Raw genomic sequence first — 244,656 nt, 5'->3', positions numbered from 1 at the left:
CAATATTCCGTTTCTGGCCAAAAAAGTTGTCGCTGAGTCTGCTGTTCCTCAGTTTTTCTTACATTTGAAAGTATTCTGCTCCTGCTCCTGTTCCCGCTCCTGTTCCTGCCCACCACCCGCCAGTCCTGCTCCTCGGTTTCAGTTTCTCGGTTTCATATCAAAGTCGTGCGCTGTCAAATAATGAAGTTGCCAGATCAACAAAAACCAACAGAAAAAGCCCAGGAATAAGAAGAAATCGGGAGAGGCTGCAGGAGAGAGATGGACTCTGGATTCTACCTGTTGCCCTGGCTGCGAATCGTGCAGACGGTATCAGTGATCAACATGTTGCACCACCGCACCACCATGGCCACGGCCTCGGATTTGGATCCCCAAGTCCAACGCTTTGCTTCCCTTTGTGCCCAGCAACAATTGCAATTGCTACCGATTTTTATTATTTGCAACAGACCTGGAATCCGCGACTGCAACTCCGATGCCGATTTGGAGTCAAAGTTGCTGACAAATGTTTGAGTTGCCTCGCAGCTACTGTAGCTGCATCTGCAGAGTCTTTTTTGCCTGCAGAGTGGTGCAAAATTAGAACTAATTTCGTTCATAGGATGGCCAATTAAGAGCGGGCTTAATTTAATAGGCGCTGAGAATGCCTAAGGAATATCCATAGCAGACTATAAGAATTATTTTATTAACAAATCTTTTCCCTGCTGTAATCTATTGTAGGATTTGTTTTCCACATACATAGGAGTACGTTTTCCGTTCAGTTGCTTCGACTTTTCTTTCTTTGGTTCTTTTTTGGTTGTTCTGAAACTAAAGCTGCCGCTTGGGTTCTTTGGTATTTGCTCTCCCCTAATTACAAGGGGACGCGGATATTCCGCTTTTGATTGCTGGCGACAGCCGAAAACGCGTTCCCAGCTAATTTAGACACCTCACATGCCGCAGATGCTCCGGCCAGCGGACTTTCTTGGCCTCCCCTGAACTACCCCTAAGCTCCTGCGGCCTCATTAACCAGACGGCGGCGGCAGCAATCAATTGCCTGTAACATGTCGCAGCCAAAAAAGGGGCAAGAAGGGGTTAAAGGAGCGAACAATTATGGCGACAGTGAGCGGAATTCGCAGCGCTTGTAAGCGGCTGCCCCAAAGGCGGTGCTTGCTGGTGTTGCTGCCGTACCGCCGACGTGGCCGACTTGGCCGATGCTACCGATGCTGCTGATGTTGCCGATGTTGCTGATGTTGCTGATGTTGCAAGTGACCGGAGCGTAGCAACTGCTTTTGTGGCCGCTGACCTTCGTGTTGGAAAGGAAATGAGGCGACGAGAGCGCTAGAAACCAAACAGAGTGAAAAAACAAACCAAACAAGGCAAAACAAAACAAAGTAAAAGGCAATTATGTTCAATGTTCTCTGTTGCCGGGCACTTATTTAAATTGCAGCGCCGCCGCATTGTTGCCGCGGCCAATGACAACGGCCACATTGCAACCGCAGCAACTAGCAGCATCTTCAGGCAGCAACAACAAATTTGCCCACATGCCACACACGTCAATGTTGCCGTCTATCTCATTCCCACTCTCAAGAACAATCAGCCATGCCCATACTATTCTGCTGTTCACCTATTATAGGGACTTTCTGGCAGCAAATAAAAATGATGGAATGGTTGCGGTATCTAGCTAAGCCAACCTATTTAATAGGGAATGGAATCGGAATAAAATAACAAGGAATACTAACTTCTCATTTCCTTCTAACTAAAATTAAATTTTCTCTGATTTTCTTTCATTTCCAAGCAATTTCCCAGCACGTGCAAGCAAAGAGAAGTCCCGCCGGCATGACGCAATCGGGAGTGACAAAGGCTCCACCGAGAATTCTCACGTTTTCTCCAAGGACTAACAGTAGTCGCTTCCGCCCTGCTGCTCGGCATTGAATGCGATCCATCCAACATCTCCGATAATAATTATTATTAACACCAAAAACAGGAGCGACAAAAAGTACTCGCAGCAATCAATCAAAAAAGCGCGCTCCAGATCCGCTCTTCTTAGATTTATATCAGTCCGGAGCTCTTTGAGGCACACACATCTCCGCTGCAGATGTGTCAGATCTGGAAACTCTGGAGGGGATTTGCTGACAGGGAATCGTATGTACTGAGAAAAACAAATATAATCTGGCAAGATACAAAATGGGAAGGCTATTTGGGGTTTAGGGTTTACTCACAATTATAAGCTTGCTTTAAAAACAGCCATTTATTTGATTAAATTACTATGATGCTTTGCTATATTAGCTATAAGTATAATTAGTTCTCGGTGTAGAGATGTCAGGGAAGCCTGGAGAAGCCCGAGCGCACATCACAAAAGCTCAGCCTCAGGTTGGAGGCCTCGACTACTGCCACTGCCGATTATGAGATGATTGCTTAAGATGACAACGAGCAGGCTGTGAAGCTGGAGAACTGGAGAGCTGGGAGCCGAAGGAGTGGGATACCTACATAGTGAAGGCAGGAATGCCCCAATGCGAGTGGCAGCAATAAAAATGACGTTCCAGATTATTGCACACACGGCCAAGAGGCCAAGAGGGGCAGCGACATGGAGGCAGAGCAGCACGAACGTGTTCCCGCAGCCGATGATGCTTACGCGCTTTTCAAGTTCCACACATAGTTGCTGTCATTATTAAAGACATTTTCAACTACATTCTAGTAGGTACTTAATTTCCCTCGAAACAAGAGGCCTCCCTGACAGGCGGGAAAAAATGGAATGAAAAAATACGAGAATGCCACCTCACACGAGCTGATTGGATTGCCGGGAGCTTTGTGTCAACTGAAGATAAGCCCTCGCACAAAGGAACCAGAACCACGACCACTCGCTGGAGATCCTTTTACCCTCGGACAATGCTAAGTAGGAGTAAATGCATCCATCAGACACTCGGGTGGCGAAAAAGCGAAGGGGCCTGCGAAAAAAAATTGATGAGTTAATTAACGCGCATCGCCAACATTCCGTTCGACTAATAACCAACTTGTAGACGACAGCCTGGCAATGGAGGAGATGGCCTCAGATGGGAACGGGAATGGCAATGGAGTGTGGGTATATGGCTATACCCATAGTATGGGTATGGGGATGGGTATGGGTATGAGTATGGGCATGGGGCAACCATATTTATGAGCATGGCTTCGTTCAGTTGTCGATCTGGCACTTCAATGTCAGTTGTTCATCATCATCGCATCGCATCGCGCGGATCCAATGATCATCGCATCGGCACTGGAGGAGGGACAGCAGAACAGAATCTCCGGGAGTATCATGACTGCAATGCGTTCTTTAATTGAGTTTTGCGTTGCATTTGCGCAACTGCAACTTCGGACTCTTTATGGCCAAGCAAGAAGCAAGTAGCAACAGCCACCACCAGTGGCATCCACATCCACATCAACATCCACAGCAGCAGCAACGTGGCATATTATCACACAACCATTAAATATGATGAAGACTGCCAAGGCGACTGAGCCATCCTAGAGATGGAAGTATCATGTGATCGTGATCGTTTATATTAAAAATAAATGTCGACCACCGTGAATGCAATTATATAGTAAAATATATACGTAGAAAGCCAGTAAATATAACTGAGTTTATGAGTTCAGTTTAGTTTTAATCCATTTCGCAAAGGCCCATCACTGACGAACTCTTTCGGTGACTGCTGTCGTCGAGTTTACGCATTTATGACGCATTTTCTCATCGCGGATTCGCCGGCGCGGAATCTAGGCAAAAGGCAAACAACCGCTGCCAGTTGTTCCCCCACCGGAGGAAAAACGGAGAATTGAGAATAGAGCATCTTCGGGGCTCCGAAGCTCCCTGGGGCCATTACGCATACTTTGAGCTGCGGAGTTGATTTTCTCATTTGGAGGAGGTTGCACTCTAGATGTGTTTCCTCAGCCGGAGCTGCCGATGTCGATGCCGCTGATCATTATCAATGATCTGGCATTGCATCGCATTCCCATTGCAGTTGCTGATGTTGCAGATGTGGCTGATGTTGCTGCTGTGACTGACACAATGCCAGCTCAGTGCTCGCTGCTCCGAAATGCATCATCCTCCGATCCTACAGATTCCCCTTCCCATATCCGCGATCCTTCGCAGCGGGATCATTGACTATTGACCGCGCTGATTGATTACTTTGTCGCTGGCACGTTGGCAATTTATTGGGGAGATGCCAAGGAGGCGAAGGAGCCACATAGCTGCCTCGCTTTGGATGATTAAAAATGCTTTTGTGTAAATTATTAGCTGCAAATTCACTCGCAGTCATTTGTTGTTGCCGTGTGTTGTCGCTCATAATTCTCGCCTTGAGGTTTTCCCCTCGATTGCTTTTTGGTGTGAAAATGATGTATGTGGCTCTGCGGTTGGTTTCGGTTTCAGCCAACCACTCACTCGGTCTAGCCTTTGACTTTGGCCATAATACTGCCTGGTATTATGCCGCGGATTGCCAATGCCGCGCCTCTAAATTGGCGGCGGTCGCTTTGACTTTCCAGTCTCCTCACAATCTCATGGATCCTCCGCAGGTCCTCTCTATTTCCGCACCCGAGGGGAGTCACCTCCTCGATCTTTAGGATAGCATGTCTAAATTTCCTTAATATTTCCATTTGCTTGTTTGATAGAATTTATGTGCGCATTCTGAATTGGCAGAAACGAACCACAACGCGAGATCATTGCAGGCATTCCAAGCAGCTGCTACACTGAGCAAAATAAAACTTTAAATATGCTCTCTCCAGTTTTCAACATCTTACAGATTGGTAAAGACTTGTTTGGTTAAACACATAGCATGTACCTTTTTTAATAACCAGTTAAGCCTCCATTTAATTATGTATTTTTACAAGTGACTGGTTGCTGCAGGGGCGACCACAGCGACCATGACAATGACAGCGTCTGGGGCAGAGCATTGCCAATATTTATTGACATTTAACCGAGGAACCGAGAGAGGAGGCCACAAAAACAAGCGACTTCCCTCAGGACGCGGCAGCAACATGTTGTCGCTTTGACTGCAATGTTTGTTGCTGCATTGTTGTTGCATTGTTGCTGCTGCTGCTGTTTGTTGCTGCTGGCTGGCTGTTTCAACTGTCAGTTATCATTCACTCAGCAGTAACATTCGAATCTTTCCCCAAGAAATGCGATTCCCTCCATGCAAATGCTCCCGCAGTGGCGACCACTGAGTTATGGTTGCAAGTAGCAACCAACGGCAGGATGTGTCTCTCAGAAGGCAACCAACAACCCCAACCACAGCTCCACCCACCGGCCCCCCTAAAAACAGGCAATCCACCCAATTAACAGTGGACATCGACACCTCCCTGGAGCCTTTCTCTTTCCCACACCTGCAACTTGCCACTTGCAGCACCACAAATTTGAAATGAAATATTTTCGATTCTGCTGTCAACATGAGTTTTGTTGACAACACATTAGCAACTGTTGCCGTTGGTATTGCTGTTGCGCTCTTGCCGTTGTCTTGCACTCACAAAAAAAACCTTGTGGTACATGAAAATTCCATGAATAAGTTCATTTTATTAAAATGTTTGAATGATCAAATGCAGTTCTTTTAAGAACCTTCATTTGATTCCTTCGTTTTAAAGTTACCTCATCAAATCTAGGTAGATTTTTTTCTGTGTGCTCTGTTGCAGCAGCAGCAACATGTTGCCGCCGTTTGTGGCGACATCGCATCGGGACGTTGCGCATGCGCCGCACGATTTGCAATTTGCAGCTAATTGAACGCGTGCGCAGGCGCAGTTTGTTGTCGGCTCTCACGCTTCTCAACCCTCTTCTCGAGTATCCCCGCAATCCCAGTCGCAATCCACTGCAGCCCCCATCCTCCAGCGCCACTCCTTTTCCCACAGCCAGTTAGAAAAGTGCCAGGCGACAAATGGAGAACGACTTAAAAAAGTCTTGAAACCACATGCGTGGTAACCTGAAACTGCTGCCCAGAGCCAGTCTCAGCCCGAGTGTAAATCTGCATCGGATTAGGAATCGAAATCAGGGTTCCGATATTAAATGAATTTCGACAGCGGCCTGCTCTTGAATGCCGTGCAGTTGGGTATCGTTTGGGGCGATGAGAACCCAACCAGTGGGTGGTGCCACAAGCCTAAGCTTATTTTCCCAGTGATTATTCAGTATTCCTTCCCCTTCATCTGGCATCTAGTTCATCCTATGCTTACCCTATCCACCATTTTCGTTGGCTTCTTCCGCAGCTCCCTTTTCAATATATTCATGCTCATATGTGGTTAGTTTACTTTTTGTCAAATGCCGCCTGCGGTGTTTCCATGTTGCTTCTGTTTCTGTTGCTGTGGCACAGCTTTGGTTTTTCGGGTCGTGCTAGTTTTGTTCTTTTTCTGACCGTATGTTCCTGCTCCCTTCTCCTCCCTCCGGCACCCCATTAACCCCGCATTTAACCCCCTGTTGCCCCCCGTAGCCCCTCCTAACTGCCCAATTGCAGCGCACTTGTTTGTGTCCAAGAGCCTGGCAGCTTTGTTTTGTGTTTGGCCCCTTTACTTATCTCCCCAGCACCCGAAAAACAAAAAATAGGGGAAAAAATATGCAATATGTTTATGCATTTCTTGTGGTCGCTGTGGCGGTAGGGAACCAACAATGGCTGCTGACTTTGCCGCTGGAATGCGGCTCCATTAAATTGTGAGCCTAATACACGATTTGTTGCTGCCGTGGCTGCAACAGTTGCTGCTGCTGCTGCTGTTGCTGCTGCCGTTTTGTTTGTTGTCGCTGTTGATTAGCAATTTAATTGATTTGTAGGCAACAATTTGTCTGGCACTTCAAATGCTCCCCGACTGTCGCCGGTTGGCCTCCAAAACAGCCGGTTGCCAGCTCATAAAATATTCATATGCCGCGATGTCTCGTAAAATCTGAGAAGTTGGGGGTGTGCGATTGCAATATCATGCAAATCTACAGGCAACATGGCGTCGTATAAAAAAGAGGGAGAGAACGAGAAAACACCAAAGACAGAGATGCCACTAAAACAGCAACAGGTGGCCACAGCCCTTTTGCCAGTTTGTTTTCGCATGAGCTCCTCATGTTGCTGCCGTCGTTTCTCCTCCTCCTTTCGGTTATTAGCCATATTCAACAGGTACACCCATTTAATTAGAGGCTTCTCCTTCACACTCTCTCGCTTTTTCTCTGGGCTTGACCCTCAAGGTAGCCATTTTGTGCGGCGACTTTTGTGGCTTCTGTGGTTGCTTTACGGGGTTCCCCACTTCTATGACTTCTTGGTTGTTTCCAGCTAAAGGCTAGGATTAATCAAAAATTCCCAAGATGTCATAAGTCATCAAAACTTAACATGTTTAAAAGGTCGGTAAAAGATACCTGATTTCATTTTAACATTTCAAAGTAGCTTCTAAAAGTAGGCTTAAACTAGTTCCTGTCGATATTAACAATTAAACACAAAAAATTAGCCCAAGCTTCTGATGCTAATTTATGCCTCTAGTGGGATGGCTTACTTTATAAAGAAACGATTTTATTGTTCTTCAGTGGGTGGAGCCTAACTTTCTATTGAAATCTCAATTTCAATTTTACCAAACTTTTATCGCTCCCGTTTGGTGAATGTCCAACTGTGATTCCCCAGATCCCATCCCAGTTTTTAGTTTTAGCTTAAGTTAAAGTTGCAGTTTCCGTTCGCGATGCAGGCAAAGCATTATTAGCTACACTGAGAGATAGTAGAATCATTTAACAACAAATGGCTTTTTGAAGAGCGAAGATCAACGGACTTGGAGAAACTCAGAATTTGAAACGATAGGTATAACCATAACTTCCTTTGGTGGAAATGAGAATTAAATGTAAACTTACAGACACTTAAGTTTTGATATTTCTTACAGTGCACTTGCAGTTACTGTTGGCTTACTGCTATTGCTGCCGATTGCAGGTGGCCGCCATTTGGGCCATGATTTATGCAGTGGCCGGGCATTAGAAAGGTCGTTCGCAGTTGTCGTCGCCAGTCGTGATTTTAGTGGAGAATGAGGAGGAGGTTGGAAGAGAGATCCGGGGGAGGAGATGTTTGGTCAGGAGAGAGAGGATGGGGGACATAAACAAGCCAAGAAAATCCATTGCCACTTAAAGTCGGACGTCTTAATTAGGTTTTCTGCTGAAAAGTGCCGAAAAATGTTGGCTAATGCCCAACTTGCCACGCCCACACGAGCCACAGACATTGGCTCTGACCCACAAATGGTCCTCCATCCTACCGAAAACCCCTCTCCCTTTTTAGTCATGCCCCAATTTGAAGCTTTCTTCTGGTTCTCCCTGCGCGATTATAAATGACATCGCATTAGTCTTGGCCGGGTTAATGTGCGTCTCCTTTGGCCAAAAAACTCGCGACTTCGCACAACTTCATTAGTGGAGAGTCATGTGAGAAAAGCAGAATATCAGAGACAAGCAGGAGTTCCGGGAATCAGAGTACAGTTGCTTTCTCATCCTACGCAAGTTTTGATTCTAGCCCTTAGGCCTTCAGTTGGGTTGGCCAAGTATGAACACCACCATTATTATTCAGTGAGGATCGTGTATAAACATTTTTAGTTATCAAAATATTTTTATATATTCATTATATTTAAGACAAGGTGATACATATAAGAAAATATGCGTCAGAAAAGGTAAATTTAGTGTTTAGCAAAAATAAATACAAAATATACAAACTTTAGCTTAGATTATAACATTTCACTTAAGATACATTTTTGTCATCATGTTAACATTTAAATTTGTATGCAGTTTCATGTAAATTATTTAATTCTGAACTTTTATGCTCAAACTTCATACGACATATAGATATAGTATATGATTCGGAGGAATATCAACTTTTTGAGAGATGTAGAAGTTTAACTGTAGGTTTTCATCGGCCTAAACATACTTTATCCTAAACATGCTAATCCTAATCTAAAGAGTCGGTGGTTTGGGTAGCTCGTCGATCCCTGAGTTCCTGCTGATGCTTAATGGTCACCTCCAGGAATTTCAGATACCCTTCGTCAATGGGTTCGAGCTCCTCTTCCTCGGAGGAACTTTCGTAGACGTAATCAAGGCAGTGCGTTGTTCCTGCTTCCTTGGGAATATCCTCCAAGTCCTGATCCAGATTTGGATTAACTTCAGGGCAGAGGCTCCTGACATGATTGTGGTGCCATTCAAAAAGGCTTTGGTATACTATGATAACAGGGGTTATAAATTGGTAATCATTGCAAAACAACTTCTTTATAGCTAATCTTGTTACTTTGAGACACACTGGTCCACTGATCTCGAGATGTCTGTGGCTTTGGTTTTCCCTCACTTTTATGCCTTCGTCTGCGCTGCTTGCTCCTGTTCCTGTTTCTTTTCCTTGCCATTTCCCCGGATTTCCTATCCTCCATTGGCTTCTATAAGGAAAAAACAAACATTCGTCGTCTTTTGTTTACTTCTTAGCAAGAGCAATAACAACACTGCAGTGTTGTCAACTTTTCCAAAGTGTTGCCAGACACTGAAATCGAGCGACCGTCTCACTAAAGTTTTTAGGATGGTCCATATATAACGTTTTAATAATGGTATAATATAATTTTGAATTGGAAATTTTGTAGATATTTGTATCTTTTAACTTATAGCTTTTTAAAATCTTAAAAAAAAAAGACCTATATTTATGTTATGCGAAAAATCGTCTATCGGACTTTAACAGCTGTTAATTCTAGTGCTGCATACAGAGCTGCAACCAAAGCGTAATCCAGATGGCGCCAGTTTACTGTTACCAGAAGCCAAGTATAGGGGCATATGGGAACAACAGATGGCGCCACTACGTCGCAACTAATTTATTATTTCTGACTCAGGATATTATTAGATATTATTTAAAATCTTAATTTTAAATATTTTATATATGTGGCACTATGCCACAAAACTTTAAATTATTAGAATTCAATTTGATTAATTTTTATTAAATATACTTATCACAACAAAATATATTAATTTCTTAAATGATAAATCAATTATTTTTCCATGCCCTTGAGACCAACTCCTTAAGGCCTTTTCGGTCAACCGACTGACTTCAAAACTCCGGTTCAAACCTTCCCGGCAAAGGGCAAGCGCAAAGTTAAAGCCGGAGCAGAAGCCAAGCCGGATCGGGTCAAAATCCAGATCCAAGCCAATCCCAGCCAGAAATAGAGCCAAGCCAGGGGTAAAGTAAAGCCAGAGGAAAAGGCAGAGGAGTTTTGTTTTTCTAGCAAATTCAAATCCCGTGCTTATAAATCTTGGTCGATCGGTCAGTCGCTCAAAGAAGCGAAGAAACGAAGAAGAGTTCGGGAACCAAAACTAAAACTGGGATTAGGGCGGATCAATTTGGCTGTAGTGCGAATGCAAATTGGCCAGCGGTACGATTTAAATGAGGCGGCCAAACAAAGGACACATTGATATGGAGTGCATCCTGCTGAGCCGGAACAAAAAGTCCGGGTATGGATGCACTTCCACTTTACCTGCCTCGTCCGGTTCATAAAGGAAAATTAGGTTTACACCTTCCCGGCCAATATGTTCATAAAACAATTTAGAGATTTACAAGGGGATCAACTTGAATGTGGTGCACAGTACATTCCATCCAACATATCCTGGGCCGCTCGTTCTTTTTCCGGCTCTTAAGTGGGTGTGGGTGTGTTTGTATTGCGGTTTTAGTGTAGCGAAAAAGGCGCGTGGTTATGGTTATGGATACGGCTACAGTTATGGATATCATGGCCATCATCCCGCCCATCATCCCTCACTTTTTCCGAGCACTTCACACATGTTTACTTTGGCAACTAGCGGGGGAAGCGAAAGCTCTTCATTTCCGATGAAGTAATACGCGTTCTGATAATATGAAAAACATCCTGCGGCCAGGATTTGCACGCACTTATTCCCTTTTAATGGACTTGGCTAGCGATTTTTTCGCCCGCATTTATTTTGCATATTTTTTGCGAGCATCGAAGCCAAAAACAACGAATTTAATTCGAGTGGATCCTATGTGTGCTGAAGTTTGTAAACTAGTTCTGTAAATGTTGACTGATTTCGAATTTACATTGAAATAATTTTAGATTTTGGTGAATTAAACTTATATGTAGATATAAACTTAATTATGTCATTTGTATAAAATCTACAATACAGCAATGAAATAATATGAATAACGAAAATTAAGTTATTCTTAACTCTAAAGGTATGTTGTTTATGGAACCATAACTTTTGTTTAATTTTTAAGAGTGCCTCATAAAAATTATTTTTCTAAATCGTCCATTGGGAACCAGTTTCCTTTTGGCCACTCGAAAATCCCAAGGAGAATCCTCGCCGCGGGGAGCTGGGCGATTGCTACTTACTTGAGCTACATTAGGGACAATTTGCATTTGCATGGCTCGCAAATAGATATGTGGCCGCAGGACAACAAGACAATCAGGACTATCGGAACAATCGGAAGATGGGAGGATGCCGCCACAGGTATCTGAATCTCGGCCACTACTGTGCAGCGTGGGATTATAATTCTTGAGCACGGGATCAAAATAAAGCCTGCGGCCACCGAAAAGGGTAGCAAAAGCAGTGCTGATGGGAAAACAATGAAGTGCGGAGGGTAGCGAAAGGATTTAGGGTCGGGGCAGGACAAGTTAGTAACTCTCATTACTTTAAATGGATTTCAATTAAGTTGCAAATTGATCTCAAACACAATTGAGTCCCGTCGAGGCGTTTTGAGTGTTTCGGGCGTTGTGCTTTCTCGCAGCCTGAAAATGAATGCGACCTGGACTAGTGCTAAGCCCAACAAAAGAGCTGCCTGCTCCGGATCCTGTTCCTTGCTCTCTGCTTTTTTCTTTCGCCGTTCTTGTCGCAGGCTGAATATAAAGAAAATGGATAGGAGTTGATGCTCTTTTTAAATCAATTGAAGTTGAATTGAAGGTAACAAAATAATCATCTTGATTATTATTTAAAGATACATTTAGTTGATTTACGCGAGCATTATTTTTTTGTAGTTTACATTTAAAGTTTTTGGTCCTTTTTAAACCTTAAAAAAGTTTATCCTTTTTGAAGAGTTTTTTTTCAGTGTACTCCCTGTGACAGAATCAGAAACTGAATCGCTGGCTGCCTTCTTTCATCTGCTTTTGGACTGTAAGCGATATGCGGACTGCAGGCAGAAGGACAGCTGCCGAAGCACTTGGCACCCATTGCTTCTCCCCCACATTCCCAAACTCATAAATGACTGGCAGTTTTCCCAGCCAAAGGAGCCAGGGCTCTGCTGCTGACAGGATAACGAGATTTTTCAAGTGGCCCTCCACTTCACACCCTTTTTATTCAGATGCAGCAACTGGTCCGGCTGCTGCTGCTGCTGCTGAAATCAATCTAAATCTCAACCTCAATCTGAATCTCAATCTAGTCCTGGTCCGAAGGACTTAGCAGATTTCTCTCGCAATTAGTCGAAAAGGAAATGGAAAAGGCGCAAAAAACGATTTTCCAAGGACTTAAGCACGAACAGTGGGATAACAGGTTCGGGGGATGTACTGAAATCCGAGGATCGAAGCAATCAAATGCGCATCACCAATCGCCGCTCAAAAACAAAGGGAAAAAACATAGTATGGCGGAGAAAGCATTTCTTTCTTCTAAAGGGAGTGTGATGGAAAAAGGACAAAAAGCGAAACAAAAAATGAGCAGGAAAATGGAAAATGGAGTGGGGAAACCTCCTGTCTCTCTCTTTCTGTTTGCCATACAACGGGGCTTATCCCGGCTGATCTTTGTTGCGATTTGCAACGGTCAATTGAAAAGCGACCGGGAAAACGATCAGCGAAATCGTTAGGAGACCAGATACAGGACCTCAAAAACAGGACTAGGACCAGGACCTTGATGGCGGTTTTGTTTTGCTTAGTTTTTTATGCCCGAGACAACATGGCAAATACCCAAAGAACACGGGGATAACAAGGAAATAGGGAATGCGACGAGAAAAGACGACAGGCCGGAGCAACTCAGAGGAAAACAAACACGCCACACACGCTGCAAAACAGAGCCTCCAGAGGAGCTGCATCTACACTGACAAAAAAAACTTCATAACAAAATATAATAATTGAGCATAAGGCACCACATTGATATCAATCAATTTATAGCTATAAAACATTCTAAGATGGAAAATCTTAAAATTGTTTATATAATGAATAAGTATTTGATCGTTTTTGTTTCTTTTCTTTCTGTGCTATCCAATCCTGCGGCCTATATATCCCTTTTCCCACCTTTGCAATCCTAACATTTGTCTGATTCTATTTCTCTTTCGCGATTTGTTTGTTTGCCAATTTGTTTGGCTTTGTCTGAGGTGACGCATACATCGGGTTGGAGCAGAAGCATCTGAAACATCGGCATGAGTTCTGGCCACAGTCGAATCTGAGGCCATATTTTGATTTGCGAGATTTGCCTAGAAAGAGTTAAGCCAACAAAAAAGCCCAAAGAAGAATGAGAACGGTGAAAGGTGGGTCTGCAAAGAAAACTTGGCTAATTAATTGAGTTGAAGTAATTTTCGGTTAAGAGCAAAGTTCTTGCCAATGGGATTGCCTTTAACCGGGATCCCTTTTTCACCTCCTTCGTTCAGGATGTTTTCCCTGCCATTTCCACTTGACAAATATTTGACTGGCCTTTCATTTTTTTCCGCCCACTCGCCCCTAAAATATCCTCAGGACACATAATTTAAATTTTTAATTGCGCATCAAATGAACAATTATGACAGCCTAAAACAGTTAGAAAGGGAGAGTTGTTTTTGAGTTGGCTTTTCGAAAGACGCATGGATAAACCAGTTGTATTTAAAGATATATTTATAATATACATATATACATATGTTTATGTCTTTGTATCTTATATTACTATAAATATTTCAACCGAAAAGAAAATAGGTTTACAAATATTTAAGTACTATTTACTTAATCATTATATTCCCTAGACAATATTTAAATGCCAAATAATTAAGCCATCAGACTTTCTGCACAAAGCGATTGCCTGAGGCTTAAGGCTTCTAACCAGAACTTGTTGGGAGGATATCTGTCAATTGATTTCTCACTTGGTTTTATTATATTGCCCTATTCTATGGAGCCCTGAATTGAAGCATTATCCAAAAATATCTTCCCAAAGCAAATCAAACAACCCGGCAATCCCTCCGTAGCCCAATATCAAACAGCCCTGACCAAAGTGTGGCCTTGTTTACGCAAATACGAGCCCAAAACAAGGATCTTTGTGCATGTGGAAAAAAGCAGCTGCTCCTGATGGCCGACCTCTGTCTCTTTCCGACCTATTGCCATCTCCTTCTCGCTTAATTCGGCGATCCATTTGTCGACCATTTTGCTTTTTCCTCACGCCCCAGGTCGCTCCTTCCATCGCATCTCATTCATCCGCACGGGCTCTCGGTTTTATTGCACCTTTTGTCCCATCTAGCGCTCTCTTTCTGATCCGATCTTCCCGTCTCTTTCTCCTCCCCGCCATGCGTAATCGATGCAATTTGCACGCTTACGCATATCGCAAGATTAAACTTATCCCTGATCCCTGAGCTGACTGATCCCTTGATGCGACTGCCATGGCCGCAAATTGCGTCTATTTCCTACACTGAGAGGCTAAATATATGGATGAGAACTGAGAACACTGATAAGAAAGTAGGTAGTATATACGAAATCGAATGATCGGATCTGAACGTCATCCGTACACTTGGAATATCTGATGTTATATTACCAATAAAATATTTCTCTGTGTGTACCTCTGGGATCCGCTGAAAACCCTTCGACCGGATCAACTGCGCGACGCATAAAACGATATTTGGATTAAACATTTAATTGACTGCTGAGCAAAACCGGTGTGACCATATAGAGACATATCCAGGGGTTGCTGCTGCTGGCGGGGATTAGAGCGCGATAGCGACGTCGAAGCTTCATTACCATATCAATGTCGGCAGCAGGCGACTCAGCCTCAATTGCAAATCCTCAGCACGGGATTTGGCTGCTGAATCCGAAGAATCTGATTCCGATTCTGGTGCGGATTCTGCTGCTGATTTCGATTTGGCTTCTCGAGGAAATTCGCTTAAATTTTTAACAAGACAAATACGCAAAGCACACGCCCCCTCCCCCCATTTTCCATCTCTGCCGGTTTTACCGCTTCTGGGAAACAATCACCGAGAAAGGGAGAGAAAGAGAGAGCAGAGAAAACTTTTCTAATTTTGCACAACTGGAAAATGTGGCCGTGGGCGTTGAAAGAGAAATGGCAACAGAAAATCGAAATAAAAATCATCATCATCATCGGGAGGGAGCCAAGAAAAAGTTGAAGATGATGATGGTTTTTTCCACATTGTTTTTCCCGCTTTTTCCCTGGCGCTCAAATGGAAAAGTAGAAAAACCTTTTATTCCACAATGTTTGCTTAGTCCTTTGCCAATTGAACTTTTTCGCACAGCCAATCGAAGGGGTAGTGGTACTCAGCCAAATACAATACTTAGACAAGTTAATTTAATTTTTTATTTAAAATTCAATCTGCGAACTAAAACAGAAAGTGCACAGCAAGTGGGGAAAGAAATCAGGTCAGAGGTCAGGGTAGGTAGAAAAGGCAACAAAAAGTTCCATGAGAGAAAACAAGTAAAACAAATTCAGTGAGGAAAATAATAGAAAAAAGTGCGACACATCTTTTGAGCTTAGCGAGAAGCGCACTCCCAGAGCTTCCTCCTCTTTTTTCCTTTCGCAACTCAATTTTTCCTTTGTATTTACTCCATCGTCATCATCGGTTTTCCCGTCGGGAGTTTTTGGCCATGTAAGAACTTCAGTGTAAAAGCAAATAGCGAAGCCCAGGCCCAGAAAACCACAGAGATTCGGGGGGAAATGAGAACCAGAAATATCCTGGTCCTGCGGTCCTTGGCCTGCTTAATTATTCAATAATTTCTAAAAGCATTTGGCCACATTCGACGTCATCAGCCGTCATCCTTTCATCCTTTTACGGCATGTGACAGGGAACCGCTCCTCTTCTTCCGCTCCCCCGTAATCAGTTGAACACATATACCCCCAACACACACTGAAACATCTGCATTTATGTAAGCTTCCCTCCCTGGTCTCCTCTTAGTGCTTCTTAGTACACAGAGCCAATCGGGTGCAATTGAATAACCTGGTTTCCTATTTAGTTTGCCGCTGTTATTATGAATTTAATTAGGCAGTTTTATTCTATTTAAAGTAAGTGTATGCCAATTTATGCAGACAATTTTTTAGAAACTCCGAATTTTCGATGGATCTCCATATCCAGGCAGTATAGTATTCAAACACTTGGAAAGTATTTCGCCAAGTGCTCCCCATCTTTCACCCCCACATAGGTGACATTGTAAGGACTTTTCGGTTCATTTGCTTTTCCTGGCTGGATTTCCATTTGTGATTGTGGGTGTGGTTTGCAGAGTTGCATTTATCATTAGTCGTAGCTTAGCTTTTGTTTTCCTGCATTCGAGAGGGGGAGCATATCAGGGGAACCCTGGCGGCCATTGGGGATTTTGCACTTGGGCATGTTTGATGTGGAAACTTTAGATTAAAATATTTTCATATGCACACACACGAGGTAAAACAATAGCGGCAGGGTCACCAAAGTGCAGTAGATTATTGAATGAGCGCTCCCAGGTCTCCCTCCAGTGTAAGCTTCATCTCTATGTATAGTACCGTGCTCCTTTCTATATAAAACGTTCACCTCAACCCTTCTGAAGAACGGAGATGATAAAGATAAAGCTGGAAAAGGCAGAAAGAGCAGAAAGAGCAAGAAGCAGCGCTTCTCCGTGGGCGGATTGAGCGCATAATGATGTTTATGTGTTGCCAGAAACATAAAAGCATTAATTTAGTCATTATCTTCTTAAGATACGGCGCCGGCAGAGGCAGTGGAGTATCAGAATCCCCTGGACGCGAGAAGAGAGCGTCAGGCTTTTTGCCACCCATAATTTCCATCAACATTTTTATGCTACCCCCTGCTACACACTCTGAGTGAAAGCGAGAGAGCTTCTCTTGCCGTCTCCTGCTCACCCGCTTCCCTTCTCTTTCGCTCCCACGACAGCTATCTCTTTCTGTGGGGGCCGCGGGGTCTGTCAGTGATGACTTTATCTGTATAAATAACTGTCAGTGGCCAAAGAAAGTAAGTAGAGAGCGGAAAAATACGAAATACAAAAAATATCTGAAAGCATTGGTGTGAATTGGGCGGAAAGGGAGGCGCTGCTGAATGGGACATTATCTCCGTAGCGCCATCTTTATCCTGGACCTCCTGCCACCTTCAACCTGGAACACTGCAAGATGGGGGCCCGACACCATCAACCACCACCAGCAAGAGCGAGAGAAGGAGATGCAGAGTGAAAGCAAGAAAGGGAGGTAGGATAGAGAGAGAGACGTACGAGGCCAGAGAGCATTGCCAAGCAATATGGTAGCGTTGAGGGCGTGGCTTCACCCCGATTTCATTGGCCAAAGTCGAAAAATGTCCGCTTAGCGAGAGAGCAGATGTGAGTTTGTATCTGGCATCTGAGAGCGTGTATCTATATCTGTCGAGGAACTGGCCTAACGACTACTCAATCGACAACTTGTCGGGCGGAACGCTCTCACAACACTTTCGCAGCTCGAGCGGACAAGAAGGGTTCCCGGTGGCTGCAAACCTGTGGAAAAATATTAAATTATCATCACGACGCGATTGCAGTGCGTGTTTCTAGTGCGGTTTAGTGGACTTGGCATCGATTAAATCACACCAGCGTCTTATTCAATCCAGTGAAAGAAAAACGTAGACTTTATATTGTGGATTACAAAAAATTTAAAAGCGTTCTGTGCTTCAAAAGTGCCGCTTCTCAAAACAGCAGTGGGAAAGAGACATTTTCCTACTCGAAAGTTTCATAGACTTCTTCAAAATTCTCTCCTCACTGTGGACCCCTGGAGGAGGCGGTGGAGGCACCACCACCACCACTCCCAGCACCACGCCCGACATACCGCCCTCGAAGGCCAAGTTCAAGATCACTGTCGTGAGTACGCCCAGCCCCTCCCCGCCGCCTACGCCCCCTCCGGCTGGATCTATGCTGGCACAAATGGTCGAGACAAATTCCCCGCCGGCGGGTTACACCCTCAAAAGGTCGCCCAGCGATCTCGGCGAGCAGCAGCAGCCTCCAAGGCAGATGTCACGATCTCCGGGCAACACAGCCGCCTATCACCTGACCACCGCCATGCTCCTGAACTCCCAGCAATGCGGCTACTTGGGCCAGCGGTTGCAGTCGGTCCTCCAGCAGCAGCACGCCCAGCACCAGCAGTCCCAAAGTCAAACTCCCTCCTCCGATGATGGCAGCCAGTCGGGTGTCACCATCCTGGAAGAGGAAAGAAGAGGAGGAGCCGCAGCCGCGTCTCTCTTCACCATTGACAGCATTTTGGGCTCTCGTCAACAAGGAGGAGGATCCGCGCCAAGCCAAGGCAACCACATCAGCAGCAATAGCAACCAAAATGGACTGACCTCGAATGGCATCAGTTTGGGTCTGAAGAGAAGTGGCGCCGAGTCTCCTGCATCGCCAAATTCCAACTCTAGTTCCAGTGCAGCCGCCAGTCCCATCCGACCGCAGAGGGTTCCTGCCATGCTGCAGCATCCTGGTCTGCATCTGGGTCACTTGGCGGCTGCAGCGGCGAGTGGTTTTGCCGCCTCTCCCTCGGACTTTCTGGGTAAGCCTAAAAAAAATCCCCCTGTTCCTAGCATTACTCCCCTTAGCTGAAATGGATATGACTTAAGTAAAAACCGATTCAAAGGCTGTTTCTTAAGAACTCTTTCAAGTTGATATAGATTTTTAAACATTATACATAAATACCTTATTTAATGTTTCTAAACTCCGAAAGCACCTGAAGGCAACTTACTCATGCAGTCAGAAATCATCCATTCACCCACTCAACCACTCCAATCCTGACATCCTCATCCTCACCCACTCAACCGAACTGACATTCGCAAGCGTATCCTGAATGGCATTATTCATAATTAGGCAATGATCCGTAAAAGATGATTCCGCATTTCCATTCCATTTTCCTTCGATTTTGCGGTGAGAGGATTTGCATTGGGCTATAAGTCATAGCTTTGTTCGGAAAGCCAGGGTAATTCGGAATGCTGGGGTGGCTTTAAGATGGGCTCGGGTCTTGTGTTGATTCGAGCGTGGATCTCAGGCGCAGATTTATGCAGAATAACGCCCAGGATGGCTCATTCATTCAAAGGCTCCCCCGCAGGACATGAATATTAAAAACCTGGGCGCAACTTTTTTCCCCGGCTTGCTGCAACCGGAAACGGAAGCCTCACATACGCCTACAGCTGGGGTCAATGGAATAGATCCGTTTTTGTGATATGTTATCTACATAAATATGATTGAAATATTCTTCGTAAAGATGTGCACAGCTTCTAGTACTTAATTTGCTTGAAAGGGAAATAGTTATACATTTTTGAACTGATACTTGTTTTGCGTCAGCTGTAAGCAAAATGGCGGCAGTTTTATTTTGCGCGTTTCGTTATGCGCATTTTTAAGGATTTACCCAAGAACATTCCACTCACACCCTTTTCCGTGTTCCTCTTTCCTGCAGTTATATGATGATGATATGGCTGTTATTACAACCGGGGAATAATGAATTTTCCTTTTGTTTTTCCTGCAGTGGCGTACCCCAACTTCTATCCAAACTACATGCACGCCGCTGCGGTGGCGCATGTGGCTGCTGCTCAGATGCAGGCGCATGTGAGTGGAGCAGCCGCTGGATTGTCGGGTCACGGACACCATCCGCACCACCCCCATGGGCACCCGCACCACCCACATCTGGGCGCCCACCACCACGGACCGCACCACCTCAGCCATCTGGGTCATGGACCTCCGCCGAAGAGGAAACGTCGCCATCGCACCATCTTCACGGAGGAGCAGTTGGAGCAACTGGAGGCCACCTTCGACAAAACCCACTACCCAGATGTGGTGCTCAGGGAGCAACTTGCCCTCAAGGTGGATCTCAAAGAGGAAAGAGTTGAGGTGAGTTTAAAGCTTCAAATTTTTAACTTATTTTACTATAGTGTTTATAAAGGTGTCTAAAAGTGTAAAATACCAAGTTTAATGCATAGTTGTATAGATCTTCAAAAGTTATTTCTGCAACCAGCTTTATCACCCCAAAAACATTTAATGCACGGTTTTAGCTTTTGATCACTGTGTTCTTCCTAACAACCTCCCACACTCCCTGTCAGGCAGTCTTTTCTTCTATTTGGCTCTAATTTCACGCTCGTTTTAATTCGCCGCGTGAAACCAATTGAGTGCTACACCCCCGCTCTTCTCCCATTAACCAGAATCAGATTCCGAATCTGAATCTCTGGCATCTGCATCGCAATCTCTATTCTCTCCACCGATTCTCCCTCTGAGAACTTCTCCTTGTTTATTTAGTTGTCAGCGGCGTACATTTTGAGGGGCTTCTTCGCCGGCGAAAGCAAAACAATGCCAATCCCAATGATTCACTTAATTTGGGTAATGGGACTCGGGATACAACCGCATGTTTAAACGGATGGTGATGGTTATTTGCTTGGTGGTTGCCCCTGAATCGTATCATTGGTAATGTAAATATGCAGGGATTCCGCCTTCTGCGCCCTTGTAAATCCCACCCCGGGGGATGAACCATCCCTTTGACATCGGCAATTGTGATTCAAAGTCCATTAGTGTCGAGGAAACCCAACAACAAACAAACAAATTGAGAGGTCACCAAGGAAGAAAGTGACGACAAAAGTTGACAATTTAATTTGTTCACATTTTTGGTGCATTGGTGGGTGGCTATTTCGCGTCTTTGATGAGGATTACCCTCGCTTTCCGGAGTTCGTTTCCCTGGCAATATGTTTGTCAACCGGTCAAATGTTTAATCTATAACCCATCCAACCCCATCTCACCCTCACCTTTCGCTGCGCAGGAAGGCGGACAAGTGCGACATTTGTTGACACTCGAAGGGTTTTGGCTTATGTTTAGCCTTGAGCTTAAGACAACTTACACATTAACATTACTAACCATTTAGGATAATGAGCAGCGTGGCGTTACTTAACCCGCAGGCGAATTGACGCCCGCTTTTTGATTAGGCGACAAATTTGACCCGCGGCGAGCATTGGAATCCTAAGCGGATTAGAATGCAGGTTGTTAGTTTCGAGGCGGGAGTTGGGAGTTGTCAGGCGGGAGTTCTACAATAGAAAAGCAAATGAAAAGCCGAGGTGGGGAAAGATTTCCCAACTCTTTAACTAATTGGAATTCGGCGGAGTCGAATCTGCTGGCTCACGGGGGCGACTAATTAACATACAACACACAAAAAGAGACTTCAAACTTGTCTCTGACAAGCAAAGTGGACGAGGAAAGAGACGGCAGCAATCCCAATCCCCAAGTAAATCTTGTGCTCAGTCATCGCTCGTCATTGACTTAAGCAGCATAATCAACTTGAGCTCTGGCTTCCAACTCGGAACCCCGGCTTTTGTGACTGCTACTGTTTAGCATATTTGCATGCCAAGAGCTGCCACTCGAGGCCTCCGAGCCCCCCGATTGCGGGACAGTCTCTAAGACCCCAGCCGCTCCATAAGTGGCAATAATTATTGAAAATCTTGCCTAAGACAAACAGCAGCAATAACAAAAGAGAAAACCACTGAAAAAAAGTGAACAAATTCGAAGCCTACACATGCGTTGCTCTGCTGAAAAAAGTCGCTTTGATCGGTGATCAATTGGCTAAGCAAAGGGGGCTCAATCATACACCAAAAGCCATAGATGGCAACTAAGTTTACTTTATAAGTTAGGTTTGAATTTAGTTAGGTTTAAAGTTCTACCTGTAATGCTGGTTCTCATAGATTTTATTCTCCAAAGCTCCCAACCAACGTCTCCTGATTATTCAGTTCCCATCCAGAGCTCGTTCGTTTAAATGATCTGCTTATTTTGACTTCATAATTTACAATTATTATTTTTATTTAGCCACTTGAGGCGAGGGTCTGGTGCCTTCTTCTCGGACCGGATTGGATCGGATTGGTTTGCATGGGATTGTATGGGATTGGACCGCAAGACAGTAGCTCTACCTGTAGAGCAAACAAACCCGTTCTTTGTCCGCCTGCCTCTCTTTTTTCGCCTTGGCTTCTGTGGTGCGTGCAAGTCAAATACGCCTAATCCCGCAGCTCAAGTGATCGAGGTGATTTCGTTCTCCGATCAGCCAGATAGACAGATAGAGAGGGATGTAGCCAGAGGCTGGGGATGCAGAGGAGGAATGCCTGGAGGGCATTTCAAATATTTGTCTTCGGTCGTCGCCAAGAAATTAGTAATCATCAGCTTGGCATAATTTGTGCTCCTCTCTCCTTTCGATCGCTCAACTCTACAAATATTGATGTTACCCCTTCCCAGACCCAGACTTATAGAGAGTGGAGAACAGAGAAGAATGTGCCCACTCATCACTCCCATCACTCCATTGTGAACTGATCTCTGTTGTGGCTGCAGTTTTCTCTCACTGTCGTTTTGTTTTGGCCAGGAATTGAAAAGGGCTTGTCACCCTACTGCCTTTCTTTCGAGGATCATCCGGCATCTCAAGCGTTGCCGCTTTGAAGTTGCACAATTGAGAGGCCTCGGCTTGAAAAGGGATCGGGTTTTTCTATTCCGTGGCCACCTGCGTTGGCTATTAACTAAAGTATGGCTTCTGTATGATAACTATTATTATTATTGTTGTCTCTCCTTAGACACAATAAACACAGCCCTTCCTCTTCGCCAATGCTTGTTTAGCTTCGAAATTGAATTAAAAACGGCAATGAGCTGGAATCAGCAGATTTCCGTTAATTTAACCCGAGGTCACAAACCACCCACCACTCACCACCCACCACCAACTGGGTGAGCCACTCAACAACCATACCGCCCACAAATCTCACACCCCACACTCGCCGTAAATGCTGTTGTTATAATTTTTCATAATTTTCCATTATTCAAACACTTGAGTTTTGGGATGCGAATTTTCAGTTATCCCCCGAGAATTCTCGGGCAGCAAAGTGCGTTTATATCCTCGAGCCATGGAAAATGGAAAGATTGGAGGGGCGGACTTTTTCCGAGGGGAGCAGACGCTTTTCCCATGTTTGCTTTACAGTTTTGGCTGTCGAAGCGTGTAACCGTAGACAAATATTATCGCTGGGGGAGGAAATTGCCCCCGAAGCTGCATAAATTTACACAAAAAACGCAGTGGGTGGTGAAAGGTGCCGCGACAGGTGCACTTCTCACTAAGCTCTTAAAAGGTCGTCCGTGGCGGCGATTAGCAGTAAAAAAAAGAATTTCACAATACAGGTTACATTTAAATGCCGTTTTGAGGGTGAAAATACATTAATTTTGATGAGGCCAAATGACAGACTTTATATTAACACCGTTTGAGTGTCTTATTCAGAATAATTTAAAAAGTGCTCGCTTTTCTTTTAATCCCCATCATAAAAACGCTAATTACAGTTTCACTCACCCATTTTCTTTTTGCGGTTCGCCTTTCGTTTTCTTCTTTGCATTTTCTCTTAGCAATATTACGGTTAACCTCAGATGTAGTATTATAAAGGCATTTTTACCTTTTATTAAAAATCACTAAAAAAAAAAAAATCACTCACACAAATCACTTATTCATTAAAAAAAATGAGAAAAAAAAATCACTCACACAAAATCACTTATTCACTTTAAAAAAATGAGAAAAAAAATAACTTAAAAAATCACTCATTCACTTAAAAAAAATGAGAAAAAAAATCCCTTAAAAATCACTTACACAAAATCACTTATTCACTTAAAAAAAAATGAGAAAAAAACACAATAAGGTGCAAAAACAAAAATGGCCGTCAAATGCAAATATGTATGTATGTTTGTATGTACGACGTGCCACGCAAATTGGCAAGTCGCCCTTACATACATACATACATGCAAGCGGGTTGCTTTTCACCCTTTAAACCATTTTTCTTATAGGATTTAATGCATTTAGTAGCAGATTTGTTGACCTTACACCTTAGAAAACACTTTTATCATAAATTTACTTAAACTTGCCGTGTTTCAAACGACAGAAGCACTTTTCACTTAAGAACAACTTTCACACGGACTCTTTCCAATTGCCGGCGAGGAAAGGTTTTTGATTCGATCTCTTATTCCATTTCTGGCGCATACAAGTTAAGTGCGCAACACGAACCAGAACTCCCGAAGTTCTTTTAAATAATTTTATACTAGTTCTTCACTTTTAAACCACTAAAATGCACTTGTAAATCTGCACTCCTTGCAACTTTGTCTCTTCCTCTTCTTTTACTTCTTCATCTTCTTTTAACCCAGCCCGCTGCCCTTGGCGACGTTTCCAACACTATTTTCAGTACTTTCATTTGGCACTAACGCGATCTGCTTTAACCCAATTGGAGTTTTTTTTACATAGTTTTAACACTTTTTTGTTTGATATTCGGCTGCTTTAGTTTAGCTCTTTAATACGAGCACATGCAGTTCCTTAACCCCACAATACACTGAACGAAATAGGAAGTGGGAACGTGCGTAACGAGCAATTTTCATGGGTGCGCGATTTTAATCCAACAACACGACGAAAACAGCGTCAACAATTCCCCAAAAAAGGTTCTATGGTAATTGGGCTGCAGGTAGCGCCACCCATTTTGGTGACGAAGTTTCCAGCCGACTTGTGCTGCCAATTTTCACTAATTAGAGTGACTGGCGAAAGGCAGCCGCCATTTTGAGCTTTCCACCGCCCCTTTCCACACTCCCCCCTTTCCGACCACACTCCCCATCTTAACCCCTGACTGCCGATTTTTATTAGCCTTTCCTGGAGCCAGCCAAAAATGTGATGCTGTTCTTATTTTTTGGCAGCCTGGCGTTTTCAATGTTTTTTGGCTTTTGCCGGGACACATTTTCCGGGCCTGGAAAAACACGGGAAAATTAGGGGGAGGGGGGAAAGTTCGAACCAGCAGGTGCAGCGATTATCGAAGCGCAAAGTTATCATAGCAGTGCAACTATGGACTGCATTTTCGGAAACATTCCATGGTAATCCAGCCACGCAGTCAGCAGACTGGCCGAAAACCCAAAAATAACACACACATCATGGCGGTCAGTCTGCCCACTGCCCCGCCCCGCTCCGCCCCTTGAATTTCTGAATTTCCCAGGGGGAAAAGCGACGGGGCGGGTGGGGGGAGAGGGGTCTGGAGCGTAAAGCGCTTTTGTAGTTAATTAAAAATCAACTGCCGTGGGCATGTTTGTTCAATGGATTTCATGCACGTTTCGAATGTGTGCCGCTCGTCGGCCTTTTTGCCCCTCGACTTTCCTGCGGTATCAGCGATTTATGCGCTTTTGGATGAAAAATCTGTGGCAATATTTGCAGTGGCCAGTGGTTCCGCAGATCTATCGACTCCAAGGCGCGAGCCAATGCATGTCAAGTTGTGCACTTTCCGTTCCCAAAAAAATGCATTGCTCATACACTGAAAGAATAGGTGCGACACACTGTAGACACCGAAAACTGCAATATCCTATCTCTATACTCTGCGTAGGTGCAATCATTCCCGCAGCTGTTTTCGCCATTTTGTCGGCTTGTTCTTGGGCCATAGAACAACATGGAAAATCGGGCACCACATGGACCCCGCCCTCCCCCTGGATCATCACTTTTTGCGCCTTTGTTTATTTAATTTCTCCAAATTTTCACTGCGATTTTTGCGAGCGTGCCAGCCGGCGAGACGCGGCAAAAAACGCGCCCGCGGTTATGGCCAAATTGTTGTGCGTTAGTCAGATTTTAAACGCTAGGGGAGGGGAGTGGGAGGCGGGGGAGGGCAGTTGGATTGGGCTTGAACGGAACGGAACTCTGTTGGCCGTACAAATTACGGGATTAGCAGAGCGAGCGCGTTTTTTCCGGCGCACACACACGGCGGCCAAACTCCGGATTTGGTAGTTCCGCCGGATTAGGGTTCAATGCGGTTCGCTGGCCAACATTTAATTAAAATATGAAAATTTAATGAGCGGAAACGACGAAAAAACGCAATCAGGCGGTAAAAATCGCCACAGATTTTTTACGCTCGCGGCTAAATGGTGATTTTTTTGTTTTAGAATTTGTGGATTAAAACTGTTGCATAGGTAATTATCGTGTTAGTTTGTGTGTTGACATAATTAAGCTGAGTAATTCACATATTCATTGCCGCGATTTTGAAAAACGCAACGCGTTGTTCTGTGTGTTGTTCTGTTGTTTTAATAACTTAAGCTCATAAAATTATGAAAATTATGAAAATAAATATGCAAAATATTAGGCCAGCGTGGGACTTGTCTAAAATCTAATTAGCCCGAAAACGAAAAATAAATGGAAATTTAAACTGACATTCGGCGAGAACTTCAATCGCGTTGCCAACTGCGAAAGTTCAAAGGTTTCCAAGGCGAAACAAAAATTAAAATCCCGAGCAAACAGCTGCAAAAATGAACTGAAATAAATGAGCTCAGATATGAATTTCCTGGAGGCGGAAATCCCCTCGCCTTATAAGTTTAGCGCATTTTCCTGTCATTTCCCCGTTTTCCACTGCCACTTCCGTTTCCGCTTTCGCCTCCTGTGTTATTTCAACAAATTCAGTCGATTTGCTGCATAAACATTTTCGAAAACCCAGAGAAAACTCAACTTTCTCCCCAAATGATAACAGTGTGCAAAATCAACTTCTCCACCGCTGCCTAATTGTTCTAATTAAACTTTTTCCTGCCAGCCAGTTCGCTGCGAGTTCTCGCCCAGAGTTTCCCCAGTATTTATTCAGCAAATAATCAAAAAACAGACGGACAAATAAACACATAGGGGTTGCAAATTCACCATTGCACTCGGATTGGGCAAATAGAGAATCGCTGGGAGAACGTAGAGAAAGAGAGGAAAGACTCCGCCCTCCGAGGAGGAGAATGGGAAAGGGAATGGGAATGGGTTTTTGGGGTAGCTTTGGGGGCTAATGACAAGGCAGATGGGTTCACTGTCCACGAGGGTGATTACATAAGGGATTCCCGCTCCTCCTTCTCGTCGGAATGAAAGCTTCCCTTTCCCAGGCGGAGATATCCCCCTGATGATGTTTAACCCCTGAGTCACTTCACAGCCGCCTTTTGTTTTAATTAACTAAGTAGCAGGGGTCGAGGCCAGGCTGTTAAGGGGTTAAATAAGGGGTTAAGAGCGGGATGAGGCATCCAACGAGTTCACGGGGGGAATGGGCGTGGCCAAAGCCTAATTAAAGAAAAAATGCAGAGTGGATCCAGCAAGGTAAATGAAAATGGGCATTACCTGACTTATCCTCTCAGCTGTTTCGAGATATAGCCAACGTTCTTTGGTGATTCACATAATAGTTTAATAAAAGTGATTAATATATTTGCTATTAGGTAGTAACCCAACCCATAATAAGCATCGCCCGCCCCAAATCATAAAGTGTTTCTCTTTCTTTTTGAAAAACCACCCTCGGCGGATTTCCAATTAATTACAATTACAATAAGTCATCTCATTAAGCCCGGAAAAGGAGAAAAGCGAGTGGGTGGATTGCTGTTCCTGGTAACTGGCCAAAAGATAACCGCCAAATTGAGAAATAGAAGTCTTAGAAGTGCAAAAAAGAAGAGGCGGACAAGGCAAAAAATGCTTAAATTATTTATGAGCGGAAATCGCAGCCAGAGTAGCGAACTCCCCAGCAAAACGGATGAAAGTGTTTTTGAAGCCCCGCGCTCAAAGTAACCTAGGTAGCACCCTATCCTCCCACCCACTGAACCCTGAGTCCTAGCGCAGGGAAACAGGATTCGTTTTTATGAAAATTAGCGGGGCGAACGTAAAGTTGAATGAGTGTGATAAGGTGTAATAATCATAGCGAAGTACGAGTTGATTCACTTATATTAACGGACCGTTTCTCCTTTGTTTCAGGTGTGGTTCAAGAACCGGCGGGCCAAGTGGCGCAAGCAGAAGCGCGAGGAGCAGGAGCGGCTGCGGAAGCTACAGGAGGAGCAATGCGGCAGCACCACCAACGGCACCACCAACAGCAACAGCGGCACCACCAGCACCACCGGAAACGGAACAGTGCCCGTAAAGTGTCCCGGATCCGATCACTATTCCGCGCAACTAGTGCACATCAAGAGCGATCCCAATGGGTACAGCGATGCCGACGAGTCCTCCGATCTGGAAGTGGCCTAAAAGGGGCGTGGCACTGGGTGTATATATGGGTTAAGAAGTGATTTAAGTGTATGTTGTGTAAATTAAAGGGAAACTTATGCCTAAACTAGTTTAGAGAGCTGCACCCCCATTTATTTATTGAATTTGTATACGACTGACTACTTAAACTGCATTAAATAGTTCAAAGAGCTCTGCGACATTGGCGCCAGCTCATATGTTTTGTTTTGTAAATAGACAGAAACCCCCTTTCGAACTCTTTTTGTTACTAGGTTGTAAGTTGATAAAGCAGACCTAGAAAATATCTTAATTATATTTAGTAAAATTGTACAGTCACCTAAAGCTATGTGAGTGAGTAAGTGCGCGAATGTATTGTATCAAACTAGAGCGTGAATGCATTTTGTGGTATTTGTTTCGTGTCCTGTGTCCAAGTCCAAAGTTTATTGCATCTATATACAAATCTCCATATAGCGTATTGATAAATAAGCAAGCATACCATACTAGACGAACGTTAAGTGTCATTCCTCCAACGATTAATTCTAATGTTAAACCTAAACTAACTTATTGAGAACCGAAAATAAAACGCAAACTCGCCAAAAGTCAAACAAAGATGCCAGCAAGTCGTTTAACTCTGGTTGGGAAACTTTCGATGATAAGTGGGAAGACCCGGCGAGCAGCTTTCACACCTGCCACTCCAGTAATGGGAGATGGAGCTACTGATCCAATGCCACCTGCCTGCCAATGGGGCAGGAAAATGGGAGCTGGGCGGCAAACGGGGCGGCAGCGGTCAGCCTGTTAGCAGCTTCGATGGGCACTTTGATGGCTTCGCCTCCAATCAATTCGCACACAGACACGGACCACACAAAGGATCTGAAGTGGGATGGAGAGGAGTGGCGGAGCACGGGGCAGGGAAATCCATATGCATCCGCATCTTCTCTGCTCTTCGGCAGATGTATCTGCATGTCCTCTGCTGGCATTTGTTGGCCATTTTCATTCTGGCATTGCGAATCGGGGGTCGGTACCGGGACAGAACAAGATGGAAAAGCCACTCAAATCATCCCCTGCACAGAGCGAATATCCAGCATGAATCACTTCGAGGTGTGCTGGGGAAAACAAGATACAGATTCACTAGATACAGATACAGATACAGATACAGTAGTGCAGATACAGTTGAAACGAACCGTATTGAAATGAATTTTCAGGACACACCAATCAATTACGCAACTTTGTTTTGTTGCAGATTCCTCGATTTTCATAGACATTGCCAACTCAAAATTTTAAAAGTCGCATTTTTTGGTTACATATTTGAAAATTTCAGGAACTGCCTGGGAATTATTCTCGGTTTGACTTACTTCGCCTCCCCCAACTTTTCAGCCACCCCAAGTTTGACTGACAAGTTGTCTCGTTTGGGCCGTATTGTGTCCTTTACAGCTTGTTATTCCTCCCCCCTTTTTTTTTGTTTTTCTCTTTGCCAAAGTTCCATCTTGTTATTTTCCTTTGGCGAAGCCGGAGCTGCACGTACAGGTCCATTCAGGTGAGAGACTCCGACGACTCGAATCGATGGCCAAATTTAAATTCAAATTTATTCTATCTTGACCTGACTTGGCTCGTTCTCTCTTCCATTTGGACCTCTGTGCCTTGCTCGCCATTTTGCGCCCAGTCATTCCTGCCTTCTATTTGCATAGGCCTATGTGATATGATCTCGAGTTACCCGCAATTCCCAATCCCGAATCCCGAACTGGAATCCGGGATCCTGGCTCCTGGCTCCTGGTTTTGCGTCGGGTTTTGTTTGCTGCCCGTTAATAGTTCGTGTAAAAATCTACAAATATTTGCACTCTATTAATTTTTCTGATTCTTTTCCGAACCGTTCTCGTGTTTCCCTTGTTTTTCTAGTGCACGCTTCGCATAATTTTTTCCGTTCCCGTTCTGTATCAACACGAAATTTAATATACACGCAGACCCATTTTCCCCATCCTGTCCTCCAATTTCATGTACAGCAAATGTTTTTCCGTGATTTGAAATAAATGTGTACTTTTTCATATAAGCATGTGTTTAATGTTTTAATTGTTTACATATTTATTCATATTATGATGTAATTACTAAATGTATATGGGTAAATTTGCATGGTATATGTATCTATATTCACATTTCTACGTGTATTTTTGAGAGACGCGCTCCAGGAGGATGGATATTAATATATATAGCATTTTTTACATAATTTTTTTCGAGAGCTTTTCCGTTTCGCGCTATGTGCATGTGCATGTACATGCAGCACATGAAATATTTACCCATTAAATTTGCCTTTAATTAAATGTGCCCTCTCTGACTTTTTTCTTATTTATAGGATCCAAGGGAGGGGCCGACATTTCGTTTGTTAAAATAAAAATATTGTTAATTGCAATTTATTCACATGAACACCTCTCTGCAATCCAAATGGGAAATGAAAAACGGCGGGGAGCGGACAAAGTCATTTCAGTCACATTCGATTTTAATATTTCATTATTTAATGTTGCCCTGGGAGCCGAGGGAGAAGCGGGGGGCTGGAAATCGAGTGCATATGCATAATGAATAACTCATTTGGAGCCGACTGAGAGATTGCGATTCATGAGTGTCGGGTCCAGCTCCAACGACTAATTGGGAACGGATTGGTGTGGTCTGGTCGAGGAATTACCATGGGACATTGGAGCACTGCTTCAGGGAGGGATTAAGGCCGTCCAGGTTGTGATGCAGGATGATGCAGGACTGGGATTGGCCAGTAATATTCATTTAAGTAATATGCATCAAAAAATTATTCGTTCTACATCCTTTTGTCGCCGAGTCAGCAAATTCTTTATAACTGTATGTTATTATGTTTTATTCCAATCACTAAAACTAAAATCGAAAAATTCGAGATTTTCAAACGAATTTATTTGCGAGAAAACCCATGGGGAAATGCCATGAACTCTGATTAGGTTATTTTGGATCCAGGACATCGAAAGCATTTCGATATGATTTTTCAACCCCTCAACCAGGCGAGTTCCAGTGATTGACCCATGTCATTGCTGCTGGCAAGAATCCTGCCGTAGATTAGCAGGTGAAGCAGGTGAGTTTAATCCATAAAATGTGCGATTATTGCGTTTATGCGGCCCGGGGCGCATTCGATATAAAATATAAACAAACGTTAGAGAAATTACAGCACAAAAGCCGAGCAAGGAGCAGCTCTCAGCTCAGCTCTCTCGCAGGATGTCCTTATATGTACAGCACACATGGCTGGTATCCCTTGGATCCCTCCCCTCTTCCACCTCTACCTCAACCCTCCTTTTCACTTCCTTTCCTTTGGTCCTCCAAGGACCGACGCTTATTTGACTATCGATTAAAGTTTGTGGTCCTTATGCACACAGCCCCGAGATGCGAGTGCTCGAAATAATACCGGAGAAAAGATTTTCGATTAATTTTAAATGTGCCACTGGTAGCAATAAGATGGCAGACCAGACAGATTGAAAGCCCAGGCAGCCGAGAACCGAAATGTGGAGAGTTGTGAAAATATTCAAATATAGTTACAAGTATCAGATATTTTAGAGACGCCCCCCCACTTCTTGAATCATTTTTGAAAAAGCCAACCGAATTTCAGTGCGCACTGTTGCGCGGCCTCATAACGGAAGATTATCCAATAGCAACCGGTCGCATGCTCATCTTCATCCTCATCACCATCCCCATCCTCATCGGCATCCGCAGCCGCATCCAAGGACCATCCGTCATGTCAACCCTCGACCGGGGATAATGAACTTTTTTGGCCAGCCGAGCGTGCCGTTGGGTTTGTGAGTCTGCGGCCTGTCCGCCCGCTGCCACATCCACATCCACATCCACCTCATCCTCAGCCTCAATTAGCTTATTGTCCCTGTCATTGTCAGCAGCAAAATGGCATCCGAGGATAGGGTGGGCACTGGCTGTCTCTGGGTGGCCCTTGGCCTCGCAAAATCCACAAGGAGCTTGCCAAGGTGTTAAGCCAGCTGAGCCGGCTGCCCCCAGCACCGAATCCTTACCTCTGTCGGGCCTTTTGCCGCTCCACGCCCCTGAAGGCTCTGCCTTAAGTCCAGCCGGCTTCTCTGGCCAAACCGGAAGAGTCTTACTGGAGTAAGATGCCCTCATGTGATCAGGTTCTTTCGTTTTAATTAGAATCGCACACCTAGTGAAGCCTGTTATTTCTTTACTAGGTAAACTTGGGAACTAGCTAGGAACATTACCTAACTAACACATTCATTAGGAAAACGGTGTCGAAATCGTTACTTGTGCTCTTTTTTCTCCATCGCGAGGACCCTGTCCGCAGTGAGCTTTTCTCTTAATGGTGAGCAGGAGTCGTTTGGTAGGAGTGCTTAGGATCAGGACCCGCAGAAGTCCTCGTTGGTAGCATTAAATGGAAATTACAGCCAGCCAGTGGACTGGTCAGAGGCCAGGGAAGAGCGGGGAGCGGTCTTTGGTAATTGTTGAAAAGCAAAGCAAATGTTATTGCCGAACAAACAGAACTGAAAGCCGAAATCCATTCAAATCGCACAACTAGCTTGCCTCTAATCCGAGCCACAAATAAGGCGTGTGCAGAGGGTAGGGGGCGTGGCAGGAGCGTAGGGGGGTTCCTTTGTTGGGCACACACATGCGGAATCCATAAAAGCTAGAGCTGAGCCTGGCCAGAAAAGGTACCCGTACTCGTAGTCAAGGACCCGTTCCGTTTCGATTCGAATGTTTCGAATTTCACAAATGTACACTACGAAAAAGATTATATTTCAATTCTGTTACTCTATTTAAATCAGAAATTTGTATTCAAATGCTATAAATTTTTAATCATTAATTTACAGTAAACCACTTTTCTGTTAGTCAAGACACATTTCCAGTACGTAAGTAATACAACTTCTGAAAAACTAATATTTAGTACTAACATTTTCGTAAACCGAGCTCCCAAATATTTGTAGTCAAGTGTGGCGACCTTGTTTGGTCTTGAACTTAGGCATTAACATTGACTAGAAAACAAAAATATAACTAGCGCAGGTTTCGCACTTCCCCTCCCCCGATCCACACTTTTCTTGCAGTAGGTTAGGAAGTGGAGCTTGGATTTCCTTTATATAGAAATACGTTACACTGCAGAGAATTCGCCTAAGTTGGATTCACAAAACGTCGCTAGTGATGACACTACCCCCCACTGGGCCGCCCTCATGCTGGTGATGATGCAGTTGCTCTACAAGATCAGCGATTCCTTCGACTCCTATGCTCAACGAGGGCAGCGACTTGTCCAGCACCAAAAGAGAAGGAGGCGTCTTCGGCTCGCCCTCCTCCATGCCGAAGGAGGGCATGCCGATCCCCTCCAGACACAGTTCATTGGAGGATCCGACCAGCTGGGAGTGCGTCCCGTAGACCTGCATCTGGGACTGCTCCATGCTGAGAATGCAGTCCGCCTTGAAGCTGTCGATCGTGAATTGGTCCACGTCCACGCTGAGAAACTTCATCTCGTCGTAGGCGGAGGAGCCATCGGTCATGTCCAAGCTCAACGACGCAGCGAACTCAAGACCCGGATGAAGCTGGGGATTCTGCTGCTGCTGCTGCTGCTGCTGCTGCTGCTGCTGGTGGTGATGACTCGAACTCTCGGCGTGAATCGGATCGGATGGAAGCTGTTGAGGCGGGTGCTGCTGGAGCTGATTATCGGAGTCCATCTGCGGTTGTGTATGCGCTTGCGTTTGAGGAGGATATGTGGACCACTCCATGGAGAGGCCGCTGCCACCCCTTTCCAGTCCCAGGTGGTCAATGTTGAGGTTGAGAAATATATTCGGCGATAGCCTGGAGGGCGACATGACCCCCGTGCCGTAGGAGGCCTTGAGTTCATTATCAAGGGAGTTCGAGGATTGCGGTGGAGTATCCGGCAATAGGGTTCCACCTCCACCTGAAATCAATTTAGGTTATAGGTAGGTGATAGGCACAAAGAAATTATTCCTTACCCAGTGCACTATCCAGTTGGCCCAGCACAGCGCTATCGTCGTAGGCCACATCGAGATCCAGCGTTCCCTCCTTATAATCTCCGCCAAGGCCACCGATCTTCTCCTGCTTGCGCCACTTGGCCCGCCGGTTCTGGAACCATACCTGCACCCTTGCCTCCGTCAAGTCGATCCTCACGGCCAGCTCCTCCCGGAAAAACACGTCCGGATAGTGCGTTCGCTGAAACGCCCTTTCCAGCTCCTGCAGTTGCAGTGTGTTAAATGTGGTTCTACAGCGATAGGGATTCTAGTATTAATGGTTATGTAGCCTCTCTGAATGTTTATAAAACTAGTCCAGTTTTTGGTTATATTCCGCGTTATATATATATGGTTATATACCTGTATCTCCGCTGCTTGCGCTTCATTGTGCCTTTGTCCATGCGAATCCTGAGCTTCCTGTGGGTGGGCGCAGATTTACGGTGTGGGTGGCGAAGTAGTGCCTACTGAGGTGTGGATCTCGCTCAATCTCAATATCTCCCTCGGCGAGGATGGGGCTCTTCAAGCGCGTCGTGACATAGTCGCCGTGTGTTTTTCTATTTTTTAACGATTTTCGTCGACACTTTGAGGGCTTCGCGTCGCTGCTTCTTCTCGCTTTTCCGCCTCGACAAATTCCACGGCGGAAAAACTGTACAACAACAACGACGAAAACACGGATGAAGTCTTTGGAGCAAGAAGGCAGCTGCAGGCTCAGCGTAAGTCCACCACCAGGGTAATCTGCATCTCCTCCGATTTCGATTCTGATTCCCAATCCCGACTTCCCTTGCTCGGATTTAGCTTCAGCTCTGGATGGCTAGGCGATGTCCGATTGTCCAGCTGTGCATGTCAAACCTTGAGCCACGGGCAATGCTCTTGCCTCGACGACGCGAATTCGACTGAGGAGGATTTTGGATTTCCACGGGGAACAGTGACAGTGCGTGCAGTCCGTCGACAGAAGCCGTAAAAGTCGCCCATAGTCCACTGGAGCTCGCACACTCGCGGGCTCCCTACACGTAAGGGTCTATACCATGTCTGAAAGGTCTGACCCGGTCTAGCCTCTTGGGCAGTCGTTGTAGCCGGGCTCGTTATGCCAGTGGCGCTGCTCCTGACCCAAGCTGGCCCAAGTGGGAGACATAGTGAGCTCATAATTTATGGCAACAAGAGTGCCATTCGTAGTGCCTTCAGGAGATGTGCATAGTTGCATATTGTTTAAGAAGTTACTTAACTTACTATTAGTTTTACTATCCTTCCAATATAAGCAGTTTATGAACACAAGACCTTAAATCGGAAATCTATAAACGAAGTGGTTTCCTCTATTGAGGGGAAATCCGGAAAATAAAATACCATCGGAAGTCCATTTTCACCCAGCCCCTCCACTCAAAAGTATGCTATGGAAAAAGTTTTCGGAGCCGTTTCGGAAAGCAAAAATCCAGAAACCCACCCTGGTCAACGTCATCGATGGAAGGAGATCACATTGCCCTTTGCCTCTGTATACATGTCTGGGTCAGTGGGCTTCTTTTGGCTACTCCCACCGCCCAAAGTCCTCCACCTCTGCCGGCACTTGAGGCCTTAAAGCCATTTCCCCATTGAAAGCAGCAGAGAAGTATAAATAGCCAAGGGACTCAACCCCATCAGCCGGGCCACTTGAGCTTGGCGTGGTTGCCATTGTTGTGGTGTCAACTGTTCAATCCATTGTTCCATTCTGTCCAGGTGACGAACCGTAATGGATGCTGCTGCTCCCATCTTCGTCACAAAAGGTAATCCGAGAGGCGGCTTTTGTCCCAAATGGATATAAAAGTGTGGATACTCCTTGGCCAGAGCCGCAGAAGGAGTATAGCGCTGGTCAGGCACAGATCGAGCAGGATGCCGTGGGTAAGTTCTCTCTGGATGAGAGCCGAAAAACCACAATGGAGGGAGCACAAGGATATACTCAGAACTTAATTCATATCAATTCCATTCCAAGTTGCCCATTTCCATTACGGCGCTGGCGCTGCTAAGCCTGACAAATAAAGGAAGCGCCAGTCAGTACGGCAGCGATGGAGGTTTTGACGAGGTAGTGGGTCTAAGGAGTCTGGAGCAACACGCGGAGGAGCAGCAACCCGATCGCAGTACATCAAAAATGCTCAGTGCCCTGTTCGGATTCAATCCTAGCACTCCGCATCCAACGGAGATTGCGATGGTCATGCCCCATCAGCTGCCGCCCATGTACTACAACGATTTCTATGAGGATCTGTTGACCACCAAACGTAACGATGTCCATTCCGCTGGCTGCGACTGCAAAGTTACGGTTTGTTGGCATACCTTTTAGCAGCACCAGAAGTTTATAATTATATTATTATCCTCCAGAACGAGCTCGTGGATCTGGGTGGTCTGCACTTCCCTCGTTTTCTGATGAACGCCGTTTGCGAATCGGGAGCTGGACGGGATCTGGCCAAGTGCTCGCATGGATCCAATTGCCGGCCACTGGAATATAAGGTAAAGGTCCTGGCACAGGCCTCTCAGCCAGATCACCCCTATTCGTGGATGAACAAGGATCAACCTTGGCAGTTCAAAACCGTCACCGTAACTGCCGGCTGCTTTTGCACAAAGTGATTGGATGGATGTGAGCAACTATCATATGTGAATGTGAATTACTTGTATATTAAAGCGCCAAAAAGACGTCAAAGTTGCTTTATTGTGGGGGAGATTCGATATGAAACAGATTATTTTTTGTAAGGCATTCATTCGATTCTTATACTAGACATTACTTAATGTAAATGTTTGAGCTTCCTCTTGTTTTAGGAAATTTCCTGCCCGGAATGAAACATGAAAAGTCTAACAAATTTGAAAATCGATAAGCAATTATGAAACGTTAAAAAGTGTAATAGTTAGAAACGTACAAAAAATATCCATTCCGCGTCAATTTAAAAATATTATGTACCTTGTTGAAAGTATGTAAAGTATTAGAGAGAGAATTCCGCTTCGCAAGTCATCAGGATAGTAATTGGAATTACTTCCCAACTGAGTCAAGGCACTTGGACGGTGTACTTTTAATTCGAGTGTGGAATCTACTTAGCTTATGGACGGCTTCGTTTAAATAATACAAAAAGCGATATGTGCTTTGTATAGCATAGGCTCTTGAAGCTAAGAGCGTGACATAAGCCAAGTTCCAAGACCTAATAGTGCGGTGAACAGGGTGAAACAAACTCCATAGCCTTGTCTTGAAGAGGCGCCACTCTGTAACAATTCGGATTAGTTGGTAGTCCCAATATGATGTATTTGTTACCCACAATAACAAAGTAGTTGCACCGATCTCCCTTGCAGCACTCATTGCACGCCCAATCCTCGTACCAGATGTGGGTACAGTACAGCTGCATATACCGCTTCCTCTTGGACTGGCACTGCTCCTTGGTCATGCATCTCTTGGAGACGTAGTACTGCTTCAGGGCACCCTCCGAGAAGTACGGCTGGGATCCCCAGCGGATCTCCGTGCCACAGACATTTTCAAAGGGCTCGCAGGTTTTGATGGTGTTCAGGCACTTTTCCGTGTTGCCCGTCTGGTTGGAGCACACATAGCACTCCAGACCGGCCACGAAGGTTACTAAAAATAAGTTATTTATTGGCGTGGTTCTAAATATTTTATAGGTGTGGCCCAAAGTCGGGCTTCAAAACAAAAAACTCACCTTGCGAACACAAGTACACTGCGGCGACCAACACCAGAGCTATCTCCCACGATTTCATCGTATATCTTGAGTAATTAACGCAATCGATAGATAGCGGATAAGCTCAAGGTAAATAAACGTTTTAAATTAACAAACAAAACCACTCCCCAAAAAAACATTAGCAACAAATGAGAAGAGCGTCCGTTTTACAACACCAACTCCAAGCCGCTTTGCAACACTGAACAATGCCAAGTGCTGCCACCTGTGGCGCTCAGTTGTATCAGCTTTTAAATGAAAATATAATTGGGAGAACTGTTGTTCCCAATATTTATAAACCAAAAGGAAGTAATAATGCTATTTTGAAAGGCAGCCAGCTCTAGTGTAGAAAAAAGCTTTGCATCTTGCTAACACGTTCCCGCCAAAATGGACAGATCTAGCGGTTAGCAGGCCATTTAGTCATCACTGATTCAGAGTGTTAAGTGCGCGCTTCATTTTCTGCGTGAGATTTGCAAAGGCATTCCGATCGCCACCTTCAGTGGTGCTGCTCCTGGACCAGACTACTGGATTACTACGACGCCGTCATGGCCAAGAGTGATCAGGAGTTGCCCGAAGGATTCCGCCAGCTAAGGACACAGGTTGCAGGTCACACATTCGAGGAAAGCAACTCGGAGGCAGTGGGTCTTCTGCAGGACTCGAAGGCCGGGTGCGTACTGAAGCCCCTCGGGAAGCCGGAGTGCGGCGAACGGGAACTGCGCTTCTATGAGTCACTCGCTAACGCAGGTGCTTCAGGTGATAATGACCTCCTTGCATTGCTCCGCGGTCACGTCCCCCGCTTTTACGGCCCCCTAAAACTGGTTGTGAATCGGCGTGAACGCACCTTCCTGCGCCTGGAAGACCTTACGCGATCGTACGCGAAGCCGTGCGTCATGGACGTCAAAATGGGTAAACGAACCTGGGATCCAGAGTCCTCGGTCAACAAACGAAAGCTGGAGGAGGCCAAGTACGTCATGTGCAAGCAAAAGCTGGGCCTTTGCTTGCCGGGATTCCAAGTGTATCTTCCCAAGGAGGAGCACACTCAGGAGACCACAATCCTGCGCCACGGGAAGGACTACGGAAAGAGCTTGAATGTGGAGGGATTCAAGCAAACTATGGCGCTGTTTTTCAATGCCAGCACAAGTGATTCCAAGAGCAGGAGAGCAGGATCGGAGCTGCTTTTAAAAGAAGTACTCCGCCAGCTGCAGGAGATCCTATCGTGGTTTCAACGGCAGCGCCTGCTGCATTTCTATGCCAGTTCTCTGCTCATCTGCTACGATTATTCAAGACTGGGCGACCCCTCGAAAAGCCAGTCCTTGATAAACGGCTATCACCAAAATGAAGATGATCCTGCCACTTGGGTGCGGGTCAGAATGATCGACTTTGCTCATGTCTATCCAGCAGAACAAGGTCTGCCGGACGAGAACTACATGTTCGGTCTGCAAAGCCTGATAGATGTCGTCCAATCAATACTCCACCGATGATGATCAAAGCGGACCAATATCACTAAAAGATGTAGGAGAAGTTCCAATCTCATTGCAATGAGACACTTTTGTATTATCGTCTAAGCCAAAAGATTAGTCCACAGTAGATGCCCACCTGTTTAAGGATTGCGGAGCTACTCTAAACGTAGAATAAAACCAGATTTTTTAAAAATTGTATATGTACTTCAATTCGAACTTATGAATGAGACTATGAAAGATGGTATTAATATGATGACTCATTACAAGAATATTATTTCCCATGAAATGACTCCACAAATATGAGAATTGGATGAATTCGCAATGAATCGTCTCTGTATTATCTGTAGAAGTTCTTCAGACGGACATTACAAATATTTACACTAAATATAAATCTATCTTATCTGTTTGAAGATAATAAGTCGCATGCGAATGTGATTCGAGATTATTCGTGTAATAATTCAAGATCCAATGATTTTCTGTACTTTGCGGCAGGAAAAGCTTTTTATAAAAATTAAAGAAAAAGATCAACTGACAGATTTGAATAGTTTGGATTTATATATTGGTATCTTAGAGAATCCTACTACTAGCAGATAAGCTATTACAATTTATAGCGTGTAATCCAGTTCGTACCGCTCGTACTGGTTCTTGGGATCATTAGTAATCCGCGGATAGCCGGCAATCAGAGCATCCTGACCTCCAATGTACAGCGAATTGTAGATCTTCCAGTAAACGTCTCTCACTTTGCGGGCGGGATGGAAAAGTCCCTGTAGCGTATATTGCAGGATTTTAATGGGTCCCAGAGATACCCTTAACCCGTCCACGGAATCCATGAAGGCTTGCACAAGATGGGGGGAAGTCTCAAAAATATTGGGCCACACGTAGTTGAGAAGGTGCGTCAAAGCATCCTCGCAGCCGAAACCATACACTCCCAGTGACATGTGCTTTATGGCAGAGCAGGCGGTTTGTCTGTGGACAAGATCTCGGTCCATGAGGGCATCTTCCAGAAGAGGACAGACTGCGTATATGTAATCCTTGCCCATTTCTCCGATGTATTCAAAGAGGAAGGAGAGGGACTTCAGAACACCATTCTGAACGTTTAGCTCGGGCACTCGGTACTCGTTCATCAACGCAGGGAGCACGGTAAAAGGCCGACAAGACTCGGCCACGATAGCAATGGCCACTGTGGTGCACACGCGGTTCTGTCGCTCCTGAACCTTGAGATTATTCAGAAGTGTAGCGAGCACGTCGTGGGGACCAATGGCCTTGGCAATGTAGCCAAAGGTGTTTACTGTGGCTCTCCTAATAGCCTTCTTGTGGGCCTTCAGCAACTCCAGCAGCTCGAAACAAATTCGCATCCACTCGCGAGCAGACACATACTCAGGTCCTCGATCTGCAATTCGTCCCACCAGGTCAATACAGTTCTCTTGCACTTTCTCGTGACGATTCTTCAGGATGGGCGTAAGTCGGGGCAGCAAGTCCTTGATAGGCGGTGTCATCTTTGTCATGCCAATCACGTTTACGATGGCTTTCAGGGCTCCCAGGATGCTACCCAGTACTTCGGGATACTCCTCACCCAAGTATTCGTAAAGCACAACGCCCAAGTGACCCATTAGCTTCTCCTCCTGGCACGTTTTCATCACTACCGCTATCCTCGATATCAGATCCGCCGCTTGCTGACGAACTTTCGCGGATTTGTTGTTTAACCGCCAGAGAATCGTTCCACAAATCTGGGGCAAATAGGGTTTGACTCGCTTGCCCAGCTGATTCACGATGGTGCCAAAACCATTCAGCATCACCACATCCTCGGTGGTCTGCTCCTGGAAGGCGTACAGAATACCATCGATGAGCTGCTCCTCCAAGCGCGAATCAATGTCTGCTGCTCCTAGGTTGCCCATGATCTTCTCCACTGTTTCCATCACCATTTTCCTGTACTGTTCGTTCTCGTCCTTTAGGTCATCCACCACACGATTAATGATCTCAGAGGCGCCCACCTTGTTGGCAATCTCCACGGTTGTGTCCACCAGCTGGCGGTAGTTGCGCCTGTCCAGCGCCATGCGATGATTCCAAAAGAACTTGAAAAAGTGCGGAAGAATCTCCTCTTTGATGTACTGCGGCTCCACACCATCGGTGGCACAACATTGCTTCACCACCTTTAATACAATCTTTTTCATTTCCTCATCTGGAGACTGGAACTCACGGATAAGAATCAACATCACTTCTCGAGTGTAGTAATTAGCGTACTCGGCGTCCATCAGGGGAATCAAATAGCCAATAGCTTTGAGGAAGGCGGCCAGACCTTTTCCGCGATGGGTGCGAATACCCTTCCAAAGTGGCTTCAGCACGGAATCAAAGGACTCAATGCCGTACGGAGTGGCGGCCTCTGCCAAAGCAGCAATAGCCAAGGCTGTAATTGTGCGTACCTTCTGCTGCTCGTCCACTAAACCGTGCTCGATAATCTCCACCAGAGCTTTAAGATGCGGCAAAATAGCACATCCCATTAGGATAGCAATCTGCTGGACGATTTTGATGCCTGTGTGGCGCGCTTGCCAGGATTTCTTCGACTTGCACACGGCTTTTAAAAAGGGCAGTAAGGAGGGAATTCCCAAAGCTGAGGCGACAACGGCAAAGGCACGCGCTGTGGTGTTTCGGACATACTCATCGATGTTGTCAATATCGGGTCTCATAGTGGAGATCATGGTGGCCAAACCAGCGGCCTTGGCCAGATTGGAAATGATTTCTCTGCCTTCTATGCGGGCATAGTGATCTTCATCAATCAGCAGCGGTTCTATGACCACCAAAATCTTGTGCACATAGGGTCGCACCAAATCGTCCAGTTTGTACAAAACACGGTCAATTACCTTCACTAGTAAATGACGCTCTTGATCCTCCAATGTGGGCGACATAAGCAAAGGAAGAATCTGGTTAAACAAAGGTCCTGCTCCGAACTCCCTTGCTTTGTCCGTAATCTGCCTCAAGGCCGACTTCCTCATTGGCGGCGAACCGTTCTTGATTGTCAGCAGTAGCTTCATAATCTTGCGCTCCTTAAGTTCCTCAGGCGACAAAGAATCTTCGTTTACGTCTACAAGGAGTTTGTCAAAATATTGCGCATCCTCGGGTTTCATGAAGGGTAGATTTTGACCCTTTGGTTGGTTATCCATGAATTTGGCATTCTTATCTTCCACCTGAATAAAGAAACCGGCTGGAGTGCCAGCAATCGGCGTAGGTGTGGCCATTAGCTTCCTGCCCGGAGTGCGCAGTGGAACATATCCAGCTGGTGGAGGTAGAATTTTGTAACCAGGCGGAAAGATTTGGTCCAGTTCTTCGTCTGTGTAAGGCCTGTTTCTCTCGTCGATCTCCTTCTCCCAGCGATAGGCTTGCAATTGCTCGGGCGTCATGGCAGCCAGGGCTCCCGCAGAGGGCGTGGCCATGGCCATTGCCTTGACTCCGATAGGAGTACTGCCTCCGGGCGTCAGCATAGGTGTAGCATGTCCCGGAGTCGCATGTGGCGTCATACTGGGGGTCATGTTTGGAGTCATGGCACTAGCATTTGTGGGCGTTATAGCAGGCGTGGCGTTCGAGGGTGTTTCATCCCAGCGAGAGCGACGTTTGGAGGCACCAGGGGTGGACTCGATTGATATGCTTTCCACGCCGGCTCCGCTGCCTGTGCGATCTGGCTTTGGAGTCTCGGCCCATCCGCTGTGTCCGGGAGTCTCACGCTCCGTTTTTGGGGTTTCGTCCCAGCGATTCCGGCGGGCCGACTTCTCGTGTCCAGGCGTCTCGTGTCCTGGGGTCATAGCGTGGGCCGGTGTGGCGTCCCAGATGCGGGTGCCCAGTCCCGGAGTTGCTCCTGGCGTCTCGCTGCCCTTGTGACCCGGAGTCTCATCCCAACGGTGGTCTCCAGGAGTTTTCTGCGGGATCGTTCATTAAACATAAAACTTCTCCTAATTGAAAATGAAAATACTTACATCTTCCCAAGTGGGGGTAGCTGCGCTGCTTGGTGTAGCCACCTTGGCCGGAATAAAGCTGTCGCTGACCGTCTGGTCCCATCTGCCTCGCTTTCTGCCGCCGTCCTTTGGGGCAGCCAAGTCCCCATTAGAAGCTGACGATGATGTAGCGGTCTTCACCAGAGTGCCCTCCTTGGTTTTCTCCAGGATTCTTCGGCGGAGCTCAGATTCCTCGCCCTTCAGCATCTGCTCCCGCATGATGTCCGTGTAGGTGCGGGAGCCCACATCAGGGGTTTTTCCGCCCTCGGCAAAGGGATCCGCTCGCTCTGGGGAGATGATAATGCGACGTCTCTTCTGCCTGTACTCGTCCTCCCTATCGGCAATCGTAGGACGCCTGCGGTCTGCCATGGGATCCACATCCTCCTTTCCCTGGGTTACATCCTTCAGCACAGAAGCTGGCGCCGTGTAAGTGGTTCGTTTCTGGGACACAGGGAAGCCGTCGTCCTCATCCTCATCCACCTCCTCCGCATCGTTGGCTGCAATGGAGGTGTTGTACCCCTCGTAGCGCCCCTTCCCCTTGGCGGCATCGTCGTCGTACAAGTCGGTGTCGAAGAATCCTCCACTGTCCAACAATCCCACGCCGGCTGCCGCGGCTGTGGTCTTGGCCAGCTCCGTCTTCTTCTCCTGGATCACGCTGATCTGTGCCTCGATATCTGTGGAAGAAAAGTGGTTGAAGATAATTGATTTTCATAGGAGACCACCAGCCAGAAAAACCGGGCGATCCACATTGTAGTGTGCTGTTGTTTCTGGGGCGCATATAAAGTGCTCGGGTATTGCCAACGCCGGTGGTTTTCAATCGTACGTGTTTATTCCACTTACCTTCATGTGTTCGCGGTATATTTTCCATTTTTATAAAAACTTTACCAAGAGAAGACAGCGTACATGTAAAACCAGTGTTACCAGATCATTGAACCTGGTACCAGTGTGGTCGAGTATATAATATCATTTACATCATATCGACCAGTGTGTTATCGAGTTTGGGGAAACATTCGATTCCTTAAAATGGTCCTTTTTATTTCGCCTGTTGATGAAATACTAGTCAACACAAAATTTTATATAAAACATTAAAATATTAATCAACGCAAAATTTGATATGAAACATTAATATTTTAAACAGAGTTTGTAAGGAAATACTCAATTAGAAGACTCTAATATATCAAACGAAACTCATGTCGGCATGCTAAGCAAAATAATCGATAGCTGCCAGACCAGCTGTGCAGCTAAATGATTGCTCATCACTAACGAATAAGTCGCGGCACGTGTTTACTTTTGTTTTGACCGCGAGAATGTTGGCCAAAAAACAGAAAATGCAGGATGCGGACGCGGAGCAGCAGGCTACGCCCCAGACGATACAGGCACGCCTTATTTCGGACACGGGCGAGGAAGCGGGTCCGCCAATCGACCTGCCGGCGGGAATAACCACCCAACAACTGGGTCTGATTTGCAACGCTCTGCTGAAAAACGAGGAAGCCACTCCATATCTCTTCTTCGTGGGTGAGGATGAGATCAAGAAGAGCCTGGAGGACACATTGGACCTGGCGTCAGTGGACACGGAAAACGTGATCGATATTGTGTATCAGCCACAAGCGGTTTTTAAAGTGCGCCCGGTGACGAGATGCACAAGTTCCATGCCGGGACACGCCGAGGCGGTGGTTTCGCTGAATTTTAGCCCGGATGGCGCTCATCTCGCCAGTGGAAGTGGCGACACCACAGTGCGATTATGGGATCTTAACACAGAGACACCACATTTCACCTGCACAGGTCATAAACAGTGGGTTCTGTGCGTATCGTGGGCTCCAGATGGCAAACGGTTGGCCAGCGGCTGCAAAGCAGGCTCTATAATTATTTGGGATCCGGAAACGGGCCAGCAGAAGGGGCGGCCCTTGAGTGGACACAAGAAACACATCAACTGCCTCGCCTGGGAGCCGTATCATCGGGATCCGGAGTGCAGGAAACTTGCTTCTGCTAGTGGTGACGGCGACTGCCGGATTTGGGACGTGAAGCTAGGCCAGTGCCTGATGAACATTGCTGGACACACAAATGCCGTGACAGCAGTGAGATGGGGAGGAGCGGGCCTTATTTACACCTCCTCCAAAGATCGCACAGTAAAAATGTGGCGAGCTGCTGACGGAATCTTGTGCCGGACATTCTCTGGCCACGCTCACTGGGTAAACAACATTGCGCTGAGCACCGACTACGTTCTCCGCACTGGACCATTCCATCCGGTGAAGGATCGCTCCAAGAGCCACCTCAGCTTGAGCAGTAAGACTTTGTTTACTCCATATTGCTTTATACCATAAAAAAAAACCGTTTTACAGCTGAAGAACTGCAGGAATCTGCCTTGAAGCGCTACCAGGCCGTGTGCCCTGATGAGGTGGAATCCCTGGTTTCCTGTTCGGATGACAACACCCTCTATCTGTGGCGGAACAACCAGAACAAGTGCGTTGAGCGTATGACAGGCCACCAAAACGTGGTCAACGATGTGAAATATTCGCCGGATGTAAAGCTGATTGCGTCTGCTTCGTTCGACAAGTCAGTGCGTCTATGGCGGGCCAGCGATGGTCAGTACATGGCCACCTTCCGGGGTCATGTGCAGGCTGTTTACACGGTTGCCTGGTCTGCGGACTCCCGCTTGATTGTTTCCGGTAGCAAAGATTCAACACTGAAAGGTAAGCACCTAGTTTTCGTTTTCTGGCCCTAGCTAATACAAATCTTCTCACTTAGTATGGAGTGTACAGACCAAGAAATTAGCACAGGAGCTGCCTGGGCATGCGGATGAGGTGTTTGGAGTGGACTGGGCGCCCGATGGCTCCCGAGTTGCCTCTGGTGGCAAGGACAAAGTTATAAAGCTGTAAGTTTGAATAAGGCGATTAACTTTAACAATATACACTTTAATTGTATCTTTCAGATGGGCTTACTAACAAATCGTTATCTTGTACACGGTAAGAAAATACTTAGGAATAAAGTAAAACGTCCTGAGTAAATGCCTTCGTTCTTTTTGGTCATCAAAGTACCATCTATACGCTTTGCTGTTGGATGATCCTGGCAGTTTGCTTGTAGCGACTCTCAAAGGATTCTTGATTCGAGAAGTAAGTTGTGGGAACCGCTGATTCGGACTGCAGGGCCTTTTCAGCGGCTACAAAACCGCCGGCAATGCACTCGTCTAGGGTTCGCCCCCGCAGAAGGGCAGTGATGAAGCCCGCGCAGAAACTATCGCCCGCTCCGGAGACATTGACAATATTGTGAACCATAGGAGCGGGATAGAAGCGAGTACAGTGTGGCGGTGTGGTCTTGCTTACATCCAGGAGCAACCTAGCATCGTGTTCCGCATCCCCTCGATAGCTGAGTAGCACCCCGTGGTCACTCAGCGTAGCTAAGATGCAGTTGAAGTGGCAGTCGATTTTTTTGATTAAGGACTTTGCTTGATGCACAAGTTCCGCTTGCGGCTGCTTGGTATCTGGATTCCATGTGACAGTTTCGCCAGTAATGGCCTCCGTAATTGTTTTCAACTCCTGCAGATTCGGTTTGATCAGGCGTATATTCTTGGTCAACTCCGGCAGCAGTTTGAACGGTTTCCCGGCTATGAACATGTCCGTCGGCTCGAAGAAGACTGGAATCTTGTTGATTTGCGCCTGTTGCAAAATGCTGGCCATCGCCTGCTCCGATATGTTGCTGTCCATGACGATGAGAGGAGCTTCTCGAAAGAGTTGGTGGTGCGCTTGAAGGGTCTCGGCCGTAATGCTCTGGTGAATTTCCATGTTGCCCAGAATCAGCTTGCAGTCTCCAAATTTATCGAAGATTAGAGAGCACAATGAGGTGTTATGGTTGTCTGCCAAAATAAGGCCCCGCTGGAGCGCCTTTGGCATCATCTGAAGCAACGTTTGTCCCATCTGGTCATTTCCCACGGCTGAAATGAAGTTCACATCTCCGTACAGCTTGTATATGCCCTCGGCAATGTTCCGACCCACTCCTCCAGCCGCCTGTTTAGCTACCGCGGAGTACGTGGCCCCATCAAGCTTCATGTCCCGTTTCTGGTCGTCTACCTTAAAGGAAAGATCCAGGATGGATGCTCCCACAACCAGGGGCTTTTTATCGATTGCTTTTCGGACTGGGCTTTCCAGTTTTGCGGACACGTCGCAGAGCGATGCAGCAATTCGAGCAGCCACCTTGGCATTGTTTTTGATCAGAGCTATGTTAGACTTAAGACTCCTTCCTTCTGTAATTTTGGCTATGGCCGCCAGCAAGAATGGAGTTACTTCCTTGCCGGAAATTCCCTGGGCCTTGGCTTGGGCAGTTGCTTCCTTGATGGCCTTCTCGATTTTGAATTTATCTGCAGCAAACTCTTCGGGAATGGGAACTCCAATTACCAGGCCTGATTCCATTTTCAATTCCTGCCAAGATCGGAGCAGCTCTGCTGCCTCCTGGGCACTCTTAAGGTTATAAGGCACTGTGCAGCCACTGTCCCGTGTGTAGAAATCTGGGAAGACGCCACCAGGACTGTCGAAACTGGCCACACACACGCCCTGCGTCTCCAAGTACTCCAGCGTTCGCGGAATGTCCAGGATGGATTTGACACCGCTGCATACCACGGCCACCGGAGTGCGTCCCAGTTCGGTTAGATCGGCAGACACGTCCAGGGATTCGTGGCCATCGCGATGGACCCCGCCAATTCCACCAGTGGCAAACACGCGGATGCCTACACGATGGGCGATGATCATTGTGGCAGCCACGGTGGTTCCACCACTCTGTCTCCTAGACACCATAAAGGGCAGATCTCGACGGGAGCACTTTATTACCTGATCCCTGGGCTTTTCGGCAAGCGTAGTCAGCTCCTCACGAGTTAGGCCGACCTTGATGCGTCCGTCCAGAATGCCGATGGTGGCGGGAATGGCCCCATTTTGACGAACTTGCTCCTCCACCGCCAGCGCCGTAACGACATTCTCTGGCATTGGCATCCCGTGCGTAATGATCGTGGATTCTAGGGCCACCACCGGCTTCTGCAGCTGCAACGCTTGCCGGATCTCGGGGTGCAGCACTATGTGGTCATGCTGGCGGTGCAAACTGCGGCGCAGCAACCGCACGGCGGGAAACGGGAGCAGGAAACATCTCCGGAGCAACATCGAAATCAAATCAAAACAAATCAAACGCACGCCTGCTGATCCTACGGTGCTGCACAACGTGCCCTTTTTTTATAGCTAGTTTCTAGCTGAACCAAGAAGAGCTGCTTGGATTTACTTTCGATAACGACTCTGGCGTTCGATAGGTATTTATCGGTTTGAACTTGACCGCGGACATTTAAATTATCTCCCTACTGTAGGGACCTGAATTGATCCTCGCGGGGATCCAAAAACATTATTTAGCAACAGAGATCATCAAATATGATGGGTTATTTACCTATATACCTAAAATTACTCGGTTAAAACGCGCATCAGTCCCATAGTTAAAACCAAAATGTTTAGTTGTCAGAATATCTAATTCTTTTTTCTGGTTGCTTCATTTTTTTGAAGTTGTTAAGACCGAATAATAAAAGAGACTATTTTTATAAATACGGCATCAAGAACGTATATATTTTGTTCACATCCTGTTCAAATTATTCTGAAACCGTATATGATAAGTGAACACTACGTAAATAATTTTATTGATTGACAACAATGGATATACATAGCTTGCAATGCATTTCTGAATTTATTATTCTCTCTTATCAAACATCCCACATAGCAAGTGATTCTGCGACCGCAACAGCCAGGAGAAAAGTTCGCCTTCTATTTTAGGGACCCATCCATTCCCATCCCCATCCCATGTACCATCATCGACCCATCCCACTCCCATCCGCATCCCATCCCGAGAGGCGTCTGCGGTTCAACAGCCGCTTGGGCATCGCCTCATGCCGAGAATTCGCACAAACTAAACTGAAGCAAGGCAGACCAAAGGCATCGGCATAGGAAATGTGGAGCTATTTTTAAGCACTGGGGCGACATTTTTCTTGTTTTTTCCCCGACTCGCCTGCGAAAACACACAAAAATTTGCGAAAAAAAGAGCAGGCCGCACGATATTAATAAAAGCAGCGCTGCTGCTGCTGCTGCGATGGATTTGTTGGATTCGGGTGGTTCTGCTGGCGGTGGGCCCGTCCACTGCATTCGTGATTTCGGCCGTGGAGTTGCACATCGTGTCTCTGTAGCTGGCCAAAAGTGAGGTGACTTCTTGGCCATTTTATGTAATATATGTACATGCGGTAGCTAACGAACGAATCCTTCTCCCCGACCAGATTTCAACATGAATGTGGAGAAGCTGAAGCGTCTGCAGGCCCAGGTCCGGATCGGCGGCAAGGGCACGCCCCGGCGGAAGAAGAAGGTCATGCACCAGACGGCGGCCACCGACGATAAGAAGCTGCAGAGCTCCCTCAAGAAGCTGTCGGTCAGCACCATCCCGGGCATCGAGGAGGTCAACATAATCAAGGACGACCTGACCGTGATTCACTTCAACAACCCAAAGGCGCAGGCCTCTCTGTCGGCCAACACCTTTGCAGTCACGGGTCACGGCGAAACCCGGAAGGTGGTCGAAATGCTGCCGGACATCCTGCCCCAGCTGGGCCAGGAAACGGTCGTCCAGCTGCGGATGTATGCCAATGCCATGAACAACCAGAAGGGAGCGCCAGGCAGCGGGGAAGGACCTGTTCCAGCGGAGGAGGATGACGATGTTCCCCTGCTCGTGGGCGATTTTGATGAGGTGGCCAAGGTGGAGGCGACCAAGCAGCCAGTACAGGACCCTAAGGAAGCTGTGCAGAGTAAGCCAAAGGATAAGCCACAGCAGCAGCCCAAGAAGGACCAGAAGCAGACACCGAAGGTCCAAGAATCCACCAAACCCAGCGAGATTCCCAAAGAGAAACAGGAAAATAAGAAGGGACAGGCCAAGAATAACAAGAAGGGTGATCAACAGGGTAACAAGGACAAGCCAAATAAAGGCAAGGATCAGCCCAAGGGTCAGCCTGCCCCCCAGACCAACAAGGAAATGACACAAGCTGCAGAAGCTCCAAAGCAGAATCTTCCAAAGCCCGCAGTAGAGCCGAAAAAGGATCAAGTGCTTGCTGTTGACCAGAAGATCGAAGCCAACGCTGCGATTCAAAAGGCGGAGCAGCCCAAGTCCGCTGAGGCCAAACCCAGTGACCAGAAAGTAGAACCTAAATCGGCAGAGAAGCAGGTGGAAAAGGCGAAACCCATTGATCAGTCCAAAACCAAAGAGCCCAAGGTGGAACAGCCAAAACCAAATCAGAAACAAGTAGATGTGAACACCCAGCTACAAAAACATACTGCAGAAGGAAGTGCAGCTAAACCAGCAGTTGCAACACCAGAACCCCAGAAGACCGGTCCTGCCCAGACTTCGGGAAAGGCGCCCACTCCTCCTGCTGTCCAGACTCTCGCCCAGATTGTGGCTTCCGAGCCCGCAAAGCAGGGAAGTCCTGCAGAGAAACCAGCCAATGAAGCAGCTGCCGCTCCCAAAGCTGAGCAACAGAAAAAGGATTCGTCTTCTCCAGCCAAGGTGGAGGCAGCAATTACTACAACTGCATCATCACCAGTCACCACTGCTGAGCCACCCAAGAGTGCTCTCAAACAGGATTCACCTCCAAAGGCCGCTCCCAAGCAGGGTACTCCACCCAAGAATGCTCCAAAACAGGAATCACCACCACAGAGTGCTCCCAAACAGGAATCACCACCGCAGAGTGCTCCCAAACTGGAATCACCACCACAGAGTGCTCCCAAACAGGATTCAGCGCCTAAGAGTGCTCCCAAGCAAGACTCCCCACCAAAGGGTGTTCCCAAGCAGGATTCACCACCAAAGGGTGTTACCAAACAGGATTCTCCACCAAAGGGTGTTACCAAACAGGATTCACCGCCACAACAAAAGACTCCACCACCACCAGCTAAACAGGATGCACCACCAGCAGAAGTCGCTAAAGTTCCAGTTGCAGAAGTTATCAAAACGCCAGCACCTGAAGTCAGCAACGTTTCTCAGGCACCTCCACAACCTCAAGGTCCAGCTGCACTCCCTTCAGAAAAGCCAGTGGATGCGCCAAAGGCAATTGAAGATCCTAAGGCTGCAGCCAAGAAGGAATCACCACCACCCACTAAACCAGTGACGGCCCCAATTCCGTTGGCGCCTGCCACTCCTGTTGAGGCGCCATCTCCTTTGGCTCCCTCCACGCCGCCAACGACTCCCACATCCGTGCCACCATCTGCAGCGGCAGTGACCCCACCATCTCCCGCCACGGTGACTCCTCCATCGCCCGCTGCAGCTACTCCGCCTCAGAAACAGGCGGCGGCTCCCCAAGCGAGCGTCAAGAAGCAGGAGGCAGGACCGAAGCCAAAACAGCAACAACCAGCCAACAAGCCACAGCAGGCGCACAAGCAGCCACCAGGAGGAGCAGGGGGATCAGCTGGACCAGGAGGAAACAAGGCCGTGCCTAAACAGCCGAACCCCAATGCCAATGCCAAGCCAGCAGTTGCTCCAAAGCCAGCACAGGCTACTCCAAAACCCGGTGCTGCTCCTCCAAAGGCACCCGCAAATCAGGCAAATCCACAGCAACAGGGCAAAGCAGCAAACAAAGCCTCTCCTCCAAAGCAAACGGGACCAACTGGAGGGCAACAGAAGCCAGCGGCGAACGCCCCGAAAGCCACACCCTCCCCGAAATCGACCGCCTCTCCAAAAGCCACCTCCCCGAAGGCTGGAACTCCCCCCAATCCCGCTCCCGCTTCTGGGGGTAATAACTGATCCTTCTTTAATCTCTTTTTTAATCGGCTCCCTTGCATTTCAAACTCACGCGCATTTTCAGAACCCATTTTTGCCTTCGGTAGTGTCTTATGAACCCGGGTACTAACAGTTGTTTTATAATTTGTGGCCTTTACATTTTTGAATAAAATTATGATTTGAATAATACGATTGTTTAATTTAACATATAATAACATATGATAGCGAATTTTTGAACATGCGACAACATTGACAACTTTTTATACTTTGAATTTACCGCCACTAAGGCCCTGCTTATCGATATCTTTTTCAACAAGCCCAGCCCTGGTTTGATAGGTCGTAAAGCTCTGCAAATTGCGCGACCAAAATCCAAAACTACTCGATTTACGCCCATCCTGGGCCTAACTAGACTTAGCGTGGCTGCTCGAGGGCTTCTCCTCATCCTTGGGCGCCTTCTCCTTCTCTGGGTTCAGCTTCCAGATGGCGTAATTCAGAGCAGTCGCGAATCCCAGCCAGGCTACGTAGGGTACAAAGAGCAAACCAGCGGTCTTGTTCACACGGTAGAATAATACACCGCAGGCGGACGCGGCTGCCGTCAGCGCGACTATGTCAATAAGGCCCTGGCGGATGAAGTGGATTAGACATAACACCCAGGTTCGGTGATATCAGCAGTACTCACGCCCTTGATGTTGTGCTGCCCGAAGAAGATGGGAGTCCACGCCCAGTTCAAGGCCAACTGGGTGCCATACGCGATCAGGGGCAGTTTGGCCGCCTCGCCAGCGAATCCTCCGCCATCCCGCCACACCAGGTAGGAGCCGTAGCCCATTCCGGCGTACAGGGAGACCCACATCGGAGCAAACACGGCGTTGGGCGGCTTAAAGGACGGGAACTTCAGGTTGGCGTACCAGGTCTGGAGGTGCTGCCTGGTCAGACGCCCGTTGTAAATTCCGCCCAGATTGGGCAGGATTACGGCCCCGGCGATACGGAGAATGTTTCCAGCACACTGACGATCAGCCATTTTCGGAGTTCGCACTGCAAATGAGGCGCAGTAGTGGCGAACCTTCTGGTTTCATTGTTTTGTTTGCCGGTGATTTCATTCGATTGCACGAGTATTGCATGTTAACGGTGCGAGTACGCGACGTATAAGTGTGTGGGTAAGCTCCAGCGATGGCAATTCGGCTAGTTTCAAACTAGCTAAAGTATGTGGAAAGCAACTAGAAACTTGGTGTTTATTTATACAATCGTATGCTATTGTTTTTTACGTGCTATCTATCTGTATTATGCTGTTATGCTATCTGTATTTGGCGAAGTCGCAAAGTCATTACCAAAGTCGGTCATATGTGTAGGAGAGAAGCACAACCTTATCAATTGATTACTAAATGACGTAATGAATGAGTAATGTAATTTGATCGATCTATGAAGTAATTATTGTTTTTTTTTTACTTATTTTGAAATTATTTAACATCTTCTTTCTTAGGCGCCGGAATCACCCTGCAGACTTCAGATTTAACAAAACCCGTTATGTTTTGAATGTAAGACCTTTCTGTTTTTAGAGAACCGTATTTATGGGAAGTACCAGATTTAATTCTATAAAATTTTTTGGTTTATTTATACTCCTGGACAAGTCGTGCGATCAAGTGGTGCGATCAAGTGGTGCTTGATAAGTTAATAACTCATAAGGCAAGGAGTTATTTGTCGGTAAGTGAATTAATGGTGAAATTAAACTATTTTATATATTTGAACTTCTTTGTATTCTTAAAACACCGGGAAAAAGGGGGATTTTACATGATGCATTACTAATGAGCAACCATGACAACCGTTGCTACCAAAACACATTTTTATTCTGTTTTGGCTCCTGCCGAAAAAGTGCATCCACTAAAGGTGGAAAACCGGCGTGATGACTCTCTACTTTGACACGAAAATCGAGTTCTTGGACTCGGATGCAGTCAGCACCATCAGCAGCTGGCATCCCAGTGAGCCGCTCTTCGCAGTGGCCTCTTTTAGTCCCGAAAGAGGCGGTTCCGTGACCATTTTTGCGGATACCGTAAGTACTTTGTGTCGGAGACTCTATTCCGGCAGACCCTGCCAAGATTTGGAACGTATAAATTCCGGAAATTCGCTTGCAGGGTGAGCCTCAGCGGGATGTGACGTATCCGGTGCACGCCACTTCGCAGGCGACTGCACTATGCTGGCATCCGGAGAAGGCGCTTCTGGCCAGCGGTTGGGAGCACGGGGACATCCATGTGTGGTTCGCAGGACATAGGGAGTTTGCCAGCGTGAACGCACCTCACAAAGCGGCCATCGTCCTGCTGCAGTTCAGCGAGCAGGGCGGGCGGATGGTCACGGCGGATGCCATGGGCCTGGTCACAGGATGGCGCTGCGATGGGCAGTACCAGTTTCTGACCATGTTCTCCCACGATTTGCGAGAGGTGTTGCTGCTGATCTGCTTCCGCCTAACGGTGGAGAGCGAGGTGCGCGAGGAGATGGCCAATCTGGCCAAGGCTGCAGTGGCGGGCGATGAAAATGCACTGGACACCCTGACCAATTGGAGACCCCGTACAGCGGCCCGGAGCATGACGCACTCGGGTGTCAGGGACAACCACTGCTTCTACGCTTGCACCCAAGGAGGAGTGGTGTACTACATCAACCAAGGAGGCGCCTGTGTTGAGGTGATGAAGTGCGGCTCCCTACCTCCCATTGTCCAGATGTTGTGGCATCCAAAAAAGTAATGTGCTGCTAAGGTTAGAGAGGCAAATATTTACCTAAACCCCGACTTTATTCCATTCTAGGGACGCCGTCATTTGCCTGATGGAGGACTTGACTGTCACTCTGTTCTTGGTGGAATCCACGGGCATCCTCACTGAGCTGGATCGTGTGAAAATGAGCGGACGTGGAGGAGGTCGGCCGGGCGGCATCGCGTGGTCTGGAAACTCTCTGGCCATAATAACAGGTGGGTTATATTATCCGATTTTCCACTTCTGTGCTACATTGCAGTCTCATCTTCAGGCGATTTTTTCGTCCGCATTTGGGACATTGAGAGAAGCGACAACTACCTATTGAAAATGGATCTACCCAGTGGCAACCAGCCAGGCTCATCCATGACCACTTTAAGTAATGGCACCATGTCCTCGTCCAACCAATTTTTCAGCCATGACAGCAGCGAGAGCAGCAGTGTGCTTCGCAAGACACCAAAATACAGCCAGATGAACGGAGAAATTTTCACCTGCTTGGCATATAGCTCCACGGGACAGACCCTGTGTGCGGGAACTTCTCAGGGGAATGTGTACACCTGGAAGAGGAGCGGCAGCAGACTAGTCGGCGCTCCTGAAGATGCCTGGCAGCTGACGAACATATCTTCTGTGAGAGGAGCCATCCGCAGCTGCGAGTGGGGATACAATGAGCTTGCCAAGCCCTGCATGCTGGTCAACTGTCTCTCCAATGTTTTCATGCTAAAGGAGCAACCTCTACTCGCCGTTCATACTCGAGAACTCTGGGCAGTGCAGAGGTCAGCCAAATCAGTACAATTGACGCACTGCAGCGGTCGGGAGACCACTGTTCAGTCCGAATTTGCGGTGACTGCCATGGCTTTGAGTGAACTTAGTTTAGTGATGAGTAATGGAAGAAGCATATCGTCTTATAGCCTGCAGAAAGTGGAGAAGAGCCTGGATGAGTTTGATGAGATCCTGCAGACAGTGGAGGGCACCTCCCCCACCACGGAATCTACTGCCGCTCCGTTAAGTCTCAAACTGTTACAGACGTTTCCTGCCGAATGTTTATCCTTGAATCTGTTCAACCAGAACATATTTTGTCTGGCCAGCAGTGACATTTTTGTTTACTCCGTGGGAGGAGTGGTGCTGCACCGCATGCAAGCCAGCGATATTGAGGGAAAGATCATCGGCATGGATTTGAGCGGCTGCTATCTGTCGGTATTTACCATGAATGGATATGTGAAAGCTTACGATGTATCTAGGCACGATCCCAAGCTGCTCTTTCCCAGCAAATCCGGTCACGACATTTTCGACGACTTCGGGGAGTTCATTCTGGTCAAGTGCAACAGCTCGGGCAGCCACTTGGCCATGGTGATAGCCAGTAGCAATTTTACCCCTATATCCACTTTATTCTGCTGGGACTTTGAGCGCAGTAATCTTCTTGAGTACGGACTGCTGGAGCAGGAAACCAACTCCAAGAAGGAGTCTTCAACAAGTCTGCCGATTCGGATTTTCTGGGATACAGAGGAACCTCGTCTCTTGGCAACAGAAGTCAAGTCTATGATCCAGAAGACCCAGCCCCAAAAGAACTCCTTTCAACCCAGCCATTTCGTGCAGTCAAAAGTCATCCTTTTATTTTATTCCGAGAAAGGCTGTCTGAATGTCCTTGAAACACAAGCCATGAGCCCAGGCTCCCAGTTACTGAACCTTTGTGTACCCAACGTGATCCGGCTGAGGATAAATACGATGGAGGAGCAACCTCTTCAGGACTTCGTGGACCTACAGCAGTGCAATCCAGTTACGAGGAAGCAAGTCCTGAACTTCAGTCTCTATGTGGCAGAGGGAAATATGGACATGGCTTATCGCAGCATTCGCTCGATTCAATCAAAAGTGATCTGGACCAATCTGGCTAAGATGTGCGTGCACACCAATCGCTTGGACGTGGCCAAGGTGTGCATGGGCCACTTGGAGCAGGCCCGCTCCGTTCGTGCCCTACGGCAAGCCATTGAAGATGACGATCTGGAGACGGAGGCCAAGGTAGCTGTTTTGGCAATAGAACTCGGAATGATTGAAGAAGCCAAGGATCTTTATCGGCGGTGCAAGCGCTTCGATTTGCTTAACAAGCTGCTCCAGTCCATTGGGCACTTGGATGAGGCAGTAGAGCTGGCCGAGACCGAGGATCGGATTCACCTGAAGCACACCTACTATCAAAAGGCGCAGGAGTTGCGAGAGAGGGGTGACATCAAGGGAGCTCTGGAGTACTTTGAAAAGACCCAGAATCCGGCGCAAAACATCACCCAACTGCTTATGGAAAATCCAGGCGCCATGAAGCGCTACATCCAGACCACCAGCGATCCCAAGCTGCTTAAGTGGTGGGGCCAGTATATTGAGAGCTCCGGCGACATGGATGCTGCTCTGGCTGTCTACCACAAGGCGGAGGACTGGTTCTCGCAGGTAAATTAGTAAGGCTCTAGGATACCACGAAAAGCTAATATCCTGGTTTTTTCAAGGTTAAGATACTATGCTACCTAGGTAAGATCTCCAAGGCAGACGCGATTGCCAGGCAGTCGGGGGATCGGGCGGCCTGCTATCACTTGGCGAGGCATTACGAGAACGTGGGCAAGTTCCAGGAGGCCATCATGTTCTTCACGCGTGCCCAGACCTTCAGCAATGCGATCCGCATCTGCAAGGAGAACGACTTCCAGGAGGAACTTTGGACGGTGGCCAGCTCCTCAAGGCAGAGGGATAAGGCCATTGCGGCTGCTTACTTCGAAGAGTGCGGAAACTTCAAGCACGCCGTTGAACTTTACCATCGGGCTGGGATGCTGCACAAAGCCCTCGAGATGGCATTCGAGTCTCAGCAGCCAGAGATCCTGGAAATTATTGCCTCCGACCTGGCGCCCGATTCCGATGCCGAGTTGATCAACCGCTGTGCGGATTTCTTCTGCAGCATCGAGCAATTTCAGAAGGCTGTGCATCTGCTGGCCAAGACCAGGCATCTGGAGAGAGCCTTGGGCATATGTTCTGAGAAGGGCGTGCCCGTCACGGAAGAATTGTCCGAGATGCTGACTCCCGAGAAGGGGGAGTTCGAGGAGGCGACTCGAGTCCACATTCTGGTGCAGCTGGGCGAGCTCCTGCAGCAGCAGGGCGACTATCACAGTGCCACCAAGAAGTTCACCCAGGCTGGTGACAAAATTAGGGCCATGAAGAGTCTTTTGAAATCGGGCAATACGGACAAAATTATTTTCTTCGCCAATATGTCGCGACAACGTGAGGTATACATCATGGCTGCGAATTATCTCCAGGCATTGGACTGGCAATCGGATCCCCAAGTGCTTAAGCACATTGTAACTTTTTACACAAAGGGCCAGGCCTTCGATTCGCTGGCCAACTTCTACGCCATCTGCGCCCAGATCGAAATTGAGGAGTTCCAGGACTACGGCAAGGCTCTAACCGCCATGCAGGAAGCCGCCAAGTGCTTGGAGAAGCTCAGCCACGCCCAGCACGTCTACAACAACCTACAGCGCACGGTGGCGGACGTTAAGGCAATCCTAGAGATCCAGCAGGCGCTGCGAGAGGGCGATCACCAGCTGGTCATTGGATCCTGCCGCAGCATGCTGAGTATGTCGCTGCCCCAAAATCTACTCAACTTACATTAACCCCTTCTGTTTTCGCACTTAGTTAAACCCGAACTGCCGCCTATCCGCCACGCCCATATCTTGTCCATGCTGATCCGAGCCCTGGTCTACGTCAAGGATTACTCTGAGGCGGGAAGAGCTTTAAAGGAACTGACGGTGAGAGACAGCACATGGAGTGCCTCAGGTCTCCTGGATCGCGGCATTGTTCACAAAATTGCGCAGGAGTGCGACTTGGAGTTCGATCTCATCTGGAACGCGGGACGCCAGGTGACCGCCTCCACCAGCGGCACGGTTGTCACGGGAATGAGCAGCACTTCTGGCATGACGACTACTGATGATGACGAGGCCGATGACGAGGAGATCACCGAAGAGCTACATTAGATGACTTACAGATGATTTGTGGGCGATGCAGAACTAGTCACGGCTCCTTTCCGCCGAGCGGATAACACGTAAATAGGCTACTATTTAGTTCTGTAAATCACAGATAACGCAATTATACTACCTTAATTAAATACTATTATTTAACAAAATGTTACAACCAGGAGATATTTCAGGGAAGCCCATTGATCTGTTAGCTAATGCTAATGCGAATCAGATTAAATAACCAGAAATTATTATTAAAAGAAATTGTAGCATGACTATGAACAAAACAGTGGAAAGCACCTTTTCTCAAGTGAACTTTGAGCGGTTACGTATTCACATTTGTATAAAGCAGTATTGCTTATATTTACATACATATATATATTGTATTTAAACCCCTTTGGGCCATTTGGTTTCATGAATGAACCGCACGATATACGCAAGCCTAGTAAAAGCTTTCGGTTGGAAAACAAACGTATATATGTACATGCCATGGGTATGGGCTGAAGTGACCGACGTCACATCAAAGCAAATATAAACAGCGATATGGATTTGGATCGGCGATCTGCCGGCGCCAGTCGGAAAGAGAAAGAGAGCGGCCCATCCGTGAATCACTTGCCCAAAAGCGTCCGCGTCCTCAGCTATGTATGAAATCAGAGGCATTTCCAGGAAGCCAGCGAAACTCAAGCAAGCTAATCGAGCAACTGATATTGTAACCTGAATCGAAAACGTCACTTCAAGCAGTTTGGTATTTGATATTTGGGTCCTAAGTATAATTACCATATATGGAATGGTTTGTTTTTAAATTATGGCTCTTAACTAAAACTCGTCACGAAGTGAAGTGACTTTTCTTGTATACTAGGAGGCTTTTGGAGGAAGCATTCCATCCTTTGGCAATGAATTATAATTTCATTCAAGTAAACCATATATCTTATATCGTATATATATACACACATCATTCAGGGAGCCACCTGTTGCCAAATATCGGACCAGAGATAAACTGATATACAATGTGGCCAGTGGGCATGGCACGGTCCACAGACAACTAGCGACTCATGCGCGATTTCCCAGAAGAATGACGCGGCAAAAGCCAGAGAACAAGTCCAACTAGGAGGGGAATCGATGAATGAATTTTCGTTGGCCGCCAAACGACCTTACACCTCAGCCACCCCCTGTGGCCCACGCGCCGGCTGGGGAACTCCATCGGCTTCCCGGCGATCGGCAATCTCAATGCTCAATGGACTCAATGGAGTGACTCATGCGGACTACGCCAATTCCACGACGTCATGCTTAAGGTTGTTATTTGCTTTGCCAGCCAGCCAGCGATAAGAGAGCTCGCCGGAGAGCGAAAAGCTCGCCAGCCGAGTGGCAAACGGCGCCGGTAAACTGGTCCCGCGCAGCAAGTGCCCCTTTGGAGCCAGCCGGTTGGTCATGGGGCAGCCGAGTCTGCCGAGTCTGCGAGAGAGCGCCAAAAGCTCGGGCCGCGCGACTTCGTCATGGCTTTATCACAGTCCGCCGGTGCTGATCATTAGTTCGTCACTCGCCAAGTGGGTCGGATCAGCGTCGATCTGGAGTCGTAAACGGTGTACGGCGCTACTCTTAACCCGATCGGCGGATCTTTAATCGATCAGTGCAATAACGGTTATTAAAATTTTCCAATCGCAAACTTTCCGCGAAAGATTTCCGCGATTTGCGGCACGTGGAGAGCCTGCAGCGGACTCCACTTGTCCGGTCAGCAGGTGAAACACCCCGACTATCTCGGGTGAATCATCCAGCCAGACATCCTAAATCCGTTTCAACCGGTTGCAGGCGACCAATAAGTTCAATAATACAAAAGTGCGGTTCCCAGAATTTTATGATTAAACAGGGCCAACGTGAAGTGAACAATCTAATATCTAATAGTGCAAAGGGCGGCAAAACAATAAATTTATGAAAATATATATGCAGTAATAAAGTTATTAAAGCCTTAGTGACGGCACACACTACTCGATTTATGAAATACAAACCACAAGCCTGTGAATAAGATGAATTCAGATGCCAACCCAATAAGGCCAAAGATCAGTGAAATTAAAAAGCTACCAAAACTCTTCAGCTGATATTGACACTGCAGTTGCCTAGAGGGAGCAGGAACATCCCGGTTTAATGGCCATTCTGCAGAACAGCCGCCAGAGTCACAAGCAACTCCCAGTCCACAGCCAGACGATTCACAGTGTTTGGTGCCAACAGAGGCCGTTTAATGCCATGCATCAGGATGTTCGGCAAAAAAGCATCGGATCCGGAAACGAGGGCAGACTGGAAGCGAAGGAGAAGGAAGAGAGCGCTAAGAAGGAAGGTTCCTCCAGCAGGAGAAGGAGCAGAAGGCGGTGCAGCAGCAGTTCCACCAGCGACTCGAGCGATTCCTCGGAGTCCTCAACAGACTCGGAGTCCGGGTCCTCCTCCAGCAACAGTAGCACAAGAAGCCAATTACCCGCCCTCAACTTGCCAGTGCCCCTCCCGCTGGCGACACCCACTCCGCCCGCCGATCCATCGCCTCGAAGGAACTCCAACGACTCCAGCCGGAGCGTCTCTCCCGTGGAGGTGCCCGTGGATCCGCACGCCTGGACGTCCGAGGACATTGCCAGCTGGGTGAAGTGGGCGACGCGCAAGTTCAAACTGGACCCGGAGCCGGATATCGACAGGTTTCCCAAGAACGCCCAGGAGCTGTGCGATCTCTCTCGCGCCGACTTCTGGGTCTGTGCAGGATCCCGGCGCGGAGGCATGCTCCTGGCGCAGCACTTCGCCCTCAGCTTGTACCACGCCACCGGACGGGAGACGAGTCCAATGCTCAACGACAACGAGCCAAGTGAGTACCTCACACCTCAGACAGAGGTGTATTGTCCCTCATTGGTCGGCGATCAGGAACTGGCCAACCCCCCTCCAAAACCAAGTGAAACTACTTTGTCGGATGCCCATTTTTCTCACTGTCCAGAGCTAATCTCGGGCCACATAAATCTGAAGGGTCCAGAGATTGAACTGCTTGGTAATTGGGTTCACGTGCTATTCCCAGCGGAGCGATTGTCCGACGCTCGAATCCTTTGTGGTCAGGCATCAATTGAATCCTTTCCTTGTACCCGCCCTCCGTCGGCGGCCAAATGGCCACTGATTAAGATGCCTTCGTGCTGATACGGCCGTTACTTATGTGTTCCATTGATTGTTTCTCCCACACTCCACCCCCATCGTGTTGATAAGAAAGAAAAGTGGCCAGAGGTGCGGGAAATCCCCTTTTAATTACCTTTTGCTCGAGTTCGCTAACTTTCTCTCAGACTCCATTAACGTAAATCGCTGGGAAAATCTCTGCGCGACAGCAGCAAAGTATGCAACACTTTTCCAGTTATTAACTGGCGATGACTGGGATCGGGATGGCAAGGGGGCGGAGGGCGTGGCTGGGCCTTGTGGGTGGTCGCGTCAAGTGATGAACTTAATAATAAACGATGTAAATATGATAATTTCTCGCAGGATGTGGCATCTAATAATAAAATCAAAATAATCCCACGCCAGCGACAAAAGTCGCCGAGTCAAGTTTCAGCCGGGCGGGAAAAGTGGGCGTGAAGGTCGGTGGTTGGAGGCTTCGAGGGTTGGGTGGGTTGGAATGCTTGGCTGGCTGGCCTGGGTGGTTTGTCAGTGACAACAGCTCGACGGGTGGTCAGCTTCTGGGCACAGGAAAATATTCATTCGTCGCATCCTTCCTGTGGCAGGAAGAGCAGCTGGAGGCGGGGAAAGCCCCCTGATTTGGGTCTGGCATATGTTGGTGGGTGGGTGGTATGTGGACTACATATACAAGCCTTGATCCCGGGAGCAGGCGACGTCGATTTAATTGATTTGTTTTTTATGCCAACCAGGATTACGCGTCGTCGCCGTCACGCAGATTACATTTGTTGTGGGCTACAGTTGTTGTCCCCAGCTCCCAGCTCCCAACTCCCAGTTCCCAGCTCCCATGTCTGAGTCACCGCCCCTTTTACAGGGTACGAACTGGATCAAAGCTATTCCCTGTTTAGAATTCAACAGCCACAGACAGTGGTGGAATGAACATGTGTGTGTACCTTGATGTTCATAAATGAAAGCATTAGTCACGTTGTTTCTCAAGAACTCGGATATATTTCACCACGCAAACAAAATTGTTTGAAAATACTTTTCCATCTTTCGGATTCCCCTGACGCTTTATAAATATCCAGTGACTCGCACTGGGTATGCAATAGTCGAAAAGCTGCCAGTGAAGCAGTTGTTTATCGTGTGCCGTGCCGTTTGGTGGGTGGGTGGTAGGTGGTTGAGTGGCTGCACGTGGCCTCTGACTTTGCGACTTGCCTCGCAAATGCCGAAGCGGCATTTACCACCAGCTGCGCAGGTGAGCCGTAATCGTGCCCGGAGCTTCGCCAGCTTCGCGGATGCCCGTGCTCGACCAAGATGCAAGGCATCCGTCCGGCGCTAAGGAGCGAAATCCGGCAGCGCTTCTGGCTGAAGTTTCAGTCGCCGAATGGCTCTCGTCCTAAACGGTTGACGCGCTCCCGGGAAATACACAATTGGTGGTCATAAACCATTGCTCGGGTCAAAGGTCAATTTAAACAAATACAAAGAAAGTGGTTAGAAGAGGAACTTCTTCAACTTTCAACGAAAAGTGTTTATGCGGAAAATTTAGATGACAAACCCCAGTAAAAGTGGGATCTGTAAAATATCCATCTTAAAAGTGTTTTGAAGGAGAAATGCATATGCTAATGAAAGGTCTAGTGACATTTAATGAAACTTTGATCGCCGATATTTACTTAAAACTATAAATAATAAGGCAAATAGTTCTGTGAAATAAAGGCACTTGCAATTTCCGAAAAAGACTTTTTAAAGAAGACCCAACATGAGCGTCAGCGTGGACGTGGGCGTCATGTGGCGCCTCTCGGAGGACTTCAACCGACGCTTTGGCCTCCGGATGCAGCCTGCCCCGCCAGTTGGGCAGCACCCACATCCGCACCACGGCGCCGTGCACCACCACTACCACCACCACCATCAGCACCACCAGCATCCGCACACCTCGATGATCTTCAACGGTAAGAGCGCCAAAATTCATAGGAATTTCCGCTGGGCAAATGCCAGCCGCAAGTCGAAGAGACGAAGCACGAGGAGATTGCTCAATGGCAACCACTCGATCTCAGGCATTTCCGGCGAGCGGTGGCGGTGCCCCCAGAAACATGAATGAGCGAATGAATGGGCACGGTATGGTGGGTCCAACGGTCTGACATTGCCTAGAAGTAGGAACTGTGTCTTTTAGCAGCGGCGCTGCTTGATCGCGGATGAGTCATCCTGGTTATGGCACTTTCGTGCTTTTGCAGCGGCACTTTGGCCGGGGATTTCCCCTGTGGAGGTGCACAGACTACGGGATGTGGGAATGTCCCCATGGCCAGCAAAACAGGAAAGTGTATCTACTCTGAACGCTAGAGATGCAAGCACAATTTCAGTTTAAATGCATTCAGGTCATAAATGGTTGGTCGTGTTAGTAAAGTTAAAGCTACTTAATTTGGGAAAAGCAAACCTTTAACCGACAATGGAAACCACTAAATTTATTTATATATTTTAATTTACAAAACTTGACTGAAGAGTTAACTAAAGAGCGGTGTCTCACTTTTAATTTGATTGTATGTCTATTCACACTTAAATTTCATTTGATGCCCGTTTTTCTTCGTGTGCATCGTGAGATCCAGGATTTATGTCCATTGCGGTTGATTTTCTGTGAATCCGCGCGGCTTATGGCATTCGGCTCCACTTGGCACTCTTGCCACGTCGCGGCTCCCCGCCAGAGAATCTCGTTTGGCTGGGCTGGCTTTCTCGCTCGCTCTCCCCGCCCGCACATCTTGGCATCTCTTCGGCCAAGTACCAAGTATCTGTATCTGTAGATGTCTGTATCTGTATCTGTGTCTGTTTTCGCAGGGGTTTGCGAGTATTCGCCACTAATGCCCCATCCGCTGGTTCTCTCTTTCAGATCCGTACCAGCTGCTGAACGCTGCCTCGCACCGATTGGTTGCCCAGGGCTCAGGGGGCCAGATCCAGCTGTGGCAGTTTCTGCTGGAGCTGCTCGCTGATTCGTCCAACGCGAACGCCATCAGCTGGGAGGGCCAATCGGGCGAGTTCCGGCTCATCGACCCGGACGAGGTGGCCAGGCGGTGGGGCGAGCGCAAGGCCAAGCCGAACATGAACTACGACAAGCTGAGCCGGGCTCTCAGGTGAGTCTTCTCGTCTCCACTCCACTCCACCCACACTTAGCATAGGAAGAAAATTTACAAGTTTGTGCACTTCTACTTGCAGGTACTACTACGACAAGAACATTATGACCAAGGTGCACGGAAAGCGGTATGCCTACAAGTTCGACTTCCACGGCCTGATGGCCGCTTGCCAGGCTCAGGCGCAGGGCGGAGATCCGGCCTCCAGCATGCTGGGTTCCTACAACCACCACGCCGGCGGAGCGATGCAGTTGGGGCGCCACCCGCCGCCACTGCACCACCACCCACAGCACTCGCATCCGCACCACCAGCTGGGGCAGCCCCACTTCCTGCACCCGCACCACTCGTCTCCCGCCTCAAACAGCTCCAGCCTGGGCTTCCCATCGTCCTCGACGGCCTCCTCGCAAGCTTCGCCCGGCCAGGCGCCCGCCTCCTCCTCCGCCTCCACTTCGAATTTCTCTGCTCCATTCCAAGGTGGGACAGGCGGCGTGGACCCTGCCAGGTCGTCCTCATCTTCTGCGGGAAACTACGACCAGGGCCCGGTCACTCCCACCACAAATGCATTCAACTGAGCCCGCCGCAACCCCAATTTGTCGCCGGGGTTGTAAGTTCCGATGGGGCAGGAGGATGCGCAGGACCACCCACTGCGCAAGGGAGAGCGGAGAGCAACCCTGCAACCGTGACACCCTGGATCCCAGCCACGCAGCCACCCATCGGACCTTTGGCCGTTAAAAGGTCATTTTGTGTAATTCCAGCTACTTTGGGTTAATTGAGGAATTGTGATAGCCCGGAGCATCGCAGAGCAATACTCGGAAACGAGAGCCAATTTGTTACTTAGCCTGTTATCCTTCGCTTCTAGTTGTAAGCAGACATTCGGCAGAGGTCCTTTATTCCACACGAGGTCTCATCATTAAATAATTCTAAGTTCGCACACACAGTAAATACATGAAATCGCAAATGCAAAGCCAACTCACAGTGCACCCGTACCTTGGCCAAGTTCGCTAGGTGGCTCCGGAAAATGAAATACAGTTTCGAGATTGATGGGCAACGACCTTACTCAAGGCAGCGGTAGGTAGACAGCGTTAAGTCCCAGGCAGTCCTACACGGAACACCTGATGGCCAGGATGAAGAAGGCCAGACTGAAGGCCAGAAAGCAAATGCGGTCCACGGCGGTGGCCAGCAACGCCCAGTCGAACTGGTTGGCCTTGGCGCCCGGCACTTCGGCGGGGTTGATGCCCAGCGGACTGGACGCGTCCTGCTCGTCCGCGTCCTCGTACAGGTGCTCGTCCATCTCCTTGTTCTTCTCCGCCTGCGACTCGCCGGTGGTGCTGAAATGCGAGAGCAGCAGCCAGGTGCCCAGGTTGCCGTGCAGCAGCTTCCTCAGCGCCTCCGGCAGGCGCCTCTTGTGCTTGGCAGTGGCCAGGTACAGGACCAGGACCTCGACGATGGTGGAGACGCTCAAGTACAGCAGGCTGGTGCTGTAGAAAATCACTGCAATTGTAGGGATGCCCGGTAAGTGATGCTATGGAATACTATGGTAATGGGGAGCACTCACCCACAAGTGGAGTATTGTTGGACAGCACTGGCAGCAGTTGGGCGAAGTACATGAGGAAGGCGGCGATCACGATGATGAGCAGGCCATTAATCATGATCTTCTCGCCGCCCATGTGGGGAGGCAGCCAGAAGGCTGAGAGGGCCAGGATGACGATGCAGGAGGCGGGGGTGTAGATGACAGCAGTGTACATCGAGGATCGCCGCTGAGCCGTCAGAGTGTACTCCATGTAGCCGTAGTAGTCCTGGCTGACAAACTGCGCTTGGGAGTCCACGATCTCCCACTCCGGTGACTGCACCAGGTCGTCGTGGTCAAGGGACTGACCCACTGCCGTGCCGTTCTCCGGCAGGACGACCTTCAGGCCCCAGGAGCCGACCTTCAGCTTGCAGCTCTGCTTGTCGTGGGGCCAGTTCAGCATGTTGAGTTCGCAGTAGGCCGTGTACAGGGCAGGCGGCATCCGCCGGAAGTGGCCATCGTGGGAGAGGGTCACCTGGGTGTCCGCCATCAGGCCGCCCTCGTCGCCGTTGAAGAGTGTGATTTGTGGTGTCCAGACCTCGCTGGACCGCAAAGTGATTTCCGTGATGTTGTCATATTCCGACGGCTGCCACACACGCTCCTCATCTCTCCATCGCTAAAAAACAATATTCGCTTCGGGTTAGTGTAAAATATTCATATTTGAATTGGAACAACAGCTTATTTACTTTTATGTTTCAAAAAATAAAACAAGAGAGAACGCTATAGTCGAGTTCCCCGACTATCTGATACCCGTTACTCAGCTAGTGTAAGTGCGAAGGACAGTTTTTGGCGGTTTGTGGGCGTTAGAGTGGGCGTGGCCAAAAGTTTTTTGGCGAATATATAGAAATTTACAAGACTAATACAAAAATGAAAAAATATCAAAACATTTTTCAAAAATGTGGGCGTGGCAGCTTTGGGCGGTTTGTGGGCGTTAGAGTGGGCGTGGCAAAAAGTTTTTTTGCATATCGATAGAAATTTACAAGACTAATACAAAAATGAAAAAATATTAAAACATTTTTCAAAAGTGTGGGCGTCGCAGTTTTGGGCGGTTTGTGGGCGTTAGAGTGGGCGTGGCAGCATGATTCGACAAACTTGCGCTGCGTCTATGTCCCTGGAGTCTGTATGCCTAATCTCAACTTTCTAGCTTTTGTAGTTCCTGAGATCTCGACGTTCATACGGACAGACGGACAGACGGACAGACGGACAGACGGACAGACGGACGGACAGACGGACATGGCCAAATCGACTCGGCTATTGATCCTGATCAAGAATATATATACTTTATATGGTCGGAAACGCTTCCTTCTGCCTGTTACATACTTTTCAACGAATCTAGTATACCCTTTTACTCTTTGAGTAACGGGTATAACAACAATCCCATTTAGATAACGCGTTCCCAAAAGGCTTATCACAGTTGTGAACTTGAGGAGAGCTCGGAAACTTATCTGCAGATGCAGGAAAGGAGTGGACACTTACGAGATTCAACCAGCAGTGAGTGGTCAGCTTGCCGTTCAGCTCGTCGATGTCTATGTAGGTGACCACCATTCCCAGGGACACGTTCGTGGGGGCTCCTTGGAACCGGGGCTGCACATCGTTGTCGTAGCTTGTGAACAGCACGGCGTGGAGGCGATCCAAGGCCTTGACATTGGAGATCTTGGGGTCCGGGGCAGCTGGCGGGGATTCGAGATCGTACTTATCAGCGGCTTATGCAACTCCGGAGCCGTAAACACTTACAAGTGGCGCCTGGCACGGAAGTGCACACCATAAGAAGTATCCCCATTAGCATCTGTAGCAGTCGTGGAAGTCCAGGACCGGAAACTGGTGACTTTATCTTGGGAGTCGTCGTGGTCGTCATTGTTCGCTGCACAATGCTTTGCAATGCGTTGCTCTCGGAATCTGAAAGGGAACTGAGCTCAGCTCGCCGCTTGGCACATGGCCGAGGCTCCTCCGATATCTCGGGGCTTCTCTGCCGGCGTCGCAGATAAAGCAGCAGCCCACATATTTGGGTTTTGTGTGGGAGCTCTTCTCACATGTAGTGGGTTCGGGGAGAAGTTTGATTGAAATGCGAGACCTTCTTCCTCCTCTTGAGAATTTAATCACTTCTGATATAAATATGAGAATAAAATAGGGCAGTTGTCGAATTATTTATAGTTCACAAATGTGCGAAGTCCAACATGGAAGAGTAGAGAATAAACCATTAGATGCAGGTTTTCTTTAATTAAGGTGGGATTCACACATTTTAAATAAGATTTTACAATTTGAATCTCAACTGCCTTGGTATTTCTTATCATGGCGGCAGCACGGTCACACTGCACAAACGGTGGTATATTCTCGGTATATTTCGAGGCGTTCGATAAGCCACGACCATGACCACCGATACCGATGCCGATAACGATAACAGAGATTGTTGACGTGTGCTGCTGCGTGTCATTTCGCTTTTCACCCCCGCAAGCCGGCGATTTTCAGGAACGGATTGGACTGGACAACACACCATGGCGGAGGAAGTGATCGGAACCGTAAAGGAGGTGCTGAAGGGCATCATCGAGAATGTGAACGCACCGAAGAACGAGACGGCGCCGGGCGAGAAGAAGCCCTCGACTCCGGAGGGCATGGCGGTGGCGTACAGCAGCCTGGTGGTGATGGCCATGCTGCCAATCATCTTTGGCTCCATCCGCTCCGTTAAGCTGCACAAGCTGAAAAAGGTAGGTGCTGCAGACTGAATCCGGAATCTGGTTTAACTTGTTCCCCGCATTCCCCACTCCCTGCAGTCCACGGGCGAGAAGGCCGACACGATGACCAAGAAGGACGCCATGTACTTCCCGCTGATTGCCTCGGCAGCCCTCTTCGGACTCTACCTTTTCTTCAAGATCTTCCAAAAGGTGCACATCAACTACCTGCTCACCGGCTACTTTTTCGTGCTGGGAGTGATTGCGCTGGCGCACCTGCTCAGTCCGGTGATCAACTCGCTGATGCCCGCCGCCGTGCCCAAGGTGCCCTTTCACATCCTGTTCACCAAGGGCGAGGGCAAGCACAAGGAGGACATCGTCAACTACAAGTTCTCCACGCACGACATTGTCTGCCTGGTGATCTCCTCGGTGATCGGAGTGTGGTACTTGCTCAAGAAGCACTGGATTGCCAACAACCTGTTCGGTCTGGCCTTCGCCATCAACGGCGTGGAGATGCTGCACCTGAACAACTTCGTCACGGGCGTAATCTTGCTAAGCGGCCTGTTCTTCTACGACATCTTCTGGGTATTCGGCACCAACGTGATGGTCACCGTGGCCAAGAGCTTCGAGGCTCCCATCAAACTAGTGTTCCCCCAGGACCTGATCGAGAACGGCCTGAACGCCTCGAACTTCGCCATGCTGGGACTGGGCGATATCGTCATTCCGGGCATCTTCATTGCCTTGCTGCTGCGCTTCGACGACAGCAAGAAGCGCAAGACGCGCATCTACTTCTACTCCACGCTGATCGCCTACTTCCTGGGCCTGCTGGCCACCATCTTCGTGATGCATGTGTTCAAGCACGCGCAGCCGGCCCTGCTCTACCTGGTGCCAGCCTGCATGGGCACTCCCCTCCTGGTGGCCCTCATCCGCGGCGAGCTGAAGGTGCTATTTGCGTAAGTTTGGACTTTGGCGGGCGCTCGACTTGAAACTAATTCGTTCTCCCCCTCTAGCTATGAAGACCATCCCGAGGAGAAGCCCGAAAAGAAGGAGAAGAAGGAAAAGGACGAGAGCACCAGCTCATCCGGCAGCAAAAAGAAGGAGTCCAAGAAGGGCAAGTAGAGCCGGAAGGACCAGGAGGACCCTCTTCGAACAACATCTCCATTCGTTCCATCGTAAATGTCTTCTGCAGCTAGCCAAGCTTCCTTTTCGTTTTGATATGGCTTCACTATCAATCACAATCCGTAACTTATACGGTACACCGCTACAAAAGACGATTCGCTTACTGAGTTAGTTACGTTCCTTGGCCAGGCACAACAATCTTATTTAGTTCGATTAGGTTACAATTGTAGAAAATGTTCTGTCTACTTTTTTACCGCAATCAAGTTTAAATTTAAATGTAGATTTCAATATTTATGTGGCTCCCGCAAGGAGGCGTATATATTTAAGAAAGAACAGTTTAGATACAAATATATTCCAATTTTTGTAAACAGTGAGCACTCTCCTCTAAATCTCAAAAGATCTCCGACTTAAAAGGGAACCACTTAATTTTGATTTAATTTTGCATTTATTAAAACCTATGCAAAAATTGATGTAAACAGTAAAGCGAATAAACTCTAGTTTTCGTAACACCAACTTTTAAATAAAATCGTTTGTATTAAGAGGTTTCGGGAATATAATAAATAAATAAAATAATTGAGTTTACTAAAAGCAAAGAAAGCTAAACGAAAGTTTAAACTTAATACAAAAGTAGTGTAAAAAGTTAGTATTTTAATATCGCTTTTCTGTTACGGTCACATCAACTATCGATAACCATACAGTATGACCCTTTGTGCGGAACGACTGACACCTTTTGCGAGCACAAGCGTTCATTCCAGCAAAAAATTGCGGTACAAATTGCAAAAAGTGCTTATTCCGCTAGCGATTGGATAAAAGTCGGTTGCCAAGAGCCGCCCAACACGCATAGACAGGCAGAAAGGTAGGTGCACTCGCGATTAGCGCGGCAAAAGGCGACAAAGCCCCTTGGAGGCCACTTACCCACACACACACATTCGCAGACAGACGCGCGTGCAAAAAGGGCTAAGTGTTGCTGATTGCTAGCAGAAATCCAGGACTCGAGGACACGTTCAGCCGGAAGTAGAGACGCCAGCAAGCAGCGACCATGTCCGGCATTGCTATCACACGTCTGGGGGAGGAGCGCAAGGCCTGGAGGAAGGATCACCCGTTCGGGTTCGTCGCCCGACCCGCCAAGAACCCCGACGGCACCCTCAACCTGATGATCTGGGAGTGCGCCATTCCCGGCAAGAAGTCCACCCCCTGGGAGGGCGGTCTCTACAAGCTGCGCATGATCTTCAAGGACGACTACCCCACATCGCCGCCCAAGTGCAAGTTCGAGCCGCCACTGTTCCACCCGAACGTCTATCCCTCGGGCACCGTCTGCCTGTCGCTGCTGGACGAGGAGAAGGACTGGCGCCCCGCCATCACCATCAAGCAAATCCTGCTGGGCATCCAGGACCTGCTCAACGAGCCGAACATCAAGGACCCGGCCCAGGCGGAGGCCTACACCATCTACTGCCAGAATCGACTGGAGTACGAGAAGCGGGTGCGCGCCCAGGCCCGCGCCATGGCGGCCACCGAGTAGTCGGGCTCCTGCCAGTCACCTTCCCCACATAGACATTAACAAATACACACACATCTAGCCGGTAAGCGTTTGTTTGGAATGCTCTCCACATCTACTTATTTTTAAAAATCGACTAATTTTGGACAGCCCGAAGCGGCAGCGGCCCGAAGCATATACATAATTTTTTAATGTTCTGCACTTGCATAATTACCAGCTTGTACCATCTGCATAAATCCCAATAAGTCCTGTAATTCTATGATGAGCCCCAAAGTGGCTACGTGGCACCCAGAAGCCGACGCTCCCTTCCATCTTCGATTCTGGGTGCATGTCCGATTGTTCTACGGGCTATTTTGTATCGCAAGTACTACGTACAAACATATGTAATTTCAATAAAAATGTATTAGTTGTAAAAGCTTGAGCATTTCAAGTTTAAAGGTTCTCTCCGGATATCTGCAGTCGACTACTTGTTGGACGTCAATGGCCCGCTGCTCAGCTGCGTTTGGTGCTTGAATTATGGCGGCAGATAAAACTACATTTGCTTTTATTACCTAAATAATATTGGCTGAATTGAATTGAATAAACATTTTATTTAAAAATCGCTCTATTTGCATTTTTATTTTTGTCTTGGTATTTTTCGGGATTTTCTAACTGGCCACTTTAGCCAACATTTTCAGCTGATCTGGCAGGCCCGCCAACATTACTATGAATAATTTTCAAGCGATCTGGCAACACGATCAGCTGATTTCGCAATTTTAAAATTGTGTTTTGGTATTTCTCGGGATTTTCCTACTGGTCACACTAGACAACATTTTCAGCTGATCTGGCAGTGGCAGGCCCGTCCACATTACTATGAATCATTTTCGAGGGATCTGGCAGCACAATCAGCTGATTTCCTGGAGCTTCAGCTAACGGTTCATTTCCAACGAGGCCGCCAGAATTTTGCCTGGAACCCAGTAGACACCTTCTGAGATTTCTGTTCGCCTGGTACTTCAGATTGGCGAAAACGGACAAACTAGCTGCTAAACTTATTTTCCGGGGACTTAAAATTTGAATTTTTCGAATTGATATACCAGGGGAGCATAAGCGTGTAGAAGGTGTTTTCAATGCATACGCCATTAATTTGAAATTTATAAATGCTTGATTTGGTGGATATGCTCTATTCTGAGTACCAGGCGAACAGAAATCCCAGTAGGTTATTTTTCAAAATGGCGGCTAGTTGCTGATCAGCTGTTTTAACCTAACGGTTATATCAGCTGCGATGCCAGCACATTTTTCTATCGGTCTGGTAGTTATTTGACTTTTTCAATCAGTCTGGCAACCACGCATGCATATAAATTTCCGCGGATCTGGCAGCACTAAAAATGTTCGTTGAATTCAAATAGTTTAAAATCCATTTTATTTCATGTTGAATAAATTAATTACTTTTATTGTCGCACACACTTAATAAATAATGTACTACTCATTTAAATTACACAGTTAGAATAGATCGCTTCACGTGGAAAAGCAAGCAATTTACATAATAGTATTGGATCTACATAGGAATACTTCGCCTCCTTCTACTCCGCAGACCATTGCAAACTTTTAGTTTCTTGCCCTCAACTTAATTTCTGTCTAAGTGGTAAGCTTTGGCATGCATTATATGTCATGGTTCCCACTTAATGGGTATGCGCCTAAACTAATATATGTTCCTAAGTAATCTATATGTTATTCCTTTAGATGTACTGTATATGTATGGGAGTACGGTGTATATATCTACTTCTATCGATCGGTAAGTCGAAGGAGTCAGTCCCCAAGTGGCGTTGGAAGTGGAGGGCAGCGACGGGAGATTCTCCGGGAATACTGTCGTCGATTGTTGGTTGCGGTTTGGATAGTGTACATTTTAAAGGAGGCTAGGATTCGATTAGTGTCAATTGGGTTGTGCTGCTGCCTAGAAGCATGTATAGTACCACTCCAGCTGCTTGCGCTGCGCCTCCCACCGCAGCTGGCTTTCTCAAATGGCCGCCTCCTGCAGGTTCTCCTTGTTCTTCTGCTGGCCGTGTCCACCGACCAGGCCGCCAATGCCCAGGCCCACGGCAACGCCTCCGCCCAGGTGGTTCGGACTGGGGCTGTCGCTGGCCTCTGGGCGAATCGGCTTGTTTTTGCAGTAAAACTGCTTATGGGCCAGGTAGGTTTTCACGTAGTTGAATGATATGTCACAGGTCGAGCAGTACTTCTTCATCACCTCGGCGGCGGCAGCTGCTGCGGCAGCCATGCTGCTGCTGTTTCCCAGCGGAGAAGTCATCGGCGGAACCAGCCCGCCGGCCGCAGCATCCGCTCCGACCTCGATTGGCTCAGCCTTAATATGTGGCGTGGCGATCGGCGAGTTGTTGTTCTCGTGCACCAGATTCACAGTCGGGGGTGGATCCAGGGGCTCCGATTTAATGTGGAAGCTGTGGACGAAGCTGACTTAGCGAAACAGTAATGTGAGTGTAGATAATTTCCTTACCTGGTTGCCTCTCCGTTGGATCCATCGGAATTCGAGTGTTGGTTGGGAGTGGTGTTGGAAGTCACATCCTGGTCTCTGGTGTCGGGGGAAATGGAGGGTGAGTTGATGGCCACATGGGGATGCATCAGCTTCATGTGGCGCAGCTGTAAAGCAAAAACTCCAGTTAGTTCTCTGGTCTGGCGGACATATAAAGGTATAAAGGGTACGCACCACATTGCCCTTGTAGGTGGAAACATAGTTGCAGTAATCACAGTTGAACATCTGCGAGGGATGATCCATGGAATCGTGTACACTTGTGGCAGATGCCGCTGTTGAAGGAACCAGCTCCTGACTCAGCGCGGTCACATCCTCCTCAAAGATGCAGGTCATGTAGAGCTCCTCGTTGACGTCGCTAGTCTTCTTGTCGAAATGGGTTCGAATGTGGGTGCGCATGCCGCGAAGAGTGTTCCCCTTGTACTGGCAGATGCTGCAGCGGTAGGCCTTTACTGTTCCGTGCATCTCCATGTGTTTCTTGGCCAGTGCCGCGGTGGGACTCACCACCCCGCAAACGGGACACTTGTTCAGACTATTGGAGGCGGGTTGGGGATTGGCTGGTGGCGCTGCGAGGGGATTGGCGACGGGGGGTGGACAAGGCAGGCCAATTTCATGCAGTGTCTTGCACTTTCCGCACTTCTCCTTTGCCATGGCCAGCTGGCCGGGATCAGTGGGCGTCGCGGCGGGGGCAGCAGCTGCTCCTCCCTTGGGACAATAGTAGTTCTGATGGGCGCGCAGGTTGTCCAGGGAAGTGTACTTAATTCCGCAGGCAGCGCAGATCAACTGTTGATATGCCACCGGAGTGGTTTCCACAGTCGAAGCAGCTTCTGCTCCTCCGCTTCCTAGTCCTCCAGCTCCAACGACGGATGGTGAAACGGCCGACTTGACATCCACTTCACTAGCACCCTCTTGGCTCCTGGCCGAGCAATAATGCTGCTTGTGTGCCAGGTAGTTCTCATACTTGCAGAACACAATATTGCACTCCATGCACTTGGACACGCCCTTTTTCACATAGATCTGGGGCTGCTGGGCGCCACCTGCCGATCCTCCACTTCCAGGATTCCCGCTACTAGCTTGGGCAGGAAGAGGAGAGGGCGGAAAGGCTGCTGCTCCACTACTGCCCGCCACAGCAGCTGCGGCCGCTGCCGCCGCCAGTTTCAGAGCCAGTTCTGGGTTGGTTTTGGCCAACAGCGACTCGGAGAGTCCAAAGTCCGCGGGTAGCATGGAGCGCATGTCCAGCAGATGGGGAACAGCGACATTGAGACCAGGTGGTGACATGGAGGAGGCACTACCAGCCCCGGAACTGCGTGGACTGATGGCTCGTCTTTTGGGAGAGGGGCTCATCGAAGGACTGCTCGGCAGGGAGGGAGCGCAAACGATCTGCTCGGGAGTCACACTCCCTCCTCCTCTCGGAGTCTCCGCATTCTCCTTGCTAGTTCCTGCGCCGGCAAGGAGTACTTCCTCCACATCCAAAAGGGCATTGCGCAGCTGGCGCTGCCGCAGGCTCAGCGAGTTCAGGGTGATGGGCGATCGACGCAGCGAAAGATCTAGAGGCGCAGATTCTCTGGAGAAAGTAAAAAGGAGTATGTATGTGTTAATCACTGGGCATTCGGAGAACATCATCATCATGGGCATCACGAATAATGATAAGCACTAACCTAGTTTGCCCTGCTTCTTTTCGCTTGGGCTCCGGAGGACTGCTCTTGGCTTCTGTGGCCTCGGCAGCAGACGATGGAGCTGAGGGACGTTCGGGCTCCAAGGAGGCGCCAATTAGGGCAGTGGCCAGTGGCTTAATCGTTCCGTTGTCCACGGTAAAACAGGTGGTTTCTGGATTCACGATCCCCGAGTTTGGTGTGGGCCTGCACATAAAATGCAATAGTTTCGTAAAATACCTCCTATTGTTTTATATATTGTTTTGACATTGCACCAAAATGCAAATGGGTGAAACTCAGGGAAGTTTCCCTTGAGAACTTACAGTGGGCCTGGAATGAAGCTGGCTGCCCGGATCAGCGAGCAGGGCACAATAATGATCGGGTGGGTGGGCAGTGCTAGGAAAGGTGGATGCGAATGAGGTGTGGCCTGGAGGGAGGCAGCAGCAGCCGCCGCTGCAGCTGCGACGGCCACCATCGCGGGAGTCGGAGTCTTGTTCCTGGCCTGCGGACTCATCTTGCCGGGCGCAGCCACCTGGGCAGCTACTCCGATAGATCCCCCAGTGGAACCTGGTCCGGATCCTGCTCCCGGAGATGCGGCTGGTTTGGGCGTGAGCTGTCCCTCCGGCCGCCGCGAACTGCAGTAGTGCTGCTTGTGCGCTCGATAGGTCTTGATGTTGTTGAACCGGATATCACAGTGGCTGCAGTAGCGATCGGTTTGCTGTGGAGGGGATTGGTTTGTTATTAGCTTGCAATTCCGGGGGCTACTGGCACCTCAACACTTTACTCACTTGACTAGAGCTATCCTCCATCGGATTGGGCGTGACTCCCGGAGGAGCTATTCCGTTCTGGAGGAGGCTGGGCAAACTGGCCAGTGTGGGAGCTGCCGGCGAAGTCTGGTGCATGCGCATGTGGCGGTTTAGGGACACCTTCTTATCCGCGCTGTAGGAGCACTGGGTGCAGCCATACTGCTTTCCTGTCCTGGCCATTTTGGCTGGAGGCTCGGAGGAGCCTCCTGCTAATCCCGCTGCCTCGCCAGCTGCGGCTGCCGATCCTCCTGCCCCTGACTTATCACTGCCAGCCTCGTCCGCGTCCTTAATCCTATGAGAGCAATAGTAGGCTTGATGGGCCTCCAGAGTTGAGGGCGAACTGAATGCAATCCCACAGGGCAGGCACATAAATCTGGCTGGTTTAAGCAGAGGTTCCGCTACATCCGGCTGCGCCTGTGTCTCCGGCTTGACGAGCGGCGGCGGAGCCAGGAGTCGAGCGTCCGGCAGAGTCAGCTCCTTAGCATCCGGCTTGAGGGCAGGGTCTGAGGCCAGGAGCGCATTCAAACGCACTTTGGGATACTTGGGCGTGGGGCATGGCGAGGGCGAGGGTGAGGGTGAAGGTGAGGGGCACGGAGAGGCTTCCGCCTCCGAGGGCGGCGTGGCTGGCTGTTCCAGCTTGGGAATCAGCGGGGGAGAGCTGGGACTCCTGGGCGGAGTGCTTGGGCTGTTTGCAGGCAGTTCCTGCTGCTCCTCCTGCTGCAGATCATGATCCTGCTCCATCTCTGTCTCCCCCAAATCCTGATCCTGTTGGGGATTGGCATGTTCTGGCTGCTCAAAGTCAGCATCTTCATCGTCGTCTTCGTCGATGTTGTTATTGTTGTTCTGGGGGTCTCTGGAGTTGTCCAACTGATCCTCCAGGTGGTCCTCCATTTGCTGCTGCTTCTGCTCGCCCATTTCCTGAGCGCTCAGATCTTTGGAATCTGCAAGGAATGAGTTAGGAACAAAGAACGATATAAATACATAATTTCAACTCCATATTAAGTATTGTCTGGGCAGGATTAACCAAGCCTGAGAACTCGCTCTGGGGTCAGACAGTTACACGGCTGTTTAGTGCCTCAAATTGGCTTCGCGGAATCCGCAACTGCGGCATCCGATCTCCTGCATCCGCTGCCCATGAGGAATCTATGCGTCAGACAGCTGCTTTGGCAATTATTATCGAACAAATTGTCAGTGGTCAGAGCTGTGAAAACAATGCGACAAGAGTCGGCTGGACTGGCTGCTGCCCAGGAGGAGCAGGGGCAGTTTATCCACTCTGGCCATCTCTTACGTGGAAAACGCTGGTGGAAATGGAGGGAGATGGGTGGTGGAGGGGAAAAGAAAAGAAAAGCCCATGGTGGTCACTGATGATTAGGCCCCGCGGATCGCTGCAAAAGTTCGAAGTTGGCCAGAATCCCGAACTGACATCTGATTTGTTTCTGTTTTGGCCACGGCGAAATATTATAACGACCAACGGCGATGCTGGCCGAGATTATGGCGGCGGACAGTGGAAGTGGACGTGGACGTGGACATGGCACACACATGGCATGCAGATGGAGTCGCCGGATAAGCGTCGCAGTTTGCAGTTTGCATCTCGCTTCGCCAGAAATTCGACATCTCGACCGGAGCGAACATTTACCCTGCTCGTGCGGGCTGCAGCTCCCAAATTCCCCCCCTCTGGAGTCCTCCCTCGTCCATGGACTTCCTTTGAGGATGGGAGACTGGAGGAGATGCGCGTTGACCTGTCAATTGATGGCTATTGAAATGTCAGCACATCCAGAGCGACTGAGTCTCCGACAACGAGGGAAAACACGAGATACTTTTACACAGCAAATCGTTTGCAAGCTAGTTCTATAGTAATTTTCCGATTCAGACTTACCCCAAAGAAAATTGTGCGAGATGCAAATTGTGGTAAATTTGCTTGTTTCTATTTGTATTATCAGCCTAACAACTTCAGAATACACAACATCGGAAAGCAAGCTTAATTTCTCGCTGTGAAGACCAAGTTTGTTGCCTAAGTCTTTTGATGGCTGCTGTTTGTGCTGCCGCTGCCACTGCCACTGCCACTGCAACAAATGTTGCAACTGTTGCCAAACTATTGACGGCCCGCCCTAATTGCCGCCGTCGATTTTTCACGAATTCACACAATTCTGCACGTGAGCAATCGGTTAGAAGAATCGCCCGAATGCACCCTGCCCCTCCGAAAATAAAGGGCTCTGCTGGCATTCCGAGGCATTCTGCTTATTTGTAAGATATTTATTGCCTTCGATTGGGTGGCGATAAGCCGCACACGTAAAGTGTTTTGTCCGGGCGAAGAGGCCTCCGCGAAGCGAAGAGAAGGGCAGAGAGATGGCCCAGCGCCGATAGAGTGCGAACGGGCGACTAACAGCTAACAATGGCTTTTGGCTTTTGCCTCGGTTTCGGCTGTGCCTCTGACTTGGGTGCCCAGCTCTTGGCTCGGAGTCTCCGAGTCTCCGAGTCTCGGCTCTGCCCCCAGCGACAGCTGCCTCTGCCGCCGAGGATTAGGCCTGGCCGCGATCTCTTGGCTCAGCGGCTCACCAGTTGGTGGAGCAGATCTCCTCCAGCGATTGTTTCGCGAGTGCCATCCCAACACCCTCTCCTCTTTTCCATTGTTGTGCGGATTCGGTTCTGAGCTCCGAAACCTCTTGCAACCTCCAGATTAGGCGGTTTCAAATGGAGAAATACACACAGTTGCTTAGGATTCTCAGCTCAAACTATCTACTCTTCATTTGTATTGCTGTACATAGTATTTACGCAAAACTATATCAACAATACTATTTTAGTGTGGAAGACCTTTCATAGCTGTATCCCCAAGTGCGAGGAATTTCAAGGCTACGCATTCGCATTCGCATACGAAATCGATTTGGGATCTGGGAACAAGCCGTCTTCGCTGAAATTGCGATCGGGCGATCGTTTGTTTAGCCATTTCGTAACGTTACGCCGCCCCACACACCACCTTTTGTGTGGAAGGCAAGGGGATTCCCCGTTGATCCTCGTATCCCCCTACCCCCCCTGCGGCCAACGCCAACAATTGTTTATCAATTTGTTAAATCAGCTCGCCGCCGTCTTCAGCGTCAGGTCTCTCTTCTCCTCCTCCAGCTGGAGCTGCGATCGATCCTCGCCGATAAGCGACACAACAAAAACATACAGAGAGATGAGAGAAGGTGAGGGAAGATGGGGAAGGTGGTGCATGTGGGCCGGGGATACCTGGCACTTTATCAGCAGCCAGATGATTGTTGCTGGTTTCTCACTTGGCAACTTCACTCGGTGGGCGTTGTTGGCAGCCATAAACAATCGAACAATTTGGCCCAGGTCCCGATCTCTTCCAGGAGAGGAGGTGGAGCGGAGCCAAAAGAAGGAGCAGATCCCCAGGATCGACCCTTTGTTCATTTGTCGCTGGCTTTCAACCCGCGGACCGCCGTCGCTGCTAATCGTTTCGGGGTCAGTTAACCCGAAATGGAGGGAAAAAGCACTGCTAACCGAAAACGCTAACGAAACGGCAATCACTGGTAGATCTCCTCAAGATGGTGGCCAACCAGGGAACGAACCGAAGGTGCCTAGGATCGCGGCAGCAAGTCGCCAGTGCGTCTGGCTGGGTCAGCACTTGGAGGTCGCTGAATGCAAGTAGATTTAAGAGTGCTTCGGGCTTAAAACCTGAACTATTAACTTCACTTACTATATTTCTAACTCATTTGGTAGGCTTCAATGTTCTCCTGGAGCTTTGCTTTTGTTCTTCTGTGATTTTGAAACCATTTTCTGCCTTGTGCCTTCTCTAACTCATTAGTCACAAAACAAGCGAGAACTACTGTCTGCGAAACCTCCAATGGCCCAATGGAGCATAATTAAACAAATTTCTGCAGTTGCTATCGAAGATCGGGATTTTTGGGGGGAGCACAGAAATTGAAAAACGTGAGTGAGCAGCCCAAAAAGGCAAAAAGAAAAAAGAACGGGGGAAACGTCTGCAGCTGCCAATTGTGATAAGAGAAATCTTCATTTTCGCGCGAAAATTTTGCCACCTTGCCTTTTGGGTTTCCGGGGCTGAGGCTTCGATTCCAAGTGGACTGCAGACCGCGGACAGTGGAAGGTGGACGGTGGAGCTGGGACAACGGGAGTACGGGACTTGGCACGGGTAATCAACGCCATCAGCAGCTCGGGGATGCAGCGAGGGCTCTGGGCCAACTGCGCGCTTATCAATTGTTATTAATCAAGGAAAAGGAGGCCCCTTTGGAGGCCGGGAAACGAATGCAAAGAGCGCAAAGTTCGCAAATTTCATTTCACTTCACACTTGGCCAGTAGGAGGAAATGAGGCGGAGAAGTCTTAGCAGATCTCTTTCTGCGCCGTGTGTCCGTGTGTCCGTGTAAATAATCAACATTCTCATATCTTGGGGGCTCCCAAGCTATTCGTGATTTACTCGCCGAATCCACCGCTCTTTTTCGCCAGCCTCGATTCAACTTCGCTTCGATTCCCGGCTCTGTGGCCATAGTCAGCACCTCTTTGGGTTGTCTCTATGGGAACCCGGAGAGCAAAATTCCTTCGATTCGAGGATAAGCAATTTTGGTTCCTCTTCAACCTTTAGCTGCATTCTCCTCGTCGCATTATCGCCCAATTCAAACCAACGGGCTGCGGACAGAAGTTCCTTTTGCGAGCGAAACTAATTTAGTTCATTTGGTTCAACTCAAGTTGCTGATGTCAAGGGAAGGATCAGATTAGCAGCTTGCCGTTGTGGGAGTGGGAGAGTGCCTACACTTGTGGTCAGAATAATAGCCTTTCAAGATCCTAAGTTTCTATATTACTTAGCATAGCACTGAATGGTATCACAGTATCTTGTAGCTATCCTTTACCTAATACCAGAAAGTTTCCCTGAACTCAAGTCTGCAGTTCTATTACGTGCACCCCAACTGTTTGTGTAGTCCAACCTATGTGGTACTATATCTGCGATCTATAGAAACCGAAACACAAGCCACAGACAAAGCCAAAGACAGACTGCAGGCAATTCCTTGAAATCGCCCAAGTCAAAGTCTCTTTTTGATGTCTTAATTAAAAAACGTGCAAATGATACAAGGGATTGGGGCAGCCGAAGGGGCCAAGGGGGCCGAAGGGGGTCGAAGGGGGTCCCCAAAAGGGGCGATCGTCTGGGCCCGTGCACAGAGTTCAATGTTGAGCAATTGATGCAACTGTTGAGATGTGTTGCTGCTGTTGCCTGTGCTGCACTCTCTGTAGCTGTTGCTGTTGCATGGCGCGCTGATAACAAGGCAGGGGCAGGGGCACCGGGTGGGGGTGGGGGCATGGAAATTGTCGCAGTACTTGAAAATATCGTGTGAGCACGCTCAGCGCCGATTGTTTCTGGCTGCGGAGCTTGATCGCTTGATCAGCAGCAACACAGGCACAGCAGCCACTGCTGTTGCAACTGCAACTGCAACACCAACACCAGCTCACTGATCAATTGCGATCTTGGCCGAACACAATAATGCTGCCTGTTGCTCCCACAATCTCATGTGCCGCTGAAGCGGCAAGGAGTTGCTGCGGCAAGGAGGAGTTGCTGCCGTGCCAGCCACTGTTGCACAAATTTAAATTGACCCAAGTGCAAGTATGAATGTCGCTAATCTGCCATCGACTGTTACTGCAACATGTTGCGCCGGGCTCATAATTTGCGTTTATTAAACAACCTGGCATTTGCATGAATGTCGCTTTCTTCGATTGCCATCGCTCGATAGTGGAAATGGCAGCAGCAGCAGAAGCAGCAGCAACATCGCCTGAACTGCGACCAGCAGCAACATGGCAACGTAGCAACATTCGCAATTGTTGTAAACAAATCACGCTCTCCGCAGATCAATCAAGCACTGACAACTGCCCCAAGAAGTCACAATTCAATTGCGATGTTGCCCCGCCTGCGACTCCATTTCCTTTCGGGCCATTTTCCCTTATAGACACGACGACACAACCGCTTGTTTCTTTCGACTCTTTTGACTGTTTTGCTGTTTGCTGTTTGCTGTTTACTGTTACTGTTGTGCTGTTCGTGAGGGCGGCAGGGGCGGTGGGGCGTGGCAAGTCCAAAATCGTGTCTGGCATTGTGTTGACTTCATTGCTCCGTTTTTTTCCTCCTGTGCTGATGACTTTTGATGTGTTCATCAAGCAATCACGACAACAGCAACAGCAACAGCAACAAAACGAAACGGAGCAGTAGGGCTTGGCATTTCTACAGCATTTCAGCAGTAAATTAAAGAGGCGCGAAAATTGCCTGCAAGCTGTGTGAATGGGAATGAAATTCCCCAAAAGCGGGAAGAGGGAGCTCGGCCAGCTAAGTTCGCAAACTGAAACTGAACTGAACTGAAAAGGAGGCCCAATAAAGGACCCCACAGCAAGAGTTTGAGTTGATTGAGAGGGGCGGAGAAAGGGGGGCGACTTGCTAACAAGATGCGCGCAGTCAGCGACAACGGCAACAACAGGCAGTTAGCCAACTACAAAGCCAAAGGCCGCCAAGGAGGCCAAGAAGTCCAAGAAGTCCAACTTCAATTCCAAGTTGGGTGCCCGATTCAAGTTCCTGGCGGAGTTTCACTGCCAGCCTGTTTGGCAGCGCAGCAAAAGGGCCACGCAACCTGGAGAAAAGCAGTTTAGAGTACACACAGAGAAATTGGGTACAAATACTATTCATGATTTTTCAGTTGAAGTGGTTTCGCAGTGCACTATATAAGCGAAGCTTGCATAGCTACTTACATAGGTGGTAAAAGCTACACTTCAAGAACAGAAATAAATAAATAAATTTCATGATGGCAACTTGCAGAAGCGATTTTTGCAGTGCACCTCCTGGACTGACTAACAAAGCGGCGAGTCAGACACATCATTACCTACCAATTAGGCCCCAAAAAAGTGTGTGCGTCTGTGTGGCGCAGGCTTTGAGCTGGCGAACGGAGCCGAAAGGAGGCAGCATTGTGGCCAACACGAAGGCCCAGGGCACAGGGATTGAGGATTGAGGATGGGGATGAGACTGGGATGACGGGAGGACTGCTCTTTTGGAGGCACCACTCGTCGGGTGAGTTGGGTAGCGCTTGGAGTGTGGAGAGCGGAGAAGGTAGCCAAGTGAGTGGCAGGCAGCAAATAAGCCATAAATGCAGGGGGCACAGTGGGCGACTGGGAGATGATGAAAGCGAAGTGGTGCTAACAGCTTGTAATGAACTCCGAAATTGTTTAAAATTCAAGGAGGTCTAAGCAGGCATAAGCCTGGGAATTTGCCCCACCCGATATTCAGTAGCCAATATCGCGCACACAGCGCTGCCTTGACAAATCCTTTAGGTTTGGCTTCAATTTGATTCACGCGCTTCGACTGCTGATTGAATTTCGCACTGGATTTGTACAAATAAGCAGTCATCGGAAACAGCAGAAAAAAGTAAAGCCAACAGCAATGGCAATAGCAATCAGCATCATCAACATCAACATCAATGACGAGGGTCATTCGAGCGTTGGTTTAGCAGTCGGAAAACGGCTAAAAGCCAAACACAAACAGCCATGAGCGTGTGGGAAAATATCAGGGGTGGCTGGTGAAAGGGGTTAATGGAAATCCAAGTCCAACTCAGATGACGAGCAAAAGAAAGGAGTTCGCAGGATGAACAGGCGACGTGCTGACATGCAGCTAATTGATTGACAGATGTGTGTCCCTGCTCAATGCGATTTCTCAATAAAGCCCTAAATCGATTCAAGTGGTTAAAGCGATCTAAAAGTCCTTTGAAGTACGAAAGAAAAGATTAACTCGGCTGCAGAGTTAAGTGCAAGCTTAGAAGATTAAAAAGATGGCCCAAAATGCAAGGGCACATGCTTAACTATGCATTTCAAGGAAAGTTTAGTTAAGTTTTGTAGAAAAGACTATAATCCCCATAAGAATTGAGGTTGCTCCCAAGGCGGCGGTCAAGCCATTAGAGCTCGACCCCAAGCGAAATTCAAATTTTCCCTTTCCGCAGAATTCTTTATTTTGGGGCGGATGATAAAGAGCTTCGTAATGCCTGCTAGATGTATAAAAAAATTACTGCATAAATCACACACGCTCCCACTCACACACACACACAGACACACACACGCACATTTACGAGCCGCCCCGCACACGAACATACAAATTTCGGTTGTTGTATTAAAAATAATATCGTCGTCTGGTCGGCAAAGATAAGAAAATTTATCCAAAGGATTGCGCTTGGTGTTACGGCCACGGCAAGAAGAGAGACCAACCCCTTTCTCCTTTCTCCTTTCCTCCTTTCTCCGCTGCTTGCCGACTCCTTTGTCTGCGCAACCGCAAGGACAAGGCAGAAAGGACTTGCCTTCGACTTGATGCGAGGCGAGCATTTTATGACCAAAGCCCCCAAGTCGAACTCATCATCATCATCATCATCTGGGTCCAAGGGCCACCAAGGGTCAGGAGGGGATGGAGGCAGCAGGCAGCAGGACCACCAGCTGCGATCTGTGGCCTGCGATAAGGTGGAAATACATTTCATAAATGCCACGCCGCAAAAAGGATTACGAGGCTGCTATTTTAGCCATCCGACACAACGGAAAAAATCATGAAAAACGATTTGGAAATTATAGAAATAAATAAGAAGGTTTGCAGAGAAGTTATTCCCAGACTATTAAATTGATAATCCTAACTTCACAAGTTTAAAATAATTTTATTTGTTATGTTCCAAGAAGTTTTTCTCTCCGTGTGTTCTTTCTTTTCCCCTCAATATTTCATCGCAGAAAAGGAACCCCTTCTTGGCGGTAATTTATTGTTAAAATAGTATAAAATGTGTTTGCCTCTCTTAAAACCCAACACCACAATTTTATGGATCGAGAAAAGCCATCCAGAGCTTTAAATGCCCAATCATAAATCGGGCAAATAGAGAGCACCAAACCTGTGCTGCTCCCCCGTTTTATAGTGCACTTACGCCAGCCCACATGGCGTATGCTTGATATTTTCTAGCAAGGATAAAGAAAGCGGGCCCCTCACTTGAAGGGGCAAGGGCAGTGTGTTGATGGAACGCGGCTGATAAGGTCGAGCGCCGTGTAATGGTTTTTTTTCGATTACCGCTGCTGTCGATGTGGCTGCTTTTGTTGTTGCACTCGCTTGTGGCCCGCAGCAATTGCAATGCTTCCCGCATAAACATGAGCCCAAAAAAATGGAGATAGAGAAACCTTGCCCCCGCCCCACCGCGCGAAGCTTGAACCTTGTCAAATGATTAATTACATGCCGAAAAGCTATCTAACAATTTGACTCGCTGTCTGTGTGTGGCTCGTTTTGGTTCGGTTTGGCTGGATTGTCATTAAGCCAACAGCGCGGCCACAGAGGGAGACATAATAAAAAATTATGCCATAGATAAAATGCCATTAGAGAGGACTGGGGTGGAGTGGGCAGCGAGGGGGTCACCACTTAGCGCCATTAGAAGGCAGCCAACAGCCAACAGCCAACAAGCAACAACGAACAGCAGACATCGCACTACACACAGCTAACTGCTAACTGCTACGGAGGAGCAGCCAACCAAAAAGCCAGGCCAAAAGGGGGAGAGCCAGGGCTGCAAGTATGCAATTCTGCAAGATAAGCCGGAGCATTCATGAATTTCATAGATAAAAACCAAACACACAGGCGCTCACAGATACACAGATACAAGCACACACACACACACACACACACACACATAGAGCAGCAGGGAGATGCGCTTACAGTACATTGCACAGGAGCAACAACAACTGAAGAGCGCCAAAAGTGAGCAACGTCATCATCATCATCGCCAGATACACCACACACCATACTACATACTACATACTATATATATACACCAGATTCACCAGCAAGTGAGGAAGAAAGGCGGCGGAGTGGGGGGCGTTCGAACAGCAGCAAAGCCACCACAAACAAACAAACATCAAGGGGCGGACTCGGAAAAACCTGCAAGACACAAAAGCAGGGTCAGACAGAACGTGGAATACCCTGCAGCGGAGATTTTGGATAACAGTGGCCAAGGGCACAAGTGTCAACTAGATACATTTCAAACTCATTGAGCACTTTGATTATCCCATTTATTTGCATACCGAGCAACTTTTATGATCATTTTTAATAATTTTTCTCTTTTATTTTAGACCTCTTACCTCTTTAGACCGCGCACAAGTAAGACTAACTCGAGGATTCCGAAAATAACCGCAGCTCCTAATCCAATCTAGCCGACTGGAAAGTGCGGCCATCCCAATCATTGGCCAAAAAAGTGGCAAACACTGGGTGGAGGGCATGCCGAAGGAATACCACACACTTCGCCCCACCATGTTGTTGGCTCACTGGCTGACTGGCCAACTCGGCTCTTCGGCCGCTCGGCGTCGCCATGGAGTGTCAACAGCCAGATAAAGATTAGCCCAGACAAACGCCCACTTTTTAGGCAAACTGTTACGCCCACTGGCCACTCGAGCGCTCCCCGCTCTTCCCTCCTGGTTCCCAGTGGCATCTGGCCTTGGTGGACCCGTGTTCGTGTGCTGGAAATCTTTCACTGACGCAGCACAAAAAGCGCCACGTGGAAGGGCTGAGATTTTGAGGGGCAGCGAGGGGAGGATAGATGGAGGATGGAGGATGGGATGCCCTGCTCCAATTGCCGCCAGTTTCGGGGGATTATTAATGATGAATGCTCGAGATGGCAGCGAAATGGTGCGGAATGTCGAGCCAAAAGCGCAGGAGCGGAGTTGAGGTTTTAGATAACGTTTTTGGCTGTCCAATGTATTATGGGATAATCTGCAAATTCATTGTTCATTTGAGGTTGGAAGCAAATGGCGGATGTATTAGTTTTTTTAACCCTAATTCACTTATTACTGGGAAATAATGATCCCTTGTGAGACCCAAAAACGGAGTATTAATTAGCTAAGCCCAAACACACGGCAAATAATCGAGGTTAAAAGCAATTGCAAACTAGAGCTGTTCAGATAAATTCCCATAAAGTCACATGCACTTGGTGATAATCCTCGGGGCTTAAAATCCTCCTTTATCATCCGAAAACATTCAATTCGAAGAGCAGACCGCTCCTGGGCAGCTGAGAAGGGTTGAGGTGGGCGGGTCAGAGACATCGTCTCAATGACGTTGACATTGCTGATGATTATGAAGTGATATGAAATTGATGCCAATGATGTCGGAGTGAAGTCGAAATTCCGCCCAAGGGGTTACGAATAATAAGTGCGAGCGAGAGACAGACCCAACCCAACCCAACCCAAGTCGACCCGTTGTCATTTCCTGCAGTCCATCGAAGGGACTGAAACGAGGGTTGTGGCCACCCCCTTCTCACGAACGGGTTCACAGGGTGAACTGAGGTGTCAGAATCACAAAAACCGCAGGAGGCAAAGGGGAGGGGAGGGGGAAGCAGTGCCACTGCACTGATAAAAATTGTATTAAATTAGAGAGCTCTCGTCTTCATCGTTTTCTGGATTAAATTTTTATTGGCAGAGTATCAGCAGCAAGCAGTCGAGGCCAGGGATGGGTTGCTGGAAATTACTGGGTCTACACACATCGGGATTTATTATTTATTATTGGGCATTAACGGGTTATGTCTGTCAGAGGGAGACAGCCGTGGACGGAAAGGGATGGAGACACTCGCCTGTTTTCTGCAGTTGCAGAGATAAGAATTTATTTTTTGGCGTTGGCCCATTTCGTTTAAGCTGCAAACTTATCGCGGATTGAAGGGCGGACAAAAGGACAACGGACAGGCGACAGGATGTGCCCTACTTTGAGGATTGAGGAGGATTTTCCTATGCACACACTTATATCTAAAGTCGCCTTACCTCTGCTGTCGACGGTCATCTCTTCTGTGGTATCGGAACAATCACCTGAAAGCAGAGATTGACGTTAGTTGGCAGTGATAACGAGGTTTGCTTGTTCATGTCAAAATACTTTTAAGTGGGAGCTTAGCTACTTAAGTGGTAGTTTCAAGCGAATATCCAATACAATATCCATAAAAATTAAAATGTATATTTCACTACAAGTAGGTGATGGTGTATATAGCACATTTGAGGCGGGGTTTAAACTTTATACATAGTCCGGAGTACGGACTAATAGTTGCAGATATATATCGCAGATAGTTCCAGCCAAATGGCTTTACTTGAAAAGCGATAATAATTGCTGCGAGGGCCACATTGTTTGCCTTTGTCCACCCATTCTCTGTTTTGCCCAGTATCTCTGCATCTTTTTCTGTTGGCAAAGTTGAGTCGAGTTTACTACGCACAGTAGTTGGCTGGCTCGTTGCGAGGCCGGTGTCCAAGCCTTCACTCCACTCGATTAAACTACAGTACCCATAATACCCAGTGTACCCAGTACCCATTACCCAGTACCCAGTACGTAGTACGGAGTATGGAGTACCCCCTCCCCACACATCGCACTCCGCTTTGTGTTGTTTTTCTCATTTTTGATTATATTTCGCTGATTATTCACTTCAAGGAATTATAATAACAATAATAACAACAATCCGCAGAATTCCTTCGTTTTAATTCAGCTCCTCTGCTCTGCCTCTTCCTCTACTTCGCTCGCCGCAGATCGCAGATAGCGCAGCACACACAGATACTCGTACTCACAGATGCAGATACATATGAGCCGGGCCAAACTGAGGCCGTGGAATGAATGTGAAGCCACACAGCGCAGATAGGCGACTGATAAGCAACTGAAAGCTGGCTGCCATGGACGCGAAATGCGGACTTGGACTTGGACTCCAGTGTCGGACAAGCTGGACAAGTCGGACAGGCGGGAATGGAACCCCATCTCCTTATCCCCTCATTCCCTCATCCCCCCGCTGGCTTTCGGCTCCCTTCTTCCTTCTCGGACAGGGTCCAAAGGCTGGCTTCGATAGCAATTGGCGGGATTTTCAGTTTCTGCAGTCCTCCCACACGTGACGTGCAGGTTGATTCGATGGAATCAACGGAGTTGAGCGGGATCGACTGCTAAACTTGGCTTAAATGGAATTCTTATAAGAGCAGCACTCATAATTTGCACATATTTTAAGTTTTTTACTTCATCGTAATTGTTAGTTACGGATAAATTGACTAACTTGTCTATGATGATTTCATTTACAGTATTTGTCAATATTTGGGTTAAATCTCATATTTTATATAGAATAAAATATAGTAAAAATATGGAAATTCCAAAAAGAATGAGTAATTTGTTTACATCTAAATCAGATACGCAGTTGTATCACCCTGACAAAATTCATTAAATATTTAATTGTAGAAAATAGAAAGCCAGTTTGCATTTCCTGTTGAAGAACCATGTATATTTTGATCCATAGGAAACTCCGTCTGAATGTTTCTCACCTCTTGTATTGCTGCTGAGCATTGTTTTCCCTATATGAACTTGTGTTTAGTAATCCACTTGGCAAATAATCCAGGTTTGCTGGCGGCTCCTTCACTTTCTCACTTGCACATGTTTTGGCATTCGGTTTGGGCCGTACTTAAGCGGCAATTTGGTTGTCACTTCCCGTGGGAATTCTCTTTGACTCACTCACTGTAATACAATTATTCAAATTCTCGTTATGACGAACGTGCGGTATCGTATGGTAGCTGTTAATCCGTCGAACCGCTGACAATTTCAAATACCGCGTACCGCTCGTGGTTGCTGCTTGCTCCGCGTTTCACAGCCAACTGAGACTCGGACCGACCGGCTGAGTGCGGCGGTGAGTAATGAAATTTTCGTGCGCCGCTGTGAGATACAGATACAACCGATACAGATACCGAGTGAGCCAAACGAGCGGCGATGCGATGACGACGCAGCGCAGGGCAGCGCAGCACAGCACAGCTGATGTTTGTTGATGCCGGGACGCCGGGCCAAAAGTTGTTTATCTTTGGGATTGGGATTGGGATTGGAACTGGTACCGGGACTCGGTACTCGGTAATCGGTACTCGTACTGGAATTCGTATCAGCAGCCGAGAAACTCTCTCGCTCGTCGCTCGGTCCGCGGCCAACTGAAATAAGATATTGTGCCGGAGCGGGGACAAGACGAGACCTCTTAGCCGAGACTCTCGGCTGCGGTCGACTTCCTTCGCTCGCCTCGGAATAATTCGAAACAAAAACTGATAAAGCACTGATAAGAAGCGCAGCGCGGCGAGCTCTGCGCTTAGATAACATCGCAGAAACAGAACCAAAACCAACCAACCAGCCAGCCAACCAGCAGCGAACGGATACACAAACACAGAGGCACACAAGCGAACACCCAACACCGAGCGCAGCACGGCAGATACAGATACAAAGATACTTTCGGAGAGGGTGTGCTTGTGTGGGTCTGTGCGCGAGGGAGATGCTTTTCAGCGATATCGCGTCTACGGCTAATGGAATTCTGATTATTGCTTAGTGATAAGCGTTTTGTGTTTAATTGTATCTCTGTATCTGTATCTGAATGCACCGAGCGAAATGGGGTGCGTAAGTAAGTGGAATATAATTCCTTCGTAAGGAACGAACAAATTTATAAAAATACATAAAATTTTGATTTTTGCTACTAATTATTTTTGAAAAAGATCTGATCAACACTTCTACTTGACTTGAGTTGTGCCATCTTAAATTGAAGTGTTTTTCTTTTGCGGTACAGTGAGATCTCGCACAGGTCTCCCCATCGGTTATCATTCAGCTCCTCCGGCCGCATCCACATGGCCTGGACTTCTATCTGCATCTCCATCAACTCTCCATCATCATTCTGCAGCTTTTGGCTCATGGGGCTTTTGTTCGGTTTGGTTTTCCTTCGGAGCTTATCGCCCGGCGAAGATCTATTTTTATGTTGCTTTTGCTACTCTTTGCTTTTCTCTCGCTCCTTCCTGGCACTCCCCATCTACATCTCGAGCGACCTCCGCCTCTGATTCCTATCGGCGTTTGGTTTATTTCCATTTCCCTGGCAACTTTGCAGATGCAAAAAATGTTTTCTTCTTTCCCAGCGATAACAATCTCCTTCTCATCCGCTCTCTCGCTTTCTCACTCTCTCTCGTTTGGCTCTCTGTAATCAGCTGTTGCCAGCATGTTGCGCATGCGTTGTGGCCTAGCGTTATGGCCATGTACATACATATACATACATATATATAGTATATCGGGGTATATCCACGAAACACCAACCAACCCACCACCCTGCCCCTCCCCCTGCGCAGTTTGTTGTTGTCTGCTGGCTGCCTTTGCGACGATTATCTCGTTTGCCATTGTTGACTTTTAATTAGATTCATTAAACGTGCCGCTTGCCGCTAACTCTCTTGCAACCCCCTTCGCTTAGCCCCTGGGCTCAAGGCATTTGATACGTCTTTCAGATACCCTAGATGCCCTAGATACCCAAAAGATACTCTCCAGGGAGGCATATGGTCAGATCAATGACGCAAATTGTTTGTTTAATATTTGACTGTGTTTTAAAACTGACTTCCGTTGCATTCCGCTTTCACTAGACACACAGGGTATTCAGTTTTCGTTACTTCTGCATCATCAACTTTAGCCTTTCTTGCCTGCCTATATGTTAGATTAAATTTTCAGCAGTTTGTGGGTGTTTTCTGTTCTTTTTTTTGTGCTTTTAGCTTATGCAGCGATAAACACTTCATGCGTGAATATCTGCAAAAGGTTTTTGATAAATGCGACCGCTGCGGTTGTTTTGCGTTGCTGTTGCTGCTGGTTGATGTTGGCTGTTGTTGGGGTGATGAACTGCCAGCTCTTGCCCTCTCTTTCACCCGGTTTCGGCATCTCTTTTTGGCTCTGGCAGAAGCAATTGTTTTGCAATTATGTTGCTACAAGTCGGTACACACGCTCGCCTCTGTGTACGTCTGTATCTGTGTGTAACATTGTTGTTACGTGCTCATTTATTGACATAAATATGAACAAATGCGACAGATTAACGTCTGCTGATTGCACTACGTCGAAAAAGCTTTTTCAAGAAAATATGCTTAAAATACGAAGCAACAATAATTAGCGCTGTAGCCCAAGTAGAGTAAACTATCGTAAGGAAAACTAAATCAATAAATAATATTATTTCAAAAAATAATAGAGCAATTACTTTTCAAAAGGCACATACATTTAATTTCTTTTAATGTTTATATTTCCTGATTGAATGCCCATTTATGTTTCAGTGTGTTTTCTGCAATTCCAAATGACGCAGCACTTGAGGCACGCCCCCGCTTCCCCGCCCCTATTCCCCTGACCTCGATGCCCCCTTTCCTCCACACACACAAACACACACTCACCAGGAACAACAAAAAACAGTCCGCTGAGAGCGCAGATGCAAGCGAGTTGATAAGAGATCCTCACGCTGATAAAAGGCAAAAGCAGCACACACAGTTGTTGCTTATTTTTGGGGTTATTTCTACTTCTGCTCTGAAGCCTGGCTCTAGTGCCGTCCCTCTCTGGGCGTATATCTCCATCTCTCTTTCGCTGTCCGTCGCTTTATTTCATTTCGTTCGCTTTTCGGGTAGATGCATCGTTAAGATTAGCACAGGCAGCATTTGTTGTTGTTGTTGGGAAAAAACATTTATCATGAAATAAATCTACTTAAGTTTTGTTTTTTCGTCTGCGTTTTCCCTTCCCCATCTTCACCTCCCCTCTTTTTTGGGGGGAACTCTGCCCGTACAGAGAAATACGTATAATGGGTTCAATCATATTTATTGCCAATACTTGATCCAAATTAGACTATTATAGAAGTGTAGGGAAGTGAAATATTTTCCAAGTAAAGCAATACACAAAACTATAGTACGACTTTTAAAATATATTTCTCTCTGTGCATAAAATGCTGATGTTGTAACTCGAAACTCGCACATTACTATAAGCGGAAAAGAGGTTGGGGATCGGTGTTATATAATCAATGGAGTTGCTCAACTCATTTCCACCGAAAAACCCAAAATTGTTCAACCTTGAGTTGGCTCCGTCCGTCTCTTTCGCTCTCCTCGTCCACTGTCTCTCTCACACACAGCAGGTGCTGAGCTGCTGACAGTTTCGCTTCCCATTTCCTCCCCACTTTTAATTCACCCTTGGAGCCTGCATATTTATGAAGTCTGGCAGATAAGCGATGACTTCATTGTAGCGAAATTAAATCAATTAACATAAGCCAAGGTGCGAGCTAAACCACCGACCCCGAAGCCACCCACTCACCCACTCCCACACTCCTCCCCTTGTGCACTTACATATCTCAGTTCCCCAGCCCTCTCGCCTTCTCTGTCTCTGTCTCTTTCTCCTTCCCTTTCTCTTTCCCTTTTTGGGCTAATCTAGCAATCAATCAAAGTGATTTAAATTTCATACCGCGTATCCGCAGTGCCACCAGCGCACAATTCAAAATCATGGCCTGGGTGGAGCCCGAAGTACGAGGTACATTTCTGTTTTCTGTGAATCGCGATTAAGAACTCAACTGGGAGCCAGACTGAAGTTTGAGTTCTTATCTCTGGCAAACAGACAGAGAGTTATAGTAGAAGAATGGAACAGGATTTCAAATAGGATCCTTCAAAACTCGCGATGGTACATATGAAATTATTTAATATTATTGAAGCATCTTAACCCAATTTAATTGTGGTTACTACTAGCCATAATGCAGAATTATCAACAAAGTAGAATTAACCCATTGGATTCATTTCTCTACCTGCATGTGACTCATTTATCCGTCACAGATCATCAATCTTTTATTGCCGGGTTCCTTTGTTGCCTAGTAGTACCCGAACCCGATCTTCATCTAGAGAGTGACTTGCTTTATTGACCTCCTTTCGGGGCCCTTGGCTACTCCACGCGGAGTAGCGGAGTTCGAGTCCATGTTTCGAGTTCGCTAAGTGGTCATAAAATATGCTTAATGCATCAGGAAGCCGCCTCTATGCGGGTGCCACTGGCCACTGGCAGCCCCTCCCCTTCCTCCCTTCCTCCCTTCCTGGTTATATGGGCTTATAGACCACGAACACCCCACCCTGCCGTACGTACTTCCCTTTTGGTCCGTCGTAAAAGTGCTTATCTGGGAGTTTCGACTGCGACTTCGGCTTCTCAGTCATCCGTTGGTAAGTGCGAGATTAAAATATTGGATAAAGCGGCAGCAGAAATGCATGGCGGGCATGGCGATAAGGAGTGGAAATGGAAACGTTCCTCGGTCGTCGTTGTCGCCGCTCTTTCAAAAATATTTCTACGCTATCGACAGCGCCGCCCTGTTTTGAATACTGCCTCGACTTGAGGCTTGACTCGACTCGGCTCGGTTTCTTGGTTTCTCGGGTAAGTGAGTGATAAACACGAGTTATCGCATCAATTAGTTCGGCGTCAAGTTGACGTCGTTAAAACCAGCAAAACAAAGCCCCCAGGCAGCTCGACTCATTTTCGATTTTACCCAAATACTCTCCTTGCTGCCATTTGAATGGGAAGGCGAAAGTCATGCCGAAATGCCATAAAACCAGAGTCAGCGGCCAAGTCGCGGTCTCAGTCCCTTTTTGGCCTACGTATTGCCGGCCAACAGAGTTGGCTGAATTGGCTAAGAAAAGTTATTATGATAAAATCACTAGTTTAAGAACTACAATTGATAAATTCTCCAATATTTATAGTTATCTGATTTCGACTATTAATGAAATGGAAATATTATATTGTTTTTGGAAGACTTATGCAAGTCTTGATATATTTTAGCTAAATCCAGATGGGCTGCACTGGTGGCCAAGACGACGTTCGATTCCTTTTGAGAGTGTCAATGATCCTATAACCGATATTAAGACAACGTCGCCGCCGTCTTTTCTCTTTCTCCCGCCAGCGCCTGTAACATTCGCTTTGTCTCTGTCTCCGTCCGTCGCCGTACGCAAATTGTGCTGGAAAGTGGCTTGTAAAACATTAAACGTTTCTGGTCCAGTCGCCAGTCAGCAGTCAGCAAATGAGCAAGTGACGCCACCAAGGAGCTATGTGGGAGGGCCGAAGTCGGATTCCATTCAGATTCAGGTAGAGATGCAGATACAGCACACGCCAAAGGCCGGGCTAATTGCCAGGGTGCGTCTGTCTCTGTCGAACCAGCCCATTAGGCCTACTTCGGTCTCTCTCTCTCTCTCTCCCTCTCTCTTTCTGGCACACAGAGGCTGTCTCTCTTGCCTCCTTGGTCCTGTCAACGGCTTCCACAGTGCGTCAAAAGATCTCAAGTGGATAACGATGACGATGACGCTGAACTGCCGGCGACGACGTCGGTTATCGCAGCCGGAAGTGCCATCATAAAAGGAAGGTGCAATAAAAATATTTTACACGCCTGCCGTCTCTATCGCACCCACGGCCAGCACTGCCTTCTCTCTCTCTTTCTGCCACTTCAATGGGAATACCTCTTTTGGGTGCCTGCTTGATCAGCTTGATTGGCGAGGAAGTGGCTTCCAATTCGCAGACTGTGACGAATTGTTTGGTACACTTCCTCGTTAGGCAGAACTCAAGGTGAGACACATTTAAATGCAATGGTTTACGAACAATTACGATCAGGTAATAAGAACTGTGCTTTACAAGATCGGCTTTTAATTGAATTAGTGAAATGAACTTCTAAAGGGTCTCCTGTAGTTGACGTACACCCTATCCACACTTCATATGTCTGACTCAATCTGAGGCCACTTTCCCCTGATTCACTACCGATTCCGATTTCTACACACATGCATGTAATATGTTCAGATGTGGATGCTTCAGATGACAACGGCGACGACGACGACGACGACGAAGGCCTCATCGGAAATGTTGCTCAATGCAGCCTTATCAGCTGCCGTTGCTCGAGCTCCTTCTCCTTCCCTGCTTCCATTGTCGAGGACTCCTGCTCCTTTTCCTGTTCCTGTCCTCCATGTGCGTAACTATCAGAGAAGACATTGAGGGCACGGGAGGAATCGTTCTGAGACTACGACTCTGACTCATGCCAAGTGCCCGAAAAGTGTTTTTGGGTCGCACCATAAAATCATAACAGTTTATGACGGCGTCCTCTGCCCCGAAGGCTTCTCTACTTCCCTCAGAAGAGAACTCATCATCAACGCCCCGCTGTCCATGGAGTTCAGTTGGAGATTCGCATCAGCGAAAGTTGTGGTCAAATAAAAGAGCATTTGTCCTGCGTAGTAAATGGCCGTCCAGAAGAGGAGATCAAGGTTCAACTTTCAAGGATAATAACAATTTTCGTAAATTACAAATTACTTATGATGGAGCTGTCTTTTATTCGAGTGCAAGTGGGGCAAATGACCTTTGTCACTGTGAGCGCTACATAAAACTGTGTTTCAGGCAGTTAGCAACACGAATTCAATAATCTATTTAAAAACTTGAGGTGTTTTCAAAATGTTACTTATTTAATCTTGGTCCACCAGGAGGGTGGCTCATTTAGTTACCTAAATAAATTTAATTTGACAGTTCTATACATTTGTCCCCGGTTGTAAATAAGTCATGTTCGTGAAAGCAAAACTCGGACACGCACACACATAAATTGCTTATCCTTTATCCTGTTGCTCGTTGGTGTGTGTGCGGCTTTGCGAGTGGGTGTGGGTATGGGTGTGTGTGGGTGAACTGTGACTGGGCCAGGATGATAAATCCTCATCCGACTCTGCGGCCAGTGGACTGCAGCCGGCTAAATGACAAACTGCAAGGAGGCAGGTCCGAAAACAAAACACGAGTTCACGCAGGACAACGCGCTGATAAGGAAAATTGCGGGGCGAGTGGGGAGTGACTCAGACCGTTTGTCTCAGTGTAGCGAGCGAACCATTAAATTGACAAAATACCAACACTGCGGGGGAAAGTGTGGAGCTCAGCCACAAAAAGGACATTCCTCAGAGCTGAGAGAAAAAGCGAGAGCCAGATAGGAGGCAGCGCCATATTTTATATTTTACATTCTTATCGCAAAACTCTCACTCAGCCATTCCGTTTGGGCTGGAGGTTAAAAGAGGGGAATGGGGATGGTGGTGGTGAGGAAGGCCACCCAGAGAAAGGGAGAAAGATATGGAGGCAGCCAGAGAAACGGAGAGCGAGATAGAGAGAGGGAGAGAGAGAGAGAGAGAAAACAGTAGCTGGAGAACTGATAACACCCGCGCTAATGGGACCAAACAATGCCAAACGGAGCAACGCAGCAGAACGACACAGAAGCAATGCACACAACCAGAGACCCACCAACTCCCACTGCCCATTGCCACACCCACTTTGCCACAACAAGGACACACAACACGGCAGTAGCAACAGCAACAACAGCAACCACAGCGAGAGGAGCAGTCCCACCCAAAACTGGGCTGGGTCGTCTTATCTATGGCCATCAATCAGGCGAGCAGCGAGCGGCGATAAGCAAAAAGATTTTAAATGGAGTGCACACAGCCAACGGGGGAAAAGGAGAGGAGAGAGAGAGAGAGAGAGACAGAGAGAGCGAGAGATGGGGATGTACACTGAACGAAAGAACTTACTCTGCATTCCGGATGGATGACCTTGATTTCGGTTATCCTACACACGGGATTTATACATTTGCTCCTAATTACAATGAAAGAGAACGAGGAATGGTTGGTAATGGTATCGTTGCACAAATAAAATGCACATTTAATATTTACATTCTTCTTCAAGTGTGCCCCACTTTCCCCGCCCCTCCGGTGGCAGGAGCGCATCGCTGGGCGGGATTGGGTGGCAGGGTTTTGTCCCACGACTGCTGGCAGAGATAAGCGAAGCTCAAACTGAGTGCAGACAAAGGGAGCGGGCGGGCTGGGGGCGATAGTTCCTGGCCACGCCAGGTGATGCTACCCACTTTTGCAGCCCAAGCTCAACCCAAGCTGGTGATTCAGTGAATTTCATTTTCTGCTCGCGGCCCACGAATATTTTCACTTGCCGTTGGTGGCGTTGTCGTTATCAGTTCGCCCAGCTCTGCTCCAGAGGATGCAAGGGGGAGGGGGGAAGGCCGCGGCAGGACACTGAAGGCAGTTGCTTATCGCATACACACACACACACAGGAGCAAGTGGGTGGACTGGTGTTAACCATACGCCAGGAGCATCCGAGCAGCATAAAGCAATCGCGGCAGCAGGACAGAAACAATGACAACCAGTTGACAACCCTTCTGTCCAGCACCCAACCCCCCAACCCCCCACCTCCTTAGGGCCCCCCTTCCACACACACACACCATTGTAATCAAGGCCCTTTCAGTGTTGGAAAATGCGCAATTTTGCATTGAATGAATTGAAATTGTTAAATGAAATGATTCGCCTCTCATTGAAGTGCGACGCTTTTATGCATTCACCAATTGATTTCAGCCACGCCCACACTATCAGCGCACGCCCCACACCTACGCCCACGCCACGTCCACGCCCCTTCGCTCTAGCGCCTTTACTTAATTAACTGAAGTGAAAATGGCGCCTGCATGGAAACTGATAAACAAACATTTTTCGGCCTCGATGGCAGGACCAAAAGACCCAGGAAAATTCCCATTGTGGCCAGCAGAGGGATAGTGGTGCAGAAGGGGGTAGTGGTAGTAGGGGGTAGGGGTAGTTCCACTGCTTATCGCTGTGTTTGGAATGTGCCAAGCCATTCGAGGCTCGACATCCAGGCAGCAGCAACGGAGATAAGGCAGCCGAAACAGTAGAAAGCGGGGAACAGGAGCAGCAACACCCGGCTACTCCTAGCTCTAGCTTCCTGTGGCGATTGGGTTGGAGTTCGGACTGGGGGGCTGGGGTGGAGGGTCTTGTTCCGAGGTCCTGTTCGTTGCGTGTGCGATACCAAAAATACAAATTTACCCAGAAACTCAGGTGCGCGGGGTGGGGGAGGGGAAAACACTTTTGGGGTAAGCCAACTATACGAAAAGTCCATGTTATCTCAAATGGGTGGGCGGGCGTAACTCGAGTTCTCTAGTTCCAGAGTTCTAATGTAGGCAGGTGCTCACACTAGCCTGCTTTCAAAATTACACCTTTACTCGCACCCCCAGCACATCAAATTAAGGGAAAGGAATGTTCAATAGTGGCACACACATAGCATTGTTTTAATTTCTGCCTTTCTAAGCTTTCTAAACCTCACTTCCACCATGCATCCTTTGCGTTCTGTGCTCTTTTTGCGCACACACACACACTCGCCGCCGCGAAGTGCGTTTGTGTGTGTGCCCCGGTGTGTGGCGAAACAGGAGCGCAGGAACCCAGGCATCAGATACACGCTGGCAGATACATTTGTATCTGTATCTTGCAGATGCCGAAGCTCATTGTGTGCGTACTTTTTGGCGCCTCCGCCTCGCTTGTTGCTCTGTTGCTCTTGTTCTTGTTCTTGTTGTGGCTCTCGGCCACGCGCTGTTTGGCAAATACTTGGCTGACCCAGATTACGCAATCGGCCAGGCCCAAGGAGATATGACAGCATGACGGCGGGGTCAGGTGTGCCGAGATAAAGACTCCGTACACTCGCCTGCTGCTCCGATATGCGCTCTGCATACCCCCGACTATAGCCCGCCAAAGGAGAGCGAAAGAGAGGGTCTGAGGGGAAGTTTTTCGATAACTATGGCTCTGCAGAACAGCACGTGCAGCATTCGCGAATTCATAAACACCGACCGAGATTAAGCGGCGAGCTCAGCTGTTGCAGCTTATCAATCGGCTGCCTTATCGCCAGCTGCAGCTGCAGCACAGTATCGCAACAAGGTGCATTGCTCAAGAAAAGTGAACAAGAAGCTCAAAAGCAGCTGAAGGTAAATGGGATAACTAGATAGACAGCGCATGGACTTTGAAGTACATAGATAAACCACTTCTCGATTTGCACACAAGCATTTAACTTTCTCTGTAGCGAGAGAGTAACTCTAACTTCAATTATGCAACTAAGATATGTCTTTTAATATATGTCTTTCCAATTTCCTCCTTCGGCCCGCAAATTTGGCTCGCTGCGAGCCACATTTAATGATGATTGCCTGTGATTGATAACATTTATTGCGATTCACATTCCCATTGCTCTTTACACCCCTTGTTTTCTGCCCAATATACATATGTATATGCTACAGATATACTTACATAGACATATCTTCTCGTTAATTTTCGGGTTGCAGAATTTTGGTTTATTTTTGGGGGCTAGTCGCTGTGGTCGATGCCAACTGCTGATAGCTCTGATGGATTCTTTGATGATAGGCGTTGCTTCTTTTTCTATCGACAGCAGGCCAATCCCCACACCATAATTAATGCCCGAATATTTCATCAGTCGATGCGAGAAAGTTGGGCACATGACAAATTAGGGAAATCAATAAATGGTCTATGGTTGTCTATCGCGAGTTAGTGGACAAGAATTCTACAATTTTCTTCAAGTTTTCTTAAGTTTACTGCCAACCAAAGATCAGCTTACCGCACTTTGATTAACCCCTTTATTAACCCTTTGTCGGGTCGCTTAGATCCAGTTACGATCCAACTGAGATCCATCCCAGTCTCCTTATGGGCGCCGTAAAGCTGCATGGTTTCCAATTTAGAGGAGATAGGGGAATATACGAAATGCGATTTCATTTACGACTCTGAGCCATAACTTATGCACATATTTGTGACTTTATTTGGGTCCCTGCCCCTCCTATAACTCGATTGGGTTACGATTGGGGTGTTGGATTACGATTACGCATGGCGAGGTATTGAGTATCGCTTAATATTGATGAGGCTGCTGTGGGCCAGAGATGCGAAAGGTAATGGGTAATGGGAATCGAGTTGGCGCCCCATGACTAAATAACTAAATGTGCCATGCGAGCAAACAGAGTCATAAACTTCTGCTTTATGACCATGGCAAGCACACACTCTCGAACACAGGGGCACACCTATACCAACATAATCTGCTACAGCGGGCTACAGTTGCGGCCAAGTTTGTAGGGCTGAATCATATGGGCTTCGCCAAAGGATGCCTCGGAAAGCGCTTAAGATGTCTATACATCTCTTTCTGAAGAGCTATCTTCTATTTTAGGATTTAAAGTCAGACATTATTTTTAATTTTCGTTAAATCAATTGTACAATAAAGTATATTTTTTTTGAGCACAGACAGTAAGCTCCATCGTGCGAACACCGCGCTTCGGGCTATATGTCGACTATCGGTAGGTTAGGATCGTCCCTTTCCTGCCCTCCTATTCCCCTTCCCCTGCCTGAAACGCCGAAACGAGTTATCGCTTAGTTGGCATCTCTTTCACCAACCCACCACCCCCCTCGAATTCGGCCCCCAATCCACACTTTGTATGCTACCAGCAGGATATTTGCCAATAAAAGCAAAACGAAAACTTTTTATAGACACGCACACACACTAGCACAGTGTGCTCCCAACACACAACCTCACCATTTGGGGCAGAGCTTATCAATCAATCTTAATTAATCACAAGCAAAGATCGCATAAAACCGAAAGGAATGGAGCAGGAGATTGTGTGCATGCCACACAGGTGCCCGAATCGAAAAAAATACAAAATGCTCGTCATCGTCGGCTACAAATCGATGAGCAAGCAAAAGCCGCCGTTGTTGGTTTTTGGTTTTTAGTTTCGGTATAATAAAGAGATAATAGTTCTGGTTTAGAAATGGGTTCTAGTTCAGTAACGCCAGAAATCCCACTATAAAAGCATATAATTTACAGTACTTCTTAAAACAGTATTAAAAGCCTATGAAGTACCTATTGGGTGTTTGAATGGGAAAAGCAGAAGAACGTGAAAACAATGGATATCATTTAAGCACAAACATCTACTGAACATTCACCTACATGAACATCTAACTGAAGAAAAGTTGCTCGGTATTGATTTGCGTTCTCGTCCCCTTACACTGAGCCAAATAGGGTCAATGCAATACCTTATTTCAATTCGTTTTAGTTGTTAAAATGCTAGAAATAGAATAAAGAGAGCTTAAATGTTTCCAGCATTTTTTTAATATTAACGTATAGCTTATGTTAGGTATACATTTTTTGGCTATGGATCTCTTGAACCTTATGACTTTTTCCGAGTGTTCCTTATCTCATTCCGGAGTGAAACAAAAGGCAAAAGCAGCGAATCAAGGTATTCCTGCTCTGTGTTTTCCCCGCCCCCCGCAGCCCCTACTCCTACCTACTTTCTGCCACACCTGCCCCAGTTTTTCTGGGTGAGCCAAAAGCAAACGGACTTTTATCAACGGTCGCCGTCGCCGCCGCCGTCGCAGCGATAATGAAGACGCCACAGCGCCACATCGCCATCAGTTTTGGAATAAGGAACATCAGCGGATTCCGCTTCCCCTCGCTTAACCTGCCCCGCCCCTCGGACAGTTCCACAAACAAAAGCCGCCGCCGTCTTTGTGGTTTTGCCTTGAAGCGCCACTCGAGCGCCACTTAGATGAGATGTCTTGATGTCTTGGCGGGGATATCGCCCCATAGTCCCCTTAACCCCCTTAACCGGCAGTGCCCCTTTGGCTTATCGCTGCCAACGAAAAAGAAGAAAATTTTCATTAAAATGATTTATGGAAATGCAAAGCCCGTTCGATTTGGATCGGAATGTGCGTACAGTATATAGCAGGCGTCTGTGGGCAGGTGACAAATGGCTGCATTTAGTTAGGTTCTAACTTCTGCTCATAATTAATTACAATTTAGTTTATTAAGCACGAAAGTTGCGTGGGGCTTGATGTATCGGCGCTGATAAAGTTGACAAATTTTGCTTTTAAGCTTTAGCTAATGAGGGACCCACAAAGGGGGAGAGAGTAAGTATTCTCTGTCCAAAAATAAGCACAAAATGCCAACTCAGCTGTGACGACAAATCAAAAAGCAACCATAAGCAAAAGGATCAAGGCCCAAGCACTTGCTGAATCAGCGCAGTTAAGGCAAAAATGTCGGGTCTGCAGAGATTCTAGATGTCTGCCGAAATATTAAAACATAATAACCCGCCTATCGCAGCTGGAAAATCGCATTTAAAAGCGCGTAACTTGCCATAAACAAATAATGAGACATGACAAGGGCAGAAACAGCCGAGACATCGTAAAGCAAGTAGTTAAGTGTAAGGACGAGTAACGACATAAGTTAATTCCAATCATAGGCTTACATTTGTTTTTGGTAGAATACGAACTCCAGTTAACTAGTGCCCATATCATTACATTGGACTTCATGCGAACGAATCAAATGTCTTATACATACTTCTGAAGTCTTATCCCCAGACACCTCTCTTTCACTCCAAATGTGTCTGGCCCTTTTTCGCTTGTTTGTGTTTTTGTTGAGATTCGCGACCGGCATCGAACAGGCGCCCAGAGAACTCAGAAGGCGACACAGGGACTCCGGCAAAAGAACCCCAGCCGAATCGGAGCGATATTCCGAAAAAAGACAACAAAGAAAGCAAAGTCGACGGAAAAGGAGCTGCGAGGGGTGTATCTGTGTGTGTAAGTGTGTATCTGTGTGCACGCAAATAAAAAGGCCTCAAAAATAAACAACAACATAAACACAAGCGCAGGCAAAAGCCGGCAAAGAGAGAGAGAGAGAGAGTGGAAGAGAGAGTGCGAGAGAGGAGAGGTCCCAGAAAGAGGGAGAGGCAGAGATAACAGCAGGTGGAGGCAATCGCAGAGTATTAACAAACAAACAAACAAAACAAGGCAACAACTGTTGGTAAACAAGCAAACACACGCAAACAGAAGCAACAAGAAATATTAAGTTTTCACCTGGCAGAAGGAATAAACACCAATAAGCACCGTGCAGGTGCGAAAGAGAGTGAATTTTAAGGGGCGAAAGAGATGGGCATTGGCCCAAGTTGTGTTTTGTTTTTATTGTACTCCCCATCTCCCCAAAACCATTCAGATAAGAATGTTTTCAGTCCACGTCCAGCTGATAAATCATTAAGGATCTTTTTAGGGGGGGGAGGGGAATGTTGCGTTGGCCAGGATTGAGCCACCTCAGGACTTTTCGAAATTCCGCCAACTAAGCAACATTATTAAGCTTTCGCAGCCACCGTACTTTCTTAATCGTAGTCCTGTTACCCCCCCATCATAATTCATGACTCGAAAATGCAGCTAAATACAGTGAATACTCCTAAACGGCATCACAGTAGTGCTTCTTCTTCATCCATTCCGAAGAGCCAACAAAATTTTATGAAACGTAAAACGCCGATAAGAAAGCCGAGTCCGTGAATCACTGCAAGAAAATGTATTGCGGTTCGGTAGCAATATAACAAGTAGTGGTTCGATCATGATAATATAACAGATTCTGCAATTTGGATATTGTCAAGCCATTTATGATACATGATTAAACGTAATTCTCGGGATTCTTGCGATATTAAGCGTATCTCACTAGTGACTTAACTATTTCCATTTTAGGACACTGGAGGATAAGCTTTGCAAAAGTCCCAGGAGGCAGGCAAGGTTATTCCTTGCCGTGTATCGATTGCAACCTCCTCCGCACACAAACACTCACATGCAGGACGTGGCAAGGAGGCAAGAAGGAGAGGAGGCAAGTCAGGATGCAAGGCAGTCAGGAGCCAGAGTCGGCTATTATGCATTGTCATTACGAGTTGATTACGAAGTTTTAGGAGCAGGATGCACGCCCAGGGGGCGGACGGACCGGGAACTGCTTGTTGTTGCAGCAGGCAGCAGGCAGCCGGCAAAAATGATACATTTTAATGCGAATCTTGATAGTGCCACAGAGATTGCTCCGTATAAAAAGAGAGGAGGAAACAAAACTTACGGCATGAGGCGGCAGATGCACATGCTGTGGCAAATGCACACTGCTCAGAGTGCGATAAGCGTTCTCCTTCCTCGCCAGCTGCTCATTCGTGTGACAGCTGAAGAAGTTGTAAGCAAACTGAGATTCGGTGGCAGGCAAAGGGCGCGGGGCGGAGTGGGGCAAAGGAGCCTAGTGGGGCCAAAGAAACGTCTGCAATCACTTGAATATTGCATTAACAGGCACGTAAAGCACTCACACACCCGCACACCCACACAGCTGCACACACAGATTCAGACATGATTCGCGCTATAAAGACGTCGAAAAGTTTTCGGTTTGCCCACCCGAAAAGTTGCCAAACGTTGCGTATACGTAATGCAAAATTGCTCATACGCCACGCGGCCCTATCTGTGTGTGCGCAACGTGATTTCCTGCAGGAAAGGCTGCAAGTAGGATGCAAATGCTTGCAACTAACTGATAATTCGCACTCCCGAAGGAAAGGCGGCCACGCTAACGAACATCCTTCGTTGGGATTAAATTTTGATAATTTGCAAGCCTTTCCGAGCGCTGGTGGCAAATGTGTATTGCTCGACACATTTTCCAACCTTTATAGGTAATGTTTTGTTTATTTGGAACACATATTTTTAGGTCTTACTTAAGCTTACCCTGCGAATGAAATATGTAGATGCAAAACGTTTATTTACCAACCTGGAAATAAGAATAAATCAAATTTGAGTAGTGGTCAAATAAATATTCATAAAACAGAAAGCAAATCTAACATCGATTTATCTCGAATAATAACAAAATATGCTCATTAAAATCGCATTTGATTCTCCCTTGTCTATCATCATTCGGCTTCATATGTACAAAATATGTTTTTTTCGAAATAAGTAAAAAGCTAATCAGCTGATGAGATGCAGAGATTTGTGCACTTGTGCAGCGTTTCATGTTCAATAAAGTTGAGGTTGGCAAATCATTAAATGAGATCTAGAGCGAAGCTCGTTACGTCGACCAACTATGTGCAATTAGTTGGCCAGCTCACACACAAATGTAAATATAAAAATATAAACATCTCTATGGGCGAGAATAAAATCTAGTGCCCGCCCACTTGGCCGCTCTAATTAATCGATGATATCTGCGATTTACTGCCAATAAACATAACTAACTATCCCAATCACTATTTTTATAATTTACGAAAAAAAATTTAATTTTAAATTTTCGCATTTTTGGTAAGGGGTACCATCATCAAAATTTGCGAAAAATGGACAAAATTTTGAATTTCCTTTTATGAGCACAGGGGGATAGGGAATTTTGTTACGAATTCAACGAGATATCGCATTCTAGTTTTGGACAACTATTTTTACTGCTATCGAAAAAAGGCATTATTTTTTATCAAAAAAGAAAAAAGAAAAAAATTTTTATCAGAAAGAAAACAATTTGGTAAAAAATCTGATATTTTCAATCGTTGTTCTCACCATTACTTTGTCAAAAATGCCCGCACAACTAAAATAAAGACTGTTTTATGCTGCTAATAAACATAGAAAACTATGTCTATCCCTACTTTTTCGGATAACGAAAAAAAAAATTTGACAAATTTTTGCATTTTTGAAAAGGGGTACCATCATCAAAATTTGGGTAAAATGGCAAAAAATTAGCATTCCTATGTATGTACATGGATCGATAGGGAATTTTGTTACGAATTCAACGAGATATGGCATTCTAGGTTTGGACAACTATTTTTACTGCTATCGAAAAAATAGTGACTATTTTTTATCAAAAAACAAAAAAAATTTGTTGCCAAAAACGTGATATTTTCAATCGGAGTTTTCGCCATAACTTGGCCAAAAAAGGTGGCAGAGCTAAAATGAAGGCCGTTTTGTACTGCCAATAAACATAGCTAACTATCCGAAACACTTTTTAATTTTCGAAAACATATGTATAAAATAAACATCTCTATGGGCAAGAATAAAATCTAGTGCCCGCCCACTTGGCCGCTCTAATTAATCGATGATATCGGCATACATTTTATTTAAATTCAATTTACATCACCAAACAATGGCGAATTGTTGATCAAATTGCAATTTAGAAACGAGAATTTATAATTTGTACCCTGGCCCCGTGCAGAAATGCGCCTACCCATTAAGCCCACTGATGTGTAAACTGAAAAACTTTGATAATATTGCCAGCGTTTTCAATTTGCGCATAACACAAAACCAAATCCAATGCGGCCAACGTCACCAGCAGCCACGCCCACACATTCTAGTCTGGCTTCTGGCTGAAATGAACAACCAAAAAAAAAGAAAATAAATAATGGAAGAAGAGCAAAACAAAGCGAGGCGCAACAGTTTTGTCCACACGGGCTGTCAGGATGGGAAATCAGGAAAGAGTCCGAGTTGTCAACACGAAAGCGGCCAGAAGGAAAGGCCCAAACCAGCAGCCGCGGTCGAAACAAAAATAAAAGTGCGAAATGCAATATGCAATATGGTATATGGTATATGGAATAAATGGAAATTTTTGTAGCCTGCACACACAAATGGGGAAATGTCGTCGCGATTTCAATTTAAATGCAATCGATAAAGAGAATTGACTGCGGGCAGAGCGACGGCGAAACCAGTGAGGGATGTGGATCGATCAGAGCCATAAACCATTCAGAGTCTAGGAAAAGTAGCTTGCATCACAAATGCTTCACATATGCCACTTTAAATCAAGAGATTATATAGGTTCTTCATTAAAAAACCCCAATAAATCTGCCGTCTTCGATAATTCAAAGCCAACTTGGTATCCGCTGAAATCACGTGAAACATTCCGCAGGCCTTCGATGGCTGATGTTCGCCCAAACTGAGCGTTGATTTGCCGCGCCGATAATTGGCCAGAACCAGAGTTTCTTTGGCCGCGTGTGATTGGAACGAGAGCCACCAGAGCCAGAGCCCAAGCCAAAGCCAAAGGCGAAAGGTGGAAAGAAAATGCAAATTGCCAGAAAAGCGCTGCCAAACTGGTTTTCCCCCAGCGGAGAACTGGTATCCAAGGACCAGAAAGCGGAGATACACTGCCCGCGCTCCGTTCTCATACCCTGCACTCCCGGCTTGTCTGATCGACGCACTTTACACTATCTGCCCCCGGAGATCTGCCGCTGCTGTCTGCAACCATTTTGAATTCGCTCTCCGCTCACACTATCTGAACGAACGACGGGGGGGATCACTGCGGGGAAGGGGGCCTGAAACCATGCAGATGGGGGCCCTCGAGCTCCCCAGTTAACGCTGATTGGTGGCCCAAGTCGAGCGCACCGCCCCAATCTGGTTTTACAGCCTCGAAACTCAGCCTCGTTGGCTGAAAGCCGCCTCGCTAGTGAACTGTGAGTTTGAGCTGCGAGTTGGACCTGATGCCTCCACCTATCCACCAGTGATCTAGGAAGTGTAGGGCTTTTGATGTCACACAGAGAAAGACTTGCTCTCAGTACAAACTACGGTAAGATTAAAACGATTGTACAGTGCTTAGAAAGGAAACGAACTTTTAACTCGCTTTAAATTAGTTCGGCAAAGCAGTCCAAGAATTGCTTTCCGATGACTCGATTTCCTAGATTAGTTTTGAGCGCTTCGAAGCTCACTCATCCACTCCTATGACCCCCTGGGCGGGCAGACGCCCCTGCTTGCTTATCGTTTATTAAAAATCAATTAATGCGATCATCAAAAACTGGTCCACTTATAGCGGCGGCATCGAGTCCAAAAGAGCCGAACACAAAACAAAAGCAGCGAGATCCAGCTAGATTGTGGGGCCGATAAGGCACTTCGATGACTTCATATGCCACAAAAAGACGAAATCACACCTCAGATGAATATAAAAATCGCTGAGCACTTAAACAGACATCTGCATATTGCCCGGTGATCGGCGATCGGCGATCAGCGATTGTCTTTGGGACTGGGCCATAAATTATAAACCCTCGCTGGCCGAGATAGGATAGCAATTCTATCGACCGCTTTCCAATCGCAAATCGATGCCGAATGGGAATGGGAATCCAGAGAAGCGAAGCACGCGGCGTATACGCAATTTTTATCAGCGCACTCAATATAAACAACAATCGAAGCTGAAATGTGTGCGGGGATTTGGATTTCAATAAAATTAGAAATTTATGGAAATTGCCATTTGGCTGAGATAACGAAGCTAAAAAGGCTCTAGACAACAAAAGCCAAAAATTTAAAAGCTTAAAACTAAAATTTGTCGTTAATGCGACACTCGGACTGCCGATTTGTATCTCAGTTTATTTCTGGGGAGGGGAGCACGGCTAATGCAAAAAAGATATACGACTCTTAGATGGCGTGCGATTTGCATAAAATTCTGCGTATTTAACCCATTTTTTGCTTTCAGCTCGCTTTGTTTCATGTTATCGGGTATCTGGTATCATCAAGCAAAAAATAGCCACAAAAAGTGGGCGTGGATGCAATCAGATGAGTTTGGCCTGTCAGCATTTGCAGTCGGGAAAACAGTGTAAATATCAACAGCAAGAACAGACGAACAAACATGAAAAATTAACATAAGGGGCGGAGAAGGACAATAATAGGGGGATTTTAAGCGTTTTTATTCCAAAAAGAATATCATCAGTCAGTGTCAAAGCAGTTGTCGTTTTGTCAGCTTCCGTCCAGCCATTTTGCATTGCATTTTCCCATCCATTTTCCAACACTTTTTGCTGTAGTGCCCAGATTTTCCAGCGTTGATAGGAGGGAATCCTCAAATGCGGGATTTTGTTCATTACTTACTTTGTTCATTACTTACAGTAACTTAAATCACACTTACTTCTATCGATGAAAACTTATTATTTTAATATATAGAAAACATGGAGTTTTCTTAAGATAGTGTTTCATTGCAGTTCTAATGCAGAAAAATATCCATATGCACATAATATTTAAGAGGAACTCCGTATTCGAATGCGTATAGGCAGCACTCGGTAGCGTTTTTTATTTGACTTGCTGTTTTTCACAATATTTGAAAACGGATTCGCTACGCGATATCGCAGGCTGCTATCTGCATTCACTCTGCTCTGCGGTTTTTATGTCCGCCCACAAATTTATATGGCTGGTGATAAGTGCGATATAACCAGAGTACGTACATATGTGTGCAGCCTTCACTCACTTGGTACAAGTCACTTGGGTGGCACATCTACATCCCGAAGCAGGAAAAGCGATTAGGCGATATGCGTATCGCCAGCAAAAGACGCCTAGAAACGAACCCGATGAACGGGGTCTCTAACCACCAACCAAATTACTCAAGCCCGCATGGATTCCTCAGACCTTAAAAACGACGAAAACAAACCGAGTACCCTCATAAAAATTAAACAAAAAAAGAAGCGGAAACAAAATGGCGCTCGTCTGGCAGTTGCCCACTGATGATTGGTGCAGAACTCACGGCTTGTCGTCCTTATCAACGGGCAATATCAGTCAAAGTGATAAGATAAGGTTACAACAGCTGCGGCAGCGGAAGATATTTAATGAAAGGTAAGCTGCATTGCAATCGGCATCGGCTAATGACCAAAATGCACGCGACACTTTAATTAAAACACTAAAGCCACCGTTGCAGCGCATTACAAGTCCAATGAGCCAAATAATAATTGCAGTTCAAGAAAGAAACTGACTGGAAATCAAACTCCAGGCGAATGTCTTAACCCCTGAGAGCGTGCGGATTAACAAGCTTTTTTATTTTAATTTTACAAAATATTGAGATTATTTTACAAATATTAAATAATCATTTTTCTTTTACTGGCATGTCATAGTTTAATGTTTTTGAATAATATTTGATTATATTTTGATTGTTCCCCGGAACAGCTAAAGGATTAAGTGCAAGCTGGAAATCAACAGCAGCTAACCAACTGCAGTCCAATCAAAAATGGAGAGAGCTGGCTTAACAACCCGACCTCATCGCCATCCTCGCCATTGTTGTGAAAATTGCCAAAAATGGAAGTTGGCCACGAATATCTACGTTGTCGATTTAATATGGCAGAGGTGGCGGAGGGGGAGTGGAAGTGGGAGTGGGAGTGGGAGTCGAAGCCAGAGCCAAAATGATTTCAATGCAATTCGCACCTCATAAATCACGAAACGTGTCCCGAGAAGAAGGAAAGCCGGGAAAAGAAGAAGTTTGGCTGGCGAAGATTGCAGGAAATGCAGAAAACCTGGATGCCATGAAGGGAAGGGAACGGGAAGGGAAGGGGCTCCAAAAAGGGTAGACAGGTAATGCGGTTTTTGTAGGCGTCGTGCTTCTTGCTGCTGCTTTGATTCGATAGGAAACTCTGGGATGCAATTTGTTACTTTGGGCGGCTGAGCCACCGAGCAACATGTTTTAGAGCTCTGAGGCAGTGTCATTAGGCGAATTAATTCATTTCCCACTTGAAATGTTCAGAAACTTTGATTTGCTTAAAGAACTCATTTAACAATTTTAAGGACTTTAGAACTAGAGAACACAATAACATAAAATAATGGTTTTTGGGACTTGTAGTTGAGAGTACTGGTTTCCTGTAGCGAAGTGCTAGTCAGTCTTTCTAGCCATTGGCGTTTTTGTAACACTTTAGCTGAGGCTTCAACTCCGTTCTCAGATTGTATTCCCTACCCAATCTGACCCCTCGACTCCCGCCCTCCTGCTCAACGTGGAATGTGTGGCCATTAATTGAAAATGCCTCTCTGGTTGGGATAGCAAAGTGCCTGAGAGCCGGGCTAAAATGAAAGATGGTGTCGAATCGTGCACACACATACATATATACACACACACACACACATAAGCGAACGGAGACTATGATCCACACCAATCACGATGGCATGCAAACGCCTCCAGGGAGGGAGAACCCATGGAATCGAGAACCCAATGGAGAACTCGTGCTCCTCTGGCGGCTAACTTCGTTGATCATCTCCGCAGATGATGCGGATGGCCAGCCAGGGCTAAACGAGCCGTGAAAGTGTTATAATGGGCAGTGGGAACGGGATCCCAAGCAGAGCAACATCATCACACTGGGAAAATTGGATTGGAGTTGTTATTCAGCTTTCAGTGGAGTGCATTTCTTATGTAAGACCTTTGGGTGCACTCTTTTTAGCAAGCAATGTTGCTTCAGGTTAATATGGTATTTTATTTGATTTTTTTTAAGTGCCGTGCAGTCTGCACATCATTTTTATGTTTGCCCTGCTTGTTAGTTCTGGAGTAGGTTTATTTTTTCGCATCTGCGGGCTCTATTGATATCATAATCATAATCGTTAATTGACCACGCCCTTCTAAAAAATACATATGCACGGAGGAGAGATAAACTACACAGAAAAGGAAGGGTAGAATTTGTGCTTAAAATTCTTTGGGATAAACTGGGAAAATAAATCACAACCAATTTTAATGCAAATCTAACACCAATCTGACCCCTCACCCCGGAGAGAGCTTCGTGCAGCTTGGGCCAAAATGTATCTACAAATTGTGTGGATCAACTGCAACTGCAACTCCTGACCCCGGTGAACCAGCACGCTCGCTCTGCGGTTTTTGCAGCGTTAACGTGGCCAGCACCAAACTATTTGGATAAGTTCGAGGAAATGGAAAGGAAGAAAGATGCTGAGGAAAGGCTCCTCGATGAGCAGCGGTGCCAGACAAAATTAACACCTTTTTCCCAGCTGCTGACTGCTAACTGCTGACTGCCGAGCTGCACGAGCTGATTTTGCATTTGAGATGGACACCAAAAAGGAGGCGGAGTGGAAGAAAGGGAGGAGTGGAGCGGTCCAGAGCGATTCCTATTCGAAAGAGGAGCCTAATTGGCATGCTAAACAAGCTGCGTTCAACACGATCTACACAAACCTATCAGCAGCAGCGTCCAGCCCCGAAACGAACCCGAAATCCACACAGCACAGTGGTTTCTCATATGAAGAAATGCGAGGAATACATGAAATCTCTGGGGGTAACTGTATCTAAAGATAAATTTATACAGTTGCCACGACTTGCATAAATATAAGATTTTAGCCTAATATAGTAGGTCTTCGAACATGGATAGGAATATTCAAGAGTTTCTGAATTTTGAAACTAATGAGATCAGAACTTACTTATAACTAATAAGCAAAAAATTTGTAAAATGCACAACTTGGAACTTTCGCTCCACTGTGGGATGTCATTGCATTGGCTTGTTTGTTAAAATGGCATCGGGAATGGTCCAAGTGCGACATTAGTTTCACACGAACGCCCACACTTGGCCGAGATCAAGGATGTGGGGATGGAGATAGAGTTGGAGGCGGGGGGTGTCTTAGAGGGAGGCAATCAAAACTGGACGATGGCCATCGCTCCTCCATGCTCACACCAAGAAAAGACGGACACGGGCACAAAAACAAAGGGTAGAGCCACAATGGAAACTGACCAAAGAGTTTATCAACTTTTGAAGATTTAGTCAATCCTATTGTGGGGACCAACAATTGAATGACATACGACCTCATCCACGAAAACCACACGTACGCCGACGTAAGGTAGGTATAGTATATAAAATTGTTATATTAATATGTAAGAATAAATATTTTAGCGGAGAGATTTACAGATTTAAGAGTCCTTAGCAAAATGCAATCAATCTGACACTTTACATTTTTTAGCCCCATACACTCAACTGACCAACTGGCAGCTTTTATGACTCAGACCTTCCCAGTCACCGAGATATCGGAAAAAACAAAACGCACCCAAGGATGGGACACGATATCACCTATGGCCATGCGGGCCCATCAAGTCCGGCGTCTGGCGGCCACATTTGGGATAACAGTTCTCGAGATACGCGCCCTGCTCGAAAACCTTTTGCAGCCGCACATTATGGCCAGGGATCGGAAACGGAGTGTGCATATAGCAAGGTATGAAATGGTGTGGATGGGATGTGGATGGGATGCGGTTGGGATGGGATGGAATGGCCTGGAACGTGGAGTGCTGTTATCGCTGCACTCAGTCAGTCAGTCGGGGCTAATCTGCACGGAGTTATCGCCCGTGGAGCCAGCTCTCTTTCTCTCTCTCTCTCTTTCCGAGTTCCCTGCCACTCTTTCTCCTGCGCGGGATTCGGCGACGTCAAGTGAATCATGCTGGGTCTCGGTTCTCGGGTTTTGGGTTGGGATAAGCCCGGTGTCGCTGCACTTATAAAATAATTATAAGAAGGCATTGGTGGGTTCGTTTGGGGCCACACGGCACAACTTCACCCACCTGTCCCCCGGTTCTAGCCAGAGCCACAAAGGGAAGGCCAAGAAGGCCAGGAATGCGGGCCCGACTCTGTACTCGGTGGTTTTTGTGTGGTCGATTCCAGTTGGGGAGTAATCGGACAAAATGCCTTTTGATTTTGACGTGCCAAACAAAAGTCGCGGCCTTATCGCTGACCTCGATCTCTACGCAATGAGTTGAGGAAAGGGACCTACACAGTGAGAAAGCGCAGAGGAGAAGAGACTAGAGCTTAAAGTGAGTAAAGAATACCAAGGCAGTTAATATATATAATATTTATATACAATTAAACTAAATTAACAGAGCTCAACTTGATGTCGTTCAATATTCGTTTAATCTGCAAAGGAGTGGCGAATTTGGCAACCGAAATCCATAATCGAAAGCCAAAGAGCCAAGTCGCATAATGACAGGCAATAAAAACCGAATGTGAGCAACATTGGGAATGAGCTGAGCAAAAACCGAAACTGAAAGCAAAGTCAATTCAAAACCAAATCAAATTCCGGGCCAATGTTCCACGTAAATCATAAATTGGTCTATCTCGCGAAAAGATCTACAAACGGATGCTCCAAAGCGGAGCAAACATAATTAAGAAAACCGAAACTGAAACTGAAACCAAACTGAACTGAAATCAAAATCGAAACTCAAACTCAAACCAAGAGAGTGGGGCAGAGTTAGGGGGACAGGCGAGATGGATGGCCCAAGTGGCAGCTCCAATCGTATCTGACGGGAATTCGGATCCGGAGACAGAGCCAATGCTACGGCAGTAGCTGCTTGTCTAGATTCAGCTCAGATACTCCAGATAAGGACAAACTGGGAGGGGGTGGTGGTGGTGGTTTGGGGTTTGTGTGAACTAAAAATACCCTGCTGCAAGAATGTTTGAACCTCTTCTCTATTATTTAAGTAATATAAAGTATTTATTTAACAAAGCCCGTCGCTAATATGCCCATTAATTACGAGGTACCCAGTAGCAATTAGTGGAGACCGAAAAATTCAATGTCGGCGACCAAATGTCTTCATCATTTTCTTACCATTGCTTAATTTCTTTTCAAATCGAATTCATATTTCTCCCGTTAAGGTTGGGAAGGCGGGGTGATAAAAGGAGGCGGTGGGATGGCCTTATCAGTTGCTCAATAAATGACGCACAATGACAGCGGCAAGAGGCAGACTTTTAAGGATCCGGGATGAGGTGGCACAGCGGCAGGAGAATGATGCGCTAGATTTGCCGAGTAGAGGAGGGGGCTGGGGAACGATTTTGCTATCAACATTCTCATAAATCGATGGCCAGTGGACAATCCTCCGCAGAAGGAGGAAGGGGGACGGGCAGGAGGACCTTATCTAAATGCCATTTAAGAGAGGAAGAAGCAGGCAATGGGGTGTCCCGGGCTGAAAGACACCTTTCAAGCAACACAGACACAGACACAAGTCACAAAACTCAAGACACAAGGCACACCGGCGGATAAGCCACGCATTTTGTGGCCCCATAATTAAAATGTTTTAAATGCTAAAAGGACGGGCAGCCAGGAGGCGAGAACGAGAGGGCAGAACGAAAAGCAGACAGAACACGTTGTTAACATTCATTTAACCCCCGCCAGTTGGGGCACCCCCCGCCCCTCAGCCCCCCAGCAGCACACGGCGGCAATTACGCTAAACTGAACAAACAGCAAAGCTGTAAACAAACACGCATCCATCAGCGCCAAGCCCTCGGACCAGTTGCAAGTTGCAAGTTGCAGGCGGCAGGTTGTTGGCTGTTGGTTGCAACAGGTATTTCGGTGCCGCCACAAGCTGGAAACCCGTTTCCCAAGGCAGGACAGTGCCACGGAGATCCCGAGATCTCAGCTCCCAAGTGAGACCAGTGCGGCTCCTAATGGCGCCTGTTGCCATGTAAATTATGCTTCCTCAACACTTCTGCCCGGTTCCTTCGGGATGCGGCACCGTGCACAACTCTTCAAGCTCAAGGGGATGATAAAATAGTGGCTGGTATCGGCAAGGAAATCAAAAGCTGACTTATAGAACTCAAACTTTAACAAAAAGCTGATTGAGTTTTTTGCATTTAGTATTATGCATTACGTTTCCAAAGTAAGTGTCATAAAGATTGTTGTCAAAAATGTGGCTTACATTTTGGTTTATACCTCGCCTATTTCATTGAATTTCTCTTTTCTTTTCTCATCATGTGAATAGAGCGCCTTTGCGAAGTCTCCTTGAACTTAAACATTGGGCCTGATCGACAAAGGGTATATCGAAGTCAACGCTGCCGAGATCACTTCGCTTCCTGCCTCCTTGGCTCACTCATTTCCCGCTCACTAGCCTCAATTTTCGATTCCCAATTGGCTCCACATTGGCGACGCATTCGATAGCTCTTGGAGATATTTTCCTGTCCACGTGTGTCCCCCTATCGCATTATCATAATGGAAGACGAGACTGTGAGGCTGGCATTTAGATAAGACTGGCGGCGGCAAATGTCTCCAGTATCCCATTCCCCAGCTGCTGCCAGTCCTGGCTGCATCAGCATCTGCATCCCAAGTTGTGGGCCATTCAAGTGATTAGGCTTAAAGTGCTCTGCAAGTCGGAGCTCGAAATCCAGATCGCTGACTGAAGCTGTTATGGATTCTGCGCATTCTTGGGCCAAACCAGGCGCCAAAATCACTTGATTGAGCGAAAAGCCCGCATCAGCGATACTCAATCGAAACAAACCCAATTGAAACAACCCAAATGAGATTTTTCGGGCTGATGACTGGATTGGCTTGCTGGAGGCTCAAATGAGCTTTTCGGCAGAGTTCGCAGATAAGAATCGAATGAACAATATTCTGCCCTCACTGTGTAACATGAGTGATTCGTTTTTAATCTTCGAATTTTTGATTTCGAATTTCTGTTTGCAGTAACCACACAGAAACAAATTGCCTGTACGTTATTATTGTTGAAAAGTGTAAGAACTCGGATTGATTGGGCAGTAATATCGAATTGTCACGGCTTTTTTTAGTGCATCAAATTCCAGAGTTCTGCTGGGTTCGGAGTCATTGGTACTGGAAGTTGGGTTGGGCTCCAAAACACGCAAAAGATAAACGAACAAAATGGCCACCGACTGACATGAAGGAGCTCCAAATGCTCGGGGCTATCGCGGCGTGGGATCGGCGCAAAGCTAATGGCATAAATAGATTTCATATTGCCCCCCATTTGCGCCCCGCTCCCCCGCTCTTGCGCCCTCATTCTTAATTACACATAGACAAAGTGCGTTTGCCCCGTTTTGATCAGCAAACAAAATCTAGAAATATATTTTTATGGATTTTTAATCGATTGCCGCACGTTGCCTTGTTGGTTTGGCCGGCCTTTTGGGCCACCGATTCCATCGATGGCATCGTTGCCATTTAGTCTGCCTTCTGATGGCGCCTGGCAAACAGAAGATACCCAGGGGAGTGGGAATAGCCAAGAGAATTCGGGAGCAGGTGGGCCCTTCGAGAGAACAGCGAAATAATATTTAATATTACAACAACAATAAGTGGAATGACATCGAAGAATTATCAATATTAGTTGAAATTGTTATACAATTCAGTTCCTTATTTCTTCAGTGTGGAAGTGATGTGAAAGACAATGTTTCATTTATCGCTTAATTAGTTTGCCTTCTAGCTTCCCTTCTACTTCAGATCCCCCGATTCGAATTGAGACATCCGAATTTCGGTTTATGCGTAGGTGTTCCCTCCCTGCGATTCCGCTCCCAATTCCCCAATACCCTATACGCCATACCACGACCCATATACCCATCTTTGGAGTGCTTATCTCTAATGACAAATGTTTGCTTAAAAATCTTTTAATTGCACTTGTTTCGGGTTTCGTTGTGGCTTTTCTGCGTCCGTGTTGTTGCTCCTGATAAGCCAAATTAATCGCAGCACTTAAATTTTCATTTTGAAATTTTTTCGGGCTTGTGAACGTGTTTGTCTGGCTCTAATTTTGTGTGTGTATATGGCAAAAGATTTTCGATACGATTTCGTTTCGTTTCGATTTCGATGCTAAGTGAAGTAGATGTCACGCTCTATCTCTCTCCTCCACGGACGTGTAAACTTAATCAATTTATCACCTGGCGAGCGGAAGGGGGAGGTGGGGAAGTTGGGGACCTAGATAGGCTGAGCTGTACACTTTGTAATTAATAATTGATTGATGAGCTGAAATAAGCAGAACTTAAACTCCACTCGAGCGGCAGTCGCAGCCGTTCCAAGAAGAGAGTATGACTTCGGTTAACCCAGCAGGAAGTACATTTGTATGATAACAGAGAATGTTAAATATAAATTTAAAATTAAATTTAAATTTAAATTTAAAAACCCCTGATAATATCAATGAAGCATACTTGCACTCGCCAGAAGTTCCTGGAGTTGTGGTACTGGCTTCAAGATTTTTGGCAGCCAGCTTCGTCTAGCAATCTGCACTCAATCTCGCCGACTGGCTTAATAATTTTCAAGGTCTGCACTTTGACTGGCAACGGCCACCAGCAGATAATCGCCATGAAAGAGCGCTCATACTGTTCGGTAACGAATATAGCCGCATATATACGAATAAGGAATACATATTCCTGTACACATATGTGGCGATGATTTGCGGTCTAATGCCCCAGGGCAGGCGAGGCTCGGGCTTAATCAGAGATTGCAGATGAAAGCGACAAGAGCGAGGCAGCCAAGGAGCCAATGCACATGAGCTGGAGGAGATTCGCACGGGGAGATGGAGATGGAGTGCAGAGGATCGATGGATGGATGGATGGAATGGATGGATGGAGAGACGTGGCTGGGTCAGTTCTGTTGGTCAATTAAACGAATGCTGCGCTGATCGCTGGGAATAGATAATAGGACCTCGGCATGAACTTTATTTCGAGATAAGGCCGCAGCTCCCAAGATTGATAAAGAAAGGCCAAGCCGAAAAGCGAATTTGAGCGGAAAGACCAGAATGGAAACTAATTAAGTGGGTGGAGGAGTAGGTGGAGTAGGAGGAGCAAAAGGAGCGGAGCAGTACAAGGAGGAGTAGTCAGACGTTTGATGATGATGGTAATCTCCACACGACGTTTCCCTCCTGAAATTGAAAATCGAATCGACGGAAATCTCAAGTTGAAATCAAGGGGCCAACACTAGACGGAATTCGTCTTGTGGAGCGATAGCGATAACGATTATCGCTGACAACGCACAAGAACATCACATCATTAGGAGCACTCGAAATTGGAAACCCGCCAGATGAACGCCAAAAGATAAGGTGTCGAAATTTGAACTGAGATTTGTCGCCTTGATATCTCTGACTGTGTCTCTGTCCCTTTCTTCCCCGTTCGCCGTCTCGCTCTATGAGTGGTGGTTTTTTAGTTAAGGGGTATTGTGTTTTGTTTATAATTGCGGTTGGGTTTCAAATCCCATCATCCTGATTTTCGTAGAACATCATGGAAAACGTAGTTAAATGTTCTAATGGGCTTAGTTTTGCGATGTTTTAATCTTTGATCCTTCAATCCTGTACCCTTTCTCTATATATAAAATATACAATTATTTTAATGTATAAAATGAATTTGGAGATTAGGGCGACTTCCTTTATAGGTTTCTGCTTATGTAGATCGCTGGGTCTATCTGTCGATCGGGGGACACTAGGGCGATCAGTCGGCTGGTTAGTGGGGCGGTGATAAGGAATACTTGCTTTGGCTGTGGAACTGGCCATGCACGAGTATAGAAATCAGTTCTAATTTTCGGCTAGCGATAGCCATCGCCTATCGGCGAGATTGGGAAGTTTCGAGGAGGCGCTGACAGAGATTTATGGCATTCAAAAGAATCGCTATCAACGCCCTCGACGACAGCGAATTTTCATTCATTCCGCCGGAATCCGGAATGGCCCTCGATTGATTACAGGTTCATCGGATGCGATCCCAGTCACTTAGACTTGATCCGATTCCGAATCGAAAATGAAACTGATATCGGATGCAAACGACAGAACGACTGGCGAATGGAAATTAATTAACCCGCCAGATATCGCGCCATGGCCGAAGGGAAATCCGCAAGTCCGCAAGTCAATGGTGGAGATCGATCATTCCGATACTGGCCATATATTATAGAATTTTACGTGTGTCTACAAATGCACGTATACACGTATATTTGGTGGGCCCCGTATACTATATTGTCATAGCTGGGGATCTGTATCTGTATCTGCATCCGACAAACCACATCACATTGACATTTTTATCTTTAGTTGAAAATCTCTTCAAATTGTTATAAACGAAAAACACACGAGTACAATTGTTGTTGTTGGGCGAGTTCATTCTCTCATTTTTGAAGCAAAGCGCGACAATCTTGCCATCAGATCAGCTGATAAAAAACAACCGACCAGAGCCCGGAGCATTGTACAAATCATACAACCATGGCAGCAACAACATCGTAAAGTCCACAACAACAGCCAGAATCGACAGCTGTTTTAAGCGATTTTTAGCTTTATTTTGTTGTTTTGTCGTTTTGCCGTCTGGTTGTTTGTATTTTACGAAGGGAATGTTTGGAAAATGACTACAAACCATTATCGACGACCGGGCATCAGGTTTCAAACTTATTTCGATTGCATTCAGCGATTAAATCTTAACAAAGCCCCCGAGTGGATACACTGAGGGATAAAGTGGGGGAATTGGGTCGAATTGGGTCGAATTGTGTGAACTCCACTATCGCCCGTGATTAGTCAACTGTGAGAAATACCAAACTAGATTTCGAAAATCATTTTTTGACCGCTGCATGACGGTTGAAAATGAAACATCATAGTTTAACAAGAAAACTTATTAGTAAACACACAAAAAAATAAATATAATATCAAATACTATAACGTATACATTTTTGGGATATAAACTATTTGTACGATTAAAAAAAATATTATAATCATTAAAAATATTATACTTCCTTTGAACGTCAAGCCCAACTGACTCAATTAGATAGCCCGTTTCCGCTAAGGATGAGGCATTTTGTTTGCGGAAACGGAAATGAATGCATCATGCTAAACTTAAGTGAATAAAGAGTCAACAAGTAAATAATCCTGTTGGTTAAACACTTTAATTTTAATTGTTTTTAACATTGAGTATATTAGATAGGATATCCTAGGTTCTTCCTTTACAGGTTTATCAGTCCTTTTTACTTGTTTTACTCCATTCATTAATCACTTTTTGAGTTTGCCTTCTCGTGTGAGAAGGCCGAAAACAGAAAACGACGCAAAAAATGCAATAAATATATCGGCAATCTGAATTTCGCCGGGTGACTAATTCATTCGATCGTCAAGTTACTCCCCTGCCTAATCCCTCACCCCTATCAACACCCCTATATCACATCAGCAACCATATTCATTCGCCTCACTTGATATGCAAATGTGCTGGCCAAAAACAACGATAATAAAATGCAACAAATGCAAAGTGAAAAACAACATTTTGTAATTCGTAATGCTTGTTAATGCTTTTGTTTTTGTTTTTAGTTTTGTTGTTGGTTTTGTTTTTGTTTTTGTTTTTGTTGCTATTGGCTTATTGTTGGTGGTTTTTATCTGGTGATATTTCCTGGTCCGATTTCCAGCAACCAGCAAATCAACAAAACAGAGACAAAGAGAGTGTGTCAGAGGGAGAAGCTTATCGCAATTATTAAAATACAATGTCAAAATGGCCAAAGCTCGAGATTATCTCTTCCAATTGAAATGGACACAGCCGCCACAGGGGCGTGCTTTTGAAGAGGGGCAACTGGGCGTTGAGGGGGGCCCGAGGGGCCTTGGCTTGCAACCTGAGCGCGGCTCTTATCGCGGCTGCAACTGCAGCTCTGCGAATGCAAACTGCAATTGCCATATGCATTTAGCTAGCTTCTCTTATCGCTCGAACGCAGATCCGCTGCATAGATACCCACTAAAAGGGGTGTCTATGATACATTATGCTTGCTAGATACATTTCCTAACTGCCAAGCAAGCATTCTATACATTATCTCTCAGTGCACTAGACCAAGCCCGCTTCAAATCGACTGGGCTCTTGCCCAAATTGTCACCCGCATGGTGACAGCTATGCGAATGGAGCTGTTACTTCTGCCGAAGAACAACCGACAAGTAAAAAACAGCGGACAAGCGAACATCCAACAACCTGCAAGCCAACAGCTGGCCATTAGCATAAAATTAGTGATAAGCGTAATTAAAATTTATAAAAAACAGAAACGTATGGGACGACACAGTGGTGCTTATCTAAGTGCGACTGCACTTCCTCAGGTCTCGAAACTCCTAAAAGGCGTGAGATAGGAATCGAGAGCAGGTGAAGCTTGGTTGAATTTAAAATACTCTGCCCCACGAGAAATATGTCCATAAATCATTGGAAATGCTCCATTTATTTTTATCCAGTAAAGGGAGTAATGACCTGCTATTTTTCGACTGTTTCAACAGCACTATGCTGAAACGATTTAACCCATTTAAAGGGTATTTCGAAAACGAACCCGAGGGCGTCGTCATCACGATTCGTAGACTTCGAGATAGAGACTATGCACTCCGATACAACTGGCAGTTATTGAAGCTTATGTAAAGGCAACAATAACAACCTTTGGAGAACCTCCAACAAAAGCTACGCAAGTTAATGTTATTTGCCGTTGCTTTCGCTACTGTTGTTGCTGTTGTTGTTGTTGTGGCTGGCACTGCTGCTGCAATTGTGATAAAACTTTATCGAGTTGCGCTTCGAGTTTTTTCTCGCCTTCGAAAACCAACTCCCAACGCCCAACGCCCACTGAGCCATAGAAAACAACGGGACAGAAGTGAGGCAAGTGTGCAAGAGATAAATATGCAAAGCAGAAATGTTAGGGGCACTAGAGGGAGGGGTTGCTGGTGGGGGTGGATACCTACCCAGGGATAACCCACTGATAGTGCAGGTGCAACAACAACAGACATCAACAACAACGGACAACAGCTGCACTGATAAAAATACCCTAAATTATCGCGACGCAAATGGTAAAGTTTCTCGTTATCCGTTACTTAGTATCCCTTAAATAGCTTAGAGTCGTGGTCTTAATGGTTCTTGAAAACTATTAAAGTACAAGTGGAATTGAAATAGAACTTTATAAATAGTTTTCAGTTTTGTGTTTTCTAGTTATGGGTAACTAGTCCAGTGTAAATAGTTTCGAAATGTTTTTAAGCCAGTAATGAATTTTCTTATCCACTCATTGGTGACCTAAAAATAAGCATGACTTAAAGCCTAATCTAATTCTGGCTAAGTTGGGACATATAAATAGGTTTAACAAGTAGTTGAGTGTATATATCTATATAGAGTGTGTGAAAGGCATCGTGGGCGAGTCTCGAGATATAGATGGCGGCTTTCTGAGGAAGTCCCACTTGCATGACTCGGCCTGATATCACTCGCAGGGCATTTGTTGGGTTTGGATGAAATGGAAATGGCTTCTGAGGGGCTAGGTTCGGGGGGGTGTTGTTGTTGAAACGTGCTTCGAGCAGAAGCAGCAAAAGCAGCAAAAGCGATAAGGAGGCCAAAATGGCAAAATGGATAAGCAACCAACCGGGCGGACTGAGGTAAGGTGAGGAGTTCAGGTGGTCGGTCGGGTCGGGGTGTCCAGTGTCGCAGGTCCGGCACGTTTTATCGATTTCGATTCCGAAATGCATTCATTGGGTGTCAAATGGTTCGGGCCATAAATATATCAAATGGCAAACAGCGAAATGTAATTAGTTGACACTCTCCACTCTCCGAAGCACTCTCTCCCTTCTCTCCACCTCTCTTCTCGCTTCCCCTACATTGCTTATAAGGTGTGTCAGCTGCACGTACAACAGGTATCGACATCGATAACGCGACGACAAAGAAATTTCATTTAAATGAGCAACAAAGTACAAAGTTGGCTACTTTTTCAGCACCCTTTTATTTTCAAGATCGTGTAAGTAATTCATTCTTTGTAAAACTTCAGTAGCATACCACATGATATAGTCCTATAATTCCCCTATCTTCTATCTCTTCTATCTCTTTTTCCCTGGTGACAACGATCGGTTGGAGACGCTGTTCGTTATCACTGCTTAAATAAATCATTTTAATATCGGGTTTCTTGCAGTCGCAAGATCTCGGCTTATCGCTGTCACTCGTTTCGTTATAAACTTTTTTGGCTGATTTTTCTTGGCATAGTTAATCAATTTCGTGGATTTCTGTGTTTGCTGTGTGTTCGTCCGCATGTTTTGCTGTCCAAAAAACGAGAGCTGCTGAGCCAGCCAGCGAAATTGAATGGGTCAGCTTGCGGTCAGATGGGAAAAGCGATCGTGATTAGTGGAAAGCCAACAGATAGCTTTGTAATGACACAGTGTAATCTACGAAAGTACAACAGTTTGCTAGCTGAGGCACAGTAATGGTTTCAGATAACTGCAAAGGTGCTATAAAAACAGGGTCGACGTATAAGCCCCGATTCGATAAATCCAAATAAACCAAATGAACAACTTGGAACTCACCTTTATTCAACGGCTTCGGGTTGGACTGTTTGCGGCGTGACATTTCGAGTCCAGCTGCTGGACCGGAGGTATATCTTCAGCTACGTCGACATCAAGCATCAAGCATCAAGTCTGCGGAAGATCCAGATCCGTGCTCCTTTTCGCGGACATTTACCGGCGGATGCGATCGCACTCACACATAGGCGCCAGGCACCAGGCACTCACTCTCACACACACGGCGAGTATCAATTATGGGCAATCAATGCGATTACTTGTTATATTGGTATTATTTGTATTATTTGTATTATTGGCGGCGATTAACAAGCCTTAATGAATTTTTAACGATCGGCGCGACGAAAAACGCGCGCGATTTATGAACGAAATGGAGGTGGAATATTCCGATTGGAATGCAGCGGGCAGTAATCTCCAACTCGATCTCGAATCCCATCAATATCTGATCAGTGTTTTGCTCTTGATATTACAATTAATATGCAGTCGCGTGTTTTTTTGCCAAAAGCCTTTCGAAGGGGGCGTGGCATGCGAGGTCGTTCTTAGAGACGTCCGTTCGAAGCAAGCGCTCGCTCACGAATGAAATGCAAAGCGAAACCGAAACCGACACGAAAGCTCCAATTGGGCAAAGAGAGAGAACGAGCGAGAGAGAGAGAGAGAGCAATCTTATAAGAGCGCGCGCATTTCTTTCCATTTTGTTTTGTACTCGAATTTTCATCGCTCCGCATGCTTGCGCGTCTGCTTCGCAGTCTGATAAGAATCAAAACAAAAACGCCGAAACATTTACGCACGTTTTCACACTTTTCTCGCCTTCTTCATCCCTCCTTCTTTTTCACATAAACACACTTGCATCGGTATTTGCCATATTCTGGTTGGAGCATCAATGCTTTTTACAGTTCTCTACTTTTTTGTGACACCTACAACGGATATATTAATTGTTGCTTTCCACGCACTGAAGAACATTAGTTCACTTAGCTTTTATGTACGCAATCTCTAATATTTTCTTCTCGCTTTGATTTTTTTGCACTTTTGACTCCAGCTGCTGGCAAAAGGCGTTAGGACATAGTGTGAAAACACTCGTAGCGCAGTTATGAGAAAATTTAGTTTCCACTTTATGACACCAGCTGGCGCCTTGATATCGGGTGCATGGCATACTTTTAGGCTTTTCATATAGATGGCGCCTCCGCAAGGCGCCAATTCAAATAAATGTTAAATTGTGTTCTTGTCTTAACCACGATTCACTATAGTTCTGAATGTCAAAAATAAATATAAGCAATTACAACATCGTCCGCAGAATTCTATTTCCTGTGTGCACAACCACTTTCAGCATTTTATTTAGCTGCACTTCCGTTTCTTTTTTGCGTAATTTCTTCATTTTGCTTCTCTCTGGTCGCTCACCTTTTTGTCTTGTAATTTGCACCTATTGCATGATTTTAATGGAAATTCCTTCTGCTTTGCATTGGACACCCATAGATTTTAAAAATTCAGACAGCGGCGGAAATGAAAAGCTTCCTGCGGGACAAACTCAATGTTGAAGGGAAGGGGGTGAGGGCGGCGTTGTAAGGGCGGGGCATGCAAATTGCAAATGGGGATGCATGGCAATAAATATCATAAACCAGTTAGCGACCCGTAATCCGCGCTAACATATGGCCGAGTCGATTAGCCACGGGACCTCCACGGGGCTTCCACCTTCCCCGCCCCCTACCACGGGTCATTTGCGGTCTCCTTTCGCTCCGTTTCTTGCCCATTTTTTCATCGCCGCCCTTCGCTAATCGCTAATGAAGTATACGCACCGTTGACCTTCGGATCGTTCATTACACTTTGTCGTTGGCTTTTTAGGCTATCCCAGATCGCTTTTGGTCTGTTCTCAATGCAATTCGGCAGTCACCCAAAAAACCTATAAATAAATGGAAAAAACAAAAGTAAATGATCGAGGTTGGTAGTACTCAGTAGCTATACTAAGCTCAAGGATATGACGGTGGATTCCACAGCACGAATATTATATGAAACATAAGAAAACATATAATATATCTTATATGTATGTATGTATGAGTCTCTACACCAAATGAACACAGAAAGACGACCATCGGTTGCGAAACACTTTCTAAATATGGCGCTGTTCAAACTAATAGCCTTCATTTTGGTTGAAAACGAAGATCTTGTTAGAGCTGCCAACCAGCCATAACTAATATTCGGGGGAATCCCAGCTGCTTTAGCTTCAAGTCATGCCTATAACATAATGAACGTGCAGATCGATGCCAAATCAATCAAGTGCCCAATGGGTCGTAGTGTTTCACCGAATTTATTTCAGTGCAGCCAGTACAAAAACCCCAATTACAATCCGTAACCGAGTCATCCTCCGCTGTCATCATAGTGCAATACACTCGGCTGGAGGCCTGATGAGGATGTGCCGAGATTGGGAGCAGGGGCCTATACGAGGTACGAGGTGAGGTGAGCAACTTCCAGGTCAAGCAACTTCTGGCGGCAAGGCCATGCCCGTGACTGAAATGGAAATGGAAATGACAGCCGCGAAATAATAAAACAAAACAACAAGTTAGCCGAATAACAGCCGAAATTTTCGGCGGGGGAAGCTAATATCATTGACCCAAGGTGCAGTTACCTTGCCTGCTCGCTCCGAGTGCAATGATCCGATGATCCGATCCAATGATGATCCGTCGCCGGCATCCGATCGGAAGCGGCACGTTTCAACCCTGGGCGATACGACCTTACCCTGAACGAACTAATTCATTGGCGACATGGGGAATGGGGGTCAATACACTGAGCAAGCAAATAGTGAAAATACTTAATATTTTCAAAACAAAGCAGTGCTACTTCTGTTCTGAACTCTTAGACTATGGTTCACTGCAGTTCAATCGTCATTGGAGTAACCATTTGCAATCTAATCATTGGCCTTTGTAAAACCCAAAATGGGAAATGTATTTTAAAATCATTAATCACTTGAGTTTGATTTCGTCAAGAACATTGAAGGACCTTAGAGAAGCATGACTTTCATTCTTAACGATGTCAGCTGTAAATAAATTCTTTTTTATATAACTTTTTTCTAGTTTTGTTTCGCTTGAAAGAAAGACTACTTTTTTTCACGTGCAGGGCGTATTCCACTAACCTTGCCGTTCTCTTGCACTCTCTTTTCGCGCTCGACGCTCTTTGGCCAACTTCTCTTCTCACTTTTTTCTGATGCTGATCGGGTATCGGGTCCACTCCCAAGATCAGCTCGGCTGGCTCCTTGCATAAATTAAAACAGCTGATGAAATTTGGCAAGTCCGGCGCATAAGCGAGCTAAAAAGCCAAACAAACTGTTTCCCAAGCGGAGATAAAATTATGCACTTATTTTTGTTAAAAGGCTTCTTTGTGTTGGTCATCTGCCGTTATACAGACCGCCGTCGACGACGCCCACAAAATCCACTGCATTCGATCAAAGTCCATTTCGCTGACCCGCCCCCTTTCCTTGGAAATTCGGGGGTGCGATGGGTATTTATAGTAGCAATATGCAATGCAATAGGAATCCCACTCTCTCGCTCGCACTCGCACTCGGTGCTCTCCCGCCCGCTAAATAGTCGCTGCTAATTGGGGCCGTCGCCATTGCGGTAGGTTCGTCCCATGCTGCGTATACGTAATGTCGACTGTAAACCGCCTTTTCAAATGATTTCAAATGACCATGGATGGGTTTAAATATAGGTGGGATTGGGCATCTGGCAGCAAATGAAAGTGCCATTTAATTTGGGTATAAATATAAACTAAACTAATTAAGACAGACAATATCGATTGCACAGAAGCATATAATGTCTAGCAAACCCTTTTTAATAAAAGTATTCAAGTTAAATTGTTAGGTAAAATACTTAGCACACAGTTTTAAGTAAGTTGGAAACAAGACTGCATAGGAAAAATGTGATCAACGCGCAAATTGACCTAAATTGATTCAGGATTGGGCATTTCCAACCTTTGACCAGCTGCCCGTTTCCCATGGACGTGTGTTTTCCCCGATCCACTTTCCCGGATGACGACGTCGCCATCGCTGGGGCGCTTATCTCAAGTCGGACACGAATTGGCCGCTTCTATTTATAGCGATTCGAACCGAAGTCGCTTGACCGGGCAAAAGAGGAAGATGATGAAATATGTGTGATGTGTGATGTGCTCGGGCTCAAATCGCTCATGCCGCCGATTACTCTGCCGATTACTGTGGTATTTCGGTACTTCACCCACAAGTGGAACTCGTAAGTCGAACGTAAGTCGGATTTTGGCGAACTTTGCGCCTCCTTCACTTATTCAGGGTCACCTTCGGAGTCACCTTCACCTTCTGCACATCGATCATTCGCCTCACGCATGTTTTTTTTTTTCGCACCGATTGGCGTTCGGAACCACAATGCTACACTGGGTGAACCCTGAAGAGAGAGACAGCCTTAGAACGAGGGAGAGAGATAGCGAGAGAGAGTGAAAGAGTGACGCAGGTGAAGTCATTCCAAAGGTCAAACCCGCCCAACTCTGACTTAAGTAGTTGATCAGGGATTAACCGCTGAGCTTCATGTTTTCAATGCCCCTTTTCACCACACCAATCGAAAATGATAATTTTTGTTAATTTTCCCGCTTACTAATATGCCACTACTATGCCCTATTTCTTCGATATGCCCAAGTGTGACCATTGTTAACTTGTTTACTCGCTTTTGGCGTTATTGCGGCGAATCTGACATTGCACTCCGGCACATTTCTCATCATGAGCAGAGGCAGTCAACGTCAGCGAACCGCCTCCATTTTATTTTATTTTATTTTTTATTTTTCCGACTGGGCTTGGTTCAACGCATTGTGAATTTGCTCGCTGACCTTACATGCAATTTGTGGCTGCGACTCGTTCATGTTTTGATGTTCACTTCCGTCGTTGTCCTTGCCAAAGTGCAAAAGCCCCGGCAAAAATGAAAATCGAGTAATGTTTAACTCGTGCCCCGTGTTTCGAGTGCCTCGATTTCGATGCGATCACCCGATCACCCGATTCCTCGCATCTTCGATTTATGGCCCCGGCCACACGATGGGCAATTTGCGAAAATATGTTAATTATTTCTTTGGTCCTCAGGTGCCGCGATGCCACTTCTTTCTCCACATCCACAGACGCAGCTCCACAGCTTCGATTTCGAAGCGCCTTGCTTTTGATTATTTGAAACGCGTCGGCTTGCTAAAAATAAATGAAATGTGGGCAAGCACAGAGCAGCAACAAAACACAAAATACAAAATACAAAATACACTTTTAGCGCTCGTGCTTCGATTAGCCAACAACCATCGAAAAAGCAGCAGAAGCAGGGCAGGGCAGTAGAAAATGTGCTAAATACTCAAATCGGTGTGCACGCCTCTCCTTCATGACTATTGATCATAGGGGGAGAAAATTCTTGAGTACGGGAGCAGGCAATCTGTAAACCAGGGAAAATTCCGGCTATAATGTGTTAGGAAAAAGAACTGCACACTCTAAACGATACCCTGGAATCTGTACAAAACTGATGTTACTACATGCACAAAGCCATCATTTTGAAAGGGAAAGAGCAGCGGGTGCTGTAATAGTGTCTGAACTCGAAAACATAGGGCCATGCCATACAATCAATGCGTGGCTGTCTGTAATCGCCGCAGATAAGCGACAGACTGAGAAGTCGCTCCCCTTTCGCCGGCCGGCGGACCATCCACAATTCACAGCCCCAAACGCGCCCACTTAAGCCAACAAACGCAACAATGCCAATAAGGCAGCAAAGTCAACAGAAATACCAGTACACCGCAGTAATAAATTGCAGAAATGAAAGAGGAAGAAAGCTTCGTATTGAGGGGCTGAGCACTTGGGCAATTTCCATTGTTTGTCTGCCGGCACCGGCAGCGAGCCTCCTTCTACAGCTTGTGCGAAAGGGTTTACGGACCCGTCAAGGGCAATCCATTAATCGCGGGTTCGTCGCCTATCAACTCCCCATTGCCCTCCCCTCCCCTTCCCGCCCACCTCTTAGTGCGCAACGCAAAAGCAAAACAAGCGTGGAGCCAGCCACCAACACCCCATAAACAAGGTCTGCTACGTCATGGCACGGGTTTAGATAAACACACCAACCGATTCGGAACCGATTCACGCCCGATTCCATTCCGATTCCAATGGTCACGTTGCCGCCGAATGGCAATGAGTTTGATAAACAGAATCGGAAGTGGTGTGAGATATGTATGTACATATATACATACACACATGAGATGTAATGAGATGTGATGTAGACTGATTTTCCGACACGGGTTGCGTAATTCTGATAGATCGGTACTGCGGATTTGGGAGTGTTTAATCGATCATAATTCTGTTTCAATTTTGGATTGTATAACGCTGGCGCTACAACAACAGGTGATGTTTTGTGCAACTGTACCTACGAAAAGTATGGTATGACACAGCTGTTTACCCATCGTATCATAAGCTGAATGCATAAGATATAACGTATCTAATTGCCAGAAAATTGACCCCAAGCCGTCTTCCACTCACCGGAAGTCATAATTAAGCTGAATGAAACCCCACCCAGATAACCCCAATCCAGGTCGCCAAATTAATTTGTTTCATTCCATTCAGAAATCTAGTTCAAGATCAGCCGTGCAGATGACGAACCGAGTCACCTGCATTCACGATCCCCCATCGCATTCCCATCCCCGAGAGTCCAGTCCAGCCCCTGCCATATTGATAAACCCCCATTGACGCCGCATGGGAGGCAGGCTAGGAAATTGATAAGAACCCCCCTACGCTGATAACGGACACGCCTCTTGGTCATGTTGTGACTGACTAACGGACGAGTCCAACCGACGGACGGACTAACGGACATATGTACCTATGTGTGTATAGACTGCCCATGCGGTGGCCAGCTGGGAATCTTGCTTATCAGTCGCGAGTCCTTATCAGCACGAACCTAGTCCGAACCCAACCCCCGATGTAGGGTTGATCCAAAAATGGACGACTGCTGTCCGGGGGAGATGTCCGCTTTATGAATAACGCAATTATTATTATTCTTCGCGCGCTGTTCACGTTGACTTCACGTGGCCCCAATCAGACGCCCCAGCGACCTCGCCAACATCGGAATTGGAATTGGAATTGGAATCTACGTCGGCGGCGGCATACACAAAACGGGTCTATCAGCGGCCTCCCTTCCCGCGCCTTCCAGCGCGCTTATTCTAGATTTATTTATGTTTGTGCCATATATTCATACGCGGTACTCGTGGGACCAAGGGAATACTGTGCTCGCACGAATGCTAGACGATGTAGACACCTGTTTATCGAGAGTGAGATGAGTAGGGTGTGAAGTGTGCCTATGAGAGAGTATCTCGATCTGTAACTCTTAGTAACACAGGTAACTATAGGCAAATATCAGACTATTCAAAAGGTAGCTACGAATATTTCGCAACTAGATCATGTTTTTAGTTAGGCTTTTTAAAGGTCAAAAGTTTTAAAACCTTACATTTAAATGTTGACATAGCAAAAAACTTGTATGTGTACCTGCCAAATGAATGAATAGGCATATATCATCCATGAGAGGTATTATTTACTAATAACAGAGAGGTTCTAAGAACCGGGTATCCCTGAGTCGGAGAACGGATTATTAATACTTGTTTCTGTTTGTCCCATAAACTATATTATACTATACTATACTATACCATATTTCCCACTTATTGATGATGTTGTTTATTTCAAGCGCACGACTGATGATGAGATGAACTGCGTTGCCATTAAGGCGTTCACCTGAACCGGTTCAGGGACGTCTATATCCCTACGATGCAATGTTCTGCCATTCACATCCGATTTCGTCTTGCGTTCCAGGGACAACAACTTTCAAGTTCAGACCAACATTTGGCAGCTATAGGAACTGGGCCAAGGTCGATTTTTACCGGCCGCCAGAACGGGAATCGCATGAGAATTAATGCGAGAGGTGCCGAGGAATGAGGGCGCCAGAGAAACTCCATTAAACTGTGACCAGGGGAAACCTTCGCGTCATCGTAAATTTCCATCGGCAAGACCGCAATCCCGACTGAAGGTCGTCTACGCCCCTTCCCTTACTCTGTTTACATGCTGCTCGTGGTAGACCTCTCTTAGCCTTGCTCCAAAGATTTGTAGACGCCGGTTCTCCGCGTTTCGTTCCATTCTGTTCCGATTTAGCTTTCGGCTTTGGAGCAACGCGTCGGTGGGCACGTAGGCAGAGCCGTCGACTGAGGGAGAGCAAGCGCATCATTAGTGCGGGGATTACAGCCCGAGGTGGGGGGTAGTTATAGAAAAGCTTCTATAAGGGCAGTATCTATAAAGATATCTCTTCAGAGATCAGACGACTTTGGTGTAGCAAAATGAGATCCCGAGTTCATAATCAAATCTTTAATAACATATTGCATTTGCTTTATTAGCTGAGCAACAGTGGGGAAAGATCGGGAATCACTCATTAAAAGGTCTCAATTTAGAGTTGGTCATGTGAGTCTTTATAGCAAAGATAAACATTTTTATATTTGGCATATTATCCAAGATCAAATGTTAGTTTTTATCAAGATCCCCGCATTGTAGACCAATAACGAGGTTACGCGTAATGGTGAAATATAAGAAAGTTCATAAATAGTCACAACTACACACCAAAAACTTTAAAGTTTCTGCTCAATTATGGAAAATCTTCTTGTTTGTAAACATGTTTACACACAAGCTCAATGGAAATTTCTGTTTATTTCTCCTTTTGTCAAAGGCGGACAAGCAATATGAAACCAAGAAGCTAACAAAGTCTGCACTTGGAGTCACGAGTTGGGCTCATGACGTCATGGAGAGTTTTTGACGATCTTGGCGCTTTTTCAGACGATGTTGTAGCGTTGTCCACGCCCGTGTGCCAGGAAAGGCCGACAAACAGAAACTGGGGGAAAATGTTTGTGAATGGGAATCGAGGGAAACTAGGAAAATGGGCGTCGCATTTGACGCGTTTGACGTTGTTGCCGTGCCGAATTATAGACCAGTTCCTCATGACTTTTGGACGGGCTGTGGGCCACTCGTGGAATACATGATTGAATGGATATACATATGCATAATATGAACAAGCAGGGTTCTTTTTCGAGGCCTTCTGACGTCAGGGTCCACCTGTGACTGACATTTCGACCAACTCCCCCGTCGGAAAATTTTCTGCTTGCGCCTGTGGCTTCATTCTGGTTGCAACTTCTCTCCTTATTAATAATAAAATAAACAGCGTAGGAGGCCTTGAACCCGGCTAAAGCTCACGCCAACGTCACTCTTATTATGCTGTGACCTTTGACGCGCAACAGGAGCAAGAAGCCAGCGTGGGTGTGACGTCACCGAGCCAACGTGTCTGCTACGTAATGCCAGATGCCAGTTGCCAGAAGAGAGTTACGTCAATGCGCAAACTCGCTCTGCGGAATCTGAAGAGCTATATGTACATGTATATCTAAGTCGGCCTTTGGCACACCGCGAAAAAGGTATTTTGCTTACTTTTGTGTTAGAAGAACAAGTTTTGAAATCTAAACCCAGAAGTAAGATTTATTTTTAGTTTCTATTATTCCCAAATGAATAATCTTCATAATTTAGCAATGAATTTAAGAAAGTAATAGAATACTGTAATCTAGTTGGGATGTTCGCCTTCCTGGCGAAATTTTATAGTACTGACACTCCGTTTTTTCCAGTGACCAGCGGCCTACGTGCGTTTGCAAGTATGTGGGTGGGCACACGTGAGTTCTGCGAGTCCGGATTTCGCCAGCCCAGATTAAGTGGGTGGGCGTGGGATCTCCGTGGGCGAATGCAAGTCAAGGGAACTGAACTTGAACCCGCCGGGGAGCCGAGATATACGTCTATTTTTAGTTCTAACCTGCGTCCGCTGATTGTGTTCAGCCTCAGCAATGCACATAAATTCGCGCTTGATGGATTTGCGGGGTGTGGAGGAACAGGTCGGTGGGGGGCTCAACTGCGCCGCAGTTTGCATTCAAAAAGGGTGGGGGGGGGAGTGGTTGCGGTAACGGTATATCGGCCCATTTACACGCCCACATAAGCGAGAGAGTGGAGGCCATCGCTTCAGTTCCGCGCAAATTTACACACGAATTCCGATTCCAATAACAAACACGAAGCGAAGACAAAAACAAAAACGCAAGTACTGCAAACCCCCACACGCACACAACCACACAGATAGGCACGCCACAGACTGCTGGCATTTTTGCCCCGTCTTACTCGCACTCACTCAATCGTTCGCTCAGGCAAAGTATCAACAAATGTTCACGTGAACATCATGAGGTCAACGCGTGATACCAGACGGACCCACACAGACACTCACGCACACCACCGAACACCCAGGCGAGCTGCTCAGCCAGTAAGAAGGTTATTTTCCGAGGGGGTCCACTAGGGCATACCCTATAAAACCGAAGAGCTAGGAAAAAGATTCCATTTTTTACAGCAACCTTCAAAAAGTTTCACACGGAGTTTAGTATCAACAAATGTAGAGTGTCTTTGAGGAAATGCGAGAAAAAATAACTCTGGAATTTGTCAGAAATCGGCATCTAGTTTAGCGCCCCTATACCACCCCTGAATACCCTAGACGGCGTGAACAGTCGCCCCACAAGTCTGGTGTGGGGTATGGCGTGCTAGTTATTCGTTGTTGTTGCGCAAGAGAGCGGGCGAGCGCCAATGGCCACAGCTGTTTCTTGCGTTCGCTCTTTGGTGTGTGTGCTCTGTGCACGAGCCCCTTTTTGCTTTGAAAACTGTTACAGGCGAACGTCGAGCATTGCCAGGTAGAATTTACACGTGTCCTCGAGGGTTTTCGAACGAAATAAATTTAATCAATCGACGACTAATTGAGTTACATGCCCCTGGTAAACAAGCGCATTTTGCAAACGCCTGCTTTTCGTGACTCAGCTTTCTTATCTCCCCGTTTCTTGGACCTGGCAATGCCTCCCATCTCAACTGTTGAGCTCCCACACTCTCCGACTTTCGCACTCTGCCTTTCGTTTATTAATGAAATCAGCGTCTGCTTAAAGTCAGACTTCCAAAGTTAATGCAAATATATGCGGCTTAGATATATAGTCTTAGATTCCAGCTTGAGGGGCGTCTGCCAGGTTTCAAGCCAGTTTTTAAGTATCTTTTTTAGCCGATTATTCACAGACTTCCGTGGCAACAACTACGTCAGCTACTCAGTCACGGCTTTGGGGTGTGTCTGTGAGTGTGTCGCTTGGTGTGCGCTGTGCACGCGGCTTGGGCATGCATAGCCTATGAATAGACAGCCCCTGGAGCCCCCTCCCCTCCCCAGCTCCTCCTACGCTGCCCCGATCTCTTTAGCACCAAACACAAGACCCCGCAGTGAACAGCTGATGACGTCCATGCGTTAATTACGTGCTCTGCCTCTCTCCTACTGGCTGTGTGTCTGCGTCCTGCACGGAAAGAAATAACTTTGTCACTTGGTGAATTTTTGGGTCTTCTCGAAAAAGGCAACAACATCGTATGGATTTTTCGAAGATATTAATATAAATCAAAATTATTGAAAATCTTAGGTCGGGGCTTCACCTGAACCTCTTTCAAGTTATTTCCCACCAACCTTACAGTTAAAAAGTAAGTTGACGAAGATTTCATTCTTAACGGGTCATTTTTGTGCGGTGCACGTGGACTGCCGAGAGGTGAGTGAGCAGGAGACCTGACCTTTTTGCGCCCGAGAGAGAGGAGCCCGAGGAGGTGCTGCCCACGTTGCTGGCTGATGTTCGTCCGGGTTACATTGCACTGGTTGCTCCACTGCCGATGACGATGGCCCGCACACACACAATTGAACGCTTCCCAGTGATTACGTCGTCGGCGGCTCCACTCACTCACACTTGCACAGCCTCTGCCGGCAGCGACGTCGGCGGCGACAGCTCTGCTGGGAGCTGAATGGCTTTGCCTTTTTCATTCGTCTCTTGAATTCTGAACGCAACGGTTCGCCTTCGCTCCAAATCGGCAAGCGGCACTCGAAAGCGCCAGTGCAAAGTTAACTAGAGTGCAAAAATCCACACAAACTGAGATTAAACCAAGTGATAAGCCCCGGAGCAAAACAAACAAACAAACAAACACAGACTCTTCAAAAAAAAAAAAGAGAGTGCAACTAAAATTTGAAAGTGCAATGGACATGGATACCTTGCTACCTTCACCGCCCGCAACGCCCCCACTGAGGGAAAACAAGTTGGAAAACGTAAGTGACCTACAAAGTGGATATATGCAGTGTACACTAGTGTAATTAGTGCTTATTGAGTGGGGATAGTGCATTCAAGGCAGCGGAAAATCAAACGGAATCGTACTTAGCTCGCTCTCGCTTCCACTTGCCGCGTTTCTAAAAACAAAGTGCTCCGTCCCGCTCGCACTCGCACGCAGCCATTCGATCACGCAGCCAGCACGCTTTCACGTGAACACCGCATGCACAGCGAGTGATGTGTGAGTGCGAGCGAGAGGCCGCAGCTGAACATTGGACTTGGCACCACTGGGAAAAAACAACAGAAAAGCAAGAGAGAGAGAAGGTGAGTTGCCAATTGGCAACTGTGGGCGAGCAACTGCGGTGGAGCATTGGAGCGGGGAGTGAGGGGGGAGTAAGAGGAAAGAGAGGGCCAAGCCAAAAGCTAGGCAAACAGGCCAAGCCCCAACCCATAAAACCATGTCACATTTCTGCCTCGTTTTTTATCTGGCCAAGAAAGAAAGAAACAAACAAACACTGTCGCACATTAGAGCGCAACGTGCCGAGCCCATAAAAAGATTTCGACGTCTTCGCACGAGTCATAATACACCCCTCGCAATCGCCGTCCCCATAAAATCAGCCACCTGAAGCACGTCATAATAAAATCTGCAGTGTGGCAGCACTTTCCTTGCATGCTTTCAGGCGCAACTCTTAAATGGTGTAGGCCATATCAATAAGTTCTAGAAAATACGCTGTAAATGCAACAGTTGCTCAGATTTTTATTCATAAAAGTTAAGTCGTGGGATTCAGAAATCGAATATTCGAAACTATTTAAAAATTAACAGCATTTTTTTTTTAATGGATAACATTAATTTCAAGACCGACAGTACATTTCGCTGAACTGATGCTCATTTACATTTGTACGTGCATAATTTAAAGCACAACAGGCAGCCACATTTAATGAGTAATATTCTCTCACCCCAAACGGCCTTTAAAAGAGTTCAAAAACCGCCAAAAACAATGTCCCCTTGGCCTTTCGAAGGAGCATTGAACCTGGAGTTGGGTGGTCTGCTGCGGGGTGTGTGAAGGTTAACGGTGAACGGCCTTGCCAGCCGCCGGCGTAATTAGCGAATTGCGGGGAAAAGTTATTGTGGGTCAATGCTGGTCAGCGAAAAGTGAATGGGAATGTGAATGCACTGCTCAGAACCTGAACTCGACAATGTTAACGAACTCTCACTAACCCTGAACTTGTCCTTTCCCTATTCCAGGTCGCCAAGGACGAGCAACAGGTGAACGAGAACCTGCTCAAGGCCAAGCTCAAGCTGGTGGCCCAAAAGAGCCAGAAAAATGGAGGGATCATCACCCCCAATCCCTCAGACACGGAAGACGACACTCCCGAAATGGCGGTTCCCAACAAGAAACCCCGTTTGGAACAGCCTGCTATGAGCATGACTCCGCCGCCGGATCAAAAGCTAGACGATGATCACAAGGCGGAAAGGGTTAGCGTCATCATGCGAGTCAACAGTTCAGGCGCTGTCTCCTCTAGTAGCCAAGACGAGAACTCATCCAGTTCAACCTCCTGCTGCAGTTCCTCTTCCAACACAAACACAAGTACAAGTTCAGTGCCACCCACTGTGGAGGACGACTATCCAGAGGCCAATGTGTGGCGCAATCTCAAGTTCAAAATGAACAGGAAGCGTGCCGCAGAAGTGGCTCTACCACCAGTACAAACACCCGAGACACCAGCCCCCAAGCTTGTAGCTCCACCTGCTCCAGCGGAAAGCATCGAGGAGGAGGAAATCAAGCCTATTCTGACACCGATCTATGTTAGCCCAGTAGCTTCGACTGCCAGCCAACTTATTCTGCTCAGCACAGTGGCCGCCCAACAGAGCCCCACACCCATACCCAAACCGCCCACAATGTCCGAGGAGAAACTAACAACCAGAATTACTGCTGCTCAGGCGGCGGCCACCAGGAGTCGCATCTACGAGTGCAGTTTTCCCGACTGCGGCAAGAACTACTTCAAAAGCAGTCACTTGAAGGCCCACCAGAGGGTTCACACCGGCGAGCGACCCTTCATCTGCAAGTGGGAGAACTGTGACAAACGATTCTCCCGCTCCGATGAGCTGTCCCGTCACAAACGGACCCACACTGGCGAAAAGAAGTTCCAATGCAGTGTCTGCCAGAAGAAATTCATGAGGAGCGACCACCTGTCGAAGCACGTCAAACGGCACAACAAGGATAAGGCGAACGGAGTGAACCGACATGTCTCCCTGGCCAACAACAACACATCAGCCTCCGTTGCGGCTTCCCTATGCGATGCCTCGCTCCATTTGCGGGCGATAGCACCGGCGGGCTCCAGCGCCAGTTCCTCGCCCATCACCTCCGCCAGCTTGCAAGTCTACAGCGCCCAAGATCTGCTGAGGCTACAGCAGCAGGCCAGCAGTTTCACATTCGGCGGAACCCTGCTTCAAGTGCAGCGATGAGAAGAGCAGTACGAGCAGTAGAGCAGCACCAGAACCAATCTCAGCCCGACAGTATCGCCAGCTAAACAGAGATAAATTCCCACCAAATTGCAAAACAAATTTACATCCGAGTCGAATTCGAAAGGCCTTTTTCCTCTCGTGTAGCTGGTGTAGACTTAAGCTTAGTTAGGAGCTAGATCTTGTCACCGTTTTGAGCATATATCAACTTCAAATTCAATACGTAATACCCAAATCGGATAGATGCCACTTCCTTTCCAGGAGCACGCCAACCACTTCTTATCTAAGCGATCTTCTTCAGATTTATATTCTGAATATCCCTAGTGTTTGTACATATTATAAAGAGACGCATTCGGCGTCCAACATCTGTGATATTTAAGTTTTCTTAACTCTTTTCTATTGTACCATAGTTGTCGGTGTAATTCTCTTAAGCTTAAACACACACAATTGTATTTATTGCTAAATGTGAAAAAAGTAAAAGAAAACAAATAGAAATAATGGATCATCCACGATTCCAATCTCAACAAATGAAAATATACATATTTTCCAAAGAACACTAAATCGATTGTATGAAATGGGAGGAACAAGTATTGGGAAAAAGTCTGTTGCGGGGACTTTCGTTTTGGCGAGAAACCAAATAACGATAAAGAAATTTTTGAAAAAAATTGAATAGCTACAAACCCCATTCAAATAGTTTGCGCTTACCTTCTTAAAAATCTCAGCCGAATAATAAAATTTGGTATTGAATTTAGTCTTGAGTGTGGAATGTTTTTTGCTTGATGAGTAGAATTTGCTTTGATTTAATTGATGTGTGTTTTGTGTATATGATGGATGTTTTTATGCGCGGCAGCTCAATATTATTTGAAATAATTGGTTTTATTTTGTTTTAGCTATAAAAGCCATTTGTCTTATATGTAAATATTTAAATCCAAACAAATTAGGGACATTTCGGGCATCTAAAATAAAATCAGAAATTTAAAAATCCATTGATTTAGAAGTAAACCAGATATAAACTTACTTAACTCCCACACATTTAGCTTAGCTTAGATAGAATAAATGTTTATAGTTGCATTAGGCTGGATAGTTAGGTAGAACTTCCAATAAATATAAAAATATATCTAGAATGAAAGGGCAAGTTAGAATGATTTTAAAATAAACAAGTAATGAACTCACGTAATGTACGCACTTTTAGCTTAGGCTAAAAAATGTAAATTTATAGTGGGGCTAAACTCCCAGCAAAGTGGAAAGTTCACAGACTGCTCTGGGTTTCGATTGGGGGGAACACGCCTGTCGCACGGCCATCTCCCAGGTGTCCAACAAATGCGAGAGCGAGTAGTTCTTGGGCAACTTTGAGATGCGGGCGATAAGAGCTTGCTGCACCGTCTGCAGGAAGGGGGTGGCTGAATACTCCTGTTCCGCCAAGGAGCAGTCCGGGGCCTGCCACGGATATTCCTCCGGCACACTGACACTTACTGGCGGAACACTGGGCAATCGTTTGTCATCCAGGCAGCAGATCAAGCGAATGGACTTGTTGTTTATCTGGGATGTGGTATCCAATTTCACTTTAAACTTGGTGTCCAGCCTAGCAATTTCGCCTTGAAGCACATGCGGCACTTCCTGCTCAAAAGTCGTGGACTTTTCCTCCACTCGCGGTCGCTTCGCGGGCACTGGAGCTGTTATGTCCGTACCAAAGAGCAGTTCCAAAGTGGGTCGGAATGTGCGATGCAGTGTGTGATTCGCTACCGGACTTTGGAGAGTTGTATTTATTACCTCCAGCAAAGGATTCGAGGATTTCTAGGTATAACGAGGAATTTAATCAAATGACCCGTTTGAACTGGATATACTTACGCCAAATTGCTGGCCGGAATAGGAGATGAGATCCATCTTCTCAAGGGCTTTTTCACACTTCAGGAGAGTCTCGAGCGGCACGCGCTGTGTAGGATTGCAGAGAATCTCCAACAACTTACTCATCTTTGTCATCTTCTCCACATCTATTAAATAACATGGGTATTAGTTTACTCGCAAGAAAAATATATAAGCCCGTGATATTATTGGTTTACATTTAACTTTGGCTTTAAATGGTAGTTAGTTCAGGCAACCAAATGTGAGGGTATCAACTTACTTGTTCCGTCGTTGCTAATCTTGGCAAGCATCCGCTTTAGAGGCTCAATGTACTTGGTCAGCTGCTTATATTTCTCGCGGTACAAAGCCTCCTCCTGGGGATTAAATGGACTGTTACCAGTAACCTGACCAGGTGTGTTGATCGAGGCACTCGGAGACTGCTGCCGAATATTGCGCTGCGGATTCTGCATCTGCATCATCTGCGGACTGGACTGGGGAACCAGTGCCGGACTTGGAATCATATTGGTCGTGGACATCTGCGAAGTCGGGGGTTGCTGTGTGGGCGTCTGATTGCCCACCACCAGCTGTTGCTGCTGTTGTTGCATTTGCTGAAGCTGAGCCTGTTGCTGCAATTGCTGAGCATCCGCCGGCGAGGGACTGGATCGCATGAAGGGCTGTCCCGGCTGTTGACCACCCACTCCCACGCCTCCTCGATTACCGGGAAACATCTGACCCCCCTGGCCCATAGGCATATTTGGCTTTTGCTGCAAATTCGGTGGCATGTTCACACCCATCCCGCCCATGGGGTTCATTCCTCCTTGTTGCACAGCGTTGGGGGGCAGACCTGCTCCACCCACTTGTTGCTGACCCGCAGGTCCGCCAACTACATTGTGTGGTCCTTGAGGCATTCCCTGCATACCCTGGCCGGGCATTCCTTGGGGTCCGCCCATTCCGTTGCCTTGGCCCATCCGCATCATGGGATTCATACCCATCTAGAGAAAGAAACGAAACATATTATTATTTGATCATAGTCAGCAATGATATAACTTACCCCCATTTGGCTCTGCTGAATCTGCTGCATGGGAGGCATTTGTTGCATGGCGTTTACGTTCATTGGCCCGCCCTGCATCTGATTTGGCCCGGGGCCACCTGCTCCTGCACCTGCAGCATTTGCTCCGACGGCTCCGCCGACAGCAGGTCCACTGTTCGGTCCCGGTCCTACCATTTGGTTAGGCATGCCAACGCCCACGCCCATCTGTTGCCCGGGATTTCCGACAATCTGTCCCTGATTTTGACCGCCGCCGGCGCCCATCACGTTCATCACTCCTGGGGCATTTCCGCCTTGCTGCATCTGTTGAACCTGCATCATCTGCTGGGCCCCAGCTCCACCCGCACCCATGGGCATTTGGCCACGGATATTGGGCATGGGCTGCATTTGCTGCTGTCCAGGGCGCTGCTGATTCAGGGATTGCAGCAAATTAGAGGCGGTTCCGGGGCCTCCGGGCACTGGAGCTCCTCCTCCGGCGCCCATGGGCATCATCTGGGGATTGCGATTCCCTTGACTGGCAAGATTCTGCAGTGCGTTCAGTGGATCCTGCATCATATTCTGCCCGCCGCCCATTTCTGCATTTGGGGGCGGGCCACCCTGCTGTTGTTGCTGCTGCTGCTGTTGCTGGGACTTTCGGGACATGTCCTTGTAATGCATAAACAGCTTGGCTACCAGACCCAAATACTCGTCCTTCGTACGCGACTTTCGAAATATGTGGTTCTCCATAACGCCGGCATTTTTAGTCTGGTCCTGCGCATTTGGTGGCAACAAGTCGTGGCTGCAAAAAACAGAAGTTTAAGTTTGGAAATCGCAGAAATCTTTTGCATATTACATTTTGGAGATGACATTCTGTCGGAACTTTTGGCTCTGCCAGTCGTCGGTCATTTTGGGTAACAGTGAAATGAGTTTTGAGATCCTTAAACCAATTAAATCGCGATTCACAAATTCATTCTTCCTCTTCTCGAAGCACAGTGTGACCGTTCCAGGGAACCGCCTAATTGCCAAAAGGCTCTTACATCGCCATGTTATTTAACATAATGTAGCATTTCTTGTAACGGTCTTTTAAATATGTATTTTAATTTTTTAAACCAACTACATAGAGCTGGATATTTGAAGCATTTTTTAATTATCGTTTAAATGACCCAAAAATTAAGGAATCGTGTAATTTTCATAAAATATTATAACAAATATATTAAATTTTTAGTTAACAAATCTTCATGTGTTTTGGCAGTCTGGTTAACCATCGGTTATTTAGTCTAACGGTAAACATTGCACGAAGCGAGATCAATTAGCACCCCTTGATTGCTTTGTGTGTTAGCATTTACGCGAGCATTCTTTAACAATATCACAGATATGTCTGGACCGGAAGAAATTGGAGTTCCTTTAAAATATGGTTTTAAGGAAACATAAACCGGTTCCTAAATTTATTTGTACAATTTTAACAATTTTAATGAAAACTACACATCAAAAGTCTTACAGAACATTTAAAATTAGATTGTACATAGCCAAGGCAAAGGTTTTCTTTTCGTGTAAAAAGAGACACCCCCTCAACCACCTGTGAGAGCTATCTCCCTCGCACCCAGAGAAAGAGAGCGCTGCACTCTCTCCGCTGCTTTTTTCTCGCTCTTTCTCGTTGCGACGCGTGCTGAGCGCAATTAGCACTCATCCGCCGTGTGTGCTTTTACCGTTTGTCGAATTGCTCACTCGCGTTTTTGTTTTCAAAGAGAGCGGACGTGCACGGACGCGTTTACGCTGGCACATCGCATCGCTGGATTCCGTTCGGTTACGTTCTGGCGTGTTTTTTTTCTGTTTGTCGCGTTGTTATTAACTTTTGCATTTTACTACCACTACGGAACGTTGTATAATTTCTGTTTCTGTTCTCCGGCATTTACGCGCCGCTTTTTTGCCTTTTTGCCACCTGTACAAGTGTGTGCTGGAAAAAAGATACACAGTTCGGGAAATAGAGCGTTTTCAATGCCGGCTTTAAAGTGTGTGTTTTGCTGACGTTCCCAACTGTCATATCTAATTCGTGCCAACAGTCCGAGGAAATAGTAATAATAAAAGTGGAAGAGCAAGGCAACAGTGCAATTGAATATACATACTTACATGTGTCATGTGTATATCGTTATTATCAGCGGATATCGCTCATACGACGTGTGTTACCTTGAAAGTGAAACTCCAAACTTGTGTCACCTATGTACCTACTCCGCCCCATAATTTCTCCCTGTGTATGTTTGAGTGCGTAGCCGAATATTAAGTGAAGTACAGAAGCAACAACAAGCCCCCGCAGCAAGCACATCAGTTACTATTAAATTATATTGCAAGTTACAAGCTGGGGGAGAAAAAAAAGGAAAAAACAACAAATAATCAAGCGAAACAAGGCGAAAAAAATACACAACAAAAACAAACAATAACAGTAACGGCAGCGAAGAGAACATTTAAGTGAGAAGCGACTGCGCCGTAGACGTCAACTGCGACAGCGGCAGAGGGTGCTGCAGAAGCAACAACAACAGCAGGGAAAATAGCCCCAAAATGTCGAAAAAGTGTTGAGGTTCGTGCACAAGCAAAAATATTTATTACTTTATAATATTATTAAGGCTTAATACAAAAATCATAGTTGCTTTGAAGAATTAATGCTGATGTTGGGGTAGATCTAAAATCGTTAAAAGTACTATTACATTTATTTCAATAGGTTTTAAAATGCAAATATTTATATTTTTGTTTATGTACTTTGTTTTGAATATCTGTGTAAGTATGTCGAGTGTGTGCGAGTGTGTGTGAATACGTGGTTTATTTGCTGCTTGAGTGCATATGCTTCCACCGCCCCCTGCCCGTCCCCCTTTCCCTTTCCCACCATAATCGAACGTTCTTTTTTTGCTGAGTGCGGCTTACGCTGCTGGCGTCGCTGCTTGCGCTAGCGTCGCCGACTTGGGTGCTCTACTTTATTCTCTTCTTTGGCATTTTTGTTTTGCGGCAACGGCAACGGCAACAACAAAGTCGATTACAACGACAGCCCCAAAAAGCGCCACACAGACAGCAAAAATAATAACGCATGTCCCAAATGGTTCGACCGAGAGGTACCCCTTTAAATAGGCAACCCTTTTTACTAGGCTATTTCTCGGCAGCCGAAGTTTTAAGGCAAAAAATACATAGTCATTTTAGTTCTCATAAACTGAAACTGCACTCAAACTGCACTTGAAATTGAAATCAGTTTCTTACGGTGTGTCTTCATTTTAAATATATATTTTTACCTAGAACGGCATTTGGGGAAGTAGTTGATATACTTCCCTCCCCTATCAATGCAGGGTATTACATCAACAACAATAAAAGTGTGTTGACATTTTTGTGTGTTTTTTTTCGATTTTTTACGTCTGTTTTGCTCTATACGCTATGGCATGTGCATGTGTGCGAGTGTGTGTGTCGGTGCCGAGCTGTGGGGTGGCGGGCGGTGAGAGGGGGTGGTGGGTGGTGGTTTGGGGGCGCAGTCCATGGCAGAAGCTCTAGTCGAGGGCTACGTGTTTAAATTATCAAGCCGAGCTTGTCATCGCCACACGCACGAACATCAAAACTACTGACACACATACGAGTGTGCATGTTAACGTTCGAATGCTTAGTATACATACATCTCATATGTATGTATGTAGGTGTATATACATAGCTAGTGTATATATAGACTTCTATATATGATTGAAGTGAGTTTGCCGGCTGGCAGTTGGATCGCATCGACATTTGAATTCTGAGTTCTCTGCCGCCGGGCAATCATAGAATATGACAGGCGGCCGAGCCTATTGATTTTCAATCAATATTTCGTCGTGGCCACATAGCGCTCAGATATTTACACAGCCACAGTGGGGGTCACAATGGTAGCACTGCAGGCTGATAGTTCAAAAAGTGTAATGGTAATCGCAAAACTAATATATTTCAAGTATTCATCGTCCCCTGAAGTACATATGTACATACATATTCATGGCCAGCACAGCAAATTGTATACTCTCCTAAGTAATAACCAAACATTTGTGAAAATAATCGCTCCGTTCAGTTTGTTTAATCAAGTAGCAATGAACCCGCACTTGTACTTGTTCGCATTGATATTAATTAAGATAAGATAAATATTTAAATATTGCCATCCAAATACTGCAATGCTTCCAAATAACAAGCTTACTTGATCTTCTAATGCCATACACGTCGCATACTTGATGTTAGACCTTACATGAAAGGTTAATGGGATTAAAGAAGCTTTTTGTAAACGCAAATACATCCGTTGCCAGAGCATAATGGCAGTTAGCAAGATAAGATAGATACCTAGTTTAATTACGATTTTCGTTCCTACACCCAAAGTTCGGGCTGCTCACCCTTTGGAGTGGCATAAATTAGCGCGGATTGAAACAGTTTTTATGGGCCAACTCGGACTCCCATATATGCGACCCCAGCTGTTCGTTTTTCATACGATGACACCGAGTTTCTGTCTTTCTTTCGGCGTTGCCAACGTCGCTGGCTTCTATCTGCTGTTCGATTTTCTTGAATTTGTTTTGCATTTGAATGTGGAATTGGGAATTGCTATAGCTTCTTCGACTGGGTCGGAGCCCTCTTTCTCCCCATCGCCCTTTCTTCGCGTTTCACCTTTGGAGACGTAGACTCCGCACCGCATGTGCTGTATATACCGCAAACCGTACATATATGTATGCAAAACAATCGGGGAGCTGAAGCCCCACTGTGGCTGCGCTGTCGGCGTCGCAGCCGGCGTAATCGTCGCTGCTTTTTATTATCATTTGATTGCGTCGCTTTATGATTGCCCGTTGTTGCTGCTTGTCGCCTATTTTATTGTTGCTTTTTTCCACTTTTTTTAGCTTTTGCTTTTTGCCCATTTGCTGCTCATTGTTTATTTCAATTCTGCCCTCTCTGCACAGGGAGAAATGCCCGAGAAGGTTTCAGGTTTCCATTTTGAAGCTCTGCAGTTATAAATTCTCAGTTACTATTTCTGTTCTACGTTTGATATAACATCCTAGAAATATAAACGTTGTGCTGCAGCGATGTCTGTTTATATCCACTTTCTTTCTGTGCATCACCCTCCAGTTCCTCCGCTCAAAGACAGATTTGTTGTTGTCGCTAGTTTGCTTGCTTTCTGAATTTACTTAATTTGTTTTTGCGGTCGGCGGTTTAGCCCTATTTAAGCAACTCTCACTCCTGGTGGAAAGCCCTCGCCTCGATGCACTTTTCCGATCATTTCGGTAGCTCGAAGCTACTGTTGTTATTATTTGTCACGCTTCGTCATCGAACTGGAAATGGGAAATGGGGAAGAAAGGAGTTGCAAACAACAAAATTGGAACGCTAATGGGAGCATGGAGCTGTCATGTTTGCTTATGAGCGGCGGCTTCATTTCCGCCCGATTCAGGAATAAGGACCGGGACACGGTCGAGGTGGGAACTGGGGCTGCCACAAGTCTGGCAAAATGCTTCGGGAGCGCCTGCACTGCAGACCCTGTAATTGGTCTCAGAACGGGTATGCTGGAATGGGTTGAAAGGATATGAATATTTAACTGAGGGATAGCTGTATTTATAGCAAGAAACAGAGGAACGTAATGTTGACCGCCTACTTCATATGTCCTTAGATATATGTAATTTAAACATTGCAAATAGTATTTTTTTCCTTACAAACGTATTACTTTTAGCAGTTTTAAGTTGAGATATGTTAGTTGGGTCAGTAAATAGGTCCCCGAACGGCGTTCCGTTGCAGTTGCTTTTCCCTTTCGTAGTTTAATCCTTTCTCGCTATTTTGTGCCCGTTTTCTTCTCACCACGGCAACCACTTGTTTTCCCGAGCACAACAACAACAGACACACAGCTACACACCCGGAACTTCCCGTGAAAGGCCCACACAACTACACTCGCCCATTTGTTGTTCGTTGCCTACTGCTTTCCTACTTGTTCTTCTTCTTTTTCCACACCCTTCGGGGGCATTTTCCCCGTCGGCTTTTCCTTTTCGGCGTCTGCGTCGGCGCAGGCGGCGCTGCTGGCGTCGCTGCCAATGTCAGCCTCGACGGCACATTCCTTGGCTTCAACAGCTTCAACAGATGAATAAGTTTTTGCTGGAAAGTCGCACGCGCTGTCACGCCTCCTTCTCGTAAAAATAACTGCAGTCCTCAAAGTTTCATAATTAAAACAAAGGCTACGCTGTGTGGGGAATCCCCCACACTCACACACACACACTAGCACGCAGCGCGTCCTTTCCGCGTGTGCGTGTGCTCGTCTTTGTGTTCCGGTGTGTTTGTGTTAGCCCGCCTTTTTCTTTGCCCAACATATGGCAGCATAACTCCTCGCATTTCGGGTAAGAATTTAATGAAAGCTGCGCTGAATTTAAATGTACATACTTTACGGCTCTGCTCTTGAAACTTTTTAGTTTACTTACTTTCATTGTTACTGGATATTTAAAGGAAGGAATCAGTTTAAGATTTTTTTTGTGCACTTAATTTTGACAACCTCTAAATGCTCATAAACTCTAAAAATATAAACAGATAACTTTACTCACGCTTATTTATAAACGCCCTTTGACTTTTCGACTCTAATAGCATTAAGGGAACGGATACAAATAGATTAAACTCGTTTCGTGTTTGTCTTGCCCTTTATAAATTAAATGAATTATGGAACCCGCATTTGCCTCGACTTTTCAGAGGCAAACACATTCGTACTTTCCATTCGAACGTGGCACAACAAACTCATTTTATTCAGTTGCGCTGATCTCCGATATCAGCATACCCCAGGGCGTATACGCAATGCGATCGAATTGCGGAGCTGCCCGGCTTTTTGTACACAAGTATATCGGATGGCGAGCCGAACTTCTTTGATTACCATTTCCCCTTTCGGGTTGCCGACGCTAATCATGATTTGCATTGCGATCCTATTTCGATTAAAGTCTCCAGTAGCCGTCGACAATCCAGCAATCGCGATCTCATTTATTCCGGATGGTCGCTTCACGCCCAATTAGACTAAAAGCCCGACCCGAATCGAATCGAAAGCCAGAGGTCGATTATCCGGAGCCGACTGCCGGGTCATCAATAATATTTGCCGCGGATGAAAGTGAATTATCATAATGAATTCCAGTTCGCCACTTGCCGTGCCCGGTGTGCTATACTCCGTTTTAATTTTATTCTGTGTGCAGCGCTCTTTTGTTCCAATTGTCCATTTGTCCATTTGCTCAATTGTCCGTAGTGCAAACCATGTGGCTGCCGGCGGACAGTAGTTGTCCTTACGGATGGAACTGCCCCTGGTCCTCGCAGGTGTTCGGCAATGGACTGTGGATGAAGTTCCAACCCGGCTATTACAAAGGTTCCAAGGGGAAGAAGGGTACGGATTTAGTACACAGCAAACATTTAAGGTGTACAAGAAGCTGTCGATTTTATTTGATTTTTTTTTATGATTTCTGGAATCTATGATGTGAATATTTATATTAGCCTGTATTGAGTCTTAGCATAATCGCACATAATCTTATGAGAGTTTAAAGGTTCAACACACATTATAAACACAATCGCTCTTATCGACTTGCAAATATTCTAGGAATCATAAAGCTTTCGCTGAAAGCCTCAAACGAATCACAGATTCCAGACATGGTTTTAATGCTGATCTGTTCGGTTGTGAACTGATGGCTAACTGCAGCTGCACATTAACTCCTCCGATTTCTTTTAGTGTGCTAGTCGTGCAGCACCCTACAGGTATTGATGATTATGGAGCGGGGTTCCATTGGCTTCAAGCAATTATCTGCGACAATTATTGGTTTTTCCCAGTGTGCGAGTGTTTGTGGCCCACTTTGCGGTGGGCGTTGACATTGAGTGGGCGTGGAAAAGGGGTTCGATTGTTGTTGCCACCATTGCTCTTTGCATTGTCCATCCCTTCTGCTGCGCAGTGCGTGCGTGTGTGTGAGTGGCGGGGTCAATCATTAATATTTCATGAACATTCCACATTTCCATTTCACAAAGCCGAGGCGCGCGTTTTATTTTGTAGTCCCTGTCTGTTATACACAGGCCAAAATTTTGAAACCATTCAACTTTTAATTGGTTTTAAAGTAGGAGTAAACGCATATAACGTATTAATGCTAGAAAAACTATGATTTGGGAGAGGATCGCAAGAGATTATCAGAAGGTGTTTCTATCAAAAGCCATATTTGATATAATATTTTTCCAAGTGCGGCTTACCCCACCTCACTGCATCCTGACATGAAAACCCCACTGACACACTTGCTACGAAGGACTACAAAGGACCTGCGTGCCGTTGAAGACCACATTTAATGACCAACAAAAGCGAAATTGTCGCGGGGGCGTCGAGAGGTTTATGTGGTGGGGCTTTCCATTTTACATTTAAATGCCAGAGAATAATTGCTTTTCCCTGTTCGCCGTGTTGCAGACCTTTAACCATTGCGAATGCCCTTCTAGAATGCAACCGGTTGAGCGAAGGGGAAATCCTAGAAAGAGAGATCGGGATATTTGTAAAAACGCTTGGCAGGTGCATATGTATATTTCAATAGTAAACGAAATGATGTAATTTTAAACCATTTGGGTCCTAATAAACCACTTAAGCAGTGTTTACAGATTTTGAATAAATAATTCTGGCATATTGCGATGATTGTTACGATAACTAGGTTATTGGTCTAAACATCTTCAAATATTTGTTTTGCTATTTCCGATTCGCCATATGGTTGATACGCACTTCACAAATGTGTTGGTCAATATTTAAATATTAAGCATTTAATTTGATACAATTCTCGAGAACCTATAACGATTTCTTCTTTTGAATATAGACAAACAAGTAACTTGCTACATTTTCCACAACTGTAGTTATCTAAATATTATATATAAATAACTTAAGCTTTTCTGGTTACATCGACTTTATGTTAAATTCCAACGTAATTGCCTCTTTGCAGCCAACAAGATGCAAGCCGTCATGGACACGGCCGCCATGGCCATCGCCATGGGGTCGTCCGGTTCCGGCTCCGGATCCGTATCCGGGCTTAGCTCCGGCTCCAGTTCCGGGCCGGGCAGCAGCAGCAGTGGGAGCAGCAGCAGCGGATACGGAAGCGCCACGACCACGCCCACCAGCGGCGGCCACTACGACAATTCGCCCACCTCAATGCCAATGGCCACCATAGCGACAGTGGCTCCGTTCTACAGCGAGGCGCTCACATCGCTGGACGCCCAGCAGCGACAGCAACAGCAACAGCAGCAGCAGCAGCAGAATCCAAGTCACTATTACCCACAGAACTACGGATACGGAAACTCCCTGCCCCTGGATCCCGCCTACAACTACAGTGGAGCCCCGTACAACTCGTACAGCGCGACAGCAGTGGGACCACAGTTGTCCGGCAACAGTTACCCCGTAAGTGGAACTCGCTACGAGAAGCTGACTCCCGGCGCGGGAGCGAAGTACGGAGCAAGTCCAATCGGCGCAACCGGTACGGGCATCAAGCCGCAGGCTACGGCGACGCCCTTTTACGCCCAACCGCTTTCCGGCGGCGCAGCAGGCTCCGGCGGTTATATGAGCCAGTCGAATGCCACGTACGATCCGTACAAGTACAAGATTCCCTCCGCCCAGGCCGCATCGCATGCGATGATGGCGAGCAATATGACCGGCAGTGCTGTTCCGGGTACATCATATGGACTACCCCTGAATCCTGGAGCCGTGCCCCAAAAGCAGACGCAGATGTCGCAGCAGACACAGCTAACCCAACTGGAGCCCAACTATGCGGCCATCAAGCCAAGTAGAAGCTATCAGGGAATGTCCACAGCTGCGGTTTACGGCGCCACTGGTGGTAACTCCAGTGGAGTGATGAATAATCCCTCGTCAGCGCAATACTACGACAAGTACGGAATGGCCATGTCCATGTACTCGCCAAATGGCGGCATACCCATGTATAGTCAGCCCGATCTGGGCCCCGACTCCGCCGGACTGCAATCTTACAGGAAGACCACCAGCAACTGTCATTGGGGAGTGGACTATAATTCGCCGAACTACCGATCTCTACCGCCGGCGACGGGGCCCAACAGCACTTACCATCACCCCCATCCTGCCCCTGGACCGGGACCAGGGCCCGGACCTGGACCCGGACACGGAACCATCAACAGCGAACTATATTACGGGTCCACGAAGTACGATAAGTATGGGAGCACAGGTGTATCGCCGTATGTCAGCAATCCGTATGCGGGTCCTTCGATTACGCAGCCCTATGCCGGCCGGAATTTGTGGACAGGTACGGAGAACGCGCCCTTAAGTTCCCGCCAGAATTGTTGCTCTCAGGGATACCCCTTGAACCAGCAGAACTGCTATTACCCGAGGGGTAATGGGTACGGATCTATCTCCGGACCCTATGGAGCATCCGCAAGTGCCCCGCAATCGCAGCCTCAATATCCGGGAGCGGCCTCCTCCGCCGCTGCCATGAAGCTCAAGCATCCGACTGATATGTACGTGGGCCACGGCCCCTACGAAGCCACGCCCAGTCAGCTGGGCTACGGATACAGCCCACAGGCGCTGCCAGGTTCCACCACATCGAATAACCTGAATAACCTAACCAGCCAAAGATATACGGCGCCAATGGGATTGGGAATGGGTGGCATGGGAATAGGTATCGGCATGGGTATGGGAATGGATCCCGCGAGTGGGGGCTACTACAATGATCTGAGTCTCAACTCCTTGGAGAGCTATGTATCTCCGTCGATGCCCCAGCAGTCCCTGCGGACGCAAACCTATCAGGATTACCGCAAGAGATCTGGAATTGTGGGTCCCACCTCCTCGGGAAATTGTTATCTTGGACAGACTGGAAATTCAGGTGGCGCATCGCTCACCAACCTCGATTCCCAAGTGGAAAACTATGTGGGCTACAATCTCCACGCCTCGGCGTCCTCCAACCACCTAAATTACACTGTGGAGTCGACGAAAGGTACCCAGAATTACAACATTCGCGACTTTCTCTCGACCTGGAAGGTTGACGACGAAGATGAAACAAGTGCTGTTTTGGAGATGGATCCCCCGGCTGTGGCAGTGGTGGCTCCAGTACCTAGTACCCCCAACTTTATGTACGAATCTCTGCCACCAACTGGACCCCAAGCCACGGCAGTAGTGGATCATCAAGGCATCAACTTACCAGACATAATTATAGACATCGAAAAGGCCAATGGAAGCGGCAACGTTCCCGTGGACGATTCTTTTGGCAGTTTCGACGTGGAGAAGGAGCTGGATGAACTGCGTCTGAAAACGAATGCCTCTGAGCAACAGCCCGTTAACGAAAGCGATGCCTTGGCGGAGATCCTCCGACAACCAGACCCTGATGCATTGATCGAACAATCCGCGGCTCCTCCCTTGCACAGTCCCATTCTCAACAGCAATGAGGCCTATGAAAATGAACCACAACCACCTGTGCCACCTATGGACTTCGATCAGAACAACAGCTCAAACTCAAACGAGTCCACCTTCGCCAAGGAGTACGAGACCTTTATTCACAAAATCGATGGCTCGGAGAGCGACCCCGGAGAAGCGACTGCCCGGGATGAAGGGGAGTATAGAGAGAATCCAAAGAGATTTAAGTTCTATAAAAGGAAGCGCAGAACCACAGATCCCCAGGATCGGTTGGATCAAAAGGATAGAGAACAACAGGTGGGTCCTTGCCAAAATCCAAATGAAATCTCTCCTTCGACTAAAACTTTGGCCAGAGCCAGTCAAAAACTTCTTGCCAAAAAACGTCGAAATTGCATAAATTTGCTAAAGATCCTGGAGTTCGAGAGCCCAAAAATAAAATATCGGCATTACTTTAGGATACTGAAAGTCCTGCGAAAGAAAATCGCCTATAGTAAAAACAGGGAACTCCGATCTATCCTAATGAAGAAGCAGTTGAGCATATTGAAGGAGAAACGGCTGCCTCTGATTAAAAGGCAGATTAAGAAATACGATGCGACCCCGGATCTGCGCAATCCCCCAAGTCTCAAAGGGCTGAGTGTCTCGGCTTTGAATTCCACTGAATTCAGAAGCAGTATACTGAGTGGAACAGATCGGGAAACGGTCATCAAGAGTGCGTACAGCTACAAAGACAAGACTGATGATGTTCATGAAGAGCCAACTCTGGAGGAGCAGGGCTTGGACAGCCGCTCTGTGGAGCTGCAGTCAAACTTCAGGGGGTTTGATGACATCGAAAATACGAACATGTCTCCGAAAATTAAATTGAGAGTGGAGCCGGACGACGAGGGGAGCAACACGAGTCCCATCAAAAGGGCAGTGGAGGGAGTGGATGACGTTCAAAATAAGGAGGAGCAAATACAAGCCTGGCTGAAGAATAGTGTGGCACCTACCCCAGAACCTGAAATGGAAAGTGAAATCCCAAAACAAGAGTCGTCATCTTCGTCATCTTCTTCGAGTTCGAGCTCCAGTAGTTCCAGTTCGGACGATGACTCCAGCTCCAGCTCGAGCAGCCAGGAAGAGGAAGGCGTTTCGTCAAGTAGCAGCAGTTCCAGCACCTCCAGTTCCCGGAGTTCTACGGCTGGCGAAGAAGAAAGCGACTTTAACGAGCTGGCCGCCCTGGAAAAAGAACTCTCCCAATCGCAAACCGGGGAACTACCCCCCCGGAAGACGATCGTCAAAAAGGAGAGCCCTGAAGAGGTACTCCCAGAGGCGGAGGTCTCCAACCACGACATTGCCAAACTGAAGCAGATCCTGGAAAGCGATGGCGAAGCGAAGCCAAGTGACCTTAGTAAGATTGCCTTAAATAGTTCCTTAAAATCAAATGAGTTAGTCGTAAGAGAGGAAATGGAAACGTCTCTTTTAGAGGAATCCGGATCTCCGGATAAATGTGCTTCTGCTCCCACTCCCCGAGAACTAAGCGTCGAGGAGGCGCTGGCGGAAATGTATCAGCTTTCAGATCTCGAGGGCAAGGAGGACGACGAGGAGCCGAACACCAGCGGTCAGGATGTACTGCTAGTCAATCTGGCCGAGATATTTGACTCCAGTAGTGATCTCTATGTGGTGCAGTGCGACATGAACGAGAACATCCTGGGCGTGGTGGCCAATGAGGATCAGGAGGCCGAGGTCCAACACAATCCAGCTGGCCTTGGGCAGGTGTGTCCCGAGACGGAGGAGCAGGCCGACACCCTGCAGCTCATCCAGTTGTTGGCCGAACCCCAGCCAGAATTTGATGCCACGCCACTGATACATCACGAGGAAGTAATCCACGATGAGAAGCCCGATCCGCAAAAGGATCGGCGCAAGTTGCTCAAGTATCTGCATGGGAAGTATGTACAGAGTCGGATAAGTCGCTTCTACCACGCCCATCAAGTCCTGCGGAAGTACAAGCGCCAAAGAGCCGGAAGGAAGCGCCACCGGAAGGTCAAATAGGATTCCAGCTTCTACCAAAGATATTTCTGGTCCCTGGACAGGATCAGATGTGTTCGGCTCGCCAAAACAGACGATCCAGATGGCTAATCGAAAGTAAATAAAAGATACACCACACGTACACACGTAGATACACCACAAAAAGAAAACTAAAGATATGGATGCAAGTGCAGCTACACTTTACAGAATCTCAAGACTTTTTTAATATTTTAATATTTGGATTTATTTAAGGAAACGGAATGTAGCATAATATAATGTATGAAAAGTCCTTTTAGGAAAATCATAATTTTTAAACTTTTACGATACTTATTTTAGAGTACCATAGTACCATATATATTTTAGATATCTGTGCAATATTTACATGGAAAATGTCGTGTTTATCTGGAATGCGCGAATTCGAATCTCGATGGGTTAAGCATGAGTAAGCAGCGTTAGACAAAGGGTTAACCGGGGGTCAGTAGGGGAGTTTTGGGGTTTCTGTCCGAGTCGCGTGCAATTAACCAGATACATACATACTTTATCGGCTAATGTATCAGCGTTTTACTCGCTCAGCGAGTCGGGCCAATTTAAAATGCTTTTCGCCAAAGGTCAGGCCCAGATTGAGATACATTCGCAATATAACTTATACACACATATATCAATATGGGGGGCATTATGCGATGCCAGTTGCGTGTTAGCCTTGGCGCAACTTGGGGGACAAAAAACCGCGCCACCCACTTGTAGCTTAAATTTTGCCACCAAATGCAGCCTAGACCAAAAACTGAGAGAAAACTAAAAACTAAATACACCTGTTGGAATCGTTTGATCTGTTAGTAGCCGAAGACTTTGTTTGTTTTAGTGCAATTTTTTGTTAGGTTCCTAGAGCAATTTGTTGTGTTTATTTTAGGGTTACGGGAATTACCAAAATTGTTAAGCTTTGGCTTCGTACATTTACACATAGAACCATAGAACCCAATTCCCACATCGACAAGGAAATCGAAGGGGTTTCGTTTCATAACGCCCATCCCTAATCGATGCTTGGCGCATACGGCGACTTTAGGGCATAGCTAATCACAAATCCAGACCGGTTATCAAATTTGGTATGGGGGCCTTAAAGAATTCTCAACGCCCGACTTATGTAAGCTGCGGATGAGGAAAACAATATTCAAGGGCAATGCCAACTATGAAATAGACTTGGGTGCTGGTCTAGTCTTAGAATCCTAGCCCACTGCAACACTGAACTAAAAACTAAAAACTAAACACGAAAAACTAACAACTAAAAAGTAAAAAGTAAAAATGTTATCTTATTTTATAACCGAGACCACCTAGATGTCTTTTTCTTGTAACACATTCCAAAGGACCAAACACTTGAAACTAATAAATGTCTAGCTAATAATGTCTAGCTAAGCTTCTAAATGTACGTTCTTTCGTTTGTAACTTTTACAACTAAGTAATACGCTTAATTTTAGTACAAACAAAATACAAAGTGCAAGAGCTAGCCCACTAAATGGAGTAAAATGTTAGCAGTAACAATAATATTTATTGCGCAATATGTACATACCATCCTTTGCCACTCTACACATTCCACAATGGATACAACACATATGTCTGTAACTCTATACTTGTAAATCGGAGAGTTTTCACTGTACCTTAGCTTTAAGATTTGTGACTTTATCAATGTGACAATGTGAGTGTCTTTGAGCAAACCAAGCAAAGGAAATGATATACGAAATCCTAAAAAGAGAAATAAATGTTTTATGTAAATGTTAATCGCTGAGTTTTGGCTTCAATGGTTTCTATGGGAGTTTAGTTAAAGCGTTACCAATTTACTAAGTTATCCATTAAATCACCTTTCTTTTCTATTGTACAGAAATATTGCAATTTATTTTGTAGAATTAAAAAAGAATAGCACAGTTCACAAATCTAGAATTTGCAGGCTAAAAGTAAAAATCCAACTTTGGGCTTATGTTGGCGACCAGTCCTCCTCTGTCACTCAATATCCTCATATCAACTGTAGTTGAACTCTGGCTTTGGTATCGTTTCTTGGATCTCCCTTTGAAGGCCCTTTAGTCTCTCCATCTGCCGGTCTCCCGATCTCCTCTCTGGAGGCTCGACAGCAGTCCCCATTAGACGATCATCATCAGTGCCCGCACCCAGTCCAAACCCAGTTCATCACTCGAAGTAGCGCTTCTTGAGGTCCGGCGGATAGGTCACGTAGATGTAGTGCTCGTTCTGACCCAGACCCGCCTCCTGCTGCACAATCTCGTGCGTGGAGGCGGAGGCACGAAGGGATTGCTGCGAGGAGCCCACGTGGCGATGCCTCGTTTCCAGCGGCCGCGGATGCGTGTTGTAGTGACGCTGTGCATCGCCAGGAGCTCCGGCGCCTTGTCCCGGTCCTGATCCAGCCACCATGTTGGTAGCAATCGGGCGAGAGGAGCTACTTGTATAGTCGCGTCGGTCTAAAATGTCCTGTGGGTAGGCCAGGCTCGTCGAGTGACGATGTTGCAGGTGGGGATGCTGTCCCGAATGCTGCACCCGATGGTGCAACGGCGTGTTGGCGTTGGAGGAACTGCTGCGAACGGCCCCTTGGGTGGGTGTGCCCACTGTTGGCCCCACCGGACGCTGATCGGCGATGTAGTGCCGCGGACTGTGGCGGTGATACTGCACCTGCTCCGGGTACAAATCCCGAACGGATGCCGCCTGCTGCTGCTGTTGCTGCTGCTGCTGCTGTTGGTAGTAGTACTGCTGCTCCTGAAGCAGATGCTGCTGTTGCTGCTGCTGACCAGCTATCCCGCCGGCGTCCAGGTCGAGGTCGTGCCGCGTGGCATAGTCCACATGGTAGTGATGACCCGCTGCTGCTCCTGGCATGTAGATGCTCCCGCCGGCGCCGATGGATCCCTGGCCGTAGTAGTGGTTCGCGTTGATTGTCGTTTCTTCGGAGCTGAAACAGGTGACTTGGGTTCGCTCAATCTCAATGGAAGGAACAGGTGGCCAGGACACACTTACTCGAACAGGATCCAGATAATGTAGTAGCAGAAGCATATCCCCGTGGAGAGCACGAAGATCAGGATCACGATTAGACCCCAGGGGAAGGCTCGGGGCTCCAAGGGTCCATCCTCCCAGTAACGATCGCACGTCAAGTACCAGCACACCGCCTTGTTCATTTCATCTGCGGGCATGAAGGGTTTCAAGTATAATTCGGATCAGAAAGAACATAAAGCACACGAACCTTCCATCTCCTTGAAGGCCTGATCCGACATAGACAGTAGCAATCCTCCGATGCAGCTTCTCAGCAGCATCTCGCAGCGGTTCTTCAGCTTACTCAGCTCCTCCGGCTTGCAATTGGCTCTGGCCTTGTTTCCGTTTCCATTAGCACCCGATCCCTCCTCCGTCTTGACCTCATCAGCGGACTGGCCACTGCCCTCGGGCTGTCCACTCCCCTTCTCGTCCTCCTCCTCGCCCGTCTCGTTCTGCCTGCTGGTCTCCGGATCCGCTGCCGGCTTTAGGTGCGCCTTGCCCAGCTCCTTAAGCTTGTTAAGTAGCTTCTCGCCCGCCGATCTCGGCCTGGCCGCCGAGCCGTCCTCCGGCGATGGATCTAGGCGAAGGGGATTGGCTGTGGTGGATGCACGATCTCGGGGATGGTGGTGGGTTTGGGGATGTGTTCGCTCACCTGCCGGTGACTGATTCTGCTTGCTGGCCTGGCTTGGCTTGTCTTGAAGTAATTGACGGTTTTGTACTTTGGCGGCACGCGAGGCACCCAATGTGGAAGTTCTAGAAAGGATTGATGCATCACATAACTGAAGACAAATGTAAGAGTATCAAAGCAAAACGCACCTAGGTATTAAGCTCAAGTAGGCAGCATTCGCTTTGGCCAACGCGGAATTCTGACCCAGGGAGTCGCCCCACACCTCGATGTCCGTGACAATGTGCTGGTCACCAAACTTCAGGCTGGACGCGTCCTCCGTTTCGAAAACCTCACACCGCATGATGTCGCAGAAGTCGGCCAGGCAAACGGCATCCTCCGCCTGGAAATTCAGGTGGAAATGAAAATTCAAGTACTTTCAGTTTTATATCCATGATCACCCACTCCTTCTTCACCTTTAAATTCCTTACCTGATTGATGATGCTCTTGTGGCGCGTGTCGAAATGTAAGTCCAAGTGCTTCTCCTGGTAGAAGCTCTTCCCACATTTCCTGCACGTCCACTGAGTAGGTCGATCCCTCTGCTTGGCATCCTGCCGGGGGGCAAAAACATCCCGGAACGGATGCAGCGGGCACTCCAGCGGCAGCTTCACCTTTTAGTTGACAAGTTTAGGTATGGCAGGCTGATATAGAGGGATCTGCCGTGTGGTGGACTTACCTGATGCTTGTCCAGAATGGGAGTCCATTTGGAGCGCACTATTTTGCGCACCAGTCGGCTGTTATCTCGCGAGCAAAGGATTCTGATCACATTCGTGGGTGGCCATGGTATCAGCAGCAGAAAGTAGACCAGTGCAATCTGGAAGAGTTTGAAATGGGTCTCTAGATTTGGCATGCAACCAGAATACATGAAGTAGCCCAGCACGCAACTTTGCCGGCTGACCTAAAACCACCCTCCCTTTCTTTTTTGGGTCACTTAAAGTTGAAGGGAGAAGCTCGCAGAAAATCGATAGCGAAAAAACTGAATGAAAGGGGTGGGCAGTTGCGTCCTCGCGGAACACGAAATCCCTGCGACTTTAACTTGATAGGATGACACCCAAGAGTTGCTCCCGACTCACCTCGAAATTATGATATTTAGGCGACATTCATACTATGTATTTGTGGTCGCTTTGCTTTTGCTTTTGCTGTTGGTGTCTTGTTTTTCGGTCTAGAATGTCCTTTTACGAGGTTCTCTTTTCCAGCTTAAATGTACCTTCCTCTGTGAGGTATGAATTTTAGGATGGTAGGCAAAATATTGGTTAGCCTTGCCAATATCTGGCTTTTCAGTTCGGAGCTCTGCTATCTGTTAAAATAAATAAAAATCCTAATTGAGCTCGTCCTACGTCCGCACTGGTAAAACTTTCCTCTCTCTCTGAAAGTGAATTCGCCACTTCCTGTGCCGCTCTCCCGATTTTCCGCTCTCTATTTCACTCCCGTTAGACCGTTGTCCTGCGCCAGTTATCGACAGCTGAGCCAAGGTTGCAATGGTGCAGCCTATCGATTGCCTTAATAAAATATTTTTAAAATACAATATTTCTAAGCAAATCAACAAATCCATAAATAAACAAAAAACGCAAAATGAATATATGTGCTTCCGTTGTGTATAATTTAAATCCGCTTTATTTTGTGGGGGTTGGTTTTCGTTGCAATTCCTTTTTGTCAGCAGGAACCGCTTAGTAGTTCTGTTTTCTGCTCATTACATTTTTACTATTTTACAAAATTCTAAACTAAAATTAAATTGTTTTCCATCGCACAACTTTCTTCAACAAAGTCATCTCTTGAATTAGGGGCGTTCCCAGTTGGGCATTTTAAAACTAGAGTACAGCCGGCGAGCGCTTCTTCTGGAATGACCCATAGGGATTCACAGTCCATTGTAGATGCGATTGATGGAGGATTGGTCGAGTATTTTCTTAAGCGCTGGAATTAGAAAATTTTGTGATGACAATTAAATATTTAATCTTTCATAATATTCCTTGAAATAATGTTCACACGAACCTTCCTTGTCCTCCTCCGTAAGATCCTTCTTGGGGAACTCCACATCGAAAGTGATGTACAGGTTGCCGGTGAGGTTGTTGTTCTCGAAGTTGGGCATGCCCTCGCCCTTCTTGCGGATTCTGGCTCCGGGCCACGTGACCTTTTCCCTCGTCACGGGCACCAGGTGTCCATCAAGGTGCTTGACCTCCATGGAGAAGCCGACGAGGGCGTCCTGCAGACTGATGGTCACGTTCGTGTACAGATCATCGTTCTTGCGCAGGAATCGCGGATGCGGCATCTGTTGAACGCGCACAATGAGGTCGCCGGGCTCCCCATCTATATGTGGCTCTCCCTCGGCAACGAACCTCGTCTCTTGGCCATCGACCATGCCCTGTTCCACCTCGATCTCCAGCGTGCGCTCCTCGTTGACCAGCTTCACGTTGGGACACTCGTCGCACACCGTTTGTTGGATCATCTGGAAGCGTCCGGGTCCCAGGTTCCGGGTGACCATCTCCTGGCGGCAGTTGCATTTCCTGGTGCCTGAGGCGGGCTTGGTAACGGGCTTGTTCCTCACGATCTCCACAAAGTTTCCGGAGTAGAGCTCCTCTAGGGAAACGTACAGGTCCATGACGATATCGGCGCCTCGCGGAGCATCTTGCTGCTGGCCATCACCACCAAAGTTAAAGCCGAAGTCCCCAAAGAAGCTGGAGAACGGATCACCGCCGTGGTCCATCATGCCCTCCTTCTTGAGGCATTCCTCGCCACAGCGGTCGTACGTCTTCCGTTTGTCCGGATTGGAGAGCACTTCATAGGCCGCCCCGAGGTCCTGGAACTTCGTGGACGCATCCGGGTCATCCTTGTTCTTATCCGGATGCAGCTCCTTGGCCAAACGGCGATACGCCTTCTTCACCTCGTTCGTGTTGGCGCTTTTCTTGACGTTCAGTATCTTGTAGAAGTCCCGGCCGGCAAGAGACTCCTCCACCAGCAAGAGGGACAGCTGAACAATAACCAAGCACTTGATTAGCTGCATTTCGTTTGTGTTCCTGTTTGATTCAGCAATGCATTCTTTTCAGCCAGCGAATTCGAAATTGAATTTTAAATGCTGCTGGCAAAAGTGTAAAAAATTCGTAGTTGTCGCCGCTGGCAGCTTTGTTTGTGTGTGTGAGTCGTGGGCTGCGCTGATTGGTTGGCACTGGCGTTAGGGTTGTCACCGCTCCTCTAACAGAGCAGCTGATTCGCATTGCAGTCAATCCACAAACTCTGGCAACGTTGCTTTGCTGTTAGGCTGTTGTGCTGTTACTGCGCAGTTAGGCGCCTCTGGTCACACTCGCTAGGTGAAGATAAATAAAGAAACGAATTGTTTAATCCAATTTAGCCTGGCGAACTGCAGGCTTGCTGTTAATCTGTCTCCGCTTTGCCCTGTTCGGTGACGCGCAAGTGCCTTTATTTTTAGTTAGATAGCGGCATTCAGATCAAATGCCAAAGGCGCCCACGCTTGGGTTCAACTGCAAAGGTAATTTAAATGAAGTCCCTCGATGAAACCCCTTTCTTACGGTACTTTCGCCATTCTAGACACCCAAGAAAATAAGGACTATCCGAGCATCGCATCGTAACGGGAATTCTCTGAAGACTAATTTTACTAGAATTATGGCATAATAAATGTCAAGGCCACAGCGAGACAATAACAAAACCTGAACATCTGAAACTTAACAAAAACTGCAGCTGTGTGCGAGATAAAAGGTGAGTAATTCATCACTTTAATTATGCAGCCGGTAGTAGTGCAATAATACGTGAGTTAACTGTAGGGCTAATTCGCAACTGGTGATGTCATTACTTTAACACTTTAAGCGCGAGTTAAGATCAACCAGAAAGCAAACATTTCATGGGATGTACATATGTACATAATTTATCGACCTCAATAGACAGTAAACCTTCCTACGTAACGAAAGCCCCACTAAAATAATGCATTTAAACAATTCATTGGCTTAAAACAAACTATTGAGTTTACCATTCCATATTGACTCCATCATAATCCTTTTAAATATTAGAACTGTAACTGAGCTGTAAACTGAGTTCTCGAATTATCTTACTGGGACTCGTACATGCTCCAGAAGCTCTACTGTAGTTCCAGACCCCCTTTTTGCATGTTATCAGTCGTGGAACAAAGAAAAATTCATTGTAGTATAGAGCCCAATAATCCCACAAAAACAAGACTGAGTCAGTCGACGGGAGGAAACAAAGCAGGGTATCGAAGTTGCAATACGATATGCACTAGACTTACGATAAAAGAGGCCCCGCTTCTATTGCACTAATAGAACTTTGGCTTACATGACGGATCAAGGCTGTTATGCTATAGTAAAACAGATCTGGCCCAACACATGTCAACCGTATTATCAATAGCTCCACTAAGCTAATCTTATCAGGGCCATAAATAGGAACCCCTTGTGAGAGTTTGCATTATCCGAACATCTTGACCACGCACAGCACGCAAATAGACGAGAAATGCGGGTATTACCAAGATAACGATACCAAACACTATACTGCACTTGAGTAAATTTCAGAGACATGAAATTACCAAAGCTTTTAGTAAAGCTAGATAAATATAAATATTTATAATACAAAAAAGAATCTAAATCAATCTGCTTTTTTAAGCGCTTTGCTCCAATTTCTTATTGGGGCTTAGATCTCATTGCTAAAGTCTATCCGTATGAACAAGCGTTGATCTCGGCAACTATTAAAGTTAGAAAATTTCCATTTCTTAAGATAAGCTAGAACTATTTGAAACACACCCACTCTGACGACCATAAAACACTTATTACCTTATTTATTTTACTTTTTTACTTGCCAAATTATATAGATATGCCGAAAGAATTTTGACCCCCACTATCTGACGGGTATTACGGGTGTCTGATAGTCGTTCTCTAAACGCATCCAAGTGAATGCCAATCAAGCAAACACTCCGATTAGCAAAATCCGGAGATTAGCAAATGAACCGAGTGGTAACCGATCGTCAAGTGGATCCATTAAAAGACAAAAAGTAGACCGCTGGCAAGCAGTTTCGCCCTGCCAGGGGACGCGTGCGGTTGTGAATTGCGATTGTGCCAAGGCAATAACATTTTCGAACCCCTTTCATTGAAAACTAGTAAGTTTGGGCAACCGAAACAGTGGCAAGTGCTAAAGAACCATAGAGATCTGCGGATGTCTGCACTTGAAGTTGACTGTGCGGCCAAGTGGGCTGTCCCACCTAATCTTCTCCAGCTGTCATGAGGACTGCAACGGACTTGGTCTCATTCAAAAATATTCAGACCTAATCGCCGATGCTTATCGAATACTTAAGCAGGGACCGGCCGGCGATAAGCCTTGGGCTTATTATTTTCAAAATTACCAACTCTGCAGGGTGCCAGGATGGGTGTACCGAGAAATAAACGAATAAAAATTCCGTGATTAGCCGCGATATGGTTTATGGACACTGATTATGCAAGCAAAAATAACCCAACCAACCATTGTCCACTTCCAGATGCAACGAACTGTCTAGGGCTGGATTACTCCCACCTTGCCACTTCCTAAAAACCGTGAATCTTCCGAATTCCACGTATCCACCATGTGCTGCAAGTGCTGCGGAGAAACTCAACGCAAGGTCTGGGTCTTCGGCTTGGGATCGCTGTTCCTTGTGCTGGGAATACTCGTCGTGGTCTTCTGGCCGGGTATTGCAGATAACCTAGTAGCGGATGTGAGTGTCTTTAGCTAGTAAACAAAATTTTAAGGAACAGCAAAACTTATTTTAGGGAGTAAAACCAAAAGAATGTAGAAAACTGAACTCTTGTTTGCGTCATAGGTCACATATTACATTAATGTAACGATATTATTAAAAACTAATTACAGGGCCTTACCCTCAAGCCAGGCACTGATGCCTATGATAGCTGGCTGGAGGCACCCATTCCAATTTACCTGAGCTTTTACATGTTCAATTGGACGAATCCCGAGGACATACGGAACCCGAACATAAAACCAAACTTCGTAGAGATGGGTCCGTACACCTTCCTGGAAAAGCACAAGAAGGAGAACTACACCTTTTACGATAATGCGACGGTGGCATATTATGAGCGGCGGACATGGTTCTTCGATCCGGAGAGATCCAATGGCACCCTAGACGACATGGTGACTGCTGCCCATGCCATCACCGCTACGGTGGCGGATGAGATGCGAAACCAGCGCAAGATCGTCAAGAAGATCATAAACTTCATGCTGAACTACGAAGGCGGAAAGTTGTTCGTAACCAAGCCGGTGGGCGAATGGATCTTCGAGGGTTACCAGGATAACATTACCGATTTTTTAAACCTGTTCAACACCTCCATGATTGACATTCCCTACAAACGCTTCGGTTGGCTGGCGGACCGCAATGAGTCGCTGACTTACGATGGTTTGTTCACTATTCACACCGGCACAGACGATATATCTAATCTGGGTAGACTCACCCACTGGAATGGAAAGCCAGAAACTGGATTCTACAAGAAGCCTTGTGGTGTAGTTAATGGAACCACTGGCGACTTGTTCCCGCCCAAGATGAATGTAAACGATGAGATTACGATTTTTGCCACCGATGCTTGCCGATTTATGAACCTCAGTCCCCGGGGCACATTCGAGAATCACGGCCTGACCGCCACTAAGTGGGTAGGCACCGAGGAGACTCTTGACTCCGGGGAAAACTACCCTAACCAGGCCTGCTTCTGTGATGAAACGCGATTTGATGAATGTCCCAAAACCGGCGTAGTGGAATGCAAGGCGTGCCGAGACAAAGCACCCATTTACTCCTCCTTCCCTCACTTTTACCTAGCTGATCAGTCGTACATTGATGCTGTCAGTGGAATGAAGCCGGAGAAGGAGAAGCACGAGTTCTTCTTAGCCGTGGAACCGACCACCGGAGTGCCTGTCCAAGTGCATGGTCGCATCCAGATTAACATGATGATTGAGCCCGATGACGACTACGAGTAAGTAAAGAGTAATTAGGTACACAGTGTCAAAGAAAAGGGGAGTCATCATGAAAATTTTATTTGCAGCATATATCGTGGTGTGCAAAAGGTTTTAATGCCAATGTTCTGGTTCGATCAGTACGCAGAGCTATCCTCTGAGTTGGCATCGAAGGCCAAGGTAAGGCCTAGTCCACACGTGAAATGACTTTCATTTGAGCGCCTTGCTTTTTATTTCAGTTGGCCATTAATTTGTCCAGCTACGGAATCATATTCGGCTATTCCCTGATAGCTTTCGCCAGTGTCTTTCTCATCACCGGCGTCACGCTGACTGTGACGAAAAAGTGGGTGCGACGAACTCCCGAAGATGAGGACATGCTTACCAACTAGAGCAAAATAGTTATTAAGTGTTGCCAAAGTGCCAGGATATGTTAACTCTCCTAGTTCATTCTGATAGTCGCCCGTCACATGCTGTTCTTTGTCAGTTACGCGTTATGTAATATGTAAGTGATACGAACCGACGTTCGTCTTGCATTTTGTGATAGCAAACCCTACTCTTAACACTACCAAACCCTTCTGTATATGCAATATTACACTAATCATTAACAAGTCGAAACTTATTGATTGAGATTTTACATATTGTACTTGATACACAAAACTTCATAAAACCAAAACACTCCGTGCAATTTATTTTAACGTTTTCATTTCAATTTTCGTTTATTTGGAAAAGATAATTTTTACAACTTCTGTATGCTTTTCTCAAGGACTTTTTACTTATCGTATACGATTGTTGGATGCTTTAACGATTTGCTTTATAAATGCATTATTTAAATGTTGTTTTGTAAATTAATAAATAAAATTAATTGAATACGTATATATATTTAATTATATATATATGTATGTATGTATGTATATTGGTGTATATGTAAGATATATGGCAAAAATTTTACATTTTCTCAAAGATCACATTCCTCAATTTAGCCATAGACTTTTAGTCGAGAAAAATCTACGCAAATATTTGTGACATCCATCAAAAACTCAAATTAATTTTTGCACGCACACTCACACATCCAAAAAAAACAGTTGGGGAATTATTAAACGAACAAAAAATAATAAACAAAGTGGATACAAAAAATAAATCATAATCGTCTCTCGCTTATTACTATGGTGGGGATGGAGGGCAAGTCTAGGCACTCTTGAAATTCTTTAGTTCCCTTCGACCAGCAATCGAAGCAAGCAAACCCATTTCAAACCATTTGATAGCCGATTTGAATGGTTTTCACTTCATTCTTTCGCTGGCCCGATTCGTTGTGAGTATGTGTGTGTATAAAGAGCGACATTGCTACGTACTAAAAATTTGCATAGTTTTATGTTGCGTTGTTCTGGCTGACTAAAATAGTTATAAATTTAGTATAAGTTTAAATAAAAATCAATCACAGTTGTTTGGGCGGAAGTAGTTAGTTTTAAGTATTCGCATTTCTGGCCTAACTAAGTATTTGCAGCTAAGACTAAAGATCTACGATGTAGTTTAGTTAATTAGGTAGTGGTCGTATTTTATACTTGAGTATTGTTGCTTCCCATTTTGTTAAACTTCCTCTCTATTTCCGATGGTGTGTCATTGTGGTTTCTGTTGTGGTTACGTTACCAATTCCCTTAAGTGACTAGACTGGGTTCTGATTATTTGAATGCGTGTTTTGAGGTTAAGTTGCTCTCGTCCTGTAGGCTTATGTATGACTCTGTATTATTCAGTTGTTTCAGTGGCTAGTGTTACTTGGTTTTTTTCTTGTTTAATTGTATTTACCATCTGAAGTTGTGGACCTGCTAGCATGTGTTTTTCTAAAGAACTGGCTTTGTTAGTTAAATGCATGTTAGTTCCTACTAAATAGCTACTCTTTCTGCTGTTCTGACAAATGGTTTCTTACGGTGGGTTTTCGGTTACATTTACCCCTTTGTGCCCGGCGAATCTTTATTCTTCGAAACACTGTGATCGAATTTATATAACGCTACACCACCCGAACTGATCTATGCAAATTTCCGAACGCAGAATGAGCTCTTCACCTGGGCACACTCATACATCAGCACTTCGAACAGCAATCGAACTAGAGAGAAGAGTGTCGTTTTGGACCCGTTGTCCACTTCCGTTCCGGTTTCCAATTAGCTTGACGAGTCTAGCTGGTCTTGTTGTGCTGCTGCTGCTGTTGCTTCATCAGGACGGCGGGATCGATCACGTAGTTGTTGGCCTCGGCCAATTGCTGGACAGGTAGAGGCGGTAGTTTGTCCTGCGGATGACGGTGGCTTACGGTAGATCCTTTTCTGACCTTGCTTAGGGTTCCTCCTCCTGCAGAGGAGCTGGAAACACCATTCGTGGTGGCACCTGTGGGCTGCGCACTGGACGTGGGCATTTCCTGACCAGTCTTCGGATTTATAACGACCTTAGTCTGTTTCAGCAAGGAACGATCGTTGCACAGCGCCGAGATCAGCGGCAGATCTAGATGCTTGCTCTTCTCCCGAAGGAGGGCGATGTCCAGCGCTTGGGCCTGTGCCTGGGCATGGGACTGGGCTGCCATTGAAGCCTGCAGCTGGGCCAAGATGCTGTTGTTTCCCCGGTTCAGTCCCAAACCAAGACCCAAGTCAGGTCTCGGACGCTCACCTGCCCACTGGGCGCCGCTGGAGGTCTTTGTTAGCGGGGAGTTCGCATGATGCGGATTCAGCGTGGGTGGTTTACGCGGTGGAACCGGGCTCATCCTGCTAGGAATGGGCTTAGAGGGTACTGAAAAGCGGTACGATTAATAAGATATCAAACTGAATATAAGGTAATTACTCACTTGGTGGTGGCTTTTCACTGGGCGCCGGCATGGGTGGTTTCTTCAGCCGTCTGTTTACATACGGTGGTGGTGGCGGTGGTGGCAGTCGCTTTCCCTTGGGCAGCAAATCAAGCGAGTTCAGAATATTGTCGTCTGATCGCGATCGCGCAAACATCGAGGAGGACGAGGAACTGGCCCCCGCAGCAGCTGCCGCTGCCAGAGCAGCCGGGTGGAGGGGAGGCGGCGGTGGAGGCTCATACGAGGAGCATAGGCTGGCCATCGAAGGAGAGTACAGGGGTGAGTAGCCGGGTCCTGGCAGCTGCACATATGTATCCGATAGATTTTGGGTGGAGGCATATCGAGAGTGGGTCGACAAGGCCAGTGGTAGGTAGGGGGTGCTTCTGTAAATCGCCGGCGACACCTGCATGGCCAGATAAGGGTGGTGCGGTGGCGGTGGAGCTGCTTGGGCCATGGCCGCCAGTAGGGATCCCTGTTTGGCATCCAGATACTCCTGCTGGCTTACCGCTGGGTCCTGGATGGGGTAAATTACGTAGTCCACATCGCTGTATAGCTGTTGCTGGTAGAGCTCCAGTTGTTTTCTAGCCATTTCCCTCCCGTAGAGGTGACCCGCCAGATGGGGGTGATTCGGTGGGGGCGGTGGTGGCGGCTGGCGCGGCAAACTGGGCGGTGGTGGTGCCAGAAACTGACGAGGTTTAATAACCGGTAGTAGCACACATGACTGCTGATGATGCAGTGATGCCGTGCTCTTGTGCAGACCGTAAGGAACTATCGGTATCCCAATAGCTGCCGATCCAGAATGTCGGTGGTGTGCCGGCACGTGATGATGGTGCAGTGAAGCCTGGGATCCGCCGGCATAGTTGGAGTTATGCAGCGATTGCTGGCTCAACTGGTGGCTGCACACCGATCCATTGGAGGAGGCCACTGATGAACAATGGTGCGGTGCCGCGTAACTTGGCTTGGCCCCATCGGGAATCAGGCTGGTGTGGGCTTTCAGGATACTTATCTGTGGCCGGGTTGTGATAAATCTGGCTGTAACCTCCTCGGACTTTAAAGAACTCATCGAGCCAGCAGCACTGGGCGCCGGATTTGCCGACGAACTCACAGATATCAGGGATGTGGGTCTGGGCTTGCTGGAGATGGAATATGGCGGTGGATCTCTTCGTCGAATAGCCGGCGGTGGAGCTGGAATGGGTGCTGGAGGTGCCGGTGGACTACATGGACTACATGGAGGTGTATCTGGTTTGGGAGACACCACAGCTATAGGTTTAGGCAACGGTTTGGTGATCGGTGGGCCACATAGACCAGTTTTCTCATGCCTAGCACTGTAGGGCGGTGGTGGTGCTGGTGGCTGGTCCACCTCCTCTTCTCCTTGGTTTCCTAGTGGTAGCGTCACGTAATCGCAGTCCGAGTGAAGGCTACTGGATACCGTTTTCCGGCTGGGGTAGGTCCCCCTGCCCACAATCAAATTGGTCAACTCTTCTGCGGAGAGCAAGGAATGTTTGTTGTCTGTTGGATCGCTCCCATCGCCTCTAAAGGAACTTCCCGTGCTGACGTTAGAATCCGATCGCATTCTGAATTCATCTTTCTTCTTCCCATCTACAGAATCAGGATGCGGCGCGTGGGTTTCTTCTAGTTTCTGGGGCTGGAACATCCCGTAGTGCGAGCTCTTTTCCGACTCGGCGATCTCCGATGACTGTCCAGTTAGCTCACTGCTATGCATGGTGTAAACGCCTGATGTTTCCGTGGGCGGAGCACCGTGCGCCAATGTATAAACTCCAGATGCGCCCGACACACTCTCCGTTTCTTCTCTTGCCGATGTGGAGAGGAAGTCGTCGGGATTCGTTTCGCTCAGGGCCGAGTTTTGGGCGGTGTGACTAAAGCCAAGTTCCAAACTGGACGAGGTGGAGTGGACAGGCATGGGAGCACCTGGCGAGGAAGCCCCTGCTCCATTGACAGGAGAAGTTACCACTACAGTGCTACACGTGGAGGAACACTGGGAGCCGATGTTATGCTGCGAACTGGGGGAATCGGTGGCGGTAGAGGAGTCATTGGCCGTTGTTCCCATGGAATTTCTCTGAACAGAGGAGCTCGTGATGGCCGAGGCGCCGTTAGAGGTCGCATCTTGTGGCCTCACACTCAAGGCAGCAAGCTGTTCTTCCAAATCCTTGAGAGACATCTGACCCACGCTCGAAGTTTGTCTGCTTACACTGGGTCTGTCCAAAAGATGAGCCAAGGCCAAACTTTCCGTTGACGGAGCAGCTAGGGGTGCTGGTGGTGTATTGATCATGATCTCCAGCTCATCTTCGGAGTGCACTCGGTCACTCACTATCCCAGAGGTTGTGTTGGAGCTGGTACTCGAGATAACCGATATTCGCTGCTCGTTTTTGCTTTTGTAGGGCAAGAGCAGACTTCTGGAACAAGCGTAACTGGCATGTAGCCTTTGCGATTCGGCAGCCTCCTCCTCCTCCCGTTTGGACACCTCCTTTAGCCTGGCAGCCAGTTTCATGCTCCACTGATGTGTATCCTTGCAGAGGGTCAGGAGCAGTTTGTTTTTCTCATCGGATGCGGCGTACAGCGTGATTCGGCTCTCTCCAGATCGTATTTCAAACTTTTTCCGCTCGAAGGAGAGCTTCGTGATATTTGGCCACAGGAAGGTTGTGGTTTCGGTATTGGCTGAGCTGCTGGTGCACTCCCCTCCTAGGATCTTAATGCCCTTGGCATAGACCACAAACCAGGCACTACCAGAGCCCTGCTCACTTTTGGCCAATCGCATCCTGTACGTATGGGCATTGATGGTTTCATGGAGACTGCATGCTTGTTGGATATATAGCAGCTCCGCCTCAGACGTGGCCATTCCCAAATGCTCCCGGTGACAGGCTCTCATTGCACTTCGCGCCCAGGGAGTGTGCAGTCCACTGGGTAGGTAATCCTCGATACGGTAGTAGTCTGCTCCATTCGGTGGCAGGGTGGGGGGCAACGGTACTGTTTCTCTCTTTGATGTGGATGCCACATATGTCGAGAGTCTGAGCATCCTCTCATTGGCACGTTTGCTAATCTTGGGTAAGGTAGTGGTGGCACTCAGGCCTCTTCCTCCGTTAGAAGGAGATGCCAACGTCTCCTCCCCCGAATCATCCTTGGAACTACTCGACCCCGGAGGAGCATCGCCCAGATCCGCCTGAAGAGCCAGTCCGGCAAGGAAGACCAGTGCCTGCTCCGCCTGTTCCCTCGGCAAGTCGCGCTGCAAGATGTTGTGGCGCAGCTGCAGGTAGTAATTATGGCGGGACGTCTCATCTTTCAGCATGAACGGGCTCTCGATGTAGAACTGCACGCGAAAGTGTAGCTCCAGGAGCGGTCGTCCATTGGCATCCAGCCCCTTAAATAAAGATATACCGCATTAGCTAACATTCCATAATGATTAGTTGTTAAATAAATATTTACGTGGGTGTGCGATGATCGCCAGCTCTTTGGGCCATACTTTGAGAGCTTGCTCTCGGGATCTGCGAACATGTACTCGCCATCTGCAACACACGAAAGGATATACATTGATTATAGAAAATTACAAAAAATGTGAAAAAAAATTATATTTCCAATAACCAATATTTCGAATGCTGTGAAGAAAATACTGATATTTCTAGGCGCAAAATAATAATTGGAAGAAAAGTGAAAAAAAAAATATTATTTTTTTTTTGAAAACACAGTTTGATTGGAAATTTAATTACGAACTCAACGAGGTATAACATTCCATATTCGGACCAATATTTCGAATGCAGTGATCAAAATACTGATATTTTTAGGCGCAAAAAACAAAAATTTCATTGATTTTATGAAATGGAGTTATTGTCCCATCGAACATGTTCTTATTTAATAAGGGCCTCTTCCATATCTTTCAAAGTGGAAACAGGCACTTGTTAAGATTTTTGTAATAACCAAACAGAGGCCTACAACTTCATTCATTGAAATATCAAATTGCTTGTCAAGTCGGATGCCAAGTCTGGGCTGAATTTCCGGTTGGGCTAAGGAACTTTTTGGCGCGCAGCCGCCAAGGTCGCTAATCAAAATTTTAAATGAACTTTCGGCTATGCAAGGGGGACCTCCTTTTCGTCCCAAATCGGGCTCAAATCGGATCGAGACCCCGACCAGACTTCTGTCAGTTTGTCAGGCAATAAACAAGCAACCCATTGACATCAACAAGAGTCAGAGACTCCAGCAGATGAAGACGATGATGATGACGATGACGATGACGACACGTCAGGTTGTCAGAGGCCCATTGCCTGATGCTCGAAGACGAAACCGAGACCGGTACCGGACCGGGTTATATAGCTCCGACCCGAGCCCAGCAGAAGGGCCCAAGGGCATGTCGGCGGTGCTCGAGAAGGCAGAGAAAAAACAACAGCGAAATCAACACACACTTCATCGAACGAAAAATTGGAATTCCTGCATACAAAATGAAGAGCAGCAAGATGAAAAATAATAATTATGAAAAAAGCAGGCAGGCAGGCAGGTTGAAGGAGGCCATGGAATAGAGGCACCTCAGCATCGAATCCACAACACAGCAGCAGCAGCAGCAGCAGCTACAATATCATAATAATCATCAGCGGCCGAATAAGTGCCTATCAATGACGACGTCGTGGACGCAAAGCTGGAATGGAAGTGGCAACAAGTGGATGGCCAGGGGAGTAGAGCTATTCGAGTTTGGATCACTCAGAAAAATTGCCATATATTAATTTTACTATAACTAATTACCAGGGCCACTTCTTCCATATCATGTAGGGATGTAAAAAGAGTTGAACTAAATAACCGATTAGTGTATTTAGATTTGAGAATAGGCATTTGTTTTGCACAGTGTAGAAACGGAGTCGAAGCGAGAGCGAGTGTTGCATACCAAGCCCAAAACGCAGCAGCGAACAAAACCGGGAGAGAAAGAGGAAAAAACAGGTAGAAAGACAGGTAAGCAGCGCTGGAAAAAGAGGCAGTTGAAACCCAAGTCGTTCGGTTTTTAGCCGCAGTTTTTAGACTCCAGCCTCGAAACTCCAAGCGATTTCTTTTCGCATTCAAATTTCACTCCATACCACTCCACTCCAGAAGCTTTTGGCCAAGGCTCTCCAATGGAATTCGTTCTTGTACACGTATCGGAATCCTGGTATTCTACGAGCTGCGGGCAGGTGTTAAGGCCAAAACAGTCGGATGGATCTCCGATCTCGGCTCTCGGATCTCGGCTCTCAGCTCTCGGAAAGCCACTCGTCTAAGGCGGCCTGATGGATCCTCACGCAATCCCAGCGTTCCATTCTGCCTTGCCCGCTCCCAACGGCAAAAACCTAATAATTAACATATTTTCCATCGCATTCCTCAACGCTCACAATTAACACGCACGCACTCGGTTTTCGGAGGAGGGTTTGAAGGGGCAGCGAAATAAATCTTCAATTTGAAACACATGCAACACAAATTACAGCCTCAAAAGCAGAGGCAGCTGGCCACGCAGAGACAGAGGCAGAGGCAAGGCTCATCAAGCAGAGGAATTCCTGAGGTAATAGCAGGAGGAGGAGGAGGGCAGGAGATGGAGTCTTAAGTTGAAGATGGAGTTGGAGAAAGAGAATGAGACGCAGTCAGGGACAGCTGCGCCCAATGCCATGGCTTGGCATTCTTCAGATTCAGATTTATTTTCAAGAAGGTTGCAGTCCGAGCTGGAGTGGCCATAATAACCAAAAAAAATATCAAAAAATCATCAGGCGCAACTAAACTAAGAAATACTCTTGATTTTCACCAAAGATTAAAAATGGGGGAATTTTGAAATATTCATTTAAAACAATAGAATGTAAAATGGTCACTTCTAAAGAAAAACAAAAAGTTTTATGTATTAAAAGGTTAAAGTATATAAAGAAAATCAAGAAAACAATAAATGAAACATTTCAAGTGGTAACATATATTTTGGAATTCCCAACTTCGGATATACCCGGGAGGGAAGATGTGGAGTTTACAGGGTATCCTAAGAATGGGCAGCAACATAAATTTATGTGTGTGTCTGTGCATCGAAACTGGCTAAGGAAAAGAAGAACGAAAGACGAAAAAAAACGTAAAACCAAAAGAATTTTAATTTCCGATGTTATCAGATGCACGCAGCCCGAAGAGGAGAGGCGGCAGCTCGAGGGGATCAGGGGATGGACAGCCGATGCAAGGCCGAGTGTTCACGTCCAAAGATTGAAGGCGAAGACGAAGACGAAACAGCCAACGCCGTATAATAATGATTATGAGCCATTAACATTAAATGGAAAAGAAAATGCTGGTCTACAGATTTCAGCTACAAAGGGGGTGGGGCTCCACGAAAAAGGGTGGGGAAAATCATGAGCCCGGCGGCAAGGGGGAACGAAAAAGGTGCTTTTCTGGCCCGGAATGCGGCTGAAGAGTGGAATTCCAGCAATGCGACAGCCTAAAAATAACACCAAAAGGGGAGAATGTCGCTTGGTAGATGACCACTGACCACTGACCATTGGATGACAATGTTGCCAAATGGCCAACGGCCCAGTGCCACTTAAAATGCTGCGATTCCAAGGAGCAGCTCAAATTTGCATGAAGATGCAATTTATTGACACTGGACGGCCATAAAATGTAAATTCACTTCCATCACCGTTAAAAGCTTCAGAGCAGACGAAACTTAATTGTGACCCTATTCTGATTCCTTTTTAGGCAAATATCGAAATCGAAAGACCAAAGCAACGAACTCGGAAGCATGGCAGGACTAAGAGTTCCAGTTCCCAAATACCAATGCACAAAGATTTTTCGAGATTAGTACTACTACTATATAATATTTGGTGTAACTATCATTTACGTTTGCTGATCGATTGCGGCGTGATACTCTGGGTGAGGGACTGGGAACTCGAAAAGTCCTAAGCCGAGGCCAGAAGAGCAACAACAGTATAACCGCATACCAATCACAGATACACCGTCCACTGACATGGGCAGGAATCCCTGGTCAGAAAGCCAAGCACCAGCGCACACACGAAAGCAGAATGCAAACTGCCAATTTCATAGTTGCGTCTGAGGAATCCTCCGCGAGGCGAGGACGTTGGCATGCCCAGCCCGATCCTCATATTCAGTTAAAGCTGCATCCACAGCCTCGGCAGCGACTCCGGCTTCGAGCTGCATACCAAATTCTTAGCTGAAGATGTTGTGGCAACTTCAACGCTCCCCTGCCTCCTGCCTCTTGCCTCCTGCCGAGAAATTGATGCCAACCAGCTTCGAAAATTTACGTGTTGTGTTCTTGGGCTCTTGCTCTAACATCGTATCAGAAAATAAAGGGTATACGGGAATAGTCATTGAGCTAAATAACAAAAACTTCCTAAGCAATTCGATGTTTATACATTATAAAATCGGGCATTTAAGACATTTCGAGTAACGTTTAAAATAACTATCGAAAATTTTCCTCAAAATGTTATTATAATTAATATACTTTTCCCTAAAAGAGTAAGACAACTTCGATTACCAGAAAATCAAATTCCTCTCTCCTTTCTTGTTTGTTCCACCCCGAACCCCCCTTTCCCCTTTTCCCCTTTCCCCGCCCCCGTTTTTGGTTGCTTGTGGGTCTTTGGAGAACACATATATCTGTGGCCAATGCCAAAGACGTTGTCTGCTTGTTTTCCAGGTTTCAGCTCAGACTCCGAAGCTCTGGGCTCCTCCATACTTCATCCTCCAGCCTTCATCCTCCAGCCTCCATCTTCCATCCTCGAAACTCCATCCTCCGTGGCTGTCGTTCGATTCGTTTGTGTTAATGCAACGCGCGACGGCTACCTGAATTACTGAACACGCGTCTTGTGTCTGTTCCCCTGCATCTGCAGCTCAACGGCTGCTCCTTCGCTGAGCCCCTCTTCTGTATTCCTGAAATTGTTTGTTCGCCATGAAGGCGACGCGTTCCTGCCTTTTTGTTCGTTTTATGTGCCATTTTTTGTGTTGCTCCGCTGTGTTGGTATTTTTATGTGTTTTGGCAGATCGCTTTGGCCAGAATGGAGGATGGAGGCTGAGTCTTCTGCTGTTACTGCTGCTGCTGCTGCTGATGATGATGATGAGCAGCTTTTAGAGCGGACTGGTTTATGTTTATTAGTTGTATTTTTCATGCCTTATCGCTGGCATTTGGCTACTCCACAACTCGGAAACAAAACTGGACGCAACTGTCTTGGAACCCCAAATAGCAAACACCGCCATGGACTTACCTATGAGCACAGCCAGACCGAATAGTTCGGTGTCCAGCATCCCTTGCGTGGCAAAGTGCAAACATGTCTGCGTGTAGACCTCGCGAACTCGACTCTTGGCATCGACTAGGAAGTACAAGGTTTTCGGCTGCTGCTGCCCCAGAAGTCTGCAAATTCCGCACAAAATTAAGCAACACCATTTTTGGGCAGCGGAAGACCGCATCAAACACACTCACCTCAGGGCCAGGAATCGCGAGCCTGGTGATAGTTGCTCGGCTGAGGACGCGCATACTTCCAAAGGCGCGCTGACGGTGCAAAATGCTCGCATGCTGCATCATTTTCCGTATACAGCGCGCGCGTTCGAAATACGTTGCTGTTGAAAGTAGAGGAATAAGAGAGATTAATATCTTTATTGATTAGTGAAGAAACTTAACTGTTAACCACTTAGTGGGACTCGATTTACTAACCTTGCCACATTAGTGGTGCAACAATACACAAACTGAAACGCATTCAGTTACTTACTATTAATGTAATATATCTGTAAGATATTTTATTTAAAGCGGACACTTTGTAGAATTCCAAAGAGAAATTGTCGCATCCAGCGCGTCATTTCTAACCGCATTTCTGGCTCATCAGATGCGATAAAGCTGCCGCTCGATCGGCTCGGTTAGGCACCATTCTTTCAGGCAAATTGATGCCGCTGGAGCCGCCCCAGACGGAGTTGAAGACGAGAGGCGGAAGATGGCAATGGCAATGGTGATAGCGATGGCGATGGCGATGGCAATGGCGCCCGCCTCTTTTGGGCTCACCGACTGCCGAACAATTTCACCAATCAATAACGAAAGACTCAGGCGACAAACTTGATTAGCGGGCAGGGAACTTGGACTTGGGACTCGGACAGAAAACTGAATAGTGAATAGTCAATACTCGGGGAGTTTGGAGGTGCGTGCGTGGCAGCCAAGCTCCCTCCCCCTCTCGATGCGTTGCGCATAAAATTATTAAAATTCAGTTAAAGAAAGTTCCAAAGCCTGAGCTAAGAGGCAGACAGACACCGAAACTGGACTCGTGATGAAAGAAAAGTATTTTGTGCATAAATTAAAATCAAATCGAATCAAATCAACTTTTTTGAATAGAGCGCCGGCAGCGGCGACAACAGTTTCGACCAACCCGGCGGAGACGCATAAATTTCAATATTGGCGCATTTTCTGTGTCTAATAAATTTCAACGTTCAATAAATTTATTCAGAGTCAAATCGAGAGTCCGAGTCTCCGAGCCCGAGAGCCGATAGAGAGGGTTAGTGGCACTGTGGCATGCATATCCAAAGATAGACCAAAGAGACAGATGCTGGCAGAACCGCCCTGACTTATAAATATACGTTCGGTCCGACCGGAGGTATGCCTCCTCCATCACCGCCTCCCCACCGAAAAGCGATCATCAATCAAAGAGCACATTTGACATAAATTAGAAACCAAAGAATATCTGGGAACACTACAAACAAAGCTTCCTCCCCTCGAAAAGACCCCTCCAAAAAAGCTTTTCAAAAGCAATTATATTTAAGCCGATTTCCATGCGCACCTTGGACCCGGCTAAGGTGATCTGGAGAACAGGCTCAGACACACACTTTATGCCCGATCACAGACGATTACGAAACGAGAATTGAAATTCCAGGTCTGTGTCTCTAATGTGCTGCGATTGACTTATTACCGAGGAATTTATTCGGATAAACATGAAAACTACATTGTTGAGCTCTCAAGAGGAACTGGATTAAGCGATCACTCAGTCGCAGATGTTGAGTGACTGACAGTTTCGAAACAAATTATATATTATATTTTTTTTTTAAGAGTTTTGGGGGTTGTTAAGTGCCTTAGTATTAAATTATTCCACAAGAAATTATCTTCGTCCATTAGGCATAATGATATGTAATTGAGAGCGACAATAAGAGGAAACAGCAAATTGTCGTTAAGGAAGCCCTCCCAACAATCTCGATAACAATAAAAGGAAGCTAGTTTCCAGATTGCAAGAAATGAATTGAAGTTCTGAAGGAAACGATCGTGGCTTTATTGCAAAAATGATATACCATTAATCGGAATAAGCTTCCTTGTTCAACAAATAGAACGCTTTTTGATGGCCGAGATATCTGCGGAAGTAATAGCTCGGCCATGAAGTTACTGAGACGATAAAACTTCATTAAACACTACTTCGCACATAAATCCTAGCAATCATTTCTCTTGAATTCCAAACTCCGACAATGCCGGTCATTATGTAATCGTCAAAGCCCATATTCAAAATGCCGAAAATATATGTGCGCTCACGATTTCTTGGAGGATGAGTCAACAAAAGGGGGAGTGAGCACGAAAGTTGCCTTAATTAAAAATTTAAACTAATTAATGGTGTTTAACAATTTCAATCATTGAAAATTATCGCATTCCTCTGGCTAATAAGAGCGGGAAGCAAAGAAAGCCGTGGCGAAGCAAATTATTAAAGCCAACCTACGAGTTATAAACAGAGAGAAAATATTGTCTAGTCCAAAGAAAGGAAGTGTAAGATTTATAACATTCCAGTATGAAATGAGTATCGAGCTTTTCACCGTGCACTGCTGGCCATTAAAAACGCGGCAAAGAAGCGAGCCAAGTGGAGCTGAGCGACCGCAAGAGACACGCTAATCAGCAATTAGCAAATGGCAATAAATATTTTGTTTATGATTAAGCGCGGGGCGGACATGTCCAGGGGTGTTGTTCAGGAGTTCCGCGAGTGGGTCGGCTTTCCGAGAGAGCTTGGAATGCAGCCACTGATGGGGCAGTGAAGGCTGTGGGGGCAGAGGGGACAGTTGGGGCCTGGAGCTATAAAATCTCACGGGCTCTGCCGCGATCAAAGTCAATTAAATGGCGCAAGCGCCAGCAGCGAATGCTTTTCTGCTGGCTAAGCGAATGCCAAAGGGGTAAAGAGAGCAAAAACCAGAGAATTAAGTCAGCAACTGAGCAACAGAGCAACAGAGACGTTCCGCATACGCCACGTTGTGCTGCGACAGCAACTAAGCAACACAGACAGCACTGTAAAAAGTTTAGCATACAAAGTTTCAAGCGTTTTAGATGACGAGGAAAAGCGGAGGCAATTTTAAAATTTTATTTCATTTGAAAGTTAACAAAACAAAATATTAAATCACTAGTTTGTTCCTAAGCAATACGAATAATCCAACTCTCTGTTGTAAGTTCCATAACATAATGAATAACTTTAGTATTTGCTTCGGTTCTCTTTTCTCCCTGTGAACGACCGACTACTATGTCAACTGCACATGCCAATGCACTGAGCTCATTCGGGGCGTGTGTTTGTCAACCGAGTTCCAGCAATCGCCAAAGTCGAACGATCGATTCGATCGATCAGACCCCAGACCACAGAACTGTGGATCGTGGGGCAAGCGGAGGTGCCGGAACCAAGACCCATAGAGCCGACGCTATAAAGACGATAAACGTTCCAACCGCATGTGCAGGCCCATTGAAATGCTGAACGAATCAGAAATTGAAAATATCCATATGGATTTCAGCGCGGAATGCGAGTGCGCATGGAGCAGATCAATAAACATGGCAGCGTAAACGGTCGTAAGATCGAGCAGCGAGGAATGCGAATCGAATTGGCTCTAGAGAGGTCTCGGAGATCATATGATAGATTCGATAGATCAGAAATATATTCCTTGGGTTCTGATGGGAACCAACCAATGTATTTGATGAGGCCCAATTGGAGAGCTAATCATATCATGCATAATTTCGAGAAGCCCACAGTTCGAAGCTCGAAACTAGATTTAGCATGCAGCCCTGACTATCTTTCTGCAGCGAAAGCGTACGAGAAGCCCGTTTCAACCCACACACTCCACAGACTCCGACAGATTCCTAACCATTCCCCACAATCTCGACTTCTTTGAGAAAACGGCGAGGCAAGTGCTCGAGTACCGCGCTTCTCTCAAACTCGATTCGCATTTTATTGAAAGTGTTTCGAGCGCTCTCAGCTCGCCAACTAATGAATGACGATCGGATCGGCGAGCGGTAACTTTTGACGTGGAATATTTTGCTCATGAGTTGGCCTGCCGAGACCGGAATGGACTTAAAGCCGGAGCGGGTTCTACGTGAGTCTGGGCCTTTTAATTACCGATAGAACGGCAACTGGCGTCAATGGGACGGCCAGAAATAGTTCAGCTCGAATCTGTTTGGTGGCATTTTCACACGCTGGCCAACGCGGCGGATGCGCGTCATTCAAAACGGGGCCCACAAGTGCTATTCCAAAAGGGGTGTGGCCCCCGGGCGTTGTCACGCAAATGGGTTTAACCTCAGCCGATTACTGATTTCTGGCTCATCTGGGGAAAAAAGTCCCCGAAATGCCCGTTTTCGGAACGGTTGTTAAACTGCCTAATGACGCAAATTATGTAAAGAGTCATCAATTTGGGGAGGTATACCCACATGAAGCCGATATTTAGATATTATATATTGTTTCGATTGGCACTCATCGCAAACAATTACGAAACTTGGAATCGTGGAACCAATATCACAATGTTTTCTGTGTGCCGGGTTTAGTGTGCCATCAAATGGGCAAATAACTCGACGTCTCTTTGCCAAACTGCGAATATCGAGTAGGAGAAAACAGAAATCAGAAATCAGGGAACAAGCGACTGAGAAACAAAACAGCAAAGCGGCAAATGCCGAATTCCGAGCTGCGGAATTCCACTTGCTGTGCCAGTTATGGCTAAACAATTTGATGTCTTTGAAATGCGTGAAATGTCCCCGCCGATGATAATAATGAAAATGGTCGCTTGTTTGGCTGCTCGGTTGCTCGCTTGGCTGGATAGTTGGGAGTAGTGAGGAGCAGCCAGGGCGGAGTGGGCCAAAAGAAAGCAGCCCACACGTCGTCGCTCGGCTTCAGTTGGCTTGCCACAACCACATCGCACCACTCTGCATCACTCTGCGCCACTGCGCACCACACCCCGCAGACGCGAAATGCCCAACTGGGCGAAGGTGGTAACGGTGGTGGAGGCGATGGAGGCGATGGCCTCCGCAATGAGAGCAGCAAACAGCAAAGTACAACAACAATAAAGAAGCCGCAACGTGTGCCGCATGCCAAATGGAAGGCGTGCGAAACTATGCTGCCGTAATACCCTAGAAAAATTAGCCGTGCATAAGGGGTATATGAGTGCGCAACACGAGTAACCGATCAGATAAGGATATATGGCAAAAAATATTTCATTTTTCTACGCACACTCCATTCAAACGATAGCGATCGTACACAAATACAAAAGGGGAAAGTTAGTTTCAGCTCACTTAAATATGGCGCTCTTTAAATATTATAATTTTAATTTGGCGTATAATCTAAAAGACCTGCATTGCTTTTTTGACACTTTCCTAAAGTTATGACTGGCATATTACTTTCGATCATTCTCAGTAATAAGGCTTTCAAGTCTTGGCCTTTTCTGACAACATGCTAAAACAATATTTCTGTACGAGCAAAGCTATAAGTTCAATTTTTAATTCCACGAAGGTCGTTCATTAGTGTATCCTACAAGTTTAACTCTGAGCCAGCCTCGACTCCGATTGTCATTCAAAATTTGTTTAATTTGTTGTACATTTTAATTGCCTGAATTGTTCGAAGCAATGGGCAACCACACTTGTGACTGTTCACACACGCATATGAACTGCGTGCAGGAATTTCGGTTTACGAAATTATTATTTTGAGTTTGTACATACATAAATATAATCATTGCTGTGGCTGTTGTCAGCTTCAATGCAAAAGCCCATTGCCTGAGGTCAAGTGTGATGTGGATGTGGAGATACGCGCGGAGATGGAGATGTCAGTAATGCCAGCTCAATCGAAAAAACCACAAGCCAACTACAACTACGATCCGGGGAATACATGTGTACTCGGCGAGATACAGATACGTCTGTCCGCAGATACAGTTACCCATATGTATGATTGCCTGGTGGCAAAATCGTTTAACGATTAGCGTTTAACCGCTTAGAGCTCATCGACTGATACCCAAAGCGTGTGTTTTCACCCGTTTGTTTATCTTTCGCTAATTTACATTCAAGATGTCTGATTGCCAGGCGGTTTCTGATTGCAGCAAGTGTTCCCGGGATCCCGATGGACGGTTGAAATTCCAAACCCTGGAAAAACAATAGAACTCCAACGGTGGAGCTTCGCTTTTCTCTTAATTGTTTCGCCATCGATTGTTCTAACAACCGTTTAAGTAGCCTTTTAATCGGAACCATAGAACCAATGAGACCGACAAGCCCCTATGGAAATTGGATCCCGATCGAAATGAACACCTTTGCAATAAAATAACAAATTAAATATAATCGGTATTTTAAAAAATACGAAGGGTCTACTTTGTATATATATATAAATGAGAAAAACAGCTTCCCTATTTCAATATACCCTCCGTAGAGTGTCAAATTTGACTGACATTTGATATTCCATGGCCCGAAATGGGTTAATTGCACAATTCGCTGGATTTTCGACTGTTGGCGGGCGCAAAAAAGTTTAAAACAAAAAAGCTGGCGACAACAACGAAATGTTAAACAATCGTTGGACGTTGGCGATTTTATGGTTGGCAGATAAGAAATTTGCTGGCATTTGTTTTGTTTGCCGTTTTCAGGGAGTCATTAAAATTCCGGGGAAATGGCCCCATATGGGTAAATGGGTACATGGGTACACTAGTCTACATACATATACATATATCTACACGTGTATCTGTCCTTTTCTTACCTCAAGCCGCCGCAGATGTCGGCATTGTTAGTGCTGTATCTGCTTCTGTTTCGCGTAATCCACAATAACTGGCTTTTCAATTTGTAGTTTTGTTTAACTTTTGCTCACTCTTCGTGCACTCTTGAACCGATCTATCGATTTGGCTATCGATAAGTGCCTAACAGTAAAATTTTCGTTTCGTTGTTGTTACTTTCTGACCTCTTCCACTTCCACGACGCGATCGGGCCGCATTCCAGCGTCGCACATACTTTAATCAAAACTCACTACCACCAGCACACTTGCACACGCGGGCGAGCGCAACTGCGAGTATCTGTGTGCGTGGAGTCGTTGTTGTTGCGCGAAAGAATGCCGTTTGCTGGGTTGTTGTTTTTGTTTTTGCTGTTGCTGTTGCTGACTGCTTTATTTGTTGTAGTTGTAGTTTCCAGTGGCCAGTTGTTGTTGTAGCTGAATTTTTTCTTTTTGACCAGCGCCAACTTTTCGGAGTTGACTTCAGCTTCAGCTTTTTCACACTAGTCGTAGATATTTTCGTGGTTTTAAGGCGCGTTTTCCCAAAATCAGAACTAGTTGCACCAACACCAACACCAACAAAAATCACTTTTGTAATTTAAGCGAGTGCGAAAACGAAGCGCGCTGTTTTTGTTTCAGTGAAAACCGAACTTCACTTTAAGCAACTGAATCTGTGTAGCTCTGTGTGCGTGTGTGTGTAAGTGTCTGGGCGAGCTGGTGTGCGTGCGGTGTGCATTTAAGATCTGCAGAACAACTTTTCCGAATGTTAGGTTTCGAGTAAATTCATTAAACCGAATTCATATTTCCCAGTGGAAACCACATGCTTTCCTGTGCCGACGATCTGTTCGGTTACCGTTGACGTTTAGCGATATACTGATTTTGCCCCTGCGTAGCGAAACCGAACACAACGAAGATCGAGTCGAGATTTCGTTAAAACCTAACGAAGCCGCGTTTAACGAACGGAGAGCCGAAGAGAGAATTCGAATTCGAAAGAAGCGCACACAGTCGCATACACAAACCCGATGGCAACAACAACAGCTACGAAAAATGTAAATAGCAATAAGCAATAAAAGAAAAACAAACTTCAAAGGAGAATCCCAGTAGCCAACTATGTGTGTGTGCCTGTGCGTCTGTGTGAGTAGTGGAATTCCAATGGCTTATCTGGGGAGAAGCCGATTCCGATTCCGATTCTCAAGGGCTTAAAGGATACCCTGTTAGGATGGCGGACTTAAGTAAAATGCATCTCAGAGGAACATCATGGTCTATCAAGCAATTAAAGGTAGGGAGAAACTTAGTTTTAAGTGCTAAGTTGTAAGATTCCTACACAGATATCTTGTAGTTTACTTGCAATCTTATTCTAACATTATTATTAGATCTATCTTTCGGCATTCACTTTTTGCTAAACTATGGCGGAAGCCTGTTGGATTCAAATCCAGCTCTCAGCATCCCTGCGCTCGCAATCGATGCGACTATCTTATAAATAAACTCTCTGGACAGAACGCCAGATACAGATAGACTGGATGAGGGAGAATCGGAACTTGAGGGTCCGAAGACTCTGCCTCTATCGGCGTCCTCTGCTGCTACGATATCGTCACTTGGGCGCATTCCTCAGCATAATGTGAGCTTGATTTGCTGGATTCTTTTTGCTCCCTCTTCCCTCTTCTTCTCTTCTCTTCTCTTCTTTAGCTTTTCTTCTTTTCATTTCCCCACCTCCGCCTCTTCCTCCATCGTTTGCTTCAAATATGCGGCATACACACGCCCCACGAAAGGGCGGGGAACAGGGTATGCATGAGGGTTTCAACCAGTTCGTCCAGGGGGCTGCTAAGAAAAAATCCACACAAAAAATAGAAACTATCATTCTCTGTGGAAATGTGCGATGAGATTTTATAGAGAAAATAACTTACAAAAAAATGATCATTGCATTTGGGCCCCCGTGCCAAATCCTCGCTACGCCCCTGAAGTCTCGGCCAAAAGTCGAAGACTCAGCATTGTGGAGTCAAGGGGTCGGGGTCGGGGTCGGGTCGTCTTGCCATGGACATAACTTGTTGACTGAAGTCAGGGAAGTGGAGGGGAGGGGGTAGAAATTGGGCGAGACATTCAGGGGAGGCGGGGTTTCGATGGGAACAGCCCGCACAGCCTTTGATTTCTTTGAGTGTACTTTGCGCTGTGGTGTGTGCTATACACTGTGCGGGATAGAACGCTTAGAATTAAACAAGGTTCTAGGCTCACTTTTTACCAAGATGGTTGTACTCCAAAAATGTACCTACCATTCCTGGCACAAATGAATTTAGTTAGTTTATTAATGTCTCAAGATACTTGTGGTGCAAGGAAGCTGGGGATCCCTAACCGGATAAGCCTTACTACAAGAGATTTAGAGTACTTCCATCTTCGACTTGAAGCCAGAGCTTTTCATTCTTGTTTTTATTTCTTTGTTTTGTGGCCGTTCGTTATTCTTGCGTCTTTGGTCGGTCGCTTGGTCGCTGGTTCTCTAAGACCGGTTGTTGTTGTTGCTGTAAGCTGCCTTTTGGGAACTACGTTCTTGGTCAATATCGTGTAGATATACGTTCTACATGTGCGCCAGTGTGTGTGCGCCGCTTGGAGCCTGGTCGAGGCCGAAGTTTCGAGCGAGGAGAGTGAAAAAGTAAAAAAATGAAAAAATAAAAAAGAACGACCAAAAATGTTTTATGCAATTCCTTGAAGTCGATTTCAGTCTCCAGTCTCCCGGTCCAGAGAATCGCTTTTGCGGAATTGGCGCGCATTCTGGCCTTTTTTTTTTTTGGCAAAATGTGATCTTTCAGCCAAGAGCAGCTGCCATTGATCCTCTTTCTATTCAAAATTCCTCGGGCCAACCAAAGTCTTGTGCGGAGCCAAAGTCGCTGGCGATGATGATATGGCGAGGGGGCCCGGAATTTATTGAATAAGTTGGCATATGACGCGGGTACCAGTACCCGCTGGTGTGTATGTGGTGTGGTGTGTGTTGCTGTTTCTGGCGTGTTTTCGCTACGCTTCATTGCCAGTCAGTCAGTCGATGGTTCGTCGATATCGCCGACTGTCGCATACCTCCTACCCTTTCTGCTATGAAACTTCAACTTATTGGCAATGGACCAGGCCTATTTGTTGGACATACGAATTTCAAAATTACTGAGCAATCCCAACAATGTTCCACCCTTTCCAACCACTCTTCAAGTGAATGCAAGCCCCACTCAGCACTCAGCACTCAGCACTCAACACTCTACACTCAGCACCTTATCACTCCCGATCGAGAGTATCGTAAGCTTCGATGAGTTGACGATTAGGTTTCCGCTTCGATTCTCTGTTTGCTGTTTGCTGTTCGATTCGATTCGATTTGATTCGATTGGCTTTGTTTTGTATTCTTTTTATTATGGTCAAATATTTCTGCTGGCCACGAAAATGGTAATGGGCCGCCCCTCCCCCTTCCCCACCTCGTGCGCAGGCCATCGTCGAAAATGTATCTCAGGTATTTTTATTACATTTGTTACACTAACTCACTTCCTATTCGGATCGCTGGTATTTCGGCGCAGCTCTCTTTTGTTGTGGAATTCAAATAAGTTTCGGGGGTGTGGAGTTGGAAAAAGGGGAGGAGGGGTCACTTGAATAGGAGAGCGGGAGTTTCAACTGCGACCTTTGGCCACTTGTCCACTTTGAGAAATACTTGGTCAAAAGCTTTTAAAAATCTTGCACTGTTGCAATCATCTTGTTGTGCTCATGTAAAGAAGTGAGATTTGTGTTAAATGTTTAAAGTTTCATACAGGACCATACCCCAACTTTTGGCCAAGTGTACATGCTCGGCAAGTTGGAGTCAGATCCAATCCAAAGAGTCTAATCTGCCTACCCTACTTTCACTCCATTTCCAGTCGGCATCGCAACGCGGCTCTTTGGCATCTCATTCGATTCGTTTCGATTCGATTCAATTTATTCGAACCGAACTTTTCTCTCTCTTCTCTCGGCTTTAGTTGGCGAGCGGGAATCCGACTAAACTGCAATGAAATTTCAGGCTGCCAATCGATTTTGCCGCTGCTGCAGCTTGGGATTTGCCTTTTTTGGGCCTTGGAATGCAGCATGTTGCTGCTGTTGCTGTTGCGTTGCTGCTGTTGCTGTTGCGATGCTGCTGTGTTGCTGCTGGTCCTGCTAAGCCCCCGGCTGCAACATCGCGGCAGAAGCAGCTACAGCAACATCCAACGGGAGCAGCAACAATGTGTTCTAAATAAATTCCAGTGAAATGAAATTCAGGGAGCAGGGAGTCGCGCGGTCGCAGATGTATCTTTAAGATACAAACTCTGTTCGCTGCGCGCAACGTGATTGCAATCTTTAGCATCGTCCTCATCATCATCATCATCATCAGCAGCAGCAGCAACAACATATCAACAATATACTCGACTGATCAAATTTTAAGGAGTTTTATTGGCGTTGACTAATATTTAATTTTATAGTAAACTTAATCATATATGTATGTATGCACCTTATACTTCACATCCGCGGATACCCTGTAAATACCGGCTAACAGCAAGAAGAGGAGCAACACGAGGCACGAGATTCGAGGCTGCCAAGGCCCCAAAGCCCCAAAGCCCCAAAAAAAGGAAACAAACCACACACACCATGAAGGCAGCCCAACGCAGCAGAGAACGTCGCGCGTGCGTAGTGCAAGCGGATGAGTACAGTGAAAAAAAATAATAAAGATGAAAAAAGATGAAAGTTAGATCCAAACCCTTGGGGCAAACAAATCTCTGAAGGGTTTAAGCGAGTAAACGTTCTACGGTGCAATCACCGATTTAGCAAACTTTGAGTGCGAAACACCATTATTTTTCTCGCTGTGCAAATTGTTTGGCTGTTGTTGACTTACCTGTTTTGGTCTTTCCTTTGCTTTTCTTCCTTTAGAGGAGATTTCTTGGCCAGGAACATGGGGAACCTCGAGGGGGGACATATGGCCGCTAAAAATCGACGAAATCATCCAAGCTCCGTACAGTAGCTGCTGCTTTGGCTCCGTTTGCCTGGCTGCTCTTTTTTATGTTTTTATGTTTTTAATGAGCTTTTATATGGGCTGCAGGATCGGAAGAACCAAGGGGCAAGTGGCAGGGGGAAAGGAATGACCCGGGGCAGCCGAGCTGCATCTCCATGTCAGCCGGGGAAGATGATGGTGCTCTTTGCTCTTGCGGTCTACCCACAACAAGGCTAGACATCGATTCCTCGGCTATCAATGGATTCCCGGTAATGCATTTGGTTCCCATGGGCTCGGGAAGGAAAAGGAGCCGAGGGGCTGGTTGCCATGTTATTATGGTAACACAGTTTTAGGCAGAAATAGAAATAAACCGCAGGGAAACACTTGTTCAAACAGAGGCGTGTGAAGTGTGCGGAACTTGGAATGTACATATACAATTTCACACATGACACACATCTCAAAACAATTTACTTTAAATCAAGTTACAAGTCTACAGCTATTAATGTGGCATTCCGGAATAGCAGCCCACTTGATGCTCTATAATTTAAGTCTGTTGCTAAGTCTGTGGTCATCAGCTCAATCGATCGAAAAATCATTTCATCTGGAACAAAGCCTAAAGAACTAAAGGAACCTGGCACATCTCAGATCGTTCAGATCGTTCAGCTCGTGCGGCAGAAGTATTTGAAAAGCTGGGGAAAGGAGAGTCCCGAGTGAGGGGGTGAAATGGAGTATGTGAAGCCCGGCGAAATACCTTTCTCGACTGAGTTCTCGCCTCACAGCTCAATCTGCAGCTGTCAGGTGTGGCCGGCTAATTGAGAGTCGCGTTACGAGATCATCTTGACACTTTGGAGGCACCTGCCGCCGGACGAGGCGAATCCGGCAATGATTAACTAGTCACTCCGACTGAGGGGCAGGTGGGTTTCGAGTTTTGAGCAGTTTTGTGTTTTGAGCAGTGCTGCAACTCGCTGGCATGTCTGTGATAAAAATGAAAAGTAAAAAGCCGTCAAGTGCCCGCAAACGCTGACGCATTTCGAGCCAAAGGCTGATAAGCCCAGTCAACGCGAATGCGAATTCAATGCCAAAAAGAAAACGAAACTCTCCTCGAAAACGGAAACGGGCAAATACAAGATACAGATACATTTACAGATACAGATACAGATAGAGATACCCGTAGATGTGTAGAATCAGATAGGCATGTACACGACAACAAAATGTGGCTGGACTCGCATTTAAAATTAGAAAACAAACAAGCGAAAAGCATTGTAAATCATTCGTTGAACATTTTTTAAATATTCTCTGTTTAGTAGCATACTGGTTTGCAAGTCATAGATTTATAGAGGTGAAATATTTTATTATAATTTTAAATGTCTTGTACAATGAAGCGTATATGAACAAGGTGCTTAAGCTAGCTAGTTATCAGTATAGTTTACTTTTACCTTTGTATCCGTTTAGAAGTCGAAGTTAAAAACTTTTAAAACCACATCTATAATTCATGCAATTTATTGTTTTTCCGAGTGTGTGAACTGAATGTTTGTCTTGTTTTTTGGCACAACTGGAAGCCCAAGAGCGTTATTCAAATTTCGATTAGCATCTTGGTCCCCGAACCGTGGGATCTGTAATCCCCAGCTAAGTAGAACGGGGGGTTCAGCACCGAGGTGCTCTGGCCGCTTCTAGGCTGATAAATATTTGGCTTTTGCATGCCAGCGCGATGAGTTCAACGTCGTCGGACGTTGCTAGTTAATTTTCAAACATTTATCAACAAATATTTGGCGCTTATCATTTGTTCTAGCCAAACAAAGGGAGGCGGAGTAGGTGGTGGTGTGCTGGTGGCCGAACACTCCCATTCCCCGCCAGAAGCAACCTTTTCAGCTCCAACTTCATCTCTAACAACAGCATCAGCATCAGCAGGTTTGCTGACCCGAACACCTGACAAATGGAATGGCATGGTGATTTCACATAGTGACTTTGCACAACATTTGCCGAAGCTTTTGTGCTGAGTTCGCTAATTAAAATCGTTCTATTGGAAAGCATATTTAGGTGGGTGGGTCGCTGATTTAGAGTATTTCAAAACGTGAATCAGTTTGCACTGACCGCAGTCGCGGTACAAAAGAAAACGAAACTCATTCTTCAAGTACTAGGCACTTGTGAGCAGCGATTGATTAGCATTACTAAGTGAACTTTAATAATTATTTTATTTCATAAGGTTCTTATTATGAGTTGCTTAAGCTGTGGGTTACTTTAGCTTTTATAGCTTGTAATGCACATCCATGAATTGCAGGTTGGTGGTTACCTCCGAGGCATCGGGCATCACATCCTTGGCTGCATTCAGATAGGACTTGGCCCCCAAAATGTCTCCCGACTGAGCAGCCAACACAGCCAGGTTATTGAGTGCAGCTCCATTCTGGGCATCTGATGTGAGACACAGTTGGAGGCATCTCTTGGCCAGATTGAAGTCACCAGAAGTCTGTTAAAAACTACTTCAATAATACATACTTAAGTATGTACTTTAACCCTACTTACCACCGCCACAAAGCTGAGATTATACCAGATGTCTGACTTTTGACCCGGCTGCGTAGCCATGGCCAAAGCTCTTTGGAAACACGGCAGAACCAAGTCGATTTGCCCACCATACAGGCAACACAGCGCTATGTTGCAGTAGAGCTCAGGGGACTGGGCGCCCAAGGACAGAATCCTCCGGTAGTACATCAACTAGGGTAAGTCGAACTTTCAATTTGATATATACTGCTTATGACGATGACGACCATATTACCGCCATTTCCGGATTGTTGTCGTAGAAGTAGCCCACGGCAATGCTGGCCAGAGATTCCACATTGATTGGATGCAGTTTGGCCACTAGTCTGTAGAGCTGCAGTGCGTCCTCCTGCTGTTCCATGGCCTGGTGGATTCTCGCCTGCTCCAGCCGGTAGGTGACGTCGAAGGGACGCGAGTCCACCACTTCGCCGATCACGGATAAAGCCCGCTCGGGCTGCTTTATCCTTTGGTATACTCTGGAGAGGAGTAGATAGGTGTCCGGATGGGGAAAGCTGGCCAGGGATTGCTGGAGAAAGGGCTCCGCTCTGCGAGGATAATGCAGGGCAAGGAGACAGCGGCCCATCTGCTGTTGCCACCACCAGGACAAGGTGCATCCAGTGGAGCCACTGGGCTTCTGGCGCTCCACTTCCAGCACCGCCTGACACAGGGAGTGGGCCTTTTGCACATCCGCTTCGTGGTAATAGAGGAACTGGAACAAGGCCTTCACCAGCGTTTCCCGTTCGGCGTATATGGTGGGATTGAGGCGAGACGCCTGGTAGAGTTTCGAAGTTGCATCACCTACGTTGAAAGCCGCTGCCGAGGTGGCTCGAATCCTGGAGGCGGTTCCGCAACGAGATCCCAGCGAGGAGCCGGGTCGACTGAGACTCGTTCCAGGACGAGCCACTGCCGCCGATCCTGGCCGGGAACTGTTTAGGCGGCCATCACTGGAGTGGGCCACTCCGGAACCCCTGCTCCTCGCCTGCTGCGCCCTCTGACTGGTAAGGGGGCGAGGCTGGAAAGCGGTCTTTATGCTGCTTCCTGGTCGAGCAGCAGTGGCAATGCGCTCGAACTCCACCTCCTCGTTGGCTGCCAGAGATGGCGAGGTATTAAACAATTAATGGGTGATTGTGAAACCAAAAAATAATGTCACCTGCTTACCCTCGTTCCCGACTTCGTCCTCGTCCAGGTCGTCCACGTACACGCGCTGCGTCAGAGCGCGCATCTTTAATTGCCACACGCCCTCCATCAGCCAAGTGGGCATCGTGATGGACGGCCCAGAGTCGGCTGCCCCGGCTCCTCCTCCAGCTGCTCCCCTTGGCCTAGGGCCAATGCGTTGCAAATTGCTACCGAATCTGCTGTGCTCCGCCTGCTGCTGCTGCTTCTGCGTCTGCTGCTGGTGCTGGTGCTCCTCCTCCTCCTCCTTGGTGGTGAACAGTTGGACATGGCCATCGTGACCGGCCTGCAGGAGTGCGTTGCACAGCTCGGCACAGCGCTCGTAGGAGCGGCGACGGTAGAGGGACACCGCCCTGAAGTAGTCCAGCTCCAGAGTCGCCAGCATCGCCGATGTCCTTAGTTCTCACACTCGGAAAAAAACTATACACAAATGGCATATAGAAAGCATACATTTGGTTAGGTTGGTCAGGAAGAATGTTCTTGCTTTAGAAATCGAATTTAAATGAAATAAGTTACTGAATGAAATGGTTGAGTGCCCGAAAACGTATAATTTCTTTCAGTATATTGTGTATCTGTGTCCGACTCAAGTGTTTGAATTCCTCGGCTGGGTTCCTTTTTTCGGGCTCTTCTGCTGCGCTTCGATCGCTGGAATTTTAAAACCGGATGCGTGTCTTTCCTCTGCCCCTCGAAGACCGAAAATCCAGGGGCATCAGGAATGCGGCTGCTGCTTCCTGCGGTTCATCTCCCTCCTCGCCGCTCCTCTGGACTCTGCACGCTGGACTCCTCTGGGCTCGAATCTGGTCTTAGTTCTTGGCTCGACTCCATGCCATCTAATTTTTCTATGCCCATAATTTGTACTTCCCGCCTACCTCTTTTCCACGGGACTTAATTTGTAGATTCCTCCGCTGCTGCGGTTTCTGCTATCGACTGACTGGCCTCCAGCAGGTATAGCTGTTCATGTGTATATGCGCCATATGGAAAGGGTCTTCCGGTAGGGTTCGAATTGGTTAGGTTCGGGGTACGAGGTGATTACCATGGATACCTGGTCGGCCAAAACATTAATTGCTTTGCAGTGCGCCTGTTCCTGTCTCTGGGAAGTCACCCTGTTGGGATAATCTTAACACCCTGTGAATCTACCTAAGCTCTAATGTTCATTTGAGCTCTAATCACTACGAGTTAATGGGCTTTCATGGGTAATATAACCAACTAGTTTCTTGGTTCCTCTTCCGGAGTGCATCTGCATCTGCCTATGGGAAATCTGATTTGGAGAACTTAAGGTCTTGATCCAGATATTAACTTATTTCTGGTAGATTAGGCAGTGCCCTCGTACAATTTTATTACCAAAGGTGTACATCAAAATACATCAGATTAGAAATAAATATTTGGGATTAAATTCAGGGTCTCTGCAGCCAATCGTAGATGGGGTCTAAGCCCACTTTGGTGACGGCGCTGGCCTCCACGATGGTCACCTGCTGGCGGATCTGCTTCTGCAACTTTTGCATCTGCAGCATGAGCAGAGCCTCGTTTCGCATCTGGCGGTAGGAGTAATCCATTTTGGCCAGGACCAACAGGATCTTGGTATTGTGCCTGTGACGAATTTAACTGGTGCATGAGTTTTCAGTTCATTTTCCACCTTACTTACTGCAGACGCGGTTCGGTGAGGATTGAATAGAAAAGTACGCCGGCGGCTGAAATCTGACAGAGATTGGAGGTGTCCACCACATAGATCAGCTTCTTGACGTCTTCGAAATACTGCCTCCACAAGGGGGCCATACTCCCTCCAATTTCCATGATCTGTATGGATTTGGGCAGATTTTTACCGCCGTGCGGAATGTTAGCTGGAGCTTCTTTCGGAGGGGGCTTGTTTTTATCCCCATTTGGCGATTTGGTTGGGAAATGGATTCGGTAGATCCCAGTTCCAATGGTGGGCATGGAAAACGTGGTCTCGTCGATGGATTCCGGATCCTGCAAAGCTTTCAGAAGGTGAGTTTTCCCCGCTCTTTTGGGGCCCAAACATATGCAGGTGGACATTGCTGTTTGTATTTACTTAATATATGGATCTAACAAAGGTAGCCTTGGTTACCACAACATAATAATAATTAATTAAATTAGGATTGAAAAATTTAGTTCAGTAAACACGTACATGTTTGTGTTTCTTGTTTATTTAATATTTTTAATATGCGAAATATTTACAATATTTGAAAATTTCAAATTCGTTAAATCAATCGTCTTATCGAATCTTATGACAGTAGTTGAAATTTAAGCCGGCAGATGGCGCTCTTAACTTTCCGAATTAAAAGTTCAATTCAAAAGTTTGAATCATTCGGCCACACTTTATATGAACACATCGAAGCTTAATGGATATCGATACAACATCGATGTTTTTTGCATCGCTTTTTCATGCTGTCTCATCGTAAACAATATCAACATTGCTTTAAACACTCTTTTATTTCGCTAAAAAAATGACCCATGCAGCAGACAAACCTCGACAAATCGGATTCGACAGGCAGTTTTCAGCGGACGTGAATGGTGTGCCCACGGAGATAGTGTTCCACGGCTTCGCCAACAAGTGGTTCCTGGTCATAACGCAGCTGGGCAAGATTCCCGGCATCTACAACGTGCACTTCGATGTCCAAAGGGACGAACGGGTGGTTCCGTATCTGCATGGACCAGTGGACAATCCAGAGTTCCACGTATCGGTGCCCATCACCATGAACTGCTGCCTGGGCTTAGACACTGATGAGACCCGCAGCGCCATCCAGTTCCTGGTCAACAGAACCGGCCTCCACAAGTGCCCGACGGACTTTGTGGTGGGCTTGGGTCTGAAGCACATCGACGGACCCAATCTTCGTGCCCTGGCTAAGGTCATTGAGGAGGCGATATTCTAGTTTAAGTTTGTTATATCCAATAAATATTAGCTGCATGACAGTGTTTGTACAAAAACCACTTTGGTCAAGCTTTCTTGAAGATCCACCGCCTAATCCAACTTAACTTCTTTTGGGTTCCAATTATGTACAATGGAAGCGACTCTTTCAGAAAGGCTTAGCTTATTAGAACTTATTAATCCGCGGTTGTATAAAAAATAGTCTTAATAATTTTTTAGCAAACGTCTTCTATATTTCCCCGAATTTGTACATTAAAAAGTGTAACGCAGGTCGGGAAACACGGCACACGTCTACCTCTCGAGGATTACAGCACAAACACAACGGATGTCCGGTTGTCGAGAAGCTCTCTAGAGGATTTAGTCGAACAGACCGAAGCCCATGTCGTCGTCAGACTGGTCGGACTCCTCCTCCTTCTTCTTCTCTTCCTTCTTGGACTCGGCGGCTGGAGCAGCGGAGTCGGCAGCGGGAGCAGCACCTCCAGCGGGGGCAGCACCAACTCCGGATCCGATGTTGGTGATCAGGTCCTTGACGTTGATGCCCTCCAGGGCCTTGGCGAAGAGACCGGGCCAGTAGGGCTCCACCTCGACGTTGGCGGCCTTCAGGATGGTGTTGATCTTCTCACCCTGGTAAATCCAAAAAATAATATCAGCACATGTTGCAGCAATGCGCAATATACCGTAAGACCCGCCAATCGTCCAATGCTTCCGCCCGATGGCCGGGGCTTTGGAGGATTTGCGGCGTCTGCGTAGTTTGCAAAATCGAAGAACTTACGGTGACGGCGACATCGTCATCGACAAGGATGAGGGAGGCGTAGACGCAGGCGAGCTCGGCTTTGGTGGACATGTCGAAGTGCTGTGGCTAATCACTGATTGTGCAAGTTGCCAAAAATTAATTGTTTATAACAAATGGCCTTAGCTCGGGACGAGAACAAGCACGCTGGTCAAAATCCTAAACCGGAAAGAGCAGTTGATATGCAGTGTGACCGCGCCGATGACGAAAAAAAATACCAAACGTCCGCGAATATTAGCATTTATTGTCAGAAAATACTAGTTAGGCTAAAACTTGTTCCAATTGTCAAGATTATCTCTTTACTTTTTTATTATTTATTTATTATTTAAAGTATAAAACTATAAGTTAACTGAGAACTGGGAGCGATAGCAGCTAAGACCTTCCCCTCTTCTAGGGTGACAATGGTTTTTACAGAGAAAAAGGAAACTGTGGTATTATATTTTATGAATTAGGTTGGAGTTTAGCAAAAAGGTTACAATTTTGTTGGGTTACCAAGTACGATCATTGGGTTGATTGATTGAAAGGCAACAGTGCTATGAAGGGAAAGGGAAGGACAATCAACTAGGATGTGTTTAACATCTAACTGATAATGGTTGCAAAGAGGACACATGTATGTTGAAGAGGGATCTGTTCATGTAGTGGGCATTTGTATGGTTGGTGTGTCAGAAAGATAATCTCGTATTTGAACTAGTTTCACCCTTCTTGTACTTAACGTTATGCTCTAGTTTAGCAACATGCTTCTTAATATTTTAATCATTTATTTTCGTTGTGACTCAATGTACTAGGGGTAAAAGAATAGCCGTAATGTTATTAAAAAAGAGCATTTCGGTATAAGGACGAAAGGGTCACACTGTAAATATATGTACGCAATTAGTGTGCCCATAGCCTGTCTAAAACGTAAACAAAAAAAGCGCGCAAAAATGTCGGACCAAGAAGATATAGTCGTAAAAAAAGAAAATAAGTCTATAGAGAATATAGATGAAAGTGATGAAGAGTCCGATGATATGGATTTGAAGGACAGCTTGAAAATCAGCTCCTTGAAGACCCTGGGACCATTTATAGCCAGCAAAGAAAACAGCCGCAACACAGTTTACGTCAGCGATGTTCCGGAAATCTGCAAGGATAAGCCGTGCATGTTGGGCGTGGACGAAGCAGGACGTGGTCCTGTCCTGGGACCTATGGTATATGGGATCTCCTACTGTCCACTGGAAAGCAAGAAGGCTTTAGAAGACCTGGGATGCGCCGATTCCAAACAACTTACCGAGGAGAAACGTGATATCATATTCAACGATATAAACACCAAGGATTACGCCACCAGTTGCATTGGCTGGGCCGTGGAGATCATATCGCCGAACACGATCAGCACCAGCATGTACAGGCGGTCAAAGTGCTCCCTAAACGAAGTTTCCATGGACTCTGCCATGGGCCTCATCCAACAGGCGATCGATGCGGGCGTCAATATCGCCGAGGTTTACGTGGACACGGTGGGTCCACCGGAGAAGTACCAGGAGAAGTTGCTCAAACGTTTCCCCAGCTTTAAAATCACCGTGGCCAAAAAGGCTGACTCCACCTATCCAATAGTCTCTGCTGCGAGTATCTGCGCCAAAGTCACCCGTGATCATGCCCTCAAGGTTTGGAAGTTCCCCGAGGGCTTAGTCATTAAGGATAACGCGTTTGGCAGTGGATATCCGGGAGATCCGGTCACAAGGAGATTTCTGACCGAGCACATCGATCTGGTGTTTGGATTTCCAAGACTTGTGCGCTTCAGTTGGTCCACCGCCGAAAACGCACTGGCGGACAAGGCCTACGATATGGAGTTCGACGAGCCGGACTCCGAGAAGCCAAAGTTCGCCGGCACCAAGCTCACAAAGTTCTTTAAGGGCACCACAAAATCGGGCGAAGTAATTCGAGAGGAGTGCCGCTTCTTCAAGCAAAGACACCTGGGAAGTGTCATGGAGTTTTAGCAACAATAAGGGTTTAATTTAATTAGTAAGAATATCTCAATTTGTATCTTTGGTGCAGTCTGATCGATGTTGCGCCTCAGCCTGTGGTTTACAAGGAATAGAGTTTGAATCAACTGCTTTAGTAATTAGTTTAAAAGGCCGAAATAAACAAAAAATGCCCAATCCCAAAACAAAAACAACTCAATTTGTATCTTTAATGTATTTTTGCTGATGTTTCTGTGTTTCCGCCAATCTCGTGTTCTTAATAATTACGTTCGATTACAGACTACGTGGGACTGCAGTTACACTGTTCTGAATGTATGCGTGAATCTGTCTGATCTGATCTCGTGGTATCCCTTTTTTGGAGGACAACTGTGGAATTGGGTAAAGGACTTTTGGAGGGTCGTTGGCTGGCATCTTTGATCGACACAATAACAAAATGCAAAGTTATACTAAACGATTTTTGTATAAAAAGGGACGACCTTAGAAACATAGAGCTTACAACTAAGATTAAAATGAGGCGAGTCGCATCCCGCTGATCGGAAGAGAACAACAACCAAGTTGGAGCCCTTAAAATCCCAGGTGCATATCGATATTGTGTGACCCGAAAGTAAGCGTACGAAATAGACGTGGACAAAAGCGGGAGGATCTCAAGAGTTGTACCTTAAACAGCTAATTAGAACTTAAAGCAATTACAAATACAGATTGCAGGGCGGGATAGCTAAGAAAGGAGTTACCTAATGCCCGGCTTCCAGATCCAAATCGATTTATGTTGGCAGAATTGGAACCGATATATGATTTCACTTCTTTAGAAAATATATATTCAATATTTGAATTAAAATTAAAGTAAAAACTTCTCGTTCCTTGTGCAAGTGAAAAACTACTGATTCCATTTTTACCAAATAATGAGTTGAAAAAGGAGTCCTGACTACTTTAAGCGTTGGCTCAATATACGAAATCCAGTTGCAGCTGCTCCGGCAATCAGAACTTTCGCAGGTCCAGCACGAAAACGCTTCCATCGGAGGCACTGGCACCGACCTTAGTGCCCTTGGAGTTCCAGCAGACCTCGAAGATGCCGCCCGTGCCCTTGTAACTGTGCACCAGCTGTCCCGTTTGCGTGCTCCAAATGTGTACGCACTTGTCGAAGCTGCCGGAGGCCAAATGCTTTCCATCCGGACTGAAGGCCACCGAGTAGACTGGCTCCGTGTGCTTGGTGAGTGTGTGGATGCAGCTGCCCCTCTCCACGTCCCACAGTCTTACCGTGGAATCGAACGAAGCGGATGCGAGGATTAGGTTTGTGTTTGGATTATTGGTTCCCGGCCCCGTGGGCGACCATTTTATCGTATAGATCTCCTTTGAGTGGGCCTGCAGATCGTGGCAGCAGCGATCTCGGTTCATACTCCAGATCTTGAGGGTCATGTCATCAGAGCACGACGCCAGCAGTTGGCCCTGCGGACACCACTTAATTGCATTCACCTCGTTCGTGTGTCCTTTAAAGGTCTTGATCGGTTCATTTACACCCAATCGGCACACATGTATCCGCTGATCCGTACTGCAAGATGCAAAGGCCTGGTTTGTTTGCCAGTCCACATCCAAGGCTGGAGCACTGTGAAAGGCGAATTGCTGCGTGCATTGGCCCGTGGATGCGTCCCAGATGATTGTCGTCTTGTCCACGCCAGCCGAGAGGATGTAATTACCACACTTGTTCCACTTCAAAGCAAAGATCGGACCCTTGTGTTGTCCCAAAGTGGATGCAAGTCGACCGTCGGTCTTCCAAATTCGGGCGTAGCCATCGTAGCTGCCGGTGGCGAGCAGGGAGCCATCGCACTGTAAAAACGATAGTAGATTAACAACGTGTCAAAAAACAAACTTCGCAATGCTTAATCGCCAAAATCTCCGACTTACATTCCAGTCCAGAGAGGTGACGTCCTTGTTGCTAGGCACCTCAGCGCCGCCTTTCTGGATGCAGTGGCGCAGCACCAGCTGGTTGGAGTTGGTGTTTGCATCAGACATGTCCCATATCCTGGCAGTGCTGTCTCCCGAACCACTTGCCAGTAAATCCCGGCTGGGATTCCAGGCGCAGATAAACACCTCACTCTCGTGGCCGCGTAGTACACGGGCCTTGGATTCGGGTATTTCGATGCTCTCGTCAATGTCCATGGGTACAAGAGCTGCGGGAGTCCCAGCACCTCCGCTGGTGGACGAGGAGATGGTTCCACTGGGAGCAGAGTTTTGAGCAGTGGACGAACCCGACTGCACGTTGTTTCCTTGAGCTCCTACGCGAATCGTAACCGCTCCACTGGGAGCCTTGGCTCCTGCTGCAGTCGATGCTCCCCCCGATGCAGCTGCGTCCGGATTGGAGGTGGATACAGTTCCGCCAGAGGGCGTCAGCCCGCTTGAGGGCTGCTCTACGCTGCTGGAGGTGCTGCTATTGCCATTTGTGGAAGTTGAGGAGGCTGCATCATCGGTGCTGGTGGCATTCGCATTGCCTGCATTGCCGCTGGATGAGCTTCCCGCTTCATTGGAGTTCTGTGATTTCTTTTGATTTGCCCCAGGTGCCGTTGAATCTCCGCCAGCTGGTGTGCTTGTGCTATTGGCTCCTCCAGTACTGGCCTGATTGCCTCCAGCTCCATTGTTTCCAGCGTAAGTGCCGCCAGTGTTATTCGCCGGGTTTCCACTTGAGTCCACCTCACTGGCTGACTGATCGGTTGGCGTGCTGGTGCCCGTGGTGCTACCGGCGGTCTTGTTTCCACCTGCTAAGCCCCCCACTCCGGTACCCGGTTCGATTTTGATCTCTGGCTTGGCGTTGTTGTTCTGGTTGCCGCCGGCAGTGGCAGAAGAGTCGACTGCGCCCGGTTTTCCCGGCTCTGTTTTCACTATGGCTTTGGGTGTCTTCACCTCCGGCATGACTGCGTCTATTAGAGAGAGACCCTCAATGGGCCGCGCCACCTCGCCGTCCTCGCCAACGCTCCACTCCACTTCCGTATAGAGAAGACCCTTCTGCAGGATAGTGAGCAAGGCGGCCGGTGGAACCAATGCGCCATTGATATTACTTTGCGAGATGTGCGACTCAATGCCAAACACGTAGGCCGAGTGCAGAAAGCCTAGGAAACGGGATTACGGGAGATAAGGGCGGGTTCTTATCGTGCGATATATATTACTCACCGGACTCCTGCAGGTATCGGTAAACCAGAAAGTTCACCTCGTCGCTGGAAAAACTCATGGCGGAACGCGGTTGGCTCCTACTCCTACTACTAGCTCACTCCAAAATCCACTCCAATCTCCAATGCCAATTATGTTTTTACGGTGCGAAAATCGGAACTCTGCTGCGTAACACATGCGTCTGCATTCGGCACGCTTATCACTTGGGCGCAAGCCACGGTATCCGGAGCTACTCCTGGTACTTGGATCGATCTGGTGGGTCCTGTGTTCTCAATTCTGCCAGTTTGCTGCTTGCCGCAAGAGCACTTCACATATTTTTTCCGCAAATAAAACCCAGGAATCGAAAACGCGTTTCTGAAACGCGCAAAAAAATGGCGGAGTAATCTCAAGGTGTGCGCTGTGAGAGGTTGCTTCGCATAGCATTTTGTGACGTCACAAGTTTTGACAACAATACAAAAAAAACATTTATAATCAGTGAGTATTAATAAAATACATTTGTTTGTATCACACTAAACGTTACTTCAAAATCAAGAAGAAAAATGAATCAGTCTTATAATTAATTCAGAGCAATTTTCGATAGTAAGATTCTCTTCACAATTAATTTGTAAAAATGTTGTTCATATATATAACTATAAACAACTAAAAACTATAAACTGAAAAAGAACACCTAACGTGTAAAATTGTTTTTTACTTAAAGCAATAATAATAATACTAATAACTAAGAGCTGCTAAAATCTTTTATCAAAGTTAGTTTAGGCTTCTGCTTGTAGTAAATGGTAAAGGAATACCTAACGTGAACTGTAAGTTGGTGCGTTTCTCTTCCGTGCCACCTTAAAATTTCGTCCAGCCCTGTGCGCCCAGCCCTTGAAGTAATCGTGGTATTTCGAGCAAACGCACTGCTGGTCACACTAATCGTTCCACCCGCGCCCGCTAGATGGCTCCACTCTCAGGCTGCGAGAGCGAAGAAAAATCAATAGAAATTTTCATTTTAGTGAATTGCCCTGCGCTCGGTAATAGTTAACAAACAAATTAGCGGCGAATCAGCGAGGCGAAGCGCCAGCGAGTTGGAGTTACATAAAGTGCAACACGCAGGACCAAACATTCCGCAGCCAACACCCCGGATTCCGATTCCAAGCGAAGCCAACTTCAAAAGTCACCGATCTCTCTCTTCGCTCCGCCGCAGAAATTCCGCAACGCTAACCGATTTTGTCCGCTGCGAGTAAAAAAATTCGGAAAAGTAAGCCCAACAAAAAAAGAAAAAAAACAGCTAACATACGCCCATTAATGTTTTTGGAGGCTTCTTCGGGGTTTTTTTTGGGCGAAACGCCTTCGTCATCCAGCGGTGAAAAAAGTGACGTGACATGAAGGCAAAGCAAAGAAAGAAGAGAAGCAGAGAGCGCAGTGAAAAACAGAAAATAAAACGAAACGGAAAGCGAAGCAGAAAATATAACACAGAAACAAAAGCCGGTGGTCGTGCAAATCCAAAAAATAATGCCCAAGTGCACATCGCCCTTCGCTAGGCGATAAAAAGTGGGCGAGCGAGGTCACAGAATCTTTATCAGCGCGCAAAACGCTGCCAAGTTGAAAACAAGACGGTTGCCAAAAATGCGGGGTACACTCTACTTCCATCCGAAAATGTCAAAGTTCGCCAGCCATTAGGTGCACTGGGCGGAAAATCAATCGCGAAGTCTGCTATTTACCGATTAAGTGTTCTCAGTTAATAAACAGTGGCATTTTGTACATATAAATCGTTATCTGCGCTTGCTACTCAGTGAAATGTGTGGTGGATACATATTTTATGGCGTTCATATTACAAAAGTATCTCGATTCAGCAATACGGATTTCCAAAATAGGAAGTTGTATCAATAAGCCATTTCTATTAACATTAATACAAAATACTAAAATGTAGCCATATTACTAAGTTTTCCCATGCATTATACCCACAATAAATAGAGTATCGTTTCCGCTTTCAGCTCCCAAGGAACGGCCGAGATCCGAGCGAGGAAAAAGAGCTTTGTGGAACCAGACGGGGAGAGCAACTATATATCTTAAGGTCCGACGTCGAGTTCGAGCGATAAGAACGCCTCGAGACTCGGCCGCCATCCATCGACGATTTTCTTGCGCCCCCAGTTTGCATAAAACCAGCGAAAATTAACAAGCTAACTACCATGGCGCCGGTGCGGGGGGATGGCATGAGAGGCCTGGCCGTCTTTATATCGGATATAAGGAACTGTAAGTGCAGATCAGCCCAGATCTCTTGGGTAACCAGCATTAAATCCAATTGAGCGGGTCGCAACAAGAGATTTTCCATAGGGGCGGAATCAGCGCCATTTCTTGATCAATTACCAGGAACAGCGCACTCACAGTAACGTGGGGCGGTACACACACGCAGGGACAGTAAGCTCTCTGTCCGAAGAATTCAAAAATATAGGTTATTCTTGTTCTTGAAACCAAAGTATGCTAAAGTATAGCAACCGTAAATATGTTGGAAGACTTTGTGGATAGGTACAACACAGCAAATAGCTATATCAAAAGTAATCGGTTGGATGTCTCACTGTAGTACTTGCATCTACGTGTGTGTGCGCAAGAGTCGCCACTGTTTGTCCGACGCTTTACTGTGCGGTATTATTATCACCGCTCGCTGTTTGCTGTATGCTCGGTTACTAGTTTCTGGTTTGTGGACAACATATGTATAGGAGAGCAGAGGTTCCGCTGCGGATCGGTGACTGGTACTAATTGACGCCTATGTGAATCGGAGAAAACCCGCGACATGGAGACAGCCGAAGGGTGTGAAGTCGACTCTCCGATCGATCAATCGCGGGGCGGAAAAGAAAGCGAAGCTTCCGCAGACGAATCGCTGTTGTTTTACTGTGAATCTCCCTTATACTCGTGACAGCCACAACGTAGTTGTACTAATATTCACCCATTTTCCAACCAACCACCCACAGGTAAAAGCAAAGAGGCGGAGGTCAAACGCATAAACAAGGAGTTGGCCAACATACGGAGCAAATTTAAAGGAGACAAAACCCTCGACGGCTATCAGAAAAAGAAATATGTCTGCAAGCTGTTATTTATTTTTCTCCTTGGCCATGACATCGATTTCGGGCACATGGAGGCGGTCAATTTGCTGTCCTCCAACAAATACTCAGAGAAGCAGATTGTGAGTACCCCAAAAAAATTGCTTCAATAATCATTTGGTTGTTTAGCGAGTCGAATAATAATAATTGAACTGGAAACAGACCCTGCTTGTGCCAAAAGGGAATTTCATTCAATTACATTTAATTTGTTGTCGTTGTTTGAAGTTTATAACATATTTAAAATTTGGTTCTAAAATGTAATGTTACTGATTAAATATTTAATTTTATATTATGATTTAGGGCTACCTTTTCATCTCGGTGTTGGTGAACACGAACAGCGACCTTATTCGGCTGATCATCCAATCCATAAAAAATGATTTGCAGTCGCGTAATCCTGTGCACGTTAATCTGGCGCTGCAGTGCATTGCCAACATTGGAAGTCGGGACATGGCCGAGTCCTTCTCCAACGAAATACCCAAGCTACTCGTCTCGGGCGACACCATGGACGTGGTGAAGCAGTCGGCGGCGCTGTGCCTGCTCCGCCTGTTCCGCTCCTCGCCGGACATCATTCCCGGTGGTGAGTGGACCTCGCGCATTATCCATTTGCTCAATGATCAGCACATGGGAGTGGTCACAGCGGCCACCTCGCTGATCGACGCCTTGGTGAAACGCAATCCGGACGAGTACAAGGGTTGTGTTAATTTGGCAGTTTCACGCTTGTCCCGGATCGTAACAGCCAGCTACACGGATCTTCAGGTACGAATAAAAGATTTTGTTAAAATAAAAACTTTTAGTAACCGAAATCACATTGCAGGATTACACGTATTACTTTGTGCCGGCTCCTTGGCTGTCGGTGAAACTGCTGCGATTGCTGCAGAACTACAATCCGGTCACCGAGGAAGCGGGCGTGCGCGCTCGCTTGAATGAAACTTTGGAGACGATTTTGAACAAGGCGCAGGAACCGCCAAAGAGTAAGAAGGTGCAGCACTCCAACGCCAAGAACGCCGTGCTCTTCGAGGCCATCAACCTGATCATTCACAGCGACAGCGAGCCGAACCTTCTGGTGCGCGCTTGCAACCAGCTGGGACAGTTCCTCAGCAATCGGGAGACCAACTTGCGCTACCTGGCTCTGGAGTCCATGTGCCACCTGGCCACTTCGGAGTTCTCGCACGAGGAGGTGAAGAAGCACCAAGAGGTGGTCATTCTGTCAATGAAAATGGAGAAGGATGTGTCCGTGCGCCAAATGGCAGTGGATCTATTGTACGCCATGTGTGATCGTGGCAACGCCGAGGAAATTGTTCAGGAGATGCTCAACTATCTGGAGACGGCCGACTACTCTATTCGCGAGGAAATGGTGCTCAAGGTGGCCATTCTTGCCGAGAAGTACGCCACGGATTATACCTGGTAAGACTTCATTTGAAAGATGACGCTTAAAAGACTGTTCTTTATGACACCTGCTTTTTACCAGGTATGTGGATGTTATCCTCAATCTAATTCGCATTGCTGGCGACTATGTGTCTGAGGAAGTATGGTACCGCGTTATTCAGATCGTGATCAACCGCGAGGAGGTGCAAGGCTATGCCGCGAAGACAGTTTTTGAGGCGCTACAGGCACCTGCCTGCCACGAAAACATGGTTAAAGTGGGCGGCTACATCTTGGGAGAGTTTGGCAACTTGATTGCCGGCGATTCCCGCTCAGCACCACTGGTACAATTCAAGCTGCTGCACTCCAAGTACCACTTGTGCTCGCCGATGACGCGTGCCCTTCTACTGTCCACGTACATTAAATTCATCAACCTCTTTCCGGAGATTCGCACCAATATCCAGGATGTGTTCCGCCAGCACAGCAATCTTCGATCCGCCGATGCGGAACTGCAGCAGCGAGCTAGCGAATATCTCCAGCTTAGCATAGTGGCATCGACAGACGTTTTGGCCACCGTCCTTGAGGAGATGCCATCGTTCCCGGAACGCGAGAGCTCCATCTTAGCAGTGCTAAAGAAAAAGAAGCCCGGCAGGGTGCCGGAGAATGAAATTCGCGAGTCGAAGAGCCCGGCGCCGCTGACTTCTGCAGCGCAGAACAACGCCCTTGTGAACAACTCACACAGCAAGTTGAATAACAGCAATGCAAATACGGATCTGCTTGGACTAAGCACTCCGCCCTCGAATAATATTGGTAATGGCAGCAACAGCAACAGTACGCTCATCGATGTCTTGGGCGACATGTACGGCAGCAATAGTAACAACAACTCAAGTGCCGTGTACAACACCAAGAAGTTTTTGTTTAAGAACAATGGTGTTTTGTTCGAGAACGAAATGCTGCAGATCGGTGTGAAGAGCGAGTTCCGCCAGAATCTTGGACGATTAGGCCTTTTCTACGGCAACAAGACACAGGTTCCCCTGACAGTAAGTAAATTATATTCTGAAATATTGTAGCCATTATATACGTTGCTTTCTTCGCAGAACTTCAACCCCGTGCTGCAATGGTCTGCCGAGGATGCGCTCAAGTTGAATGTGCAGATGAAGGTGGTGGAACCGACCCTGGAGGCCGGCGCCCAGATCCAACAACTGTTGACCGCGGAGTGCATAGAAGATTATGCCGATGCGCCAACAATTGAGATCAGTTTCCGCTACAACGGCACCCAGCAGAAGTTCAGCATTAAACTGCCATTGAGCGTCAACAAATTCTTCGAGCCTACCGAAATGAATGCTGAATCTTTCTTTGCACGATGGAAGAACCTTAGCGGGTATTTAAAACGGTGTCTTTTGATAATTTTCAATTATTAATTGTGTATTTGTAGTGAGCAACAACGGTCACAGAAAGTGTTCAAGGCTGCCCAGCCACTGGATTTGCCCGGAGCCCGCAACAAGCTTATGGGCTTCGGCATGCAACTGCTAGACCAGGTGGATCCCAATCCTGACAACATGGTCTGCGCGGGCATCATTCACACGCAATCTCAACAGGTGGGCTGCCTGATGCGATTGGAGCCGAACAAGCAGGCTCAGGTGAGTAATCTATTATTCGACATAATGCCTATTTCTAAAATTATCGTATATCAACAGATGTTCCGACTAACAGTTCGGGCAAGCAAGGAGACCGTAACTCGGGAAATCTGCGACCTGTTGACGGATCAATTCTAAGCCACAACAATCATGGACGGGGGGATGGAAATGGAGCTGCGAAGCCACGGAGCCACGGCAACCACTTTACAATGCACAATCCCAATTACCTAGAGAAATATCAAAGCATACAAGGCCCTAGAACTGTACGCGTTTAGTTATGCCAGACACACTCCTACACTCTTCTTAAGTACCTTTCATCTTCTCGAACAGCGAGTTGATTTACCCACTGTCCTGTTGATTTGAATATTATTTTTGTAAACCTACTCTTACTATACCCATTTTCCAATTTCATGTTCCCAAACTTCTAACCCGTATCAGAATTCTTTGTAAATGTTAAGCTCAAAAAGTTCATAGTAGAGAAAAGCGAGAACATAATTAGATTATGTTTATATGTATGACAAATTATATATTGTTGCATCATTTCGAGGCAGTAGCAATTGGATATTATATACCTATACACAGATCTACATACATTCATACAAACCACATACATATACCTAGTATATACGTCGTTGTAATAAAAACAGAAATCAATATAAAACAAAAGAGAAAAGCTTGCAAGGAAATTATTAAGATGCCTGCAAATGACAAGTATGCAAATCGTTATCTAAATATTTATACATATATTGATTATTGCAATTGCATCTAAACGAAATTCATGTTTAATGTTTTTGATTGTGAAATCCGATGGAGAGCCGCAAGAGCAGAAATCTCATTAAATAATAGACAAATAATTAGACACGGATCCCCAAAAACTCCTTGATTAATCACTGTTGAGCAAATTAAAATTTATGAACGATAGGAAATATTTCCCTATTGGAGGAAACGAAGCAAAGCATTCAGAATATTATTATACTTATAGCAGAATTTTTTGATTGATTCTGGGTAATATTACGTTTCGTTTGTGTACCATAGATAAACTGAGAGGGGCTACATGTTGTGCCGCTTTCCGCAGAGAAGGCGATCTTTGTAGCACCAAGTATTAACTTATCTGAAGCAGCAGCAGCAAGCGAAAGCCATAAATCTGCTAATAACTCTCTTCAATTGCGAGACGGCTGCCGATAAAGAACAAAGAATTGTAAACTAAAATATACATTATATAGATACTGATACTGAAAACCGATAATGGAAATTGACATCAAATACTTATTACCATTGAACTCTCAATCCTTTCGTAAAAACCAATGTGCATGTCAGTTGGAAGTTTAAGCATTTCCAAAGTGCAATAGTTAAATGTTACAAAATTCCACACAAATTCCATTTAACACTCACAGACAAAACAAAAGCAACTGCAAGAGCAAGGAAAACAAGCCACAACTACATATAGCAAGTGCAGGAATTTAACTGTAAACGTAAACAAATATGTATTTAAATAAATATAAATTGAAACCATTTCAAAGGTGTTTAGAAGGCTTCCACGAACTGTATCTTAATCACTTGGCAAGCACACTTGTGTTTTACGTATTTAACTTTATTACGATTAGCGCACGGGTTAACATAGGACCTAACAATAATTTCAGATTTAACTCAAATTTCATTTAACTTAAACCTCGCATTAATGTTGACCGAACTCAACTCGGTAACCAGGAACTTGAAGGAGAATGGAATCTCGATCATGGACACGGAGCTGTTATCCCCACACAAGCGACACGTATCCGGCTGAGAAGAAAGTCCACCCGTTTCGTTTCGCTTAACAATGCGCTGCAGAGGCGCCAGAATGGAGCCACACTTGTGGCACACCAGGGTGTGTGTCTTATCGGAGTTGTGGAACAAGCGATCCTGCAGCAGAAAAGCGGCACCGTGGGAGATCAAAGCATCCCGTTCCATCTCACCGAATCTGACGCCACCACCGCGTTTTCTGCCCTTAATTGGCTGATGGGTCCGAGCTTCCACCGCTCCCGTGGATCTCACTTGCCACTTGTCGAACACCATGTGCCGGAGACGCTGGTAATGCACCACTCCAAAAAATATGTCAGCAGTCATCTCGCGGCCATCTACACCGGAATACAGCCTTTCCGTTCCGTAGTAATTGTAACCGCCAGCCTCCAGCATCTTGCCGAAATAGTCAATAGCAGTGTTCTCTTCTGAGAAGCGAAAAGGCGTGGCATCGTAAACATTTCCGTGGATTGCAGCGCCCTTTCCCGCCATCGTTTCTATCATCATAGCGATTGTCATACGGGAGGGGAAGCCGTGGGGATTGAACACAATGTCTGGGATCAGGCCCGATTCCGTGAATGGCAAGTCCTCAGCCGGATATTTTTGTGAGCAAATACCTTTCTGACCAGCCCTCGATGCAAACTTGTCTCCAATAGTGGCAGGTCGTGGAACCCTTAGAGTGATGGCCACCGTTTTTTTGGGCGACAGATCGAAGCTTCCCAACTGCCGGATGCTCTCCACTATGCAATCCTCCTTTTCATCCATTTTTACAACTTTATAAGTGGCGACCTCTCCGTCGAAATAGCAGTACAGGGGGGAACCATAGCTCAATTTGGAGCCCGGATGTGGAAGACCGTCCGTGTCGAGATGTTTTACCAACTCCGGCATGTGCGGATGCCTCGCGAAGTAACTGCTCTTCTTGTCCAGCGTCAAGAACTTCGTTTTGTATATGCTTCCATAGGCGAATCCGCGTTCATAAGCAGCCTTGTTAATGATCATAGCATCTTCCATATCGTAGCCCGTGTAGGAAATTACAGCTACGATAGCATTTGTGCCCATTGCGAAGTCATCCAGCTGAATGTTGTCGTAGTGCACTGGTCGGAAGAGAGGAGTTGCTGGTGTCTGCAGGCGGTATAACTTGTTGGCAGCTTGCTTTGGCCAATTCAAGCATGGCGTTCCCATAGTTTGTTTTCCCATCTGGCACTGGTACATGTTACGTGGCGATTGATTGTAGTCCGGCATGGGAATCAAGTTGGCCAAGTTGCTCATGAAGTGCGTCTTAGCCAACTCCAAATGGGTGGTGAAATCGGGATACATTTCCTTTTGATCAATGGCGATCTCCATGTACAGCTGCTCCAGAGTGCCGATGTACTCCACCTTATTCCATTTTAGGTTCCAAACGGGCCTCATCATCCTGGCAGGACCCGTTGCAAGGTAAAGTCCTGGAAATTGGCCGTTCTTCTTGAATGGTATGAAGCCGATTTCCATCATCTGGGGAAGAGTGCCGAATATCTTGCCGTAGCGCAAGTCGTCGACTATTTTGTTTGCTTCTGACTGATGAATGTGACCCAAGTGTTTGCCGTCCAGAAAGACGACGTAAAGTTTTTCGCCAGAATAACTGCGGTTTGACAAGGGAATCATGCCCATGTCTATGAGCTGCGTGGGAATGGCCTGAAATAAAAGTAATTGGTTAAAATCTCTCATGTACTCCACAATTCGCTGTACCCACCTTCACCAACTTGGGATCGGGACGCATCGAAATCTCGCAAGTCAGGGTCAAATGATTAAGCAGCCCGCAGGGTGTGCCATCAGGAGTATGTACTGGGCAAATGAAGCCCCAGGCATCCGGAAGCAGCTGGCGCGCCTCAGTGGTTCTCATGGTTGTGAAGTAGGAACCACGGTGGATGGCGCGAAAGTGGGACATGTAACGCATTCTGTTAATGTTCTCCGCCATAATGACTAGTCCGCTATTTTGCATCAATCCCAGACCAGTGCGACTGGCAATGTTTCCAGTGGCTAAAAAGGACTCTATGGCCCGACCAACTCCTCCCGCTTGTCGCATGCACTGCGTCATTACGGCACTGGTAAGTAGGGCATCCGGGGAAGTCAGCTTCTTTTGAAGGCAGCGTCGGACTTGCGAGACCCAGGACTCGACTCGCTCACCTAGGTATTTCTGATAGAGATGGCCTGGCAGAAGCACTTCCTGCATCATCGCTGAGTCGACGTTTTCCACTTTGTATTTGCCCTGTGCACATTGGAAAAGCTTCTGGATCATGAACACAATCAACTGGAACTTATCCTCATAGTTATCCAGGTGAATCATTACTCGCTCCCTAAGGATGAAGTCGGTGACATCCTCATCCGGTTGCCATTCCGGAACTTCTGGGAAGCGGGCTCGGAATAGATTGCCAATGAAGCTCTTGCACTGCGCGTGCGTGTAGACGTTTTCATTTTGAACTTCCCTCAACATGCTCTGCACGCAGGATACATAATACTGGTCGGACTCGTAGCCTTTTACCAATCTGTTGTATATCTCTTCGTCCGTAAAATCCATCAGGCACTTGAGGATCAGGCAAACTGGTACGTAAGACAATCTCTTGACGTGGGAGAACATGAACTTTGCAGTTCCATTGTTCAAATAATGTACCACATTGCTCAGGGATGACTCGTCTTCGCGGACTGTTTGCACTAGCATACCCAGATCGCTGAAATTCTGGCCACGATCCTTCCAGGATGAACGTTTTACGCAGATGGGATGGTTCCTCCGGGTCATGATCAACATACGTACGATCTTCTCATTTCCTCGGATCACAAAGATTCCACCCCACTCGCTGTCGTGCTCTCCATGCTTTACCATTTCCTCCGGAGTAGCCTGTCCCAGATTGCAGGCTTTGGAGCGCAACATGATGGGCACTTCCCCCAGGTCCATGTTTATCGGAGACTTCTCCACTCCATTGACACTCCACCCCAGGCGGACCGAGCACATTCCCGAGTAGGAGATATGGAGCTGCCTGGAGTCCGTGGGGTAGATCTCTCGGGTGCGCACATCAATCACATCTTGCGGCACCTTCGGCTTCGATATCCATATGGATTCCACTTTCATTGAAATCTTTTCGCCGGCAGGACTCAGCCAGTGGGCGGGGATCATGTTCTTGGCCACGTTATCCAGTCCCAAGGTCAGCATCTCGTCAAAGGAATCCACATGTGGAGCTCCCAAGTTGGCCAAATGCTAGCCATAGAAAGAAGTGTATGAGCACGAAACCGTACGGTGGGTACAAAATTTGTATTTACCCTGCTGAGTTTTTTGGGTATCTGCTTGAACTCCGGGCGGGAATTGGTCAGCACTGGAATGGTCTTCATTTGTTGCATCTCCTCCAGCATTTTGCAGGTATTCCTCTTTTAGAATTCCGATCAAAAATAACTTAAAACTTATACGCCTTTCCTCGCACGTGTTGTTTGGAGTCGAACCGTTTTGAATGCGAACCAGTCAGTGGTGAGGCAGTTGCCGGGAACTAGTTCATATTTCTTGTTTGGGAATTTATTTGAATGCATAAAAATATGAATATATTATTAAGATAAAAATGAAATTAGTATTTATGTTTAATTTTATATACAACAATCAACTTTTATTCCGGTGACTTTATGTTTGGTTCCGAATCGAGCTTAGCTCATCTTTGAACATTGGGGCTGCCAACCGAATGCGAAAAACAGCTGATATGGGCGCGCTTGATAAGCGTGATAAGAACATTTTGAATTGTATCCACGTCGTATAATTGTAAATATAATTTATTTGCGACGTCTGGCATACTGTGCACATCCACTTAGCACTTGCAAAGATATCCGGTATGTGGGACACAACTCCTGCGGAAATGAGACATGCAACCGGAAGCAAGGATGTTCCAACGTGCTGTCCTTGCTAATGAAGTTGTTGCTTTGTTGCGAGCCACATAAATACATACATACATATATCCGTTTTAAGCTGAATTACTCTCCCCAAAATATGCCAGCCAAAGCTTCTTAGTCCCAGGTTTGTTGAATACTTGAGCTTAAATCCCACTGACAGGCTGAATTCTGCAGTCTTAAAAAAATACAAAATATGTTTTATTTTGCGTAAACCTATTATAGCTTTATTTTTCTAGTACTGGAATTGTCAAAACTCTTTGTTATGTTTTAACTTGAAAAGTTTGACCGGTTCTTGAAACATCAACATCAATTTGTGACGGTTTGGGGACTGAAGGAAAAGGTTAAGAACCCCAATCTGAACCCGTTCACTCCCGTGGGGTATTCTATTGTAATGAACACAATGGATTTTCCTGCAACTTATTTTGGGCAGAACGTCCTTGATGCCTGCTTCCCGTATCCTTGCTACTTGCAACTTTCGCTGCACATTTGCCTGTGTGCAATCTCTGTGAAAGTTGGGGGCGTTCCTGGGGCACAACTTTCGCTGGGGTTTCAAGTTTTTAGCAGTATTTTTTCTCTATTGAGTCGCTAGAACTAAGGGACGGAGTGGGGCACCATGGCAAATTGCATTGTTGATTTTCATTTTCAAGCCTGGCGACACTGTGCCAAATGTGTGCGCCCTCCTTACTTCCCCGGAAAACCTTCAGCGCCCTTCGTTTGGAGTCATTGCAGCGTGTTTCCCACTTTTCAAATGCGCGCACTGGTGGAAAAAAAAACCTGAAGTTGGCGTGGCCAGTGAAAAAATTAGCTAGCAAATGGATTTTCATTTGAAACTTTCGCGCGAAAGATTTCCATTGGGTTCGGGATACCGCGCACCCTACGCCACCATCACAAATTGGTTAATAAAGGTCCAGGGATTTATTCTCTTTAGGGCAGTGATAGTGGTCAAAGGATGTGGGTCAGACTGGGTTGGTTAGGAAAAGTTTGTGAAACTGAATGTATCGGAAAATGAATAGGAATGTGAAGTATTGCACCTTGAACATATCTTGATACTCCCCCAGAGTTTCTACTACAACTGAGAACAGTAAAAATTCTTTTGTATACATATTACGTATACGCACGGGGCTCTAGTTAAAGCTCCCAATGTTAGGAAAGATCTTCAAAAGAGTGCAGATCATTCACCTAGTAAGTGTTGCGGATCTATCTCTGGCAGCTCTTGGCGACTGGTCTTGATCTTCATTTCGTGACAGGCGATGTGGCAAGAGTTTGTTTTCCTTTACCCCTTAGTCATAATTAAAATGACGCTTGTGTATAAATTTAGACTGCTTCATGTGACACGTTCCTCTAATTAAAATGTGCATAAGACTAAGCAAAACAATTAAGAATGCGAAGGCAAGAGTCCTGAGGAGACTCTCATGCATGTTGCCAGAGCCTCAGCATAGAAATGCTCTCTAATGCTCGAAAACAAAGCATTTTATGTGCGGAGTGCCGGAGAGAAGCCGGATTCGTGTGAAATCCGGAGAGATCGTAGTGGGTTAAAAATAGCTGAATCTATTCGATGTTTTCTCAGTTTTTCCCGAGCTGGCCAACCGAAAAGTTGCCTTCGACCGTCGAACGGATAGAAATTAGAACCCAAAATTTTCCAACGCCACGAATACATATAGAACTTTATCATATGTATACTAGATATTTACTTTGGTTACGTTTCTTCTTTTCCGTATCTGCCGAAGTTCAATGTGCAAGTGAAGTATTTTAACGGAAATTGGGGCATTATTTTTTCTCGAACATCCTTGGTTGAAAAGTGAAAGTCAATTGATAATTGCGAAATCTGCAAACTCGTGTGTGATCGGCCCACACAAATATAGACAGCGATTTTTGTTGGTATTCTCCCCTGCTGGTATTGGTGCCATATCAATCTGTAGATCGGTGGATCGTTGGATATTTCGTTGGTTTTCTTTGTGCCGACAAAGAGTTTTTCCCTAGAAGCAAAGTCGCATTAAAGTGAATCGTAAATCGTAAAACGCTCGCCAGGCGCAGGCCATCCCCTTTGTATCAGCCAATCTGCATTGGTAAACAGATCATCACAGCCGCATACCACAGCCGCACCGTTCGTCTTTGTTCTGTTGGGGAATATGGGAAATGCCGAGTCCACACAGTCTGCGGATGATACGCAGATGCAGCTGCAGGGGCAGGCGCAGCAGTCTGCCGATGACGAGCCCTGGTGGAACAACATCGAGCACGAGGATCTGATTCTGGAACAGGCCCCCCCAGCGATAACCGAACAGGAAGCCGAGGTGGTGCCCCCCAATAATAGAAATAAATATCGTGCGAATCAAGTCGCCACTGAAATGGAGGACAAAGGAGATGAGTCTCCTCCACGAGAGCAGACCCTCGAGGAGTTCAGGGAGGAGCTTCGCCAGAAAAAAGAGGCTCGCCAAAGTGCTGTGCAGGGTTTGAGGGATGAAATTGCCAGTCTAAAAGAGCAATTGGCCAAAGAAAAAGCCGATAATCGACGTCTAAGGAAAGATACAATTGCAGAGGGTGAAGTCGATACTCCGGGTGACCATTCGGATGATACAAGTAAACATGATTCCGATCCGGATGATGAGAATCCCAGTGCCAGGAGTCGACATGCCAATATCGAACTGGCCAATGCCCAGCTGGCTCTGCAGCAGGCCCAGGCCGAGAACTTGTCATTGCGTGGAGAGGTGGAGGTGGTCCAACGCCAGGTGGGAACCCTGAAGGAGGTCATCTCCTGCTGCAAGCAGATGCTCAGTGTCAAGGAGGAGCAGTGTGCTCAGGTGAGTTAGTAAAGCAGGTCATCTATAAACCAAGTTCCATATTAATCAAATGGTTTACTTCTAGCTCAAAATGAAGCTGACGGAAATCGAGAACTCCTTTAGTGAGCGCGAAATGAAGATCATGTCGAATAATCTTCGCCAGGAGTACGAGCGCCAACTGGTGAACATCCGCCAGCTGAGGCAACTTTATGAGGAGCGACAGAGGGTGGCTGCTGCGGAGTACGAGAATCTGCAGCGCCTAATCTCGATTAAGAAAGATGAACTCACGGCCGAGCAGGAGAAGTAAGCCAATTCCTATCCATTTTACAGTCTACCTAACTTTCTTACTGCACTAGAAACAAAAGCTTGGAGGAGCGCAATCACGGCCTCCTCAAGGAGGTGGAGCTGGCCAATGAGGAGCTGGCGAAGCTCCGGGAGGAGTGTAGCGAGCACAAGTACGAGAAGCGTCTGCTCAGCGAGCAAGTGGGTGCAGTTAACATGGTGAGTGCCACTTGTATAGAAGCCACTTTCGTGTAACAGCCATATCCTTTTTCAGCTCTTCAGTCAGCTCATTATGGGCTTCAACGGCAAGAGCAACATGGACATCGATCGCGTCAATCGAATGCTGGAGGAGAACCGCCATCTGCTCAACCAAATGACCCAAGCGGAGGGAAACTGCAGCGACGGCGCCACTCTGCCCAAGTTGCTCTTCGACCTCGTGGAGCAAGCCACTGGTCACGGGGATTCCGCCGAGGAATCAGATAAAAGTCGCAGTGCCACACCCACTCCCACAACCACTACCACAATGGAGGACTCCACGGACGGCTGTCAACCGGGAGTGGCAGTGGAAAATTCCGGAAAGGGGAGCTCGCACTCGGGCTCGAGCTCGGGTGTGGATGCCACTGCGGCTTCGTTAAAAAGCCATGAGCCCGAAATTATGGGAAAAGTTGCCTCGGCCCAAGAAATTATTGGCAACTTGCCAAAAGTTTGGAAAGTGTTGATGGAGCTCTTGAGCCACCACAAAATCGAGCGCGTGCAGTTGGAGGAGCTGCCATCCTCCAGTGGCGCCCTTCCGTCCCCGTCCTCGTCCTTATCCGCATCCGCATCCAACGCTGCTGGCAAGGACGAAGGCGAGTCCCACCGCAAGCCAGCGGAGCTTAGCGTCAGCAAAACCTACATCAAACTAAAGGTGAGCCCAAGCTGCCAAGCTTCGGTTACTGCACTGCAAAAAACAAAGCAACCATCTGAGTTGACTTCCATATTTAGTTCATTTTGCCTTGGTTAGGAGTAACATTTATATTAATTTTTTAACCCACTCGCAGAAGTAAAAGTAGGAAACATGTATGTGAATAATGAAAATGTAAGACATTTTGTGTCTCAAGTCGCAGCTTCCACTTCCTTCAGTGCCCTCCTTCTTTCGAGTGCTGCGGACAATCGGGCTTGTTAGTTGTCGTATCCGGTTTGCTGATGAAGTGCAGTCCGCCGGAGTCGCACCCATCCGCCGCCTCCGAGACTCCCCGTCATGGAGTCCTGTCTGTGGCTGTTGCAAAGTTTTGCATTATTCACTTAAGCGCTTTATTTAGTCCAGTGCCGAGCGAGCGGCCGAGCACGAGCAGCTTCATTATTGCTGACATCCTGCCGAGCGTCGAAGTGGGAAGTGGAAGGAGTGGAAGAGTGGGTGGGTCCTTGGGGCACGGCCTTGGCAGTCGAGTCCATTGTCGTGCACATAATTGAATTTATCGGTCAGTTGCCGCTGGTGCAGAACATGTTGCACTTAGCTACCCTTGAATAGAAGCTATTTCGGCTTCGTTTTGGCTCTGGTCAGGTATTCCTTTAAAAGTCAGGAGAATATTTGGTCTACTTAAAGTTATCTCTTGATATTATCTATGATAAACCACATGAAAATAACAAACTTAAATTCCTGAATAGAAAACATAGGGTATCTCTACTTTTAGTTAGTTTCATGCCACCATTGTTATTTTGGCTTAAACTCTAATTGATTGAAAAGTTTGACCATCTCCCGATGGAGCACTTTAGAAGTTTTTACTTCCGCCCAAGCCCCTCTGCTTAAGTAGCGTCAAAAATCCAATGCCTTTTCTTCATTTCAGGACCTCATTCTGGAGAAGAAGTCGCTGGTTAAGGAGACAAACCGACTCAAAACCCTCAACAGCCATCTGGACTACCGCCTTAACCAGCAGGAGAAGCGGTTGAGCGGTGTGAGCTTGGAGCTGACCAAAACGTGGCACCTGGTGGGCAAGATGCAGCGCCAGCATCGCCAGCTCCACACCCAGGAGCAGATCCTGCGCTACCAGCTGCAGCAGAAGAGGCGTCTCTTGAGCGAACTCAAGGACGAGCTGGAGTACTGCCGCCGGAAGTGGGCCTTGGCCAGGGCCAAGAACGACGAGAGCCAGGAGCAGTGTGACGAGTGGCGAAGGGAGTTCGCCAGGAGGAAGCTGGAGGATGCCAATCACTCGGCAGAGAGCGGTTACAGCGATTCGGGTCCCCAATCGGATGAGGAGCGGGATCTGGGTGCCGTGGATCCTGCCGAAGCACCCACTTCATCGGTCACTTGTCGCCGGAAGCTTCTGAGGGATCAATTCGAGCACACGCGCAAGATCAAGCGGATGCAAAGCACGTCTCCTGGACGCCAGGGTTTCGAGGGCGAGGAAGTTGAGGCTGAAAATATCGTTCTTCGCTGGAACAGTGCTCCACCCACTTGCGGCTGGAGGGAGGAGGCTGCGTATCCTTTGGGCGACGAAGGAGAAGAAGTTGCCGAGCATGAGGAGGATGGAGCCCGTGGTGTTCTTCCAAAGTCGCTGCACAGCTCCAGGAGCAGACAGAGAAGTGTGGAAGGGTCGAGTGAAGCGGCAGGCACTGCCAGTCGCATCCAGAAGCTTGAGGAGCAGTGCAAGAATCTAATTCAGCAAGTCCTAGAAACCTCTGGGAATCGGGAGCGCCTCGAGATTCAGTTGTGCCAGTTCCAGGGCGACATTGCTCCCGCCCAACATGCTGTGCCCTTGGACGAATTCATTAACAGGAAGCGCGTGGAGCGAATGACCAGGGCCAGTTCCGCTCCAGCCACCGGATGCCTCACACCGCGGGAGGAGGAGTACACAAGGAAGCGATCGGAGCGGCTGGGGCGCCTGGAGGAGGAGTCGCGCCAACTGATGTCCAGGATTAGGCGCACTGCCGATCGAGGCCACTACCTTAAGAAATCTCTGGACAGGATTAGAAGAGCGCCGAGCAGAGAGGCGAGCTTCGAAAGTAACACAGAGGAGGAAGCAGTCCCGGCACCTAAAACTGATTCCGCTCCAGCCACATCTCCCCTCACCGCTGAGGAAGAGGAGTACACCTCCAGAAGAACAGCGAGGATTCAGCGTATGGAGCAAGAAAGTCGACAGCTAATATCACAGCTCTCTAGAAATGCTGAGCGCGGTGAAAACTTAGCCACCAAGTTGGATACCCTGCACGAGCAGCACGGCCCAAATCCTCAGCAGGATCAACCTCGCAGCTCTGCTAGCATGTCGCACACATTGGAGCAGCGATTGGAGGACATTGAAAGGGTGTCGGCCAATAGAGCCGAGCGTCTCCGTCTTCTGGAGCTTCAAGGAAACGAACTGATTGCCCGCTTGAGCTCCACCTCCGAAAGGGGCACAGCCATGATCAACAGGATCGCGGAAAGAGAAGCCACTCGGCGTCAGGAAGCGGAAGTGGTGGAACAAACTGTGCCGTCCGAGGAGGCCACCACCTCCAAGGCCAGCACCAGGATTGTCGTCCAGCCCGAGGAGGAAGGCGAGGGAGCAGCTTGTTGTGCAACAGTCACCACCACTGCTAGTCAGCTGGCACTGAAACTACAATCCACGGGAGCCATTCCCAAGACCACGACGGTGAGGAGCAAGCCACAATCCCAGTTGTGCGCTGCCACGCGACAGGATGATGCGGCCAAGAAGCGATCCTCTGCAAGGGAAGCTGTCCAGAAGGAAGCCCCCGAAACCCTTGAGGACATGGTGCAGCGACTACGGGCACTGCCGTTTCCGGAACAAACTCTGGAGAATGAGTCAGTGGAGTCGGAAAACAAGAGCACAGAGACTTCTAGTCAGATATCACATTCTTTGACCGAATGCCAAAATCAGGATGATATATTGGACATAGAAGGAATGCCCCAAAACAAAGTTGAGGATGAAAATAGCGTAGGTCAGGAATCCAGTCACCCGACTTCGGAGCAACCAGACGAGCAGAAACACTTGGATAGCGAGCACTGAAAGATGTTCAATAGATTTAACAACGACTTCAATAGCCTGCTGATAAAACTTCTAGGACCAGCGAAAACCACACATGGCTATTGGTAACTCATGTATTTTACCGCAAATAAATATATATATTTTGGTGTCCATATAACTAAAAAAGCTGTTGCAATGGGCATCTGTGAGTATTGATACTAAGAAACTCTTCTTCTGGCTTTCCATTTCACCTCCCAAAGGAGCGGAGTTGTCTTCCCTTTCCGGGGACTTTTGTGCTCTCTTAGCCACGCACGCAGCCATGACATTGTACGGAATACAGAATACGGAGCAAGAAGGAGGAGTTCGGAGGACAGAGACTGCCACTGACATGTGGTTGGGTGGAATGAAGGGGTGCAGGGGGGAGGGCAAGGACTTGGCCATTGGGTGGCAATGGGCGGCGCATTATCTCTGCATATGAAGTAAAAATGCCAGCGTCCGCTAACAAGTTGGCGACATCGTCATCGCCATCCAACTCCTCCGAGGACTCCTCCGCATCCCCGACAAGGCTGCGTTATGCAAATTCCTTTCCCCCTCAACTCAAGGCGTGTAAACAGCAATTGCTGTGTGGTGGGGGTGGTGGGTGGCGTAGTCTGGACGGGCGACTCTGTTCAGGCATAAAGACAACATCGCCTCATATGCTTTTAAAGCGAACAGAGATTGTACATTAACTTATCCCCTGTCCTTCGTCCAACAGCAAACTGTCAACAACAGGAAGTTCTTCTTGAGTCCTTGCCAAATGTTATCTTCCTAGTGTACAGCTCTGCAGAGCTCTGTTGGCCAACAGAAGTCTGTTGTGAGTTCACTCGACTGGCTTCCCCTCGAGAAAATGAACACTTCCAGTCGTCATGTTAGAGCTTCCAACAAGAAGTGCTTCTGTTACCAGAGCTGTTAAGATATTTACATTGTGTTAAGAGAGGTTCGCTGGGGAAAACAGCTGCTATTGAAATGTTGAGGCGTAGCATGTTCGATGGCAAAAGTAACAGTGCAACACAAGTTAAAAGTAATGTGTACTTACAGTGAGTTCAAAGGAGATATGTTTTAAGTCCTTTAAATAGAGTGCTGCAAGAATTCAATAATATTAATAATAATAATGCACTTATAAGTGAAATAAAATGGAATATTTGAAATTTTAAAGAGTTATAAGGAATTTAGAGCTGGATGCTGTTAAGGACTTGCAACCTGCATGAAAACCCCTTACAACAGCATACTTTACAGCGTATAAGAGGAAAGACAACGCAGCCGCCATCTGCCGGACTTACCAAAAACTAACAGTTACAGCCCTGCGCTCTTGAGCTTTTCTGAGCTTACAGACACCGTTAACAAACTCTGTAAGGAGTCACCCTAATTAGATGGAACCGAATTTCAGGTCCCATTCGCGTACTAATTGTTGTGGGACCCCGACCTCCCCCCGACCCCCGCTCAAAAAAGGGAGCACCCTCGGGAACTGAAAATGTATACAAATTGTTGCACCGTTAACTGCTCGGACTGTTTCTGGCCGAGATCATCTCTGGACTGCTGGACTGCTGAACTGCTGGCCTGCAACTGGAAACGTCAAATTAATAAACTGCCGGACGTACCACAAGCTGTGAAAAAGCAATCTTTGTCTGCATGCCAGGCCTCCAGAGTGTTTTTCCAGCTTGTTAGTCCACCTCAAGTCCACCACTCCCTGTTTCCCTGTTCGTAGGGCTTGGTGAGCCTTTCAAGATTTATGCAGTTCGCGCGGATGTCGGAGATCCGAGGAAGCGCCGCTCCGTTCCCAAAATCGGGTAAGCCACGAACTGAGCGCACCCGAAGTACACTCAGAGGAAAGTCCAGTATCGATCCTAGGAGGGATAGAAGGAGCATGATAATTGCTGCTTTTTATATTTAATAATTCATTAAGCTGGTCTTTAGCTACCTGAATTTAATAAACAAATAATTGTTATGTTCAATTTCTTTACTTCATTGGATTGCATTAAATATTATGAAGTATAACAACATATTTAAATAATCGATATGCATGGATCCCTAATTAAAAATAATTTTTTTAAGTGCTTAGCCGAAGGTAATCTAATTTATTAAAAGTGCAGCCTCCGGCTGAAAGAAAAAAGGAAAGAGATCGAGAGCACGTCTCGTTTTGGTTTTGATTTACGCTTAAATAAATTAAAATATCATAAAAAGGAAATTAAAATTCATTCGCACAACAAAGCCGGAGTCCGACTCCCGACCCCGACTCGGTTTTTGGATCTCGGATCTCGACTGGGGGCTCTTAGCTAATTTCTGAACAAGTAAAAATACAAATAAATATTTTAATGTGTGATTTACGACAATGGCTCGCACAGGGGGTCGACTTGGCCACTTCGGTGTTGGCTTAAGCCCCAACTCCAACTCCAACTCCAACTCCGATTCCAACTTTAATTTCCAGCTGGAGTTCTTGTGTTGGTGGCGTCTTGGGCTGCTTTTTGATTGGATTTCTGCGCTTCTGGCGTTCGTGTGGCGGTTGTGTGTGCCAAGCCCGATTTCGAGCCGAGTCCCACATTGAAATACAATTTAAGCGCCTTTAATGAACTGACGTGAAAGAGATCGACAGAGTACAAAGGGTTTCGACTGCGGATGATGTGATACCCATTTATACATTTATCTAAATACCGCTAACAAATAGTTATAAACCTTAATGTTATATCGCGCAGCTCTGACGAGATTAGGTATTTGTAATTTGGGAATTATTTTCATGGCTCTTAAAATAATTGTTATTGTCACATTCAGCTGGAGAAATTTAACGATCACATCGCATGGAATTTAATGGCCAAAGATAAATTTCAGATTGATGCGAGTACCCGAAGCATGTTAAGATTTTGCATATAAAAACAGGACAGGCTCGTAAAGTATCGAAAATGGCCTGCAATTAATTAAAAAACCATTGACATTCATAAAGAGTAAATTGTGGCAACAGCGAGCGGAAGCAAACATAATGTCCCACTATTATAAAATTCATCAAACAATTTTGAGGCACACACTTACCGAGCTCCGGTTTCCTTGCGTTTCTCTCCACCCAAAAGTGCCAGGCGATGAGTATTTCTTAACAGGCTACGACGAAGCGAATCGATCCCCGTATTGATTCGAAAACACCTGCCGGGCACTGGGTCTTTGAGGTAGAGCGGAGTGCGTGATTCTTTCGGGAAGAGTTTTACTCCTTAAGCCAATAGTCTGCAGAAACCAAATTCAAAAAATCTTCATCATTAATTCAGAAATATGCATTTGCCATTTTTAGCTGTAGGTTAGTTTTGTGCAACTGATAACTCTTCTTATCTGTAACTAGTTAAATGGGTAAAACTTCTTTTATATTTCTTTTATAATTTTGACCCACCTCTAGCTGCGAGTGGTCGAAGTAGCAGCACCACGATGCTGTTGATGATGATGGGCATTAAGGCTGGTGATGGAGTTGGTTATGCTGATGGTCAGGGCGATGACGATGGGTTGGCGATGACGATGGGATGGAGTTGTAGCCGTAGCCCCTAGCCAGCTAACGAGCGCGAAATAATGCGCGAAATATGGAGCAGAGGGATGGCCGATCCGAGTGTCCGGAGGTCCGACCAGATCCAGGGGACCAGATCCATCTGAACCTGCGGCCAGGCAACGGTGGCAGAACGGCGACTGACAGAATTATAATCAATTAGTGGAGGGGCCGCGTGAGCGCATAAAATTATATATTCCAAGGCTCCGATCCCAATTCGTGTAACGCGTAGCGCAATTTAGTTTAAATTAAAATAAATTCAATTACGAGAACATGAAAATCCATTACGCAAATTATTGTCATTAAATGTGCAGTTTGACCGCCGAGCGTTTATGAAATTTTTGATTAAATTTCTGACGCTTCGCTGGAAGCATTAAGCCCCCACGTAAAGGCGAACGAAAGACTCTGGCAACAAACTCGTCCGCAGAGATGCGCATGTCCGCCCGTGTCCGCCCATGAAGACAGAGAAATGGGCAGTGAGATCGCTGCCGGCTGGCTAATTAATTAATTATAATCCCAGCGATTAGCATAGCCCCCCTTCTCGTACTAATTTCGATCCCAGTCAACCGCTTTCATTCATAGTTCGCCAGCTCGCCAGCTCGGCCAAGTCGCACGCCTCGGAAACGGGTTAGACTTGCTAAACGATTCGTTAGATAAGATATGTGTATATATGTCCGTGATCGCATATGGTCAGCTCACTCACTCGCCAGTTGGCCATTTAGTTGGTTGGAGCCGCAAGTTAGTTAGTGAGCAAGTGACTGACGCGTCTGATAGGAACATGCTGCCGAGTGTCGCACTTAATTTGTAAAGCCGGCTAATCAGTCGAAATGTATTTTACTGCGTTTCATTACTTATATTGCAGAATAACTTAAAAACGATATTGGATTGGGGTCACTAGATACAAACATATATTTGGTTCATCTCAGCTCATTGCATTAAAGTGGCATATGTTAAGCAACTGGCCTTTCCTTCTTCACTATCCTTCAGCCTTGCAATTTGTATTTACTCAATTTAGTTTCCCTTTTTTGTCCGCTCGCTCGCTTAGCGGCTAAATGATTCCTGGGCCAGCTGCAGTTCGGCTCGAAAATTGCTAGACCAAACAAAAACCAAACTACTTAGCCGCACACTCGCCGCATCGGTAATTGAAAATCGATAATCTCTTTGAACCAGTTTGGTCTGCTGGTCGCTGCCCCTCCTCGTCACTTGTGGATCGATCCACCAGCCATGTTGGCTCTTGTGATGCCAGCAAAAGGAGAAAAAATCGTAACCGCAAATCGTCTGCAAATTGTAACCGCAGATGGAGGTGGATCGGGATTTCTGGCGGGGATCTGGAAAGGTTCGGTGCGGTTAGGTTCGGCTTGGTTCGGTTTTGGGGGGAGGAGCAGACAATTGCGATTGATTTTAGCACGCTTAATGGTTATTGGTTTAGCTATGGCTGGATCGGGAACTTGCACTCCAGCCCGTTTGCCTGTTTGCTCGGTTGTCCGGTTGCCTGGTTGCCTGGTGATGATGCCTTCGCTCGGCGGATAATAATCCTCTGCTGCTGCCACACCATAAATTACAAATAATTCGATTTACACAAGATTTTCACTCTTAATGGCCGAAAATGGCCCCGGCCGTGAATGTAATGATGAAAACAAACAAAACTTAATAAGATTTTAAGCGATCTGCTGCGGGTAATTGCCCAGCATCCTCTCTCCATTCGCCGAACTGATTGAAAAGTCAGGCAAATGGCGTAGGAATGGCTCGAAATGTGACCAATTCTCGGCCAGATCCGGAGTCGCCTCGTTGCCACATTTGCCACATTAAGCCATTAAAGTTTCTGGCCAGGAGCGTCTGCTGCTCTTGCTCTTGCTCTTGTCACCGAAATACCTGGCATGTTCGACTAAATGGCAAATTAGTGAGCCGAGCGGGCTTAAAAGGCAGGCTGGGCCGCTTTTTTGGGGATTCACGTCCAAATATGTCAGTGACTGAAAGAAATTTCCAAATATCTTTGTCGGCACAAATAATATGTCTGTTTGATTCATCCATTTATTAAAAGCTCTGATTAACTTATTAATTTGAAAGGAAACTGTGCTTCAAGACTAAATTACTACTGTTTTAGTGGAAATATTTATATGGCGCTTTCTCGGAGTCGGCCTCCAATTTCTGTCAGTGTGCAGGGGCAGCTGCTGGCCGCGTCCTATTTAATTTCACATTTATTATTATGCTGTAGCCGCTTGTCAGATTTTGCACCGTCGCATGCCGCGGATGCCTCGCCGGATGGCAATTTTAATTTGTGGCAAACTCGAATTATAATTCGCATTGCAATGTGCAGCGGTCGAGTTAATTACTCTTGCCCCACAATTATCGAAAGCCCGTCCAGTCACTCCACTTATCGAGTGTTCCATCAAAGGCCTTTGTTTTGATCTCCGATCGTTGGGTTTCTAAATTCCCCTATATCTCTTTCTTACTTCTGCGGCTGATCCATGATTCAGCTGATTACCCTAATCTAATCTTGCACGCTGCAACACCTACGAGTGAAAAAGATTCGAAAACGGTTTAATCAGCTCATTATCGATCCTAATGCCCGGCTGCGTGGGCTTGGATACCCGAATCGAGTATGGAGTGGAGTATGCTGATTTGCATAAGCGATCGGATCTCCAACACATGTCGTTCGCAGATGCTGATAAGCTAAGGAGGCGTAGAAAATGCCCGACCCAAGACTTTTATGTTTATTTAATTAGCGCATTGATTCCGACTCTACTCGGCTTGCTTTGAATTATAAATTCACTGCCCGCATGGGAATGTTCGGGCAGAATGTTACACATCGGTCTAAAAATATGTCAGTCTGAGGAAATATTTTATTTTATATATAATCTACTACTATAATAGTTTTTAATTATTTCTTGTGTTTCCGCACACTTTCGTGTTGCCTAGAAACTTGAGATACTCAGGGCTGTGCCGCAGCAGTAAATCCCTGAATCCCTGAACTTGCCTTGCGTGCGAGGAGTGCCCCTCGAAGTGTCTCGTGCTAAGTTGTTTCTGCTTCTGCTGCTGCTGTTCGGCTACCATTTGCAACAGACCCTCCCGGACGCCTCCGATCGAGTGGCAGCCATAAGCAGAGGTCCAGGCATGCCCACATCCATGCCACATACGAGTGTATGTACATACATTCGCCGGCCAACTCCCCGAAGTCGTCGATAAGGATTAATTTTTAGCTGCGCTACGTTTTAATATTGTCTTGGCCCGGCGCACGCTGTCATGATTTGGGGCGGGCCTACGAAATCCGATGAATCCCCGATGCACGGGGAAATGGGGAATCTCAAGTCGCTGCGCTGGGTTTCACTTACAGCGACTTCGGTAGTCGAGCTCCGTTCCGCTCCACCTTCTTGTAAGTTGGCTCTCGCCAACAGTGCTCGCACTGCACTCTTGATGAGTCATCATTCGTTGGATGATATCCCTTTATATAGCTTTTCGAGTTCTTTGGGTGGCTTCGAGTGCCTTGACTTTTGCTTGTCAATGCCCGTCGCCTTTGATAACTAATTGCCACGGCGCCAAATGTTTCTCATCGTCTTCTCTTTGGGGTCTCTTCTGTGGGTTCCCCGTCGCCCCGGAGAAGTATAATAAAAGTCACATCATTACCGTTTTGTCGGCGCTTGTGAGGACGCGGGTTGGGGCTCTTCACCTCCGATGATTTATATTCAAATTTAGAGCACTGTCCCGTAAAAACACAAAAGCAGGACAAAGCAGGAAACATGAAAAAGTAGCGATTGCAATAATGCTCAAATAAACAGCTCAAACACCGTTCGACTTCGCGATCAAAGCTAATCTGGATTCATCATGGGCTCCATTACCCAGTATTCATTAAGTCGTTCAGAATTCGATCAATGCTTATCGCAGCGTGTTATCAAATGCGTGTTTCAGATTACATATCAATAAGGTGAACACAGATCTGATACCTTTGCCAACAAACATCTTTTATCTCGCTGAGATTATCTCATCGCCGATCCCACTACATCTTCTTCAAAAACTATGCATGCGTAACTGGATTTTTGTTTTTTTATTTACATGCGAACAGTTTTATTTAGCTGTCTTTGCCTTTTTTCCTTCTGCCTTAGTCCCATCAGCAAGTTCGTTGCCTAAGTCTTTTGTTTGTCGCAGTGAATTCATTATATTGTATTGTCATAATACAAACAAATAGTGGGCTGGCATTTTATGGCCAATTTCACGACTTTTTTTAAATATGTTTATAAATATTTCAGGGACAAACCTAAATTCGATTTCTGAGAATTTTCATTAGCAGTTAACCGTTTCTGTGGTTACTACTCGTGAAAAATTGGAAACATTTTCGTTTTCGTTTTTGTTTTCCTCTTACATTTCAATTTTGTGCTGCTAAGTTTAATCAAAGTGGCGCTAATTAGTTCGAGTCGTTTGGATAATTGCAAATTAAACGCAAACTTAATTGCGCCAACACACGAATCGCACACACACTCGCACACACACACAAGTGCAGCACGGCAATTACACATCCAGCAGATACAACAAAAAGGCACAAAAAACTAAAGCTGCATTTTTTCTCGCGAGGCAGCAAAATAATGTATGGAGAAAGAAGAAAAATAAGCTGGAAAAAACTGCCCTGGTTGTCTTGTGTTGGTTTTGCTGCTCACTCGCGGCATGTGGAATTAACAATTAAGTTAGTGTAGCTGTTAAATTAAATTAAATCCCAACAGAAAAGCACTTTAATCGAATGTTTCAGCGCAAATTTGTTAACAAATTAAATGCAGTTACTAAAACAATACAAATAACTGTCGTGCATAGACATTTTAATAAGTACTTACAGTAATTGGCGTACAAAAATTTTAAAATGGAAATTACTTGCTTAAGAATTTTTTTGAAAACATGGCGACAACTCATTTCCCACTGCAGTCGTTAAATAAATGCAGGTGCCAAAAACAACTAAGCTAATAGAATATCCAATCGGCGTAGTAATTAAAATGCAGTCTCTTAATGTCAGCGTTAATTAGTCGCCTTAATTAATGATTATTAATATGGTTGTTGAACTTCCCCCTTTTTCTTCTCCCCCTTTTCCTCCTCTTGGCTTGATTATTATGCAAATTAATTGTTTGGATCTTGCTCTTGGCTTCTCGCTCACGTTCTGCATTTGACGACTCATTGAAATGCATGATATGTTACCATACCGCCTCCCCAGGAAGGTAAAAATAATATACAGGTATGATGCAGGCCCGTCGGCTAAACATGATTATCACAGTTCCACCTCATCGCAATTACCAGGCCATCTGAGGAGGAGTCCATGGCCATGGATGGCCCTTTCGATTTCTCATTTCTGATTTCTGATTTCTGATTTCTCATCTCTCATTTTTCCGTTTTCCGCTTCGCATTTGAGCTCAATAAAAAATGAGCGGCTGACCAAAAATCTGGTAATCGAATTAGGCAACTTCGTGTTTTATAAATGTTATCATAAATATTCCATTTTATTAATTACCGCGCATAATTCACCAACAAGAAGCGCAGAGAGCTGTAGAGACTTTGTTTGTGGCCGCCTCTCTCTTCGAGTCGCGACTTTGAGACTTTGAGACTTTGAATTCGTCTCCGAACGGGCGACTCATTAACATACTTAATTTGTTTCTAATTTATTCATAATTGTATATTTGTGGCATCCTCTCTCACTCTCTCAGAAGGCAGAAGACTGCCTTGTTTTTGATCACGCCAAACTCCCTTGTCCCTTCACTTGCTGATTTATGGGAAGCCCACTGATTAATGGCAGCTTCGATTCCGGATCTGAGCCGGAATCATTCCGTACTCCAAGATCGGGCCAGTCGGTCCGGCTGTGACTCAGTTTCAGTGGACTCAGTTGGCTTTCCCCTTCTCTCCTAAGTAGGTGTTGTTACCAACATTATAAAGGGGCTTTGGTCCATTAGGTATCGGCTTATGGTTAATTTGTGGGGATTACAAAAGAAGACATACTGAGATGATGAAGAGCTTGTTATTGTATGGTGTGCTCAGAATGGGAATGGGAATAAGACATTGTAATGTAGTTATTGCACTCTATTCAATACTTAGTTTACAAAACGATAGAATGTATGTTGCAATGCAATTTTTAATTTCACTTATTGAATTTATTTAAATTTGGGGCTTAGGAAAGTACAATTGAATAACTTATAAGCTTAGGACTACAGTGAATTGGAAATCTTTTTGCACTTGGGTTTGGGGTATCCTCGCTGACCTTCGTATCATCCATTTCATCCTTGAACCTCAACTGCTCTTCCAGCTAGCTGACCACATCGTTTCCATGTCCATTCTGACGCAACAGTTCCAGCTTCAGCTCGTGCTCCCTGGCCTTCAGACGCAGTGCGGCAATGGAGGAGGTGCGCCTGTCCTCGGGTGGCGTGGCAGCTCTGGGAGCTGGCGGCGGAGGCTGATGCGATGGAGGTGGCGGAGGCAGCTGGCGTTGGGGAGAGTGCGACAAGGTCAGGGCCACCGGGGAGGTCTGGGTGGGCGACAGACTCGAGGCCTGCTGGGTCAAGGCGATCCCCACCAGCTGTTGGGGCGACAGCTGAGCAGTCTGGACTCCAACTGGCATTTGAGGAGGCGCCTGAGGCGGCGGTGGGTGGGCGGCTGGGTGCTGCTGATGCTGAGAGGCGTGTCCGGAGGCGGGCGATGTGGGCGGTGAGGCGAGCATGTGGTTGGGCGAATGCAGATCGGGAGATCCCACCAGCAGGGCGGGCGGCTTTCCAAGTGGCGGACCTCGCGGAACGGCCGTCATATTGGCCAGCAGGGATTGAAAGGAGCTCGAGGGTGAGTACATGCCCGCCATTCCATGTGGCAGCATATGGGGAGGAGCCCTGCAAAGAGTAGCACACATATTGGAGAATAGTCCATAAAAAACGTATAATACATAGCCCTCTTTGGTTTCAGCAGATACTTGGGGCTATTAAAACCAGTTAAGAGCTTATTTAAATAACAGTTTTAACTACTTTCCTGCACGACCTCCCCCTCGTAACAAAGTAGCATCGACTGATTACTCACCTCTGGAATTGGTTGAAGTAGCCCGACGGAATCATGGGCGCCGCGGAGAGGTGCGGGTAGCGGAAGGCGGCGAGGTTGGCGGCGTGTTGGGCGTCGAAGGGCTTGCGCAGCTGGAAGCCCAGGTGGGTGAAGGGATTGGGTGGAAGGGCGGCCCCGACTACCGTCTGCATGGTGGCGGCGCCGCTGGGCAGGTAGGGATTATACGGATGCGACTGGGGGCCCACCTTCTCCTGCTTGCGCCACTTGGCGCGACGATTTTGAAACCAAACCTGGAAAGTCGCAGAGGAATGGGATTTATGAGTTATGTGCCGCAAGCAGGCTACTGTATCTGCATCAGCTCTGGGCCATCCTGTTCATGTGTACTTCGAACACAAGGCATCCAATTAATGGGCGTTGTTATTGAAAACGCCCCTTTAATTAGTTTTTAACATAACAATCTGAATACGGAGTCCTTCTTGGGAAGAAGCCCGCTGCTGATTGCACTCGGATTAGGAGCTGCAGTTGCAGTCGGAGCAGCAATGGATGTGGATGTAGGCAAATAATGTTGTTTAGCATGAGCAGTAATTAAAAGGAAGCGGCTTTCCGACTTTCCGACTTTCCGACCATAAAATGACCGGGCATGTAATGACTGGCACTAAAATGGAATTAAATGAATTTCTCCAGCCACGGATCTCCGCTGGCTGTCCGTCTAGTCCCTCGTCTAGTCTCGATTTCATTAGTAGCGACATGCTCCATTATTTTTCAATTTTCAACATTGTTGGGTGCACGTGGGCCACGCGAATTAACCGCAAATCTGCGCAGCCTCGAGCCCTGAATTTTCCCCTTTTCCTCTTGGCCAAATGCTTACCTGAATGCGCGCCTCGGTTAATCCAATTTTCATCGCCAGCTCCTCTCTGCAAGAAAATGAAAGAGAAACCTTGGTTAAAGGATGTGGGGCAGGCAAACAGTCTTTCTATTCGCTTAATGCTAAATGTTTAGCTAACCAAATGCCCAGAAAGATGTTACTTAAATCGCTGACCTTAGCTCAACTCCTTTGCCGCTCGTTCCATGTTCCAAAGCAATGGAAGCTTATTCAGAGATCATTGTCGAACTGATTTATTGGCTTAATTAATTGCTGCATTTAAATGAGCCCGCAGCCTAATGAATTGAAAACTGCCAGCGACACGGCAAAAAGTTGATCTAATTGTGGCTGCGTTTGACATTGTAAGCTGTAAGCCGCAAGCTCACTTTTTATTTCGGTTTTTGCTCGAGTTCCAGCTACCCAGCTTCCCAGCTACCCAGCTACCCAGCTTCGTGCGGTCTCAATTAGCGCTCACTTTGGCCACTCGACTGCCAAAGTGCCCGACTTTAAATTTATGGCAATTACTGTGGCTGTCTTTCAACCACATTGCTGCATGCTAATTGCGATCGTTTGAGTTTCTTAGGGCCACATATTATTTCGACTAGCTCAGGAGGAGTCCCAGCCATATAAACCAGGCATATAAACAAACGGCTGCTCCAGAAAATGAGATCGATCGATCCACTCAGGGGGTCGCGTCGTTATGAGCATTATTATTATCACCCGATCGTTTCCCATATTCCCATACTGGATTGGTATCGTAAAAGCGAGAATCAACTTTCCAGCCTTTGTCGCGCCTCGACGAGCGATTTATGCAAATTTCTTTTCTTCTGGGGCACTCATTTTGTCATTTTGTCATTTAGTTCGTTCGGTGCTCTTATCGCATCTCGTCATATGTTACTCACCTCGTAAACACGTCGGGATAATGGGTCCGCGAGAAGGCCTTCTCCAGCTCCTCCAGCTGAAAGCTGGTGAAGGTTGTGCGATAGCGCCGCTGCTTCCGCTTCGGGGCGTACTCGTCCGCCTCGCAGTCGCTGTTCCCATCCGAAACGGGGCTGTTGGTGCCGCCACTTGCCCCACTTGCTCCACTTGCCCCACCGGGCGTTCCGCCCGAGACCGACATCGAAACCGCGAGCGCTGCGCCGGCGGACGATCCTGGTGCACGGTCCACCAGCACTACGGCATCCGGGTGCGCTAGCTTGGCTTCTTGCGGTAGTTCCTCCAGCTTGATCTCCTCCGATATGCCCATAATCCAGGAGGGCGATCTAGTCTCAGCTCGAAGACAGCGGCTACACAGAGGAAAATTTATAGGTTAGTTACAAATTAAAAATTCCAAAAAATAAGAACTTGTTATTAGTTACTTAAGAACACGTTAGGTAAATTTGTTCTCAACTTGGATTTATTAAACCATAATATAGTTGTTACTGTTTCATAAATTATTTGCTAATTAAAGAGCCATCTAATTTCATCATAAATATTCAGTTCAAAATGACTTAATTCTTAAACCTGCTGCAGCTATAATTGCAAAAGTTAAAAATCAATAAAAAAGATCATTGGAAAATAAATATATTCTATATTTTGATGTGGTCATTTGGTTTTTTCTCTACATGTAAGAAAAGGGGCAGCGATATCGAGTTAGCCGCGCATTAGAAGCTCGTAATTCAATAAACATTAAACGTGCAATTATCGTGCACTTTATTATGCCAATTTCCGTAATTTGCCATCTAGCCATGACCAAGTCATCGCTTGGGTCGGGACTCCATGGTTGAGGTCGGTAGTCGCGGTTACACTGGCCAACAGGGTTTTGTAAGGGGTAATGGAACCCTTACAGAAGTTACATTCTGATCAGACTGGCCATCCTTTTTAGAAAGTTGCCATTAAAAATAAATGTACCATCTATGAATGATTTTGGTAGCCTGCAGATAACATCAGCCAATTAGCACTTGTAGCTTGAAAACACTGGTGAAACACGTCGCTAAAGATATACATATATATACGTATGTATCTACGGACCGTTCTTCATTTCTATTGCAAATACAACGCGTTTATTGATGGCTTTCTAATCCAGAAGCCCCAGGAGCGTTTTCTAGTTTTAGTGCCGAATTTCTCATAGCCGAGTGCCCATTCTATGCGTTGGGTTCTGCGACTTCTGCGGTTTGGAAGCGTGCCTTGTGGTCATGGCCTCCGCTTCGTTTAGAGATTCATCTGCGGACTGAGGTTTCCGCTGCCCAGTTGCAGCTGCCGAGGAACTTGCCTCAATGCAAATCGATGGCCACCGCATGGGGCTGTCCGCCAGCTGATCTCTTCCATCAACACGTCTCGTCTCATCGGGCGCTGAGTTGGGCTCATTTTGCTGGCAGGCAACGGCAGCCTTCATGTGCAGATCGTTTGGAATTTTAATTAAATTGGGCGGCAACTTCATTTTCATCATCATCAACTCAACGGCTGTGCTGTGCTCTGCTGTGCTCTGTGTGCTGTGGTCGCTGCGAGACCCCTGTCCATGTGGCTTCTATCAGATCAAATTAATATCAGGTGCTAGCTGGGCCTGAACGCGAGTCTGGGTTTCTCTCTTTTCTCGAACAGCTCCCGAAGTTTGAGCTTGGCTTGGTAATTCCATGTTTGGCTAATTAATATACGACGTCTTTAAATGACAACTAAGTGGTTAGGCCCGGCTTGTAACCTTCCCCTTCTGTTTCAATCTCTGAACTTCAAAAATCAGGGCCTTACCTCCGGACCGTGGTCCATGCCCAAAAACTCCACTTGATTGATGGCCGCCGCTTCTGTTGACATCTCTACATATATCAAAATTGTCCAAATACCTTGTTAAATGGCAAATTAGTGTGGCGGTGATTGATTTAGTTGCATTCTTGCGCGGAATGAAGTTGCAACTGGCAAACGAGCGAAGTCAGAAACGAGAAACATGCACTGGAAGATATATATTGGAGTCTTGGCCTTCAAAATCTTAAAAGTTTTAAAATTTCAAATTGAAGTGATTAGAAGATGATAGCTCAACTAGCTGATTTTGCTTTATTAATTTCTGTAATTTACAAAAGTATTGTTTAAGTGCACTTCCCTGGCATTGGAGGTTCAGCTCGAGTGGCATCTTTCTTCACCTCGCCCAGGCATTTCGCATGAATCTTCCTCGGCAGCGTCGCAAACTCCAGTTCATAACTCATTCCTGGGCTCGATCATAACTTCGGTTATGAGTTGCCCTGTCAGTTTTCAATGTTGTCAACGAATTCCGCGCATTGACAGCTGACAAACTTAATTTGCGGACAGCAAATTATTAAATTAGTTGTACGAATTTGCAATTATGCTACTAGTAACTAGTTGCAATTTCCCCCCACCCCGCGACTTCATTACAGTACAAGACCAGCGCACTGATTAATTCATTGCATGTGAATGCGAATGCGAGTGCGAGTGCCACTGCGAATGGGAACCGTTGAGCACTTTGGAGCTATGTGGGGAATGTGTGCCGTTCGGCTTTGTTGTGGAGCCGCCTTATAATTGTATCCGCGTTACGACTTTATTATGGCCCAGGCAATCGGAGCAGCAGGAATAGGAATCCTCCGCTGATTGACGGTTCGCTGGGTAATTAAAAGGCAGTGACTTTGCTGCAAACTGTCAAGTTTTTGACGTCTGCCTACCGATTTGGTTTGGTCGCGTTGGCTGCGTTCGTCGCATGGCTTCATTTAGTTTAAGTCACTGGCTGGTCAGCAACTAATCAAGTTAACGCTGCACTTGCTCTGCCCAAAACCAGATAGCCAGCCACTCCAGGAAGCCTGGGATTCGGATGGGATGGATTGCGATGGGTTGGGATGGGATGTTATGGGATGGGTGGATGAGAACTTCTGATGGGGGCGATTTCGTGGCTAACATTTTGACACAACCGCTCGGCGTCTTGGCCCTCTTAGGCCCAGCATGCTAATCAGGCCAAGCGCCAGTCAAACCTTGGCCAGCCGACCAAGTCCCATTCCGAATCGCAGTCAAAGTCTGGGCTTTGGAGTTCGAGTGTCCGAGTCCGAATCCGAGTTTGAATCCGAGTCTGGCAACTTGTTTGCGGTTGCTTGTTCCGTTTAGAGATAAGCTCCATTAGTGTCTGGGGAAATATTTAAGAGCAACATTGTAGGCTGTGTGGGTTTCCTAGCCCAGCGCCGTCATAAAGTCACTGGAAAAAAAGTCGTGGCTTAATGAGGCTTCACTCGTAGCTAATAAATGTATCCTACATCAAGCGGCTTTCTCTCAGTACACGCATATGGGAAATGAAGAAATTAATTCGTGATGCGAAGCAAGTGTATGAAGCTACATCTATTCGCTTGTCCAGCCGATGTGTCCATCCCATGTGCTGGCCCACTGTCCCTTGTCCGGCGTCCGTTGTCGTCACTTCTGTCATCTCGATAAGCATCAATGTTCCTGCCCTGCCTGGCTGCTCCTTCCACAACTCAGCGCTGGCCAGCTCTTCTCTTTACTTCAGCCTTCAGTGGGCTCCTTCATGTTTGGTGTCGTTTTTATGGTTGCACTTTTGTGTTTTAGCTCCCTCAGCTCCCGATCTTCCCGATGCAATCCCCGATCCTCGATCCCCGATCCTCTATCCTCCATCCCCGATCCTCGATTCTCAGTGTCTGGGGACTGTTGTGCTGGCATATTTCATTAAAAGCCGGGCCAGAGGGACGGCATCAGGTAGAACAGCAAACAGAAGCTCTTTTCTGGCATTTCGTTAATGCTCCTCCGTCTCGCTCCTCCACTCTCCAGACTTTATTGATCAGACTTGATCGGACTCCAGTTTCCAGCCAGTGCCCAGTGCCCAGTCTGGCCAGTATCTGGACTGCTTATTTATGGGTTTACATTAGGCTAAACCACTTTAGTCACACTTTGATGATCGGCATTGTAATTTCGCCTCCGGTTCCTCGATAATGGCAAGCATTTTGGGTGGCTTAACTTTTGGCCCCGAGCGAAAGCTCACTGATTGTCCCCGATGCCAGTGTGTGGTCCCTCCGAGAAGTTGATGGATTGGCCAGGGAAGTTCCAAGTTTGAAAATATTGTAAACTAATATCACAAGCAGCTGAGCTGAATCGAGTTGAGTCAGTAGTGTTTATCCCATTTAAGCTGCACCTGAGCCCTCCACTCGCCTTCCAGTTGTTGGGTTGTTTGTTTCTTGGCGCCGTCTTTTGGACCAGGTGCGATAAGGCGGCATTCTCGGTGTTGGCCAGGCGCCGTCATCATCGTCTGTTTCTGTTTTTGTTTCTGTACCTCTTGTTCTGGGGTGTACGTTATGGACCTCTAATGCACACACTCCCAATTATAATTAGTTTATTCATATCCTGTGTCGAAGTTGCTGCCTCATTTGTTGTTCTTTTCCACAATCTTAATTCAATTTACTGCCTATCAGACGGAGTTGCAACGACCCGTCTGGTACCCTTCCCCTGCGCCAGGTGAAAAAGGTTGGCCAACTTTCAACTGGATTAACTTTCCTATATACCCTTTGATATGCTAACAATTTACTGTATAGTTTTAAGTTTTAAAATGATTTTAAGTAGCGAATTGGAGTATGTGCTAAATATTTATTGACAACTGCATCTCGAGCTCTCCAAGGGCATTCGAGATTCGCTCCCAGGTAGCAAACTTCACCCCGTGCCCATCCTAATGGATCAGAGTGCCGGGACGGTAGTCCAAAGGTAGACGCAAGTTCAAGTTGTGACTCAGAGCCAGGATCAGCCAGCCACTCGAGACCCACACAGAAGACCAAGAGGTGGATGATGGTGATGGTGGTGGTGATGGTGAATGGCGATGCTGTAGCTACAAGCTTAGCCCGTGTTGGTGATGTTGATGCGGGGCCAATTACTCATAAAATGCATGTTAAGAACAGCAGTCGCAGTGAGGAGCTATAAAGTGGGATCGAAAGGGGATCGGGGATGGAGGATCGGTGATGTGGGGATTGGACAACTGTTGCCCGACGCCATCTCCATCTCCAGCTCCAGCTCCAGCTCCATCTGCGACCGTTCCGCCCTGCCCTTTGTCATTGTCTTGTGTGGTTTGATAAGCGAATCCGAGGCAGACGGTGGGCAATTTGTGGACGACGACGTTAATTTCTCATGTTTGCATGTTCCATTTAGCGAGGGGTCGGGGCCAGGAATTAATGAAGCACATCTCAGAGGGCCCTGGCGCCATCTTCCCGCTGGAGGAGATTGCTCTCCGGGGGTGTGTTGCCATCACCAATCAACCACCAGCCCTTCAAAAGACAGCGCCCCAAATTGGGCGCTGTCGAGCAATCGAGCAACAACGATTGAAATCAAATCAAATCAGAGTTCATGTTCAGATAGTTGCCAAAATTCGGGTGTATATCTATCAGATACCGATACAGTATCTAAGGTATCTTGCAACAAGTTTTAATTGTTTGTAGCCGTAATTGAATTGAACTGCATTTCGATGGAGAACATATTTTAATTTTACGCTGTCCCAAGTGCGGGGCAATCTTATCGGATCTCTTCGGTATTATCTATTGGGAAAGATGCTACCTCAGAGATACAGATACAAATACACTGCGACCAACTTGCGTCACCGATTCGTTTAGATTCGTTTAGATTCGTTACTTGTGCTGACAAGTCACATGCGTTATACGTATTAATTAAATCAGTTGGCCAAGTGCCCGATTATCACCAGGAAAGAGGGTCCCGGTTTTCCTTAGCTTTATCTGGACCCACATATCTGTCCATATTTGTGTTATTTTCACCATAGACTATAAGCTGGAGGCCCTCGTACGCGTCAGGCAGCTAAGTGGTCGGTGGTCAGTGGCTTTTGACAAGATTATCGGAGGGCGATAGGAGTGGCTGGTTAATTTCATTTATTCTGTAGGTACACTGAGGTATACACGGGGACAAGCATAAGACTATGCCCCCAACTTTCGACCGAAACCCCCTCGAGAAGGGAAAAACATCAGCTAGACAAAACGTGATTTATTGGCGCTGACTGCACCGCTGACAATTTGTACTCTTTAATGGTGTTTAATTAAAACCAATCAGCGATAAACTTATCGAACTATCAGCTCAGGCGAAGGCGAAATCTTTCGCCCCTCGGAGTTGAGTTAATAAAGTTCTTTTCTACAGCGATGATACGATTTGGCTTGATATTTGTCTGATTCGATATGTCCAGGTGAGGAATTAATCAAATTTAATGATATTTATTTTCCGTCATACGCTTTGTTTTCCCCTCTTCACGCAGATTGGGATTGGGATGATTAGACAGGGAAATTATGAAATACACTTATGGCTCATACTTGTAATACTTGTCTATCATGCTGAGAAGTAGGTTATTCGCAAGGTGTGATAATACAGTATTTACGGATTTGGAAGTGACAGTAAAGGGCTCAGAAATATTTATGTTTAGTAAATTAGTTACATTAAACTCAAATGTACATAAACAAAATGTACATAAAAAATTTTAAGACAAACATATCTGATGTTGTACGACAGTATACAAGTTGGTGAAAATGAAATTATGAGGAACACTAACTAGGATACCTCTCTACACTGTTTAATACACGATCTGTATATAAGAAATTCTCTTTATGTCTGTTATATCCCAAAGAGTGCCTTAAATATTTTCAATAAAATGTTTCAGACTAACCTTCCTTCTCCTCCTTAATCGCCGGATGTCGAAGGGATGGTCTTGCGAGTGTTTCGCCTTCTGAATCGCCTTCTGATTTTGCCGGGCTAAAACTAATGAGCCCAGTTGCTCACACACCAACAGTAACTTTTGCCGACGGTCTTTTGTCCACTTCGTCAGACAAGCAGATACCGAGTTCCAAGTGTCCACTTTGATCGCGGTATATCTATGATGTGAACAGCTCCTTACTAGGAGCAGGATGCCGACACTTCCACAATGGACCGCACTCTTGCCCGGAAACAACGATATATCCCAGCTCGACTATACGAATCGGAATCGGAGTTGGAATCGAAATCGAAACAGAACGGAACCGAACGCGACGTGATGACCGGGCTGTTCCAGAGCCGGCAGCAAACTACACGGTGAGCAATTGGCGCGCAGGTGAAAAGTCTGGTGGGTCTGAGGCGACGACAACAACCGGTTGGAGTTGTTGTTTTCCGATGTTGCGAGAGTGGTTTTCTGGCCTCCCAGCGTTTTAACTGCTTCCTAGTGCCGCAGAGCGAGAGGGAGCGATGCGATCGGAGCGTGTCGATCGATCGTCGCAGGTGTCGCAGGTGAGGCGGCAGGTGGCCGGGCGGCGGACTCCGCCTCCTTCTGGCGATTCGGCCTATGGGAAGGCGGCATTCGACGGAGCGAAATAATGGCGGAGGTGCTCTCTACCGCTCTCTGTCGCTCCGCATGGCCCTCTCTCTCGCGCCACTTCGATTGGGCGTAATTGAATAAGCCGCGCACAAAGTGCAATAAATTTGATTAGCAAAATGGAAATTTATTTGCCCCCCAGCTCAACGCGTTTTCCTCTCTTCTCCTCCGGTTGCCATAGATGCATTTGCAGTTGTTGCGGCTCATAAATTAAATAATTCAGCCAAGACATGTGGGTAAGAAAGAGAGTTGCGTGTATTGGGGAGGGGACTCATAGAGCGTATGGGCCATATAGACCGTTTTGGTAGTGTTAAGGGCCTCGTTAATGACTTTGTTGGCTTTATTGGATGATTGTCGGGCTGTAGACTGTTTTGCTTACCCTTCGCAGGGGAAGGGCAATAACTTGTGAAAAGGGTTAATGAGCGATGACTCAAGTACAAATTTGAATGGAAGACATTTATGGTTTCTAAATAAGTATATATTGATTCAGTGAAATGTAACGTGATCTCCTGAAGATTGTGTCTCACATCAATTGGTATCATGTCATTGCAGCTTGCAGCCTAATGAAATCCAATGGAAGCTGCTTTCCGTCCAAGATGAAAGCACTGCACTCAACCCAGCTCTGGCCATTTCCAAACAGACCCAACAGATTCCATTCCTTGATAACCACTTCATTAGGCTTGATATAAGCGGGCCTTATACATCGACAGATCCATTCCAGCGGCATTTTGCACTGGAAGCCGGCTCCCCTCCCCGCTCCTCCTCCAGCAGCACTCGCTGCCCAATTTGCTTGTATCGCAAGGCAATAAATAAAGTGTTAATGGCAATTGCATACAAATAGTTTGGTGTTGCCATTATATGGCCATATTATCCCATTGTCCGGCCTTAACAAGAAGTAAACAATGCGACGCTCTCCGAGTTCCATTGCAGATCGGAGATCGGAGATCGGAGCTCGGAATAGGGATTGCACTCGGACTTGGATCGAGTCCGCTGCACTGCAGCCAATTTCACGCTTCATTTACGGGCGAAATGCAAACAAAAGACCAGCGACCATCGACCGTCCACCGACGAGGAGTGACCATTTGGCAGACGAGTTCAATGGACAGCCAGCTCGGACCGGGATCGGGAATACCTGGTACCGAGCACGGTATCTCTCGTCCCCATGTGGCCGTGTCAATCAGCCCGTCGCGCAAGGTGTGCACTTATTATACCCCGTACTCGGGAAGAGCAAGGGCTTGATGTGTTTGCGCTTAAGTAAGGGAATCCAAAGAGAGACTGGTTTGTAGGTATCAATCCGAAGCATATATGTTTCATATAGTATATCAAGTACCTTACAAGGGTATTTTTAATGGGGAAATGTATTTATTTTAATAGTACTAGGTATTTTTCCGTCGAAATGCGCCGGAGTGGACATTCTTCCCCGTTTTGGACTCAATTCGGGTCCACTCTAGGCAGGCTCAGATCGCTCCACTGCGCGAAAGAGACGGAGGCTTAAAGTGAAAGAGTCGCGCATGCGCGCACGTCCTAATGTAATTATTATCTCAACAATTGAATTTCCGGTCCCGACTTCGACTCCGACTCCAACTCCGACTCCGAGCTGTGGCTGTGGGTCTGCGACTGCGACTGCATCCACCATCCACTCCTGCACATGGGACAGATGTCGCGCAAAACGCTACAAATGTGCACTTAATTGCGCAATTAAATAATTTTATTTCTGCTGCGCGTTTTCCTTTTTCCCCTTCTTTTCCCCCATAAGTCGTTCGATGTTTTTCTCCTGGCCGATAGCAAACAAATTGCAGCCAAGTGGCCAAGTGGCCAAGTCAGCTCGGCCGGTCCCTATCTGCTGTCCGAGGTGTCTTATTCATTATGACCATTATGCAGCTTAGATAGAAGCGTTTGCCAGTTGCCATTTGCCAGCTGTGGAGTGAAATAGATTTGAGGGGCTTGTCATTTGGTTAAAAAATGCAGAGGCCTTCTATAGATGGTAGCCTTTAATCAATAAGAGGAGTCCTTTTCTTAAATATTCTTAAAAACTTACAATATTATTTTTTTAAATAGGATATGGAATTGTTTGAGGTGATGCGAATTATTCTGATTTTAAGGAATGACTATGGCTGATCGATGTTTCAAAAGTGAATATTTTACCTCAGTCCTAGTAAACTTTCCCTACTCCTGCTTGTAACTACACACAATTTGTGCGGTTATTATTCGTGGAATTTACCCCAAAAAGTTACCCAATTACGAGCATTACTTCGGCATAGATTTCCCTCACCCACGAAAGCCCAAAGTCGGTGAAAATGGTGTAGCCAACGAAACGCAACTGTAAACGATACCAAATTATATTTAATTACGTGCGATTAGTTAGGGTTACTGGAGTCGCGCGATGAAATGTCGCCGATAAGGCCCCGCCCGTCACCTGGCCCATAAATAGTACACCAACTATTCCAGATCCCAGATCCCAGACCATAGACCCATACCCATACTGATACCCATACCCATAACTATACCTATACCAGAGACCCCGGCATTAATTCAATTACAAATGGCTGCGAGCGAGCAGGGCGTGTGACATAATCACCCAACAAAACTGTCGCTTGATGGCAGCTATATAGTAGCTATATATAACGCCCGGTTGATGGGCGAGTACCAGGTATTGCTGTTTCCTTGGCCCTCCCCCAGATCATTATTTGGTAATTTGATACGACGATTTGTCTGGCTTTCGTTGCTTTGTTGGCTTCAATTCCACGACGACGACGACGACGACGACATTGCATTTTCACTCAATTGTCGTGTAGGCCCGAAATTGACTTGGGCGGAAGCGCGTTATTAACTGGTTTATGCAACCCAAATCGCCAGATTTCCAGCCAGCGATAAGGCCCTCTGCTTGGCTGATTATGTATACGAGTATGCACGTACACATTCCTGGCCAATAAGCGGCCGGCAATTAAAACGAAAGCGAAGTAATTTCATTTGTTCGTAAATCTAATTGTGGAAACTCTCTCATGGCCCCGTGGTTTCCCTCCTGGCGAAATAAAACGTGAAATGCTCTGGTAATTAGTGCGTGTACCGACTGCTGTACTGGCCTAATTGCCCCCCGACCCCCTCCCTTGGATTCCGGACCCAGTTCAACACTTGGCTTTCGTTCCATTTTGAGCTTATTGTGGAATTTGGCAAAACAAAACATTTCATATTGCAGATAATTGGAGTTTAATGCGCATGGATTAAAATTATTCAACTTTATCTTCATATTGTTTTCAAGTAATTAAATATAATTACATGTTCGCATTCCAAATGAAGTCCCGTGCAGAGTCGAAAAATGATAATTCATGTGGTGTAAAATGCCGATTTTGTAGGAACTCGTAATTATTTATCTGTGGTTAATTAAACATAATTAAAGCGCATGAATTACACAAAATGTTAATTTCAAGAACGAGGAGTTTAAGCTACACCGAAGAATAATGCAATTAATTTCAATTACTTAACTTAAGATTAAGGTAAATTGTTTATTAAATAAGCTAATGAGTTATCGCAATGGCCAGGTATGTAATGTATTCATTCCTAATCGGAAGTGACCTCCAACGTTGTTTATACAAAGGTGACCCCGACCGAAGTGAAGTCATCGCCTTCGGTCATCGTCTTCCTTCTTATCTTAGCTCTCCGGTCGTCCAGCTTGGGTTTCACTTTAGTTCTGGACAGTGGCATCTGTCTATGGGCTATGCCGCACTTTGGGATCGGAATCCTCGCTTATCCCTTTTTCCCCTCTTCGTCCTTTTGCTGCTTCGATCGTCGTTCATCGCATTAGTTGTATTTTATATAATTGATTAATTAGAGGCCGGCTTCTGGTGCTCGGAATCGAAGGAAGGAGCCTGGTGTGCGACTGGAGCTATCGTTAGAATTATAATTGGTCTGGGCCATAAAAGATGCAAGGTATATGGATGGATGTGTGTAGCTGATGCTAATATGCCGTATTGTGTTGTTGTCTGTCGGCAATTTGTTTGTTCTTCGGGTGCCCAAATTGATTTTATTGACTTGTAAATGATGTTGAGAGCCCGAGGCAGTTCCTCTTCCTCCTTTCCCATTTTTGACTATGGTTCCGTATGGCTGATACGCCCCTCTTTGGCTGTAGCTGCGGCTCGTTAACCTAGGATGGTTATGGTTTCCTTGCTGGCTGGCTCTTTTTGCTCTTTTGGCTTCTGCTTCTGCTCCTCCTGCATGCCAATCGATGGGTAGTTTGCATATTTAATTTATTGATTTCACGCGGACTCTGGGCAAGTACCTCGTGCCCCTTGCAGTTCTCTGTGGCGCCGGTTGCAGCATTAAGATGGGGTTCAACCCAAGCATAATTACTTTTTGTAATTAGCTGCAGGTCCAAAAGGAGCCGAGCGAAAAGTTGGCAACGAGGGGCATAAAGATTGATAACGAGCTAATGAATGTAAATTTCATACGAGGCCTGTCAGCCTGTCCGTCACTCATTCTGGAGGAGCTGGAGGAGCAAGAGGAGGAGCTGGAGGAGGAGGCAGATGCCCCCTCATTTATGAGTTGCAAAGCCATTTCTGTGGCCCACACCTAAATTTTAATTTAGCGCTAAGCTCGGCTTCCGTTTCGCTGAAAATCAAGCATGGTGGTCGAATAGGTCTTTGGATGGATCTTTGTGGTACAGTGAGTACTAGCTGGCAACGAATAACACCACTCATTATAAAGAGAACAAATATGTGTTTATTATTTTTAAGTGGTTTTAGGAGACTCCTCTTCT

The 244,656-nt window shown here is 46.6% G+C and overlaps 34 protein-coding genes and 2 long non-coding RNA genes across 50 annotated transcripts; 16 read left to right on the top strand and 20 right to left on the bottom strand.

Annotated features, from left to right (window-relative positions):
• Positions 1-8,520: 8,520 nt before the first annotated feature.
• LOC6526332 lies at positions 8,521-9,415 on the bottom strand. The gene is made up of 2 exons (XM_002087418.4): positions 9,192-9,415; positions 8,521-9,124 (listed from the first exon to the last, which is right to left on the bottom strand). The coding sequence occupies exons 1-2, from the start codon at positions 9,325-9,327 to the stop codon at positions 8,859-8,861; spliced, it is 402 nt and encodes a 133-aa protein (XP_002087454.1). The 5' UTR covers positions 9,328-9,415; the 3' UTR covers positions 8,521-8,858.
• An 8,067-nt stretch (positions 9,416-17,482) lies between these two features.
• LOC6526331 (homeobox protein goosecoid) lies at positions 17,483-28,648 on the top strand. The gene is made up of 3 exons (XM_002087417.3): positions 17,483-18,598; positions 19,565-19,926; positions 27,797-28,648. The coding sequence occupies exons 1-3, from the start codon at positions 17,968-17,970 to the stop codon at positions 28,061-28,063; spliced, it is 1,260 nt and encodes a 419-aa protein (XP_002087453.3). The 5' UTR covers positions 17,483-17,967; the 3' UTR covers positions 28,064-28,648.
• On the bottom strand, positions 28,443-29,405 carry LOC120320661. The gene is made up of 2 exons (XR_005560183.2): positions 29,221-29,405; positions 28,443-29,142 (listed from the first exon to the last, which is right to left on the bottom strand). It is a non-coding gene; the product is annotated as an uncharacterized LOC120320661 (long non-coding RNA).
• Positions 29,406-32,789: 3,384 nt separating this feature from the next.
• On the bottom strand, positions 32,790-34,924 carry LOC6526329 (homeobox protein orthopedia). Its single transcript, XM_002087415.3, has 3 exons — positions 34,375-34,924; positions 34,000-34,265; positions 32,790-33,944 (listed from the first exon to the last, which is right to left on the bottom strand). The coding sequence occupies exons 1-3, from the start codon at positions 34,413-34,415 to the stop codon at positions 33,175-33,177; spliced, it is 1,077 nt and encodes a 358-aa protein (XP_002087451.2). The 5' UTR covers positions 34,416-34,924; the 3' UTR covers positions 32,790-33,174.
• Positions 34,925-35,058: 134 nt separating this feature from the next.
• LOC6526328 lies at positions 35,059-36,669 on the top strand. The gene is made up of 3 exons (XM_002087414.3): positions 35,059-35,883; positions 35,975-36,298; positions 36,358-36,669. The coding sequence occupies exons 1-3, from the start codon at positions 35,797-35,799 to the stop codon at positions 36,601-36,603; spliced, it is 657 nt and encodes a 218-aa protein (XP_002087450.2). The 5' UTR covers positions 35,059-35,796; the 3' UTR covers positions 36,604-36,669.
• On the bottom strand, positions 36,642-37,861 carry LOC6526327. Its single transcript, XM_002087413.3, has 3 exons — positions 37,674-37,861; positions 37,281-37,591; positions 36,642-37,227 (listed from the first exon to the last, which is right to left on the bottom strand). The coding sequence occupies exons 1-3, from the start codon at positions 37,729-37,731 to the stop codon at positions 37,135-37,137; spliced, it is 462 nt and encodes a 153-aa protein (XP_002087449.1). The 5' UTR covers positions 37,732-37,861; the 3' UTR covers positions 36,642-37,134.
• Positions 37,862-38,103: 242 nt separating this feature from the next.
• LOC6526326 (inositol polyphosphate multikinase) lies at positions 38,104-39,341 on the top strand. Its single transcript, XM_002087412.4, has one exon. It carries the CDS (start codon positions 38,234-38,236, stop codon positions 39,167-39,169), a length of 936 nt encoding a protein of 311 aa, XP_002087448.1. The 5' UTR covers positions 38,104-38,233; the 3' UTR covers positions 39,170-39,341.
• Positions 39,342-39,684: 343 nt separating this feature from the next.
• On the bottom strand, positions 39,685-44,127 carry LOC6526325 (splicing factor 3B subunit 1). The gene is made up of 3 exons (XM_002087411.4): positions 43,972-44,127; positions 43,114-43,805; positions 39,685-43,056 (listed from the first exon to the last, which is right to left on the bottom strand). The coding sequence occupies exons 1-3, from the start codon at positions 43,997-43,999 to the stop codon at positions 39,754-39,756; spliced, it is 4,023 nt and encodes a 1,340-aa protein (XP_002087447.1). The 5' UTR covers positions 44,000-44,127; the 3' UTR covers positions 39,685-39,753.
• A 255-nt stretch (positions 44,128-44,382) lies between these two features.
• On the top strand, positions 44,383-46,136 carry LOC6526324 (protein Notchless). The gene is made up of 4 exons (XM_002087410.4): positions 44,383-45,414; positions 45,471-45,821; positions 45,877-46,003; positions 46,061-46,136. Exons 1-4 carry the CDS (start codon positions 44,439-44,441, stop codon positions 46,071-46,073), a joined length of 1,467 nt encoding a protein of 488 aa, XP_002087446.2. The 5' UTR covers positions 44,383-44,438; the 3' UTR covers positions 46,074-46,136.
• LOC6526323 (pseudouridine-metabolizing bifunctional protein C1861.05) lies at positions 46,023-48,334 on the bottom strand. Its single transcript, XM_002087409.3, has one exon. The coding sequence runs from the start codon at positions 48,270-48,272 to the stop codon at positions 46,170-46,172; it is 2,103 nt and encodes a 700-aa protein (XP_002087445.1). The 5' UTR covers positions 48,273-48,334; the 3' UTR covers positions 46,023-46,169.
• Positions 48,335-48,753: 419 nt separating this feature from the next.
• Positions 48,754-52,498, top strand: LOC6526322 (pollen-specific leucine-rich repeat extensin-like protein 1). Of its 2 annotated transcripts, none has more exons than XM_015197856.3 (2): positions 48,754-49,340; positions 49,418-52,498. In XM_015197856.3, the coding sequence occupies exon 2, from the start codon at positions 49,426-49,428 to the stop codon at positions 51,916-51,918; it is 2,493 nt and encodes an 830-aa protein (XP_015053342.1). In that variant the 5' UTR covers positions 48,754-49,340; positions 49,418-49,425; the 3' UTR covers positions 51,919-52,498. The 2 variants fall into 2 exon arrangements, with proteins under 2 accessions (XP_015053342.1, XP_002087444.1); XM_002087408.4 differs by having other exon boundaries at positions 48,756-49,345.
• On the bottom strand, positions 52,073-52,964 carry LOC6526321 (translocator protein). The gene is made up of 2 exons (XM_002087407.3): positions 52,574-52,964; positions 52,073-52,514 (listed from the first exon to the last, which is right to left on the bottom strand). The coding sequence occupies exons 1-2, from the start codon at positions 52,910-52,912 to the stop codon at positions 52,296-52,298; spliced, it is 558 nt and encodes a 185-aa protein (XP_002087443.1). The 5' UTR covers positions 52,913-52,964; the 3' UTR covers positions 52,073-52,295.
• LOC6526320 (intraflagellar transport protein 140 homolog) lies at positions 52,910-58,770 on the top strand. Of its 6 annotated transcripts, none has more exons than XM_039371133.1 (9): positions 52,910-53,048; positions 53,372-53,426; positions 53,520-53,592; positions 53,669-53,938; positions 54,021-54,619; positions 54,684-54,844; positions 54,901-57,056; positions 57,113-58,223; positions 58,284-58,770. In XM_039371133.1, exons 4-9 carry the CDS (start codon positions 53,792-53,794, stop codon positions 58,619-58,621), a joined length of 4,512 nt encoding a protein of 1,503 aa, XP_039227067.1. In that variant the 5' UTR covers positions 52,910-53,048; positions 53,372-53,426; positions 53,520-53,592; positions 53,669-53,791; the 3' UTR covers positions 58,622-58,770. The 6 variants fall into 6 exon arrangements, with proteins under 6 accessions (XP_039227067.1, XP_015053343.1, XP_039227066.1 ...); XM_039371132.1 differs by having other exon boundaries at positions 53,043-53,315; XM_015197857.2 differs by having other exon boundaries at positions 53,372-53,592.
• Positions 58,771-58,902: 132 nt separating this feature from the next.
• LOC6526319 (DNA-binding protein D-ETS-6) lies at positions 58,903-65,808 on the top strand. Of its 2 annotated transcripts, none has more exons than XM_002087405.3 (3): positions 58,903-61,442; positions 64,602-64,842; positions 64,925-65,808. In XM_002087405.3, the coding sequence occupies exons 1-3, from the start codon at positions 60,743-60,745 to the stop codon at positions 65,409-65,411; spliced, it is 1,428 nt and encodes a 475-aa protein (XP_002087441.1). In that variant the 5' UTR covers positions 58,903-60,742; the 3' UTR covers positions 65,412-65,808. The 2 variants fall into 2 exon arrangements, with proteins under 2 accessions (XP_002087441.1, XP_039227068.1); XM_039371134.2 differs by lacking the exon at positions 58,903-61,442 and adding an exon at positions 63,064-63,672.
• Positions 65,712-68,321, bottom strand: LOC6526318 (neuronal acetylcholine receptor subunit alpha-4). The gene is made up of 4 exons (XM_002087404.4): positions 68,141-68,321; positions 67,883-68,076; positions 66,395-67,022; positions 65,712-66,330 (listed from the first exon to the last, which is right to left on the bottom strand). Exons 1-4 carry the CDS (start codon positions 68,259-68,261, stop codon positions 65,939-65,941), a joined length of 1,335 nt encoding a protein of 444 aa, XP_002087440.1. The 5' UTR covers positions 68,262-68,321; the 3' UTR covers positions 65,712-65,938.
• A 457-nt stretch (positions 68,322-68,778) lies between these two features.
• Positions 68,779-70,712, top strand: LOC6526317 (minor histocompatibility antigen H13). The gene is made up of 3 exons (XM_002087403.3): positions 68,779-69,108; positions 69,175-70,025; positions 70,083-70,712. Exons 1-3 carry the CDS (start codon positions 68,899-68,901, stop codon positions 70,189-70,191), a joined length of 1,170 nt encoding a protein of 389 aa, XP_002087439.1. The 5' UTR covers positions 68,779-68,898; the 3' UTR covers positions 70,192-70,712.
• Positions 70,713-70,883: 171 nt separating this feature from the next.
• LOC6526316 (SUMO-conjugating enzyme UBC9-B) lies at positions 70,884-72,101 on the top strand. Of its 3 annotated transcripts, none has more exons than XR_001454300.3 (3): positions 70,884-71,047; positions 71,127-71,771; positions 71,904-72,101. XR_001454300.3 is itself a non-coding variant. In XM_002087402.4 (2 exons), the coding sequence occupies exon 2, from the start codon at positions 71,231-71,233 to the stop codon at positions 71,708-71,710; it is 480 nt and encodes a 159-aa protein (XP_002087438.1). In that variant the 5' UTR covers positions 70,884-71,047; positions 71,127-71,230; the 3' UTR covers positions 71,711-72,101. The 3 variants fall into 3 exon arrangements, 1 of the variants encoding a protein (XP_002087438.1); XR_001454301.3 differs by having other exon boundaries at positions 71,837-72,101; XM_002087402.4 differs by having other exon boundaries at positions 71,127-72,101.
• A 961-nt stretch (positions 72,102-73,062) lies between these two features.
• Positions 73,063-140,185, bottom strand: LOC6526315 (zinc finger protein ush). Of its 2 annotated transcripts, XM_002087401.4 has the most exons (9): positions 140,096-140,185; positions 124,765-126,649; positions 88,451-88,495; positions 76,648-77,606; positions 76,183-76,577; positions 75,866-76,066; positions 74,385-75,771; positions 74,175-74,317; positions 73,063-74,118 (listed from the first exon to the last, which is right to left on the bottom strand). In XM_002087401.4, the coding sequence occupies exons 2-9, from the start codon at positions 124,805-124,807 to the stop codon at positions 73,680-73,682; spliced, it is 3,612 nt and encodes a 1,203-aa protein (XP_002087437.3). In that variant the 5' UTR covers positions 124,808-126,649; positions 140,096-140,185; the 3' UTR covers positions 73,063-73,679. The 2 variants fall into 2 exon arrangements, with proteins under 2 accessions (XP_002087437.3, XP_039227583.1); XM_039371649.2 differs by lacking the exons at positions 124,765-126,649; positions 140,096-140,185 and adding an exon at positions 89,969-90,610.
• LOC6526314 (Krueppel-like factor 10) lies at positions 136,648-139,951 on the top strand. Its single transcript, XM_002087400.4, has 2 exons — positions 136,648-136,931; positions 138,176-139,951. The coding sequence occupies exons 1-2, from the start codon at positions 136,863-136,865 to the stop codon at positions 139,391-139,393; spliced, it is 1,287 nt and encodes a 428-aa protein (XP_002087436.1). The 5' UTR covers positions 136,648-136,862; the 3' UTR covers positions 139,394-139,951.
• LOC6526313 (mediator of RNA polymerase II transcription subunit 15) lies at positions 139,765-143,270 on the bottom strand. The gene is made up of 7 exons (XM_002087399.4): positions 143,113-143,270; positions 142,284-143,058; positions 141,513-142,224; positions 141,239-141,381; positions 140,564-141,184; positions 140,409-140,508; positions 139,765-140,346 (listed from the first exon to the last, which is right to left on the bottom strand). Exons 1-5 carry the CDS (start codon positions 143,163-143,165, stop codon positions 140,615-140,617), a joined length of 2,253 nt encoding a protein of 750 aa, XP_002087435.1. The 5' UTR covers positions 143,166-143,270; the 3' UTR covers positions 139,765-140,346; positions 140,409-140,508; positions 140,564-140,614.
• Positions 143,271-143,986: 716 nt separating this feature from the next.
• Positions 143,987-157,386, top strand: LOC6526312. Its single transcript, XM_002087398.3, has 2 exons — positions 143,987-144,831; positions 151,190-157,386. Exon 2 carries the CDS (start codon positions 151,198-151,200, stop codon positions 155,638-155,640), a length of 4,443 nt encoding a protein of 1,480 aa, XP_002087434.2. The 5' UTR covers positions 143,987-144,831; positions 151,190-151,197; the 3' UTR covers positions 155,641-157,386.
• An 85-nt stretch (positions 157,387-157,471) lies between these two features.
• On the bottom strand, positions 157,472-160,676 carry LOC6526311. Of its 3 annotated transcripts, XM_015197894.3 has the most exons (8): positions 160,372-160,675; positions 159,975-160,112; positions 159,730-159,909; positions 159,451-159,641; positions 159,287-159,387; positions 158,846-159,211; positions 158,623-158,785; positions 157,472-158,557 (listed from the first exon to the last, which is right to left on the bottom strand). In XM_015197894.3, exons 1-8 carry the CDS (start codon positions 160,396-160,398, stop codon positions 157,789-157,791), a joined length of 1,935 nt encoding a protein of 644 aa, XP_015053380.1. In that variant the 5' UTR covers positions 160,399-160,675; the 3' UTR covers positions 157,472-157,788. The 3 variants fall into 3 exon arrangements, with proteins under 3 accessions (XP_015053380.1, XP_002087433.1, XP_015053379.1); XM_002087397.3 differs by having other exon boundaries at positions 158,846-159,387; XM_015197893.2 differs by having other exon boundaries at positions 157,912-158,570; positions 158,846-159,387; positions 160,372-160,676.
• Positions 160,677-160,894: 218 nt separating this feature from the next.
• LOC6526310 (dnaJ homolog shv) lies at positions 160,895-162,441 on the bottom strand. The gene is made up of 2 exons (XM_002087396.4): positions 161,288-162,441; positions 160,895-161,209 (listed from the first exon to the last, which is right to left on the bottom strand). The coding sequence occupies exons 1-2, from the start codon at positions 162,294-162,296 to the stop codon at positions 161,154-161,156; spliced, it is 1,065 nt and encodes a 354-aa protein (XP_002087432.1). The 5' UTR covers positions 162,297-162,441; the 3' UTR covers positions 160,895-161,153.
• Positions 162,442-162,582: 141 nt separating this feature from the next.
• LOC6526309 (protein croquemort) lies at positions 162,583-166,907 on the top strand. 2 transcript variants are annotated; one of them, XM_015197859.3, is made up of 7 exons: positions 162,583-162,779; positions 162,839-163,006; positions 164,124-164,408; positions 164,784-164,996; positions 165,149-166,254; positions 166,324-166,414; positions 166,474-166,907. In XM_015197859.3, exons 4-7 carry the CDS (start codon positions 164,868-164,870, stop codon positions 166,621-166,623), a joined length of 1,476 nt encoding a protein of 491 aa, XP_015053345.1. In that variant the 5' UTR covers positions 162,583-162,779; positions 162,839-163,006; positions 164,124-164,408; positions 164,784-164,867; the 3' UTR covers positions 166,624-166,907. The 2 variants fall into 2 exon arrangements, with proteins under 2 accessions (XP_015053345.1, XP_002087431.1); XM_002087395.4 differs by lacking the exon at positions 164,124-164,408.
• Positions 166,908-166,931: 24 nt separating this feature from the next.
• Positions 166,932-185,022, bottom strand: LOC6526308 (protein expanded). Its single transcript, XM_002087394.3, has 6 exons — positions 183,983-185,022; positions 177,475-177,611; positions 177,260-177,405; positions 172,497-172,576; positions 169,059-172,431; positions 166,932-169,003 (listed from the first exon to the last, which is right to left on the bottom strand). The coding sequence occupies exons 2-6, from the start codon at positions 177,564-177,566 to the stop codon at positions 168,402-168,404; spliced, it is 4,293 nt and encodes a 1,430-aa protein (XP_002087430.1). The 5' UTR covers positions 177,567-177,611; positions 183,983-185,022; the 3' UTR covers positions 166,932-168,401.
• A 4,310-nt stretch (positions 185,023-189,332) lies between these two features.
• On the bottom strand, positions 189,333-190,230 carry LOC120320642. The gene is made up of 2 exons (XR_005560164.2): positions 189,697-190,230; positions 189,333-189,634 (listed from the first exon to the last, which is right to left on the bottom strand). It is a non-coding gene; the product is annotated as an uncharacterized LOC120320642 (long non-coding RNA).
• A 699-nt stretch (positions 190,231-190,929) lies between these two features.
• Positions 190,930-193,637, bottom strand: LOC6526307 (tetratricopeptide repeat protein 8). Its single transcript, XM_039370428.1, has 5 exons — positions 193,520-193,637; positions 192,636-193,070; positions 191,716-192,563; positions 191,466-191,654; positions 190,930-191,409 (listed from the first exon to the last, which is right to left on the bottom strand). The coding sequence occupies exons 2-5, from the start codon at positions 193,033-193,035 to the stop codon at positions 191,191-191,193; spliced, it is 1,656 nt and encodes a 551-aa protein (XP_039226362.1). The 5' UTR covers positions 193,036-193,070; positions 193,520-193,637; the 3' UTR covers positions 190,930-191,190.
• A 313-nt stretch (positions 193,638-193,950) lies between these two features.
• On the bottom strand, positions 193,951-194,733 carry LOC6526306 (ADP-ribosylation factor-like protein 16). Its single transcript, XM_002087392.4, has 2 exons — positions 194,293-194,733; positions 193,951-194,237 (listed from the first exon to the last, which is right to left on the bottom strand). Exons 1-2 carry the CDS (start codon positions 194,679-194,681, stop codon positions 194,045-194,047), a joined length of 582 nt encoding a protein of 193 aa, XP_002087428.1. The 5' UTR covers positions 194,682-194,733; the 3' UTR covers positions 193,951-194,044.
• A 284-nt stretch (positions 194,734-195,017) lies between these two features.
• On the top strand, positions 195,018-195,593 carry LOC6526305. The gene has a single exon (XM_002087391.3). It carries the CDS (start codon positions 195,113-195,115, stop codon positions 195,536-195,538), a length of 426 nt encoding a protein of 141 aa, XP_002087427.1. The 5' UTR covers positions 195,018-195,112; the 3' UTR covers positions 195,539-195,593.
• Positions 195,594-195,810: 217 nt separating this feature from the next.
• LOC6526304 (60S acidic ribosomal protein P1) lies at positions 195,811-196,510 on the bottom strand. The gene is made up of 2 exons (XM_002087390.4): positions 196,307-196,510; positions 195,811-196,158 (listed from the first exon to the last, which is right to left on the bottom strand). The coding sequence occupies exons 1-2, from the start codon at positions 196,376-196,378 to the stop codon at positions 195,892-195,894; spliced, it is 339 nt and encodes a 112-aa protein (XP_002087426.1). The 5' UTR covers positions 196,379-196,510; the 3' UTR covers positions 195,811-195,891.
• A 685-nt stretch (positions 196,511-197,195) lies between these two features.
• On the top strand, positions 197,196-198,467 carry LOC6526303 (ribonuclease H2 subunit A). Its single transcript, XM_002087389.4, has one exon. The coding sequence runs from the start codon at positions 197,245-197,247 to the stop codon at positions 198,286-198,288; it is 1,044 nt and encodes a 347-aa protein (XP_002087425.1). The 5' UTR covers positions 197,196-197,244; the 3' UTR covers positions 198,289-198,467.
• A 5-nt stretch (positions 198,468-198,472) lies between these two features.
• Positions 198,473-201,812, bottom strand: LOC6526302 (F-box-like/WD repeat-containing protein ebi). The gene is made up of 3 exons (XM_002087388.4): positions 201,433-201,812; positions 200,173-201,371; positions 198,473-200,094 (listed from the first exon to the last, which is right to left on the bottom strand). The coding sequence occupies exons 1-3, from the start codon at positions 201,488-201,490 to the stop codon at positions 199,249-199,251; spliced, it is 2,103 nt and encodes a 700-aa protein (XP_002087424.1). The 5' UTR covers positions 201,491-201,812; the 3' UTR covers positions 198,473-199,248.
• A 535-nt stretch (positions 201,813-202,347) lies between these two features.
• On the top strand, positions 202,348-209,017 carry LOC6526301 (AP-2 complex subunit alpha). Of its 2 annotated transcripts, XM_002087387.4 has the most exons (9): positions 202,348-202,666; positions 203,403-203,661; positions 204,378-204,589; positions 204,807-205,262; positions 205,321-205,910; positions 205,975-206,908; positions 206,966-207,249; positions 207,304-207,508; positions 207,566-209,017. In XM_002087387.4, the coding sequence occupies exons 2-9, from the start codon at positions 203,598-203,600 to the stop codon at positions 207,641-207,643; spliced, it is 2,823 nt and encodes a 940-aa protein (XP_002087423.1). In that variant the 5' UTR covers positions 202,348-202,666; positions 203,403-203,597; the 3' UTR covers positions 207,644-209,017. The 2 variants fall into 2 exon arrangements, with proteins under 2 accessions (XP_002087423.1, XP_039226297.1); XM_039370363.1 differs by lacking the exons at positions 202,348-202,666; positions 203,403-203,661 and adding an exon at positions 204,185-204,299.
• Positions 209,018-209,075: 58 nt separating this feature from the next.
• On the bottom strand, positions 209,076-212,761 carry LOC6526300 (DNA-directed RNA polymerase I subunit RPA2). The gene is made up of 3 exons (XM_002087386.3): positions 212,573-212,761; positions 211,011-212,510; positions 209,076-210,952 (listed from the first exon to the last, which is right to left on the bottom strand). The coding sequence occupies exons 1-3, from the start codon at positions 212,660-212,662 to the stop codon at positions 209,153-209,155; spliced, it is 3,390 nt and encodes a 1,129-aa protein (XP_002087422.1). The 5' UTR covers positions 212,663-212,761; the 3' UTR covers positions 209,076-209,152.
• A 2,000-nt stretch (positions 212,762-214,761) lies between these two features.
• On the top strand, positions 214,762-220,359 carry LOC6526299. The gene is made up of 5 exons (XM_002087385.4): positions 214,762-215,982; positions 216,047-216,264; positions 216,318-216,462; positions 216,518-217,150; positions 218,070-220,359. The coding sequence occupies exons 1-5, from the start codon at positions 215,314-215,316 to the stop codon at positions 220,221-220,223; spliced, it is 3,819 nt and encodes a 1,272-aa protein (XP_002087421.1). The 5' UTR covers positions 214,762-215,313; the 3' UTR covers positions 220,224-220,359.
• Positions 220,360-229,831: 9,472 nt separating this feature from the next.
• On the bottom strand, positions 229,832-239,627 carry LOC6526298 (homeobox protein aristaless). Its single transcript, XM_002087384.4, has 5 exons — positions 239,226-239,627; positions 232,507-232,890; positions 231,611-231,656; positions 230,764-231,032; positions 229,832-230,579 (listed from the first exon to the last, which is right to left on the bottom strand). Exons 2-5 carry the CDS (start codon positions 232,848-232,850, stop codon positions 230,006-230,008), a joined length of 1,233 nt encoding a protein of 410 aa, XP_002087420.1. The 5' UTR covers positions 232,851-232,890; positions 239,226-239,627; the 3' UTR covers positions 229,832-230,005.
• Between the last annotated feature and the right edge of the window lie 5,029 nt (positions 239,628-244,656).

The sequence above is a fragment of the Drosophila yakuba genome, chromosome 2L, assembly GCF_016746365.2.
Source record: "Drosophila yakuba strain Tai18E2 chromosome 2L, Prin_Dyak_Tai18E2_2.1, whole genome shotgun sequence".
In the NCBI taxonomy this organism is placed as follows: domain Eukaryota; kingdom Metazoa; phylum Arthropoda; class Insecta; order Diptera; family Drosophilidae; genus Drosophila; species Drosophila yakuba.
This window is presented reverse-complemented; position numbering and strand designations above follow the sequence as displayed.

Bases quoted from the DNA above. Each gene is read 5' to 3' on its own strand.
- LOC6526302 (XM_002087388.4), bottom strand. From the start codon at position 201,490: ATGAGTTTTTCCAGCGACGAGGTGAACTTTCTGGTTTACCGATACCTG. The intron at 201,372-201,432 runs GTGAGTAATATA...CCCGTTTCCTAG, and splicing joins CCGATACCTGCAGGAGTCCG to GCTTTCTGCACTCGGCCTAC. The intron at 200,095-200,172 runs GTAAGTCGGAGA...TCGTTTTTACAG, and splicing joins TCACCTCTCTGGACTGGAAT to TGCGATGGCTCCCTGCTCGC.
- LOC6526322 (XM_015197856.3), top strand. From the start codon at position 49,426: ATGAATGTGGAGAAGCTGAAGCGTCTGCAGGCCCAGGTCCGGATCGGC.
- LOC6526327 (XM_002087413.3), bottom strand. From the start codon at position 37,731: ATGAAATCGTGGGAGATAGCTCTGGTGTTGGTCGCCGCAGTGTACTTG. The intron at 37,592-37,673 runs GTGAGTTTTTTG...ACTTATTTTTAG, and splicing joins AGTGTACTTGTGTTCGCAAG to TAACCTTCGTGGCCGGTCTG. The intron at 37,228-37,280 runs GTGGGTAACAAA...GAATTGTTACAG, and splicing joins GGTGCAACTACTTTGTTATT to AGTGGCGCCTCTTCAAGACA.
- LOC6526328 (XM_002087414.3), top strand. From the start codon at position 35,797: ATGGATATAAAAGTGTGGATACTCCTTGGCCAGAGCCGCAGAAGGAGT. The intron at 35,884-35,974 runs GTAAGTTCTCTC...TTCCATTCCAAG, and splicing joins GATCGAGCAGGATGCCGTGG to TTGCCCATTTCCATTACGGC. The intron at 36,299-36,357 runs GTTTGTTGGCAT...ATTATCCTCCAG, and splicing joins GCTGCGACTGCAAAGTTACG to AACGAGCTCGTGGATCTGGG.
- LOC6526304 (XM_002087390.4), bottom strand. From the start codon at position 196,378: ATGTCCACCAAAGCCGAGCTCGCCTGCGTCTACGCCTCCCTCATCCTT. The intron at 196,159-196,306 runs GTAAGTTCTTCG...TGGATTTACCAG, and splicing joins ATGACGATGTCGCCGTCACC to GGTGAGAAGATCAACACCAT.
- LOC6526313 (XM_002087399.4), bottom strand. From the start codon at position 143,165: ATGACCGACGACTGGCAGAGCCAAAAGTTCCGACAGAATGTCATCTCC. The intron at 143,059-143,112 runs GTAATATGCAAA...TGTTTTTTGCAG, and splicing joins CAGAATGTCATCTCCAAAAT to CCACGACTTGTTGCCACCAA. The intron at 141,382-141,512 runs GTAAGTTGATAC...GTTATTTAATAG, and splicing joins GATTAGCAACGACGGAACAA to ATGTGGAGAAGATGACAAAG.
- LOC6526314 (XM_002087400.4), top strand. From the start codon at position 136,863: ATGGACATGGATACCTTGCTACCTTCACCGCCCGCAACGCCCCCACTG. The intron at 136,932-138,175 runs GTAAGTGACCTA...TCCCTATTCCAG, and splicing joins GGGAAAACAAGTTGGAAAAC to GTCGCCAAGGACGAGCAACA.
- LOC6526319 (XM_002087405.3), top strand. From the start codon at position 60,743: ATGGCCATTCTGCAGAACAGCCGCCAGAGTCACAAGCAACTCCCAGTC. The intron at 61,443-64,601 runs GTGAGTACCTCA...TCTCTCTTTCAG, and splicing joins GCTCAACGACAACGAGCCAA to ATCCGTACCAGCTGCTGAAC. The intron at 64,843-64,924 runs GTGAGTCTTCTC...TTCTACTTGCAG, and splicing joins AAGCTGAGCCGGGCTCTCAG to GTACTACTACGACAAGAACA.
- LOC6526332 (XM_002087418.4), bottom strand. From the start codon at position 9,327: ATGGAGGATAGGAAATCCGGGGAAATGGCAAGGAAAAGAAACAGGAAC. The intron at 9,125-9,191 runs GTAACAAGATTA...CTGTTATCATAG, and splicing joins GTGGACCAGTGTGTCTCAAA to TATACCAAAGCCTTTTTGAA.
- LOC6526321 (XM_002087407.3), bottom strand. From the start codon at position 52,912: ATGGCTGATCGTCAGTGTGCTGGAAACATTCTCCGTATCGCCGGGGCC. The intron at 52,515-52,573 runs GTGAGTACTGCT...TTCATCCGCCAG, and splicing joins GGCAGCACAACATCAAGGGC to GGCCTTATTGACATAGTCGC.
- LOC6526307 (XM_039370428.1), bottom strand. From the start codon at position 193,035: ATGCTGGCGACTCTGGAGCTGGACTACTTCAGGGCGGTGTCCCTCTAC. The intron at 192,564-192,635 runs GTAAGCAGGTGA...CATCTCTGGCAG, and splicing joins GGACGAAGTCGGGAACGAGG to CCAACGAGGAGGTGGAGTTC. The intron at 191,655-191,715 runs GTAATATGGTCG...GACTTACCCTAG, and splicing joins ACAACAATCCGGAAATGGCG to TTGATGTACTACCGGAGGAT.
- LOC6526315 (XM_002087401.4), bottom strand. From the start codon at position 124,807: ATGTCACGCCGCAAACAGTCCAACCCGAAGCCGTTGAATAAAG. The intron at 77,607-88,450 runs GTAAGGCGACTT...CATTCCTTGCAG, and splicing joins GATGACCGTCGACAGCAGAG to ATTCCAAAGATCTGAGCGCT. The intron at 74,318-74,384 runs GTGCGTACCCTT...TTTGCTTTACAG, and splicing joins CCACCTACAAGGGCAATGTG to CTGCGCCACATGAAGCTGAT.
- LOC6526309 (XM_002087395.4), top strand. From the start codon at position 164,868: ATGTGCTGCAAGTGCTGCGGAGAAACTCAACGCAAGGTCTGGGTCTTC. The intron at 164,997-165,148 runs GTGAGTGTCTTT...AACTAATTACAG, and splicing joins CAGATAACCTAGTAGCGGAT to GGCCTTACCCTCAAGCCAGG. The intron at 166,255-166,323 runs GTAAGTAAAGAG...TTTTATTTGCAG, and splicing joins GAGCCCGATGACGACTACGA to CATATATCGTGGTGTGCAAA.
- LOC6526326 (XM_002087412.4), top strand. From the start codon at position 38,234: ATGGCCAAGAGTGATCAGGAGTTGCCCGAAGGATTCCGCCAGCTAAGG.
- LOC6526312 (XM_002087398.3), top strand. From the start codon at position 151,198: ATGCAAGCCGTCATGGACACGGCCGCCATGGCCATCGCCATGGGGTCG.
- LOC6526329 (XM_002087415.3), bottom strand. From the start codon at position 34,415: ATGGACAAAGGCACAATGAAGCGCAAGCAGCGGAGATACAG. The intron at 34,266-34,374 runs GTATATAACCAT...CTATCGCTGTAG, and splicing joins CGCAAGCAGCGGAGATACAG to AACCACATTTAACACACTGC. The intron at 33,945-33,999 runs GTAAGGAATAAT...AATTGATTTCAG, and splicing joins CCAACTGGATAGTGCACTGG to GTGGAGGTGGAACCCTATTG.
- LOC6526325 (XM_002087411.4), bottom strand. From the start codon at position 43,999: ATGGAAAATATACCGCGAACACATGAAG. The intron at 43,806-43,971 runs GTAAGTGGAATA...TTTCTTCCACAG, and splicing joins TATACCGCGAACACATGAAG to ATATCGAGGCACAGATCAGC. The intron at 43,057-43,113 runs GTAAGTATTTTC...ACGATCCCGCAG, and splicing joins CTACCCCCACTTGGGAAGAT to AAAACTCCTGGAGACCACCG.
- LOC6526320 (XM_039371133.1), top strand. From the start codon at position 53,792: ATGACTCTCTACTTTGACACGAAAATCGAGTTCTTGGACTCGGATGCA. The intron at 53,939-54,020 runs GTAAGTACTTTG...ATTCGCTTGCAG, and splicing joins TGACCATTTTTGCGGATACC to GGTGAGCCTCAGCGGGATGT. The intron at 54,620-54,683 runs GTAATGTGCTGC...ATTCCATTCTAG, and splicing joins ATGTTGTGGCATCCAAAAAA to GGACGCCGTCATTTGCCTGA.
- LOC6526323 (XM_002087409.3), bottom strand. From the start codon at position 48,272: ATGTTGCTCCGGAGATGTTTCCTGCTCCCGTTTCCCGCCGTGCGGTTG.
- LOC6526316 (XM_002087402.4), top strand. From the start codon at position 71,231: ATGTCCGGCATTGCTATCACACGTCTGGGGGAGGAGCGCAAGGCCTGG.
- LOC6526299 (XM_002087385.4), top strand. From the start codon at position 215,314: ATGGGAAATGCCGAGTCCACACAGTCTGCGGATGATACGCAGATGCAG. The intron at 215,983-216,046 runs GTGAGTTAGTAA...GTTTACTTCTAG, and splicing joins AGGAGGAGCAGTGTGCTCAG to CTCAAAATGAAGCTGACGGA. The intron at 216,265-216,317 runs GTAAGCCAATTC...TTACTGCACTAG, and splicing joins CTCACGGCCGAGCAGGAGAA to AAACAAAAGCTTGGAGGAGC.
- LOC6526308 (XM_002087394.3), bottom strand. From the start codon at position 177,566: ATGCGAGCATTTTGCACCGTCAGCGCGCCTTTGGAAGTATGCGCGTCC. The intron at 177,406-177,474 runs GTGAGTGTGTTT...CGGAATTTGCAG, and splicing joins TCGCGATTCCTGGCCCTGAG to ACTTCTGGGGCAGCAGCAGC. The intron at 172,577-177,259 runs GTAAGTCCATGG...CGTGTGTTGCAG, and splicing joins CGGTCTGGCTGTGCTCATAG to ATGGCGAGTACATGTTCGCA.
- LOC6526303 (XM_002087389.4), top strand. From the start codon at position 197,245: ATGTCGGACCAAGAAGATATAGTCGTAAAAAAAGAAAATAAGTCTATA.
- LOC6526300 (XM_002087386.3), bottom strand. From the start codon at position 212,662: ATGCTGGAGGAGATGCAACAAATGAAGACCATTCCAGTGCTGACCAAT. The intron at 212,511-212,572 runs GTAAATACAAAT...TTCTATGGCTAG, and splicing joins TACCCAAAAAACTCAGCAGG to CATTTGGCCAACTTGGGAGC. The intron at 210,953-211,010 runs GTGGGTACAGCG...CTTTTATTTCAG, and splicing joins CCGATCCCAAGTTGGTGAAG to GCCATTCCCACGCAGCTCAT.
- LOC6526298 (XM_002087384.4), bottom strand. From the start codon at position 232,850: ATGGGCATATCGGAGGAGATCAAGCTGGAGGAACTACCGCAAGAAGCC. The intron at 231,657-232,506 runs GTGAGTAACATA...ATTTTCTTGCAG, and splicing joins TATCCCGACGTGTTTACGAG to AGAGGAGCTGGCGATGAAAA. The intron at 231,033-231,610 runs GTAAGCATTTGG...GCGACTTTCCAG, and splicing joins TAACCGAGGCGCGCATTCAG to GTTTGGTTTCAAAATCGTCG.
- LOC6526318 (XM_002087404.4), bottom strand. From the start codon at position 68,261: ATGACGACCACGACGACTCCCAAGATAAAGTCACCAGTTTCCGGTCCT. The intron at 67,023-67,882 runs GTAAGTGTCCAC...ATTGTTTTTTAG, and splicing joins CTCACTGCTGGTTGAATCTC to CGATGGAGAGATGAGGAGCG. The intron at 66,331-66,394 runs GTGAGTGCTCCC...CTACAATTGCAG, and splicing joins CAACAATACTCCACTTGTGG to TGATTTTCTACAGCACCAGC.
- LOC6526311 (XM_002087397.3), bottom strand. From the start codon at position 160,398: ATGTCGCCTAAATATCATAATTTCGAG. The intron at 160,113-160,371 runs GTGAGTCGGGAG...AAACTCTTCCAG, and splicing joins CTAAATATCATAATTTCGAG to ATTGCACTGGTCTACTTTCT. The intron at 159,642-159,729 runs GTAAGGAATTTA...CTGAATTTCCAG, and splicing joins ACAAGAGCATCATCAATCAG to GCGGAGGATGCCGTTTGCCT.
- LOC6526306 (XM_002087392.4), bottom strand. From the start codon at position 194,681: ATGTCCACCTGCATATGTTTGGGCCCCAAAAGAGCGGGGAAAACTCAC. The intron at 194,238-194,292 runs GTAAGTAAGGTG...AATTCGTCACAG, and splicing joins CTCACCGAACCGCGTCTGCA to GCACAATACCAAGATCCTGT.
- LOC6526317 (XM_002087403.3), top strand. From the start codon at position 68,899: ATGGCGGAGGAAGTGATCGGAACCGTAAAGGAGGTGCTGAAGGGCATC. The intron at 69,109-69,174 runs GTAGGTGCTGCA...CACTCCCTGCAG, and splicing joins AGCTGCACAAGCTGAAAAAG to TCCACGGGCGAGAAGGCCGA. The intron at 70,026-70,082 runs GTAAGTTTGGAC...CTCCCCCTCTAG, and splicing joins GAGCTGAAGGTGCTATTTGC to CTATGAAGACCATCCCGAGG.
- LOC6526324 (XM_002087410.4), top strand. From the start codon at position 44,439: ATGTTGGCCAAAAAACAGAAAATGCAGGATGCGGACGCGGAGCAGCAG. The intron at 45,415-45,470 runs GTAAGACTTTGT...ACCGTTTTACAG, and splicing joins GAGCCACCTCAGCTTGAGCA to CTGAAGAACTGCAGGAATCT. The intron at 45,822-45,876 runs GTAAGCACCTAG...CTTCTCACTTAG, and splicing joins CAAAGATTCAACACTGAAAG to TATGGAGTGTACAGACCAAG.
- LOC6526305 (XM_002087391.3), top strand. From the start codon at position 195,113: ATGACCCATGCAGCAGACAAACCTCGACAAATCGGATTCGACAGGCAG.
- LOC6526331 (XM_002087417.3), top strand. From the start codon at position 17,968: ATGCTGGCACAAATGGTCGAGACAAATTCCCCGCCGGCGGGTTACACC. The intron at 18,599-19,564 runs GTAAGCCTAAAA...TTTTTCCTGCAG, and splicing joins CTCTCCCTCGGACTTTCTGG to TGGCGTACCCCAACTTCTAT. The intron at 19,927-27,796 runs GTGAGTTTAAAG...CCTTTGTTTCAG, and splicing joins TCAAAGAGGAAAGAGTTGAG to GTGTGGTTCAAGAACCGGCG.
- LOC6526301 (XM_039370363.1), top strand. From the start codon at position 204,200: ATGGAGACAGCCGAAGGGTGTGAAGTCGACTCTCCGATCGATCAATCG. The intron at 206,909-206,965 runs GTAAGTAAATTA...CTTTCTTCGCAG, and splicing joins AGACACAGGTTCCCCTGACA to AACTTCAACCCCGTGCTGCA. The intron at 207,250-207,303 runs GTATTTAAAACG...GTGTATTTGTAG, and splicing joins CGATGGAAGAACCTTAGCGG to TGAGCAACAACGGTCACAGA.
- LOC6526310 (XM_002087396.4), bottom strand. From the start codon at position 162,296: ATGCAGCTAATCAAGTGCTTGGTTATTGTTCAGCTGTCCCTCTTGCTG. The intron at 161,210-161,287 runs GTTCGTGTGAAC...TTCTAATTCCAG, and splicing joins TACGGAGGAGGACAAGGAAG to CGCTTAAGAAAATACTCGAC.